Here is a 288358-nt window from a genome sequence, read left to right as displayed (position 1 = left end):
GTCTTGTAACCTTCGTTGTCGCTTCATAAATTTCGAACAACCCTATGCAACTCTATTGATTTCAGAAACAATAGTTTTCTTTAGGCCTTTAAATTTTCTAGAAGTATTTCACCATTATTCTTTTCTATTCATGGATTCTTGCAGTATCCTTTACATGCATTTGCGAGTTCCTCCACTCACACTTCTCTATGCTAATTCAGTTTATTTACCTACGTAGCTCTCTCTCTTTCTATCGCTCTACGTTTTTATGATTGCGTTTAAACTGTTTTCTTTTTCGAATAGATTTATCTTTCGTCTAGCCAGAGAACAGCTATTGGCTGCTCTATCAGCAGGAGTGGTTGTAACTTAAAAAGCAAGTTTGCAGCAGTGAAAACCCGTTTTTATTTAAAGACCAGAGTTTGTAAACTCGAGTCATTACTTAGAGTGGTTATAAAAGCGAGTTCGTGAAAATTATTAGTAGTGTGGGTAGTGGAATTAGTTCAGCCATAAATTAAATTTTTATGAGCATTTCTGTGTCCTTTGAATCTTTACCAGTGTCGTAATATTATCACGTCCGTGACTAATGCATCGCAGCTCCGATGATTAAAGAGACCTGCAGCTACATGCCCTGAAGACCATCCCACGCACTAATTCAGTCAAAGTTAATTCATTTCCTATCGAGATGTATATTTATTTATTCAAAGACTAGGTAAATATCAGTAGAATAACGGTGGAAAAAACGAAATACTGTTATTAACAGCAGTACATTATTCTTGATTCCAAACTCAATACAATTTATGGACTTCTGCTTTCCTGTTTGTTACTGAAGTTTATGAACAACTCAGTTATCTTATACAATGAGAACGTTATTAACAGGGTCTGACGCAGTTCGCTTGCTTTAGTTTGTGGATTATAAAACCATTTATCAAAATTAAACAGCCATTAGCGATGTCGGTGATGAATGAGAAATTGCGTTGACTACAGAGGCGGCTCAGTTATCCTGTGGTCTGCGAACACTAAATGTCAGAGGGGATTAAGAAGAGAATTCGACTATACCACGTGTGCATTAGCGTTTGGTAGCTTAATAAAATGTCAAAAGGGGTGTTTTACTTTCTTGTTCAACGATAGTGGATGATAAACTACACATTACATTGGGATGTTGGGTATTATCTCTTGGCGGAGTTTATGTAAAAGTAGTCGGTACAATTCTACACTTTTTTGTTATTTTATATTTTTTTGGGCTGTACTAGACTTCTTTTTTAAACTAAATTCATTCCAGGATAACAAAAATTTTATGATAAACTTTAAAAGATCTGGACGTGGTATCTGCTTCCTTACTTTAAGGGAAAAAATAGCCAAAACCAATTGACTGCGTCTACAGACAACGTCATTTACCATATCCGAAGTATGCTGTTGGCTCCGGCAGTGGTACGATAATAACAGGATATTTATTTTTATCTGGTGACCTGTGTATATATTGTTTTCAGTTATTTTCTTCCCGTCCATTTATTACCGAAGTCATCTGGAAACATCCAAACATTGGAAAATTGCCAAGATAGCAGATGCCCAACAAAAAAGTTTATTATAAGGAGTATTTTTTACCTCCTGATTAGCTTATGGTGTATTTCTTCTTGGAAATGTTTAGATGTTAAAGAAAATAATCAAATACGATGAGATTAAAATTATTTTTTTTTGCAAAGTGTAATTATAATTAAGCAGAATTATTAATCACAGATTTGCTTCATACTCAATAAAATGAATCACAGATCAGCAAGTGGGGGTTATTTGTAACACAAATGATCAAGTTCTATCACTTCTCCAATCTCACCGGCTGCAAATCTATTTGAACACCCTGTATTGTCTCCAGTTCCTTAACAATCCTCTGAGCTATGAGCAAACACTATTCAATAGATCATGCCATAACCAGAGCTGACTGGCGGAACAATCTTCGTTGATCTTGTTAAATATACTCCTCTACCTTCCGATGAGCATCTTTTATCCTGCACTTCATGAGCAGATAGAACACTATCCATCAGTGTAAAGCCACGGGATCACCACAGAGTGATAAACGATGCCGAAGGAATGTTGTAGTTCACGAAAACAAGTAGACCAAATAAATGAAGCTATCAGAACCTTCGGGCATCTGGAGAGTGTAGTTGAGGGATGACACTGAATGATTATCTAAAGAAAACAATTTAGAAAAACGTCTTCTGATGTGCGGTGGTGACCTGCAGGACTCCCCCCCCCCTCTACTAGATTGTGGTAGTCTGAAAGGAAGGAATACGCAAAATCAGCATATCATTCCAATGATCTTCGTTTATGAATTTATAGAAGGAAAGCTATATTCAATACTTTCTTGCCAAACAGGTGAGCAAATATTAGAATCTATAGTACTACAAGGAGCAAATTATGGCGATAAATAACCATCACAGCACTGTAATCTTGTGTGATAGTTGTTGTGTGACATTTCGTTCGAATCCACTCTTGAACGAGAGAGGAATTTGACAAGCATCTCAAGGCTGAATTTAACTGTTCGTAAAAGAGGTAGCAAGGGGGATGGCACAATACACAACAAACACATGGTGGACAATACGAAGTCACAGAAGGAACTTCCAACTAGTGGCCTTTGGAGAAGTGCCATGTGCGTTTGGTAATTCGAGCTAATAATCTACGTGTGTATGAGGGCTAAGAATATATATCTTGGAGGGAGGAGTTCTGTTTACTTAAAACATCCAAAATTGATTACTGTAATATCCCATAACACTAAAGAAGGGCAGTTCATAATCAAAAATAAAGGAACTGAACCAATCTAAAAAATAAACCGCTTCATACAGGTAAATAGAGTTTTATCGTATGTATTGCATACTGATCTCAAAACATTTACACATATCAAAATGGGCCCTGCTCATCTCACGATTTTCAGAAAAAAAACACCTATTCAGTCTGATTTCTTGCTTACAGTACTAACTCTCTCTCTCTCTCTCTCTCTCTGTGTGTGTGTGTGTGTGTGTGTGTGTGTGTGTGTGTGTGTGTGTGTGTGTGTGTGTGTGTGTGTGTGTGTGTGTGTGTGTGTGTGTGTGTGTGTGTGTGTGTGTGTGTGTGTGTGTGTGTGTGTGTGTGTGTGTGTGTGTGTGAGAGAGAGAGAGAGAGAGAGAGAGAGAGAGGGAGAGAGAGAGAGAGAGAGAGAATACTTACGAATTCAGTACATCACATCAATATCGCTGGTTTTAGAAATGAATCTCGCCCTGTTGGCATGTGGCACATTATGATGTCAAGATTCATATCATCTAACTTATAACTTGATAAAAGCATACTTATAAAATATATCGAAATATCATTTACTCTGCATAGAAGGTGATTAAAGCATTTTATTTCTTCCCAGAAATAACAATGCTGATTCAATATAAATAGTTTAATATCCTTTTAATGAGTTATAGACTAACTCAATTATATCTTTCTATCTCTCTTAATTTAAATCAGTATATGAAACGATGCAATGAATTTCGTACCGAAAACTACGTCATTCAATTGTTCCTTATACGCCTTAGAAATTTATCAAACAACCAACCAACCCTCGTTGTTTGTAACAGTAAATTGTTTCTTTTTTTTTCTTTTTTTTCTTTTGCCTTGGAATGTTATTTACCAGATAGAGCTAGCTCTGCTTACTTCTCCGTTTAATGACACTAAGCCTTTGTCACACTAAGCCTTTGTCACAATCATCCGTCGGATTTAAGGACAATGATGCCAACTCCGATAATCCGATATTGCAAGTATGTTTTTACTCAAACTCAGGGGCGAATTCTCCGTGCTTGCTATGCTTGCTGCGCAAGCTCATTACTTGAGAAAGAAAATATTTATTTGTTAATAAATGCATGCATTTATAAGCATTCCATTTAGGCTTTTATTTTTGTAGACAGAAGACGTTTTAAGCTTGCGCGGCAATAATTGAGCTTTGCGTTGTGTATCGTAGGCCGATGCTTGCTCGTCTAGTCAAAGCTATCTTGGCTTACTCGGTTGTAGGAGGTTCCAAGTCCTCGCAGCAGCACTGTGATTTCATGCGCGTGCATAGCCATTTCACGTCGTCTCATTCTGTTGCTTAAATACAGCCATACGCAGTGGAAGTAGCTCTAGCCAGTGAGCTTCAGCCAACCTTTACAAGTGTGCGTGTTGCTTGTGAAAATCAAGTTACAACCAACTTTTTATGAACGATGTTATTGACCAGTTCATAAAGAAGAACCGTAAGTTAGAATTTGTATTCAAGTAGCGAAATTGAAAAAGATAGAATATCATTTGTAAAATAAATGTTGTATTTGTATGATTAAATGTACATAAATTTCTAAATATATAATTTTAAATGGTCAGTAATTCATTATTCCGCTAATCAGACTTCAATCACATCTCTCACTCCCTGAATGATAACAAGAGCAAGCGTGATTGTCAAGACCAGTATTCGCCCCTACTCAAACTACGTCTTACATCCTTCTCGGTTTTATTATCCTTTCGAGTAATTTATATCATTATGAACGAATATATTTAAAAAAAAACGAAAAGAGAGGTGAATATAATTATCGCTTCATATCTTTAATTCGCTGCTTACCGCACTTTGACTTATCAACAAAAATTATTTTTTAAAAAATAATAAAGATCCAGTAATGTTTTGTGGCCAAGTAGATAAAACAAAGTTTGTTTTTGAAACCTAAAGTGTCAAAAGAATCCGAGAACTTACGTTACAAAACCCTTTTAGATGTTGAACCATGCGAGTTGACTTGGTATTCTGCTACTTAAACGACCAACTCTCGGTACAAGCCCTGTATATTTGTCTTTGATTACGATTTTTTACGATGAACTCCATTTTTTAATTCATGAAACACTCGTAAACTAGGAATACTGACACAAATAATTCAAATGAATATCGCATAATAAAAAATAACGCTTTTAATTATTTCAGATAAAATCTCGTTCTTTTGTTGTCCATATCACTGCTTCCCTTGTTGCTGTTTTGTACATCGAGTTTTGAGATGTGGGTCACCGTTTTAATGTAATACTAAACTCTTTAAATGCATCAAGCTGATCCATTACAGTCATGATCTTAATGTTTAAGAATAGCATTTCGTTTGTATACAAAAATTATCAATCCATAAAGAGCTGTTTTGGTAGCATTTAAATAGGTTACAGGTTTTATTTTTGAATGATAATATTTGCATGAAATTAACCTGTTTTTAAAATATCATTCTCCAGAGCAGAAATGGGCAAATATTTTAAAATCACAAGAATGCCAATCTTAGAAACAGTTAAATGTTCCTTTTGATGAAGAAGTAAAGAAGAACTATTGCACAGAGTTCTTGCAAAGATGAACAAGTTGTCCAATAGGAAGAAATCAAGAGTTCTGATGAATATATATATAATATATAATATCCCAATGAAACTAATAACAAGCACGAAAAGTAGACTTAAATTTGATAAACTGCATCAGTTTTTTTAGTTAAATCCGAATTAAAGAATTAGAGAGAGAGAGCATCGTTTAATTCTCTCTCTCTCTCTCTCTCTTTCTCTCTCTCTCTCTCACTTGAGCCCGGAAGAAGAAATGCCAGCAAAAACTCATCAACGCGATACTTCTCCGCTCACTTCTCCAAGTCACACAAAATTTAATATTAATCCTTTGTTTCCGAATTTCGTATGATTTTTTAAATGGTAAATATGATGCAGTGAACGTGAAACAAGGTGCGACATGTTTCGACTTATAATAGGAATAGTAAAAAAAAAAAAAGGACTACACTGCTGTACAGAGTTGTTGCGAATATGAACGAACATTGGAAACAAAGCATTAACATTAAATTTTGTGTGACTTGGAGAAGTATGCACGGATTAATTATCGCGTTGATGAGTTAATGAGTTTTTCCTGACACACACACGCGCGCGCACACACACACACACACACACACACACACACACATACAGAAATTAATAAAGAAGATCGAAGAATTATTATTCATCAACCTACCTACAAGTTTGATGAAAATGCTTGATAGGAGAAGACATTTGAGTAGTCTAGAGAATTAAATAAAGAAACGGTAAATTGTTTTAGTGAATATTTGAACACGAGATAATCCTGGAGGTTTGAGAAAAGAATTTTAGTAAATAAGAAACATCATTCTTATTTCTTTCTTTTTTTTTTTTTTTTTGAGAAAAAAACTACAAATGGAGATTCAACATTGTGTTGCCAAGTGGTGAAGCTAATAAAGAGAGCCTTCAGTGAAGAAACTCGGGATACATACAAAACAATTGCCAAAGACAAACATTGAGACAACTCCAATTTCTTTCTTAGAAGTCACAGCTGTTCATACAATACTCTTCCTACAAGGTTACAGCAAGGATCAGAATTATGATTTGTAATTTCTGTGCTATCTGAAACACTCTGTGTGCTGTACAAAGATTGAAATTTGGTCCAAGAGCAGATTCTCCATCAAGGTCAAATTCAGTGGGAGTATTTTAGCACCAAAGTATCATCCAACTTTATTACTCATTATTGTTCAGACTGCTTCGAATAACTTCTGACTCTTTCTATACGGGAAACATCTTAATGGGAAGAATATTCGATGATACCGATCAGATTCTCTGAAACAGTTATGAAAGCAAAACTTGAAAATGTTTTGAATATAAACATGGTTGGCTTTAGAATATGCCCCTCCTCCTCAAGTCACTGTTTTGAAGGAGACGAAATCAATTATGAGGGTGTTTCAAAAACTAAAGAAGAACTCTTAGGCGAAAGACTTACTACAGAGTTGTATGTATGTATGACAATTCGACCATGGTATACCTCACTTATTTACGTTTGCCAAAAAAATTTATACAGAATAATCTGGTCAAAGTGTCTATGACGAGACCAGGAAACTACAAGGTGCTACATATCAAGCCAGTTGGAAATCACTTTCAAACCACAAATACCCTCGATCCAAAGAGGTGTAAATCACTGGGTGTAAGATCCGAACTGTACAGGAGGAGGATAGGTTAGAACCTACCGCTATAGAGACATTTCATCACACTTGGTTGAGTTGAGTTTTCGCCGTAAACATTAGCCAACTGGCAATGAATTTCTTCCAGTGAAGTATCTTCACATACAGAAATCAGATCACGCTGTAAACCTCTGTGCACCAGGTTTCCAGTCACTCGGCCACTTCGCACTTAATGGTGTGCTTCATGACGCTATCTAGGAGTCGTATGAGGAAATAGACAATGCAAATGTTTTCTTGACCCATTCATCCTCCAGCGAACTACGAATCTTCACGTGTCATATGCGACTACACTGTTTATTTTATTTTATTTATTGATTATTTTTTGAAACACCTCCGTGTATTAAATAATACAGCAGCAAGAATAAAATGGATTCTCTCAGTAAGTCTTAAATCAACAAGAATCGTTCTCTTTATCTTAATCCAGAAAATTACCACTTCCTCCACCCTGTTGCTGAATATGTTTTATGCAACTCCCACCCGTATGCGTGCCTTGCTCGGGGCACATCGAATAATTGTATTATCCCCATGAAGTCCTTCCAGACCAATTCATATCTCCAATAAACAGTGTGGTGGTCATCCAGGTGATGAAATTAATTTTCTACCTAAAGACACTCACGAACTATTCATGCGTAAGATGGCATTTGATCCTGCAATTTAGAACTGAAGAGTCGCGAAGTTATTTGCTCTTCCACTCATACTGGCAGGTGTAACCAGCTTCCGACTATACAAAATGGTATGAAAATTTAACAGTTAATTTAAATTATGAAACCTATTTTTTACATCTTAAATACTAGACTCTTGAAGGTACAGCAATAAAAGATGTTCTCAGAGCTGACTGGCATATGACTGTAATACTATAATAAGGAAAGCCCAAATGCAAAGACTGAAGTTATAAATGAAATTTGTTGCATTTCCAAGAGTGGAAAAATAAGTTATTAAAACACACAAAAGTAGTAAAAACATGATTACATCCGTCTCAAATAAAGCATCATATTCAATTAAAAAAGAGCTCAAGATCATCAAAAAGAAACGTCATCGAGTCACACATTTAGCTTGAAAAAAAAATCTTTCAGAAAAAAAATAATAATAAATTTCAAAATTAGGTTACAGGATTTCATCCAGCGTAGCTCACTCGGTAAAGAGGAATTCGGGGTTCAAATCCCCCATATGAGACGAAAAATCTTTATAATTGTTTCTGCATTTGAGGATGGATTAGTTGCTCTTGGATAAATCCAGAAGATGTTTGGATTTTTTTTTGTTATTCCGAAAATCTATGCTTTTTCCTTCCTTTTCCTTTGCAGCACTCCAAAAATAGCAGCAAGTTTCCTAACTCAACGACGTATGTCAGGAAACAAAGTAGGAATTGTAATTATTACTAAAATTCCTACTCGCAAAAACACGAGCTACTACCAGTGTAAATAATTAGTATTATTGTCTGCGATTGGAGAAATTAATAATAAAATCTTTCTAGATTAGTTCCTGTTATTGTCATGCATTTATTGCTACAAACAAGTCAGTCAAATTAAATATAATAAACTCAACAGCAAGAGAAATCGTATTGTTAATGGAGCAAGTTCCCAACTTTGTTTTAAAAATCTTTCAAACAATAATTTGTATCTAAATAAATTAGCGAGATGTAGTTCACGTAGTTTAGGTCTATATTCCAAAGATTATGATGGATCATACAGAAGTATCTAAAACCCAATTACTGTTCGACAATTAAAGTCTTTCTGAAAATCCAATTCAAAATATCCCCATGAGAATACCATGAATATTAATAGTAATCGAACTTATGCTTACCTTCTACAATAGGCAGTAATGATTAGTTAACCGTAAGAGAAATTATTCCTAAATTTATAGTGTGACCACCATTCTCTCTTAATGTAAAGAGAGAACTATGACGCAGATGTAATTATCTGATTCCGGAAGATGTAAATAATTACCACCTAGGTTACTCTACGGTTTAATTAGCGGCTCTAATTAGCTCCATCTGTTGGCTGCAATCGAAATTACTGGTTAAGGTAAAATCCGATTAATTTATGTTACGCTGACAATAATTTCTAGATGTTGTCTTAACCGTGTATGTAATTACTGCTCGGAGAAATGCAATACGCCTTCCCATGCAGATTAATAAAGGGAATGCTTAGCGTGGAGTCATCCGGAAAATACGAGGGCAGACTTCAAGGTATGCGTGTGCCTTGCTCGAAGGACATCGAATAATTGTATTAGTCAGTCCTGCCGATTCTTAGCTCACTGAAGTCAAATATCCGCCAAGAGAAAATTGAAATTAGGAACGAACTTTGGCTACATTCTTTTAGTTGAATAATTATGACTAATCTACGCTACGAGAAATTTGTTCTCATTCTTAAGACGTGGAAGTAACTGTTGAAAATTAGATGACTTTCACTAGATGCTAATTTAGCACCCGATGCACACTTTCAGAAAGAAAATAAAGTCAGTTTCGTCATTAAATGAGAATCGATATTAATCAGAATATAAAAGTACGGAAGCCCACATTGGACAACTTACATGACTTGGTTTGCACGCGGTTTCATAATGCAGTGGAGAAAAATAACAGAATAAAGTACACATGCTGGTCACTGAATTAGATACCTCTATGCAGATGTACGTAAAGGTCACCTGTCAAGTGCATCACCACGTGTTCTTGGCAACTATTTAAGAATGCTGCTAGTCAGTAATCGTCAATAGTGTGCATGAAAAACAAAGGATCTTTCGGAATTCGATAAAAAGACACGATTTTGAAAGAAGCAGTGTTGACTGGTTTCTCAAAAGATGAGATATCCTGGGTGTTTAATCAGTGGGAAAATAACCCACATTGCTTGTCTAAGAGGTAATGTGGAAATGAGGTTGGACGACATCATAATTTCCAAATACTTGATGGAAGCGAGTAAACACTCGAAATCCTAAACTGGAATAAAGAGAGAATATAATTAAACCTAAGAGTAGAAGACGACATAATCACCATTAATATCAACTCATCACAGTTAAAAATTACTGAGAAGCCGGAAAAAAAGCAACAAGAAACTAGACGGAGAATATACACCCATAAAACAAAAATGATGCCCAGCAAATATCACGAACAACAAAAAATGTTAAACAACATAACACAGAAATAGTACCCAAATACACTGAGTAGTCAATTTATTGTGCATGCCTAATAATACTGTTGAACCTGGCAAGCCTTCAGAATAACTTGGATTAGCTAGTATAATCAGTTCTAGGGAGAATTCCACAGTTATCCTACCCCATACAAGCATCATATCCAAAAGATGTTCAATAAGATTCAGGCCCAGCTCGGTTAATGAGCCTGGTCTAAAGGCAGATTTACTATCATGTTCCTGTAACTATTTTTGGACTACCACGTGTTCCTGTAATACAACACATTGTCCTTTAGAAGTGTCTGTTAGACTCAAAATAAGAGCGTTAGCATGAATGACAGAACAACTTAATCCCAAAATTCTTTATGTAGGAGCAGCCTTTATCCTTTGCAATTCAGGATAGACAAAGGTTTCCAAGATACTGTCATCCGTCATTTTAGTCTTCACGATAAATTTCCGTTTGGAGTTATTCACGACCTTTGACCATAATCACATACACTTGAACGCGATGCATTCTATTGCCTATTTATAGGTGGTATACCTGCATATGACTTTCATCACGTGTTACTAGTGAACTCTGTTTATCATGGAGGGGAGAATGTGTCCAGTAACGTTGATAAATCAGATTTTTTTTTAAAATTGAACTATAAAATAAAATACACATGTCATAGTTTTTCTTGGCTCGTTGCTAATATCTAAAGAATTCGCTACGGCGGTGCGTCGCTTTAATCAACTATACATTCACCGGCTATTAAGGCTCGGTTTGATAGGCTTGCGTATCTTACAGGCTGATCAAGAAAAGGGTTCTTTAAATTTCTCCCGCTGTAATATACGGTGAAGTTGATCACCAAGATATCAGTATTTCTCTCGTAATCAGGTCACTTCTCTTCAGAAGCTCGACGAATACTCTTGCTAATGATGGTCGTAATGAAATGGCGCAAGTCGCGACCCCCGTGAGACACCGAGAACAGCTGCCGCTTCTCCGCCTCTAGGCGATCGTTCCGCTCCATTTCTCTGTTGGCTGGATGTTGTCGGTGACATGTAGATCTTTCGGGTTTTGGAAAAGAAGAAAACTTATTTTCAAGAACATCCCTTTAACGACATCAGATTACTTTACGCTCATAGAGAATTCATTGCAGTTTGCACATCGTTAACTTCTTCATTGAATAGTGCTGCCCTCTGTCACCATAACGAAAAAGTTACCTTTAGAACACAACCATATAAATTTACAGATAGCGCAGGTGTTTTTTGAAATATGCATCGAATATTTTAGTCTCATCAATAAAAAAAAAATTGAGAAGGAAATGTAACATGAAAGAACGACTTAGTTTTATCTGCAGTTCAGAAAACATTCGTACATGAAAGGGATGTTGCAATCGGTGATGTTGAAAGATGGTGAGGTGAGTATTTTACGACGCAGAATTTCATTGCTGTTGGTTTAATGATAGTTCTCAACTATGTGTAGGGAAAGATCCATCCAAGTGACTTCAGTTCGTAGACTTTTCTATAAAGTTCTAGAAAATCAATTAGAGAAGGAAATAACTTCACTAGTCATCATAGGTTCCTTGGAGAATCGCGATAAACGAACTGAATTGAATGTTTATCCTCGTACTGCCACAGTTCAAGGTTTAGAAACTTGAACAGCGTCAGTAGGATAAGCATGTTTTAAATCAAGAGTCCAAGATGGAATGTTTACGGAAATTGGCGCTGATATTAATTTCGTTTATAGTTATTAATACCCGAAACAAAATATCCACAGTGTACACAAAAATTAGTTTAATAATATTAAATTCTATCATCCGATTTCGTTAATTACAACAGTTGTTTTTTTTATAGAGCCCATTTCTAAATAGGTTGTTCTTATCTTCTTATCTTACGGGGGGGGGGGTTAACCATGGGCGAAGTTGACCCAATTCTCCCCCAATGGGAGAAGCTTTTACTCAGCATAAGGGAATATAAACGCTAAACACAAACGAACAAACCCGTTTACTCCATATCGTTGTAGTTATTCACTAATGTTTTTTTATACTGAACGGTTTCTTAATTTTAAAAAAAGAATGATTATTCAAACATAGGTTTTAAATAATACACTTGACTTAAATATATACATTTGACAGATATTTATGTGAAGTGTGAAACAAACTGTCATTTTGCACAAAATCATTGAGAATATATTGATCGAAACATAGAGGAAACGGAACTACAACGTCTGGTGGAAAGAACAGATTCTATGGAGGAAAATAGATTTATGGAATTTCTCAATCACAAGAAAAAATAAATAAACTTGCAATATTGAAAACAATTGCTGCTTTCGAGAATATTTCTATTGGCACATAGCACGCGATTTGTGTCTTTAGCTTTACGTGAAATAGCAAATTATTGTTACATAAGCTAGCATTTTAAATATGAGATTATTATTATTTTTAACAAGACAGATTTGATCGATTTTGCTGTTCTTTGAGTGAATTATGTTAGTGTTTTATCTAATGTAAATTACAGTATCTCAAAATATATTTGAGAAAAATGGAATATAAATAAATAAATAACGATAAAAAAGGCTAAGAAGATATACGAGACCAAGATTTTTTTTTTCGTTGTAATGTTTGCGTACCCTATTTATATATTTTACTTTATAAACGGTTGGTTAGAAAGAACGGAAAATCCTGTTGAAAATAAAACTGCGCTTCTACTGTAAACATCTGGTACAGAAAGACAGGTGCTGAGAGTCAAAAATTACTTAAATCAACTTCATGAAGGATACCTGATTATGGCAGCTCACGGCAAAGCTAAATTAAACTTCGAGCTGGTCTTATTATTATATTCTTTTACAGTTTTGGGATGTGGATGAAAATTTCCAGTTGTGACAAACAGAACAAATAAAATAAGAAATTTTTTAAAAAAAAATTGTTTTGGTCGCACCAAAATAAGATAACTAAAAGAAGAATTTCCACATGTAGGAAAACACGACAGATATAATGAAATTATATTTGAAACCTGTGATTATACCCAGCGGTTTTGTCGACACATCGTGGCTGTCACATTCTTTTATTATCTTTGGTTGCAGGCGAAAAGTAAGCAAAATTTTGAACATAATAAACAGTCATACTGAATTTAATTATAAGTTGAAAACTGTGTTCTAGCTTAACAAGAACTCAGTTTTCTTACTAAATTTATGAAATTTTCCAATTCTCTCATTGAATAAAATAGCGCTTTTAAGTGATTTGTGTTGACACTCGGAAAGTTGGCTGAGAGAAATGAATCTTAGGATATGATTATATTACACAATCAAATCAAATTATATTACACAATCAAAACAGATGAACATCGGTTGTTTAGTTTGCTAAATTAAGTGTTCTTGATTTGGCATATGCATGATATCCAGAGTCCAAAAGTTTGGTGTCATTTCGTATGAAAACCTCCAGTCGTGAGTTCGCTTATGTAGACAATACATCGAAGGATGATTCAATGGCAAGAGAATGGCTTTTTTCTTCTGAGGGTTTCACTCTCTCTCTCTCTCTCTCTCTCTCTCTCTCTCTCTCTCTCTCTCTCTCTCTCTCTCTCTCTTCGCTGACGCTGAACGAAAGGCTTTTGATGAAAGTAGGCGTTAAAAGGTAGAAGCCGCTTTGTCTGGTAGCTTCGTCTGTCCGTTTCGCTTAGCCTCAGAATAAACAACTCTTATCCGCATATACAACCCATCGAAATGCAAAGCAAACGATGATCATGCAGTCGACTAATTTCCATGAACTATTTTCCATGAACTAATTTCAACGAAGAATTTCCATGAACTAATTTCCATGAAGTTCCTCTTTAATCCATGGAGGAATTTGATAAGAAAATTTAAGCAAATACAGCTGGCTCAAAGGAAACAAGAGCAGCAATCATTCAACGCACAAGGGAAGATAAGTGAAAGAGGAGGCCAAGAGAATGAGAGAGAGAAAGGATAAGATTGGAAGGTACAAGAGACAGAGAGAATGAAAGGATAATGGACAAGAAACGAAAATTCTCCAAGAGAATGTTACAGCAACGGAGAGATGATGGGAAGATAATAAGAGCGTGTGAGCAATGCTAGAGAGGATGAGAGAAGTGAAAGATGCAGAGATGCAAGGAATTAATGGTTCTGTGAGAGGGAGGGGTGATGTGCGGAAATTTAATATATTCAATGATTCTTGCTGTGCAAAAGAGGAATGTTACCTGGAGGAACAGTTGAGTTGGTGACTATTCTGAGAGGATGTAATGGTTGGTACGAATAACCTGAGAGGTAGCGTAGGTCGAATAGTGAGATTTCTGAGGTTGTTGCTGGCAGGAATTATCCTGCAAAAAAGTGTGAGAGCTAAATAGTATGCGTATTGCTTAGATTATGACATTGCTGAATGTAGGAGAAGAGCTGCACTAGTGAATGACACGATGGCCAGAATGAGTCGAAAGAGAGGCCTTAAATATGGATGCTTGCTTGTAGTGCATTTGAAGACAGATCAGAGTTGTAAGCAAAAGATGGACTTTTGAAAATGCAAGGATGTAGGAATTTAGAGAAATGGTTGGTCTCTGTAGAAGGGAGTGTTAGGTCAAGGGTTAATAGTCATACGGAAACTAGAAATGTTGGGGATTGCAGTGGAGTGTTGGTCAACCTACCTCCGACAAGAATGAGTGTGAGCACAGAAATGATTATACATCGAATTCAGCTTCACAGGTTTCGAATCTGAACACGTTGGCAATTACATCGAAAGTTGCTAAGTAGAATTTAGGAATGGATGGAGATTAGAAAAGGCTACTCTACGTGGTGAGCATCACGGCTTTGTAAAAGGTAGGTCGTGCCTGAGTAATTTACTCACATTTTATAATAGAGTGACAGCAGAATCAGATAAGGAAAATGGTTCACCGTGGTACTGCTGGAAGTTTGCAAAGACATCTGACAGAATACCGCATGGAAAACTATGCATAAGGTGGGGCAAAATGGGAATGATATGAAGCTGGTGACATGGACAGGAAGGGCGGTTGACTGACAGACACCAGAGAGCCGCATATGGTGGAGTGGAGTTTAGGGGGAGAGTAACTAGAGGAGTGCCTCGAGGTCTGTAGCGCCACTATTATTCAGTTTTGATAAATGATTTAAATTAAGACTGATTTAAAAAAATTACATTGTAGGAGTAGAATAATCATCATCAGTTTAATGTTGTAAAATGAAAGGTAATGCACTTCGGACTGAAAACATTACATGAAGTCTACTACATTGATGGTACTGAATTTCAGGAAACTGACGAGATTATTGATCTAGAAATGATGAACGACAGAGTTGAAGTGCAGAGGACATATTGCAGAAGTTATCAGAATTCCTCAGAGGATTACTTTACTGTTAACGAACACATTGAGAAATATAGATAGTCGGGTTATAAGGCTACGATTCCATCGTATCTTGACTAACACAGATTTGGTCATTTGGATTTCTTGTAGATCAGGAGGTGCTGGAGGGATCCAGAGACTAGTGACCAAGCTAGTAACAGTTCCGTGGAATGCTCCCTATGATAATGTGCTGAAGGTCTGTGGACTGCAAATTCTAGTTAACAGACTGAAAAGAACTGAAAAGATGAGACATGATAGAAACCTATAATTTTAATATTCCAAAACTTTTTTGAATGTATACCGAGTAGAGAGAGACAGAGAGAGAGAGAGAGAGAGAGAGAGAGAGAGAGAGAGAGAGAGAGAGCACTAGGATCACCTCTGGAAGTTGTGAAGAGTGTGGATAGTAAGGGTATAGGAACCAGATTTTTTGCTTAGATAGTGTAGTGAATGGCTGGAATGGATTACCATTGCCAGAAAAGGTTTTGAGTATCTCTACAGTGGATGAGTTTAAGCAGAGGTATTCTGTGAATAATGCAACTAGTGCCAGTCTTCCGTGATGAGTCTTCTGACTTCGTGGAGATATCCGTATAATAATAATAATAATAATAATAATAATAATAATAATAATAATAATAATAATAATAATAGTTTTTTTTCCAATTGCAATTTACAGTTTATTTTCATGTAGAATTTACATTATCAGTTTCTCTTCTGTTACCATCCAACAGGAATGCTGAATGTATTAAATTTCCTTTTTCACCACTATTTAATTTTTTACAGTATTTTTACAGTATTTGTATAATAAGAATAAATTATATATACTGTATTTACAATTTACAATTTTTGCTTTAATGTAAAATGCTGTAGTTGTAATAAACTGATTTTTTTTCTTTTCTTCGTGTTGATTCTGGTTGAGGTGTAATGTCTCAACCTACATCCTCTAAGATATTTATTAAGCTTATCTGAGGATGACACCGGTTAGTTATTGTTTATTGGTTTGGATGCTGTGTTAGAAGTAGGCTGATGTGATAGGTCTGATATTCTCTTCAGCCGTTGAATGCGAAATTCATTCAGACCCACGCAGGTACGCACGCACACACACAAACAAAAAAAAACGATAATTTGAAATGTTATGACGCCTCACTAAACTGGTATATTGTGTTTCATTAAGTTTCTAATGTGTGTAGGGTGGTGCGTATTTCTTGTTCATAGCATGTCCTTAAGGCTATTTTCAGGTTATTGTAGTGTGTAAGGTTCCTATATTTAGCATATTTGGGATGTTTGATAATGTTAATCGCTCTCTTTTATTTGATATTATGCAAAAATTGGAATAGATGGAAAAATTATCAGCCTGCTGTTCAGACTATATAAAACTCAAGAAGCCAGGGTTAGATTTGAAGGAGAGGATACTGAATGGACCCCTCCATAAGGAAGGGTGTGAAGCAAGGTTGTGGGATGTTCCCCCACTCCTTTTTAATGTCCATAGTGAATGGATGATGAGAGAGAGAGGCCTTGAAAGACTTGAAGGATGGAATAAAGATAAATGGACATCTAATGAATAATATAAGATAGGCAGAATATATTATACTCATGAGCAAAACAGAGGAAGGTTTGCAAAGAATTTTGAATAGACTGAACAGGGAAATGAGATATATAAAATGAAAATAAATTTCAAAAGACAAAAGTGACGAAGATTTCAAGGAAAGGAAATGATGGGATGAAAATCACTTTGAATAGACAAAGAATAGAGAATGTAAAACGTTTTGAATACCTTGGGAGTTGGATAACAGAAGACAATAGATCTAATTATGAAATTAAGAACAGAATTAAAAAAGCAAAAGCGGCATTTTTCCAAACATACCACATATTAGGAAATAGAAATCTGAACAAACAGTTGAAAGTAAGAATCCTCAAGACAATGATCTGGAGCATGGGGACATATGGATATGAGTTCTGGACGACCAATAAGGAGATGAGTGACCTACTGAATGCATTTGAAATGTGGTGCTTGAGAAAAATGGATTGTATCAGATGGACCGAAAGAGTAAGCAGTGAAGAAGTTCTTAAAAGATTCGAGATGAAAAGAGACTATACGCAGGACCGTCTTAAAAAGTTTGAGCGCCCTGGGCTAAAAATATTTGGCGCCTTAATCACACTGGATTGAGCAATAATTAAGTAATACATATAATTAATTAAATAGCTTTCATTACAATAAAATTGTTTTAAAATATATCGACATTGCACATTTTTATTTAATTCAACAATATTTATAATAGTGTTGAATTAAAATTCAACATACTCGGTTCTTAAGCGCCCTTGGATCAATGGTGCCCCTGGGCTATAGCCCATTTAGCCCAATGGATAAGGAGGCCCTGACAACATGGCTAGTATTTAAAGAAGGAAAAATAGCGTCTTCAGGACATTTGGTGTGGAGATACTTCTGGAGAGCTCCAGAATAATATTGCAGGGGATCATGGAGGGAAGGAGAGAAAGAGGAAGACCCCGACTGCAATGGAATTACAACATCAAGGACTGGACGGGCAAGAGTCTTGTCTCTGTGTTCCCAAAAGATCAGTTTTATCATTTTGTACTGTAATGATATTAATCTATTTAGTTTGTAGGGTGCACAAAACGTGTGGAAACTTTTAATTTTTAGTCGTGTTGAAACGATGTATAATAATAATAATAATCCGTAGATTGGTTAAATGGCATACAATAAATTTTTGAATTATTCTAATTCCAAGATAACAAACTTCTACAATATTGAAAAAAAGGTTCTCAATACGAAACTAGCTGACGTCTTTTTTATGTTTTTAAACAATATCTTCTAGTATGTTATTATAATAAAGATCCTTAAAGGTTTCATTCTATGCTAGAAAGATTTTATACAAAATAATATTAGCTCTTCATTCATTTTCTATTGCCAGATTTAAACTTTCCTGAGAGCAAATGAGGGCATAACCTTCGGCATAAGAGTCGCCTTAAAACATATGTTTTAAGTTAAGGATTCAGCACTGTTTCTAAATTGAAGAAAGTGAAACTGTAGAGACTAAACACAGCTGCTCTACGACAGAAGGAATGGCCTTCTAACGAGATTCCTTTACGGAGAGTAGGAAGTGGTGTGTAGAATTCTTATTGTGTGGTTAAAAAAAAAAAAAAAAAGATCAAGAACGAGCAAGCTGGTAAAACTATTGATTAATATAGCTTGCTTATTCGACTAGAATACGTAGCATAAATGTTGTGTTGAATTTAATCGCTGAGTAATTAAAAAATGTAAAAAAACATGGGGGATTTTATGTACCGTATTTATGTCATGTGTGGGAATGTCGTCAAGAGACAGCAAACTGTAAAACTGTAGCTTTCGACTAGAAGACCGCATGAATGATGTGTTGAATGTCATCGCTATGCAAGTTGAAAAGTAAAAAAAGAATTAGAAAAGCACAATAATTTAATTAACCATTACAAAATGTGTTAAATATGAGAAATTCAACTCGAATTGGGTAAGCTACTACGCGAATAAGCGTTTATGCAATTAACGGAACAAATTTATGTAAAAAAACAAGAAACAGGTTGTGAATTTTTTTAGTTTATTATGCAAATAAGCGTTTCAATTAAATGCTATGATCATAATTTGATTATCATTCATTAGAAGTGACTGATTGGGAAACAAAAAGTGTGGGGGAAAAAAAATCCGCTCCTTCTCCAAAGGGAGTAGGAGAAGAAAAAAAAAAGTAGCTCTACGTTACTTTTTTTTTTTTTTTGGAGACTGAGGGAAGTTAATTTCAACTTTTAGCAAATTAGAGATAGCTGGCCCCAGACGATCATTGATTTTAGACGGTATCTAATGAAGAGAATACGGCAGATAACTGTCGCCATCTCGTTGTCCCTAAACATAACGCAGTACATTATTGTCTGTGATTTTTTGCAGGAGTGCTAAAGATCGACTACTTCGGGAATCAGTCTAAGAAAAGCTTAGAAAAAATTCCTCCGGTTAGTGAATTTAACTTAGAAATCTCTTTCTTCAGGCGACCTAAAGCTATGGATTCAAAAGCCACTTCCACAGGGTTATATTGACCTGGAAAGTAGAAACATTCCGTGTTAGGCAGACAACACGATACTCTTTTCAAAAATTTCTAGTTAACACTTATGATATTCAGTCAAGGGAGTTATACAAAATTCATCGGAAACACTTAATCGAAAGACAATTCGCCGAAAAAGTGATTTACCGAAAACAGAATTAATCAAATAAACAGTTGATCGAAAACCAGTTCACTGAGCAACAGTTAATGGAAAACCAATTTATCGAAAGATGATTCTTCGAATAAAAAAATTCATCGAAACGCAGTTCTTCGAAAAACAATTCTTAGACTGACAAATCACCAAAACCAGTTTATCGAAAACCAATTCGTCGAATTCTTTATTCGACGAATAAAGAATTCTTTTTCTTTTAGAATCACTTTTTCGATAAACACCATTTTAACAGTTTTTGATGAATTTTCATGGAATTATTGCCTACCTGTAAAACAAGAAAGAGAGGCATAGAGATAAGTGAGTCGTCTTTATCTCCTCAGCACACAGAAGGAAACAGTTATATATTCATTCTTCTTTTGTATTACAGACTTAAGTGACACAACCATTAGCATCCTCCAACATCGGTGGATTTGTATCTTTAGTTTCCTTCTCCATTGTTTATTTTCCTTCTCCATCACCTGTTTATAATAAATAAATTTAAATAGCACATCTACAAATTAAAAAGTAAAACGTATCATCAAGGGTAGAACAGTTATATGCTAGAATGTTACACACTTCTTTAGTAGTTTAGTGCGATTTATTTAAGTTTAATACTCTCTTAAAGAATGAAACGTTTACATTTAAATTTTGTACTTTGGTGGATACTTAACACCCGTTTTTAATCGCAATTTTACTATCAAAATGGAACAAATAAGAAGGAAAAGAATTAATATAATACATGTAAAAATAGAATACAACTATACAAATAAATTAAGCCAACAGGTAATTAAATTTTGAAGTACAGTACTGTGCTACTACTACAGATACGAGACCCTTCGACACTTCTGCGCATGGCAGAAGAAGGCAAATTCATTCCGATAATAGGGTAACCGATGCATTTCGTGGGATGAATGTTTATTATTATACATCGGTAAATTGGTTTTTCTTTTACGAAAATTCTAGTTTTTAGCATGTTAACTATTTTGCTTGTACAACACTTTGAAAATTTTATGTATGAAGCACGCGATTTCGCGTGTTGGTAATGAATTCGTACCTCACCTTATTCGTTTCTCCCCTTCAACATAAATCGGACAGCACCTCTAAATCACAACAATTTACATTGGTTAATCTACTGTAATAAAAATGTGAAAGAGTTTAGGTTGGTCGGTTTGAATTCTCGTAAAGTCTTAGTTATTTTGAAAACGCTTTACTTCCAAAGGCAAATATCGTTTTAACCTTGGCTATAAAACATTGACTATTTTTTATACTTCTTTATTAAGTAATTTTTGCATTCTTTTTATGACTTCCTTTGTGGACACAGGACAAGTAACTGAGGGCCACACGAAACCTGTGAACTGTATAATGAATATCTACGAGATGTAAGGAAGTGTTAAGACTGAATAGGGAGTTCACTGTCGTAGTTGATGAATTCATAATTGTCAATTACTGTTCATAGCCTAATAATATTTGAAGGTAGGAAGGCATGCGAATACTTGTAGATTGTAAGTCTAATGATTGTGTAGAAAACGAACCTTGAAAGCTTATTTGCAGAAAAGTTGTTACTATACGTTAACTCGTGACCTTTAAGGAAATCAGCCTGCAAAGTTATTGGGCGACCAGCAATCAACATACTTCCATATATTTCGCGATGATACCCACTGACCTATGCATTAAAGGAATTTGTAAGTACACAGTACTTTCTGATCGGCACTTGACAGCAGTGTGAGTAATGTTGATCTTTTGGTTAAGCTTTATATTTAAATATTCTACATTATTTGATTATCAACACAACCATTCATGCTTTTTCTGTATATTCCAACGTAGGTATGGTACGTACGAAAAATAGAAATTGTAAAGAATGACAAAAACTAGTTCCCGAAGATTTTCCTGGACGAAAGTAAGGTCACTGATACGTTACTACAAAGGCTGCAGAAACAGTAAACTCGTACGGGTGTAAGCTCCAGGGAAATCAGTAAACTTCTTACAATTCTAGTTTCATTACAGGTGGCTACGTGATAGGGCTGTCGATTCTTGTTCTCTGAACTCGTGCGCGATCCGATCTTAAATGCCAACATCTTGGCGTCTGAAACATGAAAAGTGGGTGGAATTAATTCCTAAACGAAACACGTTATCCCTTAATATTAGAAGAAAAGGAACATTAAAAGCTAGAATTTATTTGTCTAAACCTTTGTTAACAGTGCCAATGCGTCATTGTTTGTTTTTAAGGAGACATTGTGGCGTTTGAGGCGTTTGACGCACCTAATGGATTGTGTTTAAAAAAATCATTTACGTACAATCAATAAATTGGTGGATGACATTTGCCTTTTAAAGAGTAGGGTGAATAGTTAAGTATGAACCCTAATTTTTTTTTTTGAATAATATATTCAACAATTTAATTATATTTTATTGTTTTCATTTCAGTCCTCTTTTCTCATTCTTTATGTTTATGATTCTTTTTTTTTTTTCATTTTCTGGATTTTTTATTTTTTTCTGTGTCCCCCCCCCCTTTCTTTCTTATGTCATTCTGTTTCCATTTTCTTTCTGATATAGCTTTCCGGTTTTAGAACAGGAGTTTGTTTTCTCTAATCAAAAAGGATTTGATGTTTTCAACCATTGTTCTGTTGTTTTTTTTTTGTATAATAGTTCTTGTTTATTCTTTTATCTGCTCACGAAGGAAAAGTTGCAGCGCTAAGACCAACGAACTCAGTACTCAATGTAGAAAGTTCTGATCCTTTAATTTTAGTTAAGATATCACTTGCACAGAAATGACCCTTCCACTTTATTAATCTGTAGGGGGCCATTCATAATTAAAGTCAAGACCATAAGGCCAATGGATTATGTCTGTTATATTTAGAGGTGGGGATTTGCATTTTAGCAGCCTGATTGTGAGAAAAAATTGTAATGATCTGAACTTCTGAAAAACTATTTCGTTGACGTCTAATACCTGAATAAGTGTGTGTGTGTGTGTGTGTGTGTGTGTGTGTGTGTGTGTGTGTGTGTGTGTGTGTGTGTGTGTGTGTGTGTGTGTGTGTGTGTGTGTGTGTGTGTGTTTCAGTACACAGTGAAGAAATGGGGTTTTCTTCCATAGTGCTACACCTCTCGACTCTCGAAAAAAGATTATTAAGCCTAGTCGCCAACTCCCGAAAGTGTTTCCTAGGCCTTTCTTCGGCCTCAGCAGGTTCCCAGTTAATCTATGTTTAGTAGCAAGTAGGATTCCATTCTCGGAAACTCTGTTTTTAATCCATAGGATTAACACTTGAAATTGTGGGACTCACACAATTAAAATTCAATTTATTATGTAGATTTTTTTTGGTCTTATGTATACGTGTGATTCTATAGTTATGGATACTCCACATCGTATTATAGAAGAAACACATAATACATACTTGTTAAGATTTAGGAGAACGAGATAGCAGCACTTGTTTGATTGTTTGCTGCTACTGATGTAATCTTTCTCTCTGCCCTGAAAGCTTTGATTCATCAGTAGCTTCAAATCACGATCAATGATAGGTGACGGATGAAGACCTGCTGATAATTAACCTATAAAAATTAATTTGAACTAATGGAGCCCCGCCTATTCTCTTCGGGGAGGATAAAAAAGATTAGAGAATTTAATTTATTTTATTTTTATGGAGTTCACTACCAATCTACATTGAATTTAGTTGACTAGTGCAATGACTAAAAAAAAATAAGGAAATTACGTTTTTTAAAATACTTTGGTTTTCAATTTCTTTCATTTCTCTCTTTCTCCGAATGTACTTTTATCTTCTATCTTTGCATAAATGTTAAAACAAGCGGTATATTCAGTTTGGTGTCGAAGGCAGACCTTTAGTAGCCACAAAACTTGTTTTCTCTCTTTCACTTATCAGCATCGCCTGTTTCAAAAATCCAATGATCGAAAACCATTTCGTTCAATTTTCGCGGAGGTTAAACCACCATTCACCATCACCTCTGCAAGGGGCTCTAAACCAAATTACGATAATAAAACAAAGATGCTACACCACTCTCTCTTATCAGCAGGGAGAACATTGATAAACGCGCTACTTGGCATCCTCATCCGTTTCTCTTTTGTCACTAATCGCGTTAATGCCGCAACGTGCGGCGAACTTTAATGAATGGTTGCAGCGAACTATCCGATACCGATGGTGCGGGAAGCGACTGAAAAGGTGTCATTTTCTACTCCACCCATTTCGGTTGATATGGTTACCGCCAACAAAGAAAATATTTACGGAAATTTATCGAATAAAACATCGAGTCAGATGACCACAGCGGATGAAACAGATATGGAAATAATCCTGCAGCGGTGATTATTTTTTCTTACACTCTCATTCAAATATCTGTTAGTACATATTACGACTACTCAAAGAACGGGAGATTATTGAATTCATCTTTAAATTAATCCTCTTCGAAAGTATCACAATTTCTTTTTGGTTTCTGAGACTACCGAAATCTGTCGAAATGAGGGTTCAAGATGCCCAAACATCGTTAATTTTCTCCACGCAATGGCTTGATGTTAGTTAATCTGTTCCTTTTGTAATCTCTCTCTCTCTCTCTCTCTCTCTCTCTCTCTCTCTCTCTCTCTCTCTCTCTCTCTCTCTCTCTCAATTTTATCATTATTTTGTTATCGTCAGAAAGACAAAATAAACTACAAAATCTAATTTTGGCGAATAAAGAGGCTGATGTGTTTGTGATATCAGCTAACGCCTTTTTATTCCCGTATACTGGAGTAGGCGAGGCCATTTAGCCCTATCTAACTTTGGGGACTGAGTGGGCAGTTCAATCTCCACTGATACCAATCAGAGATAGATGGCCCCAGGCTATCACTAATTAAGCGGTACACAGTGAAGAGAGACGGCTCAAATATGCCGCCATCTCGTGGTCCCTGACCCTAACACAATATATTTAATGTCTGAAATAATGTGGGTTCTATGGTCGATTTTCTTGAGTTTACGGGACGAAAAACCCGAGTTTCCGGGAGGAAAAACCCGCTTGCCCGTGCCAGAGATCGACTAACTCGGGAACCGGTCGAAAAAAGGCTTAGAAAAATTTCCTCTAGTCGCCGACTAGACTCGAAACCAAGTCTTCCTTCGTGCGGCCAAGCGCCGTGGTGTGCAAACGCCACATCCACTGAGCTGCACAGGCTCGTGTTTGTGATATTTCTCCTTTTTTTCTAGCCCCACTTTTTGTAGCCCACAACTTTTCCAAACAGTAACTAGCTCTTTTTGGAGCTCGGGGCAAGAATAGAAAATCGCACCTTCCAGTATTGTTTCATATTAGTTATTAGAAAATAAAAGGAAAATAGGTACATAAAGAACAACAAAATTGACAATAGAAATGTTTATTTCAGTTTTTTTTTCTTTGTCATTGCATATCTCTTTCTTTTTTTTTAAAAAAAATATAATAATAAAAATGATGAAACCTTTTTTCCCGCGCCTCTCCTTCGTTTGTACCTATTTCACTTAGCTGTTGTTAAGGCTTTTGCTTTTCTGTTACTGCATCACTTTTTTCTAGAGATCCGTTATTATTATTTTTTTTTTTAATTTTATTTACTTCTTTTCTTGAGCCTTAGAAATGCAAAAAGCTATACAAGCATCCACGCCTAAGGTGGGATTTGATCACAGAATCTCTTGATTGCAGAGCGAGTACGTTAACCACTCTACCAACCAGGAGGATCGACATTGATGATCGTCCAGCTTAGGAAATCAGTTTTATTTGAATTTTTTTTTCCTTTTTAAATCAATAGAGCTACTTAAAACGTGTGTAGACGTATCACAATCGATTTCCATTTGTTACTTTTGTCAATTTTAAAACAAATTTTAATCGAAGCACGTTGCATCGGATGTATAGACGCAAAATCCTCCACAAACGAATACGTATAGTTTTATTGACTCTCCAACATATGCTACTAAAGAGAACAGCAGTGTCTATGACTTAACTTCCAGAAGCTAAGTGTTGCACCGTCATAATAGCAAGTTTATAATGCACCGTCACACGACAGACTTTGTATGTTGGCATTCTGTAGAAAGCTCAAATCAATAACAGAATGCTTCTTATGGATTGAATTCTAAGACTTGTTTTCCTTCCATAAAAACAAAAGTAATGGTTTATTTTTCTTCTTGAAATCAAGTGTTTTCTTTACATTTTTTCTTTTTTTTCCTAGAGATTTGTTTACAAGAAGAAATATTTGAACTGTTCGTAGCTGGCGGTTAGCGTGACCTAGTGGACAGCGTCTCCATGCTTCAGATGTTGGATTCGAATCCTCATGTAGGTATGGATATTTGCGAATGTCTTAAGGTGATGAATGAATTCCATCTACCACTGTGAAATCACCAACATGTTTGGAGTTTACAACTATTGTCGAGTGGAAATCATATCCAAATCCTTTATTCAATCCTCTGTTCAGATATTCGCTGTTGATGGTTACTGAAAAGAAATGTATTATTTTATACACATGGTAATAGGAGAAGATTAAAAACGGCAATGAAATGTTTGTGTGTGTGGGGGGGGGGAATAATAAGTTTTCTGAGATCATCCGGTCTTGGAGAGCATGATAAGGTACTTTACTTAAGATAGCGTTCGATGAACAATGTCAAGTAGTTAACTAAGTAATACTTAACAGTTTAAGATTTCTCCCTTTTCCGGATGAATAGTTAATACTAGCTACTGCATCTCAATGCAGCACGTTATTAATTTTGTATATCAGCAAACTCTGGGATTTGCTTATGATACGATTTTAAAGCATCAGTGGTTTTGAGAGCTATTCTCTTACCTTCCTTTTAGCCACTCAGGGAAGCACAAGGCCTATGATTGTAGCCGGCAATAATACTTGTGCTGCGCTATTAAAATCAGTCCTAGTGTGAGGTTCAAAGAGGAGATGTACTCGGTGTCAGCTGAGCGTCATATGCTGTGTATAATCTTGATTATGGATATTTTAAGTTCGATAATATTAAAACTCTTTAAAATGTTCTGGAATTTCAAAATTAGATGTTTCAGATTCCATTGTACTACGGATCTTTAGATGAGGAACTGACGTATTGCATATTCTTTTTATAAAGTATTACTGAACATGAAATCATCTATGCAGAAATGATTTGGTTGCCGAATTAGTAGCAATTTGACTACTTCTGCGAATTCTCCAAGAACATTATTTTCAAATGTGTTACATAATGTTTTAAGGAACTTTGTGTGTGTGTGTGTGTGTGTGTGTGTAGTGTTGCATATAATGCGAAGAAAATTCAATTTCATTTATATATTCATTTTTTTAAGCAATTGGGAACGAAAATCTGAAGTGTTATCAATGTTCTGTGGAAGTAAACAGCGTCTGCACTGATGAATACTTGATGCCCTGTCCAAACGATCAAGCCTATGACCGTTGTATGACCACTATATCCCAAACAAGTATGTATGTTTTTGATGTTTTCAACTTTTTGTCAATAATAACAATAATAATAATTATAATAATATAAAAACACATTCACCTCTTATAATTACTTGTTATTACAACATATATAGATCACTCGAGATTGATTGATCGTTGATCTCTTACAGATACTCTTATTTAAGTTACGTAACATTAAAACAATTTTCAGAGATTACAAATAAGTCCCTGGTGGTCACTACTGGAACTATTTTTCTACTTTAATCGAAGTAACGGTAACCGTAATACCCGACATCTTGTAATTATGCAGCCATATGACGTCAAAGGAAAATTTACACATTTTTCCTCTGGTCACGTGTTTATTTATAAAAAAAAAAAAAAAAAATTCTGAAGAAAGCTATCACTTATTCAATTCTCTGGAAACCTGAAAGCCTTCTCGGGAATCGTGAAGCATGTCATTTGCATTCTAATGGCAAAAAACCTAACTTTCTTAACGATCGTGTAAGCATTACGGATATTTGACGGCACTACGTTCGCTGAGGGACACGTTGCGACCATCTCACACTCCGGCATCATGTTGCAGGGCATCAGGAAACTGATGTGAGGAACGCCCTTCAACCGACCATCCGACAACAAAAACACGTATCCCACATTCAGTGAACAGATGACTACCCAGGGATGGGTGCATGCAGTAAAGAACGCTTCTGATGAATGTCATTTGCATTCGCCCGTACACAACACGGTCACTGAAAATATCTCCCAGGTGAATAGGAGAACATTTCCTCTAGGTAGCAAAGGAAGTAATGATTTTACATGTTTATCCCACTACGGCAGACAGACAAGTCCAAAGAAACGAAGAGGTGGCGGCCATTTAGGCTTATCTATATACGTCTAAATATGTATATAAATATAGCCATACACCCTACAACGAAACAGACTATTATGCCAAAGAATTATTTAACAATTAAGACAGCATTCTCTTAAGACTAAACAAACACGTGAGGATTGTAAGTCGGAAAGATGCAATTAGTACTTAAACCTGCGGTTTAAATGCCTTTTCACTATTTTCCCTACTGCAGAGTAAGCAACCTTTTCTATGTGATATTTTTGGCTTGATAAATTCCCGAGAGGCACTTACGGAAATCGCATTTTGTCCTTCTGTGATTGCCTCATTACCTTCTTCCTCGTGAGCAATTTGTGCAGAATTGAACCTCCCCGAAAGGAATTAGAAGAGATCGTATAGTCATTCTACTCGTTGCCTTTTGCGGTCTTTCTTTATATAATTATAGCATACTCGGTTTTATATGCTCGTTCCTTAAATAATATACGAAATAAAAGAACATGTAAAGCTCTTAACATAATACAAACTTCCGTTTCAGAGGTATGGCTCACTAGTAACTTTAAATTCGAATCCTTTCAGCCAATTGGTTCGCTATTAGAGTGAATTAATCAATCTCTTTGATCTCCGGTGAGTTGATCTACTAGCGTAGAATAACTTTTATTGTTTAATTCATGTTCAAATCAATGATAGATAGAACTCAGTACTGGTAGGCTATTATTTTGAATCTATGTATAAGAAAATGGAAAGGTCGTCCTAAATAAGAATAATCTTTAAATTGCAGAAAGGAACTATGCTTGATTTTCATTAGATCTTTGAAATGAGCTGAATAAACTAGTAAAAAAAAAATCGCTATTTATAAATGTTGCAAAAATTTCAAAGTAATTTTCCATTCTTCTTCTTCTTTTAATCCTACATTTCTCTTGGATAAAAATAATAGCAATAAATTACAAATTGGTTACAGAACGTCTTAAAATTTAATGAATTTAAAAAAAAAAAAACATTTTTGCTGATGTTTACAATGTCTTCTCCCCTTAGTACTGAAGTTAGAAAAGATTGATGCATTGTTCAAAAGACTCAATAATTTCGAATTCCATCATGAAATTAAAAAAGTTTCTACTTCTTTTTCAACCGATCCTGACTAGCTGATGTTAAACGAAGCAAGGCATAATAAAACAATTTAGCGCTTAGCGAGTATAATAGGATAATAATAAGAACTCCTTTAGCTCAATGGAAATAGCATCTGCGTCCATGGTGCTAGGTTATCAGAAGAAAGATTGTGTAAGTTCGATTCTAGTCGCCGACTAAACTTTTTCTATGTTTTTTTTTTTTGTTTTCCACTGGTTCCCGAGTTAGTCGATCTCAGGCACGGGTAAGCGGGAAACCCGACTTTCACGTAGAAAGTCGGGTTTTTCGTCCCGTCAGCTCAAGAAAATCAACCATAAAACCCGCATTATTTTAGACAGTAACACAGCCATAGGATTAGGGACCACTAGATGGGGGAACATGGCAGCCGCCTCTCTTCACTAGATATAGTGTATTTTTAGAGATAGTCTTGGAACAACCAAGACTCTGATTGATTGCCAGTGGAAAATAAACAGTTCCCTCAGTCTCCAAAAGTCCGTACAAGGGAATAAAAGGCATTAGTTGATTTACTAATGTATTTATTTTTATAAAACAATGATGCCCATTGCCTTATTTCCACATATTAATCTAGAAATGTAAGAAGTAAACCATGCCCTTTCGTCCTTCCGCTATTAAATATAAAATGATTTATAAATTTTAGTAATATAATTCACGTTCAGTAACTAGTAGCAAGTATCCCTAAGGATACTGTTATGTTCAAAAAAATTTATGGGAATTTTAATCAAACATATGCAAGAAGACTGCGGAGTTTAGGAACTGATAAAGAAAATCTAAGTATTGTATCCACTGATCTACTGAAACAATTTAATCAACTCCGATTGTAATTTGAGGGGAGGGTGCTGCTTATTTATGGTTAGCGATAAGGTAACCGTGCTACGAGAATTATTGTGGCTATTAACTGACCGACATGTGTTCATCTTTTTTGAATTATGTGTTTTGCGTAGGAGAAAGGGACCCAAGTTTCCAAGAGAAAATTCTGCAATTTATATGATATTCTCTAACTCACCTTCCATTGAAAAGTCCTTGTAAACGTTCATCGTAGTCCGGGATTCAGGAGTGCGACGAACGAGAATTAATCCAAAGTTTTTCCAGAGGGCACTTGTCGTTCTGTCGAATGCGCCCCCTGGAATTGATGAAACAAAAAAAAATTATTTTAATAATTGAACCGTAGTTATCCCCAAAATATCAAAAAGTATCCTGCGAATTATAAAACTGTATTATACGGAAAACTCCCCACCCCGTTACGTTTTAATTTGTGTCAAATTGTAAGCTGATTGTACTTCATATCGAAACAACAACACAACATCTATATAAAAAAAAAAATTTTTTTTAAAGTTACATGTTTTCTTGATATAACGCATACTACTCATAGTTTTAGTAATATGTAATCTTTCTTTTATATATATTTGCAGAAGCCGAGGGCTTTCTCATCACCAAACGTTGCGCCTTAGCTCCCTGCACTCTTCGTGATGTCAAACAAAGTGCCGGCCTCGGTCTAGACCACTGTGATAGAAGTCAAGGCGAATACACATGCATCCACTGTTGTCGTGAGAGCGGATGTAATAAAGATGGAGCTGCAGGAATTAGGCCGGCTTGTGTTGTCTATGTTGGCCTTCTGATATTCTTAGCGATAATCTATTGGATGATGGCAGAGTAGATTGATATCATCGCTAATTGTTTCTATACAGTAAACATTGCTCAAAACTGCTTTCCTGAGACATATTAGCCCCAACTTCCCTGTATATTAGAGCCAATGGTGTAATGATAAGTCGTTGGTTATGGACTTGTTCAAAGCAGGGGTGGGTCTAGGCAGAATTCGAATCTGTAAACGTGTTAAAGAGTTTGCAAAGTGATAGAAAACACCTCTGTAGACAAATAAACGATAGATGAAAGCTGGCAATGGTAGAATTTCTACGCGAAACTAAAGATCGACCGTCATCATACAACGCTAAGTATTTTAAACTACATTCAATGAATAGATGCTGATCAAGTACGGACAGTGAAATATCAAATAGATAATATAGCATTACACCGTAGTATTATGCAGTTAAATATAGACATTGAATTTCAGTTGTCTATGGAACAAGTCAGTATGCTCAACAAGCGATCAAACATAATTAAATCTGAATTGGAATTAATTAGCATCGAATTCATGTTCATCTCCAAGGAGTTGTAGCTTTTAATACCATGCTTGTGTGTGATGATGTGTATCGATACTAGGAGTTCTGAAGTCATAAAAATAAACTAGGAATTACTGAGCTCTTACGTCATAGCTCAGTGGCCCTTATTAAATTCAGCTTCATGTTTTGGAACTCCTATTTTGTCTTTTTCTTAATGCTCTACGAGTTTTGTACAACCTCAAGTTATATATAGCTGTTTAAGTGTTGTAATTTCTTGTCTTTGTATCATATAATCAAATAATACAGCCTACTCCTACATGAATTTAAGACAAAGCGAACGAATAGATGTTCTTATTATCATACACCGTGACGAATAAATGCTTTAAGGCCGTCACCATTTATGCAATTAGATCTTAATTAGGAAAATCGAAATAACTATACTTCTGAGTAGTGAAATTTTTAGCATTGAACACTATTATAATTATGACTATTCTAAATCAGTGTTCATTAAATTTACAATAAAACAACTGCCAGTTTATAAAAAATTGTAATATTTATAGCTAAAAATTTTATTAAATAAAATTATACCTATAATACATTTTATTATTAATTTTATATTATATGTTTTATAATAAAATTGAATTATTATTTTTTATTCCGTGGTAATTAATAACTGATGAAATTTACAGATTTTTATTCGCTGTAGATGGCGCTAAAGTCATTTTCAATTTGCAAACTCTTTAACATATTATTGCTACACTTAAGCTACTAATTTCGATCTTGTAGTGCATTTATGATATTACTTATAGCGAAGAATTTACTAAATAAAATGTTATTTATGATAAGTTTTATTATAAATTTCATATTATAAATTTTTAATAAAGGATTATTATTATTTTTTAATCCTTGGTAAATAATTAATATTTGATTAAAAAAAACAACATATTATTCTCTGTAGGTGGCGCTAACTAATTTTCTATTTGCAAACTCTTTAACGGTTGCTGTTTCCAGTCGTAAGTTAATATTGTAGTACAATTCAAAACCTTCAGTTTTAAATACTTTTAAAATTAAAGTCGCCTCCTTTCATCTTTCATTCAGAGAAACAAAAGGAAAGAAAAAAATAAGCTAAATCCTGTAGCAATGTTTGTAGTTTCTTCGTTCATTGAAATAACATAACTGAGGTGCCTCATCAATATAAAGAATCATCTGCTGAAGGTTAGCGATCTCTTTTTCTACATTTATCTTATCGAGATAATGATGGACAAATCACGAACACAATTAGCCTTTCCAAACAGTCGTTTGGGTAATTTCCATGGTCCAAATGTGCACTTCAGTTCAAATCTATGTTTCTTGTACATAGATTCCCATTATAAGATACTGTATGTAGTCAATGAGTATAGGTAGTAGTAGTTTTGTTTCGTTTGTGTATGTGTATATATTATTATTATTTCCAAAGTAGATTAGCGTTTATCCATTAACAGATGTCTGATTATACATATAACAAAAATGTAGCACAATATTCCGTTATATGTTGACCTTTCTGTCATATTATAATTTATTTGTGTTATGATTAATATAAGCCGAACTTTCAGCGGGAGAAAAACTGTCGCATTACATTTAATGCATTTCAGGTTTAAATTTCCATGTTGATGGCGCTAGCGAAAGTTATACAACAGTTTAAATCTTGAAATGACAGTAGAGAACTGGAGATTATCAATACTATTTCAGTATGCAGAACGAATAAAAGTTACCGATTTACTGAAACAACGCAGAACTACTTCATCACAAGCAGTGACACGTTTAAGTGAAAAGTTGTGTGTATTAAGGGAGAGGTTTTATATTATATATATATATATATATATATATATTTTTTTTTTTTTTTTTTTTCTTTTTCAAAATTCATTTTTACTCGGTTGGAATATTATAAAAAAAGGTTTAATGACTGTTACCGAGAGATAAAAAGATGACAAAAATAAATAAATAAATATATATATATATATATATATATTTATTTATTTATTTATTTATTTATTTGCTTTAAAAGTATTCACAATTGTGTCTTCTCACTCTATCTTTTCCACTCTCTCTCTCTTATTTCTCTTTGTCTCTTTCTCTCTCTTCCTTTTTTACTTTATCTTTTTCCCTTTCTCTCTCTCTCTCTCTCTCTCTCTCTCTCTCTCTCTCTTATTTCTCTTTGTCTCTTTCTTTCTCTTCCTTTTTTACTTTATCTTTTTCCCTCTCTCTCTCTCTCTCTCTCTCTCTCTCTCTCTCTCTCTCTCTCTCCTCTCTCTCTCTCTCTCTCTCTCTCTCTCTCTCTCTCTCTGTTCCTTAAAGCAGACTTCTCAATAAACAATGACCTACTCCGTTTTTATTAATAGGGTGATATTGTTTTCATATCTTCCGTATCATCGATTTTACTTTTTATTGCTGCACGTAGGGACTATCCCATCACATTTCTTCCAGTCAGAAATTGGATATTGGGAATAGATAACTGCAACGTTTGCTTCTTCGAAGATAATTAACTCTGAAATGAAATTGGACCATTACCCGGGATCATCTCCTCCTCTTTGCTTTCTGAACCTCCGCGATACATGTGCTGCGGTTATTGATTTCAAATTAAATTAGTGACAACTCGCCTGAAAGGTTAGTTTATGACCTTCAGGTCGATAAGTAGCTGCAGTGGTGGCACTATAAACGAGCCCAGCATCATAAGTCTTAATACCAGAATTCCTTTAACTTTATTGCTGCGTTTTTCACTGGCACTGATGAAGAGTTTGCTATTCGGATGACAACAAAACTGGTAATTGAAGATGCACTTAAATTGAAGATGTTCATTTTAAGTGCGAATGTGTAATAATAAAAATAATTAAATGATAGCATTGCATATAACACAACAATATATGAAAGAAGCTGCAGTTATATGACTTATTTTATAAAATAAACCAAGCAAATAATAATAATAATAATAATAATAATAATAATAATAATAATAATAATAATAATAATAATAATAATAATAATAATAATAATAATAATAATAAACACTTGCTCAGATACCTGTAACGACTCGAATCATTTTAAATTGTATGAAATGAATAAGGTACAAATAAGGCCTCTAGAAAACTTTGCTAAATTCCGAGTTGAAAGAATGCAGAGCTGTTTTTATGCTATATAGAAAAATAGCTTAAAGTTATCTTTACTAAAAGGTATGCATGTTATATATACACACTAAATATAAATGAAGAGAAAAAAAATACTCTACAAGAGCAGCAACATTGCCTGTCGGATATGGGCTCATTAAAGTAGGTTTGCATTTTTAGGTACTAGAAAACTCATCTAGGTCTTGTAGTGCACAGACGCAGCGTGAAAATGTTCACACTATTTAGTATAAATAAATTTACAATGTTATAAATGTAGATAAATCACTAATCAACACCGTTCTTCGAAATGAATCTCGCTATAATGAGATACGTCGTAAAATTGTAAATAACTCAATTGTAATATCTTAATTACATTGTTGGCTTAAATTTTGCATGGCATCAATGGATACCATAATATAAACACCCGTGAAATTTGAGTTGTTTCTGATTTTTATTTGAAACACTATAATGTCAGACTGTTTTATTTAGTTAGTAATATCTGTACGATTTTAGTCTAATTACTCAAATGCTCTCTTATTATTTTTTTTATCAGTAAATGAAGTATTTAATTATTTTTTGTTTCGATCCTTTATACATTTTCCAAATTTATTTCTAAGTCACCCGCCAGTTATCCTGGACTTTTTGTTTACAAGTAACTTTGAAAAAGTATTCCCTGCTGACTTCTCTATTTCACTCACAGTGGTGCAACCAACAATCAGGTGATGATCAGTACAAACTTTTGACACGGGCAGCACTTGGTAGATACAAGATAGTCATTATTAATACTTTTGTGGACTCTGACAATCCACTGTCACAGGCACTTCTTATTCATTTCTTCTGTCCTTACTTACCCCAAGTACCTTATATTCGTTCTAATATTAATCTCGCTGTATCTAACTAGGATTTTGTTCCTTTAATAATCCTATATTTTGGTGTTTCGTCAAATGAAATAATAAAATTTGCAGCGTTTACTCTGCTAACCCTTCTGCGTAATCTTAATAGTTCCTGAAGATTGAATGTAACATGTTTGTTCCTCATCGTACGTATTCCAGATCTGAAAAAAAAAAAAAAAAAAAAAAAAAAAGAAAAGAAAAGAAAGAAAGAAAATCGCGCTATGCAGAGCAGAAAACTCATGAAAGAGATATGATAAGTTCATGACAGTTTATTGCTGACCAGAAAATCCGTTAGCGCAGTGTAAGTAATTTTAAGTAATTTGTGATTATTAAAATCTCAGTGACACACACACACACACACACACACACACACACACACACACACTGGCTGATCTGTGTATTCATTTAGTACTGTCACTTTAGGCAATATTTGTTCTCATCTTAGATCCCCGAGGTTCATGCTGCCTTTGGGGACAGATGTACATATCATAGAGAAGATCAAACAACTTACCGCTGAAATGGCATATTTGTGTACATTGTCCCATCATCAGTGACTTCAAGCATTTTCTGTGGTTTACGTACATATGACTATTCAGGCATCGTATATATGGCGTTATGTGGGCTTGTACTTAATCTATCGCGTGCAAATAATGCAATAATGTTAATTACCAATAGAGCTATAACCAGGATGTTTTAAATAACGAGGATCCTAGAATAATCCGTACGTTAACTTCATAGAATCCCCATGGTTTTTCACGTATTCTAGACCTACTTTGCAGCACTATATAAGAGGCTTATTTATACATCGGGGAAAATATCTCTATCGTGTGCGAGAGACGAGGAGGATTATCGTTAATTATCATGTATTTCTAGGAATTACTTTCCTCTAAGATCACTGTTCTTTAACCGACAGTTAAGATAAGATCAATGACTTACAATTGCAATTCATATCATGGAAACACACGAATCTTGCATCATATGGTGCTGAAAATGATCGAAAAAAACCGCAGTGGTACTCAATTAAAAACGTGTGAAATTCTTTCCAGTATTTTTAATTAAACTGAATTTTCTAGGTTTTTATCCTTTATAATTACAGGATACACCCAGAGAATCAGTGCGAGAGAGTTCGCTGTACACACTTCACGTTCAGCCATCTTATACAACACAATCTCGATCCAAAGAAAAACTTTGCATTTTTTGGATAAAATCCTATCCGTATATATCTTATAATTTTATTAATACTTTATCAATGTGCTTATTTTTATACTTATATTCTGTTTTTAATTAACTACATACCTACAAACCTTTAGTATCCTGTTTAATTAATTGTAAAATTTCATTTTCTAACATAAAAGATATTATTTGTTTTAATCACAAATAATGAACAATATAGCTTTGGTTTGCATCTTTAAGACTTTGATTATTATAGGTAAAAAAATAAATAAAAATTAAAATTTAAAAAAATGCTTTAAACTAACCACAAAAATTACAAGTGATCAACTTGCAAGAAGATATCCCATCATCCAGGTTGATTGTTATTGCTAATTCAATATTAAATCGTAATATGTATGTGTATATTTTCTTGATATTTATTGAAGAATATCTATTCTTGAATATATATTCTTCCACCAGTCACAAAATCAGTTTCCTGACTTTTCATTTCATGATATTTTTTCGCTTCTAAAGGAAAATAAAAAAAATACAAATAAACTTCTTTGTCTAATACACACCTTAAATCGAAAGTAACTTAATTTATAAACTTTAAAGTAAAATTAAATTTGTAATTTAAACCTTTAAATAAATATAAAAATCTTAGTTTATTATCCAAAGGACAGAATATTTTCAATGTATTCCAATAGATGGCAGCATAAGTTAGTCGCATTGCTTTTATCAGGCCAATGTTTTATGGTTAATTTCTTTTCCGTTTTTCTAAACTGTTATTAAAATTTATCATTCCATGTGTATTTCCAATTATGTAATAAAATACATACCAGACTGCTATAAATACTTTGTAATAGATAATAAAAATGATTCATTATGTGTGGAATCATACCAGATTTTCACAAACTCACCAATATGGCATCCTACTTATTGTTAAAGAAATATTGTTACTCACATGTTATGATGTGCTGCCAAAGTCTGTTTTGCACGTCGTCTAAGATTCCTTTATTACATATGTATAAACTATTCCCTTATTTTCTATTGTTGACTTAAATTTAGATGTTATATAATTCTGTCAAGATCTCTGTAAATATTTGTTGTTTGTGATCAATGTTTTGTACTAACGTAATGTTATGCTATTTTCTGTTTGCAGTGATTTTGAAAGTGCAGTCTATTTCATTACATTATATGTTCAAAGAAAACCTATGGCACGTTTCGAAGTATCGTTATTCACGTGCATTACTGACAGCATATGATTAGTTGGATATGCCGTTGTTATGGTAACAGAAGCGCTCGCTCTGTTCATGTGAATTCATATTTTTAACATATAAATGACGCGTTTTCTTCTTCTTCTTTTTTTTTTTTTTTTTTAATTTTCATCTCGTATAAGACAAGAAACGTTAATAAATCGGTTTTGTTATCTAAGATAAAAATTTCATCAAATAAGGAGATAAAATATTGATTTGATGTGCACTAAAATATTAAAATACATATATATATTTTATTTAATAGAAATATTTTAACATGTTGACTAAAGTTATTTATGGATTGGAATTTATTAAACAGCACATAAGGTTATCATATTCAATGAATTTGTATTTCCAAACAATATTCATTCCCATTAAATATTGGGAGTTTTTTTTTTTTATAATTTATAAACAAGCTTTATATGCGAGATGAAAATTTCCTTTTATAGAAATTAATAAACCGGCATCAAAACGTATTACAGGACAAACTGGCCAATCTGCCAAGGCATAAAAATATTATTCCGAAATTATTTTTTATTATTTTATTTCATTATTAGTTAGTGATTGTAACTGAGCTTAAATCTAATTGAATTATGCAAATTTTGTTACTTTTAAATTATTAATTACAAAATCTACACATCTGTCAGGGTATTGAATGATCTAATATTTATATAGGTAACTCTGTCTAAGACATCAAATATTGTTTTCATTTAAATATTGTGCAACAAAAAAAATGTCATTTTAATTGCACAATATTTAACACGTTAAAGTTAATATTTTAAATTTATTATAGCATAGAATATTACTAAAATAATAATAACTGTAATATTAGGTGTGAAGAACATATAATGGTTCTATTTGTAAAGGCATATAGAAAATAAATGCCTATGAATGCTAAAATTCTCAAATAAGCACTAATTTTCACTAAGTTGATATATATCAATTAGTTGATTCACTAATTGATATTCTTTTCAGGTCACTAGTATTTGGTATATCCTATAGGTAGAGATGACCTGCTAATGCTTCTGCCTGGTATCTCAACTTGGGCCTGGCTCCCACTGAAGATACCTCAATTAAGGTCGAAACTAGTCTGGGTAGTGGCCCTTCCTTTAATGCATAACATTAGACATATCCGCAAGGAGATGTGTTTTACATTATAGGAGATACTGAGACAGGAGTTGTTGGTAGCTTGCTCCACCTTTGCAACGAGTTGCCCTGGTGTTGTACCACCTTACCCCAGTCCTGAAGATACTTTCAGGCGCAAACTTTGTTTGCTCACACTTGGATAAAGGATTAAACTAAATTTATTATAGTTGATATATCATATTTAACAATTAAAAAGTATTTAAAACATAGAATTTATTCAATGGTCAATTATTCTAGATCTTCTTAATAGTGTTTTTGGCAATAAGAAATGTACAGATGTCTGTTCATTTATATTATTATTGTTATTTAAATTTTTAAGAAGCCTGCACATTTTCTGAGAATTGTGTCTATTGGGTGAGCAATTAGAGAAGCAAGTGCCAAATCATGTTTACTGTTACTACATGTATGCGTCTATTTCAAAACTGATGGACTATAAATTAGCCTCCAACTTTTGCCATGTAATTTGTAGCTTATAGGAAGCTTTGGTCTTATTGTACTTCTACTGTACCGTATGTAGGTTTACAGTGAAAATAAAAATTTCTCACGTAAGTTTTAAACATGTTTTCATTGATATAATTCAGTCAAGATGATCAAACGTGCTATTTTTTTTTTTTTTTCAAGCTACTTAAGCCTTTCCAGTTTAACTCAATTTAACAATCATACATATATAATAAATGTTCATCAAATGGACGTCATAAATATAAGCGTGCATCCTTAGACGAAGATCATTGAGCTGTTATAGACGAACCCCCTAAGACAAACATACGTTTTATCCGACCTACAAAGTGATAAAATATAAAAATAAATTTGCGATTGTCTTTACATGTAAGATAAAGTTTAACAAACGGTGTGTGAGACCACCAACCTCGCTTATTTGGAGGAGTATTAAATCAATTATTTAATAAATTACAAAAAAAAAAGTTTACAGCGTTGTGGACGAGTCATAAAAAATCAAGTAGCTAGTTCTACCATCGTTCGCGTGAAATATCTACTTTAGATTGATATATTAATGTGGTTGCTCAATACTGTTATGCAAGCATAATATACATTATTAACTTAGGTTGTCGTGAGGCAAAAGATGATCAATCATATGACAGTGCAAGTGAAGGATGCAGCTGTTCAGATTAACCTAATTTTATTATCACTGTTTTCTTTTTGATGGCTCTGGATGGACAGGAATGAAAGCATATACATCACTAACAGTCAAGAGATGATCTAAGAAAGAATCCATTTGCGAAATTGCAGACGACTGGTGATTCAAAAAACACTAAATTTCACTTTTATTTTATTTTATTTTTTTATTTTTTATTTCTTCCATACGCAACATCCATTAGAGGAATGTGCGTGAACTTCCCCAGCGAGAAATGTTCAACAGACGATGTAATCTCACTGTAACCCTGGAGGCAACTTTCGTTTTTAGTTAACTGACATTGCTAGGACATTTTCGCACGAAGTGTCATGCACATCATTATCGACACTTTGCCGAGCTGTAAAAAAAAAAAATTAAAAAAAAAAGTCTGATATGAAAATTTTTACCAAACTTTTATATAAACATCCCCCTCCTCCCCCACTGCTAGTGAGGTAACATGCGTGAAAAACGTTAGATGCTAAAATTTTTTCTAAAGAAATAACGTGACACAAGTGTTAAAAATAACATAAAATCCAAATATGGAATGATAATACCATATATTGTAACATGATGTGCTCTTCATATGATTCATCTTATTCAGGGCCGTCGCCAGATTAGATCACGCCCTGAGGCAAACAATTAAATATCGCCCCTGATGGATTATAAGACAAAAATACTAAGAAAATCTCCAATTGCTATTTTGATTTTATCGTTTTGTTATTATGCGATATCCCCGCTCTACGAGGTATCCCACAATTAAAACTGTTTATAAGCTCTTCTAAATTTAAATTATGAGCTGTGCCCGTCTCTATCTATCTATAGTCTAGACCAGGGGTCGCCAAACTTCTTTGACCGTCGAGCCCTTCAAGAGTTTCTTGACTTTTTATCGACCCCCTCTATTTTACTATTATGTAATTATAATAGGATAAGCAAAAAAGACGCTTGTTGGTAAATACGTCATTTTGGCTTACTTGATTGGCTTCCATAACTATTTTCATGACCTTGCTCCATCTTACAGGTCCTATTCATGTCGCTGTTCCCACGATTCACTGTTAATCGCGTTGTCATTCAGGATGGAGATAATTCAAGTTAACCGAATTAAATATTACCTGCACAATGATGTCATATATTTCTATCGACCCCTGAGCCAGAATCTACCCCTAATAATGTTATATCGACCCCTGGGGGGGGGGGGTCGATATCGACCAATTTGGCGACCTCTGGTCTAGACCAACCAATCTTTCTTGGGTCGTTGCTGTTAGCAAATAATTTTTAATCAGTTTAAGTTTGGAAAAACTTCTTTCCGCACTTGCTGCGCTAACAGGAATTGTTAGCGTAGCGATGGCGCCTACTGCAATATGGCTGAACGAGCGCCCTTATGAAGCCGCTCCGGTGAGGCATGTTGCCTCTATGCTACACCCTGTCGACGGTACTGATCTTATCTCACCCCCTATGTTACGTATCAGGCTTATTGCTCAGTGGTCTGTTAGAGCCAAGTAACTTCATAAAAATCTAATCACTACAACTGAGGGGTCGAGTGGTTAGTATATCCGCTCTCCAACCAACAGGTTAAGTTCGAATTCCGTCCTTGGCATGGTTATATGTGATTGTCTTTATGTGAGGGAATGAATTTCAACGCCCGGTGTGATACCACCGCCCGATTATTGGAGGCCTTGGAAGCGAATTGAAAAAAGCTCCATGTTTGGTCTCTATAATACGTCTCCAGACCAGTTAAAAGTGAATAAAAAATGCAAAAAAAATTATGAAAATTAATTAATTTTTTTTTTATCCCACTCACAGTAGTGATGTATTCTAAGCTTGCAACATTTTGTGAGTGGATTCATAAAAAATAGGGTAGTTAATCCTATCTTCAAATTCTATATGTAAACACACACACACACACACACACACACACACACACACACACACACACACACACACACTTATAAACTTACCTCAAGCTACTCGGAGACTAAATGCGAACTCCTATGCATGTGTACAATATAAAATTTCGTTTCATATAAAATTCTCGATATTCAAGTACAACTATAAAGTTTGTTGAGTAAGTAACCTTATTTGAATAGCTAATTAAGGTTATTATACAAGAGACCACTATAGGGGCATCCTTGAAGAATAGTCCTTTTGTTACTACGACATCAATAACTGAAATTAAAGGCGCTCTACTTGCTTGGATATCGATTCATTCATTACTTAGCAGTGTGCCGTTGTCTTGGTGCAGCACTAGAGACATACAAATTACACCGTTCTCTGGTGATTTGGGATTAAAGGTATCTTTCAACTAAAACAGACGGGCTATGTTCTCCTTCCGCTCGGCTTCCTAACTTTTAGTGGAACATCAGCGGATCAATACTGAAGACGGAGAGACAGCTGATTGAAACAAATGTTGCTACTTCTGGCCGGTTTCTTCTAGGGCACACGCAAGTAAAGATACGTTATCATGGATATTAAGGTTTCCACAGTTTTCAGTTTCCATCTGTGGAATGATTAGTTGCATATGGAAATCAAGGACACAAAATGAAGCAGCAAAGAGCAGCAGTTATGCTAAATAAATATGGCACACAAATCAGCAGAAATATAAATTAGAACTTGGTTACTAATGTTTGCGTTAGGCTTTATTTAGCGCCTGATAATGCTAAAATTTGAAAATCTAAAAAGGCTACTTTCTCTCTTGTTTAAACCGCCATCAGTCTAATCTGCATCGCTGATGTAAATGTAATCACATCGACTAAAGGAACTAATTGGTGAAACAGCACAGGGAATGTATTATAGAAGGCAACACATGTAATGAGATCGAAGCCATGCAAACAGAACTGAAACATCTGCGGTGAATGTGATACAATACCTACTGATTCACTTGCTAACCGAATACACTACTACAGATCAGTAGTGTATCCGGTTATCATGCTGTCATTTCAACCATAGAACATATGTTCAATACTTCAATATTTTTAATCATTAACCTTAATTGAATATATGAGAAATAAACAAAGTTGATTTGTCTTACAGAATATGCAATATTAGTATACAATGCAGATAAACAAATCAGCTCCGTGATATAATGAGCGGTTTATCGAAAACAAACTATCCCTAAACACAGAAAAAAATAAAATAAAGTTTACGTATTTTAAATTAACGAAAACAAAACTTTAGACATTACAATACTACCCATTAATTATATTATCGAGGCAACAGTGCAACTATTCAGCTTTGATGAGAATTACTTCCTATGATTTTTAGGCGTGTTTGGAATGGAAGACTCATGTCATCTGAGTTGGTTTAGTGATTGTACGGGAGCACGAGATACATTTTCTAGGTAATTTTTCAGGAGTGCTCAGCCAGTTGATTTCATATATGGTTATGCCAGGGTTTTATTTTTCATTTTAAAAATTCGAACGAGAAACATAAGAAACAGACAAATCGTCCACAGAATTTCTGTGCGTTTATCGTGCTCCCAATGCAGGGTCCGCGTGTTACATTTTTGATGAGAATTTTTGTGTTAGTACAACCCCTCAACCGGCCTGCCACTGGGTGGGGAGGAATGTATTTTTGACTGTAGAGTGTGTGTGTTCACGGCAGGGCCGATTTTATCATTAGGCCAACTTAGGCAATCGCCTAGGGTCGCTAAGACTTCGGGGCGCCAGATTTTGCTACATAGTTCGGGGAAAAATTACAACCTTCGAAAAAAATTAGTAAAACCTTGATTAATAAAAAAGGTTTTACTTGTCATCATCCCCACTCCGATATTCTTCTACTGATTTCAGATTAGTTCGGTCAAGTTTTTTCGTCGGTGACAGTTGAGTTCGATGGCTAATAGTTTTGATGCTTGTGTATCTAACATTCTTACAGCGGCTGAAGAACGTTTGTGGCCAAAATAGCCAATGTTCTCCATAGAGCAGTATTTCTGTAAGTAATACCTGTCTATTCATTTCGTATCATTTAAACATTACTAAAATCAGTAAAATTTCCGAGATTAAAGCTCAATAAAGACGATATTTACGAGAGCGGCATACAGTGCGCTCGCCTCTGGCGGTAATTTTGAATGATTTTCAAGCATTTTTTCAATAACAAAATGAGGTACGATGAAATGAATGAATGCGTGAAAAGATTAACGACGAAATATTAAAAAGATATTAAATGTTTTAAAGACGAAGTTCTTCAGTTCATAAAATATGCTCATTTTGCTTCTGCTGTTTATTATTTGATCAATAGCGGATTAACCTTGCTGATTCTGGATTGAGGGACTGGAAAAACGCTTCTTCTATTTTAGCTGAGCATGAAAAAAGTCAAGGACACGTTGAAAATTACCATAAGTGTTAGAAATTCGAATAAAAGAAAAAACCATTGATGAAGAGAACTTGTTAGTTATTAGAAAAGAGGAGAAACATTGGGTGCAAGTATTAGAACGACTCTTTGCTTTAGTTCAGACGTTAGCTATTCAAAATTTATCATTTCGAGGAACAAATGAGACATTGTTTTCGCATGGAAACGGAAAGTTTTTGAAATTTCTCGAATTTCTAGCCAAGTTTGATCCAATAATGAATGAACATCTTCGAAGAATAAAAGATAAAGATACATATGTGCATTATCTTGGAAAAGATATTCAAAATGAAATTATATACATCTTCGCCAATTGTTTATTTATTTTTTTCTTTTTTATCGCATTGGCGATAAAAAAAAGAAAATTTTAGAATCTGTTGCTGCCCCAAAATATTTTTCCATAATTATTGACTGTACGTCCGACATTGGTCACACGGAACAAATGAGCATAGTACTTCGTCACGCAGACACTAGTAATAGCACGGCTTCTATAAAAGAACACTTTTTGAAATTTATAGAAATAAAAAATATCACCGGAGAATTTTTATCTAATGAAATACTAGGAACTCTAGACAAATTTTCATTATCAATACAAGATTTACGAGGTCAAGGATACGATAACGCCGCCAGTAATATGAAAGGTAATATAGTTCGCCCACCATTTCTAGATCCCTTCTTGGCTTTGTGCCAAGAATAGTCGATTCATGCTGAAGGGGAGAAATAAATGAAGGATGTACGAATTGGTCGCCAACATGCGAAATCACGTGCTTTCTTGTCTGTCGCTGTACTAGTACTAGCTTGATTTTTGTTGTTCTCTTTTTGCATTATTTTTTTATTATTAATTTGTATGATGGACCCAGTACAGTCAACAAGTTCTGTTGTTAAACGTTTCAGTAGCTCTTGCAAAAGAATATTGAATAATGTGCTGACATTCTGCGAAAAAGAATCGTCAGAAGGCCGTCTTCTTGTTCCCCTTTCTCAAGTCATAAAACGTGCAAGTGCAATTGCGGGCGTATCGGGGTCGACTGTTAAAAGAATTCGTAGGGAATCAAAAGGTGAAGGTAAGCCAAAATTTAAATCTCCTAAAAAAAAAAAAAGTGCCAGAGAAAGAAAACCATCGAAACCGTAGCTTTGAATGATTTTGATGTAGACGTTATAAGAAGAGCTATTCACGAATTTTACGTATTCGAGAAAAGAGTGCCAACTATTCTGAACTTGATTCCTGTGCTTAAAGAAAAAATTAATTTTCCTTGGAAAAGAGAAACTTTAAGGAAAATACTTCATGAAATCGGATTTTGTTTTAAAAAGTCCCAGAATAAAAGGAAACTTATCATGGAGCGAAGTGACATTGTTTTATGTAGAACGCAGTATTTGCACGTATTAACACTCTACGTACATTTTTCCAACTGTTATACAAGCAAAATAGTTACACTTTAAAAACAACAATGTTCGTAAAAGAAAAGCTAAATTTTCCGACCTGTAATAATAAACAAACTGAGTTTGTTTATTATTACATACATTTGTAACTATTTTGCTTGTATAACAGTTGGAAAAATGTACGTAGAGTGTTAATACGTGCAAATACTGCGTTCTACATAAAACAATGTCACTTCGCTCCATGATAAGTTTCCTTTTATTCTGGGACTTTTTAAAACAAAATCCGATTTCATGAATAAACAAATAAACAAACTGAGTTTGTTTATTATTACATCCCAGAAGACAGACTGATTACCCTATTATCGGAATGGATTCTCCTTTTTCTGACATGCGCAGTGGTTTTGGTTTCGAGGGACCTCAAATCGGTGGGCGAACTATACAAAAGGTGTGCAGACACTTTCCAGGTCAATACAACATAATGACTGTCGTCTCGTTACTCAGAGGCAGAACTTTCACGCCTTTAACTGAAGCTCCCCCCCCCCCTCCGTCCCCAAAACTTGAATCTCTAGTTTCCTCTGTCAAATGCTACCATGCAGAATTATCTCGCAACAGATCAATAAATTCGGTTTTACTCTTATCATGAAGTGTCACGAAAGCGAGCTTAGTTACCTAAAAGAAATCTCTCCAACAGCCAACTCTAAACTCGCAAAAAAAAAAAAAAAAAAAAAAAATAGAGCCGATAAGAGGAATGCTACAGAGTCCTCAATACCAGTGATTATAATCCGGAAAATGAATGTGTTACGCAGAGATCGCACAACTAATAAACTCCGATAAATTCGGGAGGTGGGGGGGAATAACATTAGAAAGACTTCTTAAACTTAAAACTGATACATCTTGGCTCTTGATTTAGTTAACAAAAACTCCAAACCTTTCGTCCCCCCACACCGATTAAAGATTAACTACTTTATATCTCCCTTGCTGACCATACTGCATCTTATATAAAAAAAATTCCATTCACTTCGAATCTTTAATCCAAAATTTAGTTTTAAATAATGCTGATATTACGGTTAGTTTTGATGTCTTCTTTATTTACTGAGATCCCTCATTCTAACACTTTACTTAAAAATGTTTTTTCCTCTGCCTTCTTCTTCTAACCAATTTCTGTATGGGCGGTTTTTGAAAAACATGCTCTTGATATTTCTATTTGATATCTTCAAAATAGACTCAAAATCCTGTAATGTCTTTTATTCCCAGAAGGCGTGGTCGACACTGTTCCTAAGTAACTTTTTAAAGATGGATGAAATGATCTCGATTTGAGCACATGGTTCTGACATATTAGACTCTTTCCTCTTCTACCTAAATGCTAGCACAAGAATACAGTTCACTACAGAAATAGAACATTCTAATAGCCTTCTTTTCTAGACACCCTAATCACAAGTCTTCTGAAGAGCTTTCTCTTCTTTCTCAGTTACAGAAAACCTACCCACACAGGTAAGCTTTCAATAAAAGCCCTTGTAAACAAAGCTGCTAACCTTTGTTCTAACGAGGTTTCTCGCACACAAGAACTTTCCTTTATTCGCGTTATCTTCCTGTCCATTATGGTTACAATGCCAAAAAGATTAACAAATAATTGTTCCTCACATCGCTTTCTATCCCTCGGGCACCTCAAAATAAATAAATAAATAGCCAAAAATGTAAATATTTTTTAAAGAATTATAATCTCTGCGCTGCTTTTAAACCTTATTTGAAGCTGGCTTATTCGCTTTCCTAAAGATCCCCCCCCCCCACTTCCCTCTGTATTTTCCAGCTGTGTGAAAGGGGATTCCTTGTTCTTGCAACTCGTCATATTATTGGCAAACTGGGGGATCTGCCAACGCCACCCTGGAAAACACAAGAACTAGATCGGCTGCTAGAATTGTGGTTAATCAGGTATAGATGACCATACTTTAGACACCTTGCACAAAGTCAAAATAAATAAATAAATAAAAAACTATGCTGCACCACAACAAATAACAAGAACTTTTTTTTAGAACCAACAAAAGATTAAAAAAAAAAACAGCGGAATCTAAAGAAATATACTGTGTTCAACTTTCTAAGATTTGGGAAACATTCATTCTTAGACTTCCCACAAAACTTCCAAGGCTAACCACCAGCACCAATGCTGGGTATCCTTCGTAGTGATTTAGACTTGTAGTCCAACATCTTCCACTTACTGTTCTGTGTGTGTTATTACCATTTTATCCAGGACCGTCGCCAGATTAGATCACGCCCTGAGGCAAACAATTAAATATCACCCCTGATGGATTATAAGCCAAAAATATAAGAAAATCTCCAATTGCTATTTTGTTTTTATTACAAGAGAAATATTAATGCAAAACGATTACATACTAATATTAATTAAATGTTTGCTCTACGGGGATATCGCACAATAAAACTGTTCATAAGCTCTTCTAAATTTAAATTATAAGCTGGGTCGGCCTCTATCGGTATGGTTGCTAGACCAACCAATCTTCCTTGGATCATTGCCAGTGGTGGCGGATTAAGGATAGTTGGGGTCCCTAGGCAAATTATATTTGGGGGTTCCCAAAAAAATAATAATAATAAAAGAATTTAAAAAAAATAAAAGTTAGGTGGCAAATAAATGAAATTTTGTACTTTTGAATTTTTGGAACATCTGGATTTTTCTGCCTGTTAAAGGGTTAAAGGATGATAAATAATAAACCTTTTTATTTTATTTTTTAATTTTTTATCAGTTTTTTTTTAACAATTTTACAAAGTTTTTTTTTTACTTGCACTACACTCAAATAATGAAAACAGGAAAAGTCACACTAAAAAGTTATTTTTGAAACAAACACCTCACTCTCACACGATTCAATAACAAATGAAGTTAAGAAGCAACCAGGTGAAACTTCCTATCTCGGCAATGCAATCAGTTTTCGTGTCCTCGAAGCTGTCAACAGCGCCGTGCGCCGACATTGGTAATGCGGTTTAATTTAAAGCGTAGATAGCACGCGCTGTTCAAAATACAAAATACGAAGCTTGTCAACTACCGCTATTGCGGCATTATTTAAAGCGTATATAGTGCACGCTGTTCAAAATACGTATTAAAACGTAATAATTGTTTTGAAAAAAAAATTCGCTTGAAATAATCAAGATTTTTAGGATGTTTACTGAAAACATTAATCTTTTTTAAAACACTATAGGAAAATGTCTTGGCTTAGGGGCCCCCAAAACGTGAGGCCCCTAGGCACGTGCCTCATTGCCTTAATGGGTAATCCGCCACTGGTCATTGCTGTTCACAAATAATTTTTAATCAGTTTAAGCTTGGAAAAACTTCTTTCCGCACTTGCTACACTAACAGGAATTTATTATTATTATTATTATTATTACTACTGAGATCTTTGCACAATTGTATTCTTTCAATCCTTCGCTATTGCAGTTATGGTATGCTAGAACGCGTTCAAAGATTTGAGAGAAAAAAAAAAATTTCTTGCCAGCGAAGTAATCTGAGTATGCTTGTGATTGGTTGTAATTTTCAAGTGAAGCGTGAACTGAGTTTGAGACTACTGATGTACTTAAACTTTACTTTTTAAAACATAAAGGTTATTAAGCAATATTTACATTCTTCTCAAACTTCAGTTCATAAGACGTGCACGGAATGATGTTTAAGTCTTGCACGTGTGACTTTACCTATAATATCTTGAGTTCTTTGCAAGCGCGGAGTTAACGAAGGAGAAAAATCTCCTTTAAACGAATATTTGCTTCAGTGAACAGGAAATGTGGGAGAAGATCAAAGCGTCCCTTCGGAGCCTAAACAATTCAGTTTTTTTTTTTTTTTCATCCCTTACAGGAACATAATTAAAACCACGCACACAAACACACACTCACACACTAATGAAATAAGGAATCATTAATAATAATCGTATTTGCAAATAAATTTCTTTTTTTTTTATTTTCTCTTGTTTTCTTTTCAGCGCTTTAGTTTCTTTGAGAAAAAGTCAAAGTATAAAGAAAGATGATTGATGATGCGCCGTGGGAGTTTTCCTTATCGACTGCATCTTTTCCTTGTGGTAATTTACTCATTAAAGTCTTCCTAAGAGGACCAGAGTACACTAGTGTTAAGCGCCCAGAATATTACACGAAGAAACCTTATAATATGCCGTCATTCATTTTTCTCGTGTTACTTTTAACTATGGCTGTACTGCGTGCGCTTCTGACTTGGCTTCTAAATGAGTAGGATCTGACGATGCAAATCCCATGATAAACATAAAATTCTGTATAATAACCTTTTCCAAAAAAAAAAAAAAAGCTGTTGGAAAACATAATAAGTTAAACTGGAGTCATAATAATCTATTGTGTTTCTAACACATGAACATGAAAATGAAAGGGCTGTTTTTAAAGTCAAATGAAACATGGAAAATAATAATAATATAGGTTTATTAGAGCCTCCGTAGCTCAGTCGGTATAGACGAAGCCCTTTGATCGGAAAGACCTGGGTTAGATTTCAGTGAGGAACCTTTATCTGGCCTCTTTCGACTAAAGATGAGTTAGCCGGTCTCATTCGGAGATAGATGGGTTTTTCGTCCCTTAGAACTGGCAAACCGGCCCTGTGAACACACACGAATTTACACTCATAAGATATACATTGTGGTTCAAAATTCCCATACAAACTTTGAGGGGAGGTAGAGAACATCAAAATCAACCATATTCACATAGGAAAGCATGACCGGAAACCACCGGAAGGTGCTAACAGGGGCACAAAGTTGCGACCATTAGCAATGATGCATGCCTGACACCGACGACGCATTGATTGCCGTACATTTTCGAAAACACCTGGAGTTTCCCGGATATTAGCAGCGGCGATGGCGATTCTTGTCACGTGGTCCATGTCAGAGGCAACAGGCGTTTCGTACACCATGGCTTTAAGGGTCCCCCACAGAAAAAAATCAATGCTCGATAAATCAGGTGAGCGTGGGGCCATGCGACGGGCCCACCACGCCCAATCCATCGAGCCCCAAAGGACCTGTCCAAATACTGACGCACAGAAATGCCAAAATGGGATGGAGCCCCATCGTGTTGGAACCATATCTGCCGACGCACAGTCGTTGGAACATTGTTCAGTAAATCCGGTAGAACTTCTTCCAGAAAGGTCCGATGCTTCTGGGAGTCCAGTCGGGGGTGGTAACAAGAATGGTCCTACTAAACAGTCAGCGACGATACCTGCCCATACATTAATGGCGAAGCGTTGTTGTGCAGCATGTGATCGCACAGCCTGTGGGTTCTCATGGGCCTACACATGAGCATTATGGTGATTGAAGACCCCTTCTCGGGTAAATGAAGCTTCATCCGTGAACAAAACACAAGTTGAAAAATCCGGGTCTACGGCACTTTTCTGCAGAAACCACTGAGCGAATTCCACACGTCGAGGATAATCTTCGGCCATCAGTAACTGGCCCCGTTACAGATGAAATGGATGTAAGGACTCAGAGTGCAAAACGCGCAATACACTGGATCGAGATACTCCTATAGCAGAAGCAACGGTACGTGTGCTTGTCTCTGGATTATTGTCCATCCCATGCAACACCATCTCTTCCATGGCAGGATTTCGCGTTGATCGTGGCATGCCTGCGATCCTTGAATGATCCATAGTCACACAAATTCTGATGCAAATACACAAACATTTGGTGATGCGGTACACGTCTGTTTGAGTACCTTTCGCAATACATTGGTACAGCAGCTCGTCCATTACCGTCAGTTAACTCGTAAACGAGGTGCATGTCTGCCATCTCAGCGCTCGTAAAACGACGCATGTTCTTCTTACGACATCGAAACCTTGAATGAAGAAGCCCCAATTGCTCACCGGAGCGCCGGAGAACAGCGCCACCTATCACTTTCAGGTGGCGTTTCCGGTCATGCTTTCCTGCATGGAATTTTGAACCACCCTATATATACTAAATCCCTCATTAGGAGGACTCAATGCGCTTTCCCAAAGGGACGGGGGGGGGAAGAGGGCGAACCCCATATGAATAAATAAATAAATAGTTTTATTTATTTCAAGAAACAGCAATGTGGTTCTTACGTGTAGTCTGCGGCGACGAGGGATCGAAGTGTGTTTTTACGGATTAAGGCGAGCTGAGACTAAGAGCATCATGCATGTTCGTGCATGCGCATTGACTGAAATTTGCTCGGGGCGTGCTCTGAACACGTAGCGTAGTTCTACTCAGTAGATTGAACAGTGAAGTGCAATTAGGTATTCCTTGTGGTTTTCTGTTAGGTAACTGCGTATTTTTTTTAAAAAAACTAACATTTATTCTTATCGTTCTCGAAAAATAGGAAACGGTGTTGAAGGTATTTTGTGACACTTTTTTTTTTTTCAAATCAAAACACCTCTTCCAAATTTAAGTAGTGTTTATCTCAGAAACGAAGGATATGTATAAATTGAATTTTTTTCCTTAATAAAATAAGTTTTTTATACAAATTTAATCATTTGTTAATAATGATTCCTTGCCACCCCCGGGGGTACGCGTACCACCGGTTGGGAATCGATGGTCTAGACCAGAGTTTCCCAAACTGTGTTCCGCAGAAAGTGAATAAGTGTTCCGCGAGAAGTTCTCCTGGAATTTGTCATTTTAGTTTTCTAACCACTTTTCATGAATAAATATTTTATAGTGGAAATATTCTAAGAAGAATAATATTCGTGAATATGTCGAAAAGCTCAGACCCAGAACGCCTAATAACATCTGTGTAGTAAATGTTAGTGACCAAACCGTATATTTCTGAACGTGGAAATATTCATGAATTATCGTTAATTTTCGCACATCGAAACCTTTCACCATTTGGGAAAGGGAATATCACTGCTTATGACCGATCATAAAAATCGCCTGCAAGCAAGCCGATTACAACAGTGGGTGGCGTATCCTCTGTTCTAAAAACTGAAAGAAATAACATCTGTGTTGCAAATGTTAGTGACCAATCAGCAAGGAAGTCTAAAGAAAATTTTTCCACTGAAATTGAAGATCAAGGTAGTCCGTATCCGGTTCTTTTCAAATCTAGTAATACGGAATACTTTCTTTCCAAGTTCGTATTGTAGGGTGAAAGTTTCGAAACCGTAGTGCGTGATTTTTTAAAAGTAATAGGCCTGCAGATTTAAATTTTAATATGAATAAGAGACAAGGGACTTTGTTTAATTTTGGTATTAAGAAATCTCTTATTGAAGGTGTTTGTGACGCAACAGATAGTGAGTCAGCCACCTCCAGCCTAAAGTGAACTCCAGGATATACAAAAGGAGGGGAAAACTACCATAATAATATTATAAATTTTTGGTGATCAAAATGGGATATATCAATGAAAATCAACACAAATTAATTTAATAACGTTTAATCAATGTTTAATTAATTAATAATAATTAATTATCAATTATTAATTAATGATCAATTATTTCAACAATTATTAAATTAATTAAATTCAATTATTAAATCAACAATTAAAGAAAAGGTTAGAAATAGCTGGTCACCTACTTAGAGTAGCCGGTAGCTACAGCTTCCAACTATGCTGAGTAGAACCTATATAGTTTAATTATTAAAATCAAAAATTATTTTTTAAAAAAGACGAGAGTATGCTTAATAAACTATAAATTAGAAGAAACTATTAGGTTTGATGTGACATTCTCTCCTTCCCTACTGTGAGCAAATTGCCTCCAAAGAGATATGTTAACTGTCAGTGTAAGTGGCGATATGGCCCTTTCTCAAGGATCCCATAAGAGATGACCCTAAGATTTGAAGGGCAGGCACGTAACGAAAAAAGTATTGTACAGATGCTACTGTAATGTTTCTTTATAATATATTTTGTTTCTCATATTATCAAAAGAAAACAAACCTGTTACATATAAAGGAATAACAGAAACTGTACAAACTACTTTATATTTTACAGATCCAACAGGTATTGTTTTTGTTTTTTTTAATTTTAATAATTTAATTTTGTAATCGTTTAACTCATTTTAGCATACGACTAGAACCATTAATTTTTCCTTCCATGTTCCAAAACTATTTGACCTTGAACGGCGAAATGATATTTCCACGTTTGTAAAGGCTTCTCTTAGTGCGTGGGATCGGTCCTGACTTTTGTGTGTTATCAATAAGTTGCCTCGTCATGGATCAACCTTTGACGAGTAACCCCTTCCAGTGGCGCACCCAGAGGGGGGGGGGGGTAAGGGGACCGGGCACCCCATAAAGAAAAGGAAAAAACACTAGAAAAATTTCTAAAAATCTTTTCCTAATTAAAATTCTTTTTTTTTTTATTTATGTTGTGTGCTACTTATGAATTAGCGATCACTGCAGATGCTCAGTTATAGGTCGTATGCGATGTGTAGTGTGTATTCGCAAAACGTATACGCAACTCGGCCTCCCCCCCCAAAGGTTAAATCCTGAGCGCTCGGCCCCCTCCAAGATTAAATCCTGAGTGCGCCACTGACCCCTTCAGAGGTGTTTCATGGGAATATACAGTATCTAAATAAACATTGTCTTCATGAACATTTACGTAATGTTAAAATCGTTTTAATAAATTTACGCAAACGGGTGGAAAATTCACATGAAGATAATTATTTGGTATAATATTCGTGCGAATTACACGAATATTATTTATACATAATGTGGAAATGTGTTTATAAGTAGTACTCGCTGAATCCATAAAATAAATATGACACATTGCCACTTTCAAAATATGTACATTTTATTCAAATGAAAGGACAGACAGAGAAAGAGAAAAAAAGGAATTAATTTTGATTTCGATTCTGAACGTACTTTGGTCGCATGCTAACAAATATCATCATTACCTACTTTTTCTTCTTCTTTTTAAAGTAGCGCCAAGCCAAATATCGGAGAAAAAATTAGTCGGAAGGGACGATTTCTTTTGGTTGGAAAGATCGCCTGAACACGATTTAACCAATCCCATATGTCAAGTTTATTCCCACCAGTAACTTGGATCCCCCACCCCACACACAATCTGAATAGAGAACAGACGCGATTTTCAAATAAATCGCGTCTGTTCGTTGCTTTCACTAAATTCACTGTTTCTCAACGTGGGGCGTACGCCCCACAAGGGGGACACTTTGAAAATGTACATGTACATATTTATACATATTTATATTATACTTTTTCAAAACTTGGCTGACTATTATACTAGAGGGAGGGGCATCAAAATCTTTGAGACGTTGAGGTGGGGCATGATCCAAAAAACGTTAAGCACTAACTTAGTTTCTTTGGTGAAATTCAAACACTTGTCACCATTCAGCCATCATCAACAAATCAACACCATAAGTTGAAGATGGTGCGCCATCTTCTTTGTTACAACTTACTTTCATTATTCCGGCAAATTCTGTATGCCATCTTCGTTACCTCTAAGTATTTAGAAGTCTTTTATTTAACTGAGCATGTTAAACTTCATTAAATGTTTGCTATAAGTCATTGTACTTCATTGTCTAAAAATATCATTGAATGTATTTTCTAAACAGGATCTAATATTAAATTAAGGGTATAAAAATCCCTTATTATTTTACAGCCAGTATGCGAAACTCTAAGATCGAAAACTACGATCTACGAGTTTCATGGCGAAGAATTATCGGCGAATCCAAGCGTAAGTGACCACTTGGTAGTAAGACACCAAGGCAACTCGAAGCAAAGGTGGAGGAAGCTCCCTCACTATCCTTGATATTTTCTCATAATGTGAAAACACAGCTCCTAGGAGATGTAATACTGCTTTACATTATGAGGAGAGGTCACTACCCAGACTGATTTCAACCTTTTTTGAGATCTCATCAGTGAGTAGGTAGAATGGGAGTTCATGTCTTTCATCATCGGTCTTTGCGGTATAAAGATTGCTGAGAGTCAGCTGGTTGTAAGAGGGGAAGAGAGCGAAAGGTAGAGTATGATAGTAGGATGCCTCAGTCAACCTGTTTAGCTGTATAACCCAGAGGTTGTGGCTAAAAGGTCTGTGAACATCTTCTCCTTGCAGCTGTTCTTTAAAAAAAAAAACTTTGAAATAAACTTTTCTTATATGCGCTCGTAAAATACTTTTAAATTAACAATTTAACTAACCAGGTGTCTATGGAGGTCATCTCCTAGCACCTGTTTTAGTATATAAAACTTAAGCCGGAATTTTTTTATTTATTTATTTATTTATTTTTATTTTAAAGAAGCAGTAAAGAACTGGTCAACCTTACACCACGGGAAAAGCAAGATTTGGGGGAAGAATCTGTCCCGAGAGATGCCGCTCCCAAGGAGCAGTACCGTCTCGCTGTAAGCCTTCGCAGCCCGGGTTCTCAGATCGGCCCCCTTCCTATATGAACTGTAAGAACCCGTGAAGAGAGAAAAAGAAAAACAGATGTTACTTTTTAAAGGAAGAGACATGGTATGATTAAGCCCTGTCTCAGGACACAGAGGATAGGAGGTTTGCACCATTTATTTACAAACCTCCCATCCCCTAGTATATGCCTTTCTTGTGCGAAAAACCTAGGGAGGTAGAAATAGATCCCACTGAGTATTCTGGCTTATACTGTTTTCATCGCTGATTTGGACCTTTTTCCGCACTTTCCAATGTGATACTTGATTACATTGATCAGAAAAATTGTAAATTTCTGAATTTTCTTGACTGGTGGGGGAAATTGCAGGTACAAGACCTCCTTCGGTGTTAGCGGCTGGATTCCCAGTACTGCGCTCTGCCAGACATGTCGGGAGGGGGGAGGGGGCACAAGTAAAAGAAATGTCCCACCGTTTCAACGCTCTGGCAGACGTCGCAGAAGGGGTCGCACGGTCTTGAATTGTATCGGGACATAACCAGTTTCACCGGTAACTGACCACAGGCTATTCGCCATGCCAGATCCCGGTGAAATGGCTGTCCCCAGCTATTTCTGATATTTTGAAATAGCGTTTCCATGTTAGTTTCTATATTTGGCGTATCACATCCGGAAAGTCGAAAGAACTCCCAATATCTTGCTTGTGGCTTTAATTTTAGGATTTCCATCCCTTCGGTTTTAAATTTTTTTAGCTGTTGGCATAATGGATAATACCATTCCGGCACAACCTCTGCGCTGGGATCAGCATGTCCCGTGGTCCCGAAGTAGGGGAGAAAATGCCCTAAAAAGTATTTAATTAGGGATCCTGAAATATGGTTAGATTTTAAGGCCTTCCCTATGGTTTTGAGAGTGTTTGCATAGAATAGGCAGTTTAATTTCGGAAGTGAGAAACCCCCCCCCCCTTGATTGGTTTTGAGATTTAGATATTCTTTTTTAACCTCATGCTTTCTTCCGTTCCAAAAAAAATCTATTAGTATTTTGTAAAGTTGATTCTCTTGGTTTTTTTTTTTTTTTATATTAGTTATATTTATTTATTGTATGCATTAACATGGGGATTATATTATTACTGTTCTTCTGTAGAAGGAGAAATAATTGGGTTTAAATGGTTTTAGTTTCTTTTCGCACTCTTCCCGCAATTTCTTAACAGGCAGTACCGGGCTCGCCGTGAATGGGACGCCTAGTACTGTTAGGGGCTGAGTTTGCGGGAACTAAACCACAGGGAAGGTTATTTCTATGGAAATTTCCAAAAATTTTAATTTTTGTCTTTGAAGTATTAATTAACGCAAAGACCACTGGCCATGCTGAATTTTTGTAAAATGCCGAAATAAATGCAGATCTGGTAGATCCAGGTAGACCTGGATGATATCAACGTTTAAGTGAAAAGAACTCGCATACCTTCACTATACGAATGCCAGAGTGGTGTGCCCATATATATTATATATTATATTATAATTAAGATGAAAAGCCAAACGGCTATATTTTCTGGCGAAGTTAGTTAAATTAAGGGAAGATCAAGCAGTATTACATCTCCTAGGAGCTGTGCTTTCACATTATGAGAAAATATCAAGCATAGTACAACTTGGTGTTGTGATCACTTACGCTTGGATTCGCCGATAGTTCTTCGGCATGAAAATCGTAGATCGTGATTTTCGATCTTAGAGTTTCGCAGACTGGCTGTAAAATAATAAAGGATTTTTATCCCCTTAATTTAACTAACTTCGCCAGAAAATATAGCCGTTTGGCTTTTCATCGGGATTATACTAAGTTAAAATGGAGAAAAATACACTTCTAGCAGTAAAGAGAAAAGCAAATTTATAGGAAAAAATTAGCCGTTTGGCTTTTCATCAGAATCTAATATTATTATCCCCCCCCCCCCCTCACTGTAGCCATTCATTACTGCATGTATGATCTTTAGTATGGTTGCTGTGTACTTTTGGGCAACAGATTCTGGCTTTAAACAGTTTCTCTCAGTCTGTTTTCAATTTCTCCGATGCATTTTTTTTTTTTTGCTTCTGTTTTTTTTTTTCAAAACATGTTGGATATAGTTCATTCCATTTTTTAAAGGTTTAAATCGGCAGTGCGCGACTGAAATCGTATTACTGCTTACTCGGCTCACTCGAACTAACTGCGTAGTTTTCCCTTCTGTCAACCAAACATTTGTAAAGCGACCACGAAGTGTTACGAATTTACAGTGCTGTTTTAGTACGTGATGAGGATCTCTATTTCTCACCGGATGTGTCGAAATTCAAGTACATTTTTGTTTATTACTACTGAAACTGTAAGTTTAATTATATTTAAACATTGCATATATTATATTACAACATTATCAATTTATTAAATTGTATTGTTTTTAAATTTAATTTTTATTTTATTTTTTAATATACTAAATCCCCTTGATCGAAGCCTTCTATGAAAATTACCTGAAGTTTGCAAAAAATTAAAAATGAATGACTCTGGAAAGTCAAAAAAAAAAAAAATGTGTGTGTGTGGGGGGGGAAATAAAATTAAAATTTTTATGAGAGATCGTCTTTTGATAGGTGGCGAAAACAGCTTTTAAAAACGAAGCAGCTGTCAGCGTATTTAGTGCATCCACTGATTTATCAAAATCATTTTAAAGAACATTGTTCGGAGTTTTAACATATACTCAGCATTCATGTAAAAGGAGAATAAAACATTAAAAATGTATTTTTTCACCTTTTATGCCAGTAACTTAGCTATGCAGGCAATGTAATTTCATATTGCTAGGATTTGCAAAAAAACAGTCCAAGTTTGAAGCGCCAAGAAAAATTTGATCTATTATTATTATTATTATTATTATTATTATTATTATTATTATTATTATTATTATTATTATTCCTGATACCTCCAAGGAGTCCGAAGACTCATCGCGGGAGGACACCTACAACTGTCTCAACCACTACACCGAACCTCTACTACGAATAATCTCCATCAACGCCATCTACCGCCCACCTCCACCACCACTACAACTAGTATTTTTGTCTGTAAATTGCACGTGTTCTGAAGGGTCGATTTGTATGTATGCGGGATGAAAAACCCGAGTTTTCGGGAGAAAAAAACCCTTTTTAAATGTAATTAATTTTCCCAAAGGATAGGATATTATTGTCAATTTGAATAGCAATTGTATAGTAAGTCTATATTAATTTTATTAGTTAGCATCATAAATACAATACACAATCACTCAGGCGTGGTGAAATAACTTTCATGCCCGAGTGACTAAACGACTTCCAGGCTATCTGAAGCAGAATGGCAGCGGACAGTGACATAGCTGTGATACATTCTTGTGTTTTTACCACGAGTTACCTCGACTTGTACTACTTTACGGGTCACCTAGACTTGCAATACATGCAGGCGCAAACTTGACTTATTTGTCTGTTTGCTTACTTGGGAAATGGAGTAAAAACCAGGTTTAAAATAGCTTGGCATATTTAACATATATTATATCCAAGATAAAAAACTTTACACATTCTTGTGTTGTCAATTTTCTCAGCTTTTCAGATCACTTTCTTTAAACCGCTTGCCTTCTTATAAAATGTCTTCACTGGATATAAAAAAGAATTTCATACCAGCAATGCTGCTAGAACAGAAGTCGGACATGGTTTGCAATAACAATATTTGATTTTCAATAGTCATTTGAAGACTTGAATTTGTGACCAAGCATTTGAAAATGAAGTAAAGGAATGTGTTGTTAATATGGCCGTATCACACTTTGAGAAAGGCTGATCTCAAAGACGGTAAACAAACAACTCACTTTCATCAAAATATAAAATTGTGTAGCTTCAATTTGATTTTTAATTCGATGAATTCAAATGGAATGACTAGTTGGTAACTCTAAACTGTATTCTGCTTTAGGGGGAAAACTTTTTAGTACACCCCTAAATATTATTTAAATTTAAATATTAACTTTCAGTGCCGTATAGTAGCCACGCTGCGATACTTGCATTATATTAAAATAAACGAGAGATTTCCAAGATGAATAGAATGACGAAGCGCAATCTATTTTTACAGAGCGCAACTCGCACAACAGTTCTTAAAACAAAAGTATTTTTAAATATATTAGCTTATTAATTCAATGTATTAATTTAAACATTTATATTTAAAATGTACTAATTTCTTTCTATGTATTAATTTTAAATATATACAGTAAATTAAAATTATATTATTTACTCCTTTGTGAAATATTTACAATTACGTCATATTGGTATTTATATTATTTGGTTTGTTTCTCATGCTTTGTTACTGCGTCAGTTCACTTTGTCCAATGAAAAGAGTTTTTACAAATGACTTTTAAGCATCGCTGCGTTAAGTGGAAATTATCGATTTTAAAAGTGAACTTTTAAGCACAGTTTCTTGTCCGTATTATATTTGTTTTGATATGGCTGACAGGAAATCACGTCGGAAAGCTATTAAGTATGAACGTTTGACTCAAGTAGAGGGCACTGCAAGAGTAGAGGACGTTGATCCTGAAACCGAAGTACAGGTTTGTCTGCTTTTCTAAATGTTTGAAAAGTATGGCAGTTATTGATTTTTTATCGCCTTAAGTTATTGCATTGTAAAACTTTTAACAACTTCATTTCACTTTTGTGCTAATTTTTCCTTTCCATTCCGCGTTCGTTTCTTGTAGTGATAACCTAGATCTGCCTGAGTAGAAGCCCTGACACTTTCACCTTAAGCACCGGGTAGCAAGATTCCATTAGTATTTCTTAATTGACGTTTCGTTTTTAATCGGATTTTGACTTGTACTTGTCAGTATATTTAACTCTCCTTATTTATGCACCCTTATATTTTACCGCGTTTATATATATATGTGTGTGTGTGTGTGTGTGTGTTATTTGTTGTTTTTATTCTGAGTTATTCAGCGATTTGTTTTCTTTCTCCCTCCCTCTTTTGAATAGTGCTTTTCCCCTACCCGTTACTAAGTTTGATCCATTAAAATTTTCACGAATTACATTCAGTAATTCCCACTGTATCATATTGTGAAAGTTGATTCTGCTCTTTACACTGAGCAGTCTTTCAGGAATTTTCTTTAATTTTTAAAATGTTTGTAAAGAGAAAATTTTCACATTACTTCCAAATTTCAAGATTAATTTAAAAAAAAAAATCTGCTTTGTAACTTGACATATTGTCATTGTTTGTCTAAACATGGCTCTGATTTGCTATAGGTTTGTGATCTCTCGTGTATAGGTCAAATATAAAAATAAATAAAATATTTCCTTTCCTGCTTCCCAGCGTGGCAACATATACTTGCATATATTAATTTATAATGTTCTACATGTCTTTATATGCTTTATATTGCCATTTTTGCTACATAAGTGTCAACCTTATTTGATGTTGCACCTTTTCAGGTTGAGTTCCGAAACATGGGAAAATGTAAACATTTTGTGATATTTGGGGAAGGATATATCTAAAATGATGTTACAAAAAAGTGCAGCATTTTCTTAAAAAAATGTAATATTTTTAGTTTATAAATATAGCATCGGAATCAGTTTAAAAAATCACTAGAAATAATAATTTGAAAATTTATTAAAAATCGTAGTGGAAAAGTAAACATTAATAGTGTTAGATTCAATGGACAAGATTAGAAAAGTAGAAAACTTTAAATATTTGGTGGTATACTTTCTAATGATGAAAGTTAGACCAGGAGGTAATGAGGAGGATTTTGCTAAGTTAAACTTTTCTTTTTTTTTTTTTTTAACAGTGTAAGTAGTCAACTTTGGGACAATAAGGTGCAACTTTTGATTAGCAGAAGTTACAATTTAAATTAAAATTGTAATTAAAAAAATGAATTAAATGAATTTAAAAAATGAAATTTGAGGTGAAGAAACCACAAAGAAGACCATGGTAAAGGTGAAGAGACCAGATCAGAGATCTAGAAAAGAGAAACATGAACTGGCACAGTGTTCATGAAGGAAGAATTTGGGAGTGTAGAAAGAAATGAAGAGATTTGATCCACTTGACCTGACAGTTTCTGTTGGAACAGATGTTGCTAAAAAAAGAAAGAATTTGGAATATTGCTGAATATGAATAAGGGCAATTACTAATTTACTTTATAAAACATAAGATAAATTAATACCACACACACACACACACACATGCTTTTTGTTTTATATATTACAATTTCAAAAAGAAGAGGCTGGTTTAGAAGTCAGTCATAAAATTATGAAGGTTGATTTGTAATGATGTTTATAATGTGCAGGTACCAGATTTAATTGAAGTTCAGCTTGTTTTCAGTTTTATCTGTGGAAAAATTTAAATGAAATGGATATATTTATTCATTTTAAATTAAAATTGAGAATTACTATATTTCATAAGTTAAATTTTTACTTATACTAAAATATTCTTTCATATAATTAATAAATAAACGATTTATGACTTATGATTTATATACATTATGTATATAAATAATTATTTATTTGACATATAATTAACTTTACATAATAATATAGTTTTGAATTCATTTTTTTTAACCCATTCTTTCTCCTCAAGCTTTTGTCTCACCACATTTAGTCATGATGATGACATGTCATTCATTTTGTGTTGTAATGGTTAAGGTCAACTGATCACTGTGCATTATTTATTTATCCATGAATAAACGTTTATTTATGATGAATTGCTGTAAAATTTCAGGAAAATGCCACAGTAAATGAATATTCTAACTTAATGCATTTATTTGCCCATGTAAAACATATGGATGTTTGCTGAAAAATCCTTTGTGAGTTGTTTCCAACCATCATGCTAAGTTGGTGCTTTTGACTTCTTTTGAATTATATGATGGTTGGAAATAGGTTAAACACTGCATAATAAACAGTTACATAAATTTCACAGTTAAAGCAGAATCACATTTTATATTGGGGACTAGGAAGTACACAATCTCTGGATCTTTTCCTTTTTTGTAAAGGATATATATTTATTATCTATTCGTGAATACCATGTTCATAAATTCTGGATATATCCCACTTATATTTTAGCATGCTATTCTCTTAATTACTGAGTCTCCAGCAGTTGTCTAGTTTGGTATATGGTAAACATGTTTCTGTTTATAGATGTTTTATCTAAACTATGAGGCTACTTTCAGCATTGATTTTAATTGAAATGGTGAGTGATAATGCTATTTATGTAGAGCAGTGTTTTTCAAAAGCTGTTTTTTCTCTCCTTGTGACAGAATGGAAATTCATTTCTCTCTTATCTAAACAAAATAGAGTATGAACCTGTTTTCATATAAATGAGATGAGTTAGATGCAAAATTTCATTGAACGCTATTTGCTTTAACCATAATGGCTGTCCTATGAACAGTCGATCAGGCTTTAAATTTTTTTCTTAAACTCTATACATGTTCATTATCCTTATTGAATTTATTATGTGTAAGCACATCCAGGTAGTCAGAAAATCATTGAGGGAGGTCCCTGGAAGGTGTAATTCCTTGGTACCTATCAGATTTCTCCTTAAAGCAACCATTCACTGAAGACACACCACCAGTAGACACTGAGTAATTGAATTCACGCACTACGTGCCATGTAAAGGGCATCTAGCATTCTTCCTGACCATGTTGTTACTAAGCTTCCAAGGATGACTTCAAGGTCTTCCCTCAACTGCATAAGCTGCAAAGTTTACCAAAGAAGAGACCTTCAAAGGCTCATTCGTCATGTGCAAAGATATGACTGCTAGATAAAATTTTGGCTAGCTGGTGCTGGGTCATTTTGACTGTTTCTTCATTCGTGACACTTAGGTGACCATATCTGAACACTGTAGCCAAGATTTGCACTTATCAAGGCTTTTATCTCATCCAGTATTGAAGATACTTCAGAAATTCCACCTTTCTGTATCTCCTAGCTAATTTTTCAGTAATATGAATATTTCACTTAACTCTACATAAGGTGAATATATTATTGTTATCTAAGACCTCCAGTGAGTCAGACTCATGAAGAGAGGCCATTCATGTCATAACTTCTCTTAAATTCATTCACATTAGATGCATTCACAACTTCAATAAGCAAATTGTTCCACTCATTGCTCTGAGAGAGAAAAAATCAACCACACACACACAAACTTCTATGGATGCCCTTTCATCCTCTCTCCACCCTACATATGGCAAAAAATTTCACCAGTTGATATCCTATAACATCCTTTCAGAAGTTCATAGACACACCTCTTTCTCCTGTTTACCAGTTTCTGCAGTCCACATACTCTCAATCTGACCTCATAATCTTCATTCCATAATCCAATATTATCTTTATTCTTCTTTGTACCCTTTCCCAGAGCTTCTTTATCCCCTCTGAAACCCAGGAAATGAAATCTGCAAACAATAATTCAATCGTGGTCATATCAAAGCCTTGTAAAGAGGTAAAATGACTTATTTATCCTTATGTTAGTGTTCATTTCAATATCACACTATTCTCTGAATTGTATTTGCAGTTTTTGCTATATTACCTTTTGAATTTCACCGATAGACTTTTTTTTAAATTGTAAAATATGTAGTGTAAATTAAAAATCAGTAAAATGTGTGCGTACGAGAGGTTTACAATATGCAAAACATGCCTACTTCTCGAAAATAGTTAATTTTTATTTATTGAGATTAAGAGCAGTACCCATTGGCAGCAATATTTACTTCCTTTAACTAAAAGCACTAAATATTTTTTAAACTAATAATGGTGAAGTATGCAGATAATTTATTTTGCATTATTTTTACCTGAAAGTTTTGTAATTTGCAGTTATAGTATTTACCAAAGAATTTATCTTGATGTTAAAAATGGGAATTATGCATTTCTCCCTCTCCCATGTTTTCTGCTTATTATATAAAATTTAATATCTTCTGTGATATCCTGATAATTTTAGAGAGTCATATCATACTAGATTGCATATGAGGATCCAATGTATTTGGGTTATCTTACTAAAGAAAACTGGTTATGTGCATAATACATCTGTTCACTTTGCACATATTGCAATTATAGTAAAAGAAAGTTACTTTTCAAAAGAAGATTTTGCACATCCTGCCTTAGTATAACTGAGGGAAGGATGGAAGCAAAAGTGCAGAATTATTTCATAAAACAAGAGAACACCAAATACCTAATGAAAGACCTATTCTTATATATAACAATTTTCTCTCTCTCTCTCCAAAAATTTTCAGATTATTTTTGGTCTGAACTGTGGAGGCAAATGATACTTTTTATTTAGGGCTGGACTGTGTGTGTGGAAAGGGGGGGGGGGGCATTTTACTTTAATAATAAGAGGAAAAGGAGAAGAGAGTGATAGAAATATGTGTGAAGGAGAGTAGTGGAAGGTAAGACATGTTTGCTGGAGAAGATGGTGGATTTAGGAAGGATAACATGACAATTAGGATGAATCTTCTGTAGTGTGTTGAAGTCCAATAATAGTAATATTAATTTAACATTAAAGTTATCTGCAGTCAGGGAGGGGGCCAAGGGGCCCTGTCCCCCAAAAAAAAGAAAAAGAAAAAAAAAAAGACACTAGAAAATTTTCCCCAAATCTTTTCCTAATAAAAATGCATTTTTTTTTATTTATGTTGTGTCGTGTCTTCTATTTCTATACTACTTATGAATTAGCGATCATTGCAGATGCTCAGTCATAGGTCGTATGTGATGCGTCGTGTGTATTCTCAAAGCATCTACTCAACTCAGACCCCTCACAAGATTAAATCCTGAGTGTGCTACTGGCTACAACACTGCTTTGAGGGTACATTGAAAATTTATGATGACGATAATATTTCAGACAATTATGCCAGTTAGAATTTATGAAGACTAGATGGCGGCAGTTGTTTGCGAGAGGTATTAAATTATTCATTTATATATTTGTCCTTATTTCACCACATGAAATTGAATGCTACATCATTCTGTTGTGCAGCTTTTATTCTAATATGCAGCTGTATTTAAAATATACAGTTCAAAGAAAATTACCAGTAGGAATTTAAAATTTGTGCAATTAAAATTACTATACACAACGACCTACTTCAGTCTGACTTGGAATTTTGAAAACTTGTGCAGGCTGCAGCGTATGTATATTTTTACTGATGACTGTGATTGTATTGCCTTCGACATGTACATATTGTGATGTTAACAAATAAGTGAAAAAAATATGCCATTTTTAGCAAAACCTCTATGTGGGGTTGCTGAAGCCAATTTATACTTCTGTATGTGATAAGAATGTGGTGCGAACCAAGTTAGGTGTTTCATGCTAAGCTTAATTTAATCAGTAATTAAATTAAATTAAAATTACTGTATTTTGATAATTCCAAAGATTTTAAAGGCAGTATGAAAAAGATAATCCATACCTCATGTGATAGCTGGTTTATAGAAAATTGGTGTACTTGAGACCAGTGGCGCACCCAGAGGGGGAAAAGGAACCCTGATTCCCTCCAGAGAAAAAGGAAAAAAGACACTAGAAAATTTTCCAAAAATCTTTTCCTAATTAAAATTAATTTTTTGTAAAAAATTTATGTTGTCTTCTATTTCTATACTACTTATGAATTAGCAATCATTGCAGATGCTCAGTCATAGGTCGTATGCGATGCGTAGTGTGTATTCTCAAATCGTCTACTCAACTTGCCCCCTCCCCCCAAGATTAAATCCTGAGTGCGCTGTTGTCTACAGTTATTGATGTTGACTAAGTGACTGAAGTAAATGTACTGCAATCGCATTGCACAATTATGAAATGTTTCTTTAACCTTTTCACTGCTGAGATAGTAGAAATTATAGATAATCTCCTTGTTGACTTATTTTCATTATTTTCTTTTATGATTCAAATAATATAAAAAAAAAGACACATGCAAAACTCAGGCTATTTTTCAAATCAGAGTTAACCAAAATTGTGACATTTATAAATTTGTTTTATTGAAAATCTTTGAGTATTTTTATATAGTAATTGCCATTAAGTTGAAACATTACCCCTGCATCAATCCTATGAAATCCTTTAAGTAACTTATATGTTTCTGTCTTATCTCCCCCTTTTTTCCCCCTAATCAACTATCTTTTGATCCACAAACCCTCAATCTCATAGGGATCATTCCATAGAGTCATAGACCACTCATCTCTGGATGCTCTTCACCACTGCATCACCTCCATCCTTTCAAAATTCAGCATTTGTGTCTTTTTTGAAATGGGTATACACACAATGTAAAATTTCTAAACTGCAATATTTACATAAAGTTAGATGGATAGACAGAAAAAATAATTACTTAGTGGTGAATTTAGAGTACATTTCTGAGATTGAAAGGTGAAGAAGGAAACAATGTTTCCTCCTTCACCTTTAAATTGTGCTGAAGGCCTTCTAAAGAAAATAATGGAAAATTGTGACTATCTTAATGTAATCAAACTTTCTCTTGTATCCCAGAGACAAGATCTTATTTTAAATCAAATAAGTCTATGTGAGGAAGGCCACTAATTCACTGGTTCAACTTATATATATTGCAATTAGTGTTTTTGACACATTCCTGCCATCAGAAAAAATGATGAAAAATTATGGTGATAATGAAATAAAAGGCCGTGCCACTTGTTTTTCCAAACATCAAAATATTAAGTATAGATCTTAAGTTAAACGAACGAGCTGCTGGAGCAATTACTGATTCTTAAAGGAAGGTTTCCAATTTTAAGAAAATTCTTCAGTATTGTGGCAGAATACCTGTGTTATCTTATTATTGCATGGGCACCTTCATGGAGTCCTAAGACTCATCGTGGGAGACCCAAACTATCAACACACTATCTATCATATCTCTTCTTGAAACCATTAATAGACATAGCACTGCAACTAACTCAGGCAACCCATTCCATTCATTCACCTCTCTTCAACTGAATCTAGTCCTCATACTCTTATTAACCACACTCTTTACTCAGCTTCCAGGGATAACATCTTATTCTGCTTCCTCTAGCCAAGTGTTGAAACATTTGCCCTGCATCAATCCTATAAAATCCTTTAAGTAACTTATATGTTTCTATCTTATCCCTCCCCTTTCCCCTACCAACTATCTTTTGATCCACAAACCTGCAATCTATCCTCATAATCATTCCATAGAGTCATAGACCACTCATCTCTGAATCCTCTTCACCACTGTCTTATCTGCAAGAAACCTGGGTGACCAGACCTAAGCACAGTAATCCAGATGTGGTTGATCAAGGCTTTATAATGAAATATAGAATGATATCATTCTATAAATCCTAATGATATAACTCCCTTATCTCTGTTTGTTAGTGTGTTCTGTTCTTCAATAACCAATTAAACCTCAGCTATTCTGGCTGCTTTAGCAATGCACCCTCCAAACTTCAATTCTCTATCTACTGCTACTGCCAAATCCCTGGCTTCATCAATTTCTTGGTGTACAGTTCCTTCAGTGTGGTGTACACAGTTTGTAATGTTTGTATCCCAAAATGCATAACTTTACACTTTTCTACATTAAATCAACATCCATTGTGTTTTGTCCATATAGTACATGTACATGTCAGCCTATTCAAATCATCCTGAAAGTTCTACTTCACCTTGATTAACTATTACACCATCAGCAATCAACTGAATATCTCCCTTCAAAGTGGTCCAGACACAGAGTTTGGTGGCACACCACTGGTCACTTGCTTTCTCATGGATTCTGCTCCTCCATATAATACTTTTTAGTATCTGTCCATGAACCACCCTTTTATCCATATCACCAATTTCATTTCCATCCCCATTTGTTGCAGTTTTCATAATAGAGTTCCTTAGATATCATGTGAATGAGGCTTCAGTATGATATGCTTAGTTAGTACACACTGCTAACCAAGCTTTTGATGAAGAAACTTAACAATCTTACGATGATGATATCCTTGAATGGCTTCATTCAAAGCCTTTGATCCAGCAATTTCTCTTAATAGTTGATATTTCAGTACAAAATGAATAGACCCGTATAGTGCCTTAATTTTATTGAATGCATTATGCTCGAGGACAAAACTATTTTTGTCTATATCTTCTGAGCTGAAAACCTATTTCAGAATAGAACTGTTGATGTAAGGTGTATTATGTTTCCTAGTTTTAATTATGGATTTTTTATTGAATTATTTTACAATATTTAAGAAATAAAAAATTAATTTTTACTGTTGTAAGTCACAATACTGCATGTGTAGTTTTTTTTTTCTTAGATCAGTTCTTGATTTCTTGTCCTGCCTCTTAAAAATTATGCAGGCTCCTGAAAATTTTAGAATTTTTACTCCTAGTCTAATATACTCAGTGCTGTATTCAAATTTAGATCAAAACTGTTTTGATAGCAGTAAAAAAAATTATAAAACTAAGAAGGAAGTTATACATAAATAGAAATTTTTAGAATTAAAAAAAAATCACTGTAGATATTTATACACAAAACTAATGACATGCTGAAGAGTACGACTGATAATGAAAGTCTATATCATAGGATGTTAGTTTTTTTGTTCCAAATTTTGGATTTCACAATTACTTTATTGCTAGTGCCTTATTCTGTGACAGGTCTTTTTTGTTCTGCTGCTTTGAAATCCTGTGAAATATATGCAACTTAATAAAATATTTTAATTGTTTTTGTGGTGTTCTGTGAGTAAATGCTGCTGTTAAATAATCAGTAATCATTGCTAAAGCCTTAACCTCTCTACACATTTGAATACTTCAGTTTAATGAAAAACAGCAGTTAGATGATCGTGATTAATTTCATCTCACTCAGATTTCATGAATGTTTGTTCTTAAATGTATATGAAATTATTACATATATTTCATTGGCATTCCTAGCCCATTAAAAGTTGTGTGATTCTTTTGAGACATCTGCACATCAGCAAATTTTTTTCAGTGGGTATAACATCTTTAAAATATACTTTTATTCTGTTCTTTATACTGTCAACAAGATCGTCACAAGAGCTACTATCACTCGATATCATATTGAATCTGAAAATAGAATTGCTTTCCACAGTGCATCATAGCAGGCTGAGAAGGAGGAGATGGGAGAATGTATAGTATATAATAATAGGTGTAAAAATGCTGGTAGTGTTTTAATGTTTCTTTATGCAAATACCAGGGGTATCGGGAATAAAGGGAATGAAAACTGGTGGCATTAATAGCTTTGGTATGTCAATAGACAATTGGAATCATTGAAACATTGATAGATGATGTTATCTTGACAGGAGTAGAAGTAGCAGGATATAGCATATTTCAGCAGTATAAGAAGGGTGCTTAGGGTGGTGAAGTACTACTTATGATAAGTGATGAGATGTCTTCTCAGAGTAGAGAATTTTGAGGGAAATAACACAAATGGATTTGAGAATATATAATATGAGGTGCAGGTGGACAGGACAGAATATTGTGTGGGATGTTATAGGTCAGGGACATTCCCTGACCTATAACAACATTCCCCACTCTTCACGGTGACGAGTGGGGAATGTTTATCAGATATGTCTGGCACTGTCATTCATTTTCAAGTGATCATTATGGGATATTTTAACTAAAGCAGTAATATGCTTGAGAAAAACTAGGTGGATATTAATTTCTAAATAAACGACTAATATAAATCTGCTTTAATCCTAAAGCAGTAGTGTTGGACAGAGGAAACAACATACAGTAGTAAGGGAATGGAATTTTTGGAATTCTTGAGGAACAAATGTCTTAGGCAACGTGTATTGGAGGGAACATGGAAATCAAGAATTTTGGATTTGGGCTCTGCATACTGGGTGGAAGAACTGGGAGAGATATCATCAGTACATGAGAGTTACTTAAGAAATATTTATCAGAAGCAACTGCAAATTGCATACCTTAAATAAATATATACATATGTAAAACATGATTTTTTGTAAAGTGAATGATTAATGAAACTAAACAGGAACTGCTGTTGAAATTAGTTTATGGAAAAGTATATAAGGAGAGGTGGAGAGCAATTGCATGAGGATAAGACTCTAGCCAGGAAACTAACTAGTATAGTAAGGAAGACAAAAAATGGAATTATGAGAAGAGACTAGTAGTGAAATCTATGGAAAATTCTAAGGAATTCTCCTATTATACCAATAGGAAGAGAAATTGTTGTGGACAAGTGACAGTGTTAGATGGAAATGTAGATTGATTGACCCACTGAAGCTGTTAATGATCATTATTGAGTTATTTCATCCTGAAAAAACAGTTTTTCAGAAAGTTTAGCTTGTAGGGAATCAGATTAATAGTTAACAATAATATAAAATCAAAATATAGAAATATTCTATTAGCAGTTTAATCAAATGATTCATTACATTATAAATAATGATCTTATGATCATCAGTTATCATATTCTAAAAATGAAGGATCGGTTATTTATTTTCCCAAAACCTGAAAATGAAAGACACCTGCATTTAATCAGTTGGCCTTAATGGATGGTCATAGATAGCACCTCAACTTAAACTATAAGTTCAGATTCTCTGGCATAGAATCTGAACGTCACTGCCTGGTTAATGATTTATAAATACTACTCAACTAAAGGGAAGTTAGCTCATTTCACATGGAGGAATCACTTCCTGTACTCTAAAAATTCTGCTTTTGAGTAACACAAACTGATCAGAGAACAGATGCAATTTACAGTGAGATACATTTTACTCATAAATTTAGTTGTTTTGGCATAATTTAAAACACACACACACACACACACACTGTGTGTGTGTGTGTGTGTGTGTGTGTGTGTGTGTGTGTGTGTGTGTGTGTGTGTGTGTGTGTGTTACTTATTCAGATATAATAGAATAAGCAAAGCTAGTGTATTGATGCAGTACTTTAGACTACTGAAGTATAAGGACTAACAATATTAGTCTTGGCAGATAACACTAATTTGGAGTAAAATTGTAGATAAGAAGTTAATAATAATGTAAACTTTTTTGTGTAGTATTATTATTATAGTAGATTGTACACTTCTTGAGGGAGCATATCAGGAATGATAATAAAACAAGTAAATGTATACAGTTCACTAACCCCTAGACAAGTGCAGTACTGTTTTCTCTTAGATCAGGAAATGCTAAAGATGATCCTAATCTTTGAAATATTATTATTATTATTAATGCATATAGGCTGTAGATGCATTGTGGTGGTTCATATCCTCATTGTGAGGGGCAGTGCAACTTGTTAAAATGTATATTTATTTTATTTATAATTATAATGAATATTGTCCAGTCCTTCACCACTTTTTTTTTCTGCTATGTTAGATGAAAGACAACTTGTTGAAAATATTAACTAACATTAATATTGATTAAATATATAGTGTTACTGTACTGCTGATGCTTCTCAATCTTTTTAGATTTCAATTTAACAAATTTTTATGAATTTTTTTTAGTCTCACCATTTCACTTTTTCTGAAACTTATTTCTGCTGTTAATTAAAAAAAAATATATATATATATTTTTAATTTACTTTTCATTTGGATGTGACATACTAATTTAAATATTAAACAAACCAGAAACCATATAATTTTTCACACAACATGCATATGTTGCAGAAGTAATTTATTAAATGGTGAAATTAATGTACTTGTAGTTTTTCCACTGATTAATTCCTGGAATGTACACCTTCTTATTATGCCAGTGTTTTTATGCCTACAAATTCATCATCTCTCAAAGTTTTGATCATTTAGTGGGTGGATACCATTAGAACCAGAAAACATCTTGGTATTTAAGTTATTCAAGATCTGATATTTTTCAGATGAAAAAACCAGAGCGAGAGCTTCAGTTTTTTAGCCTTGGTATTTGCTTAAGTTCTCTGTTGCAGGAGTTGAGAAAAAACATCTTGTTGTGAAAGGGGTTGTTATTGTTGTTGTGTGGGATTCCTCAATTTCTTCATCCATCCCTTAGGACTGGTTGAGCCCTCCTAATGAGGGATTTTAGTATGTATTTTTTTGACTGCAGATCCATTTGTGTTCATGGGCCGGTATGCCTGTTCTGAGGGATGAAAAATCTGAATTTCCGGGTGAAAACCCGCTACCTTCATATGAGACTAACTCACCTTTAGTTGAAAGAGACCAAATAAAGGTTCCTCACATCATGGATGGGAATTGAACCCAGCTCTTTCCAACCAAAGGACTTAGTCTATACTGACTGAACTATGGAGGCTCTTGTGAAAGAGGTGGAAACATGGAAATGCAGAATTTGCACTTATTGGCCTTCGTGTTGGGCTAGAAAACAGCAGTTATTTGAGAAGTAGGCAGGTTTTTCTGCATTTTGCCCTTTTCAAAGCAATCTTACACCATCGAGATACAGTTTTTTGCTTAATGCAGATATTTAATGTAACAGTACTGATTATCTTAATTTCTCATAAGTACTATTAAATAATGCAGTACCGTGTAATTGTTGTTTTTTTATTCTACTAGTTTCCTGTGCACTAACCTCAGAAGCTTACTATCTTCTAATTAAGTAATTAATTGTACTACCATATCCTGTACATCACTGGAGTGAGTATATCCCAGGAAACAATACTGATAATTATAATCAAACCACAGATCCGTTTTAATATGTTATAGGTATACATGTATATAAATTAATCGTGGAACAAAAAACCTTATCTTCCCTTCATTCCTAATCAGAAAGAAGGGGGAACATAATTTGAGTAAATAAATGTGTACATTCTTTTCTGTATCAGTCTTCCTGATCAAGAATTACTGAGCACATTAACACTGGTCTTGCATGTGTTATGCATCAGGCAGAAACTCACTGGACTGTATATCAAGTTTCTTCTATGGACAGACATATTTGTGCATTGCTGTGTGTGTGTGTGTGTGTGTGTGTGTGTGTGTGTGTGTGTGTGTTAATGTTGCAAAGTGTAATGTTTTCAAATTTGGGAAGTAAAGATGGGATGCAGAGTATATAGGATTAGAAGTAAGGATGTAGAAGTAAGGATGTTTTGATTTCATCGTACAAGATTTTTCTCAGGCCACATATGGATTACTTTGCATAGATTTAGTCACCAGGTTTTCAAAAGGATGATGAGATACTGGAGAGGGTTCAGAGATGATTGACTAAGTTGGTTTCTGGTCTCTGAAATGTAGAATATGAGGACGATTATGAGGAGAGAATGCAAATTACAGAGCCTAGTGGAAGAGGGGAGACATGATTGAGACTTATAAGTTGATAAGGGGTAATTACCGTGGATGAGATTTTTCATAGAATATCTAGGGACAGGGGAGAATGAGAGGCCATTCCTGGAAGTTGTATAAGATGAGTGTGAGCAAGTGGGGTGAGGAGTAGATTTTTTGCATACAGAGTGGTAGGTGAATGGAATGTATTGCCTTAGTGTGTGGCGAGTGCAGGGACAGTGAGTGCATTTAAGTCGAGGTATGATGAGCTGTACATGTAAGAGTAGAACCTCATATGATGAGTCTCTTGACTCCATGGAGGTCTGTTGATAATAATATGGCTTGCCAGTTTCAATTTTTTCAGTAGAATTTCATTTGTAAGATTAGTCTTTGTGAACTATCTTGTTGACATAAAATGTAATAATGTAATTCAAATATAATTCATCATCATAATCAAATTCCTGACATGTACCCTCAAGGGGTTTACATAATATTATAGTACTACATTCAAATATAATTAACTCAAATGTAATACCATCTTTGAATTCAAGTTACTTTATATATATATATATATATAAAGTAACTTGAATATAAAAATGTGTATATTTATTATTATTATTATTATTATGTGACACCTCCAAGGACTCATCGAGGGAGGACACCTACTCTACAACTCTCCATCTCCACCACTCAATCCACCAACTACAATCAATATAAAAATGTGTATATATATACGTTTTTATATTCAAGTTACTTTATATATATATATATATATATATATATATATAAGTTTAATTAATTGTTATGACCAATTAAGCTGAGAGAACACAAAAATTATTTATTATTATCATCTTCAGACCACCACAGAGTAAAAGACTCATTATGGGAGGTCCCTTTGTCTCTCTCTCTCTCTCACACACACACACACACACACACACACACACACACACACACACACACACACACACACACACACACACACACACACACACACACACACAGCTCATCATATCATGCCTTAAATACATTCACATTCTCTACAATTACCCACTCTCTGGCAACGTATTCCAGTCATTCGCCACTTTCCATGCAAAATATTTTCATATCACTAATTTGCTGACATCCTCCTTATACAGCGTCCAGGGATGGCCACTGTTCTCCTGATTCTCCAACCATGTTAGAAAAATTCCCTTAACATTAATTTGATAAAAACCTCCTACCAGCGTATATGTTTACAGTAATCCATATATAGCCTGATCAAGGCCTTATACAATGGAATCATAATCTCCTTACTTCTACTAGTCATTGTCTTCTGCATTCTTATCAGAATCCGTTGTGCTATCCTCACAGTTTTAGCGAAGTATCCTCTATATTTAGGTTCCTATCTATCATCACCTGCAGATCTCTTATTTTCTCCACATTCTCCAATATATTGTCCATTTTCCAATAATGCTGGTCTGGTTGGACAAGTGGTTAGTGTATCCACTCTCCAGCCAAAAGGCGGAGGGTTTGAATCCTGCCGTGGGCATAGATGTTTGTGATTGTCTGTGAAAATACTAGTGGTGGTAGTGGGCCATAGATGGTGTTTGTGTAGATGAGGCAGTTCATTGTAGTTGGTGGATTGAGTGGTGGAGATGGAGAGTTGTAGAGTAGGTGTCCTCTCTCGATGAGTCCTTGGAGGTGTCACAATAATAATAATAATAATAATAAACACTGCACTATACAGATATACTGTTCTAAAATTACATTTTAGTGATCCTTAAAAAAAAACAGTACCATTTCATTCTCAAGCTGTTTGTGTCATGTGCTGCCATCTGCAGACACATTTTATTTACAGATATTTTCTTGTGAAACTTTTCAGTAATTGAATGAGAAAAAAAATGTAGTTTCAACATTTTGTCACTTCTTATTCTAATATTAGCAGAGGCTGCTTTTGAGTTACTTTAGTTACTTTTGAGCATCACAAGGTAGATTATTCATTACTATGTATTATGACATTCACATAATTTATATTTTTAACTGTACCTTTTTGGAATTCATAAAAATAAACTGCTATACCATAGATGTAGTTTTTATTCATAGTTTTTACAATTTACATAAACTTCAACAACAGAGAAAGAGTGAGAAATATAAATGTGGGAAATGAAATAAATAATTAGTCTGAAAACTGTGCTAAAATTACATTACTATAATAAAAAAAAATTTTTTTTATGAAATATAAAAATGTCTACTATTAATCTGTTTATTATCTGTTATTAATAAAATTTTATTATTTATAATGAATGCTTTTATTTATTTTTGTAAATATCCAAGACTAAATTCATTTATTACTTGATGAATAGATGTTAAGGCTTCTTCTTAACAGTTTTCATTTTTTAAAAATGTTATTATTATTATTATCATTGTAGTTGTTGTGCATGGAATCCCCATAGAGTCCAAAGACTTATCACATGAGACCCACACTAATCATTATTCATACCATATCTTTATACTTCTGCTTCAACTTATTCATTGATAAACACTACCAGTTGGCTGTGGAAACCTATTCTACTGTTCAAAACTCTTCTAATGAAAAGTTTTGCCCTCATGGTCATTGCTGACTACACGTACATAATTTCTGGTGGGGGAGGGTCCATCAAAAAAGTTCTGCATCAATTTTATTAAATTCCTGTAGTACTTATATGTTTATATCTCTTCTCTTTGTGCCCATTTTTGTAACCCACAAATTTTTAGTCTGTATTCTGTAGTGTGCCATAGACCTATTACGATCTCGGTTACTTACTTATAGATTTTATTCACCATTTCATTCTGTCATAATTGTGACAGACTGTAGTAGGTTTATGGAGTGCTCTCTATGAAAATACTGAAGGTCTGTAGGCTTCAAAAACTAGTTGATAGGCAAAAAAAAAAGTATCATAATAGAAGGATATGAGTTATGAAAGGGATTTTATAGGATTGACACTAAAGACTTTATTTCAATACATAGCAGGAAGGGAGATAATGAGAGATAATCCATGGAAATTGTGCAAGCGTGTAGTTAGCAAGGGTGTTAGAACTAGATTTTTTGGTTGGATGGTGAATGGGTTGCCAGAGATCGTTGGGAGTGCTTTGTCAGTGAATGATTTTTTGGAAAGGTATGATAGGTGTTGTGTGAATAATTGATCTTCTGCTATGAGTCTTCTGCCTCCATGGAGATACTTGTATAATAATAATGAATCCAGTGAATTGATTTACTACTAAATTTAATTTATTCTTGAACTAAAATGAGTGGTGGAGCCAGAGAGTTGTAGAGTAGGTGCCCTCCTTCAATGAGTCTTTAGACTCCTTGTTGGTGTCTCGTAATAATAATAATAATAATAAAATACTTTTGGAATGTTTTCTAAAGTTTTTTGCTGTTTTTATCTTAACTTACTAATGCATTTTTATTGTATACTCTCAGTGGCAGGGGGATATGAACATACTTTTTTTTATGGTTCAGAAATAATGAATGCTAAGGATATGTAGATTTTTAACCTTACCAGTGAACCAAATGATTCCTGTGTATGAAATTTCCATGACTGCATGATTTAAGTCATGATTAATGGAAAATGTCTTTTGTTCAGTTGCCTGGTTAAATAAAACTGTAATTTTTTTTTATGGGGAGAGGGGAATTGCCTGTTCTTTATGAGAATTATTTATCACTTAACATGTTAGGATTTTACGATTTTGAAAATTATGTTACAAATTATTACTTCTGCTATTCTTAAGTAAAGAAGTATGGTAATACAGTTCTTTAATGAAGTTGTTCAAAGTAAATATGGGCATAGTGGCCATAAATATAATCGGTTTTTATATAAGGAAAGCTTTCATTTGGCTATAATTGTAGATGTTCAAATTTCGATATATTATGTTAGTAAGTTAAGGGGATAAAAATCCCTTATTGTTTTTCAGCCAGTAAGCGAAACTAAGATCGAAAACTACGATCTGTAATGTTTCATGCCGACGAACTGTCGGCGTATCCGAGCGTAAGTGACCACTTGGTAGTGCCACACCATGGCAACTCGTTGCAAAGGTGGAGCAAGATCCCTCACTGTTCTTGATATTTTCTCATAATGTAAAACACACAGCTCTTAGGAGATGTAGTACTGTTTTACATTATGAGGAGAGGTCACTACCCAGACTGGTTTCAACCTTTTTTTGAGGTCTCATCAGTGAGTAGCTAGACCTAGAATATCAGAGTTTAAGTGAAAAGAACTTACAAATACTTTTGCTATACGATTGCCAGAAAGGTGTGTCACTATATTATAACATAGTATAACTAAGATGAAAAGCCAAACGGCTATTTTTTTCTGGCGAGGTTGATAAGTTAAGGGGATAAAAATCCCTTATTGTTTTTCAGCCAGTAAGCGAAACTAAGATCGAAAACTACGATCTGTAATCTTTGTAATCTTTGCAACGAGTTGCCGTGGTGTGGCACTACCAAGTGGTCACTTACGCTTGGATACGCCGACAGTTCGTTGGCATGAAACGTTACAGATCATAGTTTTCGATCTTAGTTTCGCTTACTGGCTGAAAAACAATAAGGGATTTTTATCCCCTTAACTTATCAACCTCGCCAAAAAAAAATAGCAGTTTGGCTTTTCATCATATTATGTTAGTCTTGAAACAATCAGTTTTCTCCACTGTTCAAAATATTTTGACAGGATTTAGGTTTTATCAGAATTGCAACTAAGGTACTTAGATGAAATCTATTAGTAAGATTCAGTCTGAGTACCTCTGTAGGTCAATATTGGGAACATAAATACATTTTTTAATTTTTATGGAATGCTTATTAGACTAGTGAAAGTCTGTAAAAACTAGTTGATGGGGGGGGGGGAGGGCATCAAGATAGAAGGATATGAGTTATGAAAGGGATTTTATAGGACTGACACTAAAGACTTTGTTTCAGTACATTTCAGGAAGGGAGATAATAAGAGGCAACCTGTGGAAATTGTGTAAGAGTGTAGTTAGCATGGTGCTATAGGAGAGCATTTCTTGGAATGAGAAAAAAACTAATGTAGAGGAATTTCTAAGACATAGAACCATAATCATAATTTATAAAGAGAAGGTGCAAGATGGCAGGCTGCATATTAAGAGGATCAGCAGGGAAAATGTCTCTGGAAATACTGGAGGGAAGAAGATCCCCCTGGTTGACCAAGAACTTCTTGGGTTGATGATGTAAAGAAATGGATGGGTAACAAATGCTATTGCAAGATCAAAAGAATAGCAGAAGATTGGACACTCTGGTATACCATGATTGCTAACCTCCAAATTGGAGAAGCTACTTAAGAAGAAGAATTTTTATCAAAATACCATTAAATAGTTCAATCCCATATTCAGAGAATTATTTAATGGTATCACAAATCATATGTTCTCTCTCACTTTAATATTTTGAATTTTGAGCCTACATTTATACTGAAAATATCCATACCTGACTATCTATGGAGCATTATCCTTAAGCTTTCATAGGTTATTATACTTGATAAGAAATATTATTGTTTTAACCGCCCAACCTCCATGACGTGTTTACATGTCCAGGTTACCATGGATACGAAGTGCATATTATTATTGTTATTATTATTATTATTATTATTCAGGCCTCCATGGAGTCAAAAGACTCTTCGTAGGAAGTCCTTCCTAAGAACATAAAGCCTGTCAAGATTCATCAAGGGGAGGTCCCCCTTAAGAAACACAAAGTCTATCATACCACTCCTTAAACTCATTGACTGTTCTCGCTCTCACCACTCCATCAGGCAATGCATTCCACAGTTCAACCACCCTCCACGCAAAGAAACCACTCCTCACCCTCTTGCTCACAGTTTCCTTTCATAACTACCAGGGATGGCCTCTTGTAATCACTCCTTCCCGCTGTTCAACCAAGCGAAAGAACTCCCCAGTGTCAACCCTGTAACCACCTCTCAACAGTTTAAAAGTCTCAATCATATCACCTCTCCTTCTTCTATCCACCATACTCTGCAGTCCACATTCCCTCAGCTGATCCTGATAACTATGCTTGTACAGTCCTGAAACCATCTTTGTCATCCGTCTTTTATCCTTTCCACAGTTAATTTATCCCCTTCAAATCCTGGGGACCAAATCTGAGAACAATAGTCTAAGTGTGGTCTAATCAAAGACTTATACAACGGAATGATAACCTTTTTATCTCTGCAGGTCAGTGTCCTTCTCATAATTGCAGCAATCCTCTGTGTTACCTTCACCACCTTTGCAATATGCCCCCTAAATTTCAGGTTTCTATCAATCATCAACCCCAGATCTCTTGTCTCCCCTACTTCCTCCAGTATAACTCCTCCCATAGAGTATGCAGTGTCCCATCAATGTTTCCCAAATCTCAAGACCTTACATTTTGCTGCATTAAACTTACACCCCATTCATTTGCCCATCTATCTAGCTTATTCAAATCCTCTTGCAGAGCTACCACATCTGCACTATTACTAATAATCCTTCCCAGCTTCGCATCATCCACAAACAACTGAATATCTCCTTGCAGTCCACTGGCAATATCATTGATATAAAGGTTAAACTATATAGGTCCTAGTACTGAGCCCTGTGGGACCCCACTTATAACCCTCTGCCGCCAAACTGCCCCACCATACACAACTCTCTGATACCTATCAGACAGCCAATCCTGAATCCAGTTGACCAATCTGACATCCAGACCCATGTGATGCAACTTAAATATCAGCTTATCATGCAGCACCCTGTCAGATGCCTTCATTAAGTCTAAGAAAATTGCAGTATATGCCTTTCCCTCATCTAATGTTCTTGTAACTTTATTATAAAAGGCTAGCATATTGCTAAAACAAGCGCACCCTTTCACAAATCCATGTTGACTCTCACAGATAACATTACCCTCATCTGCCCAATGCTGTATACGGTCCCTCACTACTTTCTCCAAGATCTTAACAACTACTGATGACACACAGACTGGCCTATAATTAGACACTTCCAGTCTGTTACCACCCTTATGCAATGGCACTATCTTACCTTCCTTCCATTCCCTGGGCAACTTTCCTGCAGCCAGACTTTCATTGAAAAGCCAGGTTAAAGGCACTGTCAGTTCCCTAGCACATTCTCTCAAAACTCGTGGTGAAATATCATCCAGTCCCAAAACTTTACTGACATCCAGAGTACTCAGTATCTGAAACACACTCTCCTCCTGTGCATCTAAACCTCGAACCAGCCCTATCCCTCTAGCATTAAATCTGACTCCTCTAGGATGAAATACTCCAATAAAGTGTTCATTGAACAATTCCACTATGTCCTCTGCATCAGTCACTCTGTTCCCATTTTTATCCCACAATATCATTCTTCCACAGTCATTTCTCCTCCTACTGGCCACATAGCTAAAAAATTCCCTAAGATTTTCTTTGGATCTAAGGGCCGATCTCCTCTCATATTTCAGTTTTGCTTTCCTTACCACACTAGTCACTCTTCTGGCCTGTGTCTTATATTCTTCATGCATCTTCTCTTCACCTGTCTCCTTATATCTCTTCCATAGCCTCTTTTTTCACATGCAATTCCTGTTTAATATTGTTTGTCATCCACTTTACTCCAAATTGTGTTCTCTTCTTGACTCGTGGTATACAACTTGCCATTGCTGCTAATAAATATTCTTTCACAATTTCCCACGCACTAATGATATCCCGGCCTTCCAATTCCTACCCTCCATGAAACTTCTCGAAGTTGACGTCTAAGACTGTTATAATCACCTGCTTTATAATTCCACATAAGTTCCTGTCTCTTTGATACTCCTGCATGTCTATTCATTTTCCAAGTCAAAACCATATGGTCACTCTCTCTCTCCAACTGGTGGGAGAGATGTCAACTCAGTTATTATCAACTCTTCTGATGCTATAACCAAATCCAAAACTCTTGAACCTCTTGTTCCCTCTGTTACATGTTGCCTAAGACATTTGTCCCTCAAGAATTCTAGAAATTCCATTCCCCTATTGCTACATGCATCTTCCTCTCTCCAATTTATACTACTGTAGTTAAAATCTCCCATAACAATCATTCTTCTTGCACTTGCCAAACTTAACTGTCTAAACATCTCCTGGTCCCCATCCTCTGTGCTCCTGGGTCTGTAGCAACACCCCACTAAATATCCTGTCTTGCCTACCTCTACCTCACACCATATGCTCTCAAAATCATTTGTCTCACTTCCTTCCAAAGCCTCCAGAGGACATAGATCATCACTTATCATAATACACTTATCATACCCCACCACCACACTTTCCCCTCCTATCCTGACGAAAAATGCTGTACCCAGCGACTTCTTTTCCTGTTATTATATCCCCTTCTGTCAAAATGGAAGCGAAACCTCCGATGTTTCACCTTCACTATGCCACTAATATTAAAATTGTAATACCATTGATGTTACCTTGAAATATATAATGGACACGGAATGTATGTGGAGTGATGTATTTTATTCATATTGGTGGCCATATTGGGTAAAGGATTAATCAAGCATAAGCAAACAAAATTTGTGCATGAGGTATCTTCATGACTAGTCTTTGTATATAGAGGCTTTGACTTGACTTCACATCAGTTGTATCTGTATCCCATAATGGTCATTACTGGCTAGTTTCAACCTTTATTCAGGTCTCATCAGTGGGAGCAGATCCAGGAAGATACAAAGGTTAAATCATTTTTTTTTATATAAGTAGAAAATGGTGTATCACCATATTATTAAATACTCCAGATCAAAGATAGATGTAGAAAGTTATACTGCTGTGTTACACCAGTAAAATTCATATTATTACGCTTTTGATTTATGTTAGTCATTTTTTTTTTTTGAGAAAAGAGCTCATTATAAACACTTTTATGACATCTGATATTTTACATTATTTCAGGATAGCTACTGTATTAACATGTTAAGCTTTTGATTTTAGAACTTGAAATGTGTGTGTGAAACATTGAATGAAGAAGATTCTTTTGCTTTATTTCAGTTAATAATTAGTTTATTAATTCTTGAAATAATAAACTAATTATTAATTCAAGAATTACTTCTTGAATTATTAATTCAAGAAGAATTTACTATTCAGAAAATAAGTGTTTTTATTTTTATTATTATGATTTTTTTTGATTGTTCACTTCAGCTCAGTGCACTGTGAAAAAAAAAAAAAGATCAATAACAAACTATAGTTTTATTATTATTAAAGAAGACATCATGGAGCCAAAGACTCATCTGGGAGGTCCTTTTATCATACACACATCTCATCATACCGTATCTCATCACAACTTTAATTTGAATTTGGAATACAGAGAAATTATCTTTAATACTTATCAGATGTGCACAAAAATTAGAGAATAAATTCATTTCTAATTTTTTGTGGGATTTCACAATATAATTCTTGAGGGATCTCTAGATACATTGATGCAGTAACTAGCATTTAATCCCTAAATCTGTCTTTCAGCTAATGGGTACTAGATTGACAGTGGTGAGAACAGGCAGGAATCAGAATTTAAAAAAAAAAAACTTAAATAGTCAGTACTAAGACATCACAAGTTTGAGAATGGTTACTTCAATAACTTTTTTTGCTTTTATAAATATGATATGGTTTTTAATTTGTAATATTCAAATAACATCATCACTCTTTTAGTGCTATATACTGTTTATGTTAGTCATTTATATTTTACATGAATATTGTTTTCATGTAAAACATAGTATATAACATCATATCCAAAAATTTGTACATTAAGTATTTCATAACTGTACTTTTTTTTATAATGAGAGCATTTTATTTCACTAAAGTTGTCCTAATCATCCACTATAGTAGGATGCATGCATTTTTGTAGTATGCACTGTATTGAATTAATTGATGGGACAATCCTTAGTAGAGCCACCCCCTAGGAATTGCCGCCCCATGCAAATGCACATCTTGCACTGGCGGTAGAGCTGGCCCTGATCATCCTTAGAACGAAAGATACTGATATGTATATTTACTGTTGTCACATATGACCTATGCTGTATATAAGGCAATATCCCTACAGTCAATTGTGTATCAACATACTGCCAGTGCAGTGGCGTAGCTACAGCTTTTGCCACCCGGGGTGGTCCCTGAGTTTGCCACCTCTCTCAATGCACACCAAAAATACTACAAAAAATCAAAACGACATATAGGAAAATAAACGAAAACACTGTATTTTTGAAGTAAAATTTTAATTTCAATATTCTAAAATGTTATTTTTCTTGCTTTTTTTGGTATGATGACATTGGCGAAGTCTATTTCATCGTAACGTAGGTAATTCTTAATCAATTTTATTTAGAAAACCTCCTCTCACAACTAGCAACACTTACAGCAATTGTGAGGAAAATTTGCAGTGGTATTACAATATTTGGAAATGAGTTCTCGAGACTGTATTTTAGAATTAACTGCAAAAGTTCAAAGTGCCCCCCCCCCCCTAGCTATGCCACTGTGTCAGTGGCATGTGAAGAACTTAGACTTTGAATGAGGTAGCAGCATGGGATACTACATCAGCAATATTTCTGTTTTGTGACTTTCAATAAAACTGCATTGTTCCCCCCCCCCCCCCAGAAAATAAAACTAAAATTATCAGCTGCAAGAAATGCGAGTACTAATGCAGAGAAAGACCTAGGAGGTTAATATGAAGGGACTAATATGAAGTGGGAATAGAAATCTCAGCAGTTCAATATGGAATTGATCAACCAGAAGTCCAGAAAATAATCTACTGAGTGTTCTGGTAAGTAGAAGGACTGCATTATATTAGTTTCTACATGGCATGTACACAAATTTCAGACATTAGTATTCAGCAATGTAGACTGCAATGATCTAAAGAAAACATTGTGACTTGTTTGATAATGTTGAACAATAGGGGGTGACAAATCATATTATCCTATTTTCTGATTGGATGGGCATGTTTCCAGCATTAGCATGAATGCATCATCCTAAATATGAAAATTAGCAGCAGAGGGAAGGTAGTCTAGAGCTCTGTCTCGTGGTGTGGACTTTGAATTTTAATTATAGTGCCTGAAGGATTGAATACCGACAAATATACAGTTTCTATATGCTTCCTACATCATAACAGTTTCACGGAGTTTCTGTCAGCACAGCAGTTTACTGGTACTATTGTGATAGGAAAATGATGTGAAAAACGCATGTTTAGCCTTAATACTCTCCATCTCAACTTAGTAGGTTACTTTCTTTGAAGTAAGCTGAAATGTCAGCTGCTGGCCAGAACCATTGCATCCAACATAGACTAGTGGTTGTTGAAAAAAATTATTGATCCAAAATACCTAACTCATGTTATTACAGAACTGGTGGAAAATATGCTTATAAGGCTAAAAAATGTCACCATGGCTGAAGGAGGGGTACCCACACATGTGTGCCATATAGGTTTCTCTAAAAGATTGTGCTGTCACAATGCTTATTTTGATATTGCATATTTTGCTGTCTATTATAGTATACAGTCCATACTTTATGGACTGTATACTATAATAACTGGATGACTTTGAAATTGATTATAAAAATTAATAAAACAAATGTTTTAATGTTAAATAAAATAAATTCCGTGTGATGATGCAGCATTCCCCCTTTTTACAGGAGTTCACGGTACCATCTAGTCCCCCCCCCCCCCAAATTTTATCCGGGCTCCGGAACTGGCATAGGCTGATGAATCAGACCTATGGCTGGGTCACTATTCCTGACTGTAATCCGTGTGTGTCCTTGGACCGGTTTGCCTGCTTACTGGATGAAAAATACCAGATAAACTGGCGGAAAAAACCCTGCTGTCCATGCCCAACAAGACCAGCTAACATGGCTATGGTTTCCCCAGGCATATGGTTGTGAAGTGCAAAGCCACTAGGCTAACCGTGCGGACGTTTTAATGTTATAAAGTTTTCATTACATCTTTCAAATTAAATGAAGTTTAATAATTTTACAAATCAATGTTACATTAATAAAGCTGTTATTTCTTTACTCTAAACAGTAATAGTATCTTCAGAGAGCAATGACTGTTTAAATTGTTAAGAAACAATAGTCAGAACTATGTAAATTATGCTAGAAATGTGTACCGACCTAAAAAAAAAAACTATATATGTGCAAATTCACTTGGTTGACACAGTTATATGAATTCAAATTTTCTAATAATGGAGATACTTATAATTATTTGCTGTTCATTTTTCAGATAACTATATCTCCCAAACATGAGAAATGGACAGCACATTCTTGTTTAGTATAGGAACATATGGAAAGGTCACATAAGATTTTTTTGACAAATCTTGCAAATTTCAACGAGATGTGTTGAAGTGTCATTTCCAGCAGATATCTAAACCATGGTCATTGAATCATGTACTCAAGTATATGAGTTAATGACCATGTTCTAATCCATATGTTTTTCGTGTCTCATAGTAATTAAGATTACATGTGCAATGCTATAAATAACATGAAGAGACCAGAGAATTGTATCTTAGTAAACAAACCATTGCTTTCATTAAAGTCATTCTTGTAATATTAAACTAATGTTGTGTGAAGATGGAAATCATCAGACTTCAAGTGATTTTTTTATGTGTCTACAAACATGTACACATGAGAACTGAATTTTCATTAAATCATTGTATATCTACTGTTAACAAATCGTTTCCTAGCATTTTGTTGGGACAGACTTTTTCTTAGAAACTAAATAATCATTTCATTTGTTATTCCTTTGATATTATTATTATTATTATTATTGCTACCCAAGACCCCATGGAGTCAAAGACTTATCTGGGAATATTTGGATCTGGATATATTTGGTTCTTATTTCTTTTCACAAAAGACAAATGTGTTTACACAGGATTCCTTGCTAATGCAATCTTAATTGCTATGGATAGACTTGCTGATGTGAAGAATGTGTTACCTGTTTTCAAGAATATGGAAGGTTATGATTAGCAAACCATACCTTAACCACTGACTTCTATATTAAAATCTATATTGTTCATTGAACATGATCATAGGTTGATCTTGTTCAACTTGGGATAGGTCTTTCAACAAGAACTTCTGACATTTGGGAATAGCTGTGTGAAGAATGAATTTAAAATAATAATCAGATTGTGTATTAATTATTAGAATTTTTGAATATTGCGTATATATCGTTCCGTCCCTATTAGAAAATTTTAATTTATATAGTTGACTTGATTTAATTGTAGTTCATCATCATAATGCTAATTACGGGTATAGACGATATTAGTCTGTTCCGGTCTCATCATCCATCCAATATCTTTATTTGAGGTCTGCCCGGCCTTCTCTTTCCAATTGGCTCATATTTTAGTATTTGTTTAGGATATAGGGTGTTAGCCATTCGGTTTACATGTTCTATCCATTTTTGTTTATATAATTGTTAGTTTTTCTTATATTGATTTTGTTTTAAGTTCTTTTGAAATGTCTTCGTTCCTTTTTTTGATCTAATAATGTGTATTTTGCAGTTCTTCTCATAAATCTCATTTAACTTGTTTTTATTCTGTTTATCTGTATATAATAATGTGGGCACTGCCAAAGTATTGTATATTTTCAAGCCTGTTTTTTTTTTTTGTACTATATTTGGGTTGAGTGTTCTATTTATCAGTCCTATACTCTGTAAAAAAAATTTAAGTTTTTAATTTTGTCTGTTTTAATTGTACTTTAGTTTCGAAAGTCGTTTTATTTCTGAAGATTTCTGTTACACCGCGAAAATATTATGAAATAAAACATAACTCCTTTTATTCTCCAAAGGGTAGGTATAGGTAGGGGTCTTTTAGCCGTAATATTTTTGGAAATCGGAATCGGTTCAACTCCATCCTTCCCAAATCTGAGCTCATGCTTATCACTGATTTCAGAGGCATGAGAACAAGAGTATGGCACGACCATGCCATACTCTCGCTACCACCTGAACGCTACAGTTCGACATTGCCATAAACGTTGTCATTAACCCTAACATTCCAGTTGTCTATAATAGTGTGTCCTTTTGTTGTTGAGGGGGAAGATATGGCGCTTAAAAGTTGAATTTCCAGGGACGAAGAAGAAAAACAACAAAAACTTGCTTGCGTTATATCGAATAACTCGGGAACCGATTGTAAACAGGTTTAGCAAAAATTCTTGTTGTCGGTGGCTAGAATTGAATTTAATAATAACGGTTTTTCTTTAGCATTTAGTACAAGAAACGTTGTTGTAAAGTTATACAAAAGCCTACGGAAAATATTACCTTTAGTAAAGTTATATTTTACTGAATGTATGCGTGTGTTTAATTCAATACAATTACCGGTGATTCCGATGTTGTTATGGTGAAATCAAGCCTCTAAAATGTGAAATATCTCAATTTTTATGCCAATACAGCAGAGAAGATAGGTAATTCTTTTCGTTTCTTTCCCCCCCCCCCATATAAAATGTCAGTGATACTTTTACTTAACTTCCACACGGCACGACGTCGCTTTAACTGTGTTGATAGTAATTTGAATTCTAATCTTATTTAATTATTTTCAGTTTCATATGGCACATCGAGATTTTTTCACCCCCCCCCTCCAAAAAAAAAAAGATTGTGTATGTCTAACCGTGGAGGCTATGAGATTAGACTTCATTCAGTCTGATTTACATACATCAGAAGTCCACTGTGTGTGAGTGAGAGAGAGCACTCTTGCTGGAACGAACTAGCATTGATAACTTTCCACTTCTGGAATTATCAACTGATCAGTTACCCTGTTAGATATTAAAAATGTTAATGTTTTTTCTGAGAAATGGACTTTGCTAGTGACAGTATTGTGTGATTAATTATCCAGTTTCTGAAGGCATTTGAATTTGATATGGACTTAATTAGCAAATTGCCTAGTTATATAACACCATTAAGCTGGAGCTGCAAAAAAGAAACAACTGTGGAGGGAATTTAAAGAAAGGGGTGACCTGCAGGCACACGAACGGTATAAAGTGCAGGCCAGAAGGGTAACGAGTGTGGTAAAAAAAGCAAAAGCGGATTATGAAAGGAAACTAGCTATGCAAGCTAAAGAGAGTCCCAAACAGTTCTTTCAATATGTTGCAAGCAAGGAAAAAACTGTACACGCCAAATGATTTTAAGAAATGACGATGGTAAGGAGGTCACTGAATCAGTCGATATAGTGGAGTTACTGAGCGAGCACTTTGCAAAAGTATATCATCCAGGTGGTGACATTGAAAACATGAAGGAACCATTAGTTTATATGGGAATTGTGATGAATGAAGTGGAGATGAATAGTCTATTACAGAACCTTAATAATGTGGTTACATCTATGGGATTGGATGGTATACCGGCACGGGTTTTGCGTGAAGCGGCTAAAGAATTATCAGTGCCCTTTGACCATGTTGTTTAATCTGAGTCTCGGGTCTGGTTTAGTCCCGAAGGTGTGGAAAGAGGGGGAAAATAGTTCCACTGCATAAAGGAGGATCCAAGACTACGGTTGCAAATTACCGACCGATCAGCATATCAAGAGTCGTTGTCAAGGTTTTGGAGAAAGTAGTCAAGGGAAAAATACAGGAATGGATTGATGAAAATGAGATACTGTACGGGGGACAGCATGACTTTGTGAAGGGTAGATCATGCCTCAGTAACTTGCTCAAGTTTTATAACAAGGTGACGGCTGAACTGGATAAGGGTAATGGGTTTACAGTGATACTGCTTGCCTGGCAAAGGCGTTTGACAGGATACCACATGGAATTCTAATCTGTAAACTACAACATGTGGGAACGGATATAGGGTTGGTGAGATGGATAGGTGGGTGGTTGATGGAGAGATATCAAAGAGTAGTTTATTCAGGAGCAGAGTCCAAAAGACGGCCTGTGACTAGTAGTGTGCCGCAGGGTTCTGTTCTTGGACCACTGCTGTTTAATCTGTTCATTAACGATATAGGGAAGGATCTAAGTGGAACAATTCATTTGTTCGCTGATGATGCAAAGTTGGGTAGGGCAATAGTGAATGCAGAAGATGTCAAAATTTTGCAGGATGATTTGGATAGATTGGAGTTCTAGGCTAAGGAGAATGGATGTCAATTTAATGTGACAAAATGTAAGGTTATGCATTTTAGGGTGAAAAGATTAGCAGCAGTATACCACATTGGTGGAACTGTACTCCAGTAGATTGATGAGGCCAGGGACTTGGGGGTGTTGGTGGATAGGAAGATGAAGTTTAGGGGGGCACATTGCAAAAGTAGCTAAATCAACTCACTTGGTTGTTGAAAAATACCTTGACGAGCAGAGACAAGCAAGTTATTGTACCTCTGTACCGAGCCTTGATAAGACCTCATCTCGACTACTGTGCCCAGATTTGGTCACCTAGGTTTCTTCTTGATGGGGAGGAGGTGGAGAGGATCCAGAGGCGAGTGACTAAGATGATAGCGGGTCTATGGAATAAACCATATGAGAACAGGTTGAAGATTTGTGGGTTGCAGAAATTAGTTGATATGTGGAAAAGGGGAGATATGATTGAGACATTCAAATTGCTAAAGGGTTTCTATTGGATTAATTCAGAGGATATTTTTGAGATTAGGACTGGTGGTGGGAGAACTAGGGGACACCTATGGAAGCTGGCAAGAGTGTAGTTAGCAGGGGGTGTTAGAGCTGGGTTCTTTACTTTTATAGTGGTAAATGAGTGGAATAAGTTGCTAGAGTCTGTTGTGGGTGCTAGGACGGTGAGTGAGTTCAAGTCAAGGTATGATAGATACTGTGAGAATGTCATATAGTTGTGTGGACATGATGTTTAGGGGCTCCCTCGATGAGTAAGAATTCCCTGCAGTCTCCCATAATAATATCTGTTGTCCTCTCTGGTAATTATTATTTATATGGACACTCCATGGAGTCAAGACTACTCACATATGGCTATGTTATGGCATAGGCTTATTTTCAAATTTCTCTGCTGGTGATGGAGTGTCCCAAATCGTCAAAATATCACCTTCCTCAAATGATCTCTCCCTGACCTTAATTCTCCCATAGTTTTGTAGTTACATTCCATTTTCTCTTCTTCATTTAAATAACTTTATATCTTCAGACATTCCAAGCTTCAAATCTTTCATACCGGTGTATTAATTTCATTACCATTCTTCAGGCAGGGTGACAACCTTTTCAACTTTTGCGACCAAAACATACTTCCCTTTTCTATTCCTCATAAGAAATATCTTACTTCGCTTCCTCTAACTTTTGATAATGCCAAAAGCTCCACACAAATCCAGATTTCTCATATTCACCCTTTCCTGTCACATCCATAATCTCATCATTCTCCAAGGAACTGATACTCAGCTGTATAACTGCTTATTTATGCAAAATCCATCCATCTCAAAAATACTATTATATTTGGGGTTATGCACAAAGAACATTTGCAGTTAACGGATCCAGTAACCTTATAACTTCAGTTACTTCCACTGCAATTCCAAAAAACTACTACCAGAACATGCTAATTAGTCTAAAATTCTTTACACTCTCCAGAAATTAGTAATTCGATTCATTAAAAGTTGGTAGCGTATTACACATTTAGTTCCGTGGGCAAGCTCAGGTTTAAATAATCTAGGAACCTCGCGTTAGAGAAAACTTGGAACTTTATTCAAGGTACTTCATGCCTTCAACAAGCAGATGGTGGCTTCGTACTAATGATGAAATTAGTCTACAGTATGTTCATGAATACTCTTCTACCTTTCTGGTTGTCTTTATTCCTCTCTTTTCCTTTGAGAACGTAAAAATAGCCACAGCTTTCTGGTTAACATACATCCACATTCCAGAGTCAGACTTACTTAACTGACTTCTCTCTATTCGCTTTTAGTTTAATTACCTTTATCCTCTGGAACAGCCTCGCATATTATTTTCCCCATACATACAATTACATATCTTTCCTCCCATACATACAAGTGATACCTACTTCTCAACAGTATCTGAGATACTGTGGGGACAAAGAACTTTCCGTTCCAGGATACGGCAATAAAAGGTCTGCAGGCTTGCCGCTCTACGTACAATGGGATGAACCTGATGGTATGATAACATCGGTGGTGGATTCCGACCAATTAGTTAATATTAACTGCAATGCATGGAGGCAGTTTGGATGTCTTGCAGTGGACAGTAGACTGCATCCACCCTGTGTATTGCTCTCCCCATTGGCGTATCCAGAGGGAGGGCCCTGCCCCCAAAGAAAAAGGGAAAAAACGCTAAAAAATTTTCCAAAAATATTTTCCTAATGAATTTAAAAAAAAAATTTAAATTTATGTTGTGTCGTGTATTCTGTTTCTATACTATTATGAATTAGCGATCATTGAATAGGTCATATGCAATGGTTCGTCATAGGTTGAATGCGATGTGAAGCGTGTATTATCAAATCGTCTACTCGACTCGGAATTCCCCCCCCCCCCCCCCCAAGTTATATCCTGAGTGCTACTGGCTTTCTTTCACATATCTCCGACATGTTCCTAAACTTTAATCATTTCCAACAGAAAATGAAAAATAATCCTCACATAACCAAGTTCGTTGTCTTAACATAAACGATGTGCATTATTAGTTCTTAACCTAATTGGTGGTTAGCCACGAAAGCCAGTTCTGGTCTTGGAATTTTTCCCCTCTGATCTTTTGGTTCAAAATTCTTTCATTATTATCTATTTATTTGCTGTTTTAAATCTAATTCTGATAATCACTGTTTTCTATGAATAATCTGAAGTTTGATTTTTTTGAAACCACTCAAACTGTAGTTAGCATGTCCGCTCTCCAGTCAAGAGGCTGCGGGTTCTAATCCCGCCGTGGACATGGATGTTTGTGCTTGTCTGTGGAAATATCAGTGGTGGTTGTGGTCGGCGGTAGATGACGTTGGTGTAGTTGCGGTCAGTTGGTGAATTGTGAGTGGTGGAAGCAGAGTTGTAGAGTGGATGCCCTCCCTCGATGAGTCTTTGGACTCCCTGGAGGTGTCAAATAATAATAATAATAAAAATAACCAAGCAGCGAGATTGTCTTCCTTGGACTATTCTGTTTTCACAATTCAAGCCAGCTCCAATTATGATATTGGAACAAATGTATTTGCTGATAGTATTAAATAATGCAGATTGTTCATCTACACAGTCTGCTCACCACATTCGAAATTGGCTAGATAGAACTGGATTCAAATTCGGTCTAGGAACTTTTATAAGAGCTTTTCAAGGTGAGTTGTTAGTGCTATACAGAGATGGAAGGATCCTTTTTCCTTATAACCGGAGTTTATCATGTTTCGACCCAATTCTGGTATATGCTAATTTCTTCCCTTTTGGCATTACAAATGATGCTTAACAGATTATCTGCTCTTTCTTTCAACGTTCGGATTACTTTCTGCGCTCCTGATCTAAACATTTCTACAAACCCATTAAGTGAATAATAAAATAATTTGTGTTCGAATGAAACCGATTATCTGAAATTTCCAATAAAAAAAATATTCGATCTGTATTCAAGAGTTTTACAACACGTGTGCCCAAGTATTCTAATAAGGAATTAGCATAACAGAAGTTAGTTGAAACAAGCACTCTGGTTTTTTCCCCCCTGCACTGCACTCAAACAAGACTTTGCTTTTCCTGTCGAAAATCAGGTCTAAATCTTAAAACATTCGTACCATCCGGAGAGCACTTACAATTAACAGACATATGAACACAGATGCTAAGGTCGTAAATTCAAACAACCCAATCCATTAATACTAAAAAAAATATATATCATTCACAAATCAAAAGTGAATTTGGTTGGGGCACATTTGAAAATAACTTACATCCTGCTCAGATCGTAGTTATTTGTATTAGTTCTTGCCAAGGCCGTTAAGTGTAACTTAACTTGTTTTCCATTCTTTCACCTTTCTCATATCCAGAAGGTATCATGGTAATCTCTTTCAAAGATGAAATTAGCTTCATGCTATAATTTTTTCCAACTCCTGCTTAGATTACCAAAGTAAATTTGCTGTCATTATACCAAGAACAGCCATTTTTTGAATCGAGAGAGACAGACATAAGCAGAAACTTGAAAGGATTAGATAACATGTTTTCTAGTTTTGATGGTGCATTCGTCTTTATGATCTCTCTTATTCATTGATCATCTGGCCTAGTATGAAAGCAAGACCGATTCTGCCGATTTCACTGATTAATTCCGATTTTCCCACTGCTACAGTTTCTCGAAAGTAATACCCATCAGATATCTTTATAATCTCTATTCTTGTAACATCTCTCCTAGTATGATACCAAGCCTGATTCCATCCAGTGAAGGAAGATAACAGCCTCAAGGAAAGTCCATAACTGCCAGGCCAAGCAGTTAATAAGTGATCATCAAATGTTATATGTTCTGCTATATGTATAAAGGGTTGGGCTGTTTATAAAACTACCATTGGTCTGTCTTATCCGTTATCGCTATGTATTTGTCTTAGAGATTGTTGATAACAGTATACCCAGTTCGCCATTTGACAGACCTCATAATGTTGAAATGTTTCACGTTTCAAGATTTATAATCAGTGATTTGAACTCTGACTGCTGTCCAGTGAGACGCGAATAATGTCAGTTTCATTGCTAGAAGACAAATTTCTGTATTATTTTCCAGAAGAAATATCACTTCCCATTACCTTCATCTCTAGTGAAGATAAAATTTATCTTTACACTGACTTTACAACTCTGGTCTTTTCTTGTACAAACATCCGTGACCTCCTTTGCTACCAAAAGTAAGTCCCTGTTTGTCTAAAACATTGCTACTCACTTGTCAAACTGCCAACCGTCATACAAATTACAAATACACCCAACACAAGACTGTTCTCGCACTTTGAGTTATATATACTCCAAAAACTCCTATCAAAATGCTTCTTGCTTCCTTATGCCTTTTCTGTGAGTAAAGTTATGGACGCAGTTCTGTAGAACTCACTGCTATCATTTCTCCACTTCTCTCTTTGATTATAAAAATGCACTTATTTGCTTAATCATCTATTCACAATTCGTCTCGAAACAATTGCACTGATTTCTCGTCTTGTTTCGTTTAATCAACCTCTGTCTGCTGCAGTAGTCAATATACTATCTTTCATAATCTCCAGTAGCCTAGGAAATATACTGCTTGGAAAGAAATCAACGGACACCCCAATGGACAGAGTGCATCGCGCCATATAATGAGTGACGTGCTTGTTGCGTGTATAAACTGGAGGAATATGATGCTCCCAAGTCAGTGTAACTGTCCTGGTGAAATGGATGAGAGAAGGCAACTGACGGAATTTGAAAGGGGTGTTGTGATAGGATGCCATGTTGCAGACCTGTCTATTCGACAAATTACGAACAGTTTGGATCATCCCAGGTCAACATTGAGTGATATCATACTGAGATGGAAGCGCAGGGAGTCAAGTGCTACCCACAGTAGACGACTGACCACACTCACCGAACGTGACCATAGGGTGCTACGAAGGATAATATGTAAAGATCGCCATTCGTCGGTCGGCTTGAAGACGAATTCCCACAAAATCATTCATAACCGAGGCTCACATAGGTTTCTATGGTAGGACTGCAACATGAAAGCACCACATTACCAGAACCAACATGCAGCATCGTCTTAAGTGGTACAAAGACCGTGTACAGTGGGATGTGTACGCTGTGGTATGGAGCAGCGAATCACGTTACACCCTCTACTAAGCATATGGACGGGTGGGGGGGGGGGGGAATGCCGGAGCACATCTCTTACCAGAGTGTACCTAACCTAACCCCAACTGTGAAATTCGGAGGTGGCAGTGTGATGGTAGGGTTCTGTTTTTCCTGGTTTGGCCTTTGACATTTGTTTTTGGCGTCACGAACATTGAACTCCGAGAGTTATCCAGTGCATGTGGACAATGCACTGCTTCCTACTTTGTCGCGTTTCTACGGAAGCAGTGCATTGTCCAGAATGTTCAGATAACTCTCTTTCAGAAAGACCTTGTCAGAAGGCTGCTGCTGTAAACTGCGTGGTTTGTAGACATGAATGTCATCACACTTGGCTGGCATTCACAGAGCCCTGATCTCAACCCTGTTGAACATCTGTGGGATGAACTGGAGCTGCGGGCGAGGTTAAGGGACGTCCGCCCTACAACACTCCAGGACCTCATTACATGCCAACAGAAAGAATGGTTCAAAAATTGATCGCTGTGTATGCTTGTGGAAATTATGTCCCCGTAGGATTGCTGCAGTCATCGCAGGAGGTCCCACATCTTATTAAAGAAGGGCGCCATGGCTATTTGTTCCTCACACTGTGGTGTCTGTTGATTTCTTTCCAAGCAGTGTATAGTATTAGATTACTTCTTTCTTTCAACTTCTCACCGAAACGTCTCACTAATGAACTCTAGTACGTTTTCTCGTTTGTGAGGTTAAAATGTAAACACAGACACAGGACGGATAGACCATCGAAAACATGGCACATCCGTTTTTTTTTTTTTTTTTTTTTTTTTTTTTTTTTTTTTTTGGAATTGTCATACATACCAAATATTTTTATTTATTTATTTATTATTATTATTTTTTTTTTTTGAGGCGTTACTTATGTTATAGAAATTTGAAAGAATATTTTTCAAAATTGTAGCGCAATTGGAAGAACAACGGTACATTGCGCCCTTCGATTGGAATAGGCCTCAGTTCGATTCTCTCGCGACGGGAGGAATCTTTATCTGGACGATTTTAATCGGAGGTGAATTAACCGATCTCCTACGGAGGTAGCAGGGTTTTTCTCCCGGAAACTCGGGTTTTTCATCCGCATACAGACAAATCGGCCCTTCAGAACACACGCAAGTTACAGACAAAAAATACTGGTAGTGGTGGAGGTGGGCGGTAGATGGCGTTGATGGAGATGATTCGTAGTAGAGGTTCGGTGTAGTGGTTGAGACGGCTGTAGGTGTCCTTCCGCGATGAGTCTTCGGACTCCTTGGAGGTGTCACGAATAATAAGAATTATCGGCAGTCAAGCAATTATGACGACAGGGTGGAACTCGTACGTCGTAAAAGAGTTTCTACCACTCTCTTTGAGGGGAAAAAATGGGGTTAGAGCATTTCTAAACTTTTGAATTCAGAAAGAAACATTCTTGTTTCGACTGATACTAGTAATTTTTCATTCAGGTTCAGATTTTAAAGATTTTATGGATATGCGTATGGAAGTTAACTCTTGAACCACTTTCGATTTTCATTAATTTTTTTTCTTTATTATTTTATTTAATTAAAATATTTTGTTGTATGACAATTCCGAAATTTCCAAAAAAAAAAAAAAAAAAAAATCAAACGAATGTACCGGCTCCAAGCACGTGATTCGCTACATGTCACGATGCACCCTGCCCATGGAGGTGTCCGTTGACTTCTTTCCAAGCGGCATATCTCCAGAATTCCCGCCGACCAGTTTGAGAAGCAGTTTATTTTATTTTACAGTCAAGTATGTACTTTTTATTCATTTTACTTTATGTATGTAGTCACAAAGTCAAAGTTTCTTTAACTTTGTGACTAATCTAACTGTAGTTTCTTACTACAGTTAGATTTCTTTATTTAATGTTGTTCATAAAGTCGAAATCTGTTGGTTAATGTATACTTCAGCTACATTTGTGAGGTTTAGAGTTGCAAATACTGCCATTAGCGATTTGCAGTTTATATTTATTTTATTGAAATAAGCTCTTTAGTCTGGGTGATTGGCATTTTTTTTTTCCCAAGTAAAAGGATTAAGATTGCTTCTTGACAGGAAACTCATTAGTTTTGCATTAACTACGGAGATATACAGGTTGAGATAAGATACCCTTATTAAAATTCTGGACGGATTTCTCCAATCTATTAATTCGACACTCTGGCATTGTAACCTGAAAAAAAAAAAAATCTCCCATAGCATATTGGCGATACACTTCTTACGCTTCCATATATTATTCAATGAAATACGTATATGATTAAAAAAAAAAATAAATAAATAAAATCCCACCTGATGTGCGATAAAGTGAACCTAAAATTTAGAATCCGTTAATTACTGACATGATTTTTAATAATTAGTGATATTTTGCTAGTATTCTTGTTGTAATAATCGAATTAATTTCAGTGCAGGAGTTTTCATTGTCAACGGTTAAAACCATAATGTTAGCCAAGAAGCTACTTTTAAATTGCAACCAACTTACCGCTTTTCTCAATGCTTTGATTACTTTATTAGGGGATCTGGAAAGTTCTGATAAACACCTAGAACAAAATTTAATTAATTTTGTGTTCTTATATATCCTAAAAGAAAAAGAATATATTCTTACAATTTAATGAAACATGAGGGTTAAACATATCTTCAATGTTCTTTCTTGCGGGTATATCAGTTACTTTAATATCATTTTCGTTCTAGGTGTTTATCAGAACTTTCCAGACCCTCCCCCCCCCGATATGTATTAGGTATGACTTATTTAATTTTTTTTTTTAGATGATGTGGTTAAAACAGTCATGGAACAAATTCATATTGCAGACCTTAATCAAAATAAGACATGATTTATTGATCTCACCCATCCCTTTAGGACGGGTAGAGTTCCCTAATGAGAGGTTCACTTTTTTTTTTTTTTTTTTTTAATGCGGCCGGTTCGTCACTACTTGCGGCATCCCCTAAGGGCAATATTCGTGACTAATCCGTGTGTGTTCACGGGACCAGTTTGCCTGTTCTGGCAGACAAAAACCCTGAGTTTTCTAACCCTTGCTACCGTATGAGACCAGCTAACCCAGCTTTTGTGAGTTAGCCGGTCACTGACGGGATTCGAACCCAGATTTTTCGACCTAAAGGCTATACCGACTGAGCTACGGAGGCGCAACATAGGACATGACTAAATGCCAAATGCGGCATTTAGTCATGCCGCAGCATCAGTTAAATGATGCTATTTTGGAAGTATTTGTTGAGGAAGTTGTATTCCATAATTCTACTTCATTTTAGTTTGAACTAAGATGCTACAGACTGCTGCTGACGTAAATCGATCGACAGGTATACCTCTAAAATTACGTCTTCTAAATCAGTGGTGTCTACTAATTTTTACACAAGATCGACTTTTCCAACCCATCCGCGATCGACTTAGTGCCTAGATGGCGAACCTATGGCACGTCAACGATTTACAGGTGATATCCTTTTATACGCTTATAAATTCTTCACTTGTTTTTTTAATTATTACAATACGTACAAGTTAAATTTCGTTTTACACGAGAGAGCAGCTATGAAGATGTGCATATGACTGGTGCGGTATTAACAAAAGCTCTCGCAACCCAAAGACAAAGGCAACTGACAGTTGTTGAGTTGAAACGCCGATTCTCTTCAACCGAATTCCATAACATCTGAATCTGTCATAATATTCACTATATGTTTCTTAGTTTTAACACATTCACGATGGGGTGTCGTTTATCGTTCCGATGGAACTTCTCATTACTGGTGAGCTCAACTCACACAATGTTTCAACCCTTGATTGAATTTTACGGCTGTTTTTTTGTATTTGAGCTGTTTCAATTCGTGGTAGAATTTTATTTGAAGTTAGCCTTTGTGATCTGTCATAATGACATCGAGAATTTCCAATGCAATAAAACAAACACTTATTTCATAATTGAAAAATTGGACAATAGTTTTTAGTTAGATACTGTGTTTCGGTGCAACATATGGTTTTGCTTGAGTCTATACAGCATAGTTTCTGTGAGAGGGGACGTGATTCATTAGTTAGCGCCGTGTTTATTCCAGTTGCCTCTAATTCAGTATTTCATGTTAGGTTTCATGTATTTCTAAGTCGCTTATTTGGTTGAGGGCTATAATTGTGTAATTGGAATTTTGAGGACTAAAGAAACTTCCACAGAGAGTGTATGTAGATACAAAAAATAATAAATAAAAAAAATAAGAACTAGAAATGAGTGATCGGTTAAAGATGAATCTTCACTGCATCAACTTTTAACTAAATACCACAGAAGTTCGATTCCTTTATGTGAATCCGAAGAGTTCAGTGCACTTTTTGATCTATGCGCAAACCATTGCATATAGTTCATTGTGAAGATTCATTCTATTGAATGAATTGGTCGTTCATTACTCATTTTTCTACACATCTGAGCACAAAGATCCTTACGACAATGCTTCACGGTACAAAAGCCAGACCGCGTAAATTCAAAGCATGCATTGCTTTGAATTTTCAAAGATCAAGTTACACGAATGGCACAAACGACTCATGTTTCATTCGCTACAAATTTGGATATTGGGAAATTAAACGATGATCCCTCAAGAAGTCAGAGCAAAAATGATTGAATTTTAACTTAAATGCCAAAGAAAGATGCATTTATTATCATTTGGGAATTATATTCAACTTTTTAAATGCGTTACGGAAAAATCAAAGAAAATTTTGTTAAAAAAAAAAAAAACTGAAATAAGAAGTATTTCTCGGTTGCACTTCCTTTCTAGATTTTTTAACAGACGGTGTGTTAGCCAGACTCATACTTGGTTGCTGGGTTTTCCTCCCTGAATCTTGGGCGTTTTCTTTTTCTTCTCACAAGAGAGCACACATACAAACAGATGATAGACTGGTTTCGTGGTATTAGGAGAGGGCGTGATTCCAACCTCTTAATCCCTTTTCAGATTAAACTCCAGCTCTGCTCTGATTTCTTCCTAACATCTTTTACCACAAGCAACGATGAAAAAGCTTCCAGGCTGTTGACTATTATAAAAAAAAAAAAAAAAAAAAAAAAAAAAAAAAAAAAAAAACCGAACAGAGCGAACTTAAACATTTTGATAACTTTTCCGGGTTCGAAATTGCAGTGATATTTGTTGATAATTGCGAATTCTGTGGACTTCCATCGACGAGCAAAACATTCGAATTTCGCGCCGCTCAAGAATTATAGCGAGATCGTTCTGTCCATCGTTATTACTCGCTTCTATCAGTATCCCCATTCATGAGCGGAAGCCTGAGTGATGTTATGTGCTAATAAATTGTTTTTCTTGTTGCTTTTTTTGTACACATCTTGGTGCAACAAGATGTGTACAAAAATAAAATAAAATTGCGATTTTTTTCCCTTTTTTTTTTTTTCCTCTCAGTTCATAGAGAGGTAAAACTAAGAAGTGATTTTGATTGTACTCTGAATCACTGCTTACATTTAAAAAAAAAAAATTCTCCGGTGAAGTGTGTATGCGAAAATAACAGTTAGCAGTGAAGGAGAGTACGGAAACGCGAGTGATGAAAGGAAACTGTCTGATATCTTTATCAGACAGTTTCCTTTCCCTTATCAAGGTGTTTGGTGTGGCTTCACTTCATTTCAGCTTGGTTTTCTTTACTGTTCTTTGAGTAGGAAGATTCATTAAGTCCAAGCTTTGCATGCGGTTTTCTTTTTAAGTGGCAACAAGTTTCTTTCAGCCAGATTACACTTACTGACATTGTCAAGTTGTCTTCTTAAGCTGCAAAGTGTCACTTGACTTTCATCAGCTTTCGTTGGAATATACTGATTTTAGTTCATTTCATTGTTAATAGATGGCGCGATTTGTCAGAAATTTGATTGAAATAGAATGTGAGACATGATTACATGACTTATTCAATAAATAACATTTAAATTGATAAAATAAGTACGAGCTAAAGCCCAAGTTATTTGGTGATACTGCAGAAATCATTTTCATAAAGTCCAATTTGTGTAGTAACATATATGTTACTACACACTTCTGCTTAAATCATTTAGAGCAATAATTCCAATGAAATTTAAGTTTTCCCTCAAACGTGACACATTGAGCAATATTAAAAAACCATAACTATGTGTTTGCGTGAAAAAGAAGATACATTTTTTATTGTGACAAAAAAAAGCTATTAACTTTCACTGTACGAGTCGTGACACACCTAGCGGAGTTGCCCTTGCACAGGAGGATTTGTAATCGCTCCCTTGGGGTAATAATCGTGCCAGTGCACATAATATTGTGCTTGTCTTCCGGCACCAATCTTCTTTAGTAATTAAATAGCAGCATTAAGTAACATCATAATGTTCAAAACACGCCTGTAATGCTGTACACACATTTCCTAATTTGTTTTTGATAACAAACACCATTTAATCTGTAATTGGAGGATTGTAGTTCAATATATGCTGCCATCTATCGGGAAGATGAGAAATTAAATTGTAATGGACGACCATATAGATAATTAGTTAGTTTAGCTATGCTTCAAAGCGTTTCCCAGGGTGTGGTCCGCGGTCTGGTGCCGATTCTGGAGGGAAGGGGAGGGAGGGAGAATATCTGCCCTCAAAAAATATAAAAATTGAAATTTTGCGAATGACCTGTCAAAACAATAATTATTACTTATTCAAGATCACATTCCCATACAGCCATATAAAATTCATTTGTAATCCGTGCCCGTTGCTTAACCATTATCGTATATGTTTACTTGTATTACAGCTCGACTTATTTAATTAAGCAACATACATGAATAATTTTATGTAATAGGCCAGAAACAGTTATACTGTACAATACTGGGCCTCAACTATGTAAAGTTTGGAAAAGGCCGTACTACTGTAAATATTTTTGGCTGGTGGAATAATCCCTTCGTAAGTATCGTCTAACCCTATGAAAAATACTTAAAACTCACTCACGTGCATTAGAGCGTAGAATAAGTTTTAAATGCGATAATATTATTTTGAAAGGTAAGTGTTAAGAAATATTCAAAAAATCCGTGCAGGTGGTTTTCCAGTACTTACTTCATATATTACCACCAGCTGTTTTAATTCATACTACGAGAATCAACTCTACATTATTAAACTATCCTTCAAATATTATCCTTGGACAACCTATTTAAAAAATATATATATATATTTATTTATTTATTTTTTTAAAATATATTATTCTCCAGACGCCCTCCATACTCAAGCATGCTCATTAGACTGGATTGATGTGTAACGTGACTCGCCGCTCCCCTGTCCTGGTCCCCCGCTGTACCTTAATTATGCCAATTGATAATGTGCATTCCTTGTTGTTAACAAAGGCTTACAGGTTACATACAACTCGTGAAAATTCACAACAGACAGCTTTCTACTTGTCGTGGAAGCACTTATGGGATCAATTGTGGGTTGCTCGCATCTCAAACAGATTCTCTAGGGTGTGATGATATAATCGGCCTTCTCGAGAAGCGTCAACCGTTGTCAGCCCTATTATGCTGGACTCAGTGTCTTGGGTCCTGCTAAATATACAATATATGTACGTGTGTGTGAAAACAAGAGCGTTAATATTTTTCAGCGGGTTGCCTGGCATTTAAAATCTTAATGGGTTAGAATTGTTTAACAATTCTTATATATTCCTGGAACAGTTTTTTTTTTTTTTTTTTCCCCGTGTAGTTTTCTTTTTTCAACGCACTTCCTAAGCATCTCCAATGGTCTGTTTGTGTATCAGTAATGTTTGCATAGCAGATTCATTTTCTCAAAATGTTTTGCAGTAGTCTCATATCTTAATTTAAAGGAGACATCGCCGTTGTCGTTTTCCGTCCGCCAACTTTTCATCTTGTACTGAAGAGATGTGATCAATCTCCACATGTAGCATCCCAAGGCGTCTTCTCCTGCAAAACAAGGTCTGAAGCTAAGTGGAATGAAATAGTCTCGCAACGAAATATTTCGTGTATAATCTAGAAAGCAAATATTTAGTGACCAATAAAATGGAAATGGTATACTCGCCGAATCTGTCTTCAAAGTTTTACCTTAGAGACTGACTGCACGCAAAACATTGGATGTATTCTAACACCCGTATAGCACATTGGCTGCAAACCGCTCATATGTAGAAGAGAGCGAGTCAGATGCTGAGAAAGCAGAAAGTTGTGTGCAATTTAAAAGCAGTTTCTATATTATTTTAATTTTATTACTCACATTGTGAGTAATAAAAAAGTTTCTATCTGCTATTTTTAAAGTTCGTTAGTTCTTTTAATAACTGGATTTAAAACTTCCTATTTGGTAGCAGTAACCTGACGAATCTCTTTGTTGAAGAGAATTTACGAATCTTCATCCTGGAAGCAGACTTACAATAGTTTGAATTTATCAATTCTCGTGATAAGCGTAGTCCATGACTTTCTGTGGTACTGGGCCTAGAAACCTGTCGTGATTCAATTCCATCGATCGAAGTAAGGCTTTACCCAGCAGTTTCTATGATATCAGATGTTTATGAATATAGCACTCATTAAGATTAATAAAGCAGCATGAGTTTAGTTTATAATGTTTAAATCTTCCAAAGGTTTGAAAGTTTTTTCAATCACTGATTCCAAATTCAGTGTTGTACAAAGTTTAAGACTTTAGCTTTACAATGTGTCTTTATCAATATGGTCGACCATTTGGGAAGTTGGAACCCACTATCCAGTTGAATCCCACTATGGACATAAATGTGAATCGCCTTTTAGATGGTAGATGAATATATATTGTTTTTCATGTTTAGTCTATAGAAGGATTCTCAGGTTATCCAACTCGGAATAATGTACTATAGGTTTAGTGTGTGTGGAATTATGTGAATGCGACATATATACTAGTTGAGTCATAGCGAAGTCTTCCGTATAACTTTCTTTCTTTCACCGGAAGTATAAGATTATTAAATCCTCCCTTATACATCAGTAAACAAACAGTACTAGGAGATTTTAATAATTATAATGTCACTAGTACTATATTTTTTGAGTACGATTCGAATAATTTATTGAAATCACTCATAATTTATTATCGGTGTTATTACCATACATGGAGATTTCATAGTTTATATTATGCTGATTTAGCGTATAAGCAGATGCAAGTCAATATGCACTGAATATCGTGAAGGTTTCCAAAAAAAAAAAAGCTTGATGCTTCATCTCATATGCATCATCATACAAAAGAGTAAGATGGATTCCCATCTCGCTCAGTCAGTTTATCATAATAGAAATGCATCTTGTGTTATAAGGATGAAAGATAAATTAAAGAAAAGAACATATTTTCTTCAGCTTTCCTACTGAGACGGGAGAGGGCAGGGGAGAATCGTTCAGCATTTTATGTCTTGGTATTTTTCTCCTTTATGTCTTGCTATAATGGCGGCCAGCAGTATCTATTCTCAGGGAGGAAGAAATGAAGTTAAAACGACCTCACGTCTGTGCATTAAAAGCGAGATCGCCATCCCCAATTGAGAACCATCTGATTTACACTGATAAAGGCAACAATATCGCATGTCGAAATTCTTTTTTTTTTTTTTTTCCTTCACTGAGGTAGTTTCGCACAAAATGCAATCTAATTTATATTCTGTAACGTAGATTGTGTTGTGCCTGCTTATGTACTTGGAGAATTTTCTAACCTGGAACTCGTTTTTGCTGGACGGAATGATTATCTGAAATTCCCTGCCACAAAGCTCCATTTTTCATTTATTGATATTTAATATAATTAAATAATTTATAAACTGGGAAATATACCCAATAAGCGACTTAGAAATACATGAAACCTAACACACATACTAATGAAAGATTTTATGTTGCATGCCCATTGTTATGATAACATGATTAAAAAACTTGACACCAGGTGGACCCCTAGGATATTCATTGTAGGAAGTCACTCTTATATTATACTCACTACACACCCCATCATTCACTCTTCCTCCAAAGGTATTTTTATCTATTAATTGCGTGCGGGTTCTCCATCGGGTTTGCCTTTACATTAGTTCATCAAATAAATAAAAATAGCAGTTCTTCGTAAAATATTTCGTAACTTCTGGGATATTAATTGAATTATAGGAGGGATTATTATATTGGTTAATGAAAGGCGGCAGCGAAAGTGAAACGCTACAAACATTTCGGGAAATTTGACAGAAAGATTTTATGATTCAAATAATAAATGTAATCTCATTGTAATATATTGTAAAGAAAATGGTGAGCACATGTGATTACTTCTTGAAGACCTTCGTGAACGAAAATCCTTCATCAAATATGATGGCGTGTTAGATAAAAATATGTTATTATAAAATGCCTGCTTTTATCAATAAGCCATATTCTTATTCAGTAGCCTGCATAACCAGGTGGTGCCATCTCACGGTAATTGTGATTATTTCTTACGAAAATTGCGTACTTCTAAACGTGTTCTTAGATTTGGAGTAATTTTACATAGCTCATCGTCTATGTTATTCCCATGACTGCCTCATAATTTTCTCCTCTTCTCAAATTATAGAATCAAAATAAAACAAACTTGTAGTTTTTTTATTATTAATTATGTTAATATGTTATATCTGATGGAATTGGATGTAATGACGTCACTTTTGAAATATAATAAGTGGTCACCCTTAAATGATGTTGATCCTCTTAGGAGAGAGGTGGTCTGAAGAAGAAAAAAAAACACGTGACCCTATATGGTAGGAGGGTTAAGACTGTATCTGGAAAGCTGCATTTCTAAAGAATTGGGAGAATATCTAGTAAGATGCATAGAAATCAATCACAAAGAAATCCATGTTTTTTTAATTTTTGTATAAGAGAAGCGAAATTTTGTATTTACATTTATTATATTTTTAAGTGACTCCTTTGTGACATACGGAACGAAGCGATTAGAGCTGAAAATTCGTGGGGAAAAGAAAATCTTATCAGTTTTACTACTAATAACAATTGCACTTTAGGACAAGTAATTGTTTTTTAGCACAAGAAAGAGCTTCATTTATAACCTCATCATAATTATTGGAATTTGAGACCGGACTGTTTTTAATTCTTATGGAACTAAAAAACATAAGAATTATGGAGGGATTATAAGAATAGTTTACTGTTTTTAAATTGATTATTTACAAAAGAATCGTTTTAGAAACAGTGTTTCATTGAGTTCTCGGAGGATTATTGTGCCTTCGATTAGATAAGCGAAGAATTTTTAGTAAAGCTAGATAATCCGTATGAAACGTTATGTCCTTCTTTGTGCCTCATACCCAAAAAGCGTTGCACGTGGGATCTCTCTCTTTCTCTTTATTTTAGTGCGTCTATGTTCATAACCAAATCATCAGAGATATGAAATTTAGAATGTTCCTTGCTAAAATTTCAAGCATTTCTTTGCAGGTTGATAGCATACTTCAGCCTTGTTTGTAGGAGGATTTTATAATACTGGTTTTGTAATTCCTTCAGAGATATTATTTGGACCCATTCTATACCACGGAAATATCCCTCACATCATCGTTATTCTGAACTCTCCTCACTTGCGCAGAAGAGGCAAGGCAAGGTGAAAGATGAGATTGTCTTATAGGAACGCCATGCTTTTGGATGTCAGTCTGGATTCATCCATCTGACCCAAGTAGTCTTTCCGTCATCCCCCCTCCCCCACCTTGCGAAATGTGTGATTTCGCACAGAATTTTTTAAATTTTTTGACCTTCAATTTCTCAATTTCTTCATCTTCAATTTCTCAGAGCCTGTGTAGCTCAGTGGATGTGGCGTTTGCCAACCACGGCGCTTGGCCGCACGAAGGAAGACTTGGTTTCGAGTCTAGTCGGCGACTAGAGGAAATTTTTCTAAGCCTTTTTTCGACCGGTTCCCGAGTTAGTCGATCTCTGGCACGGGAAAGCAGGTTTTTCCTCCCGGAAACTCGGGTTTTTCGTCCCGTAAACTCAAGAAAATCTACCGTAGAACCCACATTATTTCAGACATTAAATATATTGTGTTAGGGTTAGGGACCACGAGATGGCGGCACATTTGAGCCGTCTCTCTTCACTGAGTACCGCTTAATTAGTGATAGCCTTGGGCCATCTATCTCTGATTGGTACCAGTGGAGATTGAACTGCCCACTCAGTCTCCAAAAGTTAGATAGGGCTAAATGGCCTCGCCTACTCCCTGTATACGGGGAAAAAAAAGGCGTTAGCTGATTTTTTTTTTTTTTTTTTTTTTTTTCAATTTCTCAAGGAGGGAACAGATTTCTCGATTTCGCATATCAGATTTAATCTTAAAATTCAACAAAATTATTATTTTCCCTGTATTTTAATATTTGGTTTATTGTTTCTGAAATGAAATCATATTAACACAAGTGAGTTGTTATTATTATTATTATTATTAAATAGTTACCAAGTCCTATGCCATAACCCTTTGGGTTCCTCCTTCAGCATGTTTTTTTTTTTTTTTGATGCTCATATCTCCTTCCCATTTTAAAGGGAAGGAGGAGTGTAGACATCTAGGTACTCCACGCCAGTGGGGTTACCAGGAGATTTTTAAAACGTTTCAACGCTTTATAGTTTTTCGAAACACTACTGCATAAATATTCATAAATAAATAATAAGGAATGGGTTGAAAGTCGTTTTGGAATTACTTCCGAAGCACAGAGTCCAGTGTATTATGCTAGTTTATTCGCCAGTCTCCTGCGGAGGCTGAAAGGTTACCCCCCCTCCACTCTCCCGAAACTCGGGTTTTTCATCCAGGAAAAACTAAGGAATGAAACAGTTAACACACATAATACAGATAACAAGAACATTTTCTTTCCAGTTATCCTGCTTTTCGAAATGAAAATTAGGTTTAGGGTCACGTCCACTTAAAAACTATCTGAGACTCCTCAATGGTCTTTGGACTCGAAACTTTAATCTGCTGAATACCTCCACTCTACATGCCTATGGTTAAATTTTTTTTTAAATGTAAAGTGCTTATGTTTGAGTGTAAGCAGTTCATAGTTCTGAAAGTGCCAACGTAGACAATCAAATACAGCTGTGTAATGTGTAATAAACGTTTTTTTATTTATATTTATTTATTTTTAAATTCCACCCTTTCTGTCTCTCCTGCTCCTTTCATGAGCAATGCAAAATGAAGGCCAAATGTTTTAAACATTATTGAAATAAATATCGTCTTGGTCGAATAGAGGATTATACACGAATATTATTAATCGGATTTGAGTTATCTTTTTCCCGGGCGAAAACATGAGATATTTATATATATTTGGTGTGTGTGTGTGTGTGTGTATGAGGAAGAGAATACAGTCGAACCTGGGGTAGCCTTATTACTTTATTCAGCAAATTTTTTATTTATTAAGTCAGATAACTGATTTAATTACTATATTTGTCAAGCTTTGGATCTTTTCAACAAATCAAACTATTTTGCATTTATCTACCCAAGCTGACTCTCCGAAGTTATTCTTTCCCAGTGTTTCTGAGCTGAATTGCGTTTGCACGAATTTTCTAGATTCATATTTACCTATTTTACTTTCAAATTATACCATTCTTACATTGTTCAAGTACGTTTTTAATTTTTTAAATTACACATCTACTGTTGATAGTCAATATCAGTATCGATTTAATTATTCATGAGAAAGTAGTTTTAGTGCCTGATCAATAGAGTACTTGACTCAAGTATATCTAAGCAACTGAATGACAAGCACACTACTAGTTTCAGTAGTCTGCAGCTTGAAAGCGAACGGCGTCGGGCGTGCGCGAACTCAAATTTCTCGTCTTGTACTATTCTTATTAGAGTTATATCATTAATATACAAGTATTTATGCTGTTTGGTAAGAAGACCTAGTTTCCATTCCTTTCTGGGATGCGTAGAATTTTTAAGGCTTTTCAAACTGAAGTTGGATTAGCGGATCTAAAACGTAGGCAGATAGGTTTTCTTTCCTAAAACACATTTTTCATCCGCAAAGTAGGCAAGCCGGCCAGAGAACACATACACAATATCGCCATGGTAAACTATGCAAATATGATTCATTGCTCTATCATAGCATTAATGTTTCTTGAACTGAAAAACCCAAACACCCAAAATTTCCTCTCTTCACTTCAGAATTATGTCTTGCTATCTCCAGGACTTTATGTATTTAGGATGATTATCGACGTATGTCTGCGACTACTTCAGGAAAAATCACCACATAGTACCAAACTTTAGCTCTGCAACTGTACCTTTTTAAAGGTGTATGTTGTCAGCAGAGTTATATGGACTTACTAAGCTCTGGACTCTCTCGGGCTGATTTCAAGATACCCTCTTTTCGTGCCTTGCAGAGCACATTGGTGGCATGAAGGACTTACAGAGAATAACGTCTAGAATCATCAGGTCTGGAGTTGGATAGCACAGGATATTGTTGGGGGATTAGGATTCTTCCTCTCCTACATATGGGACCATAGTATGTAGAACTGTTTTTAGTGCGAAGTTAGAAAAATAAAAAAATGAAATAAAATAAATTTACCTGTTTTTATGGGGATGATCCACAGTATGTGTGTGTGTGTGTGTGTGTGTGTGTGGGTATATATATATATATATATATATATATATATATATATATATATATATATATATATATTTATTTATTTATTTGTCAGTTTATCAAGGAAAAAAAATCGAAACATTTAAGCAAAATAGTTAAGTTAATTTTAATTATTTGGGCTATAATTAAGTGAGGCAAACATTATTTAGACATATCTTTCAAAGTAATTACAAATATTTCATAGTTTATAATAAACCAATATTATAAGGAAGTGAAGGGTGGAACTTGAGGAAAGGAGATAAAAAAAATAATTATTGCAACAGAAATGAAATCTATGAGATACGCACAAGGTTGTTTAAGAGTAGTCAAAATTAAATGATATATCGAAAGAAGTCAATTAGTCGCCAGTGATAGATATAATATAAATGTTGTTAAATGTAAAACTGAAGTTCAAATTATCTTGGGCGCGAAATTTTACGTAGCCTTTTGTCATCGAAGTTGGATTAAGTCTCACCCGAAAGTCTGGTGATTACTCCTGAAATAAATAAATGCGGATATACGGAATGAACATTCTTGAAATACATCGATGATCACTATCTGAACGCATATCCGTCGTGCTTTTAATTAGGTTCGCTAATCTTTACTTTCGTTATTTTATACCGCTTTCGAGATCATTTTAATGATCAAGTAAGTGATCAGACCTTGTCACGCTTGTAAACAAAGTCGTGTTTCTTCAAAATATTCAGCATTTTGTATTTCATTCTTATTGCTTCATATTGCCTGCTTATCTACATATTGGATTCAGAATCCAATATGTAGATAATTTATATATGAGTTTCAGCTTCATATGCGAGATGAAATTACTTTCTGCAATTTACTTTGAATATGCCTGATCAGCTGATTCACTCAAAGAAGTTTTTATATTTAGTGCAAATAAAACTTTAGTTGGATTAACGTTAGCGATGGATATAAGGATGAGATGTGCAATCGTTTACCCTTATTTTTATCTTATTCGTATGGTGGTTCCTTCCCCCGTCCCTTAGAACGGCTTGAGCCCTCCTAATGAGGGATCAAGTATGTATTTTATGACTGTAAATCCGTGTGTGTTCATGAGGCCGGTTTGCCTGTTCTGAGGGACGAAAAATCCGAGTTTCCGGGTGAAAAAAAAAACCCTACCTCCGTATGAGACCGGCTAAACTCACCTTTAGTCGAAAGAGAGACCAGATAAAGGTTCCTCACGTCATGGACGGAAATCGAACCCAAGCCTTTCTGACCAAAGGGCTTCGTCTATACCGACTGAGCTACGGATGCTCTGTTCACGCTTATTAACTGCTTCTCTCACTTAAATTGCCCGTTTAAAGACAAGCCACACTACAAGTAATGCAGAAATCATTCAAAATGATAATTTTTGATAATTTATTTCGATGCATTGAAAATGAAAGCTTACTTGACGTAAATCAAATTGTTTAAATTTCTCAATAGAAGGAAGAAGTTGGACACGTTTACAAAATCTTTCGTTAGCTAATTTCTATTTGCATCAATGATTTCTTCTATAAGATACGAAATATTTCCTTTCACAGTTACAAGAGTAATGGTTTCTAATGAATACTCGAAAAATCACTTATTTGAGGCAATGCGTTCACTCCGGACCCATTTGAGCCGATCTAGATAAGCTGCTACCAGACCAAACCATTCAACTCATAATGGATATAATTAGGACTATTCGTATGAACCTTTAACAGTAGTTACTTTGTTTCATTTATTAAACGAACATACAAGATAAATAAACTAGAAAAAGTTTATTATATGCTAATATTGAGAACAATTTCGTATTGCTTACTTTCCTTATTTTTTGGTCTGTGTCTAATAATGTCCACTGATTCTTCAAGGTTCTTTGTATGCATGATTTACTTTGCTTTGTTAATAATCGATACTTTTAATTTTATCGCGATTACAGTTTTCAAGTTTAACCCAAACTTACTCCTTGGCCTTAATTGGTTTTCTGTATTCACATCCATCTTTGGAAAAGGCAGTCAGGTACTACAAAGTAGATTTCTGTATTTATACAGGAGGTCAGTATCGTGTATTGATTGCCAGATTATGCACTGTCTCATTACAAGTTTTTTTTTTTTTAAGTTTTTCTAAATTAGAGCAAGTTATTAAAAATCCACACGCATATTTTAACTCTGTGTTATAACACCGTTAGCTAAAAATCGTTTGGCGTGCGAAGTTACTGTTTTTTTCTTGTTTTCTTTTTAATATAAATTTCTTCTCGATACGTTGAATTATGTAGAGAACATTCGGGAACCAAATGATGCATTTGAATTGTAAGATAAAGTAGCGTATCAAAGGAGTTGTTCAGAAAACAAGAGAGAGAGGGGGGGGGGGGACCGAGTTTTAATAGAATGAAAATAATCGAAATATGGATTGTTTAATTTTTCGAAATATTTGATTATTTAGTATTTACTCGAAACTGTTGTCTAGAACTATTTTATTACTCCATGCCTAGTTTCCTGAATAAATCATTCGAATTTATTCATTCAGTAATTATGAACAAGAGAATTTCGAGTACAGTGTTGAACAGATTTGTTTTTCTCGAATTGGGCGCGAATGGTTTTCAGCATGCATCACTAGGTAGTAGTATAGTCTAGGATGATGATAGCAAATGTAATAGACACGCATGCGCTTGTAATGTTGCTTTTTTCCAGGAGTCTGAAATGGCAACCGTGCTCGAAGGGTACAACTGTTGAACAGCGTGCTGTTGTGGGTAAAAGGACTTCCTGCAAAGGACATTCATAAAGAGTGCATCTGTTTGTTTCAGTTCAATGGAAACAAAACATACTGACTGACTGGCAAGCAGTTCAAGGTATGCCATTAGCTGGATATTTTAGCTTATGGTCGTTTTGGGATTCCCTGGGAGTACTGCTGGCCCGTGTTTTTTTTTTTTTTTTTTTTTTTTTTTTTTTTTTTTTTTTTAATTCAGAAACATGGTGAAAATGTGAATGTCGTACACATCGTACTGTGAAATTTCATTGAAGGCTTCGAGATGCAATTCGCCGAAAACGTTCTGACAAGGGGACTATTGCTTTTGCCTGACAATGCGAGACCTCATATAGCTAGGAACCCTGGAGCGAATTCACGACTTAAAACGGAAATTACTTCAACATTACAGTCCTGACCTCGTCCCGAATGACTTTAGCCTGTTTGGTCCTATGATTTGTTTTGATCTTTTTTATGGCTCAGACATTAAAGGTCATACTGCGCTAGGACAGGTCACAGCAGAACATAGGGTAATTGGTCAGTAGGACAATCACAAACATCCATGCCTTTTGCGGGATTCAAACCCGCAGCCTCGTGGCTGGAGAGTGGATACGCTAACCACTCGGCCAGGCCCTCTGAAACAGCACCTTGATGGCTAATGATCAGGAGATTGAAAATGAGGTGCGGAGGTTGAGATAACAAATTCCGTACTGTTTTTTTTTTTTTTTTTCGAATGTTTCATAAAGTGATGGGACAAGTGTGTTAATGTCGAAGGGGATTATGTAGAGAAATATGTTTTTCAGAGGTTCGTATTTTATTTTTTATAACCGTTTGTTACTTACCGACTTTCCCTTGTATATATATCTTGCGCTTCTCTTCTTGAGACTGTAACTTTTGACTTTGTAAAGGTCGACAAGCATAACTGGCAGACTATGGATTTACAATTCGCCATGGGTATGGATGTTTGTGAATATCTTTGGGCGAAAGATAATTTCATTCTCCGATTAGAGAGAGAGAGAGACCACTTCCTTGCTTATTGGAGATTTGAAGTGGCTCGAAAGAATTTCTGTAGCAGGGAGAAGTGGATTATCTGCTCTTTGCATACATTAATACAGTTTGCATACAGTAGTTTGTCGTAAAATTTAAACTGCGAAACCACACAAAAATTACTTAAAAAATCAAGACGTTTATGATGTCATTCCATTGATAGCTACAATTATGCTTATTTTATTATTGAGGGTTCAATTAAACATTGCGAAGTGATGGTGGGGGGGGGAGAGTTATATTCTAACTCGTAGGTTCAAAGGTTCAGAGATTACCGTCGTTTAAAGAGCAGATTGGTGTATTTCATCATGCAGTGTCGTCATGCTATGTCGTCAAAATTATAGCAACCCCCCCCCAAAAAAAATAAAGATTAAAATGTTTGGTTTTTAATAAAGTGTAACGTATTTTAGATGAACAGATAGAAATTAATCTGTATTCTTCGCACAGGATTCTTGTGAGTTCTGCCAGTGATATACATTTCATCCTACAAAAATTTATCTGGTTTGTATTGGGCCATGAACTGACGATTTCGTTAGAGGCACGTTGTTATTCTCAAACCAAGCCATATCAGAGATTTTATTGTGCTAATTGTCTTGCTGGAACAGTTTAAGGTTGTTTCCATAGAATTCTACAACTGCGGGTGGTGTTATCCGAATTGTGGATATTCGCTTCTCCTTCCATGATAGTATAGATAAAAGTAAGTGAACTACTGGTAATTCCATATCACAAGAAACAACTCAACTCAAATAATTTCAAGACAACCCTTCCATCACTATGCTTTATAGGGAATTCAGTCCTGTATAGCGTTTGCCGGGCCACCGCGAGATCCACATTCTCCCAACCGATGAAAACAAAGCGAGATTCATCGCTCCCAAGTATTCCATATCCAGTGTCGTTTTGTTTCTGTAGTTTAAATTACTGCTGCTACTGTCTCTGAGCAAACTCATGTTAATCACAATCAAAGTCTAACGTTAAGCTCTGATTGGCATGCGATTTTAGTTTAAATTGAACGTGATGTCTATTGACCTCACTGGCTTTAAATAGTTACCCTTTAACTTCATGGTAATCACTGTTTTCCGTGGCTTACGCAAGAGTTGAAAATGTTGGTTATATTCCAAGACAACCTTAGTTTGAACTACGAATAAGAGTTAGTAATCTTTACTATTCGTTTTTGTATAATCGTTTAATTCATTTGATATGCGGATTTTGAGTAGATTACCTTTACTAATTAGTCTGTTAGCTTAGTTAACCGAGTGGCTTTGACAGTTGACAGTTTTCGTCTGTGAGCTCGTCTGCGTTTACCACCACGAGCATTGATGAGAGGCGGGGTTTTCTCACCATTGTCTCTGAGATTATTCTGCGACCACTGTAATTCTAGAAAACAGCCTACAATATTGGTAGTTTCCTGGATGCTACTCTTTAACTCACCCTACAATTACGCCATTTTTCGAAGTCCGTTAGAACACATCCCTAGTCTATGTCGATCTTTGAAGGTATGTCGTCACACACCTTCAGTATCATATATATTGGCTTTCACCATGACCGGAATGCAAACTGTTGGGATACAATGGCTGATTGCGAAATAACGGGGTTGATTGTAATATTTTGAATGCATATGTTGTAGTTTGAAAGATAAACTTATTTTCGCCTCAGACTGTATATTTAGTCTGAAGCCATGATGTAAATATAAATATACTACTGCACCTGAAGAACTAAGTAATCAATTTGTAGCAGTGCAGATTTTTTTAAACATTCTCTCACACAAAGTTTCAATAGCGGTCATTAGGATTTGGTGAACGAAGCCGTTATGACTTTTAAGGTATCCATTCTATTTATTATAATTTCTCTTTGACAAGATTTCATTTACAATGAGGTTAAAATACTTTTTTTTTTAAAAAAAATCTTCCACTCAGTGAAATTCTCTTAATAATTGTGCTCTTGGATCAAAATATACTTCATTCAACCTGTTTAATAATTGGAAACTGGAGAGAGACGTTTTTATAAGATTAATATCGCCAGGTATCGAATTAAGTGGTCTCAGTTGGAGATGTGAGATCCTCACTCGTTTTTCACTTCGTAGAACACGCAAATTGACGTTAAGAACGTACACGCAATTTAGACACAATGCACTTATATTATATGTTCTGAGTTGTCATTGCAGTAATCCAAAACATCTCAACACGCAATAAGCATTTGACTAGAAAACGATGCCATCAAATAACAGGGATTCTTTCGCCATTATATGAGTATTTGAGAAGAGGAGCTTTGCATCCTGCTTTATACTTTCTCATTATCTTTCCACTTGCCATACTGTATAATATATTTGAAATTAATGTTCACCTGAACAATCAACTAGGATTTAAGACGATTATATCTGACTGCGTTTTCCTTATTTAATGTTTTCAACCTTTATTATAAAAATTATTAACATTAGCCCAAGGTACTATTTCTTTAATGAGCTCTATAATACGTAAAATTCAATACATTGGTTATTTTAAATTCTAAATGTAGGTTAGAATGAAGTATGTTTTGACTTTACGATCACTGGTTGTTAATCGCTAGTTGTTAAAGTAAAAATATAACAGAAAATATTTATAGAATTTTCACATAATTGTTGGGTAATTAGTGTTATTCGTGTGGGTGAAGAATACTATGCCTTACTGTACTGCCCTCTTGTAGTAGACGCTATCTTTAGATTGGCTGTCCAGTCTCTTACCATTTATCCAAGTTCCAGATATGTATATGACGCCATATACATTGAGTTAGCTTTGCATTAGAAACACACACCTAACAACAATATCCGCTGCTCTGTGCAATCACGGCTCGCAGCCTCCTAAGAAGAACAGACAGATTTCGAACATCCTGCCTGCGTAATTCAACCCATGTCCACTGCAACAGGGGTTTAGGCTAAAGGGCTGCCGATGTGCAATATATAGCCTTTGCAGTCAAGTCATACCCACCTTCCAGTGGTATAGCCTGTTTCCACAAACGGGACTCTGGCGAGCACTGCCGCCGCAAAAGTATACTCTTCCTAGTTGGAGGAAATGCCAACTAGTCCTCTAGGTAGTTGATGTCTTTCATCGCCCGGTGAAATACCACCACCTTGCTTATTTGAGACCTGAAGTGGCTGCAGCCATGTTTGGTCACTAGAGCAAGGGTTCCAGTTTCTGTCCCTCCCCACATGCTGTGAGTGTGTGATACCCTCAATGACATACCAATCTCACCGTCGGGGGAAGGGAGGGAGCTTGGACTCTTCCCTATTCGAGGGTATAGTAGCAAAATGGTTCCGCAGACCGGACGCTGGATAGTAATCGGGACCCAACCAGTTAGTAACGAATCTGGAGGCTTTTCGATCAGCCAGCGTCAAATCCTGTAGCCACGTATTTTTGTCAGTTCGTGACTGGAGGGAGACTAGATACTGTGGCTGCAGGGAGAACTGGCGAGGCCATGTATGGACAGGAGATCGAGTTACCTCTGCGTGGGCGGTGTGACTGCTGTTTCCGTTCCGATCCAAACACCTGCTCAGACGGAATAACAGAAATCATCCTCACAGGAATGAAGGCTTTCATTCCCTATTCCACTCCAAATTTGAGCCACTATCAAAGCCTTGGTGCTCAATAAAAGTGTGCCAATGCTGTAAAAGAAAAAATCTCTGCTTACCATGAATGGCTCAAGACTAAAACTTCAGCTTCCCACTCTGCTTACACTGCTTCTCGCAATAATTGTAAAAGAATCATCACCAAGTCCAAGTCACACTTTAAAACGACCAAATGCTGCCAAGGCAACTGAGCTCAAATTCTGCCCATCCAGGTTTCCACCACTCTCACATCTGAATGGTACTGTCGTTACTTCACCTAAAGACAAGGCCAACTTACTGGCATCACTTTTCTCTTCCAATTCCTGCATTGATGACTGGGGCAAAGTTCCCTCCAGTTCTCCCAAGAACGGCTCCTTTCATGTTGCATAGTCTTCTGACTAAAAGAAATGCGAAGAATCCTAAATAACCTGGACACAAGGTATCTGGTCCTGATAGTGTCCCACCTATTGTGTCCTAGCCTATCCTATTCAGCTGGCATCTACCCTACAAAATGGAAACAGATCCACATCCACCCAATTCCAAAGGACGTTAATAAAAGTTAACCAGCGAACTACCTTCTAATTGCACTCACTTCTGTTTTCTCCAGAGCTATGGAGAAGGTCATCAACAACCCCCTCTTGAACCAGTTAGAGTCATATCAAGTTACCAGTGACCAGCAGTATGGATTCCGCCACTCGCAATCTCCTGCTAATCTTCATACTTTCACCACTCACCTCTGGACTAAAGCCATGCAGAAATTTGGAGAAACTCTCATTGTTACCCTCGACATTTCAAAGGCATTCGATCGGGTTAGTCATCATATGGTATGCCTACCTCACTCTGCAACTGGATCGCTAACTACGTGTCATGATAGACAGTTTGCTCTCCCCAGATTTCCCCACCAATGCAAGAGTATCCCAGGATTTGTTCTTTCACTCGCTCTCTTCCTCTTATACTTGTATATTAATAACCTGCTCTCTCAGACTTTCATTCCTATCTATAGCTTTGCTAATGATGGTACACACCATGCCTCTCCTCCTTTACATTCAACAAACCTTGTAGTGCTCAAATGTTAGAATCCTCAAGATCTGCCACGACTAGCGACCTGAACTCAGATTTCCTAGCTATATCTCATTGGGGTAAGGGCAATCTTGTAAACTTCAATGCCACCAAAACTCAGTCCAGGCTGATCTCTTTCAAGAAAAGCTTGCATCCCTTCCCCCTTTACGTTCATAATACTGAGATATCCAAGCACGATCAGATTTAACTTCTTGGACTGATCTGCACCTCCGACTTTCCTGGCACAACCACATTTCAACTATAACTTCAGCTTCCAAAAACTTGGTGTACATAAGACACTACTTCATACCTTCACGACTGCTAACTATAAAGCCCAAATCGGCCCATCTATGGAATATTGTTCCCATATTTGGGGTGGAGCACCAACATCCTTCCTAAGATTGTTCGATTCTATCCAGAAGATAGCAATTAGTCTAATTAATGAACCCTCTCTCTCACACATACTCACTTCAATCCCTCTCTCACAGACGTTCGGTTTTCCTTCCGCCTGTTCTACAGATACTTTCACGGACAGTCCTCTGCTGAATTGGCCACTATCCTCCAAAATCATTAAAACAGGATCTGCTGCTGACCAACTCCCTTTTACAGTCCATCTTGAAACTCATCGAACCAACAGCTTCCTCTTTCATTCCATCTACTACTGTCCTTTGGAATAGTGTCTGTCCCCCACTTGCGTCTTTCAAATATTACAACCCTCAGCTGTTCAAACAAAATGCGAGCAGATTCCTCCTTTCTTCTATTCATCTTGCTCACACACACACACGGCACTAATGTACTATAGGTCATGTGGCCTTTCGTGTGTGAATCAGATATTAAAGAAAAACAAGTCTGTCAGGTCATGCTCATTCTGTGGAGGAGGATCAGCAGTTCTCACGCCGTTCTACCATATTCCCACACACATGTTCAATTAAGTAACAGTTACGAGAGTTTCGGGTCAATCAGTGTGGCGAATTCGTTGTCATGTTCCTCCAGAGGCACAGTAGTACGAGCCCGATGTCAAGGTGAGTGGTCCTGTTGCAAGATGATACTGTTGTCGCGGTAGATATCCTGCAGATATGGATGGAGGTGGTCAGCTAACAGATCCCTGTAGCATTCAGTGATTGTGGAATGACAACCGACGGATCTAGGGCATGCTAAGAAAAAGCTCCTCAGACCATAACGTCATTTCCACCAGCCTGCTGAATCCCAAACTGTAACTAAAGGATAAGGTTTCATGCTGTTAGCGTCACTTATTCTTGTTCTCATGACGCGGAGTTACCTGTGTGTGTATGAGGTATTATTTATTTCTCTAAATTTGAAATGTGTTGAATGGAAATGTATAAGACTGACTGAATTTGCTTAAACTGATTCGTATCTCTGCAGTCACAACCTTCTAAAATACTACAGTACAGTATTTACAAAAATATTTAAAGAGTCTGGTTGTTGAAATGTTATTCCAATTTAAATATTTGCTTCCTTCATTTATACAAGTCCTTATATCAGGTGCCATAGATAATTATGCTATAGTTTTCGCAAAATCAATTGACTTACACGAGAACTAGATATCGTATTTGAGAGCAAATGAAAGAACAATCAGATATCTTCTATACCTAGTGCAGAAGGTAGCATGAAATCATAATATTAGATGTAGAGCCGTTAGCCTTCTTGGGAATCGATTACAAGAGGTTCTTGAAACACTTCTGGGTATCTCCTATCCTAAGGGACATGCAGAATTTTTGCAGTTCCGTCAAGTTCTTTGGTGTCGCGTGTCTCTCTGCAAGGAATATCGTTTTACCACATCCCAGTAATGGTCTCTCTCTCTCTCGATCATAGGATCGAGGGAGACCAGTCCATTAAGGTCAGGTCACTATCGTATTCCCGAAACCATTCCTGGACTTCACCTCCTATAATATGGCAAGTTATTCTGCTGGAAGTGTTCATGTGAAAAGTAAATAAGCTACTTGAATGGGCTTCAGCCTGTCGGCAAAAACATTCATATAGTCTGAAACAATCATCTCATGCTCGACGTTTATCGGGGAAGGGAGAACTAAGAGTGCAGGAAAACGTGTCTCAGCCCATTTATTCACTGCACTTCCTTGCTTTGCTATGACCAAACTGATAAGTTTGTGGCTTCGTCTTATTGTTGTCCTTTATCATTCCGTACGCATTAAAGGTCTGGCTCTGACTAATTACTCCAAAAATCATTGTTCCAGTCCTTTAAAAAGTACTAAAGCTGATGGTTCTTCGCCCACTCTAGCCTTACTATTTCCTTTTATTGGACAGGCGTGGTGTTATTAGTGGTCATCTAGTGTTTTGTCTTCCCATTCGCGACAAGGTCTGATGCATGATGTTTGCATAGTGCACTTTCTCGCACTCATACCTTATGCCCATTTGATCATTTGTTGCATATGTGTATTGAACTTTAGCATCCTGTCGATTCTTCATGTACCTGATCTCTTGCATTGAACAACTGTTTCCAGTGTTGACATGCCCGATTAACTTAATATTTTGCGATCATAGTAACACTATTCTCGGTATATCCAAGACACCTTTGCATGCCACCCTAATCAAGCAGTTGTTTCCAAGATATTCTTACTAGTCCGGACGTCCATTATCATCATCTCGGAGTTACGTCGCGACCTTTTTTTCCATTATTACATACCAGAACGCGGATACTCTCTTCCCGAGGCAGTGCACTGGTTATTTGTAGAGTACATTGCCTCTAGTTGGAGCAGCCCTTTATAAGCAGTCTTTAAGCTTATTATTCATAAGATTCTATTTTGTATGGAAATATCTCGCATGCTTTCTGTTTTGCATGGGAAGATCTCTAACCTGTTGTTTTTCCATAGAGTAATTCAGAATCCGTTGCTCAGTTAAATATTTCAACTCCCGAAAAATCATAATGTTTATCAGAATAAGGACAGTTTTCCCTATATGCTTTTATAACAAAAATCTGGTGGGTAAATGTTAGATGATTTGTTAAATTGTTTATTTTTTTATGTAAATCTTATACCCACAAAAGATGGTAAACTTGTAATACTTTATATTGGAATACTAGTCCACAGACAAAAACATACTTTTTCAGTCACTTCACCACTCTATTAAGCAAGGTGGTGGGGTCACACTGGGCGATAGAAATCACCTGCCGTCTAAGGATATTCGCAAACGTCCATGCGACAATGAATTAGAACCTATTGCTTGGATAATGGCACTTCTACGCACTTAACTTGCTACCGGCAGAATAATATAACATTGGTATTAATCATTTCTGTCACACACGCACACATACACACATGAAAGAGCATATCTAAAAATCTAAGTATTCGAAATGCTTACACGCCAGTTTTGATAAAATCTTTCATAAATATAAAATTGGTTTAAGTTTATGTGAGTACTTAATTCTTTGATAAGGAAGACGTTTTTAAAATTTTCCCATTTGCTTCGAGTTAACATTTTTAAAAATGTTGAAATTCGTTATTTTTTTATGTTTCCTTACCCACGAATGGTTGTAAAACATATAGTACATCAGTATTGTAGACGGCTAAGGAATTTTCTAAAATAATTTTCTATTTATTTATTTATTTTTTACATAGTCCAGAAACTATTGAATTGAAAATTTGAAATCTTGATCTGAAGGGTTTGGGGAAGGAGCGAAGAATGCACGCATATTGCTTTATAATCTTTCCATTATTTTAAATAATGCAGTAATAGCAATTTTCCGTTCAGTGGTGGCTTCCGTTTATTTCTCTTGATATTATTCCGAGTCAAGAGAATCTATTGCTTTTTCTCCAAAAGCAGCGATTTGTGGATATCGTAGTGATGACATCTACGTATTACAGAAATACGTTTCACATTTTACTCCTGACTGCCGAATAAAAGCAGTTGGAGAGCAGGATCAGGCCTGCAGGTTGTAGGTTGTGCACTATTGCCCTAGAGGGTATGAAAGCGCTGAGAGCAAATTTTATGTCCGTTTGAATCAGCGTCAGAAATCTGCTGGTTTTTCCCTCGTGTTTATAGAACAGGATAAGCTTTGTCGACTATTTACTCGCAAGTGCTTCGCCAAGCGCCCAAGTTCATATTTTTAGTTTATTTTCAGTGGAGTTAGTTGTTGCATACACTTAGCTTTGCTGATTTAGCTGACATAAAATATATCAATCTGAAGGTAACTAAATTTCTCTAATGGTTATGTATGATGGCATGTGACTGTTCGAGTTCATAAATCTTTATTCTGGAATGCTTTTGGTAATGATATATCCCAGTGACACCTCGACATTGGTAATTTCACAATAAATCAAATCACTTTATCGTTGATAGCCTCGTTCTAAGAGCATTGTGTCCGTCTTCGAGTATGTTGCGAAAATGTTTAATATTTTAATTTGTATCAATTTTAATATTATTATTAGAATGTAATTAAAATGTAGCCTAGGGGATATAATTGCAAGATTTAGCTTTGATCTTTGTGATAAAATTCATATTCAGATTCTGTTTTAGGTCACACATTGCTTACTGACCATGCATTTCTAGGATTAAAAACAAGCTCGTATATATCAATAATGTGCAAATTTATTTCAGCTTTTTTTAATATAGCCATCACAATTTATGTTAGTTGTAGTTCGATATCAGAAAGAAATTTTCCTAGTGATCAAACATATTCGATAACACATATTTTCTTATTTTATACCTAAGAGGAAATTGCCATTTGATCAGACATCTTTCTGGAAATGTACAAAATCATGACTTTAGAGAATTATACATTTTCTTTTTTTCCCGGATATGCATTTCACAAGCAGTTCATTTCTCGTTAATTTATTTGCCATTTGTACTAATGCAAGAATATTTCGATTTGTTTGCCTACTTCTGTCATTTCGTACATTAATGATCGTCTTTGATTTATCTGAAATTCGGCCATACTTTTGTCTGTGTTAATAATACATTACAACCATTTCACGAACCCTTCTAAGCATCATAAGCGCTTCGAGAATAATGGATAGCGCTTACTAAACACTGATTTCATATTGATTTTCAATAAGAAAAGACAACCTAGTTCACATCAGTACTACTGAAACTCATTTCTTACTACCTTATTTCTTGCAAAAACTACTTGTTTCTGACGAAAATGCGGTGATCACATAAGAGCAGCGCATCGGGCAGAATAATGCAGTCTACTTTTGTTTGGCATAATCGTATCACATACATAGCTGCCCCAGCATCCATAAATCTAAACTAAATAATAAATAAAAATAAATTTCCTAAATCTTTTATTTTCCAAAGGAAGCTGCGAGATCGTTAGTCCCTAATTTTATGAGGACGAGTGGGCAGACAAACTCCACTCTTAGCCGCAATGACAGTCAAGAGTGGAGATGGATATAATGATTCTTATAGGCATCCGGGGAAGACGAGTTCGGCAGACAGTTGTTGCCATCCCTAACCACAACGTTGTTTATTGTATTATGTCGGAAATAGTGCGAGTTCTATGGTCGATTTAACCTTTCGCTTCCAGGTTAAAAACCCGAGTCCCTAGAAAGGGAAAAAATCTTATCCGCCAGCGCCAAAGATCGACTACCTTTTGGAACTGGCTAAGATAAAACCCTAGAAACATTTCTTCTAGGAATCGAATATGTAACTGTTTCTGGCTTTCTAGCGCTATGGAAGCAAATGCCATTTACAGACCGCTACACAGGCACCTATCCACAAAGCTTTATTTAAAAAATGTTTCTTTCGGCATTATTTTATTTTTTTATTTATTTTATTTATTTATTTATTTATTTATTTTTTGTTAAACTGTTTATCAATGTAGGGGAATTTATCAATACAAACCTGCTCACTGTTATTTAGAATGGTGTTCCCTTATTATAGGGACAGATTTTATTTTGTTTGTATTTTGTGTTTACGATAATCATTCTGTTGCAATTTAATTTTCCTCTGTCACTTATTTATTTCACTCTTTTTTTACAGGGACCTGTAAAAAAAAGATCTAAATTCATCTTCATCTAAATTCCTTTACGTTTTTTTTTTTCAAACCCTTTTAAAATTTGAGTGGTGATTATCTCCCGTTTTATACTAGGATGGTTTACCTAGTGAATGAGGTGTCCTCTCCCCAACGCGCGCTTCATAGATTCGAATACTTGATTCCAATAGGACGGATATTTATTGGAGGCATGAAGTGGCTTAAAATACCATTCAGACATGGTATTTTAAACCACTTCATGCCTCCAATAGGCATTACTGTGCCCTGACGTGACTAATGATGGTACTATATGGTCTATAAGTTTGGTGTGTGTGTACGGGGCTAACATAAAAATGAATAACTAAATAAATATAAGTAAATGTTCAAGGCCGAGAAGCAATATTAACACCAATTTTCTCTACTGATTTCTTTAAAATAATATTTCGTTTTATCGGTATTATCAGAAAATTGCAACCCTTATCTGCTTAAATGAATTCATTTTTCTTTTTCCCTCACGTTTAATCCGCCACTTTCACAGTCTTAATGAAAGTGGTGGATTATTTGCTGCAGGCTTTACAGATTTTCACGTTTATATTGCTATAAAATTAAGCTACTAGATGGTACTATAGAATTTAGAATTTTATTTAATCGATGAACTGTTGGCCGAATAGCATTGATTATATTGGTTGGGTTATTTTTAATCACGACTGAAGTAACTAATGGTATGAAGTCGGTATATAATTGAGCGTGTTCTCCTGGCTCTAAAGCAAATAAACGTTTATCTGCTGCACCGTAGATAAAATACTTTATCTGCTGCACCGTAGATAAAATACTTTATCTGCTTTTTGGGATGAAAAGTACGAGTTTTTTTTTTTTTTTTGAGAAGAAAAACCTTTTCATCTTCGTACAACCAGCTAATTTACCTTCATTGGTAACGTTGTTATAAAAGATCTTTAGGTCATAGTAGGATTTCAATCCAAGTCGTACCATCTAAATGGCGGCATCGTCGTTACTTGCCCGATACGGAGGCTTTCGTAGTGATTAATTTTTACGTTTAAACTTACTGTTAAAAATGATTCAACTGTAAGATTAAAAATCTTACAGTTGTCTCTCAATCCTAATGAACGACCATACATTTTTTTGTTAAATTTTTCATGATTTTTAAAGGAAGAACCCTTTCAAACTATTATAACCATTAAGTGTGTTTTTACGGAATTAGTTTGTAGATTATAAATAACTGCAGCGACACAAAGCATGGACGCACGTTGTTTTGTAATATTGGATATGGGAGTATGAATGAAGACACAGCCTAAAAGTGATCTTTATCTTTTTCAGAAACTCTTTATGTTATTATTCTCAATTAAAGCAAAATATTACCATACGCTATAGTTTTTTATGGGCAATTTTAACGGAATATATATATATATATATATATATATTCCGTTAAAATTGCCCATAACAAACTTGACGAAAGCTACTGTTGTTTCAATGCTATAACTGTATTTTTTTAAAACGCTTCATTATTTTTATCATTGTGCTTCCTTCGCTACTTAATTATGCGGAAGAAATCGAACCTTAAATATCCACAATTGATTCATGTAACTGTTACCACAACTCGGCAAGAACTAACGCAAGTTTCGGCTTCATAAATTTCAATGAATAGGATGGCATGTGCTTCTCAAAAAAAAAAAAAAAATCAGCTAACGCCTTTTTATTCGCGTATACGGGAGTAGGCGAGGCCATTTATCCCTATCTAACTTTCGGAGACTGAGTGGGCAATTCAATCTCCACTGGTACCAATCAGAGATAGATGGCCCAAGGCTATCACTAATTAAGCGGTACACAGTGAAGAGAGACGGCTCAAATGTGCTGCCATCTCGTGGTCCCTATCCCTAACACAATATATTTAATGTCTGAAATAATGTGGGTTCTACGGTCGATTTTCTTGAGTTTACGGGACGAAAAACCCGCTTGCCCCTGCCAGAGATCGACTAACTCGGGAACCGGTCGAAAAAAGGCTTAGAAAAATTTCCTCTAGTCGCCGACTAGACTCGAAACCAAGTCTTCCTTCGTGCGGCCAAGCGCCGTGGTATGCAAACGCCACATCCACTGAGCTACACAGGCTCGGCATGTGCTTCTTCCTGTTCAAAAGATCTCACTTGCTCACACTCTCATGCTTTAAAAAAAAAAAAAAAAAAAAAAAGCAACAACTTTATTAGCATACTCAACACTGCTAATTATATATTAATTAGCAACATTATTTCCGAAGATGTTTTATTTTATGATTGAGTAAATAAAATTGTACAAAAATGTGTGAGATCTTTTGAATTGTTCGTGATAGAATTCCCTAATATTTAGTTATGAATAAAAATGTTTTTTGTGATGTTTTTCTGAACTGGTTAAAAAAAAAAAAGTCTTTCAGACATTATAAGGATTCACTTAGACTAGAAATTTACAAGCCGTTTTTAAGGATTGGAATGTCCCATGAAAGCTGCCATCATTTTCTTGTAGTTCATTAATTGCAATTAGTTCTTATACTCCGTAATCACAGAGCAATTTGGAAGCCTTTGACGGATTTGATGGCTTCTTTAATGATCCGATATCTTTTAAATAATTTCATTTCAGGTTATCTTATTTTTTTAAAGAATATATTAATAACTAGAAGCACATTTCCAATTTGTTTACTTATGTTCACATTTGTTTACTTATGGGATTGTGTTTGATGCATTTCCTTTGCGTAAGGTAACAAATTAATGGATGCTATTTTTGAAATTTACTTGAAAAGAGTGTTGTATTTGGTTATTATTAAACATCATTATTAAACATATTATTATTAAATATGTTAGCAAAATCTCTGCATGAATTATTTACGTGAATCTTACCGATCAAATGATTTTGTACATTTAGTATCGTAGGTTAATTAAGGATTAAATAATCTAGGAGGTCTACTCTAGATCTAGACAAAATGTTGAACATTTTCAAAACCACTTTAGACCTCCATAAAGGGAAAGATAGTTTCACACTGCGCGACGAAAGACGAAAATTGCCTACCACTTAAAGACTTCTTCAAACATTCATGAAATGGGAATTTATACCACGGTTTTTAGGTTGGAGAGCAGAGATGCTATCCACTTGATCACTCGGCAACACTGTTGGCTTAGTATAATAGTGATCTCGATATCCATGGCTTTTTAGATTTGATTCTAGGAGTATTCACTAAAGTTTATCCATTTTCTGTTTAAATTAGATCATTTATACCAGTGGTTCCCAAACTTTTTCCACTTGTGTACCCCTTTTAAACCCATTTCTATAAATTGTACCCTTTGTTTTTAAAATAGCTGTTTTTAAATACTAACACTTGTTCAGCGCCTATCTTAATGTAAAATAGTGGAAATGAGGTAATGAGTCGGGAAAGGAAAATTACTATACCATAAGGCTACGGATGTAGGCGTACCACTGGTTGGGAACCGATGATTTACACCAATATATATATATATATGATACAAGATGCATTTTATACGATTTTAATCATTTTCCCATTTTTATTAAATAAAAGTTAATAGCTCGCAGCAGTGGAAAACAAAGACAACGTTTTTTGAAAAAAAGAAACATACTTTTTTATTTACTGTTTGCAGTTCAACGTATCATACAGCTTACTTCAGCTCAAAAAAAACGTAAACATAAATTTTGTTGCTTGTATAACAGCGCATTTCAGTTCATTGCAGAGTGTCTGTTATAAAAAAGTGAATAGGTTAATTAGATAGTGGAATACCTTTTACACAGGACTAATATACAAAATAGAAACTGAGGAAATAAAAAATAACAATAAGAAGAATGAACTTTAGAGTATGTTGTTAAAATGCTGCTGTTTTGGAAGAATGAAAATTAATAACAGATGACTGATTCAGATGACTACATGAATGTCGAACTTTCTGCCTCGGTATCGTACAAAAACTAGTCAAATGAATGCCCTCAGTTCTGCATGGTGCAAATTGCCAGGGCATTCAATCATTAGCGGTTTCTTTCTTTTTTTTCATTTCCCCCCATCTGAGCTAGTGTTGTTCTACTGCTTACCAACGGAGGCTATTGTTTTTTTATGTCTTTCGCTAGAAAGACATCAAAAGGATCATGCATAAACTAGATGCCCAAAGTTTTTTAGGTTCTTATACTATCACTCTCAAATAGTGATCTTCTCGATAATAGAGAACAGACAGGAGAGTAAATGACCGATAGTTTGATAGTGGACATTTATCTTTATTTTAGGTGTGTGTGGGGGGAGACTCTAGCTTTAAAAGTATTATAATCCAGAACTATCATTCGCCTCGTATAATCTCTGCACTCTTCTAAAGTTAGAATCTCCCTTCTTTCCCCGCGAAAAAAATAAAGATAAATGTCCACTATTAAACTATCGGCCCATTACTCTCATGTTGTTTCTCCTTCATCGAGACGATCACTAACACTCGACTTCTTCATTCTCTGGAAGTCTACTAGCGAATCAGTGAGCACTAGTTTGGATCACCCCTATTCTAGATCCACAGTAGGTCTTCTAGCCTACATCACCAACCTCTGGACACATTCAGAGTCTCCATCGCTCGGTGTTCTTAGCGTTTGAATCTCATCTAGGACATAGCCCTTAAAGGATTTTTTCAGCTGTAGGGGAATTAGGCGCTTTCATATGGAGGTGATAGGGTTCGTTTCCCAACAAACTCTGATTTTTCATGTGGCCAAAACAGACTTATCGTTAAGAAGTAAGCATGCAATTAATAGGAATAATACACTGGCCTGATAGCCTTAGTTGCTTCGGCCATAACTCCAGATAGCCCAAGTGACTGGACACATGTCATGGAAAGATTTGGAGGAAGCTGTGTCGTTGCTTTTGAGGCATTTTTGTTCTGGTCGGGTTGTATAGAAAGCTACTCATAAAATTATATTTTATGGTCTGTTACTCTTGATATTTCAAAGGCGTGTTGGTCTAGTTTGGCATAAGAAGGCTGTTCAACAAATTGCAATCGTATGATTTATATTCTGCGCTTTGTAATTGGTCATCCCTGTTTTTCCCTGGCTTGTCACTCCGTGCTATGGTAAATGGATTTCCCTCTTTACATCTTTCTTCCGATGACGCAGATGTCCCTGGGTGCAGAGGCGTAGCTAGAGGGGGGGGGGTGCGTAACTTTGAACCTTTTTGAACTTTTGCAGTTAATTCTAAAATACAGTCTCGAGAACTCATTTCCAAATATTGTAATACTACTGCGAATTTTCCTCACAATTGCTGTATGTGCTGCTAATTGTGAGAGGAGTTTTTCTAAATTACAATTGATTAAGAATTACCTACATTCCTATGAAATAGACTTCGCTAATGTCATCGACGATTTTCCTAACAGAAAAGCAAGAAAAATAACATTTTAGAATGTTAGAATTAAAGTTTTACTTCAAAAATAAACATAGTGTTTTAATTTATTCCCTATACGTCGTTTTGACTTTTTGTAGTATTTTTGAGAGGACGGCAAACTCAGGGACCGCCCCGAGCTGCAAAAGCTCTAGCTAAACCACTTCCTGTGTGCACTGTTATATCACGTACACTCTTTCTGCTATATACCTAAATTACCTTCTTTCACTGACCTCTAACTCATTCCATAGTTTTTCTGATTATAGTACCCTCCAGAGTGTTCTTACTCATTTCGCAAATCTTGCAGTACTTATTCCAGCTTACAAGATCTTCTACAGGATGATCTTCATACCATTTTTTTTTTTCAGTGGCGTATTAGTTTCTTATTTTTTCATCTTTTTCCAAACATAGCGCTAATTTGCTGTTTGTTTTATAACCTCTTGTGTGCGAGACTGATGGAAAAAAATATATGGTTTGTAACATCATTTGAATTCGCTTTTGTTATTTTTTTTTTTTCATTTAAAAAGCATTGATTTAAGTTGAAACTAAGATACCTGACAAAATTGCAAACTTGTCCATATAGTAAACAGCAAATTTTATTGCTGAATTGGCTTGACCAGACCTGAGTATAATTTTATATGATGTCAGGACATTGCATTATACGTTTCCTAATAAAAGATTCGAATCTTTTCAAACGACCAAAATTATGATGATTCAAGAAATTTTACTGAATCATATCATCGATCTGAACATAAAATTTTATTAAAACCGTGTGCCTAGATGGGATTATTATATGCATGACTGTAGAAAGATAAAATGGATCTAATTTTTTGTCCCAACGAGTCCCTCTAGGCGCATTTTGAATGCGTATAGAGTGATCGCAGATTTACTTGCTGTGATAATGTATGTATGACTTCAGCATACAATAATGCTATTGCCAAAGCAATTATGACTCTTTTTGCTTGGCCACACTTGTTTGATATTGTGATTGTTATAGGAAGAAACAAATAATTTTATTTCCTGATGCTCTTCGGTATGCCATTCTGATATTCAATTTTATCTTTGAAATTTTGCTAATCTTTTAAAATATTCGTCTTGATATTTTACGTTTCCCTGCTTTAAGTAGCTTGGTTCTTTTCCAAACCCAGTCTGGGTTCTGTTATTGTGTTCTAAGCAATCATGCTTCTGCTCGCTAACGTTTGTCACTCCCTGGTCTGACAAACTATGATCTTATTTATTTTTCCTGACCTATCTGTCTAAAGGGATTTTCAGGAAAGTTATATAAATATGTTTTTGCACATATGTTGCGTCTATATAAGCTTCATGCAATCCTTGAAGGTTGTAAGATGACTAATGATGTAAGATGACTAATGATGTTCACAATATATATGCAGGTCCGGCGTAAGCGGACATGCGTTGCATGCGGGCGCCGCCGCCGGGGCACGGTTCATAAGTTCATTTTTAAGAAACAAAATTTTTATCATAAAAACAAAAAATTCTTAGAATGATCAATGTTAAAATGAATAAGGCCGGATACATCGAATAAAAATTTAAAAAAATTGTATATTGCCGCCTCTTTGATCAGTCGACTGTTTGCAATTTTGCAGCGATAGCAGACGATTGCCTGCAGAATGTTGTGTCTAGTGCAGTCTATCTAAAGTGAAACGGTGAACATGCGCAGAAACGAATTTTCGTACAAAACATTTGTTGCTAGGTAAGCCAGTCACATGGTACGCATCTCAGAAGGCTACTGACAGTAGCACAGTGCGGACTATTATTTCGTCTCCGTGTCGTGTTGTGTAATAATTTCTTGTGGGTATAAAATAGAAATGGAATCAAAAATTTAAAAAAAAGTTATTCGGCGTACAAAATCGTAAGCGTCATGCTACGAAAGAAGCAGATATTAAGAAACAAACTGGGGCTCTTAATAAATTTGTTAAATTATTAAAATATTCTGATGCAGGTTGTAACCAACTCAATACATCAGAAATCAGAGTTGAAGAACCGTGCACATCATCCAGTTTGCATGAAAGTATTGTTGCAACTATTGAACAAGATAACAAGACGCATGATTTCAGTGAAAAACAGTTAGGACAAGATTAGTTGTAGTTGACCACGAAACTAACACGTTGTTAGTCTATGTAAATTTAGAAGATCCAGGTGAATGGGGAAATATTGATGAAAATTTATGAATTGTTTTAATTGAAAACGGGGCCTGTTCAAAAGAAAAATATAATATATCCCAGAGATACATATGGTCGTAAATTTGGCGACACGTGTTATAATAGAAATATGGAAAACGGGGAGCTCGTGCCAAGAACATGGCTCATTTATTCCGAAACTTTAAATTCTGTTTTTGCTTTTGTTGCACCTACTGAATCAAGTAGTCTTGTAGAAGGTTATAACGATTGGAGAAATGTAAATACAACTTTGCATAGACATGAGACTAGTTTAACTCACATGAAAAATTTCTTAAAATGGAAGGAACTTGATAAAAATTTAAAAAACAAAACTACTATTGATTGCCAGACTCAAAGAATGTATGAAATGGAAAAGAAACATTGGACGAGTGTTTTAAAACGCTTGATTGAAATTATAAAATTCCTTGGTAGCCAAAATGTAGCTTTTCGCGGATCACCTGATAAATTATATGAAAGGAATAACGGTATTTTTTTAAAATTAGTCGAACTGTTTGCGAAGTTTGACCCCGTTATGGAAAATCATGTTGAAAGGGCCCTACAACGAAACAATAGAGTACACTATTTGAGTACACTTAAGACAGTCAAAATGAAATATTGGAAATTTTAAGTAACGCAATCAGGGATACAAGTTTAGTATCAATTCGAAAATCTAAAATATTATTCCATAATTTTAGACTGCACACCTGATGCAAGTAAAACAGAACAAATGACCATTATTATTCGCTTTGTTTCCTGTGACAATGGAATTGTCAAGATTAGGGAAAACGTTTTAGGTTTTGCAGATTTATCAGAATCCACAGGAAGTGGTTTATGTGCAACAATAATGGAACAACTGGAAAAATGGAACACTCCCATTGAAGACATGCGAGGTCAAGGGTATGACAATGGGGCAAATATGAAAGGGAAAAAATATGGGCTCCAAAATTTGCTTTTGAACAAATATCCTCGAGCTTTTTACGTGCCATGTTCTGCTCATACTCTAAATATAATCATTAACGATGCAGCCAGAGTGAATGCAGATACAATTAGTTTCTTTGCAATTATTCAAGAAATATACAATTTCTTTTCATTCTCTTACAAACGTTGGGCAATCCTTTTAACGTTCGTAAAAAATTTAACATTGAAACAGCCATCAGAAACGCGATAGGAAAGTAAAATTAATGCAACCCGCCCTCTACGATATCAGTTAGGAGAAATTTACGATGCACTTTTTGAAATTTTAATAAACTCAGCAAGAAGCACAAACATTATGTGTTAAAATAAAGGACTACAAATTTACTTCCTCTCTTATAACTTGGCATGATTTAACAGAATAAACCCTGTGAGTAAAATGCTTCAAGACAAAAATATGAACATTACACTTGCTTTAGAATCTGTCGAAAACTTAAAAATATTCTTCAAGAGTATCGATCAGATACAAATTTTAAAGTTCTAAAAACGGCAAAAGAACTGAGTAAAGAGGTGGATGGAGAACAAGAATTTAAAATTGGTACGGAAGTTCGACGATGAAAGAAGACACGACAATTTGACTACGAGTTTCATTACGAAACACCACAATCGCCAGAAAATAAATTAGAGTGAATGTGTTTTATACACTTCTAGACGCTGCAATGTGTTCGTTAATAGAACGTTTTGAACAACTAAAATCATATTATTCGGGACATTTTTCGGAAGGATAATTTAAATATTCAAAACTCTTTCGATATTCTTAATTTTATTGTGTCCAATAATTTATCTTTCCCTAACTTATCAATTGCTTTAAGAATACTATTAACCTTACCTGTTAGATTAGCGAGCGGAGCAGGTTCCTTTTCCAAGTTGAAATTGATTAAAACCTACCTATGAACAATTATATCACAAAAAAAGGCTTGTTATTTTGGCGTTAATAGGTTGAAAATGATATATGTGCGGAATTAGATGTTAAGACCATTATTTCTTATTTTGTGAATATGAAATCAAAAACCCTAAAATTTGAATTTAAAAAATTCCAAGTATATTTATGTAATTTAATTTATTTTCTGTTATTCTGTGAATATTTTATTTTTCGAATACTTATATTAAATGTTCTAATTATTTCTGAATTCTTTTCTTATTTTCTCATCTATCTTGAGTTTCTTTTATTTTCCTAAAAGATAGTTCCACTTATAAAAATTATTAAAAAATTTTTACAAGTTACTAAGAATTTAGTAACTTGTAATATGCAAAAAAATTTTAAACTTAGTTCAAATAAATTTTAACTTTAATTAAAATTCATTTTAATTTTGTTAGCGATTCGGGTCGGTGAGAAGGCTATAATCCCTGTATCATTATATTCAACGATTAAAGTGAAGTGGCTTTATCAAAATTTGCTTTAAATTTGAGAATTTTTTGAATATTCGGGTTTTTAACGATTATCCTGCCTAGTCAACATCCCCCCCTCCCTTGTTCGTTACATTTAGCGAACCAGCGTATGGCTGTTCTGTCAAAATTTATTTAAGAAATTTCAAATAATTTAAATTTTTATTATCGTAAAAGAACCACACATGCCCGGATAGTTACAGGGGCGATTAGATAGAAATTGCATGTGGGCGGCAAAGACCCTAGCGCTGGCAGTGTATATATGGTATATCGAACGCAAATATAAATATTTTTATTCCATATCAGTGTATCGTATGAGATCATAAAAGTCTTCTGGAATTTTTATTTGAGCCTTAAATCCTGCAATAAAAATAAAGTGAGAAATAAACACAAAATTTGTGTTTATTTCTCACTTGTATTAAATATGTTAAGTATTTAATATTTAACATATATGAGTATTGTCAAACATTAGATCCAGAATTAATAAGAGAATAAGCCACGCTTTCTCTGTCTTGTGTTAAATTTATAATTTGCGTACTGTTATTATTATTATTATTATTATTCTTTTAGGTTTTATTATAAAATCCCCTATTAGTTTTTGTTACATGTCTTCATCTTCCACTTTATGTTAGGTTCGGTGTCCTGTCACTGCTCCAGTAACTTGTCTTCATGTCAACTAATACTATGATAAGATTAATCCTTAATTAAATCTTAATACAGTATGCTGACAGGATTAATGCTTAATTCTGTTCTGTATAGTTCTTTGCGTTGTATTGTGTTCGTTGCCGAATTCGAACTCGGGTCTTTTCTACCAGCGGGTATCATCATTATCGACTGGGCTACGGAGGCTCATTTTATATTAATAAGTTATATTTTATTATATATCAAAATCTTTAGGTGCATCAGGATGCAATGGATCAAGACTATGCATTAAACAACTATTTTGACTGACACTGGTAAAGATGAAGAGATACTGATACCAAGAATTCCATTAATACTAATTGACATAACATTGTAATTCTGTTACAGAACATTGACATAACAAAATAACTACAATTTTCTGTTTGTCGAGTATTATCCATATTAAACGATAAAGCACAAGAACAGTCGTCCAAAATATTCAAAGTTACTGGTGTGTACTTGGAATTTCTTCAATGATGGTAAGTTATATATGACTACATCATGAGGTAAGAGGAAAAAAATTTGTGCAAGAGAAACGAAATTGGTTTTATGCACTATTGTTATGACACAGACGTGATTAATGAGATCAATATTGTTATACTATGAAATGACGTTTCTGTTGTGTACTAAACCTCGGGGCTAATTACAAAACCTCTTTTCTTTTTCCTTGTATGATATCCGTGTCTTTGAGTAAGGAAGATTTATTTTTCCCCTTCAACGAAAAAACGAAGGATGACAATTTGAATATGAAAAAAAAAGTTGCTTACTATTATGGCAACATCTTTTGTTGTTTTCAAAATCATATAACTTTTTTTCTTGAAACTACTTAGTTTTCAGAATTTGAAAAATGAAATAAAAAAACAAACACTCATTCTTCAAGAACCGTCACACTCTTAATTAAACAAACAAAAAAATAACCTCAGTATGCTTGGGTAACTATGCTATTTTAAATTTCTCAAGTGAAGTCTTCCTCTTTTGCTTACTTTGTATATATCGTGAATTCAAGTTTGCTTTAGAATTTTGCGATTATATTCCATTACTAGTAGACGATAATATATTCCTTTTGAATTTTTTATGAGTTCATACTAATGTAAAAACGCTTTTCTTGTAAATATACTATATTTACAAGAAAAATTGTAAATGGAAACTGAAATTTCGTTCTTAACGGCTGTACTGCTTATTGGATTTGATTCCTGGAAAACACTGGCTCGCTCGCTCGCTCGCGCGCACGTATGTGTGCAGTATATAGCTCGCATTAAAAATTTCGGCTCTGTGTACAAACTGCTTTTAATCTCCCTGAAAGCTGATTTCTAAATGTCGCCGTCGAACTTTAAGTTACTGAAAAATTTATAAATTTACTAACTCTGAATTCATTATTACATCAATTTTTATCATTTCATGAATTCGTGTCGAGTGCTTTTAGATATGAGCGAAGCTTCGCAATATTTTTAGATGGATATTATTCTCCACGAGAACTTAGAAATGAAGACAAAAATTAAAGATTCCTTTCTAGCTGACTTTAATAAAAATGTTTCCATATGACAAATATTCAAAATTTATTGCAGTCGCTAGGAAGAGAAAGAGCATATATTGAAGCACTTAGGCATCGACTATTTTTTTGTTTCTCTGATGAAGTTAGTGCAGTCTTAATAAGTGAAAGTTTATAGATTCGTATCCAAAAATACTTCCATATTTTCCTGTCTACTGATCATCTTGCGTATATGTGTGTGTGTTTATTTGCAATTCTAAATATCACAACGAAAGCAGATAATATTTATTCTGTAATTAATTATTTTTGAATAATATTTTCAATAACTGTTTCAAAACGCATGTATTTGATAATAGCTGATAAGCAATCATTCGCTATATAAACTATCATTTTTATACTAAATACACTAGAAAATTTCCAGTAGATGAAATCAGTATATTTAAAAATTAGCTCTCCAACCCATGTTGGAGCAAGAGTTGCCTATCCTAAACACTTTTAGAGATTTCGAAAAAAAAAAAAAAAAAACATTGTTATGAAAGGAGACCTAGGAGAATTACTAAAGCATATTGCTTGGAAAGAAGTCAACGGACACCATAGTGTGAAGAACAAACAGCTGTGGCCCCACCTTTATAAGATGTGGGACCTTCTTTCGCTGTGATGACTGCAGTAATCCTGCTAGGCATACTTTCCACAAGTGTACGATAGCGATCAATGGGAAGTTTGGACCGTTCTTCCTATAGGCATCTAATGAGGTCCTGGACTGTTGTGGGGCAGTTGTCGCTTGGCTTCGTCCGACGCTTCAGTTCATCCCACAGATGTTCAATAGGGTTGAGACAAGGGCTCTGTGAAGGCCAGTGTAGTGTAGTGTGGTGACGTTCATGTCTACAAACCACGTAGTTACGGCCACGCCTTATGGCATGGTGCATTGTCTTGCTGAAAGACGCAATGGTCAGTTCCATAGAAAAGCCACAGCGTAGGAAGCATTGCATTGTCTACAATGTTCAGATACCTCTCGGAGTTCAGTATTCATGGCACCATAAACATAGGTCCGAGGCTAACCCCCCCCCCCACACACACACAGAGAAAGGAAGAAATATTTGCCTTTGAGCCTCGCGCAAATTTGATATTAGGAAATGCTGTGTTTTGAAATAACACACACTGCTGTTATAGTACTAACTACATGCTATGTTTTATGGAAAGTGATATGTTAACTGATGAAAGTATTCCTAATAAATAATGCTTATTCAGAGATTTCCAAATATTATGATCAGAGGAAAGTGTCCATTTTATAGTTTGCATTTAAGCTACTATCTCATTTAAAAAGGCTGTATACATTTCTTTTAGTAATGATTCATTAAATGAATTGTTAATGTATATCTTAAGTATAAATCCTAGTTAATGTATAGTTAAGTTTAAATACCTGTAGCTATTTAAATATCTACCCTAATGAGAATTTTGGAGAGAAATTTTGCTGTTTTAAATTTCACAGATAAGGAGATTGATCATTTGCCAGCAATAGTTAGTCTGTTAAATATCTGATGAATTTAGACCTTATTACTTATACAGAAGTAGAAACGATGCAATCGTTAATAACTGTTCTGAGCAGTTTGTATCACTGCTGTTTGGTTAAATTATTCCCATCTGTTTTCAGAGGCATTTACTCTCATTTTTTCTGTACTTGGCGCGATAGCAGAAATTCTTTACCTTTAGAGTAAATATTAATAGTTATTAACGGTAAATTCCGAACATAAATGTTCAAACAGAGTTCACAGTATGATTACTGTTGTTTAAAAAAGAAAGCATCTTCTAGAGAAAGCAACTTTTAAAACAGGCGCTGTCAAGAAATGAATAAATGTTGGTTCACGCATGAGTGAAGTTGGTTTGTTCCAGACAAGTAAATGAGATTTTGCCATTGTCAAGGAGAAGAGATGTAATTCAGTGTAAAATTGTTAACTAAATATCACAGCGAAGTATTATTATTCAGAATTTAGTTTGTCAGAGATGTTTGAAACAAAGTAAATACATTCAGAATTAAACCCATTAAGAAATAGAATAAGAAATGCTACAGATGCATTCTGAACTAAGTGGAAGGAAAAATTTTTTTTAAATTGTTTGTTTCGAATGCCTCAATGTGTTACTTCTTATGTTTGCTTCCCTGTTTATGTTAATTTCAACTTTGAATAAATGAGTTGCTGTTACCATATGTATTTTTAATTAAGAAAAGTATCAGTTTTTGTGCTGGTGCCGTGGGGAAACTTGAATCTTCTACGCTGTTCTTCCCGGCAGGGCCGTAGGGAACGAAGTTAATTAGTTCTCACTTTATAATTAATGTCTTTGACATACTAATTTTCCAAAAAGGACTTAACCTCAGGTGGGCGCCTAATAATCTTTCCGACGACCATATTGTATTGGTGAAATAAATCATGTTAGAAATGATTTCCTCAAGGAGAAGATGAATTAATAGTACATAACCAGTAATGATATTGGATAGTAATTTCCGAAATTGCCTTCATTGCATCTTTATGTAATTTTCGTAGAAAACAAGGAGATTTTTCTCAGAAAAGCTATCTAATTAGTGGTTATTGACGACGCCTCATTGATAACAAATCAGTATTTCTACCATCCTCTTCAGTCACGTGGTATCATTAGTGCCGATGAATGTAGTCTCCAAAACTCGTTATTGTCCCCCAATTACTTTGATTCACCATATAGCGTAAATGCTTATTCGCTGGCCGTGTGTGTGTGTGTGTGTGTGCGTGTGCTTCATGATTACAAAAGCTCAGAATTATCAGTCAAAATGAGAAATTCATATTAGTGAATGCAGGGATGCCGATTTTTTTTAACGTTTCAATGTCTTCGTAACCGCACATTGCTTACCTCTTTGTCTTGAGTGCTGTTATTAATCAAATAAGACAAGCTGCCCGAGTATGCATGGTAGTACGCTCTGCGCACTCAAATCTAAATAAATAAATAATAAATATAATAAATGTTTCACTGATTAAACATTCTGCTAAAAGAATATGGAAACAAAATTGGAAAGATGCAAATGAAAACATTTTATATACTAGTTGCTCTGAAGAAACATAATTAAAGACGCGTCCCGTGAGCAAAATTAAATTCGGAGTCACTTCGAATGCAGCCAGTAAATCAATAGTATTTCTCTTGCTTCGAACATATGGAGAAAGGAAAGCAAGGTACGCAGATCTAATTTTGTAAATTCATTTGCATCGTATTTTTTTTTTTTTTTCTTATCTTCAGTGCGTAGTCGCGAGGACAACGCGGTATTTGCCCTTTATATTAAAAGACCAGGGATCGAATCCCATCGAGAACACAAGAAACCTTCATGACTGAATACAAGGTTGTTAGCCAGTCTCATTCAGAATTTGTGGGCGTGCTTGTTTCGGCCATAATGCCAATCTCTTTCTTCTCTCATTAACGACGAAGTTTCCATTGCTCAAGTATTTGTAAAAGGATAACAGAGTACATAAATGGAAATTTATGCCAATGCATTTCGCAAAATCCCCAATGGGGAGCAGAAGGGTAGAAAATGAGAAGTTGGTGGACTATGTAAAAGCAAGCAGAGACTATAAATGAATACAGCTGAAGCAGCCAAAGTGCTTGCTACTGAAACGTTGTAGAGAGGAGGATTAGGGAGGAGGAATAGTAGTTATAATACATCAGAGATCGTAGATGAAAATATTTGTTAACCTAGTTTATTTCCAATGCTGAAATAATGATAATCTTATGTACTGGAATGAATTCATTGACATTAGGGCCGGAGCAATTAAAGTTGTTCTCCAGACAGTTTTTCTGTTTTTCCGGATGAAACCTTGAGTTTCTGAGAGAGGAAACTACTACCTGTGGATGAGACCTGCTCATTCACTTTCAGCTGAAAAGCCAATTGAAGTTTCTTCTCCTTTTGCACAGGAATCCAACCCATGTCCTTTAAATAGAAGCGCATGCATTGCAGCATCCTCGCGACTTCACTACGGATCAGCATTGGGGTCTGATAATCGTATGCCTTTTTTCTTATTAGTAATTCATTTTCGGAAGGGCATATGAAGTTTTATTAACTGCATTACTCTCATCTGCTCTCATCGTACTGAGGTACGATGAGAGCATTCAGGTTTCTTGAATGCTGGAATTAATATTTTTTTTATATCATTTATTTTTAGGCTGAATATTAGTTATTAATCCGCATATTCGGATTTTCCGTAGCTCATTAAGTTTCTACCGAACTCTTTAGTCGGATAGACCTGGGTTTGAATATGTGAAGAGAACCTTTATTAGCACTTTTCGATTAAAGGTGTGTTAGCTGGTCTCATATCAACCAAACCTATAAATACGTCTCCCCTTGAATATCCACAGACATAAAACACTCGCCATTAGGAGGTGCAGCAGAGTAGTGGAAAGCTGGCTTCATTAATTGCTTAAATCCCCTAATTAGAAGGCTCAAGCTGTCTTGGGCGGACGAAAATTGGATGGGATGGAATGTACGGAGACTGTTCAATAACTTATAAGACTATATTTATACAGAAAACAGATTACCTTTAATCGTCATCATTTACATGGTCTTTTTCGAAGTAACTCCCGTGAGACGCGATGCATTTGTTCCCAACGTTGCGTTCACTTCTTAAATACACGTGAAAGTCCGTTTTTTGAGAGTTCTTTCAAAACCGCCTCCACATCTTTTACACATGCTTTGTTGCTTTCGAAATGGCGGCCTCTTAGTAGTTTCTTGAGCTGAGGAAACAGCCAGAAATCGCATGGTGCGAGATCAGGATCGTATGGAGGGTGTGGTAGGATATCTATGTTGTTCTTCTGCAAAACGTCAACTACAGCACTAGCAATATGTGGCCTTGCATTATCGTGGTGCAATAAGAAGCCATTCTTCAGCAATGGCCGCTTCCTTTTGATGTGCTGTACCACTGTCCGTAAAACATCCGCATAGTATGAACCGTTTACAGTATTCCCGAGTTTTACAGCGTGTTGGTAATTTAATGTTTTTATTTTTTAAATTTTTTTAATGTTTTTTGACTACAATGCCTTCGTAGTCAAAAAACATTATAGTCATAACGTTACCAGCCGATTTTACAGTTTTTGCTTTCTTGGGGGTAGGTGAAGACGGATGCTTCCATTCACTGCTTTGTTGTTTCATTGTAGGGTCATAGTGATACAACCAAGCTTCATCTGCTGTAATGATGCGTTTTAAGAAGTTGTCGCCTTCTTGTTCCAGTCTTTCTTTCCATTCTATGCACACATCCACTCGATGCTGCATTTGCTCCGGTGTCAAGAGTTTGGGAATCCATCGGACGCAAACACGTTTCAGTCCCAAATGTTCAGCCATGATTGAGTGAACACTTCCCACAGAAATATTCAGGACAACATGCAGCTGCGATCCTCCTTGATGATAATCGCTGCTGTGTTGATCATTGTCTCTGTGATGAACGTTGAAAGTCTTCCCTCACGTTCAAGATCTTCCATATTTTGCTTTCCTTCCTTAAAAGTTTTATGCCAGCGAAAAACACTTGCCCTCGACATTGCTTGATCGTGGAAAGCTTCGCGTATCATGTTAAAAGTGTCCGATGCCGATTTTTGCAAATGCACACAAAATTTAATCGCATAACGCTGTTCCAAGGACGCTTCCATTTCGACAACTGGTCGCGGCTCGAAGGCGCGCCGAAACAAGCTTGCGTTTAGTCACGTGACACTCTGGCACATCAGCCCGTATACGCCATCTATCAACCTCTTTTGTTAATACAGACAGCAACATTTCTTTATTCCACAGAAATTAATATTGTGATGAGTGGTTTCGCGACAGTAAAATTAGTCTTATTACTTACTGAACAGCCGTCGTACATATTCAGTCAAAACGGGGCGTTATCTAATCTTGTACTTTTTTATGCGACTATCACCCACTAATAGTTGTAAACATATAGTACTAAAGTACTGTAGATTTACAACTACTGCATTAGTGGGTGAGAATTTAAATAAAATATTTTAAAAAATCTTAAGTAACCTAAACTTTTTATTTATTTTTATTTTTTTAATTTTAGTTCGTTAGGGCTAAAAGGAATATATCTACTCCTCCAGGGAATATAAGACGTTTATGTTTCTTAACTAATACTGAAATCCTGCTCTAGAGACCTTTTTTAGGCTACTTCAGGTTTCCACTAAGCGGAATAGTGATCCTCACTCCAAGCGATGAAATTCATTCCTCATCTAAAATCATTCACAAACATTCATGCTCACGGGAATTCAAGCACTCGGAGCCTGTTGATTGGAGAGAGCGATAACGTGTCCACTCGGGCAATCAGGCCGGCAGTTATCAACAATAAAGTCTTTGGTATACACCGTTAATGATATTAATGTGAATGCATACAGCACATTTACCATTACAATTTTGTTTTTGAATAACAAGAAAATTAACGAAAAAAAATCTGCCTACTCTTTCTGTACCCATCTTAATGTTGAAATACTTCCAAGACGTGCAATATTTCATATCAGTCATTATTGTAAGAAAAATATGTGCATGTTTCTAGCGACGAAAGAAATCACATTACAAGCTGTTGAACGTTTCTTGGAGAAGTTGGTAAAAGTTAGAATTCAGGAGTGGACGGAAATATGATATAAGAAGTGATGGAGAGGATTCAAAGCAAGTGATAAATTGGTTAAATCAATTTAAAATTAGCTCTAAATACTCCCCACCCAATCGTATATTTGCAATTGATGTGCAAGTGATTGTGTCAGATCTGTTAAATGCTCCCTATGAGAATAGGTTGAACTGTGGGTTCCAAAAACTGGCTGATAGACGTAAGAGAGGAGATATGATAGAAGCATATAAGTTATTAAAGGAGTTTTATTGGATTGACACTGATGACTTTTTTCTTTACAGTGTGGTTAACAATTGTGTTAGGACCAGATGTTTTGCTTGAAGTGTGGTGAATGGAATGCCTTGGCAGAGGTGGTTTTGAGTACTGCGTCTGTGAATGAATTTAAAGGAAGATATGATGGGTATTATGTGAGTGTATTGAGATGAGTCTTGTGACTCTATGGAGATACCCGTATGATTATGATGATAATAATAATAATTGTAACATGGTCTTCGCTAGCTCTGCTCTTCAAACCATAGAAGAGCATAAAGCAAAATGATGGTAGTTAAACTAGTTGCCTATTTTACCTCTTTTCTTATTGTCATTAGTTCCAAATTAAGAAAGGCAAAAGTGGAGTCTTGCTCTTCTGTGATTTAGCCGTTTTTTTAGATTTGTAAAACAGCATAAACTTTCTTCATTCGTAAATACACAAGTCGAAAATTGTTCGTATTCATATTGTCTCATGTTTTCAAGTTCGTAAAAAAAGGAAACTGATTTGAAAGTACAGTTTCAAAATTTTGTTGTTCTTTTTAGAATTATTTCAGGATTTCTGTGCGTTTTTAGTTGAGGTATTAGAGACAGGTAGACGTATATTAGTCCTGCAGCAATAAAAACAACAACGGAATTGAAAATACCTCAGTTTTTAATCAGATACTGCTAGGGTACTTAACTTGAGTATAAAAAAAAGATAACATTTTAAACCCAGGTAAATGAGAAAATAAGCAAAATTTGTTCTCTTTATATTTAGCTATAAGGTAGAAAATTTTTTTTTTTTTTCACTCTCTGCCCACTCTGAAATCCATATCGGTTCATCTGGGTGGGACCACGACTTGCGAAGCCCTGGTTTGTAGGATATCTGCTATCGAAATACATTCGACGAAAATAATATGGCACTCATTGGACTGAAATGTTTTATTACTTTTAGATCATTTAAAATTTTCTTAGTAATATTATTAACAGATGGAATTATTACAAAATTATCATATTACAGTATCACGTTTCAAATTCGACAAAAATCCTGATTATATACATCTATCAGGAGTATACTGTGAAGTATTGATATAATACTTCAAATAATTTTAACTGTCAACACGTGAGTATATTTTGCAATAAAATCGCCAAATAAAGGATATTCAGGGCGATAGGTTTTGGGTACTTGAAAAGATTAGAAATTGTGGAATTGTAGAATATCTAGTTTATAACAATTGAAAATAGAAGATTTTATACCAAAGCTCACAATTAAAGAAGGAATAATGATGTCATGATGCATGTACATGGAATTCTTCGGTACTGATTTCAAGAAATACGGAGTTGATATTCTGACATAATGACTTAAGTCTATACGAAATACCCCGTACAGACTCTATTAGTTCCATCTTCTCTCTCTCTCTCTCTCTGTTTTAATATTTATGATTCAAACTCCGCTAGAATATAGCGGACCCGCTCTCCAACCAACAGGCTGTAGGTTCGAATTCCATCAAATCCCTACAAACTTGTTCCCGGATTAACTAGCCCTGAACTTACTAACCGACTGATAGGACATATTATCATTTTTGGAAGTTGAATAAGAGCATGGGTTGATGATTAATTTTATTTTTCTCGTGGATTTTAAGGCTCCATCAGGTAATAATCGAAAGTAAAAATTTTTAAAATGAAATTAGTATTGTTTGCTCTATAAAAACCCTATATTTTAAGCAGATATACCATAGAATTCCGGTTAAACATCTCGTAAACGATTGTAGGAACTTCAGTTGGTTTTTCACCCAACTTCAGATTTAATAATGCAGATATCGTTAATTTCACAAAAATAGTTAATATCACAAGATGATACCTATTACAAACTAGATACCATTCTTCAGAAAAGTATTTTACAACTTTGCAGCTAAAAATTACATATTAAAATACCAAAAAATAGCTAATCTTGAAAACAGTTTGATGTATATTATTCCTTTTTTCGGAAATGTTTTCGAATTTCTTCCTATTTGATATTGTATTTACACAAGTAATTAATTATTAATGATTGTAAATATAAATTTAATTATGATGTTGATATGCGTTTTTAAAGAGATGGTATGTAATGAATTCCTACAAAATGTACACATTTATTTTAATTTATTTAATTTTAATTTTAATTTTTGCTGAAATTCCTGAAATCTCTCTTCCTGGCTTAAAAAAACAAATCCATAAAACTTGATTATCCAGGAATAGCAAATGCCTGAAATTTAGGTTTTTTTAACATTATTCTCAGATATTTGTACCGCGCTGAAAGATGCGCGCGCGCGCACACACATACATACACACAAGAAGTTAAAATTCTGGAGATAGGCATTCAGATTATAAAGCAATGTCGTAGTGTATACCATAAGCTTTGGAATTAAAGTTTGTATTTAAAAAGTGACATTGCAATAAAGATGCTAATATCACAAACGTTTTGCTAATGTCTGGAAGCAATTTTTGATATCTCCTGTAAATGATTTCCATTTCTCAAACCAATATTCATGCTTAACGAATATATTAACGGTGCGTTTATTAAATTTTGCATTTTTCTAATATCTAATAATAATTTTCTTGTGTTTTCAAATTTAATTTCAATATGGAGGTTTTCAATTTGATTTCATCCCATCGTTGAAAGTATTTTCTATGTTTTTAAAGTAATATAAGTTTCGGAATTGGAAATGCAATTTTCATTCGTAATCTTTCATAATAACTGCGACCTCTATGTTTAAATACAGCATTCTAATAAAAGCCCTAGTGCTGCGACGAAGCTATCGGAGGACTTTGATTAGAAAGAGCTAAACCTCTCTCTCTCTCTCTCTCTCTCTCTCTCTCTCTCGCTTACTCACTTTTATTTCAAATATCTTTCTCAGACTTCTAATCTCTTAGTAGGAGCGTTTTTCATTTTTCATTTGTCCAGATGTCGTTTCAGAACATCTCAATTAAATAAGCATTTGCCAGAAATCTTCCTTCATTAACGCAGTCGATATTTTTACAATTTAGAATCAATGGAGCAATTAACGGTTATTTTCCCCCCCCCCTGCCTAATAACATCTGTTTATTTTCACCACTGTTGGGCCTCGTGATGCAAAATGTATAATCTTCAGTAATAACCAGATATGATTTTTGGATAAACCCGAAACAAATCAAACATTTACTCCCTATTCTTGATTAGAGTTATTAATTACAAATTCAGATTTTTTTTAAGTATAAAAGTTTAGTGAGAATTCTTTTGCTGCCCAGTTTTTCTTCTTCTTGTCTGCAATTCAGCAGGTTCTTCTTTTAGTAGCAGAAATTTTCCTTCCGCTCTCTTCTGTTCTGAGCCTTTTCTTTCAAGGTTCTGTACCTGTCTCCATTCAGTATGTCATCTAGCATTTTTCCTTACTCTTCCGGTCTTTTTCCGTCTATTTTTCCTTCGATGGCATCTCTGATGATTCCATTCCTTCTCCGAATATGTCCAATCCACTTTCCCTTGCTTCTTTTTATCCTCCTTAACAGACTTCTTTCTTTTTCTACTCTTTTTAAGACCTCTTCATTAGTTATTTTATCTGTCTATTTGATTTTTTCCATCCTTCTCCAAATCCATATTTCAAAGCTTTCCAAAATCTTAATTTCTTCTTTCTTCAATGTCTAAGTTTCAGCTGCATAGAGGGCAGCACTCCACACATAACATTTTATTAGTCTTTTCTTTAGGTTTCTATCCATTTTACTTCTAAATAAATTCAATTTTCTATTAAAGGCATTTCTTCCCATCGCTACTCTTGCTTTTATGTCACTTTTACATCTTCCATCACTGCCAATAACACTTCCTACATATTTAATTTGATTTTTTACTTGATTCAATTTATCAATGAATTGCATTGATAAATCCAATTCATTTATCAGAATAAACGAAGAATTGCATTTATTCTGATATCCATATTTGCCTCTGTCCTAGCTACTTTTATTACCTTTTGTTTTTCTTATGTTAATTTTCATCTCATGGTTGATACAGGACTCCAGTAATCTGTTCAACAGATGTTGTAGTCCTGTTTCAGTATTTGATAGTAATGCTTTGTCGTCTGCGTATCTTATTGCAAATATCTGTCTACCTTCAATCTTTATTCCTTCCGAATTCTCCAGTGCTTCTTTTAACATTTCTTCGGAATACATGTTAAACAAAATTGGTGACAGAGAACAGTCTTGTCTTACTCCTCGTCCAATGATACCTGGTTCTGTTGTGCCATATATGTCTCTCACCATGACAGTTTGTCCCATATATAGTGAAATAATTAGCCTTCTGTCTTTCCCATCTATACCAATCTTTTCTATTGCTTCCACCATCTTATCCCATTTTATTTGAGTGGCTCTGCTGCCCAGTTAAGACCACGCAAATGAAGTATTCTCTTGAAACTTGTATGCAACATATCGAGCTAATATTTCCGAAAACACTTTATTAAAAATGCTACTTTTGGGCAAATTACTGTTTGATCTAAAGAGATTCTTTTAGTGTAAGTATCCAAATCTAATCTAATCTAAAGTAATCAGACATTGATTACTGGATTGGTTGGATTTAGGACTGAATCACCAGATAATTTGTCTAGTTCTGTTGCATTGTTGTTCGGTCTATTTGTCTGTTTTGCCGGGGTAAAAATCTGACTTTCCGGAAAGAGAAACGTTGCTGTCCTGGATGAGATCGGCTAATTCAAAAACGTTTTGATGGTTCCTCACAACGTACATGGGAAATTTATTAAAGTAATTCCAGTTGAGTAGCACATGCCGCATCTTCCTCTCGTCTACGCTCTGCAGAGACTTGATTATTGGATTAATTACTGGAAAAAATGAATCCCTTGTTATTTTGGATAACATCAGAGCTTTCTTATTATCAGCAAGCTTTACAACACTGATTTATTTATGCATCTTTTCTTTCTTCACCTCTCTTCCATTTGAATCATAAAATTTCCGAGTTTATTAAATGAAGTCAGAATAAATGTTAAAGAAAATCATTAATATCACTTTAGACCTCATTGTTTGGAAGTAGATTTTAGAGTCGTGATTTTTTTATTATCTTAATATTTTTTAATAGGACTATAGTAGTAGAAAATATTCAAGAGAAGTATGATCAGTAGTGAATATCAATAACGGATGTGTAGAAAAAAACTGAGTAAGTGAAAAGGCAGCTGGAGTAGATGACATTAGTCCAAAAATACATAACTGCGGAAGTATGAAAGTTTTACAGTGGCTTGTGTACTGCATACATCTGAGTACCTGACGAAAAGGTCGAATTCCTAATGATTGGAGACCTCTCATATTAATCATCTACAATTGAAAAATCAAAATGAATAGGAGAATTACAGAAGAATATCCATAGTGAATGTCCAAGGTAAGATTTTTGCACTCACTGAGGAGGCTAAGAAAAATTGTGGAAGAGAATTGGAAAACAGTTTGGGTTTAGGCTACACAGATTAGATGTTTACTTGAAGACGAATATTCGAGAATGCAGAGTTCTGTATTTAAGTTTTGTAAACATGGAAAAGGAATATGATAAGGCGTCAAGGGAAAAGCTGTTCAGAATGCTGAAATTATACTGAATCCTCACTGCTGCATAATACTGAAGTTTTATGCAGCAGTTAGGATTGAAGGAAGCATTGAAACATGGTGTGATGTAAAATAATATGTAACAGAAAAGCGTGCACGCTGTCTCCACTGATCATGATATTTATTGATATGTCATAAAGAAAAGCGGTTAAACCTGATATTCAAAATTTGAGATATTAAACTCAATCCTTTCCTTAATGAAGATGATGATGAAAAGCAGAATAAGTCTTCCTCAAAACGTTTAAATAAATCGAACAACCGATGTTTTAAAATTGGTATAAAACATCGTTAATAAAAAATCAAAGACGATGAAAATGGGTAGGAACATTGAAACAAGTTGAACATTTTTATATAGGCAAAATGTTTAATGAAGATGGAAAATTAAAGATGGAAGATGGAAATATATTCATTCATAATTTGCAGAACATCTACAGTACATTAGTATCGTGGACATTGAAATAAGTGTTAAGATATCGCTACTGTTTCAGAAAAGTCTAAACAGCGTGTATTTGAATAACGTACCGATCTTCCTTCTGTGATCACATTTTCTATTCTTCCACGCATTTTCACATTTTCTATTTCTTCCAAGTCTATCACTCTATGTAGTGTTCGGGACACACTGGTCTGGCTCTTATCAAATGTTCTGGTTGGGTGAGAGCCAGACCATTTAGGAAATCCAGAGCCTTTCTAAAATGTTCTGATAGATTGCGATCGCGATTTTGTGCAGGCCAGTCAAATTTTCCTACATCATTTTTCTCAGACTACGTCGCAGCAACATCTACACTGTCATGTTGTCATGCTGAAAGAGCACATGACACAATGTAGGCAGCTTTACATTATGCACATATGTTAAGTATCTATTGGCATTCATCTTTCTAGCTATTATGGCCAAAGATCTGAATTCATACCAGGAGAAACAGTTCTAGACCATTACACCTTTCACACCAATCTTCGCAATTTGGAATAATGCACTCGAGCATAAAGCGTTTTCTGGACACCATTCACGACCACACGTGTCATGCGACTGAAAACGTAGTGTGATTCGTTGCTTCATATAATGGAATTCCAACACCGTATAGTCCAGAAGACTATGCACAAGTTGGTCTAATTGCGTTTGATGCTTCGGTTATACACCAAGATTGTGTAGCTCTTTACGCAATCTTGTAGTAACGCGAACTCCCTGTAGATTCTTTGAACGTCTAGCCGATCGTTTTCACACAGAATACTTACATAGCTGTATCACTCTTCTGAGCATCTCTTGATCGCTTACTTGGGGTTAGTTTTCGTTTCTTTTCATGTTTTTTCTTGATATTCCAATGCGTCTTCTCTGTGCACTCACACATTCTATAGGTGATAATGTTTTCTGTAGCTGCTTTTATATGTCTCAATATTTTACCAGTGTCACAGACAGATTGGGCGCTGATAACTTTCTTTGTTAGCACCTTTTTCGAAGTCCGTCAGTTCTTCTCATGTGGGTATTGACAATATACAGATGTATACAGTCGATATTAGGGTTTATTTGTTTACTTTATATAGCAGTATAGACTATGCGATGAGAGCAATATGCACATTAGTGTTCTAAAACAGAAGTGTCCATCTACTTATTTCAATATGTTGTTTGGATAATATTCTGTTTTCTTTCTCCGATTATAGAAAGTAACAATTAGTCGTAGTTTTAGAAAGATAAGGACAATTGAATTATATGATGTATTTAGAAGAAAGAACTGAGTTTTCAGAGACGACAACAAAATGGATTACCATCAATTATTATTATTTTTATGTGAATCTCGCCCACTAAACTTTTGTAAACTGTATTATATTGAATACCACGAGTGGATCACCGGTTAAATAATCCGATAACCCTTCTCTAGAAATCAAACATGGCACTGTTAAAAGAAATGAAACTGTTAAAAGTTACTTCAGATCTCCAGGGAACGGGAAAGATATTTAGGAACATATATGCTGCAGCGGTATTTGAAACCACAGCTTATTGGTGGAGAGAGAAGCGACACTATCCACGTGGTCAACTTGGTCGTCCAAATTTAGTGTTGCTACATTCGGAAAGTATGGATGTCCATTGTGATTTCAGGACTGAAGAATTTACATATTTTTCAAGGAGCAACGGCTTGCGGAATATAGCTGAATATATTCTTTTTATTTTGTGTGAAGTTTAAAACTTTGGTCTATGTCTTCCATATTTTAGAATATTATAAACTGTAGAAGCCAAAAATAAAATAAAACTCAAATATATATCCAGGAATTAGCAAAATTATAAGGTATGAAACTAATAAATCTTGATCACAACAAGAATTTATACTAATCCCTGCCAGTCCTGTTTTGATGTACTGTAAATTTATATGTAGCAAAACATTTTCTTCAGCAACTCATTGGATAGTGAAAATAAGCGGCACAGCTATGATGCTCTAATTACAAATGCTGGAATTGCCTTCTAATGGAATGAAAATTCTAAGACGCCTGATATCGGGTACCTTACCGCGTTTTGAAGGAAAAAAAGTATAAAACCTATAGTGTACAGAAGTGCATACACTTGTTCATTGGCTTATAAAAAACAACAAAAGAAACTTGCTTCTCTTTGTTTGAAAAATGAGAGAAAAGTGCCTAAAATTGGAACCAGCTATATTTTCCACGACATATAAAAGTTGCTTACCACCTCATGCACTGTGCATTTGAAATCAGATTGTGTAAGTGCAAAATCTGCTAGTACAGACAGCTGGCAGGACGGAATGATTTCATAGCAATTCCACACACTAATGCGTTACTTTATGACTTGTTTTCATCATATCTGATGGTGTGCGTGATGCTTTGACTGGGTTTTGGACTACAAAACTGAACATACAAATACTGAGTCCTCCCAGTTCCTTTATATATTATTCATGTTTTCCAGCAGAAGCACGATGAAAATACGTCTCGTAAACAAATTACTCGTGTGTCGAACTGCTGTTGTAAAAATTCAGTTCTGCTTTTGTCTACACGTAGCATATAAAAATGTCCAAAGATCACATTACAGCTGAACCTTTTTTTGTGATTTATAAATTTTCTTGATAATAACTCACTATCTTTATTGGTGTGTGGATCGCATTTCTTACTGGAATTGTTTAAATATATGTAACAGATAGACATACACTTCTGAAAATGAGTCTCGCTTGTTTCACATGTTCCTCGTAGGAACTGTAGTTGGCAGCATTTGTTTTCTGTCAATCTGTTTATGATAGATCGCCAAATGTGTTAGCTATTCTTCGAACCTGATACGAATTTATAGAAATTGTTTCATATGCTGAAAAATTAATATAACAATTCTGTTTGTGCTATTGTTTATTATTGCAGCTACTTGTGTTCTTGCAACCATTTTCACCCCCATTCGTATCCCCCTTCCATTAAAATTTACAACTCTTGCATTTCTTTTGTTCTAACCGTTACCTTTCCATTTGCCAACATACCTAGTAGAATGATTTTAAACACCATCATAATTCTACCTTAACATGGTTCAAATCTGTGTTACGTTCACAGTTTCTTGCTACAATAAACGTGTTCCATCAATTTATAAATGCAATTTCGCACAGCATCTTAACCATCAGCAACTATTATCGAACAATAGCAATGTTAATCTTCTTGGGCTAGGTACCTTGGTGATTATTATACTGCTCATTAAGCTAGAATTCAAATCATTAGTGAAAACTGATTATCGATCTAGACTGTTAAAACTTACTCGGAGTGTCATTCACATTATCTATTACTTCATTCACATCGGAAGAGAAATATGAGTTAACACAATTTATAATTACAATATTTTACATGTTTATCATCAATATTCGCATTTATTTGCACTGAGATTATTCGGATACATTGAAATTCCTTCTGTCTATAACCAGAATGATTATTCCTATAAATAATTAAAGAAAAATATATAAATAATAATTGTAACTACGGATTTCAATCGATATTTATTTTCCTTCTCACCTCAGTGTCATTGTCATTAAGAAGCAATAACTTCACTGTTCTGATTCACTATTTCGTTATTCTTCTTTTTCTTTTTATATGAGTAATTTTTCAAGTCTAACTCATCACGCACGTATTGATTTTGTGATTTATGTACGTATTCTTTTGAATGTAGTGTGTTTTGATTGCATCGCATCTTTGATCAATCAGTGCTTCCTCGACTAGGACATTTTTATTTGTTTGCTTCAAGTTTCATTTCCCTTTTTTTAAAGCAAATGTTGACTTTTTTTTTGTTTGCTTCCTGTGACCACTACCAAAAACTGAATATTTAAGGAAAATATTCTACATCCAATATACGTTATTATTCATAATTCTCTTATTCAATTAATTTTTGATTATCGATTTTCTTACCAACTTCTTGACTGACTACTTATTACTTCAGTATTCTAATTTCTTAGTTTTGTTTCCCATAATTAAAAATTTTTTCCTTTTATCAATCAAAGCTTATGGGTTTTGGTTATCAAAAATGCAATAGACACAGTTCACTTTAACTTGGATTTTCCCATTGACTGTAATGACTTTGGAAAGTGAATGAAGAAAGGCTTATCTTTATACGTATGTATTGGAAAAATAAGCACTTTCTTCTTGCAATTTTTTAACCTAAGTTCAGGCCAAGAACTAATTAGGCTTTTGAAGAAATAGAGTAACCACCCAGTGTATTGTTTTCATAATCAAATTTTATATACATCGGGAGTGTTATTAGGGGTCATGTTTAAATAATGTCAAGCTTTTTTTTATTTCGAGATAGAGATTTGAAAAATATTGCAACCTTTTGTACTTAGGGAAGCGCCTAGCTAGAGCTAGAGCAATGTCACGTCACAGAGAGTTCGAGACATTTACAAAAGAGGGAAAAAAGGATTTTTTTTTTTCAGATTGGAAATGATAAATTGCAACATTAAAATAGTTTAAAATAATACATTTATAAATTTCCAAATATATACCAGAATCCATTTCTAATCATATTATTTACTATTTTTTTGTATATATAAAGTTATAGACACTTATGGATGCTTCTTGGTGGCTGTTGGAAATGTAGATGAACATGAACGTTATTTCGAGCATAGTAAAATCGAAAACACCATTGGATGTTTCTGTCATCACAACTTGTTTCATCTCTCAACGATTGGAAGAAAAAAATTCCTTTTTTGGGGGGTGGGGAAATGAGCTATCTTTTTGCTCTTAAAACTGAAGTAAACAAATGGCTATAGCCGATGAGTCGCTATCTATGTATGTTTTGCAAGCTTCCAAGTTTCTTGTTTTATATCATACAGATTTCTGCATTATTAAATTAAAGCAAACGAACTAAATTCTAATTATTAAGGTACTTAAGCAAATAAGTGATAGTGTGATTAAAACTTACTTTAAACATAGAATTTGAAGAGTCCATTGTTTACATTAGTGAACTTTAAACTTCCAGTCCTATCATCAGAAATTTGGGGTCAAGAAGTCGGTTGTTAGGCGAAGAATGAAACAGTGAATTCAGATGGTACTTGGATTAGTGTCATGTATGTAAAACCTATTGGTCAATCCGATTTCAGACTCTTAGGAAATAATAGCTTTAGAAACATTTTTTTTCCCAATTCTTCATTTCATTTGTTGAACAGCATCCATTTCTAATCATAATTAGTACAGAATAATTGATGAAGCTGATTTTTATGTTGAGGCTCACATTCGCATGCGATTTCATTACTGGAGCTACTTAGCTTATTTTTCGAAGATATAAATGAAAGATAAGTACATTTGCAAATTTATTATGTACAAATATATATATTTGCATAATATAATTTCAGACACAAAACGTTGTTTAGCTTTTTTGTTCAGCACTAAAAGATCTTTAACTCAAAAACTTGAAGAAATTATGGATAATGTTAACTTACATGATTTTAAACAATAAATATACTCTTATCAGGAAATTTAATAATCTATAAAGCATACAAAACAGATCTGGTCATAGTGAAGCCCGTATTAATCCTGAAAAAGTTGTAGTGAACAAATCTCATATTTTAACGGATGCGGAAACAGATATTCTTAGCAAAGGTCTCAATTTCATTCCCTCACCAAAATTTATCCCTAAAGAATCTCTTCTTACAAAAATAGAAAAGGCAAGTTCACTCATTCCTAATCATTTGGCGAAACTTCTTCGTATTGAATCGATTTTCATTATCAATAATGCTAAACCTCCAACAGATAATATTTCTCTGGCAGAACAGTAACATTATTATTTTACTTGCGGATAAAGGCAATTCCACGGTCATCCTCAACTCTGAAGATTACCACAACAAAATGCTTCAATTACTTGAAGATAATTCGACATATTCAATTCTTCAGGAAGATCCTACAAGAGAATTACAAAACCGTACAAACAACTTGTTAAAGACTACGAGTGAACTTCCTCATAAAGTTTGCCTCTCTTTACGCTCTCTACATCCTCTTATCCCGCGCATCTATGGAGTTCCCAACATTCATAAAGAAAACATCCCTCTTCGCCCAATTGTGGAAGAAATTGACTCACATACGTATAAACTTTCCAAATATCTAGCAAAGTACCTCAAATGTTTCTCCAATAAATCTTCATCTTTCATCAAAAACACCACAGATTTTGTTTCTCATATAAAAGATATTCCTATCAATGAAAATGACATTCTAGCAAGTTTTGACATTATATCTTTATTTACTAACGTTCCTACAGACGGGGTACTTACATTACTAAAGGACAAATTATCCAAAAAATGTTTGCTTTATTAAAACATTGCATTCATTCTGGTTACTTCAGATATCAGGATTCCATTTACCAACAAAAACAAAGCCTGGCAATGGGCAATCCTTTGTCCCCAGTTATAGCTAATATCTTCCTTGAAGATTTTGAAACGAAAGCCATATCTTCCTTCTCATTTAAACCAAAAGTTTGGAAACGATATGTTGATGATATGTTTATTATTTGGAATCATGGGCACACATCTCTAATAGATTTTCTTCATCATCTAAACATCCAACATCCTAATATAAATGTCATGCTCTGAAAGATTAAAAATCTCTATATACAAAAAACCCTCATATCAATAGATATTTGCATAATCGTTCTCATCATTTTCCACCACAAAAACTTGGAACTATGTATACCTTAGGACACAGAGCACGCTCTTTCTTGAATGAACCAGATGAACTACAAAAAGAAATAAATCACCTCACTCTTATCTTAAACAAAATGGATACTCTGTAAAAACGATTAAGAAATTTCAACTTTAAAATTAATAGTTTCAACAGAAACTATTAATTTTAAAGGTAGCATCTCCATTCTGTATATTAGCACAGTCTCTCCTTAAAAATATAATATCAGGACGTTCTTCACCACACCTCCTAAAATTCTCTCTCTAACAGCCATCCAAAGCCTACTCATCACAATCTAAAATATCCAGGTGTATATAAATTATGATGCGATTGCAATATCCCTTATTTTGGACAAACTAACAAATCTATTGAACGTTCTTACAATCTCTTACAAAAGATCTCATGGAACTGTGTTATCCAGTCATGTTCTTTTTTTAAATAATCCTAATGATGACCAACAAAGCCACTCCGTTTGCTGGGATAGATCAGAAAATATTTTTCGCTGTGATGTTGAGTTTGAGAGAAAAATTGTAGAATCAAGGGAAATCCTGATGAACCCTGTCCACTTAAAAAAACAATTTGAGTTATAACACCCCAGATAGCCATGCTGCATTTATTCAATATTGGCGTTCATGTGAGCCTGCACGCACACTTGCAATAAACAATGGCACGCCTGTTAGAACAACTTGAAAAAATACAACGTTTTTTATGTATCAATTATGTGTGGCAATTTTTGGTATCCGGAGGGTTCATCGAAAGACAATTCATCGAAAAGGCAATTCATCGAATGAATAATTCATCGAACGACAGTTCGTCGCAAATGCAATTCATCGAAAAAACAGTTCACCGAAAATTTAAAATTTTCGAAAATGTCATGAGAAAATTGATCCATTTAGAACAAAACCTGAACCGTGAATGAGGAGATTACAATGCTACTTTCATAGGGAAAAATTATAGAACAATATCATGCTCACAGTCTTTCTTGTCCGATAACTCTTTCATATCTGTTCATGGGACTGATTTGCCGGTTTCCGGAAGAAAAGCCCAGCCGTATCTATATTATGCCTGCTAACTTACCTTTAGCAGAACAGGATTGATAAAAATTATGCGTAAATGGGATCCAACTACCCAGGTCTTTCTAACTAAACTGCTTCGTTTTTACCGACTGAACTAGGCGGGCTTCATTATTATTATTGTTGCTAGTAGTAATATGCGACTTCAATACAGCAATTATTATGGGATGAATTTTACTCAGATTCGCTATGTGAAACTTTTACAAGAAAATGTCGAACCTTTCCAGTTTTCAATTGAGCTATATTCGGAGCAACGAAGAAATAATATGTCCAAATTATGTACTGTATTACAAAACCTCTCTGACTTAAATGACTTAGTAGAAATTGTTGGTACAAGAAGCTGTCTGCATGGTTCAGTATTTTTTTTCTAAATGGATTACTTTTATCATAACATTATCGAAAATTTAAAATTTTCGGTGAATTGTTTTTCAATGAATTGCATTTTCGACGAATTGTCTTTCGATGAAATGTTCATTCGATGAATTGCCTTTTCGATGAATTGTCTTTCGATGAATTCGCTTTTCGATGAATTTTCCTGTAACCCAATTTTTACCTGTAATTTCCAGTTGTTTTAGATACTTCAATGTTTATTACTATTCTTTTCCTTTATGAGTACCTGAGGAAGGCTGTTATAAGCCGAAACTAGTTGTATTATTCTCATTAAAATCTTTATAAGTTATCGCGGTTTTTTAAGTCATTAAATCTATGTTTTTAAAAAAAAAAAAAAAAATATATATATATATATATATATATATATATATATATATATGTTTATTTATTAGGTCAATACAATAGAGCAAATGCTTTTATTCTTAAGGGTATAAATTACTGGCTTTTCCTGTAATTTTTATGAATGAAAATGAAACATAAATGACATATATATTCAGACATACCTTACAAATATAATAGCATAAATGATGTATATTCAGATGTACCTTGGGATAGATCTTCGTGTTCTTGTCTTGTTAACTTTAAAATATTCTTGGAACATAAAATTTGATGATACATCGTTGGTAAATATAAAATAATAAGCCGAACTCGTAAAAGAATAATGAATAACAAGAGGAAGAAAACCGAACAATATTATAAAATAGATTAAAAATGCATGGAATTTTTTTTTTTACCACAAAGGAATAAAGTAAAGATAAAAAATATATGGAAAATATTTTAAAAACACATTCAATTTTGATTCAATTCTGAAGAGCGCTCGAGGGAAAACAGATGAAAAAAATCTATTTTTCGTCTATTTTTTTTTTCTATTTTTTTCCATATATTTTCTCTTAAGCGCTCTTCACACCTCTGAAGACGACTCCTAAGTCGAAACGTCGCATACACCGCATGGCACATTTTATTTTATTCGATCATGTTACCACAGTATTTATTCTCTCTTTTTATAGATTTTCCATTTATTTTTAATCTTTACTTTATTCCCTTAGGTAAAAAAAATCCAAGCATTTTAATCTATTTTATGATAAAGTTCGGTTTTATTCCTCTTTTTATTTTTTATTTTATATTTACCAATGATGTGTCATCAAAATTTATGTTCCAAGAATATTTTAAAGTTAACAAGACCAGTACACGATCTTCCTCGAGTATGTCTGAATATGCATAATTTATGTTATTATATTTTAAAGTATGTCTGAATATATGTCATTTATGTTCGATTTTTATTCATAAAAATAACAGGAAAAGCCAGTGTTTTTATACTAGGAGTGCCGGTTAAGAATAGAACTATTGCTATATTGTATTGCTTTGTATTATAGACGAGTCACATGCAAAAATTTCAGAAAAATAGCGTCTATTTATTAGGTATTATTTGAATTTTTTTTAAACTAGAAATAAATCTAAAAAATATTGACATTAGGTATTAAATTTATTAAGAAATCTAACATTATTGGGAGTTTTGAGGTTGAATTTTCCGGGCTTATTTTCTTTAAATTAAGCTTTAAACTAATTTGAAAATGGAAATACTTTCCGTGGCATATTAGATGTTTCATGTTATGAAGGGAGTGGAGAACTTATGGTGGTGGTTTGCTTCATTTATAAAATGGATTTAGAGGTGGGGAGAACTTCACGGGGGATTTCAGAAGCCTAGAATAAAACAGTGGTAAGTTAGCCTTCAAAGCGCCTCCGTAGCGCAATTGGAAGAACGATGATACATTGCGCACTTCAATTGGAAAAGGCCTAAGTTCAAGTCTCGTCATGACAGGGGGAATCTTTATATGGACTTTTTCAATCGGTGAGTTAGCCGATCTCATACGGAGGTAGCAGGGTTTTTCATCCCGCATACAGACAAAAAATACTAGCTGTGGTGGTGGTCAGTAGATGGCGCTGATGTAGATAATTGGTAGTAGAGGTTCGGTGTATTGGTGGAGACAGAGAGTTATACAGTGGGTGTCCTCCCGCGATCTTATTTCACAGTTGAATCACATCATTTGGGTCTATTCCGGACTTCATTAATATCAAAAGCAAAAGGGTTTTGGTAAAACTGAATTTCATATGACCATTTGTGAAATTCAGTGAGGAAAATTCATTTTAAATCTGTTGAATCGATAATAATAAGCTTTTATTAGTAATGGATAATCAGCTGGTAAGATTTAAAATTCCAAAGCCATTTTCCAAAACAGAAAGTGGTTCTGGTTTTGTTATTTCATTCCGTATAAATGATAACTGTTGTACAGTTATTGTTTATTCATTGTCAGATAACAGTAATGTAACCCTCCCTTTTTGTTATAAAGTGGATTTGAGATCATTAATGAAAAAAAAAAACTTTTTATTAATGCTTTTCTATTCAACCGTCTTAGTAATAATTACCAAATAATATCATCATGTTTAATACCTAAGTGCTTGAAATGATTGTAGGCCATCATTCTAAAGCACCGTGACAAATGTAATATATTTTACATTCGATTAAATCTTTTGAAATTATTATTAAAATAAAATGGTAATTAACTACATTGACAGATTTTATGTCTTGTAAGAATATTCCAGACGGTCCGCATTTTAACATTTAGACATTTTAAGTTACCTCAAACGGATTCAAGGGTGACCTTGCTACTAGTTGGTTTGAAGTAATCAGTAATTAATATGCATTGCTATTTCTGGGAATAAAACAGTACTTCATGACTTTCTGTTTTCCGTATAGTAAGTTTAATGATATTTATTTTTTTATACACGTTTTCGTAAATACTGAGTAATTGATAATAATATCGATCAGCAATTTTTGATGACACACACTCACCGTATCTCAGAAGCTTTGAAAACAAGTCGCCACCGTTGCCTTTCGGTTGAAATAAAAATTTTTAACAGCTTTTCAACTGCAAGCGAGTTAGCTGGGAAAACTGGATCCAGTACACCCGTTTAATGGGCAAAATACGCTGGCCTCATAGCATCTGATGAAATTAATTTCCAAGTACTAATTAGCAATTTTCTATATTCAAAATATAAATAACATCCTTTCTCTGTATTTCTAAAAACTGACGGTGACTTCAAATATTACCGATGTCTTGAACATCAAATGAAAAATGAAACCTAATTTAATGGTCGTTATTTCACACCTGTCAAGTAATAAAACCGATTTTATTTACTACTTTTAGTAAAGCAATTTATTCAGTTACTTAGTATTCGATATTTAAGATGCAACTTGCTTATTTATTCTGTACCAAGAAACTTCCTTATATTATTTAATAAACATGCATTTGGCAAAGTCTTCCTACGTATTCCTGGCTTGCCTTAATTATGTTAATTTCATTTAATTAAACATATAGTTAAGCCATCTTCGTAAAATTAACTTTTTAAAAATATTGAAGAAATTACGGAATCTGTTAATTCTTTTTCCATGAAGTAAACTTGCGAATTTATTTTTATTGGTGCATTTCTTTAGGATGTCGGATTCTTTCTTATATTTAACAAACACAACTTGTTTGCTATTATTTAAATTCGTCGAGTTTGAACAATTGCCAGGAGTTATTTTTTTATCTTTCTTGCGCTTAGCAGAATAGACGTTGTCGCAAAAATTGTACTTAGCAATTACTGTTAGTATATTTTTGAATTTATTGACTTTTTTGGGGACATTCTGAATTTTTTCAAGACAAGGATAAATGCTGTTCGCATTCTGTAATATGAAGCAAGTTCTTTTCTCTCCACATGAGATCCTTTTATTGCAGTTGTTTCTTCTATAAATGTCATGAAATGGTGTATTTAATCGAAAATAACTGAATATATCAACATTATTAATTGTAAGAGTTCAAGTAGTTTCGTTATCCTGTTTCATTATAAGTAACTTTGGAGTTTTTATTCCAGTGGGAAAAATATTGCTTTTTTACATGTTATGAAAAGAATTTGGAATAATTCTTTTTATTTCTTTTCTCCTTTAATTTTTCCTCCTTCAAGCTCCGGTTTGACTGCTTTAACGGAATTGCTTGATGCAAAGAATTCCCCCCCCCACGGATTTTTCATTAAAAAAACGTACCTATCACAGGAAGTTTGATAATATGTTATATATGTGTATAAATATATGTATATACAGTATATATTTAATTTGAAATGTGTAAATAAATATACGTGATGTGTCCGTGTGTATTTTCTTTCTTTCTATCCGTCTTCTTGGCCAGTACTTTTAAGTGCTCGAAAGGTTATAAGTACTCGTAAGTAGAATAGAATAACCAAAATAATTAATAATAAATACTTAATAATCAAAATAATAAAAAATATTAAAATAAATAAATGTGCCAGGGTATATTTATCATATTACTTACCAGACATCGGGAGAGTTTAAGACAGTCATTCTTATTTAAGTTCTGCTTTTGTCAAGCTTCACAGCATTCTTTGTAATCTTTGTGGTGGAAAGCGACTTTTATGAACTTTTGGTTTGTTCTAATGAATGGCTGGAAGAAAAGTCATGAGGAGTAAGTTCTAATTTGCCTGACACTTCGCGCGTGTGTGTTCTTGATGGTCTCTTAAGTATAACAAATGTTGTGAGCTCTCTGTTTGGCTATAATATGAGAGACCACAAAAACAAGCCCACTGATCTGCTCCTATATAAGATATGGGATCAAGTTAGGTGGAAGGAAGTATCTTTAAATTGGACAGAAAGTTACTTAGAGATTTGAAGATCATACAAATTACTAAATGAAGATTTATTAAGGTCTTCTTCAGGAGATAGAGAAACAAGGCCACCGCTGTTGGTAATCTTGTCTAATTTGATAATTATAATTATTGGAGATAAAAGATTTCGTATGTGAAATCTCCTGTTGTACGATGAGTATGATGTACAATTTATGAGTCCAGTGGATTAGCGTTATAATCGTAATCAACTGTATCCCAGCCGACATTTCATCTTATCGAAACGTACCGATTTATGTTTGCATATATGGAACTCTTTTTTTAATAATGATTTTTACCATTGTATAAGTTTTCATGTTGAAACTGTCCTTATCAAAAGTGCTCTGCCTCCTCTTTCAGAAGAGTTTGTGCTTTCCTTGTAGTTGCTGCGTCTCACTAAAAATATTATTCTTATATATACTCCTTTGCACATATTTGAAGATATTTGTGGTCATAAAATAATGAATAATGAGACTGATTCATCAAGCAGATTATATACAGTGAATTGGAATGTTGCATACCAAAGCAAGTTTTGATATATTTCAATTCGCACCGGAAAGTCACGTATTAGTTTGATGGTATGAAATTATTTTGAGAATGTGTCCTCGAAGTGCTATTTTAAAAACAAATAATTATTTAGTGTAATGAATTTACATTAAATTTTTGGATATATCGAAACCATTTTATCGGCAAGCAATTTGGATTCTTTCATTAAAACTTGCTACTTGATAAACTGCTCATTGATTGGTTATTATGTAACAAACTATCTCAACTTTGAATTGAAATCTAAATAAGATTATTTTGATAGAATATTGAAACCAGTTCAGTGCACTGTGTACGAGATGATTTTGGCATAAAAAATAAACTGGGTGTTGTTAGTGAGGTTTTTTTTTTTTAATTATATTACCTAGTTTCGTCACTCACGTAATTTTCCGTACGTGACACAAAACTTCTTTAAACTGGAAGACGTTTTTTCCATTGACCAAATTGGACACCAAATAAGTTGATTGAGCCTGTGTAGCTCAGTAGAAGTGACGTCTGCACTCTACGACGCTTGACCGCACGAAGAAAGACTTATAAGTTCGAGTCTGCAGAAAACGTTCCAGGAACATTTTTTCTAAGCCTTTTTTCGACCGGCACTATTTTCAGACATTGAAATATACTGTGTTAGGGTTAGCGACCACGAGATGGCGGCACTTATTAGCCGCCTTCTTCACTGCGTACCGATTAATTAGTGATAGCCTTAAGCCAGGTATCTCTGATTGGCTACCAGTAGAGATTGAACTGCCCACTCAGTCTCTAAAAAGCTAGATAAGGCTAAAACGGCCTCGCCTACTTCCTATACGGGAACAAAAAGGCGTTAGCTGATACCTAGTTTGATCACTCATATAATTTTCCGTACGTGACACAGAAGTTCTTTCAATTGGAAGACGTTATTTCCATTGACCAAATTGGACACCAAATAAGTTGATTGAATAATAATTAATATGATTATTATCTGAGATTTTTTATGTGACTCCCACTCACAAAGGTTACAAACCGACAATACTGTGGGTGGGCTAAGAGGTTTTTGTTTAAGTTTCTTTTTTTTTTTAAACATAATCTGGAAACCATGTCTGGAGACCACATGGAATTTTTTCCAGCCACTTCAGTCTTCTAGTAAGTGGAATGGTGATCTCAAAATTAATTTCCAACCTTAAAAAATCACAAACATCTGTACAACGCGGCTAGATTCGAACCGTAGTTAATTGTAAAGAGAAAATGTGAACTACTCGGGTAATCATGCCGACATCACTATAGGTGATATCGGTGATTTTACCTATTATATTATCATTACTTTTCAGTTGGGCAGACCAAAAGATAATTATGTGTGTAATCTGATGAACTACTTCTCCTTTCTATATTTATGTTCAAAAAATTGGCATCGTGATCTGCGTTATCAAAAACTATTTTTAAAAATTAAACATTTTACTTTTTGCTTTCTTTTAACTTATGTCTCTAAACTGTTATCTATTAGAGAATCCTAATTAACACTTTATACGCATTCTCCCTTACTCATTAAGTTTTAATTAACTTATAAAAACTAAAATTAATCACCTTTTAACAAACCAGAACGTAAATTAGGGTCCTGCATATAATATGAATCTACTGTTTTTTATATTTTTTTTAAATAAATCATTCTCAGGAGTAAGTGTTCGGTAATTGACTTCCCTTAGCGTCAAACGCAATTCTTCACTTTCGCAAATTAAAGCATTAATTAATATTCTGACAATTTAGTCTATTTATCATGTTTTGCTTATAGAAAACGAAACTGTATAACTAGAGTCTGTATATTTAGAATTCCAGATCAATGTTTGTAGAACATTCTCCTAAAGCATTTGCTTCTATGTGAATTAATTAAAACAGCATTTGTAGGGCAGTCGGTACGACGGTCTTTATTTGAAAAAGACCGGTGTTCGATTCTTGTCTTAGTATGAGAGTATTTATGAGCATGTCATACGGATGTTGAAGAGTTTTTCCCTTCAACTCGAACATATCCAGTTGACAATTAATAAACACCTGCTTTATAGTTACTTTATTGGCGTAACTGTAATAAAAACGAAAATACCCTTCAATATATCTCTAAGTTTTTCTTTCTTCTTGAATATTGCCAACATTGCTAAGTATTTTTGTATGTATGGTTTTGCAATATTCATTCAATCCTTTATGTCTTCTGAGCGAAATTCTCAGACAAAAACTGCTCCTTATGTACGTATTTTACTTGGGAAAGGAGTAATCTCTCTCTCTCTGTCACACACACACACACACGCACACGCACACACACACACACACATATATTTTACGAAGCAGTGCGAGTGTTTTGGCATACTCACTCCCTGAGTTACAGCAGCAACCTTATGACACGTTGCATAGTCTTGCTGAAAGAGCAGTTGTCAGTTTGGTAGAAATGCCACAAAGTAGGAAGCATTACGTCGTCCGATAATGAATACACCGCTATCTCGGAATTTCATAGTTGGGGTTACATACTTTGGTACAAAACGTTCACCGGGCATCCGCCACATCCACATCCCTCCACGTGCTCGTTCGATGGTGTAGCGTGATTCGTCGCTCCATAACACAGCTTTCCAAGCTTACACGCCGTACTGTAACACGGAGTTCCGAACATCTACTGGAATACGAATCTGTACAAAAACATTCAGAACCGAGCCTCACAACATGGCTTTCCATAGGATTTCCAGCGTCATCTTCAGTAGATGTTCGGAACTCCGCATTCAATGTGCATGCCGACGAATGGCGGTTTTTACATATTATCCTCCGTAGCAACCTACGATCACGTTCGGTGAGTGTGGTGTGTCGTCCGCTTGTAGCACTTGGAGTTGACTCCCTGCACTTCCATTGTAGTATGGCATCACTGATCGTTTACTGGGATGGTCCAATTTTTCAACAATTTTCCGAATATATAGGCCTTCAACATGACATCCTATTACAATGCCCCTTTCGACCTCTGTGAGTTCCCTTATCACAGCCATTTCACCTGGATACAGTTGCACTGACTTAAGAGCATCATATTCCTCCAGTTTATACTGGCTACAAACATGTGACTCACGTGGCACGATGCACCTTGCCCATGAGGGTAGGGGTGTCCGTTGACTTCTTTCCAAGCATTGTATATGTTTGTGTGTGTATTTCATCAGTGAAATGCTTACCAAGATCTAAGCATTGATTCCGTGTGATTTTAAGTAATAAAACATATCAGGTACGATTTTCTCTCTCTCTCTCTCTCTCTCTTTCTGTACGCGTGTGTGTGTGTGCGTGCGTGTGTGTGTTGGATAGTTTGTACACTAATCACCCAGCTCAACGTTTCGACATGTGTCATATGTTGAATTTTTTTTCTCTTGGGCTTCATTGGCATGCTTTGTTGTGAGAATGGTCAGAGAGCTGTTCGTGCGGAATGGAGATACATCTTCATTTTTGAATTATATCTACCGCTCAATAGCTGAACGTGTTCGAATCGTAAGATGGAAACTAATCTGCCCATTAAAATGAGGAGTAAAAGTCACAGGTCATTTCATTTGGCGTCGTTGTAATGCCAAAGAACACGAGCCCGAGATCCTGAAGTACATTTCGTAACATAATCTTGGTATTCCTTCCACTTTTTCCAGAAATTGGAGATGGGAAGCCAATCTGAGTTGTGATGCTTGAAGTCCCTAAGGGAAATGACCTCACTGTTTGAAGATAAGAAAAAGAAGAGGTCACAGTGATTTTTCTAAATTGGGAGAGCATGTAAATAAATGGCAGTAAATGAATGAAAATGACAGTAAATGAATGAAGCATATTAGTAGAGAAATTCGTGTAATCTCACAGACTGACGAATGCAGCTGTAATTTTCCTTGTATAAAACCGATTCGTGCCAAATACGATTTGGATAGTTAAGGTTCCCTTTTGTATAATAGGTTAGGTTCGGATGATTATAAAGTAGTGGGCACTTCACTAATGTCAGCTTTTTAATTATATGATGTATACTCACCAAGGTCGGAAACCTCTCGTACATTATTGGAGTCTAAACATGGTGCATTTCTAGCAGCTTTAGGCCTCCGTAAGACAAGGTAGTGATCTTACATCGGACAATGAAATGCATCTGCTGCCTAAAAGTATTCCGAAACATCCATGCCCATAGCGGGATTCGAACTTGTGATTTATTGGTCGGAGAGTGGAAACGCTATTCCATTTGCCGACCAGGTTTTCCGAGAGTTTAACATACCCGCTCTCCAACCATCTGGCTGCAGGTTCGAATCCCTCCGAACGTAAACATCTATAGACGGGAGATGAATTTCATTACAGGGTATGGCTGCGTCCTCTCTTTGTGGAGACCTGAAGTGATATGGAAAAGTTCCCGTCTTTGCTCTCTCGAGTTGGGTCTCCAGATAATTAAAAAAAAAACAAGAAAAAAATAAAAATTATGAAATTATTAAAAACATTTCTTATCCTGTCCATGGTACTGATGTACTGTAGGTTTACAACCTTTGGTAAGCGGAAGACATATAAACAAATCACCAACCAAGTTGGCTTATGTCGTCTTAGTCACGGCAGTATGTCAATTTGTTTTAATTACAGATTTACAAAAATGCAATTTTTGCCATCTTGGTCGCCCGATGAAATAGCATGTCCGCTCTCCGTCTTGTGGGTCGTGGGTTCGAATCTCAGTGCTACTGTGCTACAACGTGGATGTTTATGAAAATTTAGGTGTAGATGGATTTTCATCTCTCAGCATCTTGATTTGGAGTCCCTCCCTAAAGTGACTTGAAAAATTAAAAGTTCCATGTTTGATTTTTAGAGAGAATTTGCAGATTATCTGAGTTTTAACCAATCTCACCAACCCCACAGTACTAATAAATGTCTTATAAATTTATATCCATTCGTGAATGAACTTCACGCAAAAAATGTATCGAAATTTTAATGCCACCAATATTGGAAAAATTGATTATTATGTGGAATCATTGTAGATCAGAAGTATTATTAAGTATTTTTGGTTAGCCATATGTTGATTTTTTATGGTATTTTTTAAAGATTTTTATATTGTTTTTTATTGGGGATTTTATCCAACACACAGACTGATTCGTATTTTTTCATGTTATATTTCATGATTAATTCAAAAGAAGGCACAGCAACAGTTGAAAGACTGCAATGTGAGGTGAAAAGACTTGATGGGGTCTCGCTGTACGAGTATTTTTTTATAATTTCTCATGCAGAGGGGGAACTCGCGCTGTTGTACATGCTTAGCCAGGACAGCGCACTCTCCGCTTTCCACCGTATCGGCTCATTCCAGGCACAGTTTTGCAGAATAAGCATTTGCACTCGCTAGGTAGCAGCGCTAGATTTTTATTTAACTTTACGGTTTAGCATTTAAAGTAAAGAGTGGATATATTCAAGAAAATCGCAGGATCTGAAATGAAATCTATTATTTTGCAAAGGACCGAAATGATAGGTGTAGCTGTGTGACATAGTTTGGCTTCTGTCATTTTCTGGGACAGATAGAAACTGATTTTCATGCCTCACTGGACAGTAAGAAATAAGAAAGAGCAAATATTCTGCATACAATAGGGGAAAATCTTAAGTATAGACTGAAGTTCTGAGGATAATTTGAGAAATATTATCTAGGCTAGACGAGACTTCTTAATATTTATTACATTTTTATGATCGCTTATGGAAGCTTGTGAAATATATTAAATGTGAAGTGTTTTGATATACCAAGAGGCGATTTTGCTTCTCGTCTATGTAGAGTTTTTGAGTGGTCTGACCTAGAGATCATCTGCTCTGCCTTTTGATGATGTATAGAAAAATCGCCTTGACATTGAAGAAACAACCTCTGGATTCACCAAAGCATATATCAGAAAGCAGGAATTTCATTAAGGAACGAAGTATTTTTTACTTTTGGCTTTTTCAGAATGTGCTCAGATTATCGTGAAGCTTTGATGCTTCCACAAAATAAATCAAAGGATCATTTGAATATTAAAGACGCATTTTTTTAAGCTGTTTTCAAAATCTGGCCGTCTTTTGAATCAGTTGTGGTGGTCTGGGTTTTTCGGTGATGTGGAAATGTTAGAGAGTATTCAAAAGCGATTGACTAAAATGGGGACTAGTCTGTGGAATGCTTACTGTAAAGATGACCTCAAAGTTTGTGTGTTACAAAGTTTAGCTGATAGGTTAAAATGAGTTACTAAAGGGACTTTATAGAGCGGGTGCTAAATAAATTTTCAAATATATGATATGACAGAAGAGAACAAGGGCTCAACCATAGAAGTTGTGCAGAGAGTGACTAACAAGTTCGTGAGGATTTAAGTTTTTACTTGGAAGTGATGAATGGGTGAAATAGGAAAAATGTAGGAAAATGAATGGAAAAAGGTGTAGAAAATTAATTGTTCAAAAACTGATCTTTGTAAATCATCGAGGAAATCTATTTGGTCGGTTTGAAATATCTTCGAACCATTTCTGCTGAACCAGGTTCAGCAGAAATGGTTCGAACCAGGTTCAGCAGAAATACTATCACCTCTCTCTGGGATAAGCAGCAATATTGGTATATCATTAATTCTTAGAAACTTTAAACATTTAGCATGTTTCAGGCAAGTGTTAAAGTTTCGGTCTAATTTACCCAATATTTAATTCCACACAAGCTGTTAGAACAAAAATACGTTTCATAGCCTCCTTGGGTCGAGAAATGCAATGAAAAGAAAGCCGAGTTATTTCATATAGAATTATGGTGGAGGAAACTAAGGCTGTGAGTCCCTGTTTACTCATATGGTGAAACCGGCCAACTGACTTTCAGCTGAAAACCCTTACATACTTTTATTACGTCTCGATTAGGATTCTAATCCAATCAAAAGTAAACGAATTTGATATTTAAAAGATTTAGATTGATAATTTGAGCTGCCATAGCTCAGTCGGTTTAGACAATGTCATTTGGTTGGAAACTTGTCTAGGACTCGAAGAAACTTTATTTGGACTTTTCATTTGAAGATGAGTTAGCCGATCTCATACGGATATCTTCTACGGGAATAATTATTAACCATCCTATTCCGTCACATATGATTTCCAACCCCTGCATGATTACAGTGTTGGTTTACGCGTAAGGTAAAACAGAGAGAGAGAGAGAGAGAGAGAGAGAGAAAACGAAGAGTGATATTTTACATATACATATATTTACAAAGTGTTCAGCGTTGCATATTCAGCAATAAAAGCATTATTAAATTAGAGCGTATATATTTTTATTATTCAGTTTATTAATTTTAGGTGATTTCAAGATTTTAAATACAGTTTGTCTCAATTATATGACATCAGTTCATCATCTATGAACGTATTTATTCATAGTATAATGTTATCTCGAACCTCGTTGACTTTGTCGGTTTCGATGAAGGCCATTTGTCGGAAAAATCTAGGTTCAAACCCCATCCAAGACACGAAGAATCTTTATTGAAGGTGGCTGGGTTTCTCACTCCTGAATATTTGGGAGCAAGAATGTTTTTCATCCTGCAACCAGGCAAACTTGCCAGGAGGACACACGCAATTTAACCAAAAAATGTATGTTTAGTCGTACGACTAACCACGTTATCGTAAAATTATGGTTACGAAAGACAGTCTGGGTAGTGTCGTAAGGGCCTGTACGAATTATTATGATTATGTTATTTGATATATTTCATTATTGTGTCAGTTAGACACTGGTATGCTTTACGAAGACTACTCACAACTTTAATTCTGATAATTTGGTTGTTATTATTATTATTATTATTATTAACGAGTGTAGCTTTAGAGCAGTGCTTCCCAAACTTATGGATGTAAAGGCCCCTTTTGGAAAAAAAATTAAAATATTTCACGGCCCCCATCGAAAAAAAAAATCGTAATACAGACATATATTATTATAATATTTATTGTATTTATATGCTATATGTGTTATCAGCGCAATCGTCCTGCACTCCAAACGTATTTCTTTCCCGCGCATTGACCGCAACTGTGTACATTAGCAATGAAACATTAATTTAAAGCGGGAAAAACTTGGCTGTTTTAAATGAGCGCAAGATTTTGCGTTTGTAAGCTTTTTTTGTGCTTCTTATCAATACCTTTGAAATGAAGCGTATATGAATAAGCATGTATTTATTAATATTCATTAAGCGCCGAAATACGCAGGAAGCAAAATTTGTGAACCAACACCAATGTGTGATTTTTTCCATTAAAATATAAAAAATAACAAAAAAAGAAATAATAAATATTAAATTCGTTTCTTTAAGATAAAAAAATCTACTTAGTGTTAAAACATTTTAAGTTTGTTTTCATTAATTCACGGCTTCCCTCCCCCCTCAACGAAACTAACGGCCCTCAAGGGGGCCGCGGCCCATAGTTTGGGAAGCGCTGCTTTAGAGGATATATGATGAAGAAATAAACGATATATATATATATCAAAGCAGTGCAGTAATTCTTGTTAGCGTAGATAAAGAACTTTTGAACTTTTTCTTTGTTATTAGCATTCTTTAGTGTACCTGCGAAGACTTTTCGGCTCACGAAGTAAACTTAAAACACGCGAAACTTTTCTGGAGGACTAATGGCTCATTACTTTTATTCTTATTGACCTACTTTGTCTACTTTTCAGTTTCCTTTCTTATTTTTACTTGAAGGTCACTTCCTTTCTTATACTGAATTATTTTCGCGAGCTATGTGAGAACAAAGTACCCTTGAAAGAATTTCAAAAGAATGGACTAAAGAAAAACAACAGAACCAGCTGTGGGTACAAAGAGTGTGAACGCTAGGAGAGCTATGCAGAATGCCACTTTTGTTGGTTAAATAGCATTATCAACGGTTTGAAGTGCACTTCAGAAATGTGTTGGAGACTTCAGTAGTTCTTTATTATTTCGGCATGACAGGATTTATCAACAGACGTTGCTTCGTGTGCATATTTCTATAAATATCTGTAAAGTATATATAAGTATATATAACAATTTGTCACGACTTCAAATAAGGAGTGATGCATTTAAATTTTTGAGTTTATGACCAAACATTTTCGTGATTTTTTCATAGTAAAAACAAGTAAGATTTAAAATATGGCACAAGCAAATTCGAATATGTAATAAATTAATTGGGACTATTAGGTTGTTTGTTGATATGTGCACGTGAAAGGTACCATTCTGTAACAAAGCACATCGACTCTCACAAGGAAAAGCCGAAAAAATCAAAAGATTCTTTTTCAGAATAATTCTTGTCAGAATAATTTGTTAAAGGAGTGTTTCCAAGGAGGAACGTTGGAGAGCTAGAACCATGATTAGGAGAGTAATATTTGTGAAATTATTATGATAATTAGAAAAATAATTTCAAAAGTAGTGTAAATCGTCTGTCAAGTGATTTAAAGAAGACATTGGATAGCGAGGTTAAAAAACGAGTCGGTTATTTTAGTTTGTACGACAATAAAGAGAAAGGAGCAAAGAAAATCAGAGGATTAACAAAGATGATGGTATTGTGACCAAGGTATGCATAATGAGAGGGTTTTGAACAGCAGGGTAGCCAGGTTTTTATCGCTCTTGGCAAATGACTGACAATGGTACCGTTCTAAGATTGGTGCTTTTGTCTTATGCCAATCTTCTGTCTCCTACGCCACTGTGTATTAATATTGATATTGGAGATGAATTTTGCCAGAAGCATGCGCTAATAATAATTAAAACCAGAATCTGTGAAATCAGGAAAATGAAGTAGGAGGAGAAAAGAGGATGAACTAGAAAATGAAAATTAAAAAGAGTCCCTGGAGAGATGGATGGTATTTCTTGAAATCTAGGAACTTTGCACTTTTCTTATACTAATGCACGATATCTTAGAATGTGGGTTAGGAACGGTTGCTGACACTGGTTTCATTGCAGTCGAAACCAATTGAGATTACACTGATACTGGTTACTAGGAACGGTATCTATCTTGACACGAAAAAGAGTGGAAGGATATAGTAATTTTCGGAAGAACAGAAGAAATAAATGAGGAGGTGGAGTATTCCTAGAGAAGGAAGAAAAGTTTCGCCATCTCCAGGTGGTAGCAGTGGTTTGAAAGAATTTGTCACGGATTAGAAATTATCTGAAGAGATACTTAAATGGTTGGTTCTGTGTAGTCTGGGTCGAAAAACACAGGGTCACCTTCATTGCTGACTTTAATGTAAGATGTTATAGTTCACCCACCGTTTGTAGATCTCTCCTTGGCATTTTGCCAAGAATAGTCGATTCATGCTGAAGGGGAGAAAGAAATGAAGGATGTACGAATTGGTCGCCAACATGCGAAATCACGTGCATTCTTGTCTGTCGCTGTACTAGTACTAGCTTGATTTTTGTTGTCGCTTTTTTGTATTTTTTTTATTATTATTAATCTGTATGATGGATCCAGTACAGTCAACAAGTTCTGTTGTTAAACGTTTCAGTAGCTCTTGCAAAAGAATATTGAATAATGTGCTGACATTCTGCGAAAAAGAATCGTCAGAATGCAGTCTTCTTGTTCCCGTATCTCAAGTCATAAAACGTGCAAATGCAATTGCGGGCGTATCGGGGTCGACTGTTAAAAGAATTCGTAGGGAATCAAAAGGTGAAGGTAAGCCAAAATTTAAATCTCCTAAAAAAAAAAAAGACCAGAGTAAAGAAAACCATCGAAACCGTAGCTTTGAATGATTTTGAAGTAGACGTTATAAGAAGAACTATTCACGAATTTTACGTGGTCGAGAAAAGAGTGCCAACTGTTCCGAAATTGATTCCTGTGCTTAAAAAAATTAATTTTCCTTGGAAAAGAGAAACTTTAAGGAAAATACTTCATGAAATCGGATTTTGTTTTAAAAAGTCCCAGAATAAAAGGAAACTAAACTATGGAGCGAAGTGACATTGTTTTATCTAAAACGCAGTATTTGAGAGCAATAAGACGTTTCAGGGAGGTAAAAAAAACGATTGTGTAACTAGATGAAACTTGGATTGATAGTAATTTAAATTATGGAAAATGTTGGCAGTCTAAAGAAGAAGAATGTGGAGTGCTACAAACTGGAAATGCCTCGCGGCGCATAATAATTTTGTGTGCGGGTGGAGAAATGGGTTTTTTACCGAATTCAAACTTACTATACAAAGCCAATTACCATAGGCAAATGAATTCTACGATCTTCGAAAAGAAAAACTGATTCCATACCTTCCTAAAAATGCTGTTGTTATAATTGATAACGCTTCATATCACTCTATTCGATCAAACAAAGTTCCAAATTGGTCTAATAAGAAGCAAGTTCTTATGGATTGGCTCTCTGCAAATAACATTTCTCATTCTCCAGATATGCGAAAAACTGAATTGTTTAATTTGGTCAAAACAAACTCGCCCACAGCTAAACTATTTAAATTCGACACGATGCTCAAAGAGCATGGATTTTTAGCTTGGAGGCTACCACCATATCATTGCGATATTAATACTATTGAGTATGTTTGGGCAGAAGTGAAAAGTTTCATTTGCAATCGCAACGTAACTGGAGATATTGACATGTCGAAACTTTTTAAGCTTTCAGAACAGGCGATTGAAAGTATTACAGTTCAAAACTGGGGAAAATATTGCTTTCATGTCACCTCATTAGAAAATATGTATTGGGACAGAGACGGAATTATCGAAGAAGTATGCGAACCTTTGGTGATCAGTTTAAGTGAAAGTGATGGCGATTCGGACACCGATTCAGATGACTATGAAGATTAAAAGGATTTGATAATGGTATTTTTTCCCAACCTTTTTTTTTTGCATGGGTTTGTTAAAAGATTCACAACAAGTCATAAATAATTAATCGGTTTAGGACATTAAAGTGTCTCAGTTCTCTCAACTGTAAGTTTAGAATATCTAAGTTCGTTTGAAAAAAATTATGTTTTTTGTATAATTATTTTTATTTTATAGAAAACTTTCTTAAAAATAAACTTAGTTCAATTTTTGTTTTATGCTATACCTTTTTTAATTTTGTTAATACTCTACGTACATTTTTCCAACTGTTATACAAGCAAAATTGTTACACTTTAAAAACTACAATGTTCGTAAAAGAAAAACTAAATTTTCCGACCTGTAATAATAAACAGACACATCCCAGAAGACAGATTGATTACCCTATTATCGGAATGGATTCTCCTTTTTCTGACATGCGCAGAAGTGTCGAGGGACCTCTGATCGGTGGGAGAACTATACATCCAAACACTGATCCAACTGGCTTGCAGTTCAAAGGGAAATCTCTTCAGTATGTAATCAACCGAAATTGTCCACACATGCACCAGAATACCATCATTTCTCAGACCTTTCCCATCTCTTGATCTTGTCTTTAGTTTTTCCTCTCCTCTCTTCCTTCCTTCTTAGTTCAAGCCATAATTCCACGAAACTTTCCTGTCTTGTGGAGCATCATTCCTTTAGTCAGCGCTCATTACTACAGTGGTGCTAAGTGGAGACAACCTTTGAAACGCCTATTGTTCTTGTCCGTAGATCAAACTGCTGTTTCATTCTCCTCGATAATGAAGGCATTCATTACACACTAAGTTGATAATCCTCGTCTTTGTGTAAGCTTTATTTTTCACCAAGTGTGCCAAGCCATTCTAAGAAAAAAGCATTCAACATATTCGAAGTGGTTGGTGACAAAAACACTGATTTTACTCTCAGCGATACCAAGGGATTTAGCAGTATTGACTTATTCCCTTCGATTGGAAAAATCTGTGTTCGAATTCCGTCAAGGATGTGAAGAAACTTTAAAAGTTTTCATCTGAAGATGAATTAGTCAGTTTCATATCAATGTGGCAGGTTTTTCCCTGACAGAAACTTGCTCTTTCATCCCATAACATAGGTAACTCGGCTGGAAGAACACACGCAGTTTATAGGAATCAATGCACTGGTCACGTAGGTTTAGTTGCTTCAGCCGTAATCACAATTACAACACTTAAAGCTCGCTAAGGCTGCAAAAATTGAAAATATATAAATAAAAAAATAAAAAAATATAACTGACTTTGAAGTGAAAAAAAAAAAAAACTGGACCTCTTGTATAAATGTCAATCGTGTCTTCTGATATCTTCTGAAGGCCATTCGGTGCATCTATGCGCATCTGTCATCTGTCACATCCAGATGACACTGCTATAACATCCGAACGACAACGCTCACTCTCTGACATAATTCTTTTCCTTCAGTCTCCTGTACAGACGACTAAATCGCGTACGCCTCCTGTGGTCTTTTCCCAGAATCTTAAGAAGCGCCTTGAAGAAATTAGATCGAAAAGTCCCCTTTGTTTTGCTGGTGCCATCATCTCCCCCCCCCTCAAGCTGTGCTCAAAACTTGTGTTCCAGAACTAACGTTCATTCTACATACGCTATTCCAAATCGCAGCTCTCTACCATTATATGTAGTTTCCTCTCGTCAGCTTTTCTAACTAATAGAGGAGTGCCCTAGGGCATAATTGTTCCTCTTTTGTCTTATACATAAAAGTATTTATCTGATAAAATGGAAATCCTATCTATAGTTTTGCTGTATAATATTCTATTTGTCCATTTAATTTGACATATTTTGGAGTTCTCAAATACTCCAGTCTTCTATGTCCTCTACAATCAATGCACTGAGGTCAGTTCTATAGTCTCTCATGTAATGATTGATATATTAAAAGTATAGATATGCGGGATATTTTCAGGGACAATAAACACTGAAAATTATATAAAACTGCTGCGAATAAGGAGGTGAGGTACACTTGCATGTAGAGTGGTTGTGACTAGGATGTATATTCGAGGTGGTGAGTAAATAAAGCAAACAGCGATTGAATTTAAGAGAAATGGTATAATGGATGTTGCGATTAGACATATCCTCCGCACTTAGTCGTTTGCGTATAGAGGAAGTTTGATTTAGTGTATCTGTAGCAATACGATTAGCAATGTTTTCAGTACAGAGTTCTAAACTGCATACAAGTATGCAAAGCGAAAAATAGTTTTATTACTTTAATATATTCTTAGCATACATTAGCTTACTAGTGAATGTACTGAAAACAGCAGACAGACAGATAACTAGGCGAAGGAAAATATAGTATACTTCATAAAATTTCCACCCTTAGTGGGATTTCCAGTCTAACATTCATAGCCTATTATGTTAAAATCGTTCCTTTTAGAAATGGAGGGTTTTCGTTTTCCCTTATCGATTTTTCAAGGGACTATCCAGCTGACTGGGGCTACAACGTTTTGGAGTAAAATGTGTAAATTATTACTGAGATTACTACGTAATTTCCGTAATGTCATTATGCTGATAAAGGAAAAATGCGAAATTTCACCAGTAGTATATCAAGCATGATATTTTATAGCCATCTGATATAAACGAATAAGTTCTTCATCTTAATAATTAACGAAAAATTCAATAAATAAAAGTTGTCTTACAAGTTATTTTACGCATTCTCCTAAGAATGTCTTATTCTTATGGTTATTACTGAAGCATGAAAAACCGATCCTTATATAGCTGTTTTTTTTTTTTTAAGTTCTTAAATAAAATTGAAATATGCTAAAATATGTTATTAATTCACACGATTAAATTATTATTGTTCGATAATTTCTGAGCATAGAAGAAATACTAATGTTCGTCTTAACAAAAATTGTTACTTTTCAGATATATGATTACGTTTTTAAGTTCTCTTTTAAACAATAAGCTACTAATGCTTCTTATTTTAAAAAATAATAGAATAATAAAACCTAAACACGAATCAAGGTCTAACCTTACCAGAAATTTGGAAAGCTTTAATCAGATCATTAAACATCAAAGAAATGAACTTTCATGACAATTACATCATGAGTCATAACAAGTAAATCACGTTCCCGAGACACGCGCATTGTCTCGCACAATACTAATTTTTGTATGAATTAGAACATCAGTTATAACCTAGTCTGTTACTTTCTTATAGCTTACTAATTTGTATTCCCTGAAGATGCCGATAGAAAAATTGGCGAAACATATAGGACGATAAAATAAAAAGCAACTTGATTAACATTATAAAAAAGTGTAATAGTTTATATAAACAATAGAATAGTTTTATATAATTGGATAAATACAAAATAATATTTGGTATACGTAACAGACGTAGACTCTTATTCCTAATATTACACTTTAAATAATTACTATATACAATAGGTGGTATACTTTTTCTAACATTACACTTTAATTAATTATGATATTCAGAAGAGCGATTCATCATACTGAATTGAACTAGTTTAGGCATGAAGTATTTGATAGTCCCAAACTGAACTAGAGTCACACAAATGCTTCATCTAATTATGAGGCAGGTTGTTGCCATGCAACCTTTTCATGTTAGAGTTAATTGTTGATTGGCAGTAGAAGTTGATGTGAAATAGCGTATTCTATCGTCCGGATAGAGTTTCACCTTGTCGGCATGCAACTACCAGAGGCTTGTCTACGAATTATGGTTCTAAATGTGTTTATTAGGCCTTTATAATATAAGTATAAAATCAATCTTCATTATTCTGTAAATTAAATTATTTTGTACTTTGTAAATCTGAAAATCGAAAGTCGTCTGTAATGAAAACTCGTTATAGGCAACTAACAAATTTCTTTCCAGATTACTGTAATTCTAAAGAACTTCTAATATCATTATTTTTATATAACGAGGTGCGCCCCCCACACGCACGCAGAGAGAGAGAGAGAGAGAGAGAGAGAGAGAGAGAGAGAGAGAGAGAGAGAGAGATCCGGGCACCCCTAGATATAATGTACTGGCCAACCATAAGGCACTGCAAGGAATCTACTATAAAAGGAAGGTAACAGGCATCCAAGGCAGCAGTTTTGCAGAACACAACTGGCCAGTATGCCCAAGAACGTCAGTTAAGTGATTTTGAACGAGGCATGATCATTGGATGCCATATAAGTGGCAAGTCCATCCGTGAGATCAGTGTTGTGACCCTGGCATCCACGATCCACTGTACATGAAATTGCACAGAAATACAAGAAGCAAGTGCTATAACGGTCGCACACGATCAGGAAGACCCCGTATCCGAAAGGATATGGGGACCCTGATACGGATACGGGGTCTTCCTGCGTATCCCAAAGGATACGAAGAACCGTATCCGGTACTGCGACAAACGGGCCAATGCCCGATAGGTCTCGAAGACTTGTAGGACAACTGTTCAGGCCATCACAGCTGCTGTATCAGTGGACCCAGCGGGTTCTCCTTCTACCTCCCAGTGTGGCCCATCAACACGAACATTGCAGCGTCCTCTTCATGAAATGTTTTTTTTTTCCGAGTGGGCTTCTGAGAGGAAGCCTTCGGAGTCTGCGCTGGTGTCAAAAGTGTGAGCATTGAACCAGTGGGCGAAAGTGATGTGGAGTGGTGAGAATAGCTTTACTTTCCACAGTCGAATGGACGTGTGTGGATCTGGCGGCGCCCTCATGAGATATATGACCAAGACTGTTTCGTGCCCACAGTGAAGGATTGTAGTAGTAAGTCATGGTATAGACAATATTCTGTCGTGCAGGTGTGGAGCCCATATGTAGTGTGGGCACGAGACTCAGTGCCTCCAGGTGGTGCTGGCTAACATCTTTCTGGAGCGATGGCGAAGTTCTGTGGGAATGCAGCCGATTGTTTCTTCCAGCAGGAGAATGCGCCATGCCATGCTGCACGTACAACACAAAAGTGGTTACAGAGGTTGGCATTAAACTGTTGCCTTGGCCGGCTCAGATTCCCGATTGAAGTGATATACGATATTCTGGTGCGCCGCATACTCCTGTGCAAGCCACCTGTCACCAATTGCCATCAGTTGTTGAAGCTTTTGAAGGCAGGATGGTAACGTATCCCGCCAGAACAATGTGAGAAACTTAAACAGCCTTCCACGACGTGTTGCAGCAGTTATTTCTGCAAAGGGTAGCCCAACATCTTATTGACTGCATCCATCATGTATGGCCGCCAGACAAGTGGTGTCCGGATACCTTTGGCAGAGCAGTGTGTGTGTGTGTGTGTGTGTGTGTGTGTGTGTGTGTGTGTGTGTGTGTGTGTGTGTGTGTGTGTGTGTGTGTGTATTGAGAAGGGTCACTACTCTTCCCGCAACAAGGTGATTTACTACATGTGCATTGGGAATATATGACTTCTGCATTAATTCAACCTAAGTATCTCTTCTGGGTCTAGCTCTGACTAGACCTCTGAAACCTCAATAAAGTTCGAAATCTGTTTGAGCAGTGAACCTTCCCGTAATGCATATAATTATACTTGTCCGAAAGGATGTGTGTTTTGCATATGGAATACTAAGGCAATTGATGTGAAATCATCGCCATCTGTATAGAAGTAGCCTAGTCATGAAGATAGTTCACTCGTTTTCACTAATAGGAAGGAAGAACTTTGCTAAATAACGGAACATAAAAGAGTTCACTTAAAGACAAATATCCTCCTAAGAAAATATAACCTTTTGGACCCCAACTGAAGAAAATTCTGTGGACCCCGCTGTCAGAAAATACTAGTTAAGAGATGAATATATTAATGATCTGCCTATCGAGTGGATGACGTATCTGCTCTTCAAACAGCTGGTTGTGGGTTTTAACCCGCGGTGGCGTGAGTGTTTCTGAACGGCTTTGACACCTATTAGGTGGCATAAGAATTTTTCTCCAGGATCTAATTCAAGTGCAGTTTTAAATCCATAGCACATATCAAAACCATGGGGAAGCTAAGGGTGAGATAAAAAAAGAAAGAAACGTTTTCTAACTACTAAAACCTAACGTCTCCAGTTTGCAAGATACTGATCTCTCACCCGGAGATTAAAATCATAAACTAGAGACTGAATAGGTACCGAGAATTACTTCAGATCCTGCACCCCCCACCTGCCTTTCTATTGTGGCTAATGAAAATTGAACACTTAATATGGTGATTTAATATGTATATTGTTATTTTATAGTTATTAATTTATTTAATCTTCACACGTAATATTCTCATATTTAATAATTCGCGGTCTTTATATATCACAAACTTATTATTAAAAGAACACGTAAGACCGCAGTAATAACGTTTTAATTAATAAGGTACAGATATTTCATACTAAAACTAATAGTACATCTTCAGTGTCACACAAACAGTTATAGGAATGGAATACAAGTAACGAACATTCGGTGAATCACCTATTAATATACAATTGTTGCCGCGTGCTAGGAAATGATAGAAAATAATAATAAATTAATCTTATATTAATTAATTATTATGAAGATGTACTATTAGTTTTAGTATGAATATCTGTACCTCATAATTAAAAAGTTATTATTGTAGTCTTACGTGTTCTTTTAATAATTATATTATGCCACAGGTACCTCTAAAAATAAAAATAGATGACAAACATTTTTTCCATAACTTATTAAAGAAAATATCCATTATTATTTCTGACAAACTGATTGTTTTACTTTACATGACTGCAGCTCTGCTAGTTCTGTAATAGACTAGATTTATAATATTTGTTTCTTCTTATTTTTGCATAGTTTAAATGAATGTTTCAATTTTGCTTCTTCGTGGAGGAATTTAAATCCAACGGAGTTGATATTTTGCATAATTTTAAAGGAAAGAAATTTAAGAATTTCTTTGTTGTTTATTATTTTGCAGAAATCCGCATCTATTGAACATACATGACCTCGATGTTTGTTCTTGTTGATCTGTCAGACTTCTATTCCCATGCTGAGTGTAATTTGATTATATTTTGATTTATTGAAATAATTCTTTTCTTTCCTTTAAAAAAGTCTGCATTTTTTTCAATACTGTATGCCTCACATCAAGAAAAAATCCCATGGTTATACTTAGAAATATCTGAAATATGTTCTAGACGAAACCAATTGCTTTGCTTTTTTAGTGAAGTTGTGGAACTCAAGGCTTTACATCAGATATTCTATCAGAAGTTACCTTTCTTTCTGGAATGAACTGAGTGTTTTCATATAGTGAAAAGGAATTGGAAAATAAGAAAAGCTAGTGAATAAAAGTCATTTTGTGTTCCGTAGTTATTTTTTGTTGGAAAATATGTCTGTAGTCAATGAACTTTCTTTAAGACTTTATCTTTATTGTGTTTTTATTAGTAGTAAGTTGCTTAGCTGCAGTAGAATAAAGGAAGTTTGTAGCTTTTGACTGGAAAATGAGCAGTGTTATTTGAGATTCACAAAATACACATTAGAGAGGTTTAAGTTTGTGACTGCATGGAGAAAAGTCGTGATTAGATAGGTATGCAATGCTATTGCGAACGGCTGCGCTGCCTTCAAGGTAGTACAAGAATTCAGATCAAATGCTCAATATTTACAATTGAACGAGACCACCATAAAATAGAGAGTGTTCCCTTAGTTAAATAGGTGATTTAATTATTCTATAGAAAGAAACAGCATCGTGTAATAACATTTAATAATGCATTGCATAACTATAACGAGCTATTACACACACACACACACACACACACACACACACACACACACACACACACACACACACACACACACACACACACACACACACACACACACACACACACACACACACGATATACATTTGAGATTTAGAGAACTTATATACATATATTAAAGCTTTGATTCCTCCGCAAGAGCGCCACTGCGAGTTTTATTTCGCATATGACATGCAAATTAATCAAAGAGAGCTAAACTAAATAAATTAAACTAGAGAGCGCTCAGAGACACAAACTGCGATTTACTTCACAGCTCTTGTATTACTGAAATATGCTATAAATCTTTGAATCTCAATTAACTCATATTATACTTTTATTTCCACTGAAAGAATTTTGTCATAAATGAAGTATAAAGTAATTCAGCTTCTTAACCATATTTAGTTTCTGCCCGATATGCCTGTTTTGCAGGAGAAGAAACTCGGAATCCTCAATTCTCACTTTCAACTTCAGTTGAAAAGTCCTTACGAATGTTTTTCGCCTTTTAAGACCGATTCGAATCCAGACCTTTTCAAACAAAGTACATAGTCTCTACTGACTGCACTAGGGCAGTGCTATTTCAGCAAATAGTAAATTAATATTTTTAATATTCAAAATAAACATTTTTAATATTTGTTTATTTAAAAAAATATATATATATATATATCGTCGTCGTCCGGCTGCTCATCTGCTACATCCTCTAGCAAGAAGGTTGTAGCAGATAGCAGCTCTTCTCCATTTATCTCTGTCTGTCGCCTCCATCATTCTTAAACCAGTCCATTCCACGATGTCATTGAACCACTCTCTAGTTGGTCTTCCACGTTTTCTCTTACCCTCAACTTTCCCTTGTAATATAGTTCTTGTTAGGTGTCCTGCAAATCTGGTCTTTCTTTGCATAATATTCTTGAGCACTTTTCTTTCCATCCCAACTCTTTTTAAAACTTCTTGATTTGATATTCTCTCTGTATAGCTAATCTTTTCCGTCTTTCTATGACACCACATTTCCAATGCATCTCTCTTTCTGAGTGTCCATGACTCACTTCCATAACTTGCAATACTCCAAACTGTTGTTTTAACTATTCCAATTCTAACACCTATTTTAATATTCTTGTTTATTAAAATTCTCTTTATTTCCATAAATGCCGATTTAGCTATGCCTATTCTGTTTCTAATGTCCAACTTTGAAGTTCCTTTCTCTGAGATCCAGCTACCTAAATATTGAAATCTTTCCACTTCTTCTAAAAACTTTACTCCACATCTTATCTTTAAATTATCTCCTATTTTTCTGCCCATTATCGTTATCTTGGTCTTCTTTGTGTTAATCCATAGTCCATACTCTTTACAAGAGTTTTCAATTCTTTGAACAATTTGTTGTAATCCATTTTCACTTTCTGCCATCACCACTACATCATCTACATATCTTAAGTTATTAATGATTCTTCCATTTAAATATATATATATATATATATTGGCTAATTATAGTTTGTGTGCAGCCGCAAACTTGACTTGTCTGTTTGCTTACTTAGGAAAAAGGATTTAAAAACGTAGCTTATAAAATTGCTTGGTATCTTTAACACACACACACACATACACACACACACACACACACACACACACACACACACACACACACACACACACACACACACACACACACACACACACACACACACACACACACACACACACACACACACACACACACACGAGGTGTGGCTATTAAATAAAGAGACTGGTTGTAAAAATGTGGTTATTATTACAATTGTACAACTTAATTGATATCCCCTTCAACTTACTCCCCGTCCTCTATCTATACACCGTTGCATACGAATTTTCCATTGTTGGAAACAGTGCTGCAAGTGATCAGGTGTTATCTACTTCAGTAGCGCTGCCGTTTTCTCCTTTATCTCATCCACTGACTGAAAATGGATGCCTTCAATGCGGATTTCAACTTTGGAAAAAGTAAAAGTCGCATGGAGCTAAGTCCGGCGAGTAAGGTGGATGGTCCAACATTGTGATCTTCTCTTTACAGACAGTGCACTATGGGCTGGAGCGTTGTCCTGATGGAGGATCCAAACGTTGGTCTTCCACAGATCAGGTCTTTTCCTCCTCACTCGTTCTCTCTCAGCTTGTCCAGGACCTAATAATGTTGGTTAATTGTCTATGAACGTTTACATTTTTCCAAAGTTGAAATCCTCAGTGGAGGGCACCCATTTTCAGTCAGTGGATAAGGTAAAGGAGAAAACGGCAGCGCTACTGAATAGTGTTGCCAATTTAGCTCTTTTGGAGCTATATCTAGCTCTTCTTTTTCTTCCTTAGCTCCAAAAATTTTAATCTAGCACCTAGCTCCAAATCTCCTTCAGAACTAGTTTGAGCTCTTTTTAGTTGTTTTTGTAACTTACTGTTAAAGAAATTGTTTTGAAAGTTTTACAGATGTTCGCATTTGATAAGGAATTGTATTGTACGTTTGGTGCGAGCATCGTACACGTTTCAGATGCATGATGACGTCAGTCAGTCACGTGGCCCAAACAGCCTACCATATTGTCACCTTAAAGTTGATAGCACCGCTACAAGTTAGTCTTTGCACAGTGTTCTGGTTGGTAGTTACGATAGCTAGTGGGAAGTTTTCAAAGACTGATCGTAATTCGTTGCTGTAAAGAGTTGCATACCCTTCTTCAAAAATGACAAAGAAAAATAAAGCTTACAAGTAAAATTTTAGGAGGGAGTGGAAATAGGAATTTTTATTGCAAATAGGAATATTTAGTAAGTGGTTGTGTGAAGTTCCTGGTGATGCTACAAAAGGCCACTGTAAGTTTTGCAGATGTGAAACATCTGCAAAACTTATAGTGGCCTTTTGTAGCGTTAAACTAAGAAACATCTTGCTGCAGTTCCATATAAGGCTGTTCCTATTACAAACATGCTTATGAAAAAGTCTGATGAGACCGCGAACTTTGAAGATAGGTTAGCATTATTTCTTTGTTGTCACCATTCAACAGTTGCAATCATCTAGTAGATCTTTGCAAAAATATTATTCCAGGCAGTCAAATTATGCCAAAGGTAAAAATGCATCGAACTAAGTGCTCTGCAATTGTAAAGAATATTCTAAGTGAGCATTTTGAAGAAGATCTAATTGTGGACATTGGAGATGAAAATTTCAGCCTTGCTAACAGACGAATCGAATGATATCACAGTGAATAAGATTTTAGGAATGACCATTTATGATAGCAAGAAATTCAACAAAAGTATGGATACATTTCTGAGCATGGTGGTTCTACCAAAGTGTGGTATTGTGGCTGCACTGAAAAAAAGAGCTCTTGATCAAGAAACTGGTCATTAAAAATCTCATTGCAATTGGTACAGAAAATGCCAGTGTTATGGTTGGTGTCAATAATGATTTATGAACTACTGAAGGCATATATCCCTTCTTAATTTTAATTAGATGTGTATGCCATTCATTACAACTGTCAATGTCTCACACTTGTGCAGAATCTCTCCCAAGAAAATTAGAATTTTTAGTTGCTGAAACATATAAGTGGTTTTCACATTCTTCTTCAAGACAAGCAGCATACAAAGCTGTATCAAACTATCAACGAAAATGATGCTCCTCTGAAAATTATAAGCAATTGTGCAACAAGGTGGCTCTCCATTGAACCTGTAGTAGACAGAATTCTCACCCAGTGGTTGGAATTAAAAACTCACTTCGAAGCTCAAATTTTGTGGGAGATGTACAAAGATGAAAGGAATCGGTTGTACCTTCTATTTTTGCATTCTAGTTCAAGTTTAGCAAGTTAACAAAATTTTCGAATCTAACAGTGCAGATAAGATGAGATTATTTGAAGACCTTTCTTGTTTGATTCGCGCTATTGCTAATATGTTAGTGCTACCATCATCCACAGTCGACCCTCTAGAGTCAGAGATTGATGACTATTTGGATCCCGATCCAAATCTTGGTTACAGATTTGAACGAGAAATTTCAGAGTTGATGATACAAAAGAAAATAATGCAAAATGACGAGCGAAAGCTTAGAAGTAGAGCAAGACAGTTTCTTCTTGGTCTCTTCAAACAGCTTAAGCAAAGGTTGCCTGAAAACTTGAATATTTTAAGAACGATCTCTTCTTTTCTGTTGACAATACCCTAAAACATATAAAAGAACCTATTACTCCCATCTTAGAAATAATGCTGAAAACGGAAAAAGGTATTGCCTGCTAAATACCAGTACAATACTATCCACTTAAATAAATGGACAAATATAGAAAACACTGAGCTATTCTGGACTGAAGTACGAGAATATAAAGATGCATCTGGAATGAATCCATTTAAAGAAATTGCTCAGTGTGCAATAAATGTATTAATGCTGCCAAATTCTAATGCGGAAATTGAACGAATTTTTAGTTCCATGAATGCAGTTAAAACTAAATGAAGAAACAAGATGGAATTGTCAGTTCTGACAGCTATTTTGTCAGTCAAGTATAGCCTCAGGTGTAACAACAAGTGCTGTACAGACTATCATTTACCAGCACCTACACTGAGTAATATTGGAACAATGGCCACATATAATAAAGCTGAAAATCTAAGTGAAAACATGGGTGAATTAAGCACAGAAGACCACATGGAAAATGTATTTAGCCACTTATATGCAGTATCACTTCAACTCGAATAAAGTAACTTAAAAGTATCAGCTACTACTTTTAAAATTTTAGCTTCAAATTTTTATTTTTAACTCATTTTTAGCTCTTTTTTTTTAAGATTTAGCTGTTTTTAGTAATTTTTCATTTCGCAACACTACTACTGAAGCAGATAACACCTGATCACTTGCAGCCCTGCTTCCAACAATGGAAAATTAGTATGCAACGGGTTTTTTTTTTATGTTGGACACATATACAGGAGGTTGGCTGGTCAACCTATAGTACGTTAGTACTGTATATGGGTGATGGGTTGTGAAAAGAGAAACTTGTTTACATTTGATTTGAACGCCTGTATATTGCATTCCTTGAGAAATACGTCAGGGGGAAGACTGTTCCACAGTACTGCAGTAGCAGGGATGAATGAGGAGGAGAAGAAACTTGTTCTGTGGGTTTCGAGGTGTACTGTAAAAGGATGTTGGGCGGCATCTGTACGTGTTCCAATGGGCTTGTACAGGGTGGGGGAATTATTGATGCTGTTTCAGATTAACCTTTCCCGTGAAAGTATTTATAGAATATACAGATTGCAGAGACGGCGTCTATGTAAAAGTGGGGGGAGCGAATTGGTGAGGGATGGGTCATTTATTAGTCTAATCTATCCTCTGTATTTGAGTCAAGCATTTTGAGGGAGTTTTTTGGAACCCCACTCCAGATGTGAGAGCAGTATTCGAGAGCTGGGCGGATTTGTGACTTGTACAGTGTTAACAGCTGTTTAGAGGTGAAGCAGCGTCTTGAGCGAAAAAGAAAAACCTAGTTTTTTGGAAGCCGAGGATGCAATGGTTGTGATGTGTTTATGCCAGGAGAGAGAGACTTGATGTCAAGATAATTCCGAGAAGAGAAATTTCGTCTTGTCTGTGAACTTTAGTGTTATCGAAAACAATGCTGGGGGAAAATGTTTTTTTTTTTTTGTGAGAAATAAGACAGAACTGGGTTTTACTAGCGTTGAAGTTAGGGTTGTCTGAACCCCATCGGAGGATGGCTTGGATGTCCGAATTAAGGGCAGTGGTGGTTGATGTTCTGTGGGTTGAAGTGAGTTGTGTAGGGTTGGGTTTGTCAAATGAAAGGGAGGAATGTAGTGTGTTGTCATCTGCAAAACTGTGTATTGGGTTAGAGGTCAACTGAAGTAGGTCATTGATATATAGAAGGAAGAGGGTCGGTGAGAGAACTGAGCCTTGAGGGATCCCGGCATTAGTTAGATGGTGAGAGGGTAGGGAGCCGTCTACCATCACACGTAGTGTGCGTCCAGACAGGAAGCTGGCAATCCATCTGCACAAGTCCTGAGGCAGTCCAAATGATGGGAGTTTGCTTAGTAAGCCTTTGTGCCAGATTCGGTCAAAGGCTTTGGAGATATCAAGTGCAACTACTTGGGATTCGCCGAATTTCTCCATGGCGTTTGTCCAGTGATGGGTGATGTATGAGAGTAGATCTCCTGTTGAACAGCTTTGGAGGAATCCCTACTGATGGTCGCTTAATAGCCGGGTACCTTCAAGGTAGATTAGGATTTGAGAATTGATAATTTTCTCCATTACTTTAGATAGGACTGAAGTAAGTGAGATAGGGCGGTAGTTAGATGACAGTGATTTGTCACCCTTTTTAGAAATGGGTTGAATATAGGCCAGTTTCCAGGTTTTGGGATATATACCAGTGGAGTAAGAGAGTGTGTACAGGTGACATAGGACAGGAATCAGTTCGGATGCACAGACCTTCAGGATAATTGGAGGAATTCCGTCTGGGCCAGGAGACTTTTTTGTGTTTAATTTAGACAGCAGATTTGTGATGTCTTTATGGCAAAAGGATATAGGGGACATTGTATGTTTGGCAGTTGGAATGACTGGAGGGCATTTGCCATTGTCAGTTATGTGTGCATTGGAGGCAAAGTCTGATGCCAGGAGATTAGCGTTTTCTATGGGTGATGTTGCAATTGAGCCAGGTGGGTATGATAGAGGTGGGAATAGTGTAGGGTAAAAGTAACGAATTGCCTAGGCAAGGGACCAAAAGGCACGGCTGCCGTTTGGACAGGTTGCAAGCTTCCTGATTTTTGCCCGTTCAAAATCTGTTTTGGAAGTATTGATAGTTTTCTTGCATTTGTTTCGGGCTTCAGTGTAGGCATTGAATGAGGATGGGGTTCTTGATTTGAGCCAGTTGTGGTATTGAGCCTGATTTTTCATTTGTACAGCCTTGGGACATTTTTTGGGGAACCGGGGTTTAGTTAGGGGACGGCAGATCTGAGTAGTGTGGGAAATATATGCTTTCATGCCAGCGAGGATCACTTTGGTGATTCGTTCGGTGCATATGTCTGGACTGGAAGACCGAAAACAATAGTCTAATCATGGGAATGAAACATAGTAGTCTCGGAGACTGTCCCATTTGGCACTATTATGATGCCAAACTACTCTTGTGTGGGAGTAACTGTGTAGGCGTTGTTGCATGGGGGAAGAGATAAGCACTAAGTTGTGGTCAGAATTACCCAGCGGGCTTACTACAATCACTGCATATTTGGAGGGGTCATTAGTAAGGAAGAGATATAGAATATTTAGGGAGTGGTTTGGGTTATCTGGTATTCTGGTCGTTTTTTGAACAATTTGCATGAGGTCATTAGTGACTGCAAATGTTTCAGCATATCTGCCTGCAGGATCTGTATGACTGGAAGAGGAAAGCCAGTTGGTGTTATGGACGTTGAAATCACCCAGGAGGATGATTTCGCTGTTTGGGGAGTGGGACTGGAGAAAATCAACTTTTAAGGAGAGGAAATGAAAGAGCTCTGAGTGATTGGCGGTGTTAGGAGAGCGATAGAGACAGCAGATGAATTTGACTGAGTGGGGGAGGGATATCTTCAGCCAAAGAAGGTCGAAGTCGGGCGATTCCAAGCTAGTTGTTCTCTGGCAGGGTATGTCAGAGAGGATATATGCACAGACGCCACCCTTGGTGTATAGATAGAGGAGGGAAGTATGTTGAAGGGGATAACAATTGTAATAATAAACCACATTTTTGCAACCAGTCTCGTTATTTAACACTTTCATTGCCAAGCTGAAAATTGGAATTTCGTGCGGTGGCCAAATTTTTTTTATTTTCATTTAGTTAGCGACGTCCACGCGATAACGCGTGATCGGCCGTTTGGTGAGAACTCGCATCGCGTGATCGCGCGACATCGTTCATTGCCAAGCTGAAAATTGGAATTTCGTGGTGGCCAAATTTTTTTTATTTTTTTATTTAGTTAGCGACGTTAACGCGATAACACGTGATCGGCCGTTTGGTGAGAACTCGCATCGCGCGATATCGCGTGATTTGCAATGAACGTGTTAATAGCCACACCTTGGATTTATATATATATTGGGTTGTTGCAAATGAAATGGACGTTGAATGACTGTCAGGTTTCTACTGGTTGCTGAAGAAAGCAAGCGCTGAGGTATATGCAAATTTGTCACATGAATATTACATCTGTCACAAACGCTGTCATGTGACAGCGTCACACGTGGGTGATGCAATTGCAGTATTTATTTCGTTCAACGAGCATTAAACATTGAATACTACCGACATCAAGTCAATCATGGAACCCAGTCAATTAAGGTTGCTATACCTTTACGAGTTTAAATTGGGAAATTCTGCAGCGGCTGCAGTAAAAAACATCACTAAAGCATTCGGTGGAGGAACAACTATTCAGAGATCCACTCGCCGTTGGTTTGCAAAATTTCGCTCAGGAGATTTGAGGCTACAAAACGAACCCCGTGGCCATCGTCCTTCCTTCATTGATTCAAATTAATTAAAGGATTTAATCGAATCAGATCCACGACAAACTGTACGAGAGATCCCCCAGACACTAAATGTACACTTCTCAACTGTTTCACAGTACTTGGCAATAATAGGAAAAGTAAGGAAGCTCGACAAGTGGGTGCCTCACGAACTCACTGATGAAATCAAAGCACGGCGTTTGGAAGTGTGGTCTTCTCTCTTAAAAAGTAAAGAAGAAAGGGTCCTACAACGAATTGTGGATGAGAAGTGGTTATTCTACGACAATTGTACACGTTCGTCGCAGTGGTTGGGAGTGAAAGACGCTCCAGGAAGGACTCCAAAGGCACCTCTGCATCCAATGAAGATGTTTACTGTTTGGTGGTCTTCTGCTGGTGTTATTCACTACTCATTCCTTCCACGAGGTGAAACGATAAATGCAACTCGATATTGTACAGATATGCGGCAAATGCATGGCAAATTGTTCCTTAAGCAACCAGCACTTGTGAATAGACATGGAGTCCTGTTGCTTCAGGATAACGTCCGACCACATACGGCAGTGTCAACCATATAGCAAATCAACAATTTGGGATACAAAATTATGCCTAATTCTCCATACTCTCCTGACATTTCCCCAACAGACTACCATTTTTTCCGGCACTTGAGCCATTTTTTGTCCAAGAAATGCTTTGCCAACGACGCATCAATTTATCGGGCAGTTAAGGACTTCATCACTTCAAGAGACACTGATTTTTACAAATGTGGTATAAATGACCTTGCCACACGTTGGCAACAATGCATTGATGCTTCTGGAGATTACTTTGATTAAACAGGTATTCTCTTATTTTTCAATTCCTTAAAATCGGCCATTTCATTTGCAACAATCCAATATATATATATATATATATATATATATATAATTGAACATTGATCATAAGAGAAGAAATAAGAAAGAACGATGTGCTAACATCGTCCTTTCTTATTTCTTATTTATTTGCATAATTCTTATTTATTTCTTATTTATTTGCATAATCCATATAAGTGGGACGAAGGGAAATATTCTTTGTATCGATTTCATAGGAGACCAGTAGAGATTAATCAGGGTAGCGATCACCTGCTGCCGATTAATTTTTGTTATTCCATCATTAGGTTAGTCTATGTCGGCCTCTTGTTTGGACTGGTTCCCTTCGTGTTATCCGTTTTACTCTTAAAGTTATAAAATTGGCTTGGAATGGTTTATTTTGTACTCCTATCACTAATAGGTGGAAATGCTTAAAACCTATTGGATTTGTTTTGTCGGTTTTTCATATCATAATCTGTTCCTTAGTCTGGCTTGATATATATTTTTTTTTTTATCGAAATTCGGCATTTGAGATCAATAGTAAAATTTTTCGAACTATATCATTTTCGGTTTCAATCGAACGTTGTGGCAAAATTTGGAAAAACATTTCGATGCAAAGTGATCTGCACTGAAAATCGTTAATTAAACTTATTTTTGATTTAAATGGAATATACCCACCTGTGTAAATGATAGGAGACAATAAAAAAAATGTGTGTTTTGTAGTAGCATTATCGCACTGAAATGGTTACTTATCGCAATATGTATCATTTTAGGTACATTTTCCCAAAATGCATTAGTGCCGAATTATATTCATCCTGACGTATGCCAATTCTATGTTATAATTGACGGATTCTATTGAAAGTGGGTATTTCTTCTTTTGTTCTTAAAATTTTCAAGTCATCTCCGTTTTGGTTCTTATTAGATCATTTTAATGATAAAATAAGGTAAAACAATATATCACATGTGTGTGTGTGTGTGTGTGTGTGTGTGTGTGTGTGTGTGTGTGTGTGTGTGTGTGTGTGTGTGTGTGTGTGTGTGTGTGTGTGTGTGTGTGTAATATATAAGCCAAGTATAGTTTACGAATAGTATAAGGTTGCCACTTAACCGGATTAAATTCCAGGATATTAATTAAAGTTGATTAGTGTTTTTTTTGTCCTGGAAGATTCTGGAATGTACTCTTCGACAGGTAATCTTCTTTAGAATTTAATATTACTCCGTTCCATCACCGAATACGTTACATATAATATAATGGATTACCGGCCTGCTCTTGCAGAACGGTGATATTTCTTGTCTCCGAAAGCATTGCGTAAATTATGCATGACTCTGAGACTTATAGTTCTATACTTCTGAAATGCGATTGTGAAGTCTTTTATTATGTACATAAAATGCCGCAAGAGAGGGAAGAAAAAAAAATCACACTGTGAGTTTTCATTAGAAACATGTTTATGTCAGATTGGTAATCTGCTGTAGCTGAGGATTCTAGAAGAAACCGTGAATCCTAGACAGGTGCTACTCTAGAATTGGATAATTGTGACTAAGATGGATTACCATATCTGGAGAAAAGCCAATAAGAATAGGAGTAATATGCATTATTTATATTATATACACATTTATTGATATCGATGAATAATTGAGATCTGGGATATATCAATGACAACGGTTTTTTCCCTCCAGAACGTATTACTGTTTCTATTCGGGAGATATCAAATGAAAACCTGTTATCTTTGTCTTATTATTTTTAAACCGAATCTATCCTGATGAAAGTTGTAAACCTACATCGTACTTTAGTACCGTTATATTTTTCTTTTTTAAATAACTGAAATGTTTGGTTAAATTATATTTTCTGCCACCTAATTGTGGTGATTAAAATCACTTCCTTGGAATTGAAATGATCTTTTCAGTTTTTACCGGTTTTTTGCATCTTAAACCAAAAATATTTCAGGAAATGTTTCCTTTAATTGATATTTTCATTTTTTAAAATAAATAATTGGAATCACAGTAACTCAGTTACCGTGATTCTAAATGGATGTTAGTACCAGTGATGTTACTCTATCAGAAACTGCAAGAAATAAATAGATTATTAGGTAAGAGTGTTCTGTCAGAACGGTTTAAAAAATGTGAATTTTTTTTTAATTTATGTGGAACCATCTATTTCGAATCAGACAGTATTCATGCCTGTGCTGTATATCATTGGAGGATTGGAGCAAATATTGTATCTCCTTGATTCATCTATTCACTAAAAACAGACCTTTGGTTAGTTTGAATTTCTATATGTCTATTTAGACATCAACTACTGTCGCTACGAAAGGTATTATATCAAAAAGGTGTCACACTCTTTCTTCCTACAGTCCAGAAATTTCTGCAGAAGGGAACATAACTCATTCCGTTTTCACAACAAAATATACCTTTGTGTCACTGTCATGCTTTGTTATTAAAATAAGATCTTTTTAAAAGTCACTTGTTTGCAAGTGATCTTTTACCCAACTTGGAGATTTTACTGCAATAGGATAATATCTTCAGTTATTCGGTATTGATGGTTTTGATTTTCATATTTAAAATTTAAAGATCAGAAATGATTAAAATCTAATCTTCTTTTTAGTGAACACTTGTGTACGTATTCACTGAAAAACAAGAATATGCTTCTTGTAGACTTGTGTTTCTACCTCAATTCTTCAAATTGTTCTGAATTTCTAGGTGTTGTCCTTGTTGTTCGTAATTATTAAATGAATAAAAATAGTAGAATGATTCTGAATGAGAGCATTGGTGGTTATCAGACAACTGTCTGAAAAGGTATTTTAAAGAATGGACAAATGCTTTATTATTTGTTATTAAATTGATAAATTGATATCTTATCTAGAAAATTCAGAAATAAGATTGATTAAAATATATATTAATGTTATGAGATTGGATTTAGTCAATAATCAAATTGCATATAATAGAAAGGAACATATATTTTATTATGAGTTATCATTAGAACAGTTTCAGTTATTCCGTTTATACAGAAAACATTTTCAAATGTAAATATATTATTTTGAATGTTTCACTTAAATGAATCCAAAAAATAACATATTAAATGTGAATGAAGAATTGATTCCTTCATAACTATATTTTCCTACAAACATTATTTATTGTAAAACATTTCAACTAGTTTAAACTAGTTTGAACTGAAGAATATTATAAGAATGTTGTTAGTTATACTTTGTTTACGAAATACAGAATGACTGTAGTGTTCCTAACTAAATTTGAGCAAAATAAAAGAAAACATTATAGAGAAACAGAAAAGTTCATCTCAGGAAGACGAAGACATTTTGTATTTTTAAAGAAAGTCAGCTAGGAAGAAATTTTTAAAGGTAATCACGAAGCCAAACAAAATAATTTTACGTCCAAGATGCTGAGAAAAGTAATTTTCACCAAGAATAACTAAGAAATTCGTTATAAGAAAGAAAAGACGCTGTTTTAAAATGCATGTCATCTGCTTGTTTTAAAATTCATATCATATCATCTCTCTCTCTCTCTCTCTCTCTCTCTCTCTCTCTCTCACACACACACACACACACACACACACACACACACACACACACACACACACACACACACACACACACACACACACACACACACACACACACACACACACACACACACACACACACACACACAGTAGAATATGCTATTTTGAAATTATTAGATTTTTTTCGAAATCTGTTATCCCACCCAGATTCTTATTTCAAAATAAACGTGTTACCATCCTTTTTCTTTATTTTCTTCTCTTCTCCACCCACCATTTCTCTTAAAGGACTATGCTTTTTTTTGTTTCCCTAAGCACATTGGTGCATGCATATTTTGTGCTACCAACGTAGACGTCTGAAAACAAAAATCGATAAATCCTACAAATTACATGAATTTTGGAGGCACTCTAATAGCCCGCTTTCTTTAGCGCTCGTCGAAATTTATGTTCAGAATCCAACGAAAAATCTGCTCCTCGGTCTTGCTTTACGAAGCGGACGTATTTCGAAAACATCCTTTTCAGCAAGCTCATTGAGTGAAGTTAACTGCAATTGCCGAATGCTTGGCAATGTTCGCAGCTATTAGATGCTGAAAAACGTGGCGCATATATATCATTATTGTTACGTGAACACGTGCGCGAGAATTTTGAAACAAAGATAGTGAGGCAGGCACTCTCTTCAGTGAACACATAATTCTCTTCATATTGCAGAGACATAAATGATTAATATCTGTATATTTATATCTGTATAGGGACTACATAAACTCCAACAATGCTCTTTTTAGCTGTATTTGACAAAACGTTTATTGTGACATACGATTATTATCATATCATATAACTTTACTGCAGAGTATCCACATCGTCGGTTTCGGCAAAACCTTTTGGTTGGAAAGATCTATGTTCGAATTCCGTCTAGCACTGAAAAACCTCTATCAAAATATCAGAGTTTTTCACTGGAATCTGAGTTAGATGGTCTCAATACAAGTGGAGAGAAAGGGTTTTGGACTCGAGAATCTTTTTTTTTTTTCGCAACCAGACAAATTGGCCAGGAAAACATACGAAATTTATACGAAAAGAACCACCTTAACCTAACATTATGGTTACGAATGCCACGTGAACTTGGTTGTGGGTATTTTAAATTTGAGTCGAAGCAACTAAACTATAAGACCAGCATATCATATCTGTAAACGGCGTTTTTTTCCCCCTAACCGGTTTGGTTGTTTTATAGGATGGTTTGGAATATGGCCGACGCAACTGAGGCTATGGAACTTGGTGAATTCTGTCTGTAAATTGCGTGTGTGCTTCTGGCCGGTTTGCCTGTTTTGCAGGATGAAAAACCAGAGTATCCCGGATCGAAAAACCCCTGCCACCTCGGTATGAAATTCTTAAAGGGTCTGCACATGCTCTTATTATTATGTTATTTTATTATATCCTTACTGTATCACTGTCATGTTTGCAATGAATGCTGAATATTCCATTGATTCGATACAAGAGCAACTTTGAAAAATAAATGGGCAATATGCGAATATAAGGTTTCTTAATGTCGGCTTTAAATGTGAATCAAGTATAACATTACGTGATTAAGTCAATTTTTGATCACTTTATTGTTTGGAACTCTTTCTATAGACTGTGCAATTGCAAGATTGTACATATTATTACAAGAAGACTTGTAATAAAGTGTACAGTCTTATAGAGGCTAGGAAAAATGTAGTAGCGCCATTTTTTTTTTAAATTGAAAGTACTTTCAGTTTATCTTCCTTCGATATAATCACAATCCCTTTAGATAAACTCGTTTGTCATAGGTCCGATAGTTGTAAATTTGAATCTTGAAGAGCGTTGTTCCTTAGTAACTACAAGGGACTGATCTGCGTCTCTTTTGTACTGAAAAAATCTCTCTCGAAGATGTTACTTTATTTCAATAAAGGGATGAAATGACTGGGAGTAGAACTGATGATCCATTGTTTCCTAGTTCAAACTATTCAAAAGTTGTAGGCGTAGGTTTCTGTGGTTTAGCAGCTCAAAAGAAAGATTCCGGTATTGCTACCACATGTTTATTAAGATAAATAAAAATAAACAAACCCGACAAGTTTCGTATATGTCGTTTGACGTACATCTTCAGGAGTTAAAGGTAAATTGATGAACAGTTAGATGGCCATAACGTCATTGAATGGACTATTTTGAGTAATTTCTCATTTCTTGTGTTTAAACTTTTAGTTACCTTTAACCCCTGAAGATGTAAGTCAAACGACATACGAAACTTGCCGGGTTTGTTTATTTTTATTTATCTTAATAAACATGTGGTCGCAATACCGGAATCTTTCTTTATTCAAAAGTTATTTAATAGGTTCTGCGGTATGAACCGAGATGTCCAACAGATATCTAAATTTACTATCAGTTTCGCAGTTTGTGACTGCATATCCTGTTGACTGCTCTACTCTGGCTTCTTTTACTTTACTTACGGACGCAAGCAGTTGCCTTTCTTGTGATCAAGTACTCTTATTTATTTCCAGATTTGTCAATCACGTATAAACAAATAGATTTTAATTTTTAATGATAACATATTTCTTTATAAATTAAGATCAGAGTGTCTAGTTGGCTAAATGATTAGTGTATCCACTGTCCAACCAAGAGTCGCTATTGGGTTCGAATTCCAACGTGGATATAGATGCTTTGTGAATACCTTTAAGTGATAGATGAATTTCATCGTCCAGTGTGAGACCGCATTTCAAGTCTGAAATGGCTTGAAAAAAGTATCATGTTTGATCACTAGAGCAGGATTTCCAGATTATCTCACTCTTGCTAGTATTTATACACATGTACTATCGGCTAACAGCCTTTCATAAAAAGTGGGTGGCCTTCATAAAAAAAAAATCACTTACGAAAGGTTTGAACTCTCTATCATATTGGTATGAGTAAACTAGAGATTATATAAAGTGAAACCTATTTTGGAGATCAAACTTTTTTTTCCCCTCACAATGTATCACATGACAGCATTCACAAACATTATTCATTCATTCATTCATTTCATATGGTGATTCAACGGCCGTGAGCCCCTTTTACGGGGAGGTACGGCACCATCTCAATCCCTCCTATTTTTATCCGGGCTCGGGACTGGCATAGCTGACAATTCAGACCTATGGCTGGAGGGATTGTCTTACGTATTCCTGACTGTATTCGTGTGTGTTCCGGGACCGGTTTGCCTGCTTGCGGGATGAAAAACCTCAGGTAAACTGGGGGGAGGGGGAGACCCTGCTGTCCACGCCCCAGACCGGCTAACTTGGCTATGGCTGAGGAAGATCCTTAAGCTCCTCACGTCGTCGACGAGAATCGAACCTAGGACACTCTTTCCCCAGGCATATAGTTGCGAAGTGAGCCTACGCTCTGGTCTGTTGGTAGCAAAATAGACAAAGAAACAACAGCGACTCAACCAGACAAAAGTAATCTTATTTCCTTCATTTCATCTGTTATCTATAACTTATTTATTTACGATGCCGTTAGCTATTTATCTTTTTATTAAATAATATATGGCAATGTTTGTCATGTTCAACAAGCTAGTATGTGATACGTACTATCAATCGCCTATAATGAAATTATAGTGGTGCAGTTTCTTTTTGCAATTACTGGCTGTTTTACTGATTTCATGGAAGTATCGAGTACTTTATTAGTGTTCTTCTGTTCTTATATTAGCGCATCAGTTCATCCTCCATGTAAGGCAGGCCCCGAGCGGACAGTTTTTATCTTGAACCGAATTGGTAGGCAAATATGATTGTATGATTTATTATATGAACAGTTTTGATTTAAAGATTTATTGGATGGAGACAGATTGTAAAAGAGGCTGCATTGTACGTTTGTGTCGCAGGAATTTTATCCTTAAGAAAGGAAAGAAATTCAACTCGTTTATCATCAAACCGAGTGGAAATCAAATTTCACATAATTTTTTTTATGATATTTGAAAACTATCTAATGTTCACCCATTCGACAATTGCACCTACAACAGGTAGGGAAAAGAGGAAAATTGAAATATGTAAAAAGCATTGTATCAAATTACGTGATTATACACTGTAGCGCGTTTGCTTTCATTGCAGTATATTAGTACTGTTTATTAGATATTGGTCAGTGGAAAGTATGAGTAGCACGGTTGGCAGATTACGTAAACTCTATTATGGTGCACTTGTTGTCAATACTGAATTGGGTTGAAAGTTGCTAATCCATGTCGCCAGGTTCGGGCTATAAGCAAATAGTTCCAGGAACAAACGAAGGAAATCACACATCTTGGAGGATCTGCAAATTCACTAACTCATAAACCAATTAACATTTATGGGACATTCTGGAACGCACGGTATGTGATATGTACGCACTGAATCCTTGCCAAATATTATTGCTGATTCATACCGATGTCATTATACCTCTAGCGGTTATCCGCGTGAAAGGTTACCTAGAGGGACATTGGGCAAGTCACTATAATTATATATTATGTTAGTGAATTTTAGCCATTTGATAGTTCCATGAAGGAGGATAATTCATCCTGAAAACAAACAAGAAAAAGTTTTTTGGACACTGAATAGCGTAGGTGGAGGTCTTAGCCATCTGTCTACATGGTGCTGTTGAATCCCGGTTCGCAAAGCCAGTCACGTTATTCCACTCTTTTAGTGACCGATCAGTGTGGTATTGGCACTAAGCAGACACTTACGACAATAACCTTAGCTAAGGAGAGGGTCTCTTTTGGTCCTTCTGCTCCAGAACCCATAAGTTTTGGGAGAGGATGCATTTTTATTTGGGATATTGTTCATGTACTCCCACTATTGTTTGTTTGATGTCAGCTGCAGTATCACGTCCATTAGCGTAACGTTGCACCGAGTATACCTTTAGCTTCAAGGTTTGCTGTATCCGAAGTGAAGGTGCCCTATTTGAACGGCTCCGGCGATTCTCTTTTTCGAAATCCCTGATGTCGTTCCTCTTTCCTATGACCTTAACACACTAGTTTGCGCAGCCATATAGCCAACTATATAATGACGCGTACTGTGTGTGCTCTCTACCATTGAATTATTGTATTATGCTATTATTGTATTATCATACATAACAGCTACGGATAACATCCTCTGAATGAAGTTAACTCAGATTGCTGAAGTATAGAGCCAAATGCTTCAATTTGGCATAAATATGATATTAAAATGGTGGATATTTTGATCCAACCATATTTTATAGCCAAATATGCAAAGAAACAAAAGTTTCAAAAATTTACCAGAGAGCTTATGAGAATATAATTTCGGCATTGATCCTTTCTTTCCTTGGTTGGCACTATTCAAAAAAGATAAAAACTATGTTCAGAACTCAGATATTGCATTGTGCTTTTAAATACCCATCAGTATTGTATCTTTTATTAAAAATATTTTATTATGGAGAACATTTCAAAGCAGACAAACTTAAATATATACAGTCGCTCAAAGCTGTATGATGATGATACTTGCTGGTCCGAGTAATTTCTGGTACAACTAAGATTTTTTTTTAAATATTTAAATTATCTACTTGCTTTACTGACACTTCATTTAAAAGGAGTCAGCGCAAGTGAAATAAAAATTGTGTTAATATTTCGCTCCTTTAACATTTTGTATACTATTCTGAGGTGATAGTAAAGGCCTTTTTCGGTTGTGAACTGAATTGTAACGATGCGTATAGTGTAATGGAAACATTTCAATTGGACTGATAGAATAAGGATAGGATTCAGGAAAAAAGAAATATTTAAACAAATCCTAAGCAATCTCGCACAGTGAGACATTATGATGGTATAGCGCGAAGAATAAAATGGCCGCGATAAATAAAATGGCTCTGCGATAAAAAAAAGAATACAATAAAAGGGCCTTGCGGTAAAATGGCTTTGTGATAAAAAGGCTCTGTAAAAGTGCGCTACAATAAAATGTCTTTGCGATAAAATACCTTACGATGAAACTGCTGTACGATAAAACCCCTGCGATAAATTGCACCGCGATACACTTAGCTCACGAATAGAAATCAGCGGACACCTGGATGTTAATATTACACTATAGTTTAATAAATTGAATTTTTTTTGTTTATATTGAACGGAATGTAATTTTTAACCACATTTTGTTTCACATTGATTCAAACTGTGGTAGCTTTTCTTAAATGCCCAAAAACCAAGATTTCTGGCCATGAGTCAGAAGACTGATTTTTCTTACATCTAACATAATTTGTTAATGGCTGAGGAACACAAGAATGGTCGAGCATTATTTGCTAGATATTATTTGACTTTCTTTGAAACACATGAATTTTGCAGAACTTTAGCTAACGAAAACATTTTCAAACGAAATAAATTGCTGGAGTCAGAAGAAACTATCCTGGTGACTGGAATGCATCTGGGTGTTAAATACCCTCTCATACACTATTGCAATCGACACGTGAAACTGACTGTCAGGTTTTTTTTGAAGAAGTGTTAGGTTATCGTGATATTGAAAGGCTTGTAAATAGTTTTAAAGCACTTCTTCCTGCACCCCCATCTTTACTGTGACCCTAAGTAATGCTTCTGTTTGATGCGTCACTTTCTTTGATAAATGTTACGGACGTCAAGTCTCAAACCTGATAAGGCTACACAAATGTTCGCCAAGAGAAATAGAAAAAAAAGCAAACTGAATTAAACTGTTGGGGTTGCAACACATCACTTTTTTTCGTTAATCTAAAAACATTTAAAAACCCTACAGTTGCTACAGAAACATGCACAAGTTATCAGTCCAGCATAAAAATGTAAGATTCCTACGAAAAGTATGTTATCATTCTTGCTATTAAAGAAGTAGACTTTTGCGCTCGAGACGCACGAAGATTGAACAGTGCTGAAAAATTTATTGTAACCTGCATGTCGGCACTTTATCACTCCGGGAACATATTGTCCGATCTGCCACATAAATCAATGACAACACGTCGAACAGGCAAGTTTGCATCTTGCTTGCTGATAAGTACTACAGCCGTTCTTTAACCCCCTTCTCGCATTTATCTTAGCTTCCAAATGCGTGCAGCGTGGCGCCATCTACGATTTTTTGCTTGAACCATTCTTGTTGCTGGAACTATGGTCATAATAGATGACGTTTAAATCAAGATGTCTCAAGACTTCCGGTGGAACAGATAACATCGCCGTGGAGCAAGTGAGAGAGAGAGAGAGTCTCGAGAATTTTGTTTCTGTTCTGAATGTAAAGTGTGCAATTAAAGCAAGCCACAGGAAGTAATTTAATGAGTTCTTAAAATAATTTTAATTACTTACAGAAGTTTTAGACAAATTAATATTAATTAACCTTTGAAATCGATCAGTTTTCGTCGTCAGCCGCACATGGAAACAAAACGGATCCATTAACTTGTTACATTACTTCGAAATTACCAAGCTTCTTTTGAAGCTTTCAAAGCCATGCAACAATCGCACTAGAAAAATGAATGGAACACTGGTCCTTCATTACACCTAATTAATGTTTTCCTGCTCAGTGCGACTATAGCGAGTTAATTAATGTGTATTAAGAGTCGTTCTCTTAATGTAAAACATTTTTATCCCTTTTGGATAAATCATACTAAGTGCTTTTATTTATGTTAATTGTAAGACTTTGTGATAGGTTTCCATCACAAATGAACTTCTTTAAGTTTTCAGTCTTCTTAAATCTTTAGATTTCCTTTACTCCCATGCTGCCTGATCCGATGTTTTTAAATGTGAATTCAATATTGTGAACCTGTATTACATCAATATTAATTTAATCCGGAAATTCTGCTATAGAGACCAAATATCGAATCTTTCCAAGTCACTCCTGGGCAATGAAATTCGTCCTCCTAAAGGCATACACGAACTTTCGGTTCCACCGTGGGATTCGAACCCACAGCTGGTTGGAGAGTGCGCACTCGAACCACTCGGCCAACTAGTTTGAAAAATTGAGTACCGTCTTGTGAAATATCACTTCTGTTACCAGTAACAAGATGACAAAGTATACTCGATTGGAAAACATTAGGCTTCCAGAAGGATTGTTTACTACTCGTTTCAGAATTTATTTAATAATGCTTCTATTAACTTCTTTAATAGTTAATTCTAACTCAGTATATGCTGAACTTCAATCTATAGTTACTCCTTCATTTGATAATAATAAAACGCATTATAGACCAAAAAAGGAAACATATTGAAGAGATACGAATCCAAGAGCCCTTTTGTTTGTGTTTATTTTTCCTCTTCGCGCTACTAGAGGTTTACCTCGGTATTTACTGGCTTCTGTCTTCGTCAACGACTCTGCATTTCGTTTAAATCATCTCAGTAATGATTGAAGAATTTCTCTGAGATTTTACTTCTGTGATAAAAATTATTTCAATTTGAGCTTGTATTGCATATGGATGTGGAATAATTGATGTTCGTATCTGAACCAATTGGAATGATAATTTAGAGCACAAATTCTTTTCAGAATTACAAAGATACCTCTTAAGCGGAAAACTTGTGTTATTGTCTTTATATCCGTGGCAGAGAAATATGTTTTTTCAGCTACAACTACTATCATAATCTCCGTTATTTGTATGTTCACCGGTCTGTTTGTCTGTATTGTATTGCGAGATGAAAAATCCTGCCACTCTCGTCTGATGCTGCCTAATCTTATCTTTGGTTGACAAAGTTCATAGAAAATTTCCTCATGTATTGAAGATTCGAACATGTATCTTTCCGACTATATGACAGTTATCTTATTATCATCGCTGATTCATATGGACACCATAGCGATAGCATTTTCATATCAGTTACTGAGTTTTCTTTAATATTATTATCTAGGAACCAGGATTTTTAGAGAAATTTTATCCACTGCTTGGTTGAGAGCAGTACATTTCACTGGTATTCTTTATTTGACAAGTCTTGGTGGGTGAATAATCGCGAGATTGAAGAACATCATCGAGTAATAAGTGATGTGATAATCTGCATATTATCATGTAATACGCACATTCCTGCCTATTATATGATACTATCGAGATTATCATATAATGCTTTAGTTAAGGACAGATATATCTTTTTATTCACATGCAGCTTTTCCCGACATGTTGTGCCATCTTATATTAAACAACTATATCATCTTTGGAATGCTTGTTTTTCTATTTATACAAATGCCAGTTTTTATAAAAGCTTTTTTTTTCTCTTTATACAAATGTCAATTATTGTAAGTACTTTCATGGATGTTGTTATACCGAACCAATATCCGTTCATTCTTCTCGAACTTCAAACACAAGAAGCGACTTTCGAGTATCCATGTACATTAGAATCTAGTCAGGCACGCAAGAAGAGCTTTTCCTCATCTTCTTGTCTTCTTTAGTTTTTGAAAAAATGTCTTTCCTTCTTTATTGTTTCACAGAATAGCTGTATACTGTTTTTTTTTCTTTATCCGTCTATGATACTAATGCATTCTATGCTTTCTCCCCCCCCCCCCATCTTTGTCAGTGGTAGAGATGTTCATTTGGGATCGTCTCTCATGACTTTGTCTTATCACCATGTTTTACAAAATAGAACCCATTTCTGCACAAATGACTTGTATGAGTTAATATTTTTAAATATTGATGAATAAGTTAGATCTTTGACCAATAAAATCAATTATAAAGAGAAATACATTGGGTTTATTTGGCCGTAATAATATAAAAATAAAAACGGATTAGTTTTTTTCTGGGTGGTTTCTTCTGGGTTACGATGAACAAAAGGTATCTGCGAAGAAATTAATCGGTTTTCATTTTTATATTATTACAGTCAAACAAACCCAATATATTTATCTTTACAATATTTAGATTTTAAATCTAAAATCTAATATTTTAAGTGCCTTGTGTTAAAATGCTCTTTATTTCTTATGGCCATTGTTCTATGAAGAATTACTGAAACCACAACAATGTATGTCGCTTATTGGTGATCACCTGGGAGAACAGAGGTTGAATTTGCCACTGACTTCATTTTATGTTTTTTTTTTTCCCAAAATACAGCGGTTAATAATGGCCAATTCTTTCGATAAATTTTATTATTATCATCTACGCGAATATATGCATGAGCATTTTCATGTTAAACTTTAACATCTGTCATTGTCTATAATTATTGCATTCATAATAACACAGTACGAATTAATAATTAGAGTGTAACGAGGAAAGATTTAGCTACGAAGAAAACTCTTTTGTGATCTTCGCTCAACCCGACGTTTTTGGTACCGTCGAATGTTCTATGAAACACCCATCCAAACTTCCTATTTTTTTTTTTTTATTCTTCCTCTTCTGGTTCGTTTGTACTATGATGTTAGAAGTGGTTTTGTTGTTGAAATTAAATATATATAAGAAAAGTATATCTTGTCCAACTTGTTCAAAACTGTGGTTAATCAACGTATACACATAACGTGTGTGTGTGTGTGTGTGAGAGAGAGAGAGAGAGCGCTAATACCGAGAAGGGACCTTTTGAACGTTTTTATTCTTTTTATCGAATAGTTGGACTCTGTAATCTTTGGGAAAAACTAGACAAATAGAAGAGGAAAAAGTGATTCGTGGATATGAAATAGGACTATGTTGACTAGCTGACAGTTGCACTTTATATTAGAAATGTCTAAGTTACTGAAGAGTTAAAAGTTTATGAACAAAATTTATCCAACAGATTTTTTTTATCAGTTTGCTTATATTTTGAACTAAAACCACACAGATATCATGCTATGATAATCACTATTTTATGAATGAGAATTCCTTTTTAAACCTTTTTTCCCTTAACTCATTTTTCGATTACAGTATCCAGAAAGCGAAATTATATTCTTACATTTCTGACGATGACACGCAGATCGTAGAAACACACATGGACTCATCTTAAAATAATAGAAGTTAAGCCTACAAATCACGAACAAGCAAAGAGAACATTTGTACCTATTTTAGATGCGAAAATTATTGTCTTTAGCTTCAAAATTTATCAGGAAGTTTTAATCTTTTAATCTACCAAATTTAAGCCGAGTTTTCTCACCTTGTAGAGTAGTCTGTCACAACCAGGTTGTTTCAACTTGCTTGCATGCAGACGTGCGTGCGTGCGTGTGTGTGTGTGTGTGTGTGTGTGTGTGTGTGTGTGTGCGTGCGCGCGTGCAAAAAAAAAAAAGTGCATGAAGATCAGCTGTTTATGACTGGAGACTTTCCAAAAAGAAAGAAAACACATATACTTACTATACGTGCACTATACTCCTTGAGAGGTACTAGGCAAAATGCATTTTGGGACATTAAAGATCTTTATTAGATAGAATTGTAAAAATATATTCTACCAAGGTATCTTTTAAATTCAAGAAGTTTTATAATCTTGAGTAAAATATCCAGGAGGTTTAACGTAACTCTTCTTTTTTGGTGTGATCGTAAGGAAAATACACTCGTGTGTTTATTAGCATTGCGTGTTGAGATTTATCCATTCTTTCCAGCTATCCTTTCCACCTTGCCTTACTCATAGTATATGGTATTTGGTTACTAAAATATAGCACATTTAGCTGCCATACTTTCACGCCTAAGTAAGTTCTGTCCCAATAGGACTGTAGAGCCATAGACAAAGGGAGAGAAAAATTACCTCTGGTGTTCTCTAAATTTCCTTTAAATTTACCGTTTACTTCAAAGTAAACACCGGAAGTTTTTCTTCCAAGGCCGAATCATGATCCATTCGTGCTAGATTTAAAATCGTTTGATACCTGATTATTTTATATCGTTTTTATATCTTTTGATTTCATAGCTTGATATTATTGTATCGCTTCGTGCCTATGAGCAACTGTGAAACTAATTATTTTGGTTGATTAAAACCAGGAATCATTCGAAATGAATTAAAACCTTTGATGAGATTCTGGTTGGAAAGCAGGAATGAAGTAAGAACCTCCATTTCTCACTTAATAGCGGAGACGTTGTCCTCTGCTTGAGAGATCTGGATTCGGTTCCGTTTTATTATGAGAGAAACTTTTGTAAAAGAGCTTTTTAACTAAAGCGGGCGAGTCAGAATCTCGAATATTTACATCCGTCAAAACACGAACCAAAAAACACACGCAGTCTGTAGACATAACTGAGTAGATGATAAAATTTTAATGTTCATCATATGGTGATTCTTTACTAAGTCCACTAGGATTATGTTCATGATTACAGTTAAAGAAAACCAGGAGATATGACATCATGAGGGAGAGGAAGAAGGATATATATATATATATATATATATATATACAGGGTGTTCGGGATAAATTTGACAGTTTCGTAAGGAAAAAGAAAATCTTCTTTGTATCTATTAAATTTAATGAATTGACAAAAAAACATTACAGGCAGAGTTAATTACAATACTATCAACAAGATTTACTCAAAATAACCACCATTAGCATCGATCACAGCTTCAATTCTGCTTCGGAATCTCGAACAAGCTGATGCTACAGTCTCCCTGGGAAGGGCCGCAAAAACTGTTTTAATTTTATCCATTAACTGGGCTTTTGTATTACTGGAAGTGCGATTGGTGTCTTTTTCAACTGCGCCCCATACAAAATAATCCATGGGGTTAAGGTCTGGGGAGTTTGGAGGCCAAACATTTGGACTGGTGAAGTCGTAGAAATTTTCAGACAACCATTTTTGACTTTTCCCAGAGGTGTGGCAAGGGGCCGAATCCTGCTGCCATACATACGGCCTACCATTGGCTACCCTTGTTATCCAGGGCTTGACTACAGTTAGCAACTCCACGAACAAAGCCCGAATTCCAATGCCAGGGTTCTTCAACACCTGTTCCTGCAGATTTGCGAGGAATTCTGCTGTACGAACGCAATCAGATTGTCTGCTAGGGATCTTTCTTCTTGCTACATCCTCGTAGTCACCATTGCAAGTCTCTAGTTCATGCCTGATTGTTTTTACTGTATTCAGGGAGCATTGGGCAGCAGTCGTAATATCCTTATTTTGATGGCGGGCACGAATCATCATGATACAAGTTATTCTCTTCCATGATTCAGGTGGGTTCCAGCTATCCATCCTTTCTGACATCTTGTATATGAATGAAGAAGGGTCCAAACTTTTAAATGAAGAGAAGTGTGTGTTAATACATGTAACTTACGGAAAAATATAATTAATTATAAATATGTCAAATTTATCCCGAACACCCTGTATATATATATATATATATATATATATATATATATATATATATATATATATATATATATATATATATATATATATATATATATATATTAGCTTTCTACAGCTGAGCTGTTGTCGAAATATGCTTTTTGTTTAATTTAACATTTTACTCTTGTCGAAATCTTATTGTTGGAATTTACAAACGTTCAGCTTTACACGATATTGCTGAAATAAATATTGCAGAGTTCCTTGTTTTAGAATGCGATATATTCCTGTTTATTACATATATACTCTACTGATATATAGCCACTGAATCGACTTTATCTGTATACGATCTCTGGCGATATGCATTCTCTAATTTGGTGATAAAATTATGGATTTCGAAAGAGGTGTTTAGAATGCCATATTAGTGGCATATTTATCCGTGACATTGGTAAGAGATTGCATCACTCAAGATCAACTATAGACAATATTACTGGCTGATGAAACGCGCAGCAAAAATGACACAAGAAGTTAACACCAAGGGATCAAATTGTGCTCGAAAAGCAGTACAGAAACCCCAGGCAGTCCGATATGGAAACCATCAACCATGAGTTAAAAGAATCTGGAGGTTCATTTTAGTAGTAGCACACTACTTAAAGAGCCGCACAATCTCGATTTCTATGGAAAAGGGGAGCTGCAAATAAGTCTATCTCAATAGCAGGTGGAATACACCGATATAAAGAACACAGTGACCAATGCACAGAGCATAGGAAGTCCTATAACATGGAATGACGAATTACACCACAATCTGCTGTGATCAGTTGGACAGGTGCTGTGTGGTAAATGTCTCGATATACTTACTCGATTGCATCATCCCGGCTGTGAAATTTGTTAGTGGAGGGATAACAGTCTTGAGCTGTTTCTTATGATGAGGGCTTGGATCAGAGGTTGAGGACTTGGCTATAATGACTATAACATGAACTATGACGGATGTGCACCACTTCTGGATGATGCATAATGTCACGCATTCTGACAGATTTATGGAACGGGTAAACCATTGACTATTTCTGTTTTGACCTGTGGTATAGATGCTTAGAATTTTTTCAAACAATCCCAGTCCAAAACCCAAATGCACATCATGCGTTTGGGTTCTGGATTGGGGTTGTCTGAAGATACGACCCTAGTATTTAAAGTCAGTTACTTGGTTTTTGGGATGAAAAATTTAGTTTCCTGGAAGGAAAAAATATTGCTACCTCCATATGAAAATTTGTGAAGCAGAACCATGTCTATTTTAACACAAGCTGATGTAGAAATAGAAAAATTTGTCCAGACTGCTTCCCTCTCTCGAGTGAATAGAATATCACTAGGATGAACTGGAAATCAGGTGTATACTAGGTCATTTTGTCTCAGAATGGTGTATGTACTGATCACCATATTGAGAGAAGAATCTAGAATCTTGTTTCAACATCGTGTCTATTAAAAGTATATCTCCCCTCTTCGAAAACTGTTTCTTCCTACGACAGATCTATTTTAATACCTATCCTGTGCAACAAATTCATCCAAAGTCCATTTCATTGGAAAGAGATTAAAGCTACGACTCGACGAACGACATACATAACAGTGTGTGTGTGTGTGTGTGTGTGTGTGTGTGTGTGTGTGTGTGTGTGTGTGTGTGTGTGTGTGTGTGTGTGTGTGTGTGTCTTTGCCGTTAGGAATGCCTGCTAATCAGATACTCGGACTGAAAAATGAATATCTTTGAATACCTTACCAAAATAAAATAAAAAATCGGAAATTTTGAATGTGCATAATTTTGATGTCGCATTAAATCTATTCTTTGTGTATCTCTAACTTCCAGATATGAAGATAGAATGCAGTCGATGACTTATAGGCTTACATAATTCCTCATATGAAATCGCAAAATAAAACCCTTTTGTACTATATAACCTCATTGATGTGGATTATGTGAGTCTTCATGATGACCTGAGTTGAACAGCATGATGATGCATGACTATGACTAGTGAACGATATTGCAACGAAGTTCTTCAACGTCATCTTCGATTCTTCCTTGGTTCTGTAGGTTAATAATTAATTTTTATGGATGACACTGCCACACGACATCATACACGAGCAGTGGAGGCTTATGGAGACCGAAGATAATAATCGAATTGAGTAGCCAACACGCACTCCAGATCGCAGCCCCATAGACACGACAGAGACGTTTGAGACTCAATAGGAAGACGAATTGCTACTCAGAAATTCCCCTCCAGTAAACAAGGCCTTATTCTTGCTCTGAAGGAGAAGCAGGACAGTTTGGCTCAACCACTATTGAGGTGCTAACATGGTACGACGCCATGAAAGCTGCAGTCGGAGTGGACATGTTCCATACTGAAACGTTCCTTAACTATGTCCTTGGGAAATTTGTAACTTTTATCAAAAACGTATTGCAATTTAATTTGTACGAAACTTGTTACAATTTTTGTTTATTATCATTTATTAGTATGATTGCAATAAATTTATATCCACATTTGGCTGTAGTCGTGAAAAGGTTTTCATGTGCAGAAAAAATGTAGTTCGCCATTAACTTTTGGACAGCAGTGTACTATTAGTTGTAAACCTATTTCTATCAGTATGGGATAACGGTTAGATAATCCTGGAACTTCTCTCTCTCTCTCTCTCGATACAAAACATAGTTCCTTTTATAGCGACTTCAGATCTACAATAAGCAGCGTATTTATTGGTCTCACAAAAACATGCGTGAAGAAGATCAACTACCTAAACAATTTATACGCAACGAACAATTTTGTTTGATAATTGCTTGTCAAATTTTTCATGAAGTTCTAAATTTTTGAGCTTTAATTTTGGAAATAGATATTGAAGACATTCTTCTATCCAGATTATCTTGTAGTATATCATAATTTAAAAAATAATAATTTGAACTATACATTGTATTCTTCTTTTCATTTAAATTTTATCAGTGAGCAAACAATAAACATTTGCGTGTAAAATAACTTCAGATATCATAAATTAGCAGCGATAATTAAGGACAGCGTTCTGTCAACTTAATATACTCACTCTTTACAAAAAGCACATCCCAAATTATTTCACGCTCAGACATTTATTGTTTGCTTTCTCTAAAGTAGTTTTGTATGGAAATAATAATTTACAAGTATAATTTGAACTGAATTTATGAAGTATCAGCGAACATGCCTGCTTAAGCTTTATGAATAAATTGATTTTAACACAATTTTACAATTTGTTTTTTATTTTCTGCACTGATAGATACTAACTTTCGAATTCTGATATCATTGCATACATAACGTTAATAAAGAATCTAAATATTGTCAATTTTTATCGTATAATAATAAATAATCCGTGAGGTTTACACAATTTGGCTCACCGATTTCCCTGACATATTAAAAATAGAAATTAAAAGCTTCTCTTCACTTATGCATCGTAACAAAGGGAAATGGGGAACAAAATAAATCTACATATGATATGATTATAAAAGCAGTTTCTCCAGCATATTAAGTGATCTCCTTATTAAATTAATATTGATTATCATTGTAGTTGCTTTTGTTCGTAAAAGAAGCATCCATTGTCGAATAACTTATATCTGATGTAATCATAACCTCAATAGATTCCTAGGTTAGCATTCATGCAATATAAACGGCTGATATAATTGTGTGAAGGAGAGATTATAGGCGATACATAAATGTAACAGTTTACAATTTTTCAGTAAATACCGTAAATATTAAATAGTTATTACTATTTTAAATGGAAAGAAATGCTTAAGAAAATTTATGTTAATACCAAAGTTTTAATTCAACTCTTTGAGTGGGATTGAAATAAATAACACATTCAAAACCGACTATATTTCAAATGGATAAAAGAATGAATATTCATTCCAAACTTCGATGCCAGTAAGATAAATACGCTTATTTATTTATATAAAGGAAAATTTGTATGACTTCCTCTTCTCTTTCTGTTTACCTGTACTTGGAACATCACGATTGACATAACTGCGTATTTACTTAATGCATAGTTCTGTTTTAACAGGAAGAATCTTGTTATACGTCAAGTTGTCTGTAACGGAAAAGCATCGAGTACTTGTGCGAATATCAGTTTTGAAATGCCACTGGCAAATAAGCTCCGCATTCAGCAAAGTGACAGAGAAGATTACGCTCATGAGCAACCATGCACGAAGACTAGGATGTTTCAATATGTTACTTATATATTGTTCAAGTGTGCAGTTTTGATATCGTTATGTCACAAGAGGAAAAGGATGACATCCTGTCAGTTGGTAGTGATAGATTTGGTAAAACATGTTTAGATAGAAATTGGAAATGAAATGGCATTTGGTTAAGCGTTACCACAGAATAATTTTATTTTTCCTCAACTCGCTTATATATATATATACAGTTATTTCCAAGACGTATTTCCATATTAAAATTGCTTTGCTGTAAAAATAGTAATGAATGAGAAACACGTCTTGGAAATAACTGTATATATATATATAAGCGAGTTGAGGATTGACAATGAACGACAATGATAATCGCAAAGATGCATTCATTCAGTAATTCGGTTTATTAGGGGTATTATGTTCAGTTTCCTGCAGGGAGTAGGTTGGAAAAAGAGCTCAACAAGGTGGTCATTCAGAAAGAAAAATCACCAGAAAATATTACATATAACACGAACAGATAAAATATGGAATTCCGTTATTTATCATTCCATCAGTGAAATCGTTCTGTCTAAAATCAAAAAGCTGCAGTCATTATCGATTGACAATCATCATAAAAATTCTAAATATTTTGGAAAAATTTTAAATATATATATATTTGCTTTTATTTCTCTAGAAATTAGCCCAAGTTTCCTCCTCTATAATATATTTCTTACCTTACCCACTTATCTTATTCTTCCCCTTAGTTGTACATGATCCTCCGTTTATTTATATCGCTTCCTTCCAAGTATTTTGGTTTTTATTACATTTTCAATGTAGTTTTTATTTTCCCAATAATTAATTTTAATCATTTTCTTTATTTTATATATATTTTAATTATTGTTTTGTTGATCAATTGATATTTTTCTCTTTTCTCTGTCTCTCATCGATGAAAAAGTATCAATTGATACTTTTCTATTCCATTCAAAAGAGAAAAAGTGGTTTCGAATAACCACTTCCCTTCCATCCCCGTTACCTTATCTTTTATAGTGTATCGAATCACAGTGTACCGCAGAAGTTAGGTAAGCTTTATCCTTGGGTTAAGCTACTCAAGTTTCACAGGTATAAGAACTTTGAAGAATTCTCGTAAACAAGTAGTCATTGACTTTTTCGTTAATATTTCCTCCAATTTGGCTAACACTCTTGTGATCATTATATGCGCCACTTTACTTCTCATATTAGCAAACTTTTCATGAAAGCAGATCTGCCATAATCGCTTTTATATATCTTACGAAGCTCAATTTAATAATTGAATTTACTAAATAAAAAGCCAAAAGGCTTCATTTCGGCGAATGCAAATTTATCTAAATCAAGTGGATATTAAATCCAGCATTATTCCAAAGCCGAATGTAGAAACTATGAAAGATTCGTAAAAGGAAAAAAAAGCTGACCAGAGAGCTTACGGGAGTACACTCGCTGGGATTAACGAGCAGCCCTAGCGCGGACCGCTTAGAAGACATGAGCGCTTGCCCAATCTTCCATATATTCGCTGTCTATTGGTTTCTACATTCGGCTTTGAAATAATGCTGGATTTAATATCCACTTGATTTATATAAATTTGAATCGCCGAACGGAAGCCTTTTGGCTCTTTATTTTAGTAGATACTTTACGCATCGACCGAGAATTCGCTTACGAAAATAAAATTATTCCTCTCCGACATTTCAAGTTCCTTAGTACTGAACGAGAGTTTTTGCTCTCTTGGGTTTCTTGAATCTAGTTCCCGGTGAGGGGGGATTAGATTTCGGGGGAGGGGCGTTGCCTTGAGAGAGCATTTTGAGTCTCCAGGGAGAGCGTTTTCCTGCGTTGCCTGTGAGGGACTTTGTCGGTGGATGCTTTCCCCTGGAATATGAGCGGTTCTGCTCAATTGTAGGGTGAGCCTGTCACTGAGTGGAACCAACGCTGAGTTGGACGATCTTTCGGCCACTCGTAGGGAGTAGTCGGGGGATTGCCTAATTTTTAGAGAGGCCTTTACTTATAAATCGGTCTGGCTCCTGCTGAGACGGACTTAAGATTTCATGGGATTTTGCCTTGAGAGAGCAATTTGAGTCTTGGGGATTGACGGTTTCCGGCAGAGCCTCTATCGGGGCCGTGTCAGCGGGTGCTTTTTTCCCTGGAATATGAGCGGTTCTGCTCAGTGGTAGGATGAGCCTGTCACTGAGTGGAACCAACGCTGAGTTAAACGATCTTTCGGTCATTCGTAGGGAGTGGTCTGGGGGGAATCGCCTAATTTTTAGAGAGGTGCTTTACTTATACAGTGCCTGGTCTCCGAGGAGAACCAACCAGTTCGAAACAGCTGTCAGGCCAGTAAAACTTTATCAAAATAGACCAATAGAAGGCAAATATACGGACGCTTGGGTTCATGTCTTCTAAGTGGTTCATGCTAGTGAAACTCATCAATGCCGGCGAGTGTATTCCGGTAAGCTCTGTGGTCAAATTTTTTTTTTTACGAAACTTTCATAGTTTCTACATTCGGCTTTAAAATAATGATGGATTTAATATCCACTTGATTTATATAATAACTGAATGTTTTTCACAAGGAGATACAATACCCTGTTCCCCTGTAAATGTCGTTTCTCTGTATTCTTCATAGGCTATGCAACACTATCAGCAATGATAATATGGTGTGTGTGTGTGTGTGTGTGTGTGTGTGTGTGTGTGTGTGTATAACCACACACACACATGCCTGATTTATATACTAGACACGAAATTTTTTCAAACCACTTAAGGTCTTCAGTAAGCAGTGTAATGGTAGTATTGCAACTGCAATACTTCAGCTCACGGCGAACTATTCCGGCAATATATTTTAGATTAACGTTGAAATAATTTCTTTCAACAGAAAACTATAGCAAGAATGCGTGAATGCAAAACCAGTTTTGTATTTGCTAATCATTTTATCATTTCATAAAAACAATATATGCTGGAAAACTTCTGCGGTTAGTGTCTCCATAAACCTATATCTAATAATTCTCGGTTTAATTCTATAGCAGTATATTCTAATTTAGAAGTAGGCCATTTTACTATAATATAAGAAATAAAAGTATTGCAATTTTGTTAATTACTAGGATTAGAATTAGTTCGAATTACGTTACTCCAGTTACGACAGTGGTAACTAGAATTGTGAAGTCAAGTACAGTGGCACACACGATGCCTCACATATTAGAGTAAACGGAGAGGTAATTCAAAACCAAATGTTATCAAAACTCAAAGTTAGATTAAATGCTAAATTTAATCTCACTGACAGTTAAATGTATCATATTGCAGAGTGTGATTGATTTTCCAATCTGTATATTTATACTTCGAAACTATTTTTATCATCTTATTATTTTTGCGATATATACTATGTGTTTCTCCTATTTATTATAAGGAATTGAAACATCCGAAAACTTCTATTACGAGCTAAGCATGGTTGGTGGGTCCTACAGTCTGATTCGGGCATCCACATTTAAATTAAGAAAATATTATGGCACAGTAGTTTTTACTGATTATTTTACAAATTATAATCACTTATATATTCTGTAACTTCAAATTATAATATTGTCGATATCCTGAGTATTAAAATATTACTTTTAATGTTGACGACCATTTTCAGAAATATGTAAAGTTCTTACTCAGTGTCTGTTATATTCTGCAGATATTCGATTTGATGACAAACTATCTCATTTTCCTCTTGACGTCTTGCGTGTTAGGCTCAGTTGCCTGTTACAAGCAAGCAACTTGGTTTCTTTTAAACCTAATTAATTATTTCTCTGCATAGTGTATTATGGCTGTCATTCGCTTTCTGGATAGTTTGTGTAATAAAAAATCGAAATTCCCAGAGGGAAAATCCTTTCACTGATAAAACCTGGTAAAGTTTCTTCGCGTTGCAAACTAGATTCGAACCCAAGCCTTTCGAATCAAAGGGCTCCGCGGAAACCGACTCAGCTACGGAGACTTTTTTATGACAAAATATATCTCAACTATAACTTAAGAAAGCTCCCAGAGGTTACCAATGAAAGTATGTATTTGACATCACCTAACAAGCAAGTTAAAGAAATTCAGATCATCTGCATCAACGAAAACCTAAATGAAAATAACTGGAGCACTTGATGATCACACATATCCACACTAATCTCTTCAAGATGTACCGCACTTTTCACCTCGGCAAAAACAGTGCAGCAAGTGACATCTGACTGCTTCCGAGACTTTGATACCGCAGCCTCGTGTCACACCGTCACCGTCTGTTAAGTATGTTAAGTACGACACCTTAAAAAAGCACACATATCTGAATCTCATACCAACAAGACTACCATATTTGCCTCGTGAGTTCCCTAATTTTAATAATTTTATTTTTCGTCTCAAGAGTGTTCTATTTACCTCATATTGTTTTTGGAGGGTAACTTCTATAACTCGCACATAAATATACAGAATTTACAAACTGTGTTTTAGAATGAACTTCACTGAAACTAGTATATGATTCGTACAGAATAAACATTCTTTAGGTTATTTAGAAAAGTTAATTACGAATGCTTTTCCTGTTCCTGTGCGACTTAATCTTTTTTTTTTACTGGCCTGCTAGCTTACTTCCGGCTTATCGCTAGCGTAGTTTCCGCTCCGATCGCAATTCTTACTTACTGTGCATTTTCAATACTCCTTTCGGCTCTTTACTTATCGCCGAGGTTAAGCTATTGGATTTGATGGAGAAATAAATCTCAGATGCAGAGTGCGAAATATACACTTAAAATGCAGCAAATATTGTTCTTGTATTTATTTTCACTCCAGTCTTGTTGCAAAGGCATTTGAAGAATTAGTACTCTTAATGACATTTTCTGTTCATCATTAATTAATAAATTATTTTAAAAATACATGCATTCACGGATCTAAGAAACAAAATCGTAGAAGTTGAACTCCATTCTAAATAAAGAAAGAGTGATGTGAAAAATTATGTTTCAAATGAACAATATAGATTGAATTATTTTTATTAACATGAAGTGTAGATTATGAAATAAGTGGAAAATGCTGTAAGACCCTTCCATATGACAAAAATAGATGGCAGGAAAGATGAAGATGAGAAGGATTGGTAATTTGAGCTGTATATGGTTGTAAAAGCACTAGCAGCTTCTTGTGTTTTCACATTTTTAAGGGAAGTGGATGAAAAATGATGGTAGTCAGTCGGGAAGAGTAGCACACATGAAAATACCTGAAGAAAAGGCGTAAGGTAGGCGAAACAGAACGTTTATTAGAAAGTGAGTGAAATAATTTTGTGAGAAAGGGACTATCTAATTGGATGCCCTCTTCTGGATAGCATCATTCATTTTAGGGAGATTTTTGATGAATTCCCTCAGCAGAAGCTGCTTCCTTCTTGATTTTTACACTTCTTGACTACTCGCGCATTGATGGACTATAGATTTTGCAACCCTTCGTATGGGGTTTTGATATGAAAATATGCAGCAGAAGTATTTGTGGCATATTTGTCCTGTCTCTGCGTCCAAACACTTGGACGCAAGGAACACTATGAATGTGTTGTGTTCGTGCTATGAAAGACTGGAAATAAGAAGAGAAATCTGATGTTCACAGATTTGATTATTATTATGGTAACAGGGAGAGAAGGTGAGATCTTTTTTTTATGAGAAGCAAGACAGGACCGAGTTTACGGGGCACTGAAATTCACCATGTTCTCCTTTCCCCACTGGAGGATGACAAGGTGATTGGTGTTTAAGACAGTAGTTCCGAAAGATCTTGGATCACACGATCACTACATGGTTTTTCAAAAGAAGAAGAGGAATGGAGTTCTGTAGTTAAGAAAAACTATGAATCTATATTTCAGGAAAGTGAAAAGGCTTGAGTTATACAACAAAGAATGTAGACCAAAGTACAGAACTCGGAGCACTCCAGTAACAGTGGATGAATCTGAAGACAGCACCTATTCTTAATGGCACGTAGTTAATTTCGATGTACAGTAGGTCGAGGTTCTTATTGAAGTTCTTGAAGAATAACAATTCTGGTTTTAGATGCATGTAAGTGTGCCGCTCATGATTTAAGTTTGTGTAAGACCGCGAATTCAAATGAATCTAAATGTTATTTAAATTAAGGGGATATTAAATCCCACGTTGTTTTAAAACCGAATAAGAAACTCAAAGAGTAGAATCAGAGAGTTTCATGCCGAATGTAGTAAACTATAAAAATCACATATGGTATTAATTTGGTCTAGCTACTCACTGATGAAGCCTCAAAAAAGGCTGAAACCGGTCTGGGTAGTGACCTCCTACCATAATGTAATAACAGCATACATTTCCTAGGAAATGTGTTTTTACATTATGGAAAATACCAAGAATAGCGATCAGAACTTTACTCACCTTTGCAACGAGTTGCCCGGTATTGTACTACGTACTAGGACTACTTGCATTAGCTCACGCTAGTAACCACCGATACTTTTATAGTTTACTATATTCGGCATGAAACTCTCTGATTCCAATCTTTGAGTTTCTTATTCGGTTTTAAAACAATGGGATTTAATATCCCCTTAATTTAAATAGTGTTTATATCGCCGAAATGAAGCCTGTTGGCTCTTTATATTTAAGCAAAAGAATCTAAATGTGTTTTTTATGATTTTTTTGTTGATTGTATGGTTTTTATTATATCTTTGATATCTTAATTATTATTTTATTGTGCTTACTACTGCAAGACAATACCAGAGGAAACCCCCCCCCCTCTCTATTTGGAACTGTTTTGCCTAAATGTAATATAAATGCAGTTTCTATTATAAATGTATAAATGTAATATAAATGTATGTTTCTATTCATATACTATGTTTACTATATACAGTAAACATAGTATATGAATAGAAGCATACAGAGAACAGAATTGTTGCACAAACTGTTACATTTTCCGTGTTTAGTCCGTTCAACGTAAAGATACAAATTCAGAATGAACGTAGATCAGCGTTACATCGTCTTATGCAAATCTGTTGTAGAAAATTACGTATAAGAAAGAAGTGGTTGTGCATATTTAAATTTATTGAAAACAACAAATAATTTAACTAAGTCACATAGAGCCACTAAAATTCGGAGCCTCTAACAACAATGATGTATATTTCAATATATCAAATACTATACTGATGTTTACTCTTCCTAAGTGTCAAGCTTGACAAAGTTCAGTTCCTGCATTCGTTTATCTAAGAGATGTATTTCTTGATTTAAATATGGAATAAGATTTGTTATGGTTAAACAACAATCACATTTATTTGGAGTTCTCAATCCCAGTCATGTAAGATATGGGCTTATTCGTCACGTTTTAGTGAAAGGATACTTATTACCTGAGAATATTTATTACAAGATATTTCGGTAGTCAAATATTTATCATTAATATGTATTACATGTTATAATTCACTTACTAAGGAACAATGATTTTTTTTAATGCTTAAGCTAATTTTCTCATCACTTCTCTACACAGATTGAATTAATTACTGATATATGCTCTTTTGCACCAGCCGAAATATTCGTTGATTACTATTTTTTTTTTAATGAAGATGACTTTGGCTAGATATTCATACAATTAACTAAAGAACTGCTGTGTTGACTTGAAACCTGTGTAAGGTTTTACAAGTATAAATTGCATTATAATTGTTGTTGCTATCTCATGTAATAGCGAAGTATCTCATTCCCGATGATCAAAGCAGACTCACTGGAAAGAGCAAGATTTGTGATGTTTTATTCAGTATGTTTAAATACCTGTAAGAATATAAATACGATTAATTTCGCAATACTTAAGAGATTAAGAGTGACGAAGTGATTTTAATGCAGCCTGCTCCAATTTGTTACGCTGTAATGAGTTATCTTGCGATGACAGGCAAAAAAGATCTCGCTTCATTTCACCTTACTCTTAATAATACCTAAATCCCCACACATGATCAAATTTTCTATCTATGGCTGACATTTCTTTCATACGTATCCCGGCACAAACACGTCCGTAGCATTACCATCCCACAAAGAACCCAATTAAACATTACGTAGTCGGTTGTGAGTGCAATAATATTGAAAGAATTCAGGATGAGGTATGATTGGTATTGTTCATGGAATAAGTTTAATGACTTCGTTAAGGTTTAGAATTTTGTTTTACTGTTCTAAAATATTTTATTTGGTTTAGTATCAAATATAGCTAAAATTCAGTAAAAAAACATTTTACATTATAATATAAGACGGTCTTGGTAGTGACCTCTCCTCATAATGTAAAGCAGTATTACATCTCCTAGGAGCTGTGTTTTCACATTATGAGAAAATATCAAGGATACTGAGGGATCTTCCTCCACCTTTGCTTCGAGTTGCCTTGGTGTTGTACTACCAAGTGGTCACTTACGCTTGGATTCGCCGATAGTTCTTCGGCATGAAACTCGTAGATCGTAGTTTTCGATCTTAGAGTTTCGCATACTGACTGTAAAATAATAACGGATTTTTATCCCATTAATTTAACTAACTTCGCCAGAAAATATAGCAGTTTGGCTTTTCATCTTAAATATAAGACATTGTTTTTAATATACACAAAGGAAAGATCTCTTTTAATGCTTTCTCTAAGCCTGCTAAGTTGTCCATACATTCATGCTGCAAAGTTTTATTGCCATATTAGTTATGCCCAACTTGACAGAATCCGTTATTGAGCAGTACCATGATGTGTCACCTTCAGGCTAATGTAGAAGTCAGCTGGAAGAATCAGTCAGGATCAAATGTTTCGATGTTCTCCAATCTTGTTCAAAACCTACTTGCTTCATGGTATTCTTTTCAACTTGACAAACACCACGTGTGCTTTTCTTTTGTTGATATCTGCAAATCACCAAAACACACCACACTAAACTCAGCTTGACCAACACACATAAAAAGACTTTAGGATTAGTAATAATAATAATAATACCAAAACAAGCCTTAAAGTACAAGCCATTAGGAAAAAGAAAACCAGGATGTCCTCTTAAACGATTCAACGATGACGTCTAAAGCAGGAACAGGCCACACTAGGCCTAAATCCTTGATATGCATGAATAATAATAATAATAATAATAATAACAGCAATTGCAATTATTATATTATTAATAAATAATTAATTAGTATTATAATTATTAATAATATTAATAATAACCGGACAACCATACTTGTGTGGTTATCTTATTTATATCGGTTATATCTTCCTCCGTTATGAAACAGCGCTTTCAGTGACTTAACAGGTCAGATAAAGTTTGCCAAAAGCTAATCATCTGGGATTTATTTTATCTTTGCTGACTAATGAATAGGGGATTAATTTCACTTTTCCTTGTCGAGAGCGTAAGCGAGAAGCTTGTTTGTAGATAATAGTCTATGATTAGACAATTTAATAAACGACAGTCTTTTTTGTTGGAACAGGATGTGTTTTGCCAGAAAATGGGACAGTTTAGGTCGGAGGTCCACTGTCAGCTGTTGATAAACAGTTTTCCCAAAAAAATCTAGTATAGTTTATTTTTTCCTTTTGCTTACGGTATTTAGTATTTTCTCCATCTTTTGATAATCATTGCGAGTTAGTAATTATTATAATTGATACGATTGAATTCTTTTACAAAAAATATTGAATGAACATACTATCTGTGTTAGGCGAGCGCCTCTGTACCTCATTTTGTTTGGACGAGTTCTTTAACCGGAAAGATCCGGGTTCGAATTCCATCCCATCTATGACACGAGGAGTATTATATGAGATTCTTTCAATCAAATGGTAAAGTCGCATACGGGCATGGAGGATATTTTCTTCTGGAAACTCGGTTTTTCGTTCTTCAAAACATGCAAATCGGCCAGAACACACGTAATATACAGGCATAGGACACTACGGGAATAAATATTAACCATCCTATTCCGTCGGTTCTGATTTCGAAAGCTTACAAGATTCCGTGTTAGGTATACGTGTAAGCATAAATCAGGAAGTGGCTTTGAGCCTATTTTATTCGCTAATGTAAATATATTGTTATTTCGATTTTAGCAAAATGCATAAAGTAATCACATCATAACATTTTTCGTTTTTGAGTGTCAGAATTATGGGAGTGAAAGAGATGTGAACCTGCTGTTATAGGCATTCATCACAACAATAGTTCAAAGATGATTTCACTTTCTTTTGTGAATCATTGCAACTTAAGAAATTAATTATCTTGCAAGACATGCAGATTCTCTACACAAATGCACTGTCGCACTTTTGCGATTTGTTATAAACTTCCGCCCCACATCTTTATCACAGATCATAACGTAGTGACTTTCTCCCTTTATCTCTGTTCTCGTCCATGGAATTAATTTCTCCACATTGTGCCCATTTTCTTCCAATATGTCAAGTACACGCATCCAGTGCCATACTCAGTGAAACTTGACGATCTTCATATATCACTCTTTCACCTTCGGGAGTGCTGTTAGTGTCCTTACTCTTACCAGAGTAATGTAATAATAACCCTATCATTATGGCAGTAACGTTGCAAGATTTATAAAGTCCACCAGCTGTGCACGCTAGTAAGTAATTACATTTTGTGCTACATATTGCGAAGAAGTAATGTTGGCGAAGTCTGCCTTCGGAAACTCTGCTGGAACGTGTATGGCTATGTTATAATGCTCTTGAGCGTCTTTCGTATTATGTTCGATAAAAATATTCTTTCTATTCTGATAACACTAAAATAATGATTATTAGCAACTGACCCCAGGTCAAAACTATCCAACACTATTGGCTTGGCTGTTTCAAATGCTGCAGGCTGAAAACCCGTATTTTTTACGAAAAGTTTCTTTGGTATATATGACAGTAAATAAATTGAAAGGAATAGTGGACATCGCAAAACTCACTGATAGGCTACGTGCGTCTCTCTAGTCTGAGACTGTATCCTAAGCCACAGGGATTTTCAAGACCTTCCTATTGTTTCTTAAAACGTGGTTTAGGACGAAAGTCGGCTTCTGAAATAATTTAATTCCGAGTATACTTTACAAAAAGTTTTATACATAGTAATTTCTCGTTCGAATATTTTCCATTAATATTATTGAAATCAGTTCACTGCTACTACTATTGTCATCACAAATAATTCTTCGAATTTGTGAAAATTTAGTAAGAAGTAGAAGTAGCAGTTATTATAATTATAATAATAAGTATTATTATTATACAAAGCTATATTCGGTCTAAGTCAATATCATGATGAGATAATATTGATTTTATATGTACACCGTCCAGTCAGAATATTATGACCATCTTCCTAATAGTTCATATGTCTCCATTGCTTACAAAAGGGTTGCTATGCGCTCATGGTCTCTAAATGTTGCAGACAGTATTCTGCACAACGTCGCCCAAATTGCTTCTCTTATATCTGCAAATTAGGATGGAGGATTCAAAAGCCGACTCTCTCGATCCACGTAATCCTAGAGATATTCTATGGGATTCAAATTCGGCCGCCATAGTAACACTTGGAATTCGCTGTCATGTTCAGCGAACAAGTTGCGAAATATACCAACAACAAGTTATTGTTCTGGAACGCTTGTGCCATTTGTGACGATGATCACCTTGAAGAGCTTTAGCTGATTAGTCACAATGGATAAGTGCTCTGTTGCACTCAGGCTACGGTCAGTTAGTTCTAAGAGATTTCAAGGTAGTTGGTGTTGAAGTAGCGAGTGCATCTAATTTGAATGAGTTTAAGAGAAGGTATGGCATCTGGATTTAGTGATTTATAGCCTCCCTTGATGAGTCCTTGACTCCCTGGAGATTTTATAATAATAATAATAATAATAACGCTGCCGCCCCTGCCTGTTTTTGCTGGGCCATGACATCGGGGTAATTCCTCTCTTAAGGTTTTCCCATAACCTCCGCTTACTGCCCATACATCTGGAAGCGCGGTTAATTCAATAAAACTTTTTTCTAGTCTTCATTGATACTATGACGCCTTTCAGATACAAACTGCAGACCTAGGTTGTCGACGGCTACTGGACGCCTACTTCGAAATTCTTGTGTAAGAGGATATTGGATCGTGGCCTGGTAGACACTGCCATTTTCCTTCCGGTTAAATTCCATGGTTAGCCGTTCCACAGTTTTTAATCTTAGACTTACACAATGCGGGAAAATTTACGTTCACCACGAATATCGATGGGGCGTGGGCGCCCGCTTTTGATTCGATAACTGCTGATCTGCTCGGTGTCCTTCCGCTTTTGGATCACCGTAAGTAGAGTACTCCGCGAACAGCCTACAGTATTATTCCTGGTTTGCTCACCTTCAAACGGTATTCTGCAATCGTGCTTTATTCGAAGTCCATCAGACGTCACTCCCTTGCTCATGTCGATTAGAAACTTCGAATAAACACATCACCCTACACAACTGTAGGGTCATGTGTACTGGCTTTCGCCATGATACAAGTGCCGCTAATGCGATGGATGCCCGATTATAAAATAATGGAAGTGGTTATAATATTTTGACTGGATTGTTTATGTTTATATTACTTTGTATAGAATTCCTAGAGATGTGATTTTTAGTTCTAAATATATAATTCAGTTCTCGAGAATGAAATTATTCTCGAACCATTTCTGATGTAGAATAAAAAGATATTTTATAAGTATTAATGTTTTGTCTTAAAGAATACTGCCTGCCAAATCACTTATAAGATAATTCCTAATAATATCGTTCGCTGAAATGCAATGCAAACTGATCTGTCTATTAGAACACGGTTGTAGAAGTGTAGACTTAAGTATCGTATTGGGAAAATGTACTACGGCAGTAGAAGAGAATTGTAAGAAATAATGGTCTCCATGAAAATAATAATTCAGAGAGAGAAAGAAAGAAAGCTATTTATCATTCACGTCTAGAGAAGAATGGAAAAATAAGCTTTCAAACCATACCTAGATAATTTATGTAGAAAAAGCTGGAAACACCTCATATTTTATTAACGTTAAAACACTACAATTGTCATGATAATAGAGAAGTATTATTAAACTTAGTCGTTCTTACTTGTGATGCTTAAGAAATAGGAGAATGTTTTTTTAAGTACGACTGGATTTATGGCAGAAGCAACTGAGGCTAATAAGACCACGGAGGGGGGGGGGGGGAGAGAGAGAGAGAGAGAGAGAGAGAGAGAGAGAGAGAGAGAGAGAGAGAATGACATTTGCAAAGGAAATCCAAGAAATATTATAGGACTTTATTCACATGTTCAAGATTTGTTAAAAATGAAACTTTAAATATTGTCATATTGTCTTCTGTGTTTAGATGCTATTAAATCATTTGTAATATATGCTTGCTTCATTGTAACAGGCATGGAGTTGAGAACTGTCAGATATTGTTCGAAAGATTAGTTTTGAAGTGTGAAATTGTCCTCTCTTTGTCACGCTTGTGTGTGTGTGTGAGAGAGAGAGAGAGAGAGAGAGAGATGCTATATCAGAGATAATGCATTCTCCCACATAAAATCTTCCCAAATGATATGTGTGTAATTGTTTGGAAGTAACGGTTGTTAATCTTTTTGTCGAATATATCTTAGATGAATCTTACAAATAACTTTTAGCCTACAAATAAAATTCTGTTTTAGCACAGAAATATTAAAGTATTTATTGAGGCGATTAGTACAGGAAACTCCTGAACAGATTCACGTTCCTGCGAACTATATTTTATAAGCTGTATTTATTTGAATAATTTTGTCCGCGTGGTTATCCTAGTGGCTTTGCGCTTCACAACCATATGCCTGGGGAAGGTGTGTTCCAGGTTTGATTCCCGTCGAAGACGTGAGGAACTTGAGGATCTTCCTCAGGCATAGCCAAGTTAGCTGGTCTTGGGCGCGGGCAGTAGGGTTTTTTCTGCCAGTTTATCTGCCGTTTTTCATCCTGTAAGCAGGCAAACCGGCCCCGTGAACATACGCTTCTACAATCAAAAATATATGCCCCAGCTGCAGACTAGGCGAAGGTCGGTTGGGAGTGGTACTAACAAGAAGTCGCATCTAAGTAACACGCGGACCCTGCTTAGAAAGCGGGAATAACGCGTAGTGAAAGAAGAAGATTTATTTGAATAATTTAGTTTGTGAAAGAAAGAGCTGTGCATTCAAAATAATGCTTCATTTTCATGTGAAAATATATTAAAAAATACCGAAAAATAAAACATTTTCAGTTTTGAAAATATTTTATTTTTCATGTTAGTTAGCGAACTTAATTACATTTGGTTCTTCTAGTACAGTACTCTTCACGATGTTCATAATTATGAACGGATTATTTACAATAATCTTCATTAATGTGATGCGTTTATAATTAAAGATAGATATTTAATTTAAACATATATTATTATTCTTGATGTATTGGATAGGCTTGCAGAATATTTTCGAGAAACATTTCTATTATTTAAGCGGTTAAAGAACTCAGTCTATTGAATTTGAATTCGAAATAAAATTTAGTTTGGTTAAAAGTAAATTTATGAAGTCACTTACAGTAGAAACGAAACTGAACATAACTATTTAGATTTATGTACTGTGTCTAGCAGATTCTTAACATTCTGTAAATGGAGACTACTTTATGAAAAAACAAATTGCTTTTCTTTTTTGTTTTTGAAAAAAGAGTAATTTAAATATGCCGTCCACTATTCGTAAGATTAAAGTAGTCATTCTGTATTCGAACAATTCATATTTCGTAAGGTGAAAAAAATATAAACAGTCGATAAAACAGTTGTCAGTGAATTTACAGCTAATTTCAGAAATTCATGGAGGAAACTGCTTGTTGTAGTTTTAACGAACCTAGACTGTTTTCGATGTATCTGTCGATAAAGAATCGTGAATTTAGATTCTGAACACAGCTGTTTTGACTACAATTAGTTTTCTCCTGTTGTGCTAGTAGTGAACTGTTCGAACGAACTTAAGCATCGTTTGCTGGATAAACAGAAATATCTTATTAGTTCAGGTTACTTAATTTTAATGAGTTATTTTAAATAATGGTTTTATTAAGAAATAAACAATATCTAAGAGAGAGAGAGAGAGTTTTAACTTCTTCTATGCCTTTCAATTTTTTAAAAAATAAACTGTTTTTGCATTCTACATAGTCTCACCAGCAGGTAAAATGAGTTACCATTTGCTGTATTAAAAATTCAACTTGACAAGATTTAAAATCATTACTTTCAGGTAATGATTTTAAATGATTTTTAATGATCGAAGTGTGTGTAGATGCTAATTTGAGAACAGTGAATGACAATTGGAGGCACTAAACAACAATTATTAAATCATAATCAGAGGCTTGAAATAAGGGGAAAACAAGGAAAAAGATCACACAGTCATAATTTTGCTGATACAGACAAAATATCTTTATATTTTCTAGAATATTCCTTTCATATGGTGGGTAACAGTAATCAGGGGTTTGTGGAAATGAATAAGTTGTGTTTGTTAACAACGAAGCATTTAATCACGGAAATGACGTAAACTACATAGTACTGTAGCTCAGTCAGTATAGACGAAGCCCTTTGGTCGGAAAGATGTGGGTTTAATTCCCGTCAGTGACACGAGGAACCTTTATTTGGTCTCTTTCGACGAAAGGTGAGTTAGCCGGTCTCATATGGAGGTAGGTTTTTTTTTCGCCAGGAAACTCGGGTTTTTCTTCCCCCAGAACATTAAAACAGGCCCCGTGAACACATGGATTACAGTCATGAATACGTCCCAGCCATATGCATCCCGAGCGCGGATAAAATGGGGGGAAAGCAATGGTGAACTACCCTGTGAAAATCTCACCAGGAACACTTTGTGGGCAATGCCTACAAAGTTACCAAGAGTCGGAAATGACAGAAACGGAAAAAACATCAACCAACCATATAGTACTTAATTAAATCAGTTCACATTTCATAAAATGTGAGTTCTAGAGTTTATTAAATGTACTCATTTACTTCATTAATATTACAAAAACAGTTGTAAATTAATACTAATAGTGCTGAATATTGATAACAGATTTTACGAATTCTATAGCTCTTTTACGTTGAAAATAATAAGTATTTTTCCAAGATTGTGTGATCGATTCTGTCTGGTTCAGCTTTTTCTTTATTCATATCTTGGGTTTTTAGACGAGACTGTGCTTTTATTTCATCTAAAGGGAGTTCAGTTAATTAGAACTTTCAAATATTCATGGAAAGAATTTCAACAGTTTACCATTTAAATCAGAACGTTGTGTTTTGGAATGTCACAAATCAACTGTTTTAGCTTTATATACTCAGGGAAAACTTTATTTTCGCTGCATTATTACGCAGTGCGGTTGTTTGTTTACAATTGCAGTAAATCCTCAAGCAGATTTCATTATATTTCTGACAGTTGTTCCTTTTTTATATCCTTTACTACTGATGCCCAAAAAGATTAGTTTCCTTTTAAGTGCTTATTCATCTTCGTCATAAAACAGCAATGAAGACAAAATATTGAAGTCAGAAAGTTCACTTATGATTGCGACTCTGTCAACAGAATTGGCCAGGAATTATAGGTATCAAAAAAGAAAAGGGATCATATTTTTTGCGCGGGATTTCCAATTTTTCCAGGCTACTGTTTAATTTGGAATTATTGACATGCAAGTAGAATTGGACAGGAAAACCGAATAACGTAATCAAATTTAAGAAGCTCTTTGAACCTTCTAGATAGAAATACTATGCTCTTCTAGTAAACATTTCATCACTTGTCACCATTCTGATACACCATGAAATCTCTTCCTTAAGTCAATCTCCAGATAGCCCAAAAATAACTATGTTGGCTTGAGATATTGTAGTTAAGAAGAGAAAGAAAATTAAGTTTGTCTTTTTGCTTCAGAAGACAGTGAGGTACACACGTTTTGTTGGCCGAAGCATTAATATCTTATATGGAAATATTCTTGGCATGGAAGAAATACTTCATTATTTGTGAAAATGCTTGCCGTTAACATTGCTATCTATTGAATTGAATGGCCCAAACCAAAGGAAATGGTATTCAGACTGTTATTTAACTTACTGAAACTTTTGGATTTTAAAAAATGGAGAGAGTGTTTCTTCAGACTTATGGCAATCTTCTACAGTTTTGGTAGTTCATCATTACATATTGTAGCCATGGCCCTACAAACAAATGTTGCATAGAAATATCAGCCAGGCAGATGCATAGCTGTCTGTCTGATATTTCTTGCATCCCTGGGAAGTTTTCTTCAGATGGTTTTAGATGAAAACTATATATCTGCTTGTTCGGTAGTTACCGTTGTTACACTCCTGTTACATATTTTGTAGTGAAGTCAATGCTCTTGAATTACGCTTATCGAATGTGCAATCCAGTCTACTGTCTCCATCTGATGAGATTGTCTTTTTTTAGGCTAGAAAAGCACTGGCGAAACAGTCCTAGTGCACTTTCATCATCTATGTAGATTCTGTTACATAATGTTCGAATTTTCGGCCAACTGCTAACAATCACACCTTGTTAGTAACCCCACTGAAGCATCTGCTTCTAGCCTTACTGTATCGCTATTCTGAGTAGACAGTTTGCAGGTATTCTAAAGAGCAAAAAGCTTGTTGAAAAGAATCTGTGTAGTTGTCGCATGCTTGTTTCCGAGTAAAATCTACATTTTCTCTCCAATATATATATATATATATATATATATATATATATATTTATTAACTGAAAATTTCAAAATTGTTTTCCTGAGTATGTTAAAAGGATTAGTGTATATGAGGCCATATCTAGATGGTTTATTAAAGAGTTGGAGTGAGAGTTCACGAAGTTAAGTAATTTTAAAGTAGAAGGTAGATTAGAAAATACATGTTTTTTAGAAAATACAAGTGAAATACGGTTTATGCTTCCTTAGTATAGTTGGCTTTCGAATTATACTGCCAAGCTTGCATCTACTACAAGAAGAAGATTTATGAGGACATTTTTAAAATGAAGATATCTTAGCCGCTCTCATAAAGGTAGCAACGTTGTTCTTATAAATTCAATTTTTTTTTTCAAAATATGCGAAAGAAATATCATTGGAGAACAAATGACAAGATAGAATACATTAGGACGAAAGGGTAAACTGTTCCATCATAGCATAGGATGCGCTTATGTGAAGGCATGTTTCTTGGCTGTGGCAGCCAGCTGGGATTGAAATTGTTTGGATTAACGGAAGAGATAACTAAGGCATCGAGACCATATTTTATATATGATAATTGCACGTGCTCTTCAGCTTATTTACCTCTTTCTAGCTTCGGTTTAAACAACTCTTATATCGTTCGAGGAGTTAGGAAAGCCAAGTAACTTAGCTGAAGAAGATCTAGTCTAATAACATGAACAGAAGAAGGCATGATTAGTTATAGTCTAAATGCTTAATATTCTGATGTTCTGAATGTCCATTAGTGAGTTAATTAACGTCGAATATATGCTTTCCTTTTGAAAGCAAGTCATCGATTTCTTGACAGGGCTGTCGTAATTTTCGGAAGACTGATTTCAAGATTTATACAAAAAATATCTTTTTCATCAATCTCATTTAGTTGGTATTTTAGATGCACATCAACGTGCAAGTAATTTTGTAACACGGAAGCTCAAAATATTATAAATTATATTTGTAATATATATATATATATATATATATATATATATATATAACAAATGAAGAGTTTGGCACGTGGATTCAGATTTTCGTGATTTCTTCTTGTTTTGGCGTGCAATCTTTACTAAATTTTGTTTCCATTGCTTGTGTTCCTTCTTAATCCCGTATGCCAATTTCCATTTTCTTTGTCTTTGAATGGTGATTTTTTTTTCTTGCTTTCGTTTGGAGCAGCCGTTTTCGTCGTAATGTCAGACCGCGAATATATTAATCTAAGGTGGAAAAGTTCGTTACTACGTATTCTGCGAGGTTGTTTCTGAAAGTGATTAATCTCTTCAACCTTCCTTTTCTCTGATTTGTTAGATTTTTTTTTTATTCTACTGAAACTGTGGAGAAGGTAATCTCTGGCCTGCGGCACATACTAAGTGCGTCGATAAGAGAGGGTGTGGACGAGAGCATTCGTCACCGCTGTTCACTTTCTGCAAGTAACAGCAAACGAATGGTCATGACACATAGGCCTGTCCTAGTTTCTCCTGCGGGATTTCACTTTGCATAAAACTAGATGTCTGCGATTATTCTTGCTCTTGTGTTAGTGGAACCGAGTTTTCGATCTGAGTAGAGCTCGAAAATATGCTTCATGAAAATCATAATTAAGAATTCCCTCGCGCACCCAAGTAATATTTCACTTAATAAAATACATTCAAATGTTTTTCTACTGGATTAGATTTACAAAAATTATATTTATGAAATAATACCTTGATTATCTTTGATTATTAGAAATGTATAAATAATATACATAATAAACAAGTTGAAACTAATTTTTATTTCTTATACCTTCAAAAAAAATAAAACAGTTACTAGCAATTGAGTTACTCGTAGAATTCAAGGGTTTAAATATATCCTGCAACAGAATTTTGAAATTTTAACATAACATATTTAAATCGTGCTATATTAACACGTGCTGTTGCATATGTGGAGGAGAACTGTGATTTCCCCTTATAGGCATTCAGGTTATGTTAATATAATAGCAGACCACCCAAATAATAATACTTTTTTTATTGATCTCCAAAATATTTACATATATACAATAATCATCTTAAGTTATTTTACAAAGTACAGCAACTAAGTGCAGATTGTGGTTTATTTTTCACATATTAGATTTCTATAAAAAACAAAAAAAATTCAATACTTTTTTATTATTAAAATTATGATTATATATTATGCGTTTACAAACGATATTGTTCTGTTTTTTTTAACAATGAAATTCATACAAATTTTTAATTTTTTGTATAATGTATTAATAATAGTTACTACTGAATAAGATTGATTAAATTTTACAGTATTTATACAATAACAATAAATTATATATATTTACAGTTTTGCTTTAATGTATTTAAGCGCTGTAACTACAGTACTTAAATGTAAGAAATGGATTTTTGTTTCTTTGTGTTGGTCTCGGTTACTATGTTATGTCTCAGCTTGTATACTCGAGCTTTTTAATAAGCTTATCTGAGGATGACACCGGTTAGTTATTGTTTATTGGTTTGATTGCTGTGTTGGTAGTAGGCTAATGTTTGATAGGTCTGATATTTACTATGATATTTAGGATGAGAAATTCACACACACACACACACACACGCGCGCGATAATTTGGAATGTCATGACACGTCACTGAACTGAAAAGCATGAATTAATATATTGTGCTTCATTAAGTTTATAAGGTGTAGGATGCGTATTTTTTGTTCATAGTATGCCCTTAAGGCTCTTTTCAGGTTATTGTACAATAGTTTGTGAGGTTCCTGTATTCAAAAGGTAGTTTATTTAGCATATCTGGGATGTAGAAGCTTCGAGTGGCCTTTCCATAATGATTATTATATTTATATGTGATATAATTAGTTGTCTGAAGTCTTGTTATATGTTATGTATTTCTGGCTGTCCTGTAGTCGGCATCGAAGTAATATTTTAGCATAGCTGCATAGTTGACGTAAGTGTCTTGCTGTTAGTATTTTGTGTTGTGTATCTTTGTATATTTTGACATTATTATTATTATTATTACTATTATTATTATTATTATTATTATTATTATTATTATTACGTTTCCTACCCCCCTCCCACCACCACAAAAGTCGATCATACTAAAGAGCATTGTCGATAACCAAGTAAAAAATACAGACTGGAATTCCCTACTTAAAATAAACGATCCTGTAACATTATACGAGAAGTTTCAACTAAAGTTCACAGAAATATACAAAAAAGCAACAAAACCTACACAAACGAGGCGACAAACAGACAACAATCCATGGATAAATGACGACATACTAAATACTATTACTGTAAAAGAAAATCTATGGAAAAAACTTAAAAAGTCACCCAGTAACATACATTTACAAACCTTATACAAAAACACAAGAAATAAACTAACAACAAAAATTCGTAGGGCAAAAAGACGCTACTACTTCCAAAAATTCATGGAATATAACAACAACATCAAACAAGCATGGGCTACACTCAACGAATTAGTAACCCGAAAAAAGAAAACTTCAGCACAAGATTTTATTGCAAAAAGCTTCAGTCAGGACACAAACCAAGAAGAACTAGCAGACTCATTCAACCATGCTTTCACAAACAACATCACACAACTCAAAAAAGACAAACTACCAACGATCAACAAAAAACTCCCGACACAAAGTCAACAACAAACGATGTATTTTCCACCCATAACAAAACAGGAACTGAAAGAAGCAATCCTACAACTAAATCCAAAGACCACTCCAGGAATAGACAAAATAAGACTCACAGACCTTAAAACACACTTTGAACAAATAAATCCAATACTTTTGAAACTCTTGAACATAATATTCGTGACAGGCATTATTCCACAACAACTAAAAACTGCAGTAATTACGCCAATATACAAACACGGCAAAAGAAACGATACTCAGAACTACAGACCAATAGCTACACTACCAGTCATCTCAAAAATTCTAGAAAAAATAACACAAACCAGACTACAGAACTATTTACAGAAGTACAACATCATCTCACGAAATCATTATGGCTTTCAGAAAACAAAAAGCACCATTACTTTATTAGAAGACATCGCCGACACAATATACAAAGCTCTCGACAAAAACAAGTACGCCGTCCTTATACTGCTGGACCTAACCAAAGCATTTGACACACTTGAACATGACATACTACTCACCAAACTATACTCAATAGGTATAAGAGGAACACTGCATACATGGTTCAAGAACTACCTCTCAAACAGAACACAAGTAACAAAAATAGGTACATGTCACAGTCGGGGTATACAAGTAAAACACGGTGTACCTCAAGGTGCCATATTATCACCCACTCTATTCAACATATACATTAACGATGTTCATAACGTATCCATAAGAAGTCAAATATTTCAATACGCAGATGGCACTGCACTACTAGCAATCCACACAGACATTAACACAGCTCTCTTCAAAGCACAACAAGACCTAAACGAAATCACAACATACTTCCACCAAAACGCAATTCTAATCAATGGTACCAAAACACAGATGTTGATAATACACAACCCAAGAATCATACGCCCCGCATCACTATCGATACACTGTCACACATACCGCTGCGTTAACAACAAAATTACCTGCCAATGTTACGAAATCAAACCTGTAACACATGCAAAATACCTCGGCCTCTATATAGATTCCCACCTTAAATGGACAAAACATATAGAATACCTACACACCAAACTCCGGATCATCGCAGCAAAACTCTTCCAAGTTAAAGAGATTATTCCACCCAACATAAAAAAAAACTCCTATATCACGGTATCTGCGAATCCCTACTCAGATACGGAATAACAGTCTATGCAAATACATCAAACAGCCACCTAACAAGATTAGAAACACTACACAGGAAAATCGTGTGAACAGTGATCTGTACACCTTACACGCAACAACCAATATCTGACAAGCACATGGCGATACACGGAATTCTGAGCATTAAAAACCTGAAACACTACATGACATTAACAAGGAATTACTTCAACATCACCTATCGAAACAACAGAGATACATATCGTATAACGCGACCTACAACAACTCTCTATATCCCCACACCCTTCAACCACTCATACGGTTCTTTTGTGAGATCACATCAGATACCCACTCAACTCAACAACCTACCAAGAAAGTTAAAATACGTAGATAACTACAGAACATTAAAAAACGAACTCTGGAAAATATACCAACAAAGTTATGAAACCATTAACACTAATATACACATCACAAATCACTAGCATCCAATGCCTACATCCCATACATAAACAGTAGCAACAACACAAATAGTGAAGGCTAAATCCCACTCTCTTCATAAAAGCTAACCCAAGCTTCGAAGTAGGTGGGATTAACTTGCCTCACTCATCTACAAGTAATCCCTATAAGCAAATGCAGAAATTTGTATGTATAATCACTCTTTCTCAAACTTGAAAAAAAATATATATAATTATTATTATTAATTATAATTATAATTAATAATAATATAATAATAATAATAATAAATATAATTATTATTGAGAGGCGTCATACCTGTTATTGAATTCATTCACACTACTTGCGCATACAATATCCAACGGCAATCCATTCCAGTCAAGCCCTATTATTATATGACACCTCCAGGGAGTTCAAAGACTCATCGAGGTAGGGTTCGAGGTAGGGTACCTGCTTTCAGCTCATTCTAACTGCAACTACACCAACGCCATCTACCGTCCACCACAACTAGTATTTCCGCAGGCAGTCACAAACATTCATGCCCACAGCGGGATTGATTCGAACCTGCAGCCTTTTGGCTGGAGAGCGGATACGCTAACCACTCGGCCAACCAGGCAGGCACTACTACGATAGAAAAATTTTAATTCTTTTAATTTCCATGGATGTCCTTGCGTCCTTTACCCACCCTCCATAAAATGAAAAATTTTATCCACTAAAATTTTGTATAACCCTTTCAGAAGTTTGTATGCCTCAATCACGTCACTCCTGTTTGCTAGTGCCTGCAGCCCACAAATTCTCAATCTGTCTTCATAATCTGCATTCCACAATCCTGATAACATTTTTGACACTTTCCTTTGCACTATCTCCACTGTATCAGAATCACCACGGAAACCAGGAGACCAGACCTGCACTCAATAGTCCAAGTGAGGTTTTATCAAGGCCGTGTAAAGAGACAAAATGACTTATCTTTACATGTCAAGGTTTGTTTCAGCATTGCCATTATTCTCTGAATTGTATTTATAATTTTTGTTATATCATTCTTGAACTTCAGCTTCCTGTCTACTAAAACTCAAGATCCCTAGACTCGTCAGATTTTTCAAACATAATCCCACGAATATAATTCGATATTGGATATTTAATCGCCCTAAATTGCATGATTATATATTTATTAACACTGAAATCACAGCCATTTTCATATGCCCACAATTCCAACATATTCAAATCGTTCTGAAGTACTACATATCAACTGCACTCCTGATTACCTTTTTGCATCATCAGTAAATAGCTGTATGTCAAATCCTTCCCAATGTTATTAATGTACAGATTGAATACCAATGGACCAAGGACTGATCCTTGATTCCCCTCATATACCTCTTTTTGATATCTGTCAATCAGCGATCCTGTTATCCATGGCAATAGTTCATAATTCCAATACCATATTCTCCAATTTATGCAACAGTCTAACATGTTGCATTCTGTCAAAAGCCGTAGAAAAATTCAAAAGTATCATGGTGTATCCATTCTCCTTGTCTAGTTCAATGGTAACATCGTTATAGAATGTGAGCAAGTTGTTTAAACATGACCGTCCCTTAGAACCCATGTTACTCATTACAAAGTAGAGATTCTCTGTCAACCCACATCTGAATGCGAGCCCTTACCAACTTTTCCAAAATCTTCACCACCACTCCTTAGATACTGATTGGTCGATAGTTGGATACATCGGTCTTTGCACTACTCTTGTATAATGGGATTACTATGCATTTTGTCCACTCCTGTGGAATCTTCCTGTTCTGAGACTCAAATGGTATAGTCGGGTCAGGGGAATAGCCAGTTCAGCTGAACGCCCTTTTAGCATCCGTGCTGATATCCCATGAGCTGTTTCAGAATTCTTATTCAGTTTGTGCAGCAGCTCTAGTACTTCTTCCTTATCCACATAAGGGAAGAAGTATTCCTTCCACATCATCTTTTTCTTACGAATCTCTTTGCTTAATTAGATTACACACCCATTTCACTCCTACTCTATTTATTCTTCGAACTCTAGGGACACATTCTGATATCGCATCATTTAAGTATTTTTTAAACACTTCGCACGCACTGTCGATATCCTTCCCATCCAATAACTGATACTATGGCGCAGAACCCAGCATGCCCCTCAGTTGATCATAATTTCCTGCTGTGTAGTTCTGCATGTAACCTTTTCTAAATGGAACATTCATAAACTTTGTCACTTCCCAAGTGAGTACCGCATGATCACTGTCACCAACCGGAGGCAGAATAGTTACGTCTTTAACTGAAACGCCCTCTGATACTACTCTTTGATTCCTTTTGTCATATGCTGTTTGAGGAAGTTGTCCCGCAACAGCTCGGTAAATTCATTTTCATTCATCTCATGCGATTTCATTGCTGCCTAATCAAGGTTCGGATAATTAAAGTCCCCCCATTATGTTTACTCATTTCGCACCCATCGTATTTATTTATTGATGCATTTCTTTGTCGCTAGCAACCGATCTTCCAGGTCTGTAACAACACCTCTACTGTGAATTTAATCTTGTTAGACTCGATGGCTTCATACCAGATGGCTTCAAACTCACTGCCAGATGATAAATTGTTACTAGTATTGCAGTCATAGGTCTCAACTGTAACCGGATTCAAGACATTTGATATCATTAGCCACACGTCCCCTCCTCTCCTCTCCTCTCCTATCCTGTCTGTCCTTCCTTAAAATACTGTGCTTTTTTCACCCGATACCAGTTAGTACCTCTGCTTCTGATAGCTAAGTTTCACTAATTTCTACAACATGGGTCTCAATATATTAACCAAAGCAACAAACTCTACTCCTTTGTTACTCCTAGCATTCACACATAATAATTAGATATATGAAGAGCCAAAGGCTTCAATTCGGCGACATATGACTTGTTTAAGTTAAGGGACATTACTCATAGAAAGGTTGTAAGTTCTGTTCGCTACAAACTTGATATTAACTAGGTCTACCTACTCACTGATGAGACCTCAATAAAGGTTGAAACCGGTCTGGGTAGTGACTTTCTCTCATAATGTAGAACAGAAATACAGCTCCTAGGAGCTAAGTTCACATAATGGGTAAATATCAAGAATAGTGATCGGATCTTGCTCCACCTTAGACTTGCCTCAGCTTGCACTACCTTAAGGGTCAGTTGCTGCTGCAGTATCCAGGTATTTGCTTACGCTTGGAATCGCCGAACTTTATATAGTTTCTACTATATTCGGCATGAAACTCTTTGAGTTTCTTATTCGGCTAAAGAAACGATATGGGATGTAATATCCCTTAACTTAAACAGACATAATAAATTACATGCATGCTCTTTTTATACACCTGTGTGGAGTCTGCATGACACAGTTCAACAACTGTGTCATGCAGACTTGCAAATTTCTGTTCTTATCTGGTTCCTCAGTTATGAGTTATGCAGACATTTACACATGCTTGACGGGTCGAACCGGACGAACACAGAATCGTTCTCTCTTCATAATCATTTTCATAATAATAACCATTCACATCATTCACACAATTACTTAACTTGTCGCTTTTACACACAGATTCTCACGATTCCTCCCATCAGAATTCAATTTCCCTGACTATCTGTATTATGTCTCATATCAATTAATAATTTTTCAAGACTCCTGATGCAAAAAGCATTCAGATGTAGAGCTTCCTTCTTATACACATCCAGTCTTCCCTCAAACTCATTCCACATATCCAACAACTGGCATCCATTCCTTCTACGCAACCTATGCATCGAATCATTTGCCATCATAGCCTTTTTTCGTAATTCATTTTTAGCATATCGAGTTAATATACTTACTATTTTCACTTTCTCATTCTTCACTCTCGCCTCTTCCAACAAACCTTTCGTGTCCTCTCTCATACTGAACTTATTGCTAGTTAAGTCGTTAGTGCCATTATTTTAATTTTTGAACTGGGAAAATTTGACGTTATAACCAGCTCATCAATGGCATGTTTTATGATAGAGTAACCATACCAAATAACTTCCTTCTTTTTATAATCAATTTTACTTACTAGATTTTTTTTTTATTACGCAAGAATTTACTTTAATCCGTGCTTTGTTTTCCATTTTGCGACTGAACTTGTTTATTCTCCCTGTGTTCGTCTAAACCCCGCGAGTCTTTCTCCAGTTCCCTCGTTGTCTGTCTAATAATCTGCTTTAGCCTAGCCATATCGGAGGTTAAATTATTTTCAATATCGTCTTTAGTTGACAAAACCTTCTTTGTCCACTACTTTGCTATTCTTGTTAGTGTTTCGCTTCATCTGCGTTTTTGGCGCCATTTTACACATGTATTTAATATTAAAATATTACAAGAAAATATGTTATAAAACACGTAATACTTTAAAACACGTAAATCTACTCTAATATAATATAAAACTCTAATTTTCTAAGGAAAAAAAACAGATAAAAATCACCTATTTTACACGAGCGCTAAATGACACCGATCACCCTCAATATAACCTCGAACTCAATTACATATATTTTTGAAGAACAAACTAAATTCATTGTAATCAATGGAAGAAGTACAGGATCATCAGTTAACTTCTCTCTTTTTTAATTCTTCTCTTAATTGACTTGCAGAATGGTTTACCGTATTCTCCCCCCCCCCTCTGCCAGACTGTTTCATTTGTGATATTAATACTATTTAATTTGTGGTATGAAATAAATATGCATTAAAGTAGTAATCTTCATTGTTTTGACAATTGTTTGATATTATTCCCCTCCTGAATTTCCATTTTAGTCACTGTAAGAAAGCATATTATAGCATGAACAGTTATAGCTAAATATGAACTTTATATATGCTATAAAATCCGAATTACCTATATCTGTCATTAGTAAACTGAAGCATGAAAGTTCATACTCATTATCAGTATGGAATTTATCGATGAGGAATGGGTCCTTAAAGGTCGGTTTCTGTGGTTCCCACCACATGATCAGCATGAAGCTATATATCTCTGGAGCTTGGAAAATTTAAAACTAACACATTGTACTCATCGAATCCATTTATGCCAGCGGAATGGAGTTTAAGTATAGTGAGATTGTCTCTATTCCAGTACCTCCACAAATTCTGTTTCATTAGTTTATGAAAATCTTGGAGTGAGTCTTGCTAGAGATTTTTTTTTATCAAACCTTATGATTGGAACTTTTCGTCTAGTCTAAGAAAGCAGTATCAACCGTAATAAAGTTTATGCAGTATTTTTAGTTTCACAGATGCAGTACTCCTGTTTATAATATTCAAACAATATTTTATGTGGTGTTGCTGTTGCTTTATAAGTAAAAATAATAGTAAAATGCACCGTGAAAATGTTTTTATGTTAAGAAAAGTTTACTTTTTCTTATTCGTGTATGTGATTGAACGTGGTTTGTTATACAATACATGAGCAGGCATGGTTTATTATAGATAAGCAAATGCTTTAGTGTTCCACCGTATTTAGACTCATCCATTCTAATTTAATTCAAATAAAATGTTCCCGAATTTCATTTGGAAGTAATTGTCTCACAATGCGGATATTTATCAGGAAACTGTTTTCTGAAAGAGCCTTGCACTGCATCATGAGAATATAATATATTTTTTTTTTATTTTCCGGAGATGGCTATAACACGATTTTCGTACATCACCATGCACTTCCAAGTGATTACTTTTGCATACTATATTTTCTCTTTCAAGCCAAATTTGTATTATGTTCGTTTATTGAGTAATGTGTATCATTTTTCTCGTATACCTTCGTCAGAACTATCGAAGAACTGGAGAACATGCGAAATTTCACAATGATAAATAGTTTATGCAGTGTTTAGCATTTTCATCACGTGATTTTCACAACACATCTTTCTTTTAACTACATTATTTAGAATATCTGATTTTGTAAAGTTGGTATTTGTTATACAAGAGTGAATTTTTCTTCTACCTTTTAGAAACGTATGCCACATTAAACTGGCATTAACTCAATTAATTGCTTAGTAGCACACTGATGGAATATTTATGATTATTAATCAGAATTAAACAGAAGCTTCTCTTTTAGTTTTAATCAGAGGAAAATTAAGATATCACAAATTCCTACAAGGAAAATTATTTGGGTTAGGGCATACGAAAGGGCTGAATCAAAATACTCATTGGAGAATAATTTATTTAGAGACAATGCAAAATAAATTAATTTGAAATAAAGCAGATCATTCTTTATTTAAATGTATTCCTTACTAATTTTAACTTTATTTAATCTGAATGAATCGAGTGGAAATATCAAAACATTCTTAGTATTGCTTACTGTATACCTCGATATGCCAATTAATTTTCTAAACCAGAATAAAAGTATTTAGAGAGAAATTGAGGGAATATTTTAATATTTATTGTTTGTTATGCAATGATATCTTACATTAAGTCATAACAGCAACAAGTAGATTAACATATCTAGTCATATAGCTATAGCGCTTAATGGACATGCACAAATGGGACATATGTAAGTGTCACTAATTTTCAGTTTTGTGGGAAAAAAAAAACTTTTTGTAATTTAGGAAAAAGTCATTCTTTTTCTATTCACTTTCTTCTGGTAGTGCTTAAATATATTAGATGTTTTATTGTCATTTAACATTTGCTGCGCCATACACTAATGCGCTGGACATGATGCACAATATAAACTTACCGCTAAACATGCCTGCAATTAGTACGTAACTTTTTTTGTTTCCACGAATGAAAAATACAGTTTCAGAATATTATAATTTCAGTAATGAACAAGGGAGAGGAATTGTAAGAGGGTTTGGATTGCTGCCAAGTTGACTTAAGTTAATTAATCTTTATGAACGCTAAACAGTTTGCAGAGGTAAACACACTCTTCTTAATTTATGTGTATCACAGCATAGTAATGTTATTGAGAGTAGTTTGGTATATTCGAATTAAGTAGCTTGTCAAGTTTAAAGTCTAGAAATATACAGAGCAGAAAAATATTAGAAACAAGTATAGCGAATTTAAACCAAAAGAAAAGGAGTAAAACTTTGACGATATTCACAGAAATATAGATGTTATTAAAAGATAAACTTAAGTAAAGATTTCTGTTATGCATTTACGGGAGAATCAGTCTACCAAATTCATGTTTTCACCAGCCTGTCGGTTAACCGTTCTTCTTATTCTCTTCTGTAGCAAAGAAAAAAAACTGAAAGTTCCCATGACAGGGATCTATATATACCGACCAGGAGAATCAAGCGAGGAGAGAGAGAGAGAGAGAGAGAGAAGATAATTAAAACGGGAAGGAAAAGGTAGCGACAAAGTAATCATTTAGGAAGAGTGGAAAGGAAGAATCATTTATTAAGATTTCAAATATTTGATTATTAATTTTTAGTTACTGAGGAGTTTATTACCGATTTGATATCATTATATTTTCATTATATTTGTTTAATTAAAGCTTTCTTATTTATTATGTTTGTTATAAATAACGGCGTTTACACTATTTGAGTAACTTAGTTGCACAGAGTATGGATAGCTCTGTATCCATACCGAGTATGAATTGACTCGCGGTTTATGCACACGATTTTCAACCATCCCCCATTTATTAGCCTAAGCAACCACATGAGCGTTATATCAAAATTCATGATGAACGACAAGCTTTTTTTTCCCATTAAGATCTTTTTCGCATGGCATTAATAGTAAACCAGTACTAAGTTTTATGATTAAACGGAACTGTAATCAGGTACAATTCTTGTTTCGACTCCAGAACTTTCTAATTAGAGTCCAGGTATTTATAACGAAAGGATACTTCTTCCTGTGCTAGCGCTTTCGCAACTCAGTCGAGAGGTCATGTTTGTTCTTCAGTACAAAGAACTTGGGTTCGAACACCTACAGCACTTAATTATGATATGGACTTTTTCTTCTGAAGATGAGCCAGCTAGTTTGATACAGAGGTAGCAGAGTATACGTTTCGGAAACTACAGACACATCAGTCGGTGAATGCATTTAGTTAACAGACGTGAATACGCTGCATATTACAACTTTAGTTTTTCAAATAAAGTTATGATAAAAATAAAGCTATGATAATACAACCGAAAATTTTGGGTCTGTTTTCACTAAATTCAAACCCACCCATTGGTATATAGGTTTGTTAACGAAAATATTGCTAATACTTTCTACGATGTGGCGATAGAGACCTTCGAAGTATATTTGGACCTTGTTTTTCGTAAGCAAATATAATTAAAATTATCATATCAAAAATTAATTGAAGCTGAATTATGCAATCAATGGAAAATAGTTGAATTTAAAACAACCATGTAGAACATGCACAGACATACTTACAATGTCCTATCGATTACAGCAAAGTGAACAGCATGTTTTTTTTTTTTTTTTTTTTGCACATTTGTTGCTTTAAAGACTTCCAGCAGAGAAATAGAGATTGATATGGAAACTTTACTGATGACATTTGAGAAATGATTAAAGACGCTAAATCTGATAAGACTTTCAATAATTTTAAACTTCGGCTCTTTTAATTAAGTACGGCACACCACAACACAAGTTTCGGTTGCTAAGACATAAGTGCGTTAAAAATTTGGTTCCAGTTCCAATGGCTGTAATGCTTAATTAGCTGCTGCACCTTATAGCTGAAAGAACAAAAGACAAGCCTATATTGGTTGAAGCGAAAATTAAATCAACGTATGCCTCAGTAAGGACTAACGAAACAAAAAGAAATTCACTAATTAAGTCGAAATTACTGAGTTTGTTTAGCTAACCTTTGACTGATTGCCTGAAACACTGTCGCGAGTCATCCAGCTTTTGTTTCTCTGCGGACTTCACTTTCAGACTGATTCCAATATGCGCCAGGGAACTGAAGTGTCACGTTTAATAGGAAATGTTACGTTAAATTATTTTAATTCCCAGTTTCGCTACCCAAATAGTCTCCGATCATCCTTTCTTTATTTATGTATTCAGAGCTCAGTTTATACTGTTAGTTGACTTTATCATACAGATCATTCCTAATATTCGCCATGAATTATGTAAAGGAGATAAACTAGCCAGTTTACTTCTTCATTTTTTTTTTCTTTTCCATTCCTGTTTCTCGCCACCTTGAATATTTTCGCTACTTGTGAACATACTCTAAGTGGCCAGTTTATTAGATATATCTGTCTAACAGGAAGTTACGACTTCCTATTAGATTAGCTTCGATTGGACTACTGTGGAGAACATCTCGCTCGTTTCACATAACTCGATAGATGGATACTCACTGGGGTTAAGATTCGGTAATTAAGAACTCCAATGAAGTATGGTAAAGTCACTCTCTCTCTCTCTCTCTCTCTCTTATGCTCCTAAATCCATATCTGTATTTGTGAAATTTTGGTTGTCAAGATATGAATGTTTTAAATTTTTTATTTCGGTTCCAATGGCTCCTAGAATTAATTCTTGCCCGTGCTCTGACTCAATGTGGTAGTAAAACCAAGATTCTGACTGATGCAATTTCTTCACTCTTCTGGGGTTTTCAAATGATGTTATTGGTATGGAATTACGGCCGACACGGATGCGATTATGAAGCCAGTACTTTATGCATATTAATTGCATTTTCTGATGAAAAGACCAGTTTCCGGAGGTAAAAAATCCGGGTGTCCAGAGACGATGTTCCTATTATATCTGTGTTTGCTAATTTTTAACTTAGAAGTCTTATGCTATCCATGAGAGGAATCCAGAAATGTGCGTTCCGATTCACTTTTGAACACGATTGTTGTGCTGCTCTGCCTTCTGACTGACCGACACTGGCCTGTTTGTTCGACTTCCCGATTCTTGTAAATCCTCTTGAGATGTATCACATAACCAACTGTCTGTCATAGTCCCCGTGACGGAACATAATCTGGTTATCTGATCATTCTCAACTCACTCTAAATTCTAAACACTGTTGTGCCTGAACATTCCAATAGAACGGCAGTATCTATGATACTTAAAACTGGCGCCTGGCGCCGACTGACATGCAGCGCTCAAGGTCACCTAAGTCGTGTTGTGCTTGTTATAGCACTGAACTGATGTAACTAAGCCGTGGATTTTATGGATGATGGAGGTATATATATATATATCTGATAAATAGGCTGATAAAGGACATGCTGACTTAATAAAAAAGTAGTGTTATATTGCTTATGGTGACCATCATTTGATTTGGTTAGGAGGATGAACTTCCAAAAATTGATCGGTATGCAAACTGTACTCTCAGAAACATTCACGCACCCGCAGTTAGCAATGGAATCTACATGTTTTCAAGAAATATTATGTTGTCCTACTTGCAATTCTTTAAAGAATCTCATCAATTCAAGACATTTGCGGATTTTATTTTCAGTTTATTTTGTTATTGTTTTATGGCATAACACATTTTATTTTTGATAAAGAAAGACCATTCCAAGTAGCCGACATTTGCATTCGAATAGGTAAAACCATGACAAGCTCGGCACGAATCTCGCTGTGGCTTTTACGTTTAAAGGTAGCACTTCAGCACCACCGTACACATTTGGATTATGGATTGCATTGTTTGGAGTTCTGGTCAAAGCAGCCTGAAGTTATGAAGCCAGTGTATTTATAGTTTAAATATGTATGTATTTCAGGTCTGTTTGTTCTGTTTAGCAAGAAAAAAAAGTTTCCATAAGCAAAAAAACTTGCTATAGCACAAGAATACGGTTCCATATGAAACCGTATTCTTGTGCAAGTGAATAAAAAGAAAAAGAACTAGTTGATGTATTTCGTGAACAGGCGAAAGTAATAGTTCGAAATAAACAGTGTGAAAAGGTTGTTACTATGAACAGAGATTGATAAATGAGAAGGAACATGAAATGTAGATTCGGTAGGTTTGAATTCAGAATAAATGGATATTGACCACTAGATGCTCATCTTTCACAGGGAGGAAAACTAAGATGTGATATTAGTTGGTTCAACAGAACAGCTCCATAAAGAGGAATGGTGGGTTGGTTGGTTATTTCGAATTCTGCCGAAGCAACTAAAGCTAATGAGGCCAATCTGTTATGTCTGGAAATTGTGTGTTCTTCTGGCCGATTTTCCTATTTTACTGGATAAAAAACGTCTTGTTACTAGGGGATATGGCGAAATATCTAGTTTGCTTTTTTTATTGAATGAATTTCCGATAGGAATAAACCTGTCACTTGAGGCCAGCTAAGTTAACTTCTGATGAAAAATCCATTGTAAGAACTTCATCTTCTTGACAAGATTCTTTTGCTACCGTCTTGATATTTTATTTTCTACATTCAAAAACTCTTGTTCTTTCCTTCTTTTTTTAGCTACCTTTACGCATACATCTTTCTTAATATTTGTCACTGCTGTATTCTCTAAGGGTACATGCTAAGTTACTTTCCAGGGACCTTAGATAATAACTTTTCAATTACTACCTGTTTTAACTTCTTGAGTCGACCAAAAAGTTCCGATTTTTTATCCTTACAGACAACATCATGGCCTGCCTTTCTATCTGTATATTTATGTCAAATATTCATCTTTGAAAGTTGCTCGACTTTTTTTTTTAAACGTTTGTACATATTTTTGTTTTATATCTTGAACCAGTCTGAAGATATCACTGTCTGCAACAACAACAACAACATAGACTGTGATGCTTTTATTTATTTATTTATTCATTCATCATCACCAGAACTTTCTTTTTGTTATTATCATCATCATCATCATCATCTCTCTCTCTCTCTGTCAAATGACCGCGCTCCTTCCCTAAAGAACACTTTCTGTAGGACGATATTAGCAAATACCATCACAATGCTTGAAAATGCCTACCATGAATACTATAGCTACCCATTCGTTTCTTGGATGCTACTATTGCCAAAATCGATAATTTAATTAATCATGATCGTTAATAATAATTACTGATGCGTAATCGCATCATTAGAAAAAAAATCAGGTACACAAAATATGGGATATGCAAAACGAACCAAATATTTTATCATTTAGATTTTTTTCTGCTTGATTTTGTTTTTAATTATTATTTGATTTAATTCATTTGGTTTTAAATAGTCGCGCCATTAGAGAAAAAAAATCTCATTATTGCTTATAATACCTGGATTCTTTGATTCTGGAAGTTGCATTTTATGTTATTTAGGATTCTATGCAAACTGATACCCGATTGTACCTTTTTTGGTATTTTAGTTTGTTTAGATTATAGGTAATTTAGTTCATTTTAATTAAAAATATTAATGAAAATAATTTAGAGAAAAGGAAGTTTATAGTAAGTTAGATAAATCATCGGATAAAGTTAAAACGAATAAAACTGGGATTTGGCAGAAATTCTTCTGCTCTCCAGGACGAATAAGACATTTCTAAAAAGATCAAGTGTGATTGTTAATAATTATTGGATTAACATCAGAATTATATTTTGCATTCACTAAGGCAATAAGGTGGGGAGTCACTGTGGTACGGCGGAGGAAGTAGAATCGCCTTATGACTAAATGTAGCATTCCACCTGTGAAGATCGGTTGCGGAGATGTGTAATAGTTTAGAGGCTGTTTCTTCTGATATGTATTTGTACCTCGGAGAAGGATGATCTCCGACAGTTATGCCACATGTATGGAAAATGCCTGACTTACTTGATTGTGGTATAAGAATTGACGCATATATCTCTTCCAACTTGCCCTATACCTTGTCATACTGCAAGTTCGAGAAAACTTATTTGAAAAAAAACAACAAAAAAAACAACAACTAAGTAAACTTCACAAAGTCTTATCTCAATCCAGTAGAAAACTTTAGGACGAAGTAGAACTTAGGATGTGGCTCATATAATGCTGTTATGTATTTAGAAACAATATAGGGACTAGTAAGAAGCAACAATGAAGTAAGAATGACCAAAACTTCATGACTCACGTTAATAAACCGTTGGTTTGTACACTAACAAGGATGGAACACGTGATCAGGATTGAGAAAGGGTTTAGTAAGTTAATTCAGTAAGAGTTTAGTATGTTTTCATCATTCATAATTCGCTGTTAAAAACTAAAGAAAAGAGAAAACAAAATTGAAATTTTCATTTAAAAATTTTTTAAATTAACATGATTTCTGACACTAAGGAAATTTTCTTCTTCTCATGTTAGATCGTATCTCCGATTGATGTAAGGAGATGCCTTTAAGCATTTCTCGTCCTATACACATATTCAGTTATAGAACGTATCTAAGGAAAAATCCACAGCGAAAGAGTAAGTTGACTCTCATTCTTTCTGAAATCTTCCGTAAAAGATTATGTTTAATCTAATAGAATATTTCCAAGTTTTTCTTCCTGTACATATCTTAGTGATTGATGTTCGCTTTTTTTTTGCAACCTTCGCCATTCCTCTTCGAATGGTCACAAATTCGGTTAAAGTCAGCGAAGCATTCCCGCAATAAATTCTGACGTAGAAAATTTCACAACTACTGAAATTGCCTTTGGAAATTTTACTAGCTATCGGTTTTCCGTACAACTGCTATTTACTGATGACTTCTCAAATATATTGGTATCTTTACCAGACGTGCCCACTTCTTAACAGATATGTTGTCAAATTCAGGCTTTCTTCCATTTTCAGACATTCGCATTACCCGAGTTCGAACATTGGCGATCTTCTTGTTGGAAGTTGTGCTTGTGTCTGCTACTTACGTTTATGTTTTTCTCCAACACATTTAGTAGTCAGCACTTCCTAGCATTCTTTACGATTGTTGTTGATGTTCTCTTGAATTTGTTCTTTCTTTCTTTCTTTTTCTCCCTCTTTTATCTCTGTTTCGAATGAAGTTGTCAAAAGTTTAGTATTTAGGGGAGTTTCCACTTTTTCCCTTCACGGTTTTTTGTTTTCATTTCATTTCATTTCACTTGGCCTATTCCATCGCATGTCTACTTCGTTTCATTTACCTTAGTTAGCTCTCATTCCCTTTTCTCACTCTTCTCTTCTCTTAGTCTCTCTCTCAATAGCTCCATTAGATTTTAAAGTACGCATCCATTTACGAAGAAGGTGCTTTGCTGAAGAGGAACTAGGGTATAGTTGCAACATTAAATTGTCCATTCTGAACGACGTGTTTTTATCTGGCAACATTTCTCACAACATTTAGTGTATTGTGACGCAACATTTACCTTCTGTCACGTTTTCATTGTTGCTGTTGATAACATGTTTTTACCACGTGCGGAAGTCTGTCATTGTTAGCTACTTTCATTATAGATTAGATGGACGTCTACAGAAAAACATTATATACCCATCTGTTGTGAACTGTTCTGAGATAATGGTAGTTTGGGCGAACATTTTGGGAGTAAATATTTTAAAAATAAATTCGCTCTTCAAAATAGATCCAAAAAGAACTTATCTCCCAAACTGTTCTAAAATTCTTTAACAAGAATGTCTACGTAAAATAATGGTGTTATTTTTAATGGCATTAATCCGCGTATGATAGTCTTAGAGAGAGAGAGAGAGAGAATGAGAGAGAGAGAGAGAGAGAGAGAGAATAATGGCTTTTGCTTAATACTGTATCTCTTGATTGCAGTATAGAGAAAAAAATACGCCTGTAAAATAAATAAAAAAATATTAATTTTTTTTGGATGTTAATAAAGAATCTGTTACAATCCAATTACGATGACAATTAAATTTTAAACCACACATAACCATATTGCTATGTTATGCTAAGGGTTATGATTAAGACTACAGTTACTTTTATTAAATATTTAAGAAGTTCTAAATGAATTATATCATCACAATGGACATAATTCATTTCAAAAACGTATCCAATTTTGTACAACTATCAGTTTTAGCTCTAAAACCTTTTATAATTTCGATTTCATAAAGTGAAGAGATTTAAAAGGTGTGTACTGATATTTTTTTATGTTGAATTTTCGAAAAATATAAAAATGCAATTTTCATTAAAAAAAAAAAACATTTAAGGCTATGTGACGATGTACGAGTAGATCTGTCAAATACACGTGTTTTCTATTTTAAAAGTTGTCTGTTTTCAGGAAGAAAAAAAACCTAACATATCCATATCAGATCGGTAAAATCAATGTGAAAAATCTGGTAGCAGCGAAGCTAGGCTTTTAGCGCCTTTGGCAAATTCATAGCCAAGCGCCTTATAACTGGTAAAATATCTTGCCATTAGCGCCTTTCTGACCCTGCACCTTTGGCAACTGCTCCGATGACAGTGCGTTCGTACGCTGCTACTCACAGGCAGTGAAAATTTCTTACAAATTTTCCTTACATCCTAGATGAGGCTTAGAATTAGGCCTTTCCAACTAAAGGATTCGTTCTTCTGCTTACGTTTAGGTGATAACCGAAATGTTAGAACATATCATTTGTAAGATGTATATTTCTAAATATGAAATACTTCATATTCTTCTCTATAATTTATATAAATCTTACAAAAAAATTCTGAATCACGATATACATTTTACGTAGTGTGGTTAAAAGAACTACATGTGTTGATTTAAAGTCTTAAAGAACACACGTTGCTTTGTCTAGGCCATTCAAGCCGAGCATCAGGGTATCCGGTCTCAGATGAGATGCTAGGATTTTCCTTAAGTGAAACATAATGGAGATGTATTCAGAATTTATTTATGTATTTGTATTTTTTTATTTTTTGTAAGAAATGAATTAACATTGTAGAGATATGTTGAGTACGGAAGACTGATTTGTATACGTATACAAATAATATTTAAATTTTCTCAGTAAACATCAATATATTTTTTTTTTTGCATTTGCTTACATTTTCCGACTTATACAAATAAGTTTTTCGAGATTCTCACAATTTAAAGGTGATGCCATAGTATCCGAAGTAAGGATGAACATAGTCCTACTTCACTCTATTGTGCAACAGGGGACTGGAGCATAGCATGAACTTTCTCAGTGTACTCTTTCTCTTCTACTCCCATCACATTTTATCCCACAACATTCCATTCCCTCTCTTCATTCACTTTCGACATGATTTGTCTGATGTGACCTAAATTGTTAAATAATGTATTTTTCTTCATGAACTCTGAGTTTATTGTTTAGATTGTGCATTGGGAGCTTAGATTGTGCATGCTTCGATATGTTCAGTTCGTTTGAGTAGCTTTATGCAGGTCTAACCAGGTAGTTTTTGTTGTTGTCGGGCTTAGTTACTTAGTCGTCACTCCTCTTTCTTCTTATTGTTTTTCCTTTTATTCTTTCTTTCTCTTTTTCTCAATAAGTAGTTAGTTCTTAGATAACTATTGGGTACTGTGTAATATGGTCTTTACGATTTATTCTTAATACAATTTATATGCTTATTCTGAATAAGTAATTAAAAAACCTTCAAATTAAATATTTTATTTAATTGAAAAATATTTTAACTGTTTACATTTTGCAAATCAAGTTTAAGCTCTATTATTATAGTCATTGGACTTGAAAGTAATAGTTAACGAAATCGGTTTGTTCGGCTATTTTGTTCTACATCTTCAAATTAATATGCCGTCTTTTTATATGTTCTTGATGAACATTTCATGGAGTACAATAAGAAGAAAGAACTAATAATGGTTGATAATTTGTTTAATAGCTGAATATCGCCATGAGACCATTTGATGATTTATCTTACTGTAGCATTGAAAGTGTGGAAAAATCCTTGAAAAATCATCTACATTTGTTTCAGCATATTACTTATGTTTTTCGTTTAGAGATTGATCGCTTAGCTTGTTCAGAATAAATATATAAACTGTTTACTGGTAGAAGTTTTAAACGCATCGAACAAAACAATTGTCATTGCTCATTTCACAGCCGCGTAGTAGAAGCAAGCAAGAATAATGGTTCCTATCTATCCCAGAAAGAACTTGTGAAACTATTGATGTTACTATCGAGAAAAAGAGAATAAATCAAAAGTTGATCTCATAACACATTTCTACCTCTCACGCTTAAAAAAATATCGATAAAAACCCTATAGAGACAAATCATATCATGAATAAAGAATTGCACTATGTCACTGTATGTATAAAAAGACAGAGAGAGATGAAAAATTCGATTGCCAGCAGAGAGTAATAACAATAGATATCATTTATTAAAATACTTAGGTGGTATCATATGTTTGATGCTAATAAAGAAAAATAGAGAGGAGATTGTTCTTCCCAAGTAATACATGAGATGGAAGAAATATGCTTGGCTCCAGAACAAGCACTTATTAATGTTTTATTGATAAACTGTTCTCTCTCTCTCTTACCCACTTTATATTTGATTGAGCATTATTTGATTTGATTTTTAGTGAGTTTCACTAAATATACATGATAATGCCAAATAATGCAGTGTGACGTCAAGAACTTTCTGAATTTGTGTGCATAATATAATTATGGTGTTAAATTTCTGTAAATATAAATATGATGATATTTAAGAAATAATATCTAATAGATGCTGAGTATATATATATATATATATATATTATTTTATTTACCCCCCCCCCCCCCTCATTTTTGTTGCTAACATCAGAAGGAAACAACGTTTTACAAATATGGCACCTGAAAACTTGCTTAGACTTCTCTTAAAGGAAAAAAAAACACGTATTTGATGTTTTATGCTCTGCTTTATGGCTCATTTTAAACTTTACGAGATTCTTGAATGGAATAGCATATCGTCGGTTTCATGATCATCAAAGAGAAAAAAGGCGAGAGATCATATACTTATGTCTCATAACTTTTCGTTTTGGTTTAGGCCTCTGTTTTTTTTCTAATACGTTTAAATTATTTCTGATAATACAACCACCATTGCGCATCACAGTTTAATGCTGATCAGTGTTTCTTGCAAAATGAATAGTTAAAATAACGTGTACAGTTTTTTAAAAAGTTATTATTCATTATCATTACATGGCCCGCTTTCTTCATCTTAATATCTACAGGACACGAAATGACCTGAAAAAAAAAAAAAAAATCGGTCTCCGACAAGAAAAAAATTGTGATCTGGGTGTGATATAACCGATTCTTGGACTGCTTCTTATCTAGGCATAATTTGATCTTGGATTAGACGTAATCGGGATCTGGTACAGGGAGAAACATATACATCTTTCAAATCCAAATAGTCTTGTGATATCATTATTCTGTGCAATTGCACTATACGAGAAGCGTTGTGAAAGTAAAACCTCCTTTGTGATCGCTCCCAACGTAAAAGATATGTCAGTAAAATAAAAGAGAAGTGGCTTAAATTCTCTGTTTTATTTTCACACTCTTTCTTAACATAATTGTCCTACCATTCAGATTATTTACGGATGCATGTTTGGTTTTCGCGTCTGCTTTGATTTGTTCACCATTTTCAAAATGGGTATCCTTGTGATGCACGTGAATTTAGGATATAGCCAGAATTCAAGTTAACACTTTTACGATGGATTGAAAAATTTATTAAGAGGGGGGGGGAGAAAATGTATTGAAAAAAAGACAGAATAAGTTGAGAAATTAGTGATTAAAAATAATGCAGAGACTTCAAACTATATATATATATATATATATATGTGTTATCTTTATGTTAGGGTGATATCTCCATTGTGATATCACCCTAACATATCGCTTTTGTTAGGGTGATATCACAATGGAGGCATTACTTTCGGAACGTCCCGCGTAGTTGCAGAGATATTATTTGGATAATTCGATTAACCAGGTGAAGTATAGTTCTTTCTGTCTGCAGCATAGAAAATTGGAAACATAATATAACTGTAAAATCAGTCTAATCCCCTTTCACTTATTATTTTCGTTTGTCTCCTGATCACCTAATATAGTCTATTATAATAACGTACTGATTAAAATAAATTCCATTGATCTGTTTTCTTCTCTGCGATCTAGAGTGGACTCATTGTCAGGAAAGGAGTACTTTGAGTGCCGGGACTTTTGTTAATTTACGCAGTTTCAACTTCAGATTATATTCCTAATTGCTGTGTTACATCAGTGTCATTTGCTTATTTATCATCTACGCGCTGAATTTTCCAATTATGATCTAAGAATGTTTATTGATTATTTTAAAAACAATGCATACCTACCTGTTTGATTTCTTTTTTTTTTATTATATTCATCTGTCTGTAATATATATAACCCCTCCCCCTCTCTTTCTCTGAACTGTGTGAATTTTGTTCAAATTTTGGCATTCGGAACTCTTTACTGAAATTTGTTTCGGCTATCTCAGTTTTTGTTTAAATTGGACCATTTGTATATTGAAAATAGACAAAATAAATTTTCATTTATTCATATATATATATATATATATGATAAATAAGCAAATGACACTGATGTAACACAGTAATTAGGAACATAATCTGAAGTTGAAACTGCGTAAAATAACAAAAGTCCCGGCACTCAAAGTACTCCTCTCCTGACAATGAGTCCACTCTAGATCGCAGAGAAGAAAACAGATCAATGGAATTTATTTTAATCAGTACGTTATTATAATAGACTATATTAGGTGATCAGGAGACAAACGAAAAAAAAAAATATATATATATATATATAGAGAGAGAGAGAGAGAGAGAGAGAAAGAGAGAGAGAGAGAAAATTTTTTACCTTGGGTATATATTATATTAAAGATACCAAACCTAGCTTATAAAATTGCTTGGTATCTTTAACATAATATATACCCAAGGTAAAACACTTTATACATCTTACTCTCATCCTGAGATTTTTATTTAATGAGGTCAAAGCACTTTATGGCAACTTGTTTAGGTAAAATATGGATGAGCTCTGTATTACTTCACCCTTGGCATTTTTTAGGTCTGGCTCCCACTGACAAGACCTCAATAAAGGTCGAAACCGGTTTGGGTAGTGACTATTACTTTAATGCATAGCATCATACATCTCCGCAAGGAAATATGCTTTGCATTAGGGGAAAATTCTAAGGAAAGTGATCAGAGGTTACTCCACCTTTACAACGAGTTGCCTAGTGTTGCACTACGTGCAGCCGCAAACTTGACTTACTTGGGAAAAAGAATTATAAACCTGGCTTATAAAATTTCTTGGTATCTTTAACATATATATATATATATATATATACACGAGGAGGACTGAAAAGTTCTGAAAAACACCTAGAACAAAAATGACTGGTTTGTGCAACAAGGGAAAGACTTTTTTTTCTCAAACTGCAAATGATCTAGCAGCGTTGTAATAACACGTGTATAACATTTCGTGGGGAATATGTAGAAGAATAACTGTAAGTTACATGGCTCTACCTCAATTCATTTATGATGATTATCACAACTTTTCAGCACACCCTCGGAAAAAATAAAAAATATGTATATTTATATATATATAGATATATATGAAGAAAGTTTTTACCTTGGATATACTATACGTTAAAGATACGAAGCAATTTTATAAACTCGGTTTTAATCCCTTTCCCCAAGTGAGCAAACCAGTAGGTAAGTCAAGTTTGCACCTGAAGTATTTTCAGGTCTGAGGCAACTCGTGGTAAAGGCGGAGTAAGCTCTGATCACTTTCCTTGGTATCTCCCCTAATGCAAAGCACATCTCCTTGCGGACATTACCTTAGGGGAGATACCAAAGAAAGTGATCAGATCTTACTCCACCTTTACCACGAGTTGCCTCAGACCTGAAAATACTTCAGGCACAAACTTGACTTTCCTGCTGGTTTGCTTACTTGGGATTAAAACCAAGTTTATAAAATTGCTTGCTATCTTTAACGTGTGTGTGTGTGTGTGTGTGTGTGTGTGTGTGTGTGTGTGTGTGTGTGTGTGTGTGTGTGTGTGTGTGTGTGTGTGCCGGGTGATCCAAAAGTAACAGAAAAAGTAAAAATTCAATAATTCGAAAAGTATAGACAGTGGAAAGATGCGGTTTTCACAAAAATGCACAGAAAGACATGGGATTTTTTTAATAACGAAAAGTTGTATTACCAGAATAGTTACATTTGCCACCAACAGGTGGCGCTTCAGTTGTGTCAGTAGTTTGTGCAGTGGCGCATCACAGTTCGCAACGCAGCTAGGATTACAAATGTTCAGCGTGACGGCCGTCATTCATGAGAATGGACGTCAGACGTGGCACGACACCCTGCACAGCATCGAAGAGGGTTTCAGCTGTAATTCCTGTCACATGATGGCGAATAGCTTCTTTCAACATGGCCAATGACGTCGGCCGACCTCTGTACACCTGTGACTTCATGTAGCCCCATAACCAAAAGTCACAAGGTGTAAGGTCTGGAGATTTTGGTGGCCATTCGTGCGGGAAAGAGCGACTGAGGACACGGTCATCTCCAAATGTCGATCGCAGCAGGTGCTGGATCTGTGATGTGCGGAGGTGCTCCATCCTGCATGAATGTTACACCATGGAGCGCTTGCCTCTCTTGCAAGGAGGGAATGATGCTGTCTCTTAAAAGCACTGCATAACGCTCGTCTGTGACAGAAACAGTTCGAAATGTACCGCTGTGGACTTCCTCAAAGATAAAAACGGGCCTATAATTAATGATGCAGTGAACCCACACCATGCTGTCACATTTGGCTGATGCAATGGGGTTTCCACAATCGCGTGTGGGTTCTCTCTTGCCCAGATGCGGCAGTTGTGCGCATTTACACTTCCATTAAGCAAAAAGTGCGCCTCGTCAGTCCAGGACATTCGACAGCCAGTCCGCATTGTTTTCCATCTGCTGAAAAGCCCAATTTGCAAATTCATGGCGTCTCTCGAAATCGGTTGGTTTCAGTTTCTGTACGTGTTGGATTTTGTAAGAATACCTCTTGAGGATGATCCTGAGTGATCGCCACACAGTCCCGTACGAAACGCCAGTTCGTCTTGAAATTTCACGCGCACTGCATTCCCCATGTGCAGAAGCTGCCGATTGTGTGTCGGTCTGCCGATTGTGTTCGACCTCGTGCACAACTGCAATAGTTTTTTTGGGTCTCCCGCTTCTTGCACGTGCTTCCAACCTGCCCGAGTCCTCAAACCTTTTCATCATAGCTATCAGTGAGGAGCAAGACATCGGTCCCTTTCCACTTCTAATACCCCGCATCGAACGATAGGTGCGCAAAGCCACACTTGCACATTCGGAGTTCTGATAATACAGCTTTACTAAAAGTGCTTTATCTCGTAACGATAACATGCCTCACCTTGGCAGAACGTTTAACTTCAGTAATAAACGTTAAATGTTGAAAGTTTAACTTCAGTGTTCACTACATCTGAAATTTGCGTACGTCACGGTTTAAATAGTGACAGGTAGCAGCTCCGGGACCGCGTCACCTGTCGGTGACAAATTTAACTATTCTGGCAATAAAATTTTTCGTTATTAAAAAAATCCCATGTCTTCCTCTGCATTTCTGTGAAAACCGCATCGTGTGTATTATATACAGGGTGTTCGGGATAAATTTGACATATTTATAATTAATTATATTTTTCCGTAAGTTACATGTATTAACACACACTTCTCTTCATTTAAAAGTTTGGACCCTTCTTCATTCATATACAAGATGTCAGAAAGGATGGATAGCTGGAACCCACCTGAATCATGGAAGAGAATAACTTGTATCATGATGATTCGTGCCCGCCATCAAAATAAGGATATTACGACTGCTGCCCAATGCTCCCTGAATACAGTAAAAACAATCAAGCATGAACTAGAGACTTGCAATGGTGACTACGAGGATGTAGCAAGAAGAAAGATCCCTAGCAGACGATCTGATTGCGTTCGTACAGCAGAATTCCTCGCAAATCTGCAGGAACAGGTGTTGAAGAACCCTGGCATTGGAATTCGGGCTTTGTTCGTGGAGTTGCTAACTGTAGTCAAGCCCTGGATAACAAGGGTAGCCAATGGTAGGCCGTATGTATGGCAGCAGGATTCAGCCCCTTGCCACACCTCTGGGAAAAGTCAAAAATGGTTGTCTGAAAATTTCTACGACTTCACCAGTCCAAATGTTTGGCCTCCAAACTCCCCAGACCTTAACCCCATGGATTATTTTGTATGGGGCGCAGTTGAAAAAGACACCAATCGCACTTCCAGTAATACAAAAGCCCAGTTAATGGATAAAATTAAAACAGTTTTTGCGGCCCTTCCCAGGGAGACTGTAGCATCAGCTTGTTCGAGGTTCCGAAGCAGAATTGAAGCTGTGATCGATGCTAATGGGGGTTATTTTGAGTAAATATTGTTGATAGTATTGTAATTAACTCTGCCTGTAATGTTTTTTTGTCAATTCATTAAATTTAATAGATACAAAGAAGATTTTCTTTTTCCTTACGAAACTGTCAAATTTATCCCGAACACCCTGTATATATAATACACACATAGAAGCTTTGTCCAGTGAAAACTATTATACAAAGTTTCTATCTACCTATCTGAGATAGATTAAAGATCAGTAGGAATATCTCTCCCCCTTTCCCACTCCTTGGCATTTACAGTATGTTCTTCCAATGTGATATTATTTATTCTTGGACAAAGATCACTTCATCAAATGGAAGGAAGCTACGCATTGCATAAATTGTGCTTGAAATTGCAAAACATTTTCCTAGAAGGAGTTGAAATCCAATCCGATATTGCATTGTTTGACAAATTTAGTTTAAAATCTATATATAATCCATTTGATTTATCTTTCTTGTTTACTGGTTTTATTCATTTTCATTTTCAGCTATTGAATATACACATTTTAGTTCACATAACTGAACTTCATTCTCAACACCTTTCTCTTATCGTACGTTTCTGCTCAATCAAGTTTGGCTCTGAATTCTTTGTCATCCTTACCTTCTCATAATACTACACAGTTAGGTGTGTCTTTGTAAGTACTCTTAAAAGAGTATGTATTCTACATTCTTTTGAAATGCGTATAGTCTCTGCAATTTCACGCACTTTGACTCGCCGTCATACAATACAATATCGTGCACACTTGATCAATGATTTCTGGTGTTGTTACACTTTTTGGACGTCCTTTACGTGGATCATCTTCAAGGCTGGTACGGCCACGTTTAAACTCGGAAGCCCATTTCTTAATTGTCGAAAACGAAGGAGAAGAGTGCCCATAAACTTTTTATGAACTTCGAATGAATTTCTTTTGGCGTTAAACCTTCTTTTACAAAGAATTTTATAACCGCACGATACTAATTGTATCCATTTCAAGGGATACAGACAACACTTTGGCTTCCGACAGCTGTATAAAAAAAAAACTAGTTGATAGAATGACTTGCAATTTCATATCGATGCTTATGACAGATGTACCAACTTAGAAAAAATCTTGCCGATAGTGTTGCCATTTATGGTTGAGGCCAAGAACTTTTCAGACCACCCACGTACTTTTTCTCAGTGATGTAATATGTACAATATCAAGTAGCTTTTTCTCCATATCCGTTCACCCAACAAGTGAATTGTCGAAGTATTTCATAGCGATTTTACAAACAATACTATTCTCCAGAGTTATCATAATTCTCTTCATTGCCCTAATAGCCACTCTTTTTTTCTTATCAAGAGGCCAACCAGTTATTCTGGTAATGTTTCCTTTTTTCGCAGATAATTCAGAGATTACAACTGGAATAACATTTCCTCTTCCATAGAACACATCTTTCGAAACAGTTTTCTGTTTTGTGTTTTTAATGCAAGAATAGTTCTCAATGGGGTGATGATTGAAATTTATCCTTTTCTTTTCTTTGTTTGGAATATTGGTCTCCGTCTTCTGATTTTACAACTTTCTTCAAATCGCGTCGTTCAGGTTATTTTCATTGGCTTAAGTGCCATCGTCCCTCATTCTTCTTTGAACTTTCATATTTATCAAACCTTAGTTATTCAACTTCCATTGGCAGTTTGTTTCCTAGTCAGCCTTATGTTTGTCTACATTGCAACATATATCAACAATTCTAAATCCGATGAAAAAAAGATGAAAGTGAAATCTCTTTAGCATCAGTAATGCCGAAATGCCGCCCTTCACAAAAGTAACGTTTCAGTCCATCTTCTCTCTTGATACAATTCTCTTGTAATAAAGAAAAATCTGATTTTTCTTACAATTTTAAATTTTCATATTCATGTTTAGGTAGCTGTTACATTCACTCATGATGAAGTTACTGGAAGAACTACTTCTTATATTAAGAATGAAAGAATTCATTCATTAAAAATTCATTATTTTAATACCAAAATTTCGCCAGCTCAAGCATCATTGTGTAAGCATTCAAAAGATGTGCTTTCAGCAAAGACAAAGTCACGATGAACATAATAATCGCATGCAAGAAAGCTGGAGGCGAGTTCCACGTCCTTTAAGAATTTTGGAAAGAGTTTCGCAAAGGGCGTTCCTTAAAATGGACAGAAAACCAGGTTAAACATTTTAAGATTAATTACATTCCTAAAGCTAGATTTCAACATATATTGGGTCGTCTCTTAAAACAATACAGGATTATTACAGTCTACAAATCACTTGATAAAGTTTTTTTACCTTCCCGAGTTAGATCAGTGATCTCCACGATCAATTATTATTTTTTTCTTTTTAAGTGTCTACTCTGTGGTATGAATAATTTGGGCAGGCAGAACTTATTGACCACCATAATCAGAAAAAGAAAAGAACACACAAATATATACAGTAAAGACAACAGTAGACTGACCCAACATGCCTTAGAAAGAGATCACATATGATGAAAGAAAACAAACTGAATTGTTGCATAAATCATACTACAAATAATTGATCACGAAGACTATTCTCGGAAACAGCTCAAATATTACAGAACTCCAATATCTAGAACAGAACTGATGGTGTTAGTTTACACAAATTTTGGTGTACCGCCTCTATTCTCGTGAACGGTAACTACAGACGATCGTCGCAAGGAGCATTAGTCTCGCCTTCAGCATCCTTGCACGAGACTGTCCTTGCTCTGTAGGTCTTTGTGCTTTGTCTTTTCTGTGATTTCACCTTCGAGTGCCTGGATAATGCTAGTTTGAGCTCGCGAAACGTCGGAATGTAAATAGTTAATGTAATGTAGTTAACAAATTACATTATTTGTTTCATATTTTATTATAAGCAGTAGTTTTCCAGAAGTGTGATCATGAGTGAACGATTTTAAAATACCAAATATTTCATATTCACTACGTTTCACCTTCCGTTAGAAAGAATACCCTGAAACTTGAGTATCATCGTGTTCCTTTTCGTAATCATAACTAAAATAGGGTTCAAAACTACAGTAGTTTTACATCAAAACATGATGCAGCAATATATTAGATTAATATAATGGTATCATAGCTGTCTGTATAGGTCACGAGGCCTTTATTTAATTATATTATTAATTATGGAGTTAGTGTGGAAGTCTCTTGGCTTCGACAGTAACTCCAGCTGTTTCAAAAATCTGTATTTCTTAGTTATGCTATACGAAATGTCATCAAAATGTTTCTAGACCGAAGGATAGGTGATACTAATAATTTAAGGTACAAAGTCCTTACTCTGGGCATAAGCAGAGCAAAATATGTTGGACTTGTGCGTTTATTTCAAAGTTGCAAATTTGTGTATTGTGCTCCTCTTTGCTACTCCTTCTATAAAATGGAAGTGCTTAAATTATTCCATGAATGCGTTAAGTTATGTTTTAAATTAGCTTCCAGAGTAACTTTGGAGATATGAAACATGTTTTCAGGGAAAAAAGTTTAGCATAATTAATCATTTGATTATTTTTTCATAGTTGAAAAAAAAAGCAGTTATGGTGATACTGAACGTTGTGCTATTTCATCAATAAAACGGATGAAGATATGGCATAGAACAAGGAAGTTATTCATGAAAACAGCTTCTAGTTAACTAATGGCTTAGCAGTCTCGTTTAGATCGTGCCAAAATATTGGACCATGCAGTACTGCTCTTTCTCATTCTGATTTGTATATTATTTATTTTTTTTTTATTTTTTTTTTTGCCCAAACTTGCATCATTGTTGTTTTGCTCTCTTGATTTTCCAGACTTTGTTAATATTTCCACATTAACAGGAACACAGGTTCGATCAAGTTACAAAGAACTTAATGCTACTATTCATGTTACATTCTGTTCCCTTGGAAGTTATTATGTTAAAGGGCAAAGTATGAGATAACAAGTAAATGCTCTCATCTTCGAGAGAAAACTAACATCCGGAAATTCTCTGTTCATATTTTCGCGAGTCTTGGAAATAATCCATATCCATTATGTTTCCGAACAGGGTGATAAATGTAAATAAATTATGTGCCAAGGATAGTTGGCTTTCGTAGCCATAATAGTTAGGTAAGGTAGTTAGTATTATACCTAATTATTTTTAATATGTCAATTTCGTGTGTGTTCTCTTAACAAGTTTGTCTGGTTGCAGGATGAAAAAAAAAATTCACCTCTGCATCAGATAGTCTAATTCATCTTCGGTTGAAGTCCTGATAGAGATTTTTCCTAAAATGACAGAGAAATCATCTGACTTCTAGCTTCTGTTCTACGGGAGTCTTTCACCTAATCAAATTTCTAGTATGGATTACTAGAAAGTCTCCCTCCGGATTTCCTTAAGTCATCTATCTTAGAATAATAGTTGCGAAAGATTAACTCTGATATTATGTTACTCTTGATATCTGCAAGGCATTTCATTGGGTCTACTATAAAGATCTTCTTGGTTGCCTGTAGTGTTCTTAGAGCTTTTCACTGATTCTGATTGGAAATCATAATTATATTATTATTATTACCATTATCATTATCTGAGACCTCCAGAGAGTCAAGGACTCATCGAGGGTGGCTGTAAATTACCCAACCCAGCTATCATACCTTCCCTTAAATTCATTTATACTAGATGCACTCACTACCCCTAAGGGCAAATTATTCCACTCACTCACTGCTCTCTGAGAGAAAAACCTAGCTCTTACCCCTTTCTTGACTGAGAACAACCTTAACTTCCATGGATGCTCCCGTGTTCTCTCCCCGCCTTCCATATAACGAAAAATTTCGTCATTTGAAATGCTATAACACCCATTCAAAAGTTTATAGACCTCTATCATATCACCTCCTCCCTTTATTTCTTCTTCTGTTAACCAGAGTCTGCAATCCATATACTCGCAATCTGTCCTCATAATCTAAATCCCATAATCCGGATATAATCTTTGTAACTCTTCTTTTCACCCTATCCACAGTTTCTTGGAACCCTTGGAATATACAATGCCGAACAGTTTTTCCCTTATTTCTTTCACAAAAATAAACATGCAGGCAACACATGAAGAATATCTACAAAGAACATTTTAAATATCGATCATTGAGCAAGATTACGTAATCCAGTCAGGTTAATTATAACTAAAAAACATCATGTTAACTTGATTGCATATTTAAGAATATCCAGATCCTAAAACGTGATTTTTTTGAATGAGAATAGATCATCAGTACTGTATCATTGAAAGAACTAGAGTTTCTATTACGGTCTAAGCGTGCTCTCACTTGAATATTACTTATTTTGTTACAAATGCAATCCCGTGTCCAACTAAAATACTTATGTTTTTTAGTTGGACACGGTGACTACTAAAATGAGTAGTCACCATTTTCTCATTCTTTCTGTTTCACAGTAGCTCACTTTCTTCTTCTTCTGTATATACAGTATTTTTAATGTTATCTGAATTAACCTTTGTAATTCGACTACTATTATCAGTACTGATTATCTATTCTCATTAAAAAATCACGTTTTAAGATCTGGGTATTCTTAAATATGCGATCAAGTTAACATGATGTTTTTTAGTTGTAACTAACCTGACTGGATTACGTAATCTTGCTCAAATTTATTTAATGAAGCACCAACTAGTCACCGTCTATTTCATTGTAACTTCAAACTAATCTTCTCCTCCTGCTTCATTCATTGTTGCTGCCTATATTCTAGATAACAACCTCTCCTTCTCCATCAGTAGTTCCAGGATATAATCTATAGTTGTTTAAGGAAAATATTAATATTTCTCTTCTCTATCGGACCTGCCCATGGTTCTTGCGCTTATGTCATAAATTTTCAACCTTTCTTCTGGAATTACTTTAAAAGCATAGGAGAATATTTTATCTTGATGTTATTTTATAGCATTATGGCATAATTTTCTTTTACGCCATGCTATAATTATGTGAATGGTCAATATGGTTCAAATTTTTATATGCGAACAAAATATAATTGACTAAATGTAGAACATCATTTAGAATTTGTCCTTACTCATATTTTTTTTTCTTTCGCTAAACAACCTAGCATCCCTTCGGATTAATGTTTTAGACTCTATTTTTGTGAATGCTTCGTAGTGAATATAATGAATACATTCAAACATAGATTTAACATTGCTTATTGCGAATAACCAATGTTTTTCTTCAAATATAAATAAACACTAGCGGGAATAGAAGTCCGCTAAATATTTTTTTAAAAAATGGAGATTTTTCGTATTACTAAAGTTTAGAGAAGCGGTGACCTAATTTCAAAGTTAATTATAATTATAAATAGTTTAGGAAATTTTCACTGTGTAGGCTTATCATAATGTCTGTTGTAATACGCTGGCTAAGACTGATTTTCTCCTGACTTGCTTTTTCAAATAAATTTCCAGATTTAAAAAATGGAGAATCTGAAATTTTTGTTGCTTTCTTGAAAAAGAGAGTATTTTAACACACCCTACAGATGAACTTGTTATTGATCATTTTGTTTAATTATTAATCTCTTAAAATTTCTTATCAAGAAGATTAAAATTTACATTTCATACTCATGTAATACTGAATGTCCGCATACAATTTTTAGGTCATTATTATATATTTATTTACTACTTGACTACTTATATTATTAGTTAGTTAATATTAATTATTTTAATTAATATTATTTAAGTACATACGAACGCTGTCATCGTATAACTTACAAGCTGTCAGATGACTATTGTCAGTGGTTAAGATGAAACCAATTACAATATTGGGAGATCTTGAGCCTTCTCATCACCTAGAAGCCTCTTGTTTTCTACCTTCAACATACCACTGACATATTTTCGTTTTTCTGTCAAGTTCTGACCTGCCAGATGACAGCCGGTGTTAGAGCATAACCCCTCCAAAGACAGATTGCTGTTATTTGTCATCTGACAGCGTCTGTTTTCTTTATTTTTTTCCCTTCATCTACCCTGTCTATGTGTTGGCCTGCTGGTGTCACACTGCTGTTCTGATACACTTCGGCCTTTCTTGCTTCCGCGTTTTCATTTTCTCGTCTGCCCGGCTTTGGCATCTCTCCAATTTCCTTGCCATTTTTCACCAGATGTACCTACCACCAAAAGAACTTTGTTCAGGTCAGGAGTCACACCTTCCGTTGCCATGAAACACGTGTAAAACACGCGGGGTATATCTGGAACTGTAAACTGCTCAAAGTAGACACGCTGCAATGTTTCACATGTAGTGTTGGCAACGCATTGTTGCATGACATTCGATAACTTCACTTCTTGTTGGCCATTCCTACCGAGAGATTGCGTGCAAATAAAGATAACTTACACTACGGTGAGTTGTGAAAGAACCCAATAGACATCCATTACATCTGTCTTCTCCCTGCAATAAAGCTTAAATATTCCTTTTAATGCATTTTTTATTGAAGTCTGATCCACTTGACTTCGAACTTATATTCAGCATTTTATTCCATTTCCTTTCTGTATGAGCACGTCAACAATTTGCATGATGGATACAATAAAGAATAATATTCTCCGTTGTTTGTAAATGATTCATTAAATATACGCGAAGAAACAAAAAGGTGTAAACATTTAAATGGACATTTTTCTGTTTTTAACTTTTTTTAAATTTTAAAATGTTATGCCCTAAATCTTTTTTATAATGAGTACAATAATATATATAGTTATTTCTTCAAGCTGCATATTGGATGCAGAAAATAAAGGCGTAGTGCCTATAAAAATATCTGTTTATCATCTTAATTCATGATGCATCTTTAAAACGTGACAAAAATGGAAAATTGCAAATGGTTCTTTTCACCTGCCAGGAAGATACACGGAAATCTTCATGGCGTAGATCACAATTTCAGAATCGGGTGCCAATATGATTATGATCATTTTACAAATACTGCAGTACTTTGCTATTAACATTTCTGAGACTGTTTACCTTTTTTGCAATATTAATACTTTTATTACATTTCGTGTAAACTGAGATCTATCGAGAACTGGAACTTCATTACAGCAAAAACGAGTTAGTTGGAAATTATAATAACTATTATTATTATAATTATTAGTACTAGTGTTATACAGAATAACATTAGAGAAACAGTAACGTCAGCCAAGTAGCCTCTTCTTAATTGAAGTCCACTTTCCAATTTCTCAGTACTTGTTAATTTTTTACAAATGAAGTTTTTAAGGAGATACCATTTATTTTTTAGATAGTTGGATCTTATTCACGTTGGTCCACTTAAGAGAAAAATCTGAAACATTCTATGAAACTTACTTCATAGAATGTTTCATATTTTTCTCATGAGCACACTGAGAAAGAATGTTCTTCTCACTATGAGAAAACACGTAACATTCGCCAAGAAATCTAATTTAAGAAATCTGCTGGAGAAAAGCAGATTTGTTCATGTCTTATGGAAGTAAACCTTCCATTTTTTTGTATTTCATTTATTATATTTTTAACTCGAAACGCTATTCGTTTATTAAATGAAGTCGTCTCAAATAGTTGAATACTGTTTGGTCTCTTCATATTTGTATTGCATGAAGTATTCTGAGTTCTGTCTAAATTAGGCATATTCGTCTTTTTTTCTGAGAATGAGAGATCACATTTAATCTATGGAACAAAGGAAAGAAACTGCATACAGAGTGTAGAAATATATTATTGATTAAGTAACATTACCATAACCAAAATATTTTCAACCTTCTTGCATTTTATCTCTAACAAGAAACTTACCAACTGTTTATTTCCCAAAATGTTTTGCAATTTAATGATGAAAAGTATTCGAATATTTCTACAATTAGGACCTCCTCCACTTCTTTTACGGTGTCGAGGTTTTTTTTTTTTTTTTTTTTTTTTTTTTTTAATTCTTACAACCGCAACCGCCTCGATGATGAGGTGGTTGGCTCTATGTCTCCCGGTGTGTCCACGGGGCCGGTTTGCCTTTTCTGGGGGACGAAAAACACGAGTTCCCGAGTGAAAAAAATACACCCTACCTGATATGAGACTGGCTAACTCACTTTTCGTCGAAAGAGAGCAGATAAATTCCCTCACGTCACTCATGGGAGTCGAACGTAGGTCTTTCCGAACAAAGTGCTTCGTCTATAACGACTGAGCTACGGAGGCTGTACAGCGAGGACCTATTGTTGACTAAAGTATGCATTCGATAGCATTAACTTTTCCAGGATGCAAATACCTATTCACCGATGTGGTCAGCACATAAGTAAAACGCATAAACGTCTAACATAAAACCAAATTGCGTGCGTCGTTCTTTGGAAGAAAAAACAAGATAAAAATACTTCTCAGATAAAGAAAGCATAACTGAAGTCATGTGTCGTTATATTTGACACACTGAAACATCTTTTTTGATAATACACGATAGTGAGTCTTACATTTGACGTCTCTTATTGAATGCTATAGTCACTCCTGTACCTCATAGGGCAGTGGTGTTCAACCGTTTTTTACTACGCGAGCTACTTTTCTATAAAAAGTTATTCGGCGATCGACTCTCTTATATATAAGTTATTCGGCGATCTACTCTCATATATAAGTTATTCGGCGATCTACTCTCTTATATAGATCACGTTCCCCCAACCTGATATCTGATTACGCACAAATAAACAACTAAAAAAAAATTACACAACTAAAAATTTTATTTGTGTATTTAAAAATTTATTTATCACTTTTAATTATTTTAATACAACAAATATTTTAATATACAACAAAAAAAAACAAATATATTGGAATAAAATATTTATTTCTCTATTTTGGAAAACCAAAGTTGGAAAAAACAACAGATTGATTACAAACTCAAAAGTTACAGGAAATGCTGGTTGATTAAAAAAAAAAAAAGGTTAATGTGAAATTTGGCATTGTTTGGACCTCGCAATATTTTTATAGTCAAGTTGATATGAAAAAGTGGCCAATCGCAGACAATCATCCAAATGATCATTTGTAATTTGGTTTCTTAATTGATTTTTTATGACGGTCATATTTGAAAAAGCGGATTCTGACAAGTATGTCGATCCGAAACACGACAGAATTTTTCGCGCAATATCAGTTAATATTGGGAATTTTTCATGTGCATGCTTCCAAATGACTTCATTGTTTATTGTTTTTAAATGTAAACTATTCTGAATGTTTATTATCTCAAGTTCTACTTCAGCTTGGTTTATATCAAACAGCCCACTAATTTTATTTGAAATTTCTGTGATGTTCAAGTTTTCTTGAAATGGATTATTGATAAAAGATACACTCATTTCAGTTTTATTAAAATCTTTAAATCTTGAATTTATTTCTTCCTCAACTAATTCTATTTCACGAATAAATTCTTTTAAATCATAGCGAAGCATTTCTTGATTTTGTTCAAAAATTTTAATAAATATGGGAGATGTCTAAATTCGCGGGCATTTATATTTTTATTTAATAAAAGTAAGTATTGTTTTAAAGTTTTTATTGAACTTAAAATGTCAATTAAATTTTTATCTCTGCCTTGTAACTCTAAATTTAAATTGCTTAATTTCGAAATACAGAAATCTACTAAAAATGATAAGTGTAACAACCATCTTTTATCACTCAATTGTGGATAAATATCTCCTTTTTCATTAAGAAAATTTTTTATATCGTTAATTAATACAAGGCATCTTTCTAAAAATTGACTTCTGCTGAACCATCGAACATTATTGTACAACAGAAGGTCTCTATCATTATCTGCCTGTAATTTAAATAACCGCCGTTGCAGGGCTTTTCCTCGAACAGAAGTTACAATTTTAAATGTAATATCCAAAACATCTTTTGTGTTTAATCTTTTACTACACAGTACTTGTTGGTGAATAATACAGCGGTACGTTAAAAAATCTGAATATTTGTCATCGTTTTTACATAATGAAATGAAGCCTGATTTATTACCTATCATTTCAGGAGCACCATCAGTAGTAATAGACACAAGTTTAAAAAGAGGAAGTTTGTGTTGTTTCACAAATTCATCAAATGCCGAAAAAATGTCTTCTCCCCTAGTCCTTCCCAATAATGGTATAATTTTCAAAAGTTCTTCTTTACTTGAATAATCTTGAAATACCATTAACTGAGCAATATCAGTGAAGTCGTTTGATTCATCAAATTGTAATGAAAACGCCACACACTGGTGAATGTCTGACATTAACCTGGCCTGGAAACTTTTCTCCGGCAATTGGAACTCTTCCTTTCGGCAATTTGAAATCTTGTCTGCGGCCTAGAAGTAGTCACTCTCTAGCGACGTCTCGAACCAAGCAGCTCCTTTCTGGAAGCGGGAAACTCCTCTCTCAAGCAACGTGGATCCGGGCAGTCTGACGTGGATCTGACGGCGACTCTGGACCGGGCTGCCTCCTCTCTGACACCAATTCTGGAACCGGGACCCCTTCTGCTTGCTTCAGTCCCTTTTTATTACGCCTCCTCTGAGACCTCGCATGAAGTTTGGCAACCCCCAAAGAATCGGTATGAGTCTTTCATCTCAAGTTCGGCACGCCTTTTGTTCTCCTCCGCTTTCTTTTGATTGTAAGTTTCCGGCCATCGGAAAGTTGTTTGAACTCTTTCTGACTGACTTCGGAGATGTTTACACTTAGAGCCTGCAAGCCTTTCTCATACATACAAGTTTCAATAACAATCTTTCTAATGCCGCCATGTACAGCTTCGGCGACAAAAACATTGCCTTTGTTTTTAACACTCTAACATATTCTTAGTAAAGCAGTATATACAGTTAGCTTCAAAAGAGTTATTTACAAAAACATCTAATACAAATATACTAAGACAAACAAAGTTTATTTTTTTACAATATTCACTTGGGACTTAACCTAAGTAAAAAATCAATGTAATGTGCTTTGGAATATTTAATATTTAAACTACAATCGGGTTTTTACACTTTGCTTATAATCGTATTCACTCTGCTCGCTGTTTGACTGCCACTGATCCAAATTAATTCATTTACCCGGATTTATAAGAAAATTACTGATTTGATAATTTTAACGAAAAATAAATAAACAATAGCAATACACTTAAAGCGAATTAAAAATAATACAATATAATGATAATAAAATATTATGTTTTCAGTTTTAATTTAATTTGTAAGTAAGGAGGAATACACAAGAGATCGACCAAAAATCGCTCCGCGATCGACAGGTTGAACACCCCTGTCATAGGGCTTTGGGAGTAAAGTCTGCTAGAAAAAGAGGTGGCAGGACTGCAGCTGCTCTTTCTGGACAGAATTAATAAGACAAACACGAACATCCATGCTCATAGTGGGATGCGAACGCATAGCCTGTTGGTTGAACAGCAGGTATGTTGGTGCTAAACGTGGCTTCGAATGTCGTCTTTATTAGAGTTTTTCAACTGAAGAGAAGTTAGCCGATATCAGGGCTAAAGAAAATTCACCATTAGCATGGCGACTGCTTTTGTCCAGGTTAGGATGTTCCACTCTTAGAACACCTTAAAATACAACTCTTCACTCACAGCGCACAGTGATGACAGTTTCCTGGATACTGTTCCTCTTAATCGATACCCTGTCAAACTCAGTCAAATCATCTCCATTGCCCATGTTGCTCAGCAACATTAAAATGAACAGTACTTCACGCATACATATTCCACCTCTTCTGTATCTTGTATATTAGTTTCCATCGTGATACGAGTGCTGTCTTTTGGGATGGAATGGCTGACTGTGAAAGCATAGTTCTAATATTTTGACTGGACTGGGTGCATGCGATAATTTCAAATATCACTAATACGTATTATAAATATGCAAAAAATATGAGAAATAAAACTGATCTCAGTTAATTTTCGATGTTTTTTGAGAAGAGGACCGAAAACGTTCAGTACTCTTTCCATATTTATCTTAACTAGAAGCGAATCACTTTGTACTGCCTTAATAGTGGTTGCGTCATCTTTTGTCTTCAATGTATTTTCTGAGTTCGAAGCAGTCGAAATTGAAATGCTAAGTTTACTTCTGCAGTACTTAAATCACCTTCTAAATATCAGCTTCTTTCAAAAGATATCAGAATGCTGATGAAATATTAATGTCTGACGTCCCGTTTTATTTTTATATCAATTATGTAACTCGAGAGGTTTTCCGGAATTTTAGCAAAACAACTTGTGTTGTATTATTTTGTTTTTTCTTTTTCATCCACAGTTATATCGCTTCTTTATCTAGAATCTAGATAATCAATTACTATTTTAATATTTTAGAAATTTTCACAAAGAACGTACTTTTATAAAAAAACAAGGGGTTTCTGATGATATTAAATAACATTGATCACTTAATTGATCAATGACACTTTACGTAATATTCTGCATAATTTTCCTTTTAGTTTATTAATTAATTTGCCTAGGGATATAGTCGGTAATAAATAAAATTTGAATTTGGTTTTTCAGATGGATGTCCACAATAGAAATCCACAGCTTGTGTACATGTTCGTTTTATTTTTAAATTGCATGTCATCATTCTAAACATGATATTGTATGTTATAAAGAGCTGTGTCTGAGAACACATAGCTCTAAAATTCCTTTCTGAACTTTATTGGAATGATTGGGAATTGTATACGGTATGGATATATGAGATATAAAGTTTGCAAGATTCTTAATTAAATTTGAAAGAATAGTACTTTATAAAGAACTAGTAGAGAAATACCAAGTTTACGATCTGCGTAAACAAAATAAATATGCTGATTAAACGTCTGTTTCTGTTAATTAGGCTAGTTCGTATTTAACATCTGAATAAGTGCTTTCCCCCTCATCCCTGAATGGTAGTCATTAACGAATTGTCCTTTTCCGTATTTGAAATGAATTTTTTGTGCGTGAAAGGTGTATAAAAAGTGAGTAACTTCTGTTTTGGGCTCTAGAGGACCGAAAATGCTCTCTTTGTTCAGTTAATTAGATTATATTATATAATGCGCTTCTGTTTTTAATATGCTACATCGCATGTGATATTAGGAATGTGCACTAGGGAAATGAAGAGCAAATTTAAAAGGTAAGTAGATTTTCTGGTAGTCTCATCTGTTCATCTGTTTACAAATAAAAACTTAAATAATGATAAATAAACAGTCATTTGATTAAAATGGACTTTTTGATGCCGATTAATATATCAACTTAATGAACATGAAAATATCTCATCACAATTAAAGTTTTTTGCTAAGGTTGCTAATGCTTTAGTGGTTATTGAATTACAGATACATAATATCTCTTTAGAGACGTTTTTATACGAACCTATACGATTAAAACATTTAATGCTGACTTATCGAAATGACATATCTGCTGGTTGTTAGACAAACTCACGTGATGAGCGAGACTTTTTTCGTGACATGATTCGGTTTGAAATTAAGAATTTGGTTTTTCGAGTTAAAATTAAAATTAAAGTTAAAATTCCAGTTAGCCGGACTGTTTGGCCGAGTGGTTAGCGTGTTCGCTTTTCAGCCAAGAGGCCGTGGGTTCGAATCCTGTCATAGGCATGGATGTTTGTGATTGTCCTACAAACTTAGCGTGGAAAGGGAATCTGCGACCCTACCACTTATTCTAGCAGAAGACATCATTGCCAAAACCAGGTGAGGTACGGCAATGACCCTACAGCGTCTGCGAACGTCAAATGTGAAAATTTTTAAAAAAAAAATAATTAAAATTATGATGTTATAAAAATAGTACTGCTCTCTTTACAGATATTGTACTATAATTTGATATATCTGCGACTTGCATGCATTTGAAGGATGAATGTTGAACCACTCTTTCTGTCTGTCTCTCTTTCGTGTACACGTTTCTAAGTATGAATATTGATATGTGTTCTGAATGGACTACTATTATTGTACAACATGGTAAATACGTATGCATATTTATTCCCAAAAGTTTTGCAAAGTTAACGTACGCTGTTTTGAACGTGCAATGATGAGACTCCAGTTATCGGCTGACACGTGTGTATAGTATAGTATATTGCTGGAGACATCCGAGAATAAATCACTTATCGCCAACTTTTACAGCATTCTTGGCTCCTTATTCTTATCCATTCGTACTTAAACTTGCATTTCGGAAACATTCTCCCCCCCCCCTCTCTCTCTCTCTCTCTCTCTGTCTAATGCTCCATGCTTCGCTACACTTTATACACTAACCCCCCACCTCTTGACGTTACATTTTCAACTTATCTCGAGACTCAGAATGTGGATCCACTATTGCCATCTGCACTATTCCTGTCTGTATAAGTGCGAGTAGCATATTCCAGGCCGCCGTGATAAGATAGGAGACCAAGAGGGATGTTATAATGTCAATTCGGGGGGGGGGGTAACTCCTCCTCCGTGTATGGTTATTAGTTTGCTTTAATGCAAAATTTTATACTGCTTGTGATGCACTTGTGCTTTACTATCAAATTTCCTTCCGTCTCTCTCCATCTCATACCTCTGATATCGCGTTCATCTCAAAATATTTGAATATCACGTCTAAACATCTAAAAAGCTTCCTACTTTTTTTTATTGGTATTCCCCAGCATCGTTATTTTCTTACTGAGGTTGAGCATTACAGTGCTTATTTTGATTAAGATAAGCTTAGTACTTTATATGTATAATAATACTATTTAAGAAATTGCTAAAAATTCTCTCTGCCACAAAATTGTGAATTTTTATTATTATTACTTTTTCCTGTAAGGCTTTGTACAGTTATTATTATTGAGCAGTTTATAGTACTTTAACTTATACAAAAGAAATTGAAATTTCCCTAAACTGGATAAAACTATAATTACATTTACAAACTACTGAAGGTTTAGACAATATTTAACGAGTAAAATCCATTTTATATAACTAGAAAAATATTAATTTATAACTTCGTTTTGCATACATAAAAACAAGGCATATTAAAAAAAGCTATTATAATATTTTAAATTCACAATTATTTTAGTTAGAATAGCCGGTTTTAAAATCTGTGACTGTATTTGTCAATTAGATTTTAAGTGATTTTGTGCTCCCTGCAATTACTAAAAATCTACAAGGAAATCCACAGTTATGATCCATTTCTAGAAACGTTATTTTAATGTAATTCTCTTTCCCGATAGATTGCAAACCTGTCGTAGATTTTGTTCCATGGGTAGATATGAGTTAGATAATCCAGAATATCCGCTAGACACCAAACATGATGTTTGATCAAACCAATTCAGACCTTCCTTGGATTGGTTTAATAGAACATTTTAGTGCTTTCCTTTCATAAAACGCGCCACACTAATACTTCTTTTTCTCTTTCTCAGTCTTACAGTTTTACAGTGCCCGTTGTTGTCATTAATGAAAAGATATCCATAACGAACATGAAGATACGTATGTAAAGCAATATAAAAAGCAAAATCTTTTATTAAAGAAACTCCATGACATTATACATTGAAGAAATAATCTAATGGTCTTTAATTATCTTTCTTGTTTTTATCGGAAGTACAATAAACTCATTTCTGTGGGGTGTCGCTGCACACCATTTCCGAAGAAAGCAACGGTTAATTGTATGTGCCTCTTATCAATAAAGCTATTCTTTGTAGTTCTGTTAGCATGGTTAGTTTCCCTCTTATATAATGTAAAAATCTAAAACACGGATTTTGTATTTGTGACATGGTATATCCATATTTTCATGAGACTATAAAAGATGAATCAACAGGATAAAATCTAGCAATGTTTTTCACATTTTTACATGAAAAATCAGAACATTAAAAATACCGTGTTTGTTTTAGACTAGAAATATAGACTGTTCAAATTTCATAGACTACTGTATTTTCATTTATAGTAGTTGATCCACTAAATATAATAGATTCAAAAATTCTTAGTAGCTTGAAAATATTTTATAATAAGCAAACATTTCACGGAAGTACTGTTTCTGCATAGTTTAGAAACTTTTTCGTATAATTTACATATACAGTACTTTGAAAAAAAGTTTGAATTTTTTTATTTATTTCTCACTATTTGTGTGTGTGTGTGTGTGTGTGAGAGAGAGAGAGAGAGAGAGAGAGAGAGAGAGAGAGAGAAGGATGAAGTGAATACTGCGTGTATAATACTGAGTTCTATGTTTCGTATTTTTCATTTATATATAGCATATTTCTTTTTTAATTTATTTTGAACAAAAACTTAATTTTATTTAACAACTAGAAAATACATCTTTCAAATTGCATATAAATCAGTGTAGCATACTTGAATAAAATATTTTATCTCCAATTGGTACTGACAGCAGTATATCATTCTGAAAAAATCCATTTCAGATCGAAGCGGAAATTAATTCTAAGAAAATTACAAAACAGTATCAGTATACCTCTTTACTTATTTTTTCCATTCAAAGTGTATTCTTTGACCTTTGGTATAATTAAACAGATAATATGTTATATACAGAGAAAGACATTTTAATTGCTTGTTAATGGATTCACTACTGAAAGTGTGATCCATTTTCCTCTGGTGAGAATCTATCTTTCTTACAAACTGTGTTTCTTCTCTTCAATCCATCTCTTTGACTTTAAAAATCTGAAGACTTTTTCATTTCGAAGAACGTAATTTAATCCATTCATCCGAAAGAAACTTGTCACAGATGAATAATCCTTTCGTTCAAGATGTCGAGATCTGCACCTGATCATCCATCAAGAGCATCAGTGCAGATTACAGTTGTTACTAGAAGTCCGCATGATTCTTTAATCTGCATTCCGCTGAAAGAACGTCGCTCAGTTGTGCAGGTTTCAGCTACATCAGACTGTCTCTCACATTCACCCACAGATTGGGGAAAAATTCTCATTTCATGTATTTTTAGCATGATTAGCGTGAATATAACATCAACGGATAATGCAGTTTCCTTTGCAAATATTGTATTTTCCATTATTATTATGCAAATTGGTATCATTATACGGTCTCAATTACAAACTCAGAAGACGAACTAAAATGAAGGTTGCGTCTAAGGGATCCTTTTATACTTCGGCATTTATGCTACCATCTTATAAAGTCACTAAATTAGCAGAATAACAAAAGTATCTCAGGTGGATTCTGACCATTCTCAGAGCAGTGTATAATGCTATTTGTGATTACGAATTAAATGTTGTTCTCTTGTTTTCATTAAATATCTGATTAACATGACCCTTTTTTTTTAACATGAACAGTTTTTATGTCTGTCTTTCGAGGAATAGTTTGATGAAGTAACTTATTCTGTCTTTCCTCGTTTTTATGCATTATCATAGAAGAAATGAATCATTGTCGGTAACAAGGAATGCGTTATCCGATGCTATTTCTTTAATGCTTTGTTTTCTCTATCGTTCATTTAACCTCTGCATTGGTTCTCCCTGCTCATGAAAAGTGATCTATTAATCGCTCCTTTAAAAATTCTTAACAGTTTCAGGAACTATTAATCTTTGAATGTTCGGTTTGTTTATTTAATCTGAAAGGAATTATCCCACTCATTAATCTAGCTTTGGTAGAGTAAGTTGTCAGCTGATCATAGATGACAGAATCAATGAGAGAATGATTAATAGTAACCGAAGAACGCAACGGTAAGTGGAGTAATCAAATAGGAACGACTGCTGTTGAGTAAAATAAAATGGAATGATTACGCATTCACTCTGCGATATAAGGTAAACAGAAATTCTGGGTGCCAGACAAAATGCATTAAATCATCCATTTGTAAAGTTCAATTAGTAGTAGTGCTAATACTTGAAGCGTAAAGATTTATCCCCTTTCAAAATAAATCTTTATGCTTTGCTGAAACGAATGAAAGGAATTCATAAATTTTTATAAAGGAATTAGATTTCATTTACGAAGGATATTACATCCAGTTAAGGCTAGAAAGGATAGATTTGTCATTCCTTTGGAATAATATGCCGTTTTAATTTGTATTTATGTACCAATTTTGCCAATCCTAGGGAACAGTAATTATAGAACAAGATGGCTTCCCGTTGTCTTCTTTCTCCAGTATGTCATTAGACATGTGAGTTCAGGAGGCCATTTTACCTGTTTTGAAGGATGAAAAACACGAGTTTCTAGGTGCTAAACCCTCCGTTTTCGTACGAGATAGGCTAACTCACCTTTGATTTAAAACTCTCGATAGAGGTTCTTCGCGATGGGTGAAAGACCGGATTCAAATCCAGGTCTTTCACCCATCGAAACCAATGAGCTATGGAGGCTTTTATTTTTTGAACTCATCTTATGGGTTATTTCGGAATAGTTAAAGTAGCAACTTTTTAAAATTGTTTTTATGTTAATTCTATCAAACGTTTTTCCATAATCGATAAAGGCAGCGTATGTTTTTAAATTCTCTTTTCGATAAAGTAAGAATCTCTTCGAAATCTATTTTATTATTCATATAATTCCTTCTCATAATTTTATTTTATTGTTTCTTTAACTCCCACCGATATATATTCTAACGTGGATTTGATAAATATTCTGTTACAGTTGTTATAATCTTCTTTATTTCCATCTTTTTATAAATAGGTATTACTAACGCTTTCCTAGAAGTAATACATTCCGAGACGTTCTGTTCACTCTTTGAATTCATTTGTGTATATAATTATCTTTTGTTTGCATAGTTGATTCTTGTTGCATTTGTAAAATTTCTGAGCTTTTTTTCTTATTCAGTTTAATGTATCCTGCTGTTCTTCTGAAAAGCCTAATTTCTGCTGATGTTTTTCTTTGTTGTTGTATAATAAGAAATTTTACAAGATCCACAACAATAACCAACTTTACGAATAAAAGCTAATTATAGAAACATTGGAATTCATCCTGTGAATCATTAATTAATGATTAATGCTATTAATCATTAATTAATAGAATTAATCGAAAGGAAAAAGGAGAAAAAATAAATAGAGAAAGCCCTTTAAAGATATGGTGTGAGACCAGAATAATCCACTTGGCTTAATAACGTGAAAGCATTAGTTGTCGTTGTCTTCCTTTCACGTCATTAAGCCAAGTGGATTATTTTGATAGCAGTGTACTAATAGGTACATTGCTAAAAAATAAATATTCCCACTTTTTAAGCACTAATATTTATTTTCTAGAGGGTTAACAAACATGGAAAACATACTGATAAATACCTTGCTTATTGTTGAGATATGAAGTGGCTTGAAAAACTGACCAGGTCTGATCTTCATAGTTTAAATAATTTTTAAAAAAGTTTAGTTTAATTTAGTTATTATCGTACGTAGTTTTGTTTTCAACATGGGGAGGGGACATTATAGACCGACCGAGGTGGCATTCGTTTTTCCTTTTAAGGTATATTACTCCAATATGTGCAAGGTGACGGTGCAATGTTGTGAATCAGCTCGTGGAAATCCACTAATGTTTGTTCCTATACATTTTACAGAGAAATTTGTAATCATAAACCAGAAATGGACACGCGGATACCTAAAAATGATATTCATATATTTTTCTCCAAGTTCTAGAGTAAAATGTATTCTCAGATGAGATTTGATTCAAGTAGACGACAAAAGTACTCAATTCTTTCGCAACGCATATTTTGTTCAAATTATGAATATATTGTCATACATAGTGGCACAACCACTTTTGGTTATACATGGTATCCCAAAGTTCACGCAAGATTTAAATTTAGCGCCATTTGTGCGGTAAAGTGTTGCCAACGAGAAAAAAAAGACAGCGTGACAGCTGACAGTTCAGGGTTATTAAAAATGACCACACACACAGCGAAGAGAGTTCTTTGAATGGATTATGGAACAATAACAAGTGGATGCTTATTTTTCGAACAAAATCATCTTCAGCAATGAGGCTCATTTTCATCTTGATGGCTTCGTTAATCGACAAAATTGTCGCATTTGGGGTTCAGAAAATCCACGGGTGATAGTTGAGAAACAAATGCATCCACAACGTGTCACTGTTTGGTGCGGATTTTGGGCTGGAGGCATCATCGGTCCATTCTTCTTCGAAAATGCAGCTGGTAAGGCAATAACAGTTAATGGTGCTCGCTATCACGACATGATAATCCAGTTTTTTGTGCCTGAATTGCAAGATATGGATGTGGACGACATGTGGTTTCAACAAGACGGTGCCACATACCATACATCCCGAGAAACAATTCAATTACTGCATGAGTCATTTCCTGGTCGTGGAATTTCCCGTTTTGGTGATCAGAATTGGCCGCCCAGATCATGTGACTTAACGCCGTTGGACTTTTTTCTTTGGAGTTTTTTGACGTCTAAGGTTTATGCCAACAAGCCCGCGACCACCCACGCCTTGAAGGAGGAAATTGAGCGCTGTATCAACGAAATTCAGCCACATTTATGCAAAACGGTCATGGAAAATTTCGACCAAAGAGTGCGCATGTGCCAGCAAAGCCGTGGAGGCCATTTACCCGATATGCTATTCCATGCATAACCCTATACTGTATACTTTATGAATCAATAAGAAATTACAATTTTTAATTAAAAACCTGTGTTTTCTATCAAAATTACATCTTACGTGAATTTTGGGACACCCTGTATATAATAATTTGATAGAATATCTGTGAAATGTTTCCATGTACGGAGTGGGAAACCATGGAGAAGCTGTAGGCCTCACAACGAGGCTTTCGTTTTTCATTTTCATATTTTTCCATCAAGTAGTTCAGGTAGTGTTTATTAAAGAATCTTACGGCGTGATTGATTTTTCAATTCTATCAAACATTTTTCTGTTTCTCTCCAGCGTTTACGTATTTGTTTGTTTGTGTGTGTGTGTGTGTGTGTGTGTGTGTGTGTGTGTGTGTGTGTGTGTGTGTGTGTGTGTGTGTGTGTGTGTGTGTGTGTGTGTGTATGTGAGAGAGAGAGAGAGAGAGAGAGAGAGAGAGAGAGAGCAGTATCACCTATTATTGTAATGGTGGAAATGTATTATTCACTGAATTGTAAAGAGAAATTTTCACTTGTGGAGAGAGAGAGAAACACTTTAGTTTAGTGATCTTCACTCGTCATACCCAATCACATTGCCGATAATGTGAACAGGCATTTGATATCAAAATCCTGTTCTGCAAACTTTTTGTTAGTAGTGCTGTATAGTTCGCATGTAAACGGAAGTTTCTAACTTATATATTCTAAAAATATCCTTGTTGTAGAGAGAGAGAGAAGGAGTGAGGACAGATGCCGTTGAGAAAAGTGAAGCGGCGAGATGTTTACTGTTACACATATAGAAAAAAAAAGAAACTTTCCGTTCCGTTCACGTGAAAGCTGTACGAAAATTTAAGTCTTATCTCAATCTTAGTATGTCGGTCACGTTGCCATGGTAACACGTTACTTTGTTCCATTTGAGGTTATCCAAGGCTTTCGTTTTTCTATGAGTCTTCTATTACTGAGCCATGGTTAACGGTAAAGGTTGTCACTTCTAAGGCAGTAAACGACTGGTCAGTGGTCTTAGATGTAAATCCGAGTTAATGCAGTACTTCCTTTATTCTTCTTTGGGCATTGGCCCTCTCTCTCTCTCTCTCTCTCTCTCTCTCTCTCTCTCTCTCTCTCTCTCTCTCTCTCACACACACACATGAGAGAGAGAGAGAGACTGTGAGGCGTTCAGGTTTTTTGAGTGAGATTTTAGAGATTGAGAGGATGGAACCAGCAGTTGCATAAACTTGTCCTATCCACTAAGCCTTACTTAGTGGCTTAGTTCTAGGACTGCCTACTCACAACATACGTAGCATGTGTATATTCAAAAAAAAAAAAAAAACCTCGGATAAATCCTCTCGCTGGAATCTAATAGAAGCTCTTAGGCTTATATAAAGTTATACGTAAAACGTTAAAAATAGAAGCGTCTCGAAATGCAATCTTGCCGAAATATCCGCTACCGCAGAAGAAATTTGAATACTTACGCGATAAAAATTTAACATTCCTTTGAATTATGTAAAATTCCAGGAGGAAAACCCTGCCTCCTCCATATGAGATGGACTAACTAACGTTCATTTGAAAATCTATAGAAAAATCTTCGCATCTTAAACAGAATTCCAGCCCACATCTTTACAACTGATGGATAAATATCACGTGACCTCTGCCACTGGTTGCTGACAAATGTATTCACGGAAGTAATAAGCGGAATATAGTTATTCTCAGCTAGAGTTTATCACCCTCCATGCGATTCCCTATTAATAAATAATCTAAGCAATTCATAAAGAAATCTAAAATTGTCTAATAGACTATAACCGTGAGCGCACCTCTGTTTAACTATTGCGGAACTCTCTCTCGAATAGCTTGTTCTATCTGATCCGATAGATGGTCAATCGAGCGAATGAGATTTAATAAATGGATAGGATGGTAATGTACGGTACCGGCCTGCTCATTCCCTGAAACAGTCATATATAATTCCTTCATGCATCTGGTATCACGTGTGGTTCATGATAACCCCTGAGCAGAGAAGTATGCACGTAGTCGGCAATAGCAGTGTCAAATATTGGCTTTGAGCTGCTGCCTCTGCTGCTATCAGATGGATACTTCTACTGGTAACATGCCCCATGAAAGCACTCACTAAACTATCATCATCAATTTGCACTCTTGCTTTCATACACAACAGTTTATTGATTCATGCGGTTCTTTTGTCACTATACCATGGTCCTGCTAGTGGAACAACTAGAACCGCATGACTTATTTCTGCTAGTGTTTACTGCTCATCATGCTTTTTTTCCTTTTTGATATGAATGGAATTCACTGAAAGAAGTCATTTTAATGCCATATCCCATCTGTGGCAGACTGGCGTTCTTTCCAATATACTTTGCGGACAAAGAAATATGTAGGTAGGTGCACTTCAACAATAGTTGAAGTGCACCCACCTACATATTTCTGACTCGCCTACACGATTCCTCTAACTTTATGTTAGACTCTTACATTAACAAGTTATCTCCGCCCACAGGGTTCCTTCCCGTTGGCTGGATGATTTTTTGATTGTATGACCATACTCCACAGTAAATGCTGTTGTGTATAAACGCATTTCAGCTGTGTCCAGCCTTTTTGTAATACTTGCACCGGTACGTCTGGCGCCTACTATTCATACTGCGTTGACAGTCACTTAGTGCTGTTAGCTCATTATTGCATTCAGTTGTTCATTGTCTCCGTTGCTTACCTGCTTTTTATAAAAGCTAGGCTGGAATGAACAAGTGATAATGTCCTCAACAAAGTACTATATTCTATGGATTAAAAAAGAGGGATATATTAAGGGCACGATAAATTTTGCATCACAAACGTGTACCGCTTTATCTTTCTTTTATATTATTCTTTTAATATTCTAAGTAAGTATCCATCATTTTGTTTCTTCGAATTGATCTGCATTTATTCGTGATAATAGCCACTTCAGTATTCAGTTCGTCCTGTTATTCATACGTCCAACCGGCTATTTTGATGCTATACTTTAAATGAAGGATTTTTGTAATTTATCTTTCACTTACAGAAATGCTTTCATGTGATGCTCTTCTCTTTATTCATAAACGACTTTGTCTGTTTCATGTCCGTTACGAAAGAGACGATCCCTTTGTTTGGAAAGACTTGGATTCATATCTCTTCTTAAATTCTTAACCACTCTCATACCAATGTGGTAATGTCTGTCTGTTATTGCTATCCATTCATCTCGTCAGTGAAACAGGTGGACAAATGAGCATCAGTATTGTCTATTCACAGCAAATTTTATAACCCAATTTTCATTTAGCATCATTTGTTATTTCTATAAACTGTTTCATCTTGTATACGTAATGTGATTATCTGAATGTATGATATCAATAGTTTTACGACGTTATCAAAACCCACTGAACACGAAACACGTTCTAAAATCGTCATAAGCAGTGCATCCCAAAGAATGCTGTTCTACAGATTTTTGCATTGCTTTTTGAATTAATATTTCCATTATTGTTTTCCTTCTCAAAGCTAAAGATATTATTTATGTTTGCTTTATCAGTATTTAATCCATTTTGTAAAAGCTTTGTAACACTAAGTAGCAACGACATATGCCTTAAATTTAGTAATCTGCTAGTACAATTCCTGGAGCTATTAGGCTTTTCCAAGTATACGATGAAATAGTTTTGCTTTCCTTGAAAACTCTTGGATATATTTTTCCATTTAATTCACTTCTACTTCAGTTGATTCGTAAGCATTAATATTCTTTCGGTAATAGTAAGATCTTCTGATATGAATGGTATTTATATGTTTATATGCTGCTCCCATAAAGTTCCCCCTACGTTATTGTGTCGGAACTGTAAAAGCCCTTCATCTTTAGCAAATGCAGAGAAAATCAATAATTTATTTTGAGAATGAATACAATCATCTATTTTATGGACACCAATACGCTATGAAATGTTTGAAATTAACTGGTACCTAGGACTGTAATTCTTAATTTTGTCATAGCTTGCTGACTTGAGTCGCTTATTAGATAGCGTCACCTTTATGCGCTGCCAACGGTTCTAGGATAGGTTCGAATTCGAAGCTGTAAACTTTTGGTTCTATAGGATAGATGTGGATTTTGCGAAAGTCTGTATAATATATGATTTTGACCTTCTGATGTTTCAGTGGAGACTTGAAGTGGCACGAAAATAAACATGCTTAATTTCTAGAGTAGGTTTCATAATTCTTGCTAGGCTATCTTTTCTAATTTCTCTTCCCAGTGCAGTATAACTTTTCATGAATGGAATTTCATATAAAAAAGTGCCATACCAGGATATTAACACTAATTACGTACAATTAGTAGTGTAATTTTTTTTTAAATTATAATCTATTCAAATATAATTCGCATACTTACATACTTAATACATTTTGTGCCGTCTTTTTAATTCAGGATCAACCATTTGCATGTGCCGGCTTCATTAGTCTTCACATACTGGTCTCTCTCTCTCTCTCTCTCTCGCTCGCTCGCTTTCAGCCTAAGATGAGTTAGCCTGTCTGAGAGGAAAAAACCTTATTTTTTCCTCTCAGATATTGGGGTCTTTCATTCAATAGGCACATAGGTCAGCGAACACAGTTGACAGACAATACACTGACAATATAGCCTTAATCTTCAGATTCAATTTGAAACAACTGCAACTCCCTTTTCCCTTTCGTATACATATATTACCTTTTTTGTGGTTGATATTCCATCCTATAGGAATGTTCTTTTTCAGTAAACTATATTTATAGAAATAATGTCTTCCTTCCTATATTCTTTTATTTTCATATTCTTTGATCTTTTCATTCCAGCAAGAAATATGTTCTAATATGTAAATTATTATATGATACAGTTTTGTAACCTTTTCGCATTATTTAATTGAGTTTGAATGAGCATTAATTTATGAAAGATCTACTGTTCTTTATTTATTTTTAATGTTTTTATTCAACATTCATTATAATTCCTTAAATTTATTTATTTGTTCATTTATGTCTGCCTTGTAGATCGATGTAATAATCTTTAAGGAAACCTCAAATTTTTCAGTGATATTTAGGGTTATAAAAGTAAATATTTTATAACCAAGATATTAGTATTATGTTTTTGAGCTGCCAACAAATATAGCATTATTTATCATCCTCTTTTTCATCGTTTGTGCAAATTAATAGTTGCAACGCCAGTTGAGGATGGTGTTGCAATATCTTTTAATTAAAACTGCAGAGTAATATTCTGTTTCGTATTTTGGAAGTATTACTTCCAAAGTAGTACATGCAATTTTTTATCTTTTATATATATATATATATATATATACTGTATATTTCATATATGTCATCATTTCGGTTGGGTGTGTTGTCGTGGCTTATGCAACCCGCGCTACAAAAAATTCACGTCAACTTGACCGTATGATTACATTTTTATCGATGTATAAAAGTTTTAAGAGTGTATAACACATTAGTGCTCATCTTAATTGTCTAATGCAATTAATTGTAGGATAACTTTGAATACTTTAATTTATCAATTAATTGTAGGATAACTTTGAATACTTTAATTTATCAATTAATTGTAACCAAATCTACGCATAGTGGGGGAGGGGAGCAACGTGTTTGTTTTAAGATACTGTATATTAGAAAACAACAATGAAAGAGAATGCTATATTTGGATTACTCAAAGATGTAAAATTTGTAAGAGAAAGATGAGGCTTACCTTTTTCGACTACAATGCTGTTTTCCATTGTAAATACGGGCAAAAAGTTATAAGTTTATCGAAACTTTATATATTAAACTTGTCTCTTGTCTATAGTATATATAAAAACTTGCCTACCACGTCAGGTGATGCATGCAAAATAGATGAAACTCAGAAAACAAAAATTCAGAAAACAACATGCTATTTTTTTTTCGAATAAAAAATCATGTTTATTTAAGCTTCCTATAATAGTACAATATGTTGAATAATCATATATGTAACCTAAGAGCAACAGCTCATCCAGTTTACGATACGCATAAAGTTACAAAAATTTTGTAATGCATCTTCATTATATACACATATGTACATTCATATAATATACATATTACATATTATTATAATATAATTACATAATAAAATAGCAGATAAAATAAAATTTCATCATACAGAGAAAGTTGCATAACAATTAATTAGGAACAAACTAAAACAAAGCAGTTAAATAGCATTTAAATTTTACGTTTTACACATAAGACTGGATCTTTGAATACAAACATGCTAAAAACCAATAATTTATACAATTATTTTGAACACAGCTTCCTCATTTCTGTGGGAAAATAAATACTCTTTGATTAGAGTTTTGTATTTGTTTGGGTTAGTTTCATTTCTTATTGTTAAAGGTAATGTGTTGAATACTTTTGGCGCTAAATAAGTATAATGTTTGTGTATATTGCTTCTTTATTTCCTTTAGGAACTAAATATTTTAGGCCCTTATGTCTACTAAGGAATGTATCTTGTTTGATATTTACGTATTCGTCGTCGTTTTTTATGAATAATAGTACCCTATAGACGTATAAATATCTAAGGGGTAGTATGTTTATATGGTGTATTTATTACACATTGCAGTATCCTTATATTTGTTTCTAGTTATGATTTTAATTACTTTATTCTGAGTCGAGACTAAAGGTTTCAGAGTAGTGCGATAGATTCCTCCTAAACTTAATATACCATATTGTAGTGTGCTTTGAATCCAGGCATAATATAATATTTTTAGCATATTTAAATTTAAGAATCTATTTAGGTCGTAAAGTCTGTTTAACATAATCCTCGGACAATAACATATTGTCTCAGAGCTCACTGTGCCTCGCTTTCTGAGAAATTTAAAACTACTAGAACGCTAAGAATTTGACCGGCTGCGCCATCTGTACAACTTTTCAAAGGGCTCAAAGGCGTATGTATTTTGAACGCACATCCGAGCTATTAACGCGAATGTGATGCAATGTTTATGATTCAAGTGTCCTCTTCATGAAGCATTAGTATATTGTGTTATTGTGTTTACTTTTAGGACTTACGCGAATTCTGGAAACAATTTAAGGAAGTCTTTAACAGGAATAAATGTAAAAATATAATACCTGTGCTATTGCTATTCCGTGGATGAGCACCGCACATCTAGCACACCCTGAATATTTGCCCCTCATATATATATAAAACTAATAAATATTAAAATAGATTATAAAAACATTAATCTACATTCGGTACTGATGTATTATAAGTTTATAACCTTGAACCATGGGTGAGCGGAAGTCGACCTGTTGGCTGCGACAAGCCGTTGGATCTAAACCGAAAGGCACAGTTGACGATCACGATCACTCAGATATGTGTATGAGCTTCTGCTGATAGACGACTTAATAATCCAAATAATGAATATTGTGTCAACTATCTGAAGTTTGTTTATTTCCTATTTCCTCATCGTTCTAGTAATCAGAATTTTGCAAGTCAGTGTCACAAACTCAAGATATTTATTAAGATATAAACAGTTCTTTTCTGTTTATTCACTAGCCTTAAAAATGGACTATTCAGAAGAACAGAATTGTTTAGAACTATTTTTAGATGATGTGACCTTTGTTGTCGTTGTGGTCGACACAAGAGACTAGGAAAGTCTGAAACATCTGCTGCCTCAAGTCTGTTTTGGAAAGTCGATGTACGTTGACTCTTCTTAGGAAAACATTTCAAAAGGCGATAATTATAATCAGAGTTTTGTATATGGGGATAATCTGTTAATTCTTTATGAATAAGTTATGCATTTTAGTCTATTCTTAGCACCACAGGCGTATGAATGAGTAAACAACACATGCCCTTCGCTTTAATCGCTCGATAAACCAACATTTCTTATAGTTTTAAGAAGCGAATGCACTGAGATATCTTCTTTGAACTGCAAGAAGCGCTCTTAATAAGTGTAGTTTTAGTTTTAATTATTTATTTTGCTGAAAGAATTGCAGATTACAGAACCAAAAAGTAATAATTAAGTACAAGGTGGCCATAATTAAACTTCCCTTATTCAGTGTCGTATGTAGCTCTATCTAACTATCGGAATGTCATCAAATTTGGTAGGAAGACTAATCAATACTTTAGAAGAAGGATTCCGCGAAAAAAATGTTCGAAAAGTCGCCAATAGGAGAGATATGGCGCTCAGGAAGGCAACAATGTGCATAAACGAAGTTAGATACCTGTTTTACTTGCATCATAAGAGCTATAAAGTAAAGGGATAACTTCACAAACGTATTCCTGTTGATAGTCGTGTTCAACATACTCCTCACTTTTCTTTATCGCACGTTACTTGTAAAGTTATTTTACCTTAACTAGTGCATTGCATTACCCGCTCTTTGTGAGTTTAGAACCCGCTAGAACTTACGTCAAGATCCCATGTCAGCTAACGCAGTTCGATCGATGATTCGGAAGTTTGAAGAAACAGGATCTTTGGAAATTCGACATGGCAGGAAACGAAAACTAGTGCCACCACGGGTAATTGAAGAAGTTGCCATCGCGATTGTCGACAGATCACACGAAAATGTTGCTGGTAGTAGCAGCGACAATTCGATATGCCTTATTTCACGGTACGGAAAGTCTTAGGCAAAATTACGTTTTATCCATACAAGATCAGCTGCGTACAGCAGCTGCTATACGATGATTATGATAAGCGACAGTCATTTGCTCTGACGTTTCTGATCAGGTTGGAAGTCGACGATGCTTGGCCTCGGAAAATTCTGTGGTAAAATGAGGCGCATTTTTTATCTGAACGGACTGTAAACACTCAAGATTGGCGAATTTGGGCTGTGGAATCATCCCATGCCCTCCAGAAGTCCTCATTACATATACCGAAAATTACTGTTTGGTGTTGCTTCAAAGGAGATTTTATAATAAGCCCATTCCTTTTTTGAGGATGTCGCTCCAACGGGACCAGTAATTTGTTCCATTACCGCATGGAAACATTGCGATATGCTGAACAGTTTCTTCATTCTGCAACTTTAGCAACGACGATGGAGCACCTCCCCGCAACGCACGACCGGTACAGCAGCTTCTACGGCATCACTTCACAGAATATAGAGTGATTAGTCACTTCTTTCCAGTTGCATGGCCACCCTTGCTCCCCTGATATTACTCCATGC

The 288358-nt window shown here is 35.0% G+C and overlaps 1 protein-coding gene and 1 long non-coding RNA gene across 2 annotated transcripts; one reads left to right on the top strand and one right to left on the bottom strand.

Annotated features, from left to right (window-relative positions):
- Nucleotides 1–25650: 25650 nt before the first annotated feature.
- Nucleotides 25651–37849, bottom strand: LOC150109010 (uncharacterized). Its single transcript, XR_016549494.1, has 3 exons — nt 37310–37849; nt 30047–30163; nt 25651–26101 (listed from the first exon to the last, which is right to left on the bottom strand). It is a non-coding gene; the product is annotated as an uncharacterized LOC150109010 (long non-coding RNA).
- Nucleotides 37850–117999: 80150 nt separating this feature from the next.
- On the top strand, nt 118000–286846 carry LOC150109009 (uncharacterized). Its single transcript, XM_090401456.1, has 3 exons — nt 118000–118197; nt 259853–259979; nt 286752–286846. Exons 1-3 carry the CDS (start codon nt 118000–118002, stop codon nt 286844–286846), a joined length of 420 nt encoding a protein of 139 aa, XP_090257582.1.
- The last annotated feature ends 1512 nt before the right edge of the window (nt 286847–288358 follow it).

This window comes from Typopeltis vanoorti, chromosome 2, assembly GCF_054136105.1.
Source record: "Typopeltis vanoorti isolate ZY-2024b chromosome 2, IOZ_Tvanoo_1.0, whole genome shotgun sequence".
Lineage (NCBI taxonomy): Eukaryota > Metazoa > Arthropoda > Arachnida > Uropygi > Thelyphonidae > Typopeltis > Typopeltis vanoorti.
This window is presented reverse-complemented; position numbering and strand designations above follow the sequence as displayed.

Excerpts from the sequence above, each read along its gene's own strand:
- LOC150109009 (XM_090401456.1), top strand. The coding sequence starts at position 118,000 with ATGGAGAAGGTCATCAACAACCCCCTCTTGAACCAGTTAGAGTCATAT. Across the intron at positions 118,198-259,852 it reads TTTCAAAGGCATTCGATCGG|GTAGCTGTTACATTCACTCA; the intron begins GTTAGTCATCAT and ends ATTCATGTTTAG. Across the intron at positions 259,980-286,751 it reads GCCAGCTCAAGCATCATTGT|CCTTAAAAATGGACTATTCA; the intron begins GTAAGCATTCAA and ends TTTATTCACTAG.